General features: G+C 48.6%; 16 protein-coding genes and 1 long non-coding RNA gene across 29 annotated transcripts; 6 read left to right on the top strand and 11 right to left on the bottom strand.

The window, feature by feature from the left end:
* Window positions 1–22,900: 22,900 nt before the first annotated feature.
* On the bottom strand, window positions 22,901–31,935 carry G6PC1 (glucose-6-phosphatase catalytic subunit 1). Of its 2 annotated transcripts, none has more exons than XM_057715432.1 (5): window positions 31,450–31,935; window positions 29,161–29,270; window positions 26,917–27,022; window positions 26,208–26,323; window positions 22,901–24,557 (listed from the first exon to the last, which is right to left on the bottom strand). In XM_057715432.1, exons 1-5 carry the CDS (start codon window positions 31,677–31,679, stop codon window positions 24,046–24,048), a joined length of 1,074 nt encoding a protein of 357 aa, XP_057571415.1. In that variant the 5' UTR covers window positions 31,680–31,935; the 3' UTR covers window positions 22,901–24,045. The 2 variants fall into 2 exon arrangements, with proteins under 2 accessions (XP_057571415.1, XP_057571416.1); XM_057715433.1 differs by having other exon boundaries at window positions 31,620–31,744.
* A 14,931-nt stretch (window positions 31,936–46,866) lies between these two features.
* Window positions 46,867–55,307, bottom strand: LOC130840271 (primary amine oxidase, liver isozyme-like). 2 transcript variants are annotated; one of them, XM_057715615.1, is made up of 5 exons: window positions 54,305–54,830; window positions 53,594–53,716; window positions 48,561–48,846; window positions 47,699–47,828; window positions 46,867–47,456 (listed from the first exon to the last, which is right to left on the bottom strand). In XM_057715615.1, the coding sequence occupies exons 1-5, from the start codon at window positions 54,738–54,740 to the stop codon at window positions 47,181–47,183; spliced, it is 1,251 nt and encodes a 416-aa protein (XP_057571598.1). In that variant the 5' UTR covers window positions 54,741–54,830; the 3' UTR covers window positions 46,867–47,180. The 2 variants fall into 2 exon arrangements, with proteins under 2 accessions (XP_057571598.1, XP_057571597.1); XM_057715614.1 differs by having other exon boundaries at window positions 53,594–55,307.
* Window positions 55,308–61,279: 5,972 nt separating this feature from the next.
* On the bottom strand, window positions 61,280–67,855 carry AOC3 (amine oxidase copper containing 3). Its single transcript, XM_057716902.1, has 4 exons — window positions 66,097–67,855; window positions 64,311–64,596; window positions 63,767–63,896; window positions 61,280–63,025 (listed from the first exon to the last, which is right to left on the bottom strand). Exons 1-4 carry the CDS (start codon window positions 67,694–67,696, stop codon window positions 62,750–62,752), a joined length of 2,292 nt encoding a protein of 763 aa, XP_057572885.1. The 5' UTR covers window positions 67,697–67,855; the 3' UTR covers window positions 61,280–62,749.
* Window positions 67,856–68,370: 515 nt separating this feature from the next.
* AOC2 (amine oxidase copper containing 2) lies at window positions 68,371–76,476 on the bottom strand. 3 transcript variants are annotated; one of them, XM_057715883.1, is made up of 5 exons: window positions 73,616–76,476; window positions 72,040–73,499; window positions 69,716–70,001; window positions 69,357–69,486; window positions 68,423–69,021 (listed from the first exon to the last, which is right to left on the bottom strand). In XM_057715883.1, exons 2-5 carry the CDS (start codon window positions 73,424–73,426, stop codon window positions 68,755–68,757), a joined length of 2,070 nt encoding a protein of 689 aa, XP_057571866.1. In that variant the 5' UTR covers window positions 73,427–73,499; window positions 73,616–76,476; the 3' UTR covers window positions 68,423–68,754. The 3 variants fall into 3 exon arrangements, with proteins under 3 accessions (XP_057571864.1, XP_057571866.1, XP_057571865.1); XM_057715881.1 differs by having other exon boundaries at window positions 68,371–69,021; window positions 72,040–76,476; XM_057715882.1 differs by lacking the exon at window positions 68,423–69,021 and having other exon boundaries at window positions 69,378–69,597; window positions 72,040–76,476.
* A 138-nt stretch (window positions 76,477–76,614) lies between these two features.
* PSME3 (proteasome activator subunit 3) lies at window positions 76,615–81,881 on the bottom strand. The gene is made up of 11 exons (XM_057715884.1): window positions 81,595–81,881; window positions 80,870–80,902; window positions 80,684–80,746; window positions 80,387–80,491; window positions 79,335–79,383; window positions 78,663–78,775; window positions 78,366–78,434; window positions 77,797–77,864; window positions 77,643–77,697; window positions 77,431–77,517; window positions 76,615–76,847 (listed from the first exon to the last, which is right to left on the bottom strand). The coding sequence occupies exons 1-11, from the start codon at window positions 81,634–81,636 to the stop codon at window positions 76,767–76,769; spliced, it is 765 nt and encodes a 254-aa protein (XP_057571867.1). The 5' UTR covers window positions 81,637–81,881; the 3' UTR covers window positions 76,615–76,766.
* A 7,229-nt stretch (window positions 81,882–89,110) lies between these two features.
* BECN1 (beclin 1) lies at window positions 89,111–99,291 on the top strand. Its single transcript, XM_057716097.1, has 12 exons — window positions 89,111–89,244; window positions 89,518–89,646; window positions 91,891–91,958; window positions 92,857–92,915; window positions 93,580–93,670; window positions 93,777–93,913; window positions 94,074–94,268; window positions 95,163–95,309; window positions 96,593–96,742; window positions 97,251–97,311; window positions 97,629–97,771; window positions 98,512–99,291. Exons 2-12 carry the CDS (start codon window positions 89,520–89,522, stop codon window positions 98,678–98,680), a joined length of 1,347 nt encoding a protein of 448 aa, XP_057572080.1. The 5' UTR covers window positions 89,111–89,244; window positions 89,518–89,519; the 3' UTR covers window positions 98,681–99,291.
* A 632-nt stretch (window positions 99,292–99,923) lies between these two features.
* Window positions 99,924–107,371, bottom strand: CNTD1 (cyclin N-terminal domain containing 1). Its single transcript, XM_057716095.1, has 7 exons — window positions 107,203–107,371; window positions 103,921–103,996; window positions 103,498–103,666; window positions 102,014–102,176; window positions 101,380–101,524; window positions 100,655–100,751; window positions 99,924–100,094 (listed from the first exon to the last, which is right to left on the bottom strand). The coding sequence occupies exons 1-7, from the start codon at window positions 107,369–107,371 to the stop codon at window positions 99,924–99,926; spliced, it is 990 nt and encodes a 329-aa protein (XP_057572078.1).
* Window positions 107,372–107,735: 364 nt separating this feature from the next.
* Window positions 107,736–108,868, top strand: LOC130840410 (cytochrome c oxidase assembly factor 3 homolog, mitochondrial). Its single transcript, XM_057715897.1, has 2 exons — window positions 107,736–107,971; window positions 108,325–108,868. The coding sequence occupies exons 1-2, from the start codon at window positions 107,758–107,760 to the stop codon at window positions 108,429–108,431; spliced, it is 321 nt and encodes a 106-aa protein (XP_057571880.1). The 5' UTR covers window positions 107,736–107,757; the 3' UTR covers window positions 108,432–108,868.
* Window positions 108,869–109,458: 590 nt separating this feature from the next.
* WNK4 (WNK lysine deficient protein kinase 4) lies at window positions 109,459–125,314 on the bottom strand. The gene is made up of 19 exons (XM_057715828.1): window positions 124,703–125,314; window positions 123,080–123,252; window positions 122,033–122,253; window positions 121,556–121,713; window positions 120,975–121,063; window positions 120,680–120,896; window positions 118,920–119,184; window positions 118,567–118,688; window positions 118,280–118,338; window positions 118,064–118,181; window positions 117,675–117,791; window positions 112,745–112,882; window positions 111,840–111,894; window positions 111,149–111,735; window positions 111,003–111,063; window positions 110,481–110,889; window positions 110,193–110,392; window positions 109,934–110,031; window positions 109,459–109,826 (listed from the first exon to the last, which is right to left on the bottom strand). Exons 1-19 carry the CDS (start codon window positions 125,312–125,314, stop codon window positions 109,824–109,826), a joined length of 3,702 nt encoding a protein of 1,233 aa, XP_057571811.1. The 3' UTR covers window positions 109,459–109,823.
* A 1,092-nt stretch (window positions 125,315–126,406) lies between these two features.
* Window positions 126,407–131,287, bottom strand: VPS25 (vacuolar protein sorting 25 homolog). Of its 3 annotated transcripts, XM_057717151.1 has the most exons (6): window positions 131,191–131,287; window positions 130,842–130,987; window positions 130,108–130,161; window positions 129,267–129,355; window positions 128,422–128,497; window positions 126,407–127,023 (listed from the first exon to the last, which is right to left on the bottom strand). In XM_057717151.1, the coding sequence occupies exons 1-6, from the start codon at window positions 131,241–131,243 to the stop codon at window positions 126,911–126,913; spliced, it is 531 nt and encodes a 176-aa protein (XP_057573134.1). In that variant the 5' UTR covers window positions 131,244–131,287; the 3' UTR covers window positions 126,407–126,910. The 3 variants fall into 3 exon arrangements, with proteins under 3 accessions (XP_057573134.1, XP_057573135.1, XP_057573133.1); XM_057717152.1 differs by lacking the exon at window positions 130,108–130,161 and having other exon boundaries at window positions 130,749–130,987; window positions 131,186–131,268; XM_057717150.1 differs by lacking the exon at window positions 130,108–130,161 and having other exon boundaries at window positions 130,749–130,987; window positions 131,191–131,267.
* Window positions 131,288–135,976: 4,689 nt separating this feature from the next.
* On the bottom strand, window positions 135,977–137,839 carry RAMP2 (receptor activity modifying protein 2). Its single transcript, XM_057715979.1, has 4 exons — window positions 137,631–137,839; window positions 137,127–137,192; window positions 136,554–136,662; window positions 135,977–136,424 (listed from the first exon to the last, which is right to left on the bottom strand). The coding sequence occupies exons 1-4, from the start codon at window positions 137,728–137,730 to the stop codon at window positions 136,169–136,171; spliced, it is 531 nt and encodes a 176-aa protein (XP_057571962.1). The 5' UTR covers window positions 137,731–137,839; the 3' UTR covers window positions 135,977–136,168.
* An 11,216-nt stretch (window positions 137,840–149,055) lies between these two features.
* EZH1 (enhancer of zeste 1 polycomb repressive complex 2 subunit) lies at window positions 149,056–178,658 on the top strand. 3 transcript variants are annotated; one of them, XM_057715421.1, is made up of 21 exons: window positions 149,056–149,118; window positions 157,283–157,373; window positions 157,972–158,092; window positions 158,223–158,324; window positions 159,257–159,376; window positions 160,747–160,867; window positions 163,119–163,295; window positions 164,449–164,551; window positions 164,998–165,161; window positions 165,544–165,635; window positions 167,490–167,670; window positions 167,920–168,116; window positions 170,046–170,137; window positions 171,084–171,124; window positions 171,604–171,729; window positions 172,769–172,947; window positions 173,442–173,537; window positions 173,930–174,011; window positions 174,445–174,525; window positions 174,907–174,991; window positions 175,281–178,658. In XM_057715421.1, exons 3-21 carry the CDS (start codon window positions 157,976–157,978, stop codon window positions 175,339–175,341), a joined length of 2,217 nt encoding a protein of 738 aa, XP_057571404.1. In that variant the 5' UTR covers window positions 149,056–149,118; window positions 157,283–157,373; window positions 157,972–157,975; the 3' UTR covers window positions 175,342–178,658. The 3 variants fall into 3 exon arrangements, with proteins under 3 accessions (XP_057571404.1, XP_057571402.1, XP_057571403.1); XM_057715419.1 differs by having other exon boundaries at window positions 158,223–158,351; XM_057715420.1 differs by lacking the exon at window positions 149,056–149,118 and adding an exon at window positions 151,114–151,349 and having other exon boundaries at window positions 158,223–158,351.
* Window positions 178,629–192,113, bottom strand: CNTNAP1 (contactin associated protein 1). The gene is made up of 24 exons (XM_057715422.1): window positions 192,047–192,113; window positions 191,122–191,223; window positions 190,834–191,027; window positions 190,245–190,392; window positions 189,954–190,157; window positions 189,149–189,333; window positions 188,486–188,629; window positions 187,601–187,862; window positions 186,936–187,085; window positions 186,506–186,677; window positions 185,919–186,025; window positions 185,655–185,774; window positions 185,073–185,276; window positions 184,717–184,873; window positions 184,505–184,632; window positions 184,026–184,211; window positions 183,311–183,532; window positions 182,817–183,056; window positions 181,553–181,906; window positions 181,269–181,396; window positions 180,719–180,812; window positions 180,293–180,538; window positions 180,153–180,200; window positions 178,629–179,327 (listed from the first exon to the last, which is right to left on the bottom strand). The coding sequence occupies exons 1-24, from the start codon at window positions 192,111–192,113 to the stop codon at window positions 179,041–179,043; spliced, it is 4,149 nt and encodes a 1,382-aa protein (XP_057571405.1). The 3' UTR covers window positions 178,629–179,040.
* A 1,658-nt stretch (window positions 192,114–193,771) lies between these two features.
* Window positions 193,772–194,914, top strand: CCR10 (C-C motif chemokine receptor 10). Its single transcript, XM_057716359.1, has one exon. It carries the CDS (start codon window positions 193,772–193,774, stop codon window positions 194,909–194,911), a length of 1,140 nt encoding a protein of 379 aa, XP_057572342.1. The 3' UTR covers window positions 194,912–194,914.
* Window positions 194,915–197,126: 2,212 nt separating this feature from the next.
* PLEKHH3 (pleckstrin homology, MyTH4 and FERM domain containing H3) lies at window positions 197,127–206,519 on the top strand. Of its 4 annotated transcripts, none has more exons than XR_009049980.1 (13): window positions 197,127–197,750; window positions 199,725–199,780; window positions 200,136–200,215; window positions 200,314–200,505; window positions 200,592–200,749; window positions 200,867–200,987; window positions 201,755–202,061; window positions 202,652–202,859; window positions 203,076–203,203; window positions 203,497–203,629; window positions 203,827–204,260; window positions 204,575–204,766; window positions 205,290–205,427. XR_009049980.1 is itself a non-coding variant. In XM_057715441.1 (13 exons), exons 1-13 carry the CDS (start codon window positions 197,589–197,591, stop codon window positions 205,464–205,466), a joined length of 2,373 nt encoding a protein of 790 aa, XP_057571424.1. In that variant the 5' UTR covers window positions 197,131–197,588; the 3' UTR covers window positions 205,467–206,519. The 4 variants fall into 4 exon arrangements, 2 of the variants coding, with proteins under 2 accessions (XP_057571424.1, XP_057571423.1); XR_009049979.1 differs by having other exon boundaries at window positions 197,128–197,750; window positions 203,076–203,212; XM_057715441.1 differs by having other exon boundaries at window positions 197,131–197,750; window positions 203,827–204,285; window positions 205,290–206,519.
* A 76-nt stretch (window positions 206,520–206,595) lies between these two features.
* On the bottom strand, window positions 206,596–211,365 carry LOC130840196 (tubulin gamma-2 chain). Of its 2 annotated transcripts, none has more exons than XM_057715442.1 (11): window positions 211,077–211,365; window positions 210,658–210,770; window positions 210,293–210,460; window positions 209,913–209,981; window positions 209,493–209,572; window positions 208,945–209,071; window positions 208,191–208,277; window positions 207,928–208,077; window positions 207,361–207,513; window positions 207,117–207,278; window positions 206,596–206,990 (listed from the first exon to the last, which is right to left on the bottom strand). In XM_057715442.1, exons 1-11 carry the CDS (start codon window positions 211,123–211,125, stop codon window positions 206,793–206,795), a joined length of 1,356 nt encoding a protein of 451 aa, XP_057571425.1. In that variant the 5' UTR covers window positions 211,126–211,365; the 3' UTR covers window positions 206,596–206,792. The 2 variants fall into 2 exon arrangements, with proteins under 2 accessions (XP_057571425.1, XP_057571426.1); XM_057715443.1 differs by having other exon boundaries at window positions 206,853–206,990; window positions 208,191–208,305; window positions 211,077–211,322.
* Window positions 211,286–227,860, top strand: LOC130840197 (uncharacterized). The gene is made up of 3 exons (XR_009049981.1): window positions 211,286–211,364; window positions 212,939–213,065; window positions 227,651–227,860. It is a non-coding gene; the product is annotated as an uncharacterized LOC130840197 (long non-coding RNA).
* Window positions 227,861–234,604: the final 6,744 nt, after the last annotated feature.

The raw sequence follows: 234,604 nt of genomic DNA, 5'->3' as shown, positions 1-234,604 counted from the left end.
CTCTTGTCAAATTGATGCTTGATATTTTATGCCCTTAACTCCACCAAGACCAGAGATTCTGAATAGTGCTGAATCCTAACTTAATTCAGAAAACAGCATCCCATTCTCTGGGCTCAGCCTTGGTTTGCAACGACAAGGCTAAATGCACTAAGAAGGTCAGAATCAAAGGTAAATATGGGACCTGTTTTGATGCCTCCCTCAGGAGAATGGTGGAGAAAATTGAAATCAGCCAGCACGCCAAGTACACTTGTTCCTCCTGAGGTGAAACCAAAATGAAGAGCTGAGTTGTGGGGATCTGGCACTGTGGTTCCTGCATGAAAATGGAAGTCGGTGGCGCCTGGACCTTCCAGCCCACTTCTGCAGTCGCAGTAACGTCTGCCCTCAGAAGACCGAAGGCATGAAAAGGCCAGTAGAAGCTCCGCCATTTGAAACATTGCTGGCCCATGATAAATGGCTTGATTTATGTAACAAACACAAAAAATAAAACAGCATACATTATTCCCATCTTCCAGGGCCCCCCTCTGAATTCCTCTGTACTGATGCTATCAATGGCTACAGTAAGACAACAGGGAATATTTTTTTCTTTTTTTTTCATCTTTTTTTAAACTGAGGCTTGAATGTTACCTCCAGGTTATCTCTCAATTTTTCTCAGTTTTCCTGAAATTCTGCATCTTTAACTCTTTTTTTTTTTTGCTTCTTGACTTCCTACAACGTTTTTCATGTCTTGATTATTGACAGAAAGCAACAGCGACGTTTCGTATTCCTGGCTATTTCAGTTACCTTTGCTCTAAGCCAATCTGCTTTATAAGATCTGTTTTTATAAAACTCTTTACACCAGGCTTTCATGGCAAGATAGGCTGATGAGTTCATAATAGAACCTGATGGACAGACTCCATTTGCTCACTACTTCTGACAAGCATAGAATATACCTATCTTGGAGAGCTGGCTTCAACAGTTTCTATGTGATTTCACAGCCACGGTGAGTGAGGGGGTTATGGGGTTGCAGCGGGAGCTTGGGCAACATGTGAGAAAAGTTGTGGATGCAGACTGGCCTCCGATTCCAGCAATCACCTGGAATATAAAATTAAGATTCTAGACCTGAACGAAACAGAGATACAGCTAGACAGACAACGGCTCAGAAAGGTTACTGCCGGCGCTCCCTTTCTGGACCAAACAAACAATATTTGATTTGACATGTCGGATAAACTCCAGCCAAACAAGAAAAGAATTCAAGAAAGAGGAAAACATAGGATATAAGAAACTGAAACTGAGAACTTCAGGGAAAGAAAAGCTGCTTTACAGGGCAACATTGTAATCCTCCAAGAGCTGATTAGAAACATCTAAAAGATCACAAAGGCACACTGTTCAAGAAAGTCACGATCTGAAAACAAAGCAAGCTAGTTTTTAAATGACTCTGAGAACTGAAGAAGCAGAAGGAGCCGCATTTTCTAGACCACGAAGGCCATGCCTCTTTCAGCCAGGTAATTCAGGGTGGGAGTGGGGAACAGTGGGATTGACGAATGCTCTAATTTTGTGAACCATCATTTTGGATTTATAAAAGTTGCTAACCGTAATCGTTTCCCCATGATACACTTTGGCGTTTCTTTTAACTTTGCCTTTTATAGGATAGTTTTATAGCCTCTTTTTAGGTGATGTATTCAACTTATTTACCAGTTGCTATGGTGTGAGCCCTGACCAATTTCAACAAATATTTACTGAGTGCCTTCATGTACCAGACATTATTCTAGGTGTTTGGAATACATCAGTAATCAAAACAATTCCTGCCTTAGTAGAGCTTACCTTTTAGTGATGCAGACACATCAGGAACAATAAATCAGTAAGAGAAAACAAGAGAAAGGGAGCAGGGAAGAGAAGGAGGATTGGGAATGCAGAAGGTAGGAACAGGGAGGGGAAAGTAGTAGCATGGATGGAAATTTTAAATCAGGTGGTCATGGAAGGCTTCGTTGAGAAGATGAGACTCAAGCAAAGACCTGACAGAGATGAGGGCATCAGGAAAGCGGGTGTCTGCGGGCAGAGTGTGGGGATGGGGGAACAGGTGGTGCCAAGCCCTCAGGCTGGAGTGCGCCAAAGGACTGGCTCCAAGGGACCACGAGGAGCCAGGGTGGCTAGAGTAGGGGCTGTCGTGGAAGGAGAGGAGCAAGATAAGGGTCCTTATCTGCACCCCCCACCCCAACCCAGGAGGAGTGCGGCTCTTACTCTGAATGACATCCCACCCACTGAAGCATCTTAAGCACCAAGGCCAGGGTCTGACTTTCATTTTAAAATAGTCAGTATGGTTGTTCTGATGAAAAAAAGACCGTAGAAGGCATGTGAGGAAGCAGGGGTCTGTCAGGAAGCTGATGCTGTCACCCAGGTGAGAGAAGATGGCACCTTGGATCCAAACAGGAAGTGGTGGGTTCTGGATATACTTGAAAGTTAGAGCCATTGGGATTTCCTAACAGACTGGATGTGGGAGCGAGGGAGAGAGAGGGGTGGAGGATGACTCCTGGGCTTGAAGGATGTTGGCGTTCCAGGAGGGGCTGGAGCAGGACCCCGGGAGCTTCTGGCGGGGCCCTTCGATGCTGTGATGGTGTTAGGGGAGTCCCCCAGGGGGCACTGGGACAGTAGGGGCACTGGGGGAGCTCTGCCCAGAGGGTCATTTCTGTGCTTTCCCTGCTGATAGCAGCCCTGGGTGTTGTGTTTATAGCTCAGCTTTTCCCCCATTCTTTTCTCTTGGAGAGAGAACCTGAAAGTAAGCTTGGAGCTTAAACTTTTTTTTCAATTAAAAAAGTAGGTTTTTGATTATCCAGTTAGATATCAGAGAGGTCTTCTGATTTTTATGGGACAGTTGACTAAGTTTAACTACCTGAAAACAAATGTTTCTTATTAAGAGACATTAGTTAATTTTGTAAGATACCCAAAGTATACTAAAGAAAAAAGAAAAAAATTAGGGAAAGCCTGAGACCTTTGGACCCCAGAGTTTTTATCCTGTCATTTTGATTGGAAGGGTGTTTTAACTCAGGAGACATTGTCTCATAAAAGCACATACTTTAAAATCAGAATGATACCATCATTGATGACTTTTCATTACAACTCTGTAAGTTGAAGATTAAAAAAAAAGCATAGTGGCCCAATCGACTCTTAATATTTCTCACATTTTTAAAAATTTTAGAGAAATCTCTAATGTATCTGATGACATATTTGAAGTTCAGCAGCTCTTTCAGTTTCATGTTGATTTCTTTTTTTTTAAAGAACTTTTATTGAGATACAGTTGGATTTCTTTTTGTTACATTCCATACTTCTTACTTCAAAATGTTAGCAGGAGTTATTTCTGGATAATGAGGTTGCAGTGACTTTTATTGTCATCTTTATACTTTTCGGTAGTTTCCAACACTTCTTAGGGAAATGGTCTTCTTTGTGTTCCTCTGTGTGATACTTTTCTAATTAAAAAAAAAAAAAGCCAGAACTATGGTTTTAAAAAATTGAATTAAAATACCCTATGAGAACAAATGGCAGCCTCTCAAATGTCGACTCAGCAAAACAAGAACGGCATTAACCAAATGTTTCCTGAAACTCTCTGTTATGATTTTACTCCAGAAGGTGTCATTGTCTGAAAAGGATGGCTGGCTTCAGGAGGATGCCTCCAACAAGAATGCTGGGCCTGGCCAGTGAGTGCGCATGTGTGTGTGTGTGTGTGTACGGATGCGTGTGTATGCGTGTGTGTGTGTGTGTGTTTGGGGGGGTTGTGTTTCCTGCTGTTTATGGAAAGAGGACAGGTTGGTCAACTAGAACAAACAGAGCAACCCAAGGAACATCATTGTTAACAAAGAGCTGGCATGATGGTAGTTGCCAAGGAATATGAAAAACACAAAAGGGAAGGAAGTACGATCATATTGTGGGTGAAGGAATAAAACTTCAAGCAGAAATACTGTAGGCAAAATAAAATAAGATGAGATAAAAGACTTTATGTTAGAAAAAAATGTAATTTTAATCGGAAAAATCATTGTGAACTCATGACCTTTAACAGAAATACGTTTCTCTGACTGCAGCCCGTTGATCACAGCACTTCTGCCAACCCCTGCCTCTCACTGAAAGAAATTAAGACTTCTCGAAGGATGATTCTGCATCTTGGAGCAAGGAAAATGTAGGATGGTGTAGGATGGGCCTAGAAAACAAGGGTTTCAGACAGGTAATGGTGGAAGGATAAGAAAGCCATGGACCCAAATGCACCAATTTTGACATCAAAAAAGAAAAAAACAATTATGATTAACTGAAATGGGTCGAGTGTGTGAAAAACCTCAAGGTAAAGAAGTTGATATGTGATTTTTTTTTTATTTATTTTTATTTTTTTAAGAACTTTTATTGAGATACAGTTAACAGACAATAAACAGCATATATTTAGAGTGTACAATTTGGTGTCCCAATCTCCCAATTCATTCCCCACCAACCCTCCCCGCTTTCCCCACTTGGTGTCCATGTGTTTGTTCTCTACACCCGTGTCTCTATTTCTACCTTGCATTTCCTCTTTCATAGTTGTTAGCATTTGCCTTATGTATTGAGGTGCTCCTATATTGGGTGCATATATATTTATAATTGTTATCTCCTCTGCTTGGATGGATCCCTTGATCTTTATGTAATGTCCTTTCTTGTCTCTTGTAACATTTTTTATTTTAAAGTCTATTTTATCTGATATGAGTATTGCTACTCCAGCTTTCTTTTGATTTTCATTTGCATGGAATATCTTTTTCCATCCCCTCACTTTCCGTCTGTATGTGTCCCTAGGTCTGAAGTGGGTCTCTTGTAGACAGCATATATATGGGTCTTGTTTTCGTATCCATTCAGCCAGTCTGTGTCTTCTGGTTGGTGCATTTAGTCCATTTACATTCAAGGTAATTGTCGATATGTATGTTCCTATTACCATTTTCTTAATTGTTTTGTTTTTGTTTTTGTAGGTCCTTCTCTTCTCTTATGTTTCCCACTTAAAGAAGTTCCTGTAGCATTTGTTGTAGGGCTGGTTTGGTGGTGCTGAATTCTCTTAGCTGTTGCTTGTCTGTAAAGCTTTTGATTTCTCCATCGAATCTGAATGAGATCCTTGCTGGGTAGAGGATTCTTGGTTGTAGGTTCTTCCCTTTCATCACTTGAAATATATCATGCCACTCCCTTCTGGCTTGCAGAGTTTCTGCTGAGAAATCAGCTGTTAACCTTATGGGAGTTCCCTTGTATGTTATTTGTTGTTTTTCCCTTGTTGCTTTTAATAACATTTCTCTGTCTTTAATTTTTGTCAACTTGACTAATATATGTCTTGGCATGTTTCTCCTTGGATTTATCCTGCCTGGGACTCTCTGCACTTCCTGCACTTGGGTAGCTATTTCCTTTCCCATGTTAGGGAAGTTTTCAACTATAATCTCTTCCAATATTTTCTTGGGCCCTTTCTCTCTCTCTTCTCCTTCTGGGACCCCTATAATGCAAATGTTGGTGCATTTAACATTGTCCCAGAGGTATCTTAGGCTGTCTTCAGTTCTTTTCATTCTTTTTTTTCTTTATTCTTTTCTGCATCAGTGATGATCACCATTCTGTCTTCCAGGTCACTTAATCGCCCTTCTGCCTCAGTTAATCTGCTATTGGTTCCTTCTAGTGTATTTTTCATTTCCATTATTGTGTTGCATATCTCTGTTTGTTTGCTTTTTAATTCTTCTAGGTTTTTGGTAAACTTTTTGATCTTTGCATCCAGTCTTTTTTCAAAGTCCTGGATCATCTTCACCATCATTATTCTGAATTCTTTTTCTGTAAGGGTGCCTATCTCCTCTTCATTTAGTTGTTTTCCTGGGTTTTTATCCTGTCCCTTCATCTGGTACAAAGTCCTCTGCTTTTTCATTTTCTCTATCTTTCTGTGGCTGTGGTTTTCAGTTCCACAAGACAAAATACTGCTGATACTGCTTGATACTGCTGTCTGCCCTCTTGTGGAGGAAGCTATCTAGGAGCCTCCTGTGTGCTTCCTGATGGGAGGGACTCGTGATTTCTTAAAAGGATAAATATACCAGAATATGTTCATTTTAATCAAGAGAGGAGTGTCACTAAATATGGATTTTTAAAATTAAATTAGTAGGCTTATATATTTTTTACTATGTAATCAGGAAAGTGTGACTACAAGAAATTAATGTGAGACAGATAGTTCTGGAAATATTGTACCAAGAACAGGAAAGACTGATCAAGACTAGTGGTCACACACATAAAGTATATGTGTGGGGGTCTCACAGTGGATCAACCCCAGAGTTCTCTAAGATGAATTACTCAAATATTCTAAAGAGGGGAGGGGGAACCTCCAGAGCTCACTGTTAATCATAATGAGATATGATAAAGCACACATACATTTTAAATACTTGTAACAGGGACTTCCCTGGTGGTCCAGTGGGTAAGACTCTGCACTCCCAATGCAGGGGGCCAGGGTTCAATCCCTGGTCAGGGAACTAGATCCCACATGCCACAACTAAGAGCCCACATGCCACAACTAAAAGATCCTGCATGCTGCAACTAAAGATCCCGAGTACTGCAACTAAGACCTGGCACAGCCAAAATAAATTAAAGGAAAAAAAAATACTTGCAACAGATCTGGTCAGTACTGCATATCATATAAATGATGAGACAGTGAGATTTGGCTAGACGAGGTTGTAGAATACACTATTTTGGTGAGAGTCACCAAGTTCCAGGGGGTGAATTTGTACAACCTATTGATGTAGCAAGTCAAGTTTAAATAGAAAACAGGAGTTTGGGTTGGAAAATACAACCATATCCATATCCTGGTCCAGAATCAATTGGTTTAGAATGCAGAGAACTAATCTTGGCTGGTCAGAGATAGTATTTTTTTTTTCCTCTTGATTCTGAAGATTACCGTAACCCTATGAAGACAAAGGAAAAAAAAATTGCTGTGAACCTAGGAGAGTGTCAAATAATCCTGGAAAGGGAACCCAAGAAAGTGAGAAAAATATGTACAGCGATGATGAAGGTGTACATTGACACCCATGGCCTTAAGGCTTATGTAACCACTTAAGTGTAGCTGCCTAATAATGAGGACTGTTATTGCTGTGGTGTGTTGTGGATGTTTTCTCTGCTTTTTCAATGTTCAGAGCATCATAAAGGGGACAGGGAACGGGAGTGTCACAGGGGCTGAGGCAATGTGGTGATTGTTGGTTAAGCCACTAAGAGGTCTGTGACCTTCAAGAAAAAGATAAAGTCCCACCCTGAAAGCCTTGGGGTTGAAGCAGGGTTCAGTTCACACTCTCTGCCTCACCCTAGAACCTTTGGGAGTCAAACTATCTTGAAAAATAAAGGCAAGTCTTAGTCACGACTTCTTTGTCATCAGCTGCTTTAGGAGTCCCCTGCTACCCCCCCGCCACCCAGTACAGGGGAGTAAACTTCTCCTGGGAACCCAGAGGCCAAAAGTTTCTCCACAGCCTACCCTGTCCTTTGGGTTTTCAGCCTCTTTCTAATTTTCAGTTGGGAGCCTAAGAATGTCTTTTTATTGAGTCATTTGTGGAACTCAAAGCTACTTGAATCTATAGTTTGTTAGCTGGTTTTTCCAACCATTTTCCAGCAAATTGTTGTCTGTTTTTCATGCATCAGTCAACAGAGACTTTTGGAGGCCACTGTCATGTGCGCTGGTGAACAGAGCAGGGGGGAGCTGCCCTTGCGGGGCTTAGGGTCTGGTGGGGAAGACAGATGTAGCTAGAAAGGTAAAGGGCCAGCTGTGCGCGGGCCTAGCAGGGGCTCTTGATCTAGCCTGGGGGTGCGGGGTGGTTTCCTTGAGAAAGTTATATCGAATAGGGAGGAATTTTCTTTGTGAAGTAGGGGAAGAGGGCCGTGCAAAAGCGTGGAGGAACCAGGCTGTAGTACACAGACCCAGGTGAAGGTGGGGAGGTACCACCCAAGGTGCAGATCAAGCTGACTCCTGGAGACCACATAAAGATTTTATTATCATTTTTTAAATTTTTTGGCTGCATTGGGTCTCCGTTGCTGCCCGCGGTCTTTCTCTATTTGCAGAGAGCGGGGGCTATTCTTCATTGCCGAGTGCGGGCTTCTCACTGTGGTGGCTTCTCTTGTTGCAGAGCATGGGCTCTAGGCACTTGGGCTCAGTAGTTGTGGCGCATGGACTTAGCTGCTCCGAAGCATGCGGGATCTTCCCGGACCAGGGATCGAACCTGTGTCCCCTACATTGGCAGGTGGATTCTTAACCACTGTACCACCAGGGAAGTCCTGATTTTTTTCTTTTTTCTGTGTTAAGAGCTTTATTGAGATCATTCACATACCGTAGAATTCATTTATTCAAATTGTACAGTTAGTTTTTAGGAGGCCTACAGAGTTAAATAATCACTACAACCAATTTTAAAACATTTTCATTTCTTCCGACTCCACCCCCAAGGAAACTTTATGCTCTTTGGCAGTAACCTCCATTCTCTCCACTTGGGTTCTGGACCCAGTTTCAATGTGTGTATGTGGGTGTTTCCCCAAACATCCAACAAGCAATTATGGGGACACAGCCTGGGTGTCCTACTATTCAACTCAATCCTCACACCATCCACCTGGACACTGAGGTTAAGGGCTCAGGTCTACAAGACTGCCCTCCTCACGACCCTCCACTCAGAGGCCAGTCTTTATTTTTTTTTTTTTGGCGCCTTGCGGCATTGGAGATCTTAGTTCCCGATGGGGGATTGAACCTGTGCCCCCTGCAGTGGGAGTGCGGAATCTTAACCACTGGACCACCAGGGACGTCCCCAGAGGCCAGTGTTAAGCCCAGGTTGTCACCTGTGCTTCTGACCCATTGGGGGGTCAGAGGCTCCACTGACCCCCCTCCTTGTGTTCGATTCATTTGCTAAAGTGGCTCAGAGAACTCACAGGAACATTTTACTTACGAAATTACCGATTTAATATTATAAGAGGATATAAACTCAGAAACAGCCAGATAGAAGAGATGCCTAGGCCAAAATATGGGGAAAAGTCATGGAGCTTCCATGCGCTCTCCACTCGCCCTACTCTCCCCAAATTTCTTTGTGTTCACAAACCGGAAGGTCTCCAAACCCCATCCTTTTGGGTTTTTAGGGAGGCTTCATTACATAGGCATGACTGATTACATCATTGGCCATTGGCAGCTGATTTGACCTCCAGTCCCTCTTCCCTCCCAGAAGGTTAGGAAGGTGGAACTGAAAGTTCCAACCTTCTAATCATGTGATTGGTTCCCCTAGCAACCTACCTCCATCCTTAGGTGCTTTCCAAAAGTCACCTCGTTAACATAAACTGGGGTGTGGTTCAAAGGGATTTGTTATGAATATCAAGACACCTTTATTGCTCTCATCACTTAGAAATTCCAAGGGTTTTAGGAGCTCTGTGCCAAAAAATGGGGACAAAGACTACATTTTTTTTTTTTATCACATCTTACCAGGCTTGTGTGTTTTGAGTTTGAGGCGACTGCTGAGAAACCCAAATTAAATGGGTAGTTCATGAACAGCTCTAGAAAGCAGTGGAGATTGGTCTGGAAGGAGATAATTAATTTGACAGTCATCGGGAGATAGGCAGAGGCCCTGCAGGAAACAGATGTATGCTCCAGCTGTTTACTTTGAGGAGAGTTTAGGAAAGGGGTTGTTTATAAAAGTGTAGGTAGGGTTGAAGGAAATCCTGGGGCCTGCAAATGGGGAGCCATTAGCCCCACCACCTCCCCAGGCCTGAAATGTCACTAGAAGTCAGAGAAAGCTGTGTGCCGATAGTAGGGGAGCCGAATAGTAGCTGTGGACTTTTGTAAAGGGACACTGCCTTCAGGAATAGAGCCCCTGGCCTCCCTCTCCCCTATGGCCTCTCTCTGTGCCTCCCACCTGCAAGACCAAACGGAAGCCCAGGGAAAGGAAGCCCAATGCAGTCCATCCAGGGCTGCACCAGAGCCCAGAGTGGGGGCGAAAGGGCAGAGAGAGCACCTGGAGGGGCAAACAGAAGATAGCACAGATGGTCATTTAAACTTTGGACAGGACAGGAGAACCAAAGATTCCTGAGACAGAGCCTTTTCTTTTCTTTTAATATTTATTTATTTGGTTGCACTGGGTCTTTAGTTGCGGCTCCCTGGCTCCTTAGTTGCAGCATGTGGGCTCCTTAGTTGTGGCATGAGAACTCTTAGTTGCAGCATGCATGTGGAATCTAGTTCCTTGACCAGGAATCAAACCCAGGCCCCCAGCATTGGGAACGCGGAGTCTTAGCCATTGGACCACCAGGAAAGTCCCTGAGACAGAGCCTTGAGTCCTTGAGATGCTGGAAGCTGGGCTGAAGGAGGATGAGCAAGCTGCCTGAGGAGACAGAGGAGGAGTGACCAGACAGAGTAGAATCACCAAGACTATCCTAGAAGCCAATTTAAGGTCAAGACTATCATCAGTTTTTATGGAAATAGTTACCCACACACAGAGGCGTAATTTTCTTACTTTTTTATGTATTTTCTCTGCTAGAGTCCAGAAGCAGGGAAAATGGAATTGCTTCTGGGTCCCTCTCTCAACCATGACCAACCCCATCTAAGGCAAGACTCCCCTTAAGGCACCCCTGGCACTATTACCTGGTGCCACTTCTGTACAGAAGTGGACTGCCTCGGTTTGAATTCTAGTGAGCTGCAGGACCTTGAGCAAATTACTTAGCTTCTCAGTTTACCCATCTGGAAAATGGGAATGGTAATAGTTGTGAGAATTAATTCAGGTACCCCAGGCGAAGTACCAGGGACATGGTAGATGCTCGAAAGTGCTAGCTATTTATTTTAGTTCCAACAATGCCTGGGGTATAGTAGATGCTCAATAAATACTTGTTAAATGAATAAATTATTTTAGTTGAAAAAATATTAAATTAAAAGATGGGGACTTCCCTGGTGGTGCAGTGGTTAAGAATCTGCCTGCCAATGCAGGGGACACAGGTTCAAGCCCTGATCTGGGAAGATCCTACATGCCACAGTGCAACTAAGCCCGTGTGCCACAACTACTGAGCCTGCGCTTTAGAGCCACAATTACTGAGCCTGCATGTTGCAACTACTGAAGCCTGTGTGCCTAGAGCCCGTGCTCCACAAGGAAGAGTTGCCCCTGCTCGCTGCAACTATAGAAAGTCTGTGTGCAGTACCGAAGACCGAACACAGTCAAAAAAAAAAAAAAAAAAGATGGACACTGCTTGCCTAAGTTGTAACCATAACAGATTTTATGAAAAAATAATTGAAAATCTTTAGGGTTTTACAATTTCTATTACAGTAATAAAATAAAGATATTAACTTTAATATTATAGTAACCTGTTATGTGAACTGAATAATCAACTTGACTTTGAAAGAAGGAAGGAAGTGCATAGATTGATACCGAGATACTGAGAGCACTGACAGGAAATTCGGGCTCACAGATGTTCAGGAGTCAAGGGTGTTCCAGAAGGTGTCCAGGCAGGGATGGGGCACAGTTAGGCATGGGGACAAGAATACGGCAAGGCAGGTAGGCTTCCGTGAGCAAGGAAAGGTCTTATAAGCTGGAGTGCAAGGTAGTGAAACAGAAAATGTTTAGTTTGCCTTAGTTTATTTTTAATTATTTGTTTTTCTTAAACTGAAGTTCTTCTGGATTAAAAAGGAACACATGTGGCTGTGGTTATGTCAGAGAATGTCCTTATTCTTAAGAGCTGTGTGAAGTACTTAGAAGTGAAGGAGTCCTGATGTCTGCAAATTACCCTTTAAATGAATGACCAAAAAATAAGAATATATCTATCTATATGTATATCTATCTATCTATCTATCTATCTATCATCTATCTATCTATCTATCTATCTATCTATCTATCTATCATCTATCTAGTGAGAGACAGTGATAAGGCAAATAAGACAAAATGTGAATAGTTGGTGATTTAGACGAAAAGCATAGAAAAGTTCATTGCACTTTATTTTTTATTTAAAAATTTTTTCAAAATGAAGAGTAGGGAAAAAATGGTAACATCTGCTTAGCATAGAACAATTGAGAAAAAATAGAAACACGGAAAGAAGAAAAAAAAATATCCATGATTCCACCACCTAAAGATAGTCAATGTTGACATTTTGGTGTATTTCCTTTCATTTTTCTTAGGGACTTAAAAATTGTACTTGATATTACTATATATACACAGACCCACTGATAGTTTAAATTTAAATAAGACATGTTTGAATAACACCTTGTTTTAATTTAGGTGAGTAGGCAGGGAACAGAAATAATGCTAAACATTCAGAAGTTTTTATAAGTACCTAAAATTGGGGACATCCCTGGTGGTCCAGCGGTTAAGACTGTGCACTCTCATTGCAGGGGGACCAGGTTCAATCTCTGGTGATCCCCCATGCCCCAAGTAAAGACCCCGTACACCACAGCAAAGATCCTGCACGTGGCAACTAAGACCCAGTGCAGCCAAATAAAGTAAATAAATAAACAAATGTTTTTTAAAAAGAACCTGAAATTGAATATTCTAGTATCATCCTTTAACCATTACAAGGCATTTTTCTCCTGCAGCACCTGAGGCCGTGTGGTGCGGTGGTCAGAGCCCAGGTATGGTGGTCACTTGCCTGGGTTTGAATCTGGCTCAGACTAGCTCTGTGACCTTGAGAAAGTTTCTTAGCTTCCTGATTCTGCTTCCTTATCTGTAAAGTGGTGGTAGTAATGGGTGTTGGGAGGATGAAGCAGGTCATGTGTGTACAGTCTTTAGAAAAGCGCCAGGCACCTCACCATCACCACCATCATCATTGCTATTATTAGCTCGAGGAGCCGGATGGTAAGGATGACTCAGTAGGTTATTTTTGTTTTGCTTTGGTTTTGATTCTTAAACCAAGGAGACCAAGGTCCTCAAGCATTCACAATCCTTAGAAGTCACCTGCAGATGGTGATTAGTCTGAATCTCAAAGGCACAGAATCAGCTTGTTTCTCTCTCTGCTGGTGCCATCACCCCAAAAGCAGCAATGATAGAGAGCACGTCTTTTCTCTTTTTTTTTTTTGGCTGCGACCAGGGATCGAACCCAGGCTCCCTGCAGTGGAAGCATGGAGTTCTAACTACCGGGCCACCAGGGAATTTCCCCCCATTTAAAAAAAAAATTTTTTTTTAACGTCCTTTCTTTTTATTTCCCACCTCTCTCTCCACCCACTTACCAGGTCTTCCTGATAACCTGTCACTTGCCAGCTTTAAATTCTCCCCAAAACCGTCTTAGCCTCGGATATCGTCAGCTGACATTACTTCCCAGAACCTTGGCGTCATTTTCGATTCTGCCTGGAATATAGCTGTTGCACTCCAACACATGTGGGGTAGCGTTCTATCAAGTTACCCTAAAAGAGCTCATCTCACTACACAAAGAGTGCTTCCTTCTTTATTTTTGTTTTGTTCTGAAATTTTGTAACTGCCCTCCCCTACCGAAGATTATAGAAGAATAAGAGAAGATAAAAGTTAATCTTACTGTATAGCATGGGAAACCTGGTTAAATCTTTGAAATGCCCAAATATACCAGAATCTGCCTAGAGAATATTCTGGCAATGGGTAACAACAGCTATGAAACTTTTCAAACCTTGACCCGGTATTACCAGTTTTAGGATACCCCAAGGAAATAACCCAAAAGGGAAAAAATGAAATTCGTGCAAAGATGTTTGTGTGCTGCTATTTTTAAGAGTGAAGAATTGGAAATAATCCAAATGCCAAATAAGGGAATGGCTCGGCAAATTATGGTATAGTGACATAAGGAAACACCAGGGATCGCTTTTCAAGGACAGGAATGTAGCCTCTGCTGGCTCTAGGGAATGCGTAGATTAAATTATTTTAAGTGACAAAGAACATCAAATGGAAAGTTTACAACTGTGTAAAATGTGTGTTGTGCAAAAAAGTTTGGAAGTCAATTTTGAGGAAAGGAAAATGTGGTTGCAGAGTTGAGTGTGATACCTCTGCTGTAAAGTTGCTTGTGAGTTACTGGAAAGTTGTGAATTACCAGAAAGTTGTTAACTGCTGTAAAATTGCAAACATCTGTTGCAGTACCTTCTGGGGTCTGACCCTTTTGACAGCTCTTTGAGCATAGAAAGTAGATAATTATAATATAAATCAACCAGTGGGCTTTGTTTTGCAGAAAACATCTTCATAGTTATATGCCAAGGCTGGGAAAATATGAACTCTGGCATTAGAAGTCTTTGCTCTAGAATCTAGAGACACCAAGAGCTGCAGAAAAGCCGTGCTGGGTATTAAAACCTGTTTGGAATAAGACCCCTGGCAGATCAATCCTCAGACCTTGCTGGGGGCTCACCAATAACCAGCCAAGTGGCCAGGACCTATTTTTTTTTAATGGAGAGACAGGAGCAAATTAGATTTCAGAGGCCAGAATGTATCAGAGATGCCAAAGAAACATTTACCAAAAAGTAACAACGACTCTTCAGTTACTGTTTCGGAGTCAGGCCTACAGTAGACTCACACTTCTTTTTTTTAAAAATTAGGAATACAAGAGTTCAGAATAAGAAACTGGAAAGTCACAGCAAGAAACTAGGAGGACATTAAATCAAGGAGCTGTAAAAAACAGGAAGGAGGGACTTCCCTGGTGGCACAGTAGTTGAGAATCCGCCTGCCAATGCAGGGGACCCCGGTTCGAGACCTGGTCTGGGAAGATCCCACATGCCTCAGAGCAACTAAGCCAATGTGCCACAACTACTGAAGCCTGTGTGCCTAGAGCCCGTGCTCTGCAACAAGAGAAACCACCGCACTGAGAAGCCCGTGCACTGCAACGAAGAGTAGCCCCCACTTGCCACAACTAGAGAAAGCCCATGTGCAGCAATGAAGACCCCACGTGGCAAAAATAAAACAAAACAAAAAAAAACACAGAAAGGAGATGAATAGATATTTGTGGCAAGTTCAGGGACGTATAGAGTATCTTTTTAAATAATATATCTTGGGTATGAGTTACTTTTTAACAAGTGGAAACGTTTGCTGGAATGAACTGTTATTAAAGTTTACACATTATTTAAAATCTTTTTTTTTTCCTAGTGAATTTTTACCTTGTCGTCATCAGAAGGCTATTTGTCCTGGGATGGATTTTTTCCTTTCTCAGCCTTAACTTGGGCAGTAAGACAATCAAATTTGGATTTTTTTTTTCCTATCAGCCACCAACAGAAATTAAAACCGGAGTCTGTACCAACAGTATTGGACACTAAATTTTGTAGCGATGAGACATCAAAGAAAAATCTCATCTCTTCTGTCTTCTCCAAAGAAGTCAAGTCCAAGTTCAGAGGAGTTAAGCGCCAGGGTTATGCATTGTGTCTTAACTGTGTTCTTTGTTTGTTCATCTAAGAATGTGTTTTGTTTTGTTTTATTCCTTCCTCTCCCTGGTGATTTAACAACAATGTTAAGTATATCCACAGCCTTTGAGGCAGAGGGCAGTTTGTCTCCCAAGCTCTTACAATTGGTGGCTCCCTGCAAGATCCCGCCCCTCTTACTCCGACTCTCTGGCTGAAACTCTGACCCGGCTACACATTTCATCCTGTGTTTAGTGATGCTGCAGCAAAAATAGAAATGAGACTTTTCTTTTCTGATAGACAAGGAAAATAAGGAAACAATGAACAGGCCGGAGAAACAGCAAAAACAGGCCTGAAAGAGTTAAGGAATCCTTGGTTATTCTTTAGCTGTTACTACTAACAAACACTTGTAGCTAGACTTGTCCTTCACAAAGCTAATTACCTTCTGACTCCATATGAATTACACTCTGCACCTGGCCTTCTCCTCCCTCTACGCTCCCTTGTAGCACTCTTCATTTCAAAAAGAAGGTCATGGCGGATAACTTTAGGGATATCAGACCTGGCTGCTGAGCTGCCTGACTGCAGCTCTGGCTGTAATTTTGCAGCAGAAAAGAAATGCAAGACCTTGATTGCTCTGAGCCTTGTCACCTACCCCAGACCACCAGCTCCGGCTATGAAACCTTTCCCTGTTCCTCAGGGAAGGGGGACACAGTTCTTGAGGCACCAGCCTGCTGTGTTCCTTCTTTGCCTGCCAAAGAATAAAGCTAATCTCTCTTTCCCCCAAAACTCAGTCTCCGTATTTCTGTTTGGCATCGGTGCACAGAGAGCCAATGTTTTGGCCTTGACCTAGAAAGACATTTGGCTTTCAAGTCTCTACAAAAGTCCTGGGGTCCTCTCTTTCCTCCAAAACTCAGTCTCCGTACTTCTGTTTGGCATTGGTGCACGGAGAGCCAATATTTTGGCAATGACCTAGAAAGACATTCTGCTTTCGAGTGTCTACAAAAGTCCTGGGGTCAAGAGTGGTTTTACTTATAGGAACTCAGAGGGAATGACTCCTGCTATTTTCACAAGTTGACCTCGTAGGAGGGAAAGGTATTAGAAGTTAGAGTGATAAACCTCCCATCTCAGACAAAATTGAAAGAGGGGCTGCCTGGCACATCAGAATGACCCCTTGGCACAGTGGGGCTCTGATGCTGAGTTGAAAAACATTCACTGGAGGAAAGTTCTTTCAAGTAAACTGTGACTGAGCTGCCTCTTCTCTAGTTTGTCACAGGGTTTCTCAATCCTGGCACTATTACCATTTGGGGCAGGACAATTCTTTGTTCGGGTGACCGGGGGGCTGCATGTTGTAGACTGTTTACAGCCTGTGTGGCTTCTACCTACTAGATACCAGTAGCACCCCCTCCAGTTATCACGACCAAAAATGTCTCCAGGCAACGCCAGATGTCACCTGGGAGGCAACATCGCACCCCGTGGAGAGCCGTTGGTTGATTAGATATTGTGTGTGGACATAATATTGGGCGATAGTGTGAGAATTCTCCCCTATCTCTGAAGAGAATGGAACATTCCAGCTTCATCAACTCTGTCCTTGGCTTCCCAGCTGGCTCAGCCCAAAATAAAACTTGTTTTTATTCCTGACTCTTCCTCTCATGAAGCTCTTCAACACTTTCTTATTCTTGCTCAACTCCATCTCCCCCAGTTAATCTTCCTCAAGGATTGAGTATTATAGGCATCCCCGCCAAAGAAAATCTGTAGCTACTTAGAAGCCTTGAGGTCTTTCATGTGAGAGAGCCCAATGTGAGCAGAATCCTCCCCAAGTCTTCTATTTTTCTTAAAATGGGTTGAGTTCAGCCACCCCACCCCCAACTTGAGGAATTAACTCACTGGTCTGACAGTTATTATGTTTGGGGTCACTTGCCCTTTGGAGTTTCTCTGAGTTTATCATGCAGCTGTGTGGAGCTTTGTAGGTAGGAAATGAGAAAGGGCAGAGTTCTGGAGATAACAGTTTGGTGGCCACTGTAAGTGGTTAGGTTGCTGACAGAGCTTGGGGAGCCAGATCAAAGCCTGGAGCTGCAGCGTCAGCCTTTCCAGAGTCAACTCTGATACCTGTCAGGAGCGAGGGCCTCACCTTAGGCTCCCGGAGCAAAGGAATCCTTTGGAGGCGCTGGTGCGGTGGCCATGGTGGCTTCACTGCAATCTGTAGGGAGACACGATGCCATCGTCATTTCACTGTAGTCATGGTATGGGACAAAATGGACCAGTAAGGAGGGTGTTGGTAGCCTAAAGACATCAAGGCAGGCTGGAACCTGGGACCCTTTGCTGCAGTGCTACGATGCCTGCATTTGGACAAACGTCTCACTGAGCAACACAGTACAAGGAAACTATAAGGGACTGAAAATAACTGTATGCGTGTGTGGTTGGGGCAAATTCTGGACAACAAGATATAAAAGATACAAAAAGACCAAAAAACCCAACTGCCATTTCTGAAGAGCCAGGAGCAAAACCAGGATACTGTTCACTGGGGTTGCAGCAGGGGGCCCAATAAAGCTTTGCCTGAATTTCTTGTCTGGCCTCTAGTCAATTTCTATTGATTGGGGAAGGCCAAGAATCCTGGTCAGTAACAACATGATCAAAATAAAAATAATTTATGCCACTTGGGCTGTCAAGTCAAGTCAAGCCAAACCGCACTTGTCGGAAGGCTCACTTGAGTTTATTACCAGGGTGTGTCAGTGGCAGGGTTGTCAGTGGACTGGGGTTGAAGGAGGAGATTAGAGCGAAAGACAGAGGAGAAAAGAGGGAATTTTGGTGGCATGCCTCAGCCACCATCCAAAATGGTTCATCGTGGAGGAGAAGGAATTAGATTTTCATTCTTTTTGCTCTGGAGAGAAGGTCTGCAGCTCTTGAAGACTGGAATCTCCAGTTCTGTGATGGTGCAGAATAAGAGAAGTCTGGCCAGCCTTCAAACGTTGAAGTGCAGTTGGAGCTGATCGGACGGCCATGACTGTGGAATGTGAAGATCAAAAGAAGAAAGCCAGAAGATGGCAGAAAAGAAAGCACTGAAAATTTGCTGATTGGAAAACTACCCTCATGCTAAAAAAAAACCCCAAACCCCATAAAAACATCAAGTTATTTCTTGTTGTAGTTATACTCTTGCCCTGGAAAGATTTATGAAAGCAAAGGAAGAGAGAAGCACATGACATAATGAGGAACAGGCTACCTTGAACACAGTTATTCTAGCTGTGGTTTAATTTGCTTAACAGATCCTGGTCCTGGTTCAAATAAACCGGCTCTGCTATTCACTTATGTCTTTCACTTCTGTGTCAACAGCTGCCCGTTGACCCCGCTGCTCAGGTAAATGCAGGAGTCAGGCAAAGGGGAGATTGTTCTCTGCTAAGAATCAGGAGACCTGAGGACAGATTCCTCATGTGACCTAAAAAGAACTCTTTTCTAGAGGGTTTTAGAGAGAAACTCCAAAGTCTAGGACATTCTATTAAAATATTATAAATGCTGTGCTAACCTGAAAAATGCAAAAAAAAAAAAAAGCTATTTTACTTCTCTAGGTCTTCATTTCTGTATCTATGAAATGAAAACAAATTTTTGGAATAGAATTAATAGTGAGCAACTTAAAGAAAATAATGGTCAATTCAGGAAAAAAAATATTGAAGGCTTTTTTCTTTTTATTAAGAAACCAGCAACCCAGAGGCAGCTTTTTTATCTTTCATTCTGAAGTTAGATTTTGGACTTTGGGTGCCCATCATTGGACTAGACAATTGTTAGTTTCTCTTCCAGATAAACTAAGTTCTTGGTTCCTTAATGGAAGTGACATATTGATTGCTACTTCATACCACTTCTAGTCAATCCTTTCCTTAACAACATCAGAAGGCTCTTTAGCCAGAGCGTTTTTCATTCTCAAGAGACTTTTGAAAAACTCTTGGGTACAAATGATATTGTGCTATTTTATTTACTCATATAGGCTTTAAAGGCATCAGTCTTAGTTTGGCAATTACTGAAGAGTGAAATCAATAAGTATTAATAATACAGCAGCTAAAGTAATGATTTTCAGAAAACAACTCAGCAAAGTTTGACTGATTATAAACAACTAGTCAATTGATTAGGACTGGAACTTCAAATATCCAGGTGTGTCTTCAAATGAAGTGCTCTTGGAACAATAAAGTCATTGCCGACAAAAGTAGGAGGTACCTACTGATATCTCATCATGTAAATCTGATCGCCTGATCCATCTTGCTTTGAAACTCTTCTAAAGCAAAGAATTAGACAAAGTTTAGATACAGGGTATGATCCTAGGAAATCAAAAGAGATTGTAAAACCAAAAATACTGTGAGACTTTTCTTTCCTAAGCCTTTGGGAAAACAGTCTCATAGTTCCTTAAAAGGTTAAATATAGAGTTACTATTTGACCCAGAAGTTCCACTCCTAGGAATATTCCCAAGAGAAATGAGATCACAAATCCACACAAAAACTTGTACACAAATGTTCATAGGTTCACAGCAGTATTGTTCATAATATCCAAAAAGTAGAAACAATCCAGATATCCATCCGCTAATGAATGGATAAACAAAATTCATCCGTACAATGGAAATTGTTTGCCCATAAGAAGAAACGAAGTACTAATACACGTTACAACACAGATGAAAACCTTGAAAACATCGTGCTAAGTGAAAGAAGCCAGACCCAAAAGGTCCCATGTTGTATGATTCCATTCATATGAAATATCTAGAATAGGCAGATCTATGAGACAGAAAGTAGATTAGTGGTAGCCAAGGGCTGGGTGGGTTGGGGTGAAATGGAGGTGACTTCTAATGGGTGTGGGGTTTCTTTACATGGTAAGAAAGAATGTTCTAAAATTGATTTGTGGTCATGGTTATACAGTTCTTTGAATATGCTAAAGACCATTGAACTGTTCACTTTTTTTTTAATAAATTTATTTTTATTAATTTTATTTATTGGCTGTGTTGGGTCTTCGTTGCTGTGCGCAGGCTTTCTCTAGTTGCGGTGAGCAGGGGCTACTCTTTGCTGCGGTGCGCAATCTTCTCATTTCAGTGGCTTCTTTTGTTGTGGAGCACAGGCTCTAGGCACACAGGCTTCAGTAGTTGTGGCATGCGGGCTCAATAGTTGTGGCTTGTGGGCTCTAGAGCACAGGCTCAGTCGTTGTGGTGCACAGGTTTAGTTGCTCCATAGCATGTGGGATCTTCCCTGACCAGGGCTTGAACCCCTGTCCCCTGCATTGGCAGGCGGATTCTTAACCACTGTGCCACCAGGGAAGCCCTGAACTGTTCACTTTAAATAGGTGAATTGTATGGTATGTGAATTATATCTCAATAAAATTGTTATAATTTTTTTAAAGCTATTATAAATTTTGTTAGAAAACAAAAACAAAAACTTTAAGACCTTGGTCTCTCTGCAGTGAAGTAGCATTGGCTCAGGCAGCAAAAGTTGCATTTTCTGAATGGGTCTGTTTTCCTAAGGCAATAATACAATTGTACACTGTGTGTGTGTGTGTGTGTGTGTGTGTGTGTGTATTGTCCTCAAACCTATCTCCTCCAAACGGATAGACTGCTAGACCAATCTATCAAACTGTGCTATAATATAACAAGGACGTTGGTCACTTAAACTTACTTCCATCCTGAGGATTCACAAGTCATTTCTCAAGCAAACGTATATCTGTATTTGGAGAGCAGATCTGTGATCAAAATGTGCTAATACATTGGCTATATTACAAATTGATCATGGCCTGATGCTCTGCTCAGCTTTACCCATCACAAATTCTCAGCCTTTAGGGCTGTCCATTTCTAGATGTTGCCTGTCCCAATGAAAGGTAGCAGCCCTGTATTTGTGGCGTCTCTGATCTAGACAATCTTCCACGGCATCTCTTTACTTTCTACCCCTGTACGTGGATCTATACCAGAACTTCCTTGTGATAATTCTATCTTCTTGCTCTATCTCGATTGTAGAAATAGTGACTTACTGTCTGACCCAGATAGGTGGAGCGTAACTTTTAAGCTCTTTCTTTTTTCTTTTCTTTTTTTTTTGCCATGCCGCATGGCTTGTGGGATTTTAGTTCCCCGACCAGGGATCGAAGCCGGGCCCTCAGCAGTGAGACCGCAGAGTTCTAAACACTGCATGGCCGGGGAATTCCCTTAAGCTCTTTCTTAAAAGAAAGAAAAGAAAGAACTAAGATTGTTTCAGACACTGCTGTTAATCTAACATGGTCATGTCTGTTCCAATAGTTAATGAAATTAACTTTGAAATACAGTATCTTCATATTTAGAAACAAATACTAGCTCACTGGCAGGATCACTCTAAGTTTTATAATGTCCTTTGGCCACAAGAAATCAAAATCTCTGTGGTCTGAATTAAGCCTGGTTCTTTAACTGGCTCCTTCATTCTGGGCAAGACACCTAACCCCTCTGTACCTCTTCGTATGTAATGTGAGGATACACTCTAACACCCACCTCACAGAGACACTGGGAGAATTAAGTGAGTTCTCTGTATAAATAAATAAAATGCTTAAAACAGAGCCTAACATATATTAAGCACAAATTTTATCTTTTATTATGTGTCTTTATTAACCTCACCAACTGCTGGCGGCAGGGACATTATTTACTTTCTGCCAGAATCCTATTGCAAGGAACCTGGACTTGGTCTCTGAGGGCAAATAAATCATCCAGGATGGAGGCCATGCCCAAGCAGTGGGGTTCAATTCAGACAGAACAAGACCACTTCCCTCCTCCCTGGATGAGGCCATTAGTGTTTCCGTATGGCCTGGTGCCCCTCCCCCCATCCCAAAGAAAACAAAGTCGGTAGGAGGACTCAACTTTTCCTAAAGATTCACATCCCAAAGTTCTGAAGTGACTGATCAGGTCTCACTCTCAGCAGATCCGGGGTTATGCTGCTGAGTCAAGGGTTTTAGAGGTGGGACCTTGCACCCTGGATGAAATAAATCCTGCAGAGATGCTTTCAGTAGCTGCATTAAGCATCCCTTAGTGCTATGACTTGCTCTGTTCAGACTTTCTTTCACTATAACCCAAAACCTTGCTGACACTGGGTTACTGGATTCCACAGCCTTTTTTTTTTTTTTTTTTTTTTGGCCTCACCGCGCAGCTTGTGGGATCTTAGTTCCCTGACCAAAGATTGGACACATGCCCCATGAAGTGGAAGCACATAATCCTAATCCCTGGACTACCAGGGAATTCCCAAGTCTGCTCAGTCTTGTTCTGTTGCTTTGACTTACATTCCTTGATTGCTTAGTTTGGTAATGACCCTGCCTGTCTGCCCTCAAGTTGCAGTTTGATCCCATAGACCAACTCATACTGCACTGTGGTCTGGTAATTAATGTTCAATCTTGGCCAGTGATATTGTGCCTATGTTGATATGCTCAACTCTACCTGTGCCCCTGTGGACACTTTTATAAGTCTCTGCAGCCCTACTGGGACTCCTGGCCAACCCAAGATAAAACACCTTCCTTTTGCAGAAAGAAAACATAAGTACACAGAAACCAAATTATTTGTTTAGGGAAATAGAGAAAGAGCTAGAAATTTAGCTGAGCCAGAATTAGAACCTTCAGGTCACATTGCCTCTAAAATATAGTAATCAACAAGACTTCATTCTTAGGTAAAATGTTGTTTTAATAAAATACTGCACGTATATATTTTTCTTTGCAAAGATGTTATGACCAGAATGGTTGGTGTGAATGATAATATATGGTGAGCTATATAATTAGTAGAAAAAACAAGGACTCTCAAATAAATAGGCTTCAACATTTTTTTAAAGGACATACTCTGCAAATCAGTTGAGACTAGAGAACAGGCAAAGAGTTGGCTTTTCCTCCAAGAATGTGCTCTTGATTGGCTTGGGGTAGAAAAAGGAGTCACATTTACCCTCCAGGAATCAAAAGTAACATTGGAGTGACCTTCTGGAGAGAGGAATCCTGGCCCTCTCCTTGCCATTTTGCCCAAGATTTCAGAGTTAAACTGAAACATACAAAAGCACCACTACAGAGTCGCCTTTAGGCATCTGAAGATCTAGCAGGGTGGGTGTGGAATCAGTGGAAAATTCTGGGGAAAGCAGAACTGGGCCAATAAGGAGAAGGATCGAATGTTATGGAGGAGAAGCTGACTCTGCCTGAATAGTCTGACCTAGTATAATATCCAGGTCACTGCAGCCATTCAGAAATCCCAGGAAGTACAATGACCATGGATATAAAATAGAAAAATACATGAATCAGAATTACTCCACTCACCACCTATTAATTGTACTTGAAGTTGGTCCCCCACTGTTGAGAGCCCTTTACCTAAAGATTCATATATAATCAAAGCCATTAAGATATTGTTTGACATATGATTTGCACGATATGCAAGATATTTAAAAATCCTCCTTAATCAATCCTTCTCTAGGGAAATTCACTGCTCCTTTCTCCTTTTCTGGGCAAGGACAAGCATGAGTAGAACATTCAGCTGTGATCCCCAGCCTTGCATCATGAGCGGCCCTACCAAGAAGTCTTGCTTTTGTATCCTGGACAGAAGAATAAGTATATCTTCGCGGGAAAAATCCAGAATGACCCAACTTCCAATAAGGCTTTTTCAAATAGCCTTATTAGCTTTTCAGAAAAACCCATCACCCAATACAATTAGAATTGCATAGGGGGAAGGGAGGGGGGTCACCTGAGCTGACTCTAGCACCTCTGGCCTCACAACGGGCTGGCAGAAGGCCCTAGCCACACTCAATCCTTGGCGCAGTCATTGATTTTAATTCTGAAGACTCCACATCCCTTTACAAAGTCTTCTTGCTCGGCTGGCCCAGGACCCGGGCCAGGCAGTAGGGAATGAGACTGACAGTTGCCAGGGGCACTGCCGCACTCTTGCAGAAGGACAGGACATAGAAGATCAGCTCGATTTGGGATGGGGGTTTCAAAGAGTCAAAGAGGTGCAGGAGGACGAGGGAGGCCACGATGCAGCCGAGGCGGAACGGGAGCCACTTGCTAAGCTTGCCTTTGCAGCTCTCCCTGTACATGCTGGAGTTGAGAGCCAGACCCAGGCCAAAGAGAGTCCCCAGGTTCTTGAGGAGGCTGGCAAATGGCGTGGTGTCAATGTGGACCCATTCTGGCCGCTCACACCTTCGCTTGGCTTTCTCTAGAGTCCACAGCAGGTCGACCCCTAGCCCCTTTAGCAGCAGGTAAAATCCAATGGCAAAGCTGAACAGGAAGAAGGTAATGAGAAAATATTTCTTGAGACTGGCGTTGTAGATGCTCTGGATGTGGCGGAAAGTCTCAGCAACTGCAATCCCTGAGCGGAAGAAAGAATGACCATGAGAACCTGGAAAGACACTGGCCCTTCAGCTAGAGGTGAGTTTGGAGCAATGGGTGACATGCCATCCGTCCCACCTATTTGGAGTTAAATCACAGATGCCAGATTAGAAGGTCTTTTGGTTTGTTCCCATATGTGATTCCAGCCTGTTCTCAGCCATAGATTCTTTCTGATGGAAGAGTCATGTCACATACTTCCTCCCACCACATGCAAGTTTCCTGTCATGATGGCGGGGGTGGGGTGGGGGTTGGGGGCTGGGGTGGTCCTCCTGTCTCTACCTAAATATCCTCAGGGATGGAGAGCTCACTGCCACTCAGGCAGCCCATTTCATCTTTGCATGAATTTGATCATTGGAAAGTTCTTCCTGGTGCAGAGCTAAAACATGTCTCCTTCTAATGACGTCTATTGGTCTCAGTTCTTTCTGCAGAAGTTAATAAGTTGTAAATCTAGAGCCTCTGTTAACGCGTTTAAAGATAATTATTCTCAGGGTGAGGGATAAATTAGGAGGTTGGGATCAACATATACACACTACTGTATATAAAATAGATAATGAACAAGGACCTACTGTGTAGCACAGGGAACTATACTCAATATTTTTATTTTTATTTTTATTTTTTATTTTTTTTTGGGGGTACACCAGGTTCAATCATCTGTTTTATACTCAATATTTTATAATAGCCTATAAGAGGAAAGAATATGAAAAGGAATATATGTATATGTATATATATATTTCAGGTGTGTATATATGAATCACTGTGCTGCATGCCTGAAACTAACACAATATTGTAAATCAACTATACTTTGATTAAAAAAATAATAAACTGGGGGAAAAAAAAGAATAGACTAAGAAGGATTGGATAAATAAAGATAGTTATTCTCCTCTCTAACTTAAACATTCCCAGGTCTTTCATGTAACATGAACTTCCAGGGTCTTCCTCAAACATGGAACCCAGTACTAAATGCTGTGTTAATTTTGTGGTTGCCATGAAGCCATTGTTTCCCATGTTCTCAACATGCTTCTGGGAATGCTGCTCTGCTCTGCTCTGCTCTTGTAGATCTCTAGGAGAAAAATTCCACCATTTCCCTAGGGTCTTATATTCCAGTGCTTCCCACAAAGTCAAGAAATTCTTTCTTATGCTTAACCTAAGTCTCTTCGGCAGCTTATTAACTGGATCTAAGAAAAAAAAAATATTCAAAACTCGGAACCTATAATAAAGAGCAGCTGTGGTACCTATTAGGTCTGCAGATGAATTTATTTAGATAAAGAGCTTTCCAAGGACATTGTGTTAATTTGTTAAAATTTGGGAGCTTTTCTTAAAACTAAGCTAGGGGCCACTTCCAACTGAAGACCAGTAAGAAATAATGTAAAAATCTCGGAGATTTCACGCGGATTCAGTTGCGTAAGTTAATTTGCTGTATTGCCATTTTTCTGGAACATACTTAATTGTGTAGATCTGGGCACTCCTGTAGAAATGAGTCATGTCAGTTGCCCACTCTTGACTTTCAACCCACTGAAATGCTAGCAGCATTGATTATACATAGAATATGGCTGGAATACTGGGATTTTGTCCTGATTAGGGAGGATGGGCTACGCAGGGGATAGAGTGAGGGGGCCAGAACAGCTGGTACCTGACAAGACTCCAGCAACAACTTGATGGGGAAAATGAGCAGCAAGGTAGATTCGTGAGAGACACACATTCAGCTGCACGGCCCAGAATCCCAACCACAAAATGACATTCAAGCACCTGCAATGGAAGAGGCAGCCATAAGAGAACCCAGGCATAGATCCTTCACCAAGGAGAACATCAGAGGCAGGAATATTGGAGCTTGGCATCCTCAGGTGCCATCAGTGGAATTTTTATAAATTGAAGCCTATGGCAAGTGGTGAACCCCTGTGTATGTGAGTTTTAACTTCCCTATTTTATGTTTCATAATTAAGGATTGCACAGGGACTGCATACCCAGAATTCCCCATAGAAGGAATGTCTTCTGTGTCTTTGTTTATTTTAATCTGGACAGGGTGTCTCAATGTTTGGTACAGAAATGGGTTTTTATTTAAAGCCTGCTTCTACCTCGTTAACTGATCTCGAGAAGCCTCTTTGAGACGTTAGGCCTTGTTTCCTGATCTGTAAAATTAGATGTTGCCCATGTGGGTCCCTTCTAGCCCTAACGTTCTGTGACTCTAATGTTCATCCTCAGCAGAAATGCCACAACTCATAAGTACCAACCCAAGGCATGGGGCAGACTGGGGGCATGTGAGGAAGAGCAAGTAGTGTGTCAGCTACAGGGAGAGCCACCTCTTGCCCTCCACCACCCACAACCCAGAGCTGAGTTCTTACCGAAATCTGTAGCTTGGCTTTTTCTTTCCCTGAAGGATAGAGAGAGTGGATGTGACCATCACATAGTACACACCTGCTGTACCCATGGCATGACCGGAGGGACTCCCTAAAGGATAGAAAAGAGATGAATGAATGAACCAAAGGTGAAAAGTCTCCATCTGGGAGATTGCTAGGGGGCATCATCCATCCATCCATCCATCCATCCATCCATCCATCCATCCATCCTTCCACCTATCCATCCAACCATCCATCCATCTATCTTTTCATCCAGAAAATCTGATGGAAAATCTACAAGATGGTGAAATAGAAGGACCTTGGGCTCACCTCCTTTCATGAGCACATGAAAATCACAACTGATGAAAAACCATTGATGGAGAAGACTGAAACCTTTCTTTCCATCCATCCATCCATCCTTCCATCCTTCCATCCACCTACCCATCCTGCCATCCATTCATTTACCCATTTAGTCATTTATTTAGCAAATATCTATTGAGCTCCTACTACCTGCCCAGCACTGTGCTAGGCTTTGGGAGCACAGCGGTGAGAAGTCAGAGAAGGTCACAGCTCTTGTGGTTCTGTACAGTCTAGAGATTACACAAAGAATCAGCTTGCTGGGTACACAATTGCAGACGGATCTGCCCTCCATTACCTCTCTTCCACTCTTTTTGTTCACTCTGCTCCGGCCATGCTGGCCTCATTGCTCTCCTTTAAACACACTCCCACCTCACGGTTTTTGTGATGTTGGCTTTTCTATCCAGACACTTCTTCCTCCAGGAATTTACTGGCTAATTCCCTTGCCTCTTTCGAGTTTTTGCTCACATCTCACCTTCTCAATGGGTCCCACCTTGACCACCCTATTTAATACTGCATCCAATTCTTACTCCTGATCCCTCTTCTCTGAAAGATGGAAGGTCCTGAGATGTGCCACTCAGATCCCCTTCTGGACTGAAAAGCTTATTTTCCCTTTCTATTGTTAAGAGTGTGGTTGCAGACGACCCTCAGCTCTCAGACTTCTCTGGAGATTGCCTTGGGCTGAAGAGAGCCATCTTGATCAGGGCTACCCTCTCCCTGGGTCTCTATTGAGGTAAAGGGCCTGGTCCCCTGGAATCAGTTCAGAGCTCCTGTGGGCTGAGACTGAATCACTGCTAGACTCCTTCTGCCCAGGTGACTTCTGTCCCTTCCTTATACGAGTGCTGCTCCCGAGAGTAGCTTACCTCCAGCATGCTAATTTCCATCTCTGAGTCTGCTTTCCAGGAAGCCCCATAGGGAAATCCTTGCCTTTCTTTCCTCCTCCTCCTCCTTCTTCCTCTAATATCCTAAATATTGTACTTGTAAATTATTTTTTTTTATATCACACATACACACACACCCCACTCAAATTTAAGCTCCACAAGAGTGGGGGTATTATTTTTTCCCTTGCCACGCTGCACTACTTGCAGGATCTTAGTTCCTGGACCAGTAATTGAACCCGGGCCACCTCAGTGAAAGCACTGAGTCCTAACCACTGGACCGCCAGGGAATTCCCAAGGGTAGGGATGTTTTTTTAATTCACTGGGGGCATTTCAAGTATCTAGAACAGTGTTTGGCACAGGTGCTAGATAAATAATATTTGAATATGCTTTGAAGTGAATCAAGGATTTGTAAGAACAAATAACTATGGGCTGTGCCTTAGTCTGGGGGTCAGTGATAGGATCCCTGAGGAAGGAACGCTAACACCTAGCCCTATGGGTGAGCAAAGGGGTTGAATATTCCTCTCCTTACTGAAAGATGAAATCTATCTTTTGGGTGAACAATGCCTGTCTGGGTGTAACTAGTGAAATACAGACAGGGTGTGGGATTGAACGGTCAGCGTGGGAGGCCACATCTCCCGGTCCAGGCCTCTGGGAAGGATGGCCAGGGGCTCAGGCCTCTACTGTGCTCCCTTCGCTGGACGAAGGGACACAGCACAATTACTCTCATGAGCCCTTTGCCCGTGAGGGAGCCCTTGTCTCACTGGATTCGTAATTTCAGTTCTGGAAACAATAGGCAGATTTCCAAAGTGGCAGTTGTAGGCTATTTGAGAAGGCCTTGCTGAAGTGAATTCAAATGGAGTTGTACCAAATCCAAGACCATGACCAAAGCTTGAAGGAGTGGCTCTGCTCGTGTCCCCCTCAAAGACAGCTTCATCCAGAACGAATGTTACCAGGTGTCCACAGGGAGCAAGGTCCACCCAGCTTCTGTCTGGACAAGGGCTGGGACGCTCACCTGGGCCGGTCTCACAGGTGACTGGGAACTGCTTTATCAGCGGCACAGAGGTATTGCTGTAGTAGTCGGTGTCCAGGACCCACCAGTATGGGCGCTGTCCAAAGAGAATCCTGTGAAAAAGCAGAACCGGTGTCTGGAGTTACTGAAGGAACCCAATGCCACACCTTCGAGACGAGAGAATAGCTTAAGGAGAAGACCCTGTGATCCTACACAGAACATGGGTTGTACGGGCCCCTCCAAGAAGGGAACTTGATGGCGGAGGAGAGGCGGGGGAGGGAGATTTGATGGTGCATCCCTTATTTAACTTTTGAATTTTGCACTATTTGAAGGCATTATTTATTCAAACATAAATAAATCCAATATCTTCAAAGCCATATTAATGGCAACTAGGTGACTCCCCGCACCCCCAACCCCCCCACCCCAGCCAAGAACAATTCGTTCTGGTAGAATTCATGGGAACTACAGTTTGTAATTTGGACTTGTGTATCCTACAGGTTCTCTTTCTTCAGGCCTCGGGAGTCTTGGGTTTCTTCTGGACACCAGAGAATGAGCCCCGGCCCCAAGGGCAAGCCCCACCAGGAGATGTGGTCTCTGTTTCCATCAGAATCACTCTCCGTAAGAACACACATAGCTTCAGGGGCTTGTTTTGTATCCTCTCGGCTTTGAAACAGAATATCTCAGACAAACCACTTCCCCCTTTAAAAGCGTGTTTTTCATTGTGGAAACAGGTATGAAGTGTGGGTCAGGATGTCTCCTTTGCCCTGCAGTGGAGGAATAGTGATTTCTCACTAAAATTGGAGACAGCCACTAACTCTGAGCTCTACTCTTTCAGAGAAAATCCATGGTTCTTTACATGAGATCAGATGTTCAGAGTAACACCTTATCTTTTTATTTTTTAGAATCATGCTATTGAATACTGGAAGTTACAGGCAAAATTTAGTAGATTTTTCAACAGAAATTTCAGAATCCCATCAATATGCCTTGGGCTTCTGAGCCCAGTCAGTGTTCTTTCCTACCCTAAAGGACTTTTCTTGTTTATGGCCAAAGAAAAATAGAACCAGAAGAGATCTTAAGAATCTCCTGCCAGTGAACAAAGATAATTTAAAGGATGGTAAAGGTCTTAGAGGGCAGCTGGTCCAAGCTTTTCATTTTCTAGATGAGGAAATAGAGGCCAAACCAGTAATGTGCTAGAGTCAGCTGGTACAGGCTCACAATTGTAAAATATTTAGGACTTTTGCAAGCCGGACCCCTCAGTAGCTTGAAAGTGGTCATAACGGGATGCTATACACAGTAGAAATTGGCAAATACTAAAATCAGGGCTTTTAGACCCCTTGAGAGTGTCAGTTTATCAACACTGGATATAACATAGTTTTTAAGAGCCTCACCTCTGAAGCCAGCCTGCCTGGGCTTGAATCCTGCCTCTGATACCACCTATGTTTTTCTAGTCACTTAACTCAGTGCCTTGGTCTCTCCATCTGTAATACAGCAGTAACTACCCTACAGAAAAGTGCTTAGCACATGGCCTGGCACATTACTACATGTTCAATAATGTTAATAGCTATAATAATTATTAAGGTCCCAGAGATAATCTAAGTTTACAGATTATAAAACAGAAACTCAGCGAGTTGCTATGAGTTGCCCAGGACATAAAGCAGGTAGGTGGCTGGGGACTTCCTTGGTGGTCCAATGGGTAAGACTCTGCACTCCTAGTGCAGGAGCACGGGTTAAATCCCTGGTCAATGATCTAGATCCCTCACGCATACTGCAACTAAGAAGCCCGCATGCTGCAACTAAGAGTCCACATGTCACAACTAAGACCTGGCGCAGCCTAAATCTGGAAAAAAAAAAAAAAAAAAAAAAAAGCTTGTAGGTGGCTGAACAAGAGAGGTCTCTGGATTTCTTCTCATTACCCACACAACAAGTTTTGAAAATGCCTATGTGTTTCCTTTTTTCATACCACTTCTTCCTTCGTGCATCTTTTTGTCACCTATGCTGTTTCAAAGTATAAAACAGTGTTTCTTTGCTTATAGCCTGTAATTCACTAGGTCCAGCTGGCCTTCCATCCATATGAAATAGCCTTCCGTTGTATCTTTGTATTCAGCTCACTGACAGGGTTTTCTCTGTCTTCCCTCTTTATGTAGAGGATCCAAAGTCAGGAGGGGAATATCCTGTGGCAACCTGTGGCTTCCCAAACAGCATGGAGAAGGCAACCTCCAATGGACAGACATTTCCAGAGAGAATGCCAGCCTTTTTCCTTGCCAATCTCCTCTTTGTCCAGCTCTTACTCACCACTTAAAGACGAGGTTGAGCCAGTCTCCAATCACAGCTACCCAGAGGAGTTTGATGCCCACAGCTTCTCGAAGATGGAACCAGATGGGGAAGAGGACATAAAAGGCATTCCTGAGGTCTGCGAACACAGACACCAAGATGAACCAATCCTGGGAATTCTGGTAATTCACCTGGAGGTAGCGTGTTGACTGGATCCCAAAGTCATGTAGAGCGTTCATTCCCCCCTCCATCCTCACTCAGGAAGCCTTCGGCTGTGCCCGTGCAGTTATTTCAGACTTGGTGGTGATTGCTCTGCTATCAGCCTGTGCCTTGCCTCTGTTTTATACACCCTGTATCCAGTCTGCAGGTCAACCCAGCCCTGATCTTTGGACTCAAAAACCACTTTTGTCTAAAATTTATTGATCAAAGGTGCATTACCAGTAGGTTGATGCAAACATGTTCAGCAAGATTTACGTAAAATAGAAAAACAGGCACACAAAAACAGCCTGATCTTCCACAGGCTGGCACAGCCAATTATTAACTTTGGCATTGTTGCTTGACAGTGCAAAGGGTTGCCCTCCTGGTTCCGAAACCTGGCCAGAGACACAGGACAGAGTCTAAATCGGCCACGGTTCATACAAAGATGCCTGATTTCCTAAGTCTGCAACTGCACTTATTTGGGAACAAAGAAGAGTCTTGGTGCTCTAGCTATTCAACTTTTAATTATTAATTTGAAAATACAGTAGGTTCTATTGTACTGGGAACCATCATATTGCTGGGCATTTTTTAACTGCATTAGGGTCTAGGAAATGCCTCTGGTTTGGGAGGCTCTGTATCTCTCAGGGCCAGAAAATAATCATCTTTGAATGCACTGAATAAGTTTTGTTGTTTTGTGGGCTGCACTGTGTGGCTTGTGGGATCTTAGTTCCTCTACCAGGGATCGAACCCATGCCCCCTACCATGGAAGCGCGGAGTGCGAACCGCGGGACTGCTAGGGAATCTCCCCCTTTGGGGTTTTAGCACATAAGTTTAAGCAATAGAGTGAATGTACGTTCATGCAAAAACAATATGATGAATATGTGATTCTAAAACAAAAACACCAGCAAACTGGGGACTGGGGACTCTGGAAAGGGGTTTGTACTTTGAGCTTTCTTTCATTTTGTACTTGGAGAGACATATAAATATATATACGGATATAGATAAATACAGATATATCAATATATACAAATAATCATGAGGAAGTCAATCCAATGTTTTTATAGCCATGCATGTAGACAAGGAATGAAGTAACAAACGCCAAGGTACGAGAAGTGATGCTGCCTGCTCACCAGCACAAGTGGAAACCATCCTGCAGCAGCACAGAGACCAAAACTCACACTCAGAAGACCTAGGACTGTGAAGGGAGCAGGGGCTGACTCAGGTGACAAACGGATGCATTTTCAAGGATAAGAGCCAGCAGGAATAACACTTGTTAAAACCCACCTGAATTCCCCATTAGTAAGTCCATGTTTGCTTTGTCAGCGGTAGTTCGGGGACAGGGCAAAGAAACTCAGAACAAATGAATTTGTAGCAAAGGTTGACCACATTCCATGCTGGAAATGATTAAAACCTCATCCAGGAGGTATGATCTGGAGCCTCATCCCCCTCCCCCTGGGCTCCTACCCAGCTCAAGCAGAATCCAACTGCTCTTGACCACGTCGTCTCTGCTGGTCCAGGCAACTGTCTCCTGCCATGCCTGGCCTGGAGAGCAGGGTTGATGGTGGTAGTGTGGCCGTGGTGGGCTGCAAATGATGTGTGTACCCATAGTGTTGAGAGGGAGGGTGTTCTGCACTGTTGGGACTGCCCGGCCACAGGTAGTGGGCTCTACAGAAGGGGTGACCCCTTTGCTCTACCCAGATAAGCCTTCCTAGAAAGTATTGAGTAACTATTGTGATGATCCCTGGGGACCGAAGTTTCTACGGTCTGAGATGAGTCAAGGTCAAATAGGGCAGATGTTCTGACAAAATATTCAAAGGTCACTGTCTGGGTCTCCCCCAGGCTGCTGGGAGCCAGAGAGTCTGAGTTGGGCAGGCTGCCATCACGTGCTTAGCATATGGGGAGCCAGGGGAGAGCCCTGTCTTCTGGAGGAAACTCAGAGAGCATGCTCGTGTCGATAAGGAGTCCAGATGGAGCTGATATCCCATTCTGGGCACACGGGCCGTGGGGGAGTCCCTCTGGCAGGCCGCCCACTAGGCAAGGGGACTCTCTTCATCAGAGCAATTGCATTTGTCATGAGACTATTTGCCAGTTTCTACCTTTGTCTGCCTCCAGCAAATTTTTATCATGTGCAGAAAGAGGTGAAGCCCCAAAGGACTTCAGCCTGCTAGAAAGCTGACTGAAGAGAGAAACTGCGGAGCTCTCAAATCCTTAAAGGACTTTTGGGTATTTATGGTGAATATGGCGGAAGAAGCATTTGAGTTGCTGAAGGTTTTGGTGAGAATTCACTCATTTAAAGAACTAGGGACTTCCCTGGTGGTCCAGTGGGTAAGACTCTATGCTCCCAATGCAGGGGGCCCAGGTTTGATCCCTGTTAAGGGAACTGAATCCCGCATGCTGCAACTATAAGCCTGCCACAACCAAAGATCCCGCATGTCACAACTAAGACCCGGTGCAGCCTAAATAAATAAATAAATAATTTAAGAAAAGAACTGTCTCTGGGGGTGGGGCGATTCCATCATCTCCCTCCAACTCCTGGCATTCTTCCTTTCAAGAATTTCTCCAGTTTAATTCAACAAACATTTCTGTTTCTTTTTTTTAAATAAATTTATTTATTTATTTGCTTATTTATTTATTATTGGCTGTGTTGGGTCTTTGTTGCTGCACACGGGCTTTCTCTAGTGAGCAGGGGCTACTCTTCATTGTGGTATGTGGGCTTCTCATTGCAGTGGCCTCTCCTGTTGCAGAGCACGGGCTCTAGGCAAGCAAGCTTCAGTAGTTGTGGCACACAGGCTTAGCTGCTCTGTGGCATGTGGGATCTTCCTGGAGCAGGGATCGAACCTATGTCCCCTGCATTGGCAGGTGGATTCTTAAGCACTGTGCCACCTAGGAAGTCCCAACAAACATTTCTTTTTTTTTTTTTAATTTAATTTATTTATTTATTATTTTTGGGGGGGGTACACCAAGTCCAACAAACATTTCTTGAACAAAGCACCATGCCTGGCTCTCTGAGGAATTCAAAGTTCAATCCCAGTTGGCCTCAGGGATTTCCACACCCTCTATAGAGGGAAGCCATTTACTTAACTATGTCGACTGGGGGATCCTTCAATGGAAGCTGAATCCGTTTATACAAATATCAGGGAGTTCCCTATTATTTTGTCCTCAGTAGAGATGACTCCAGACTTCTCAGCACCCTCTGGGGAAACAACCTCTGAGTCTAGAAAATCAGTGAAGATGGAAAGCTATACGGGTCCCTATTCACCAGGCACATTAGCCGGGCACTCCCCAGGCACTCTCTCCACAAACAGAATTCAGAGGCTTGGGGATCTTGGTTTGGGAAGAACATGAAGGCAAGTTTCCAGAAAGTACAGTCTGGTCTGCCGTTAACTAAGTGCAGCTGGTTCCAGTGTATCTGGCACCTTCTTCTTCCCAGAGCAAGGTTGACTCATTCACTCAGACAAGCTTCTTTGCAGATGGGAAAGAAAAACAGAAGGATCCATAATTGGCCATGCACCTCATCCAAAAATTACATTTATTACCAAAAAGAAATTGTGACTTTATTTGCAGCCAAGTCCTCTGTTCTGGCTGCGGCTCTGGGTTCTATTGGGAGGGGAGCTGCTTTTCTGCTTAGCGATGATCCTAAGAATGGGTCTTGTCTGCACGTGGTAACAGCGAAGCCAAATCCAGCTTCAATCCAGGGCTTTGTCTGAGTCACAGCGTAGATGTCTCTGAAGGATGACAGCCTGAACTGCAAGATGTATGATTTTTTTGTTTTTTTTAATTTAAAATTTCTTTTCAGGTGTTTGTTTTTTTGGTTTTTGTTTTTGTTTTTTTTTCCTACCAAGAGATCCGTGGTGGGGCGGGGCGGGCGTAGAGTTTAGGGGTAGACAGAAATTGGCTGGATCAGCTACGGTCACCTTTGATGTGAGTGACCCAGATCATTTTTTACAAAAACATGTTGGTAAAAACAGGTGGAGGGGGAGGTGGATTAATCATTGTTAGCCAGTGAAAATGGCTGACTTGTCTCCAGCACGGTGGGAAAGTTCAGCTGCAGGACCTTGAACTGTGCATCTATTGACCATGTCGGGGGAGCGTGGTGCATGTCTCAGGATGAGCGGGACGTTTTGTCCGCAGAAAAATGCTGAAGGGCATTTGCTTCCTCGTAAACGGTTAAGAATTCTTGGCTCTATAACCTCCCTCATGTCACCCAGGGTCTGCCTTCTACTAAAATCAAATGAATCATCGGAGCCGTGATGGGAAGCACAAACTTACCATCTTCTTCTTCTCCTTCTTCCTTAACCCCCTTCCCCAAAGAAGCTGTGTTCCCTCCAGAGATTACCCCATTTCCACAAACGGTCATCCAGTTCCCTCACGATCAGGGGGTAGACACTTCTCTCACTCTCCATCATCAGCCCTTTGGCGGTGCCAAAGCACCCTAGCAGCTGGGACACATTCTTGCTGTCCATTTCCATTCTTCCTGCCAGGAGTTAAACTTTGTTGATGGTGCAGGGCAGAGGCAGAGGCAAAGGAAGGAAGCCTCCCAAAAAGTGTTTGGGACTATTTGGAAAAATCTCGTTTTCTTCTTTGTCCTGGTCTATACTCCAGAGACAAAGAGGGGCTGGCTGAGGCGAGATGGGAAGCGTGACTCGAGCTAAGGATCCAGCCCTGAACTGCTGTTCCTCTTTGCTTCAACTCATGGATTCTTTGGAAGAATTGGCACAAACTAAAGGAGGGGAGGAAGTTGAGGAGTCATCCGTTGCGCAGCCCTTGCTCAGTCTGATGGGGGGTGAAGTGTGGTGAGGGGTGGGGGGGTGGGAGGTGGTGTGGGGCAGAAAGAGCATCTTGGTTTTCCTTAGAAGACTCAGAAATATCCTCAAACTTCCAGCAGGCAATCCAGGAGACTGTCCTTCCCCTACTACCATCACTAGTATGAAAAGAAAAAAAAAAAGGATGATTAAAGAACTGTGTGACCTCAACCAAGTTACTAGAGCTCTCTGGATTTTGCATGTGTCAACTGTAAAATGAGACTTGGTGACCCTCACCCAGCTTTCTGGCTTAACGTTCTCTGAGTTTTGGGTGCTCCTTTGAAAGCTACTCCAATGATGTGGTGCCCGACTTTTAATGGAAGTAAATGATTTATTATTTCTAGAAGGAAAAAAGATAAATGTGGTCATAACTGTGTTTTTGAATTTTTCAAATTGAAGTATAGTTGGTTTACAATGTATACAGCAAAGTGACTCAGTTATAAATATATATGTATTCTTTTTTCAGATTCTCTTCCATTATAGATTGTTACAAGATATTGAATACAGTTTCCTGTACTATACAGTAGGTCCTTGTTGTTTATTTTATATATAGTAGTGTGTATCTGCATATCTTTTTAATGAAAATATTTTCAAAAGTAATGTATCCACGTTAAAAAAAATGAGTTTGAAAGATTACTCAGTGAAGTCAGTTCTTCCTTCCACCTCTGGGCACCTTCCCAACATTGGTCCTGCCAGGACCCAGCCGAGACCTGAGGTAGACTGGGAGTCAGAGGAGCCCCCCACAACTCTTTTTTGGAAGTCAGCTCTCTATGTAGAGCCTGGCATCCTGCTGTGATCCAGACTGGGGGAGGGGAGGGGTCATCCCTTCCACGCTCTTCTCTTCGCCCTACTGTTTTTCTCCCCCAGCTCTGCCCTGTAGTCCTTTAATCAACTCTTTCTTTAATTTTCAGAATGTTCATCCCAACCAAAACACCCATGTTGTACAGTCAGTTATTAGTCCTTCCCTCTTCCGGAGCCCAGTTGGGGGACATAATTAGGAAATTAGTAGTCTTGGACCCTGTTAACCCACACCTTACCCCCTCTGAGAGTTCCCAAATGAGGACTGTGATGCAGAGAAAGAGGAAGAGGTGAGGCCCAGAATTGTCATGAAAACAGTGAGGTTTCCCCACCCCCAGGCCTGCAGAGGGCCAAGGAACTATTCTGAGCTATGAAAACACAGCAGGGCTCTGCTAGGAAATAAACAGCTGTCTGTCCCGCCAACGCCTGTCTCCCTGGACACGAGTTCTGACAGTGCCTGATCTCCAGCCAGCAAGTGGGAGAGAGAGGGCGAGGAGAGCCTAGGGTGCCTCCCTTCTTTAGGATGGAAAGGAAAGGTTTCTTTTATTTTAAAGATTTTAAAGAGTTTCTTCATTTTAGTACGTTTGAAGTGGAAGGAGGGAGGCGCCAGGGTCATGTAAGTTCAGGGGATTTCTCCAACCTTGAATTCCAGAGAGCAGAATGCAAGGTGCTCCCTCCTCAGCCTTGTGCAACTCAGCCTCCTCTGCTCTACTGGGAAGTCACCACGACCTTCTTGCTGTCACTTCTGCTGGTTGACCATTTCTCATCCTTCTTTTTTGTTAATCTTTTGGCCACATCTGACACTTTTTGACAGATAACTGCCTCAAAACGCTCACCTTCCCTGTTTTCAGTGTTGCTCCAGCAAGCTCTACTCTCCTTTTTCCTCTTCCTCCTCCCATCATCTGTCCCCCTTGGACACTGCCTGGCTGCCCCATATATTCCTCAGATCTGTGAGTTCCTTCCAGACCTGCTCTTTCTCCAGACTTCCCTGCTTTGTAAATGCAGCTCTTCCTCCTCTGCCATCCTACAGGCACTGAGCCTGGCAACCTTTGAGTCATCCTTGATGCCTCCTCATCAGGTCTTGTTTGATTTTCTTCTCCAGTGGCCACTTGTCAATCCCTCTGCCTCGACCTGCAAGTCTCTTTGTAACCTAATGATGGCCTACGCCCCTTTTCACTCCCCAACCTGAGCCATCCTACAAACCACTGGCAAAGGCAAAGGAGCCTTCTTACAATCCAGTTCTTTCCACTTATCACCTGCAAAACATCCTGTGGCTCCTCATTGCCTTCAGAATGAAGTTCAAACTCAAGCTCACCCACTACCAGATCCCAGGTTATCTTTTCAGCCTAATGTCTTGAAGCTCCCCTTCATGGGCCCCTCATTCCAGATATACTAATGGTCTTGGATTTCTCAAACATGCCTTGGTTTGCCTAACTTGGCTCTTTCCTCCATCTGGAATGTAATTCCTCCCATTTCCACATGTCCAGATTCTAAACATACTTCAAGGCCAAGCTCATAAAGCCTTCCCAAGCCACTGAGGCCCACCCCTCATCATCTGTAAAGGATCGGTCTGACCTGAACTCCCCTAGCCCTTAACCGTTCCTACCTTAGGTCACTTAGTATGTCCAAACCTTGCATTACGGTTGTTTTGCATATGTCTTAACCCTTTTCTTGCTATCCTGAGCCCTGAGGGCCAAGAAGCATCCCTTCCAGTCCCTGGAACAGAGTTCTGCTTGCATATCTGGAGCCAGTATCTGGGGTTTGGTTAGACCGTTGCAGTGGTTCCTCCCAGTGCGGACACACATCTTTTGCACTGTGACTTTGCCTCTCTTCCTGTCAAGATGTGAAGTTTATGTCTCCATCTTTTGAATCTGGGGTTGATCTTGTGTTTTGGCCAGTGAGATATTAGCAGATGTGATGTAAGCAGAGGCTTGAAAAGCATTCATTCACAGGTTTGTTCTCTTTGGGCTATGGTTGGAACCCTGGACCACAAAGGGGAGAACTCCAGGCTGGCGTGCTGGAGACACACTGCTGTAACATGTGGCCTGTCTGACAGCTGGTCCCAGCTCCAGACATGTGAGTGAGGCCATCTTAGACCATCCAGCTTCAGTCCATCTGCTGGGTATCTGCAGTCACATGAGTGATCCCAGGCGACTCCAGCAGAATGGCCAAATGAGCCCAGCCCAGAGGGCCGACCTACAGAATAATGAGTGAATAAAATGGTTTGTTTTTTTAAGCCACTGTTTTCCAGGGTGGCTTGTTGTGCAATAACTGAAACACACAGTAGATACTGGCTAATAAAATATCAAATAAGGGACTTCCCTGGTGGTCCAGTGGTTAGGACTCCTCACTTCCACTGCAGGGGGCCATGTGGCATGGCCAAAAAATAAAATAAAATAAAATTTAAAAAATATCAAACAATAACTAGCCTTCAGTGGACATTTACTATATGCCAAGAACTAGTCTTGGAAAATTACATGAACTAATTCTTTTAATCCTCATAAAAATCCTGAGTTAGGGTTTATTACTGTTCCCATTTTACAGGTGAGAAAAGTGAGGCACAGAGAGGTTACATAATTTGTCCAAGGTTACACTTGCCAGTTCCAAACTCCAGCAATCTGGCTCCAGAAACCACACTACGAAACACTATACCCCATTGCAGAATGAGGAAAACTTTAACTCATTGCTTTGCTGCCTTAGAAATACCCTTCCCTACATACATGCCAAATTCTATAGCATTTTGGGGTCCAACAACCTGTCTATGCTTCAAACCCTTCCATACCATGCCCCCTTTGGGCCTCCTAGGCTCTGGGCCCCTCCTACCTGTTTCAGGGAAAACCCCACCTGGGGAACTGGTTTACAGACCTGCCAATGTGCACCTACTCAGAAACCTTTCTGTCCCAGTTCCTCTCTCCTGCAACCTTGACTGGGTTGCCAGTTCGAGCAGTGCAGGTCTCATCTGGAAAGGAAATACTCAGGCTAGTGTGTCAGCGTTGCCCTTTTGACCCAGCTTAACCTGTGCAGCCAGGGTGATTATTCACTCAGGATCTTTGGGCTTCTTTAGATCTTCCTTTTTGAGGTAGTCAAAGGAGAAACTGGATATGAAATGGTTTTTTACAAGACAAAGAATTACCTGAATATAACAACTGTCATTGTTTGCTCAGATTTCAACAAAGCTGTATTTAAGCACCCATAATGGGCATGACACCATGCTGGGCACCAGACCACCAAGGGCAACAGGACATGGTTCTTGCAGGGAAGTGAGGGGAGGACACATGTAGATAATGAATGTGCATTGAACCTCCACTGGAGAGTTCTTTCCAAAGAACTAAGGGTGCAGAGAGAACAAAGCAACCAACAAGGAAAGGGGGACGGGGATGATATTTGTGTTGGGTTTTAGAGGATGAATGAGGTGTCACCAGATGAGGAAGGGAGAAAAGGGAAAGAGGAAGGAACCAGGGACTTCCCCGGTGGCGCAGCGGTTAAGAATCTGCCTGCCAATGCAGGGGACACAGGTTCGATCCCTGGTCTGGGAAGATCCCACATGCCGCAGAGCAACTAAGCCCGTGTGCCACAACTACTGAGCCCTCGTGCTGCAACTATTGAAGTCTGTGTGCCTGGAGCTTGTGCTCCGCAACAAGAGAAGCCACCACAATGAGAAGCCTGCACACCACAACGAGGTGTAGCCCTGCTCGCCACAGCTAGAGAAAGCCAGCACACAGCAACAAAGACCCAACAACCAAAAATAAAAACATAATTGAAAAGAAAAGAAAAGGAAAGAGGGAGGAACCAGAGGAAGGAAGGAGAGGAGTGCACGGGCAGAGGCGTGAGTGGATGGGAACGGCCTGTTTGGGGAAGGTCCAATGGTTGGGGCTGTCTGGAGTGCAGGGCATCAGGATGGCAGGGGCTCCTGAACCTAATATGCCCTGGAGAGAGCGGGAAGCTCTGAAGATTTATAAAGGGCAATTGGCCAAGGAAAACTGTAGGAGGGGGACCGAAAGAAGGTAGGAATTTGTTACAGTGAGTCAAAGTCTGTGGTGAGGCTGGTGTGCGCTGTGTTAGGAGTCTGGCTGATGTCCCGGGGGCACCCCACGATGGTTTCCTAGTGAACTCCTCACGGTCCAAGGGAGGGGCCTAAGTCAGAAACCAGATTCATCAGCTCGCCAAAAGGGATGCTCTTTCAGGGAAGATCTAAATTTACCAGAGTAACACCTGGGACTTCCTTGGTGGTCCAGTGTTTAGGATTCTGCGTTTTCACTGCCGAGGGCCTGGGTTTGATCCCTGGTTGGGGAGCTAAGATCCCACAAGCTACATGGCGGGGCCAAAATTTTTCTTTTCTCTTTTTTCTTTTTCTTTTTTTCTTTCTTTTTTTTTTTTTTAACGTATTGGGTATGTTGCCTGCCCTGTACAGTATATTCTTTTTTTTTTTTTTAGCTGCGTCAGGTCTTAGTTGCTGCATGTGGGATCTTCATGGAGGCATGCAGGCTTCTCCCTAGTTGTGGCCTGAGGGTTTCCTCTTCTCTAGTTGTGGCGCGCAGATTCCAGGGCACGTGGGCTCTGTAGTTGCCGTGCGTGGGCTTAGTTGCCCCAAGGTATGTGGGATCTTAGTTCCCTGACCAGGGATTGAACCTACATCCCCTGCATTGGAAGGTGGATTCTTTACCACTGGACCATTAGGGAAGTCCTATTTTTAGTTTTTTGAGGAACCTTTATATGGTTCTCCATAGTAGCTGCAGCAATTTACATTCCCACCAATAGTGTAGGAGGATTCCCTTTTCTCCACACCCTCTCCAGCATTTGCTATTTGTAGATTTTTAATGATGCCTATTCTGATCCATATGAGGTGGTACTTCACTGTAGCTTTGATTTGCATTTCTCTAATAATTAAAGATGTTAAGCATCTTTTCATGCGCCTATTGGCCATCTGGATGTCTTCTTTGGAGAAATGTCTATTTAGGTCTTCTGCCCACTTTTTGATTGAGTTGTTTGGTTTTCTGTTATTGAGTCATATTAAAATAAAATAAAAGTAAGTAAATTTACCAGAGTAACACCTGAAGGCTAATCTCCATTTCCAGTAATGTTCAAAGCAAAAAAAATTATCAGGATACCAATTTACAAAAGATATGTGTGTGTGCGTATATATATTTATATGTATATATATATAAAATATATACCATTTGCACAATAGCTATAACTGACTCGCCCAGTTTCTTTCCATGATTGAGATGTGGTGGGAAGCTGGCCCATTGAGCTGCAAATCCAAGGCAGTAGTTGGTCATGAGTCATGGAAGAGGTTTAAGAGGGCCTGGAGGCTCCGTCCACGTGGCTACTGTGCTTCCAGGGCTGGACAAGTCCTGGTCTTAGGCCAGGTCCTCTGCTCAAGACACGAGTGGATTGTCGCTGCCAGGGCAGACTCTGTAATGCTCCTTTCCTGTGCCTTCTGACAGCCGCATTCTTTTTTTGATTCTCTGGTCAGGCTCCTCTGGCAGGTTTGGAACTGAAGTGCTATCCTAGGGTTTTCTCAACCTTGGCTGCATGTTAGAATCAGCTGGGTGAAGCTTAAAAGCTGCTAATGTCTGAGCTTCACCCCTAGAGATTCTCATTTTATTGGGCTGAGATGTAGCCTGGGTGTGTGGTTTTATAAGCTCCTCAGTGATTTCAACATCCGTTCAAGGTTGAGAGCCTTTGCTCTAAGGCAACCGCAGATTTCTGCTCTAGTCCATGGAGTGCTGATTCTTCTCTTAGAGGGTCACTTACTATGCATCAGGTGCCAAGTATTTCTCAGGCATTACCTTGTTTAATTCTTTAACCAGGCCTGCCAGGCAGTGAAGAAGAGCCACAGGGCAGAGGAAGAAGTCAGGTATAATTCCACAAGGACCTGAGTTCCATCCCAGCCTTACCACCTACCAGCCAGGTGACCTGGGGCAAGTTACCTAATCCCTCTGAATCTTTGTACCCTCATCTGTAAAGTGGGAATAATACTATCTGTTTCTTAAGGCAGTTGTGAGGAATAAATGAGGCAGCAAATGAAAATCAGCTAGGCCAGAGTTATTGCCACCATACTGGCTCCATTTCAATGGGAGAGGTGGGAGAGACTAAAACATTGCATTCCTTTAGGGTCCTTGGGAAAGTGGGGGGGTCCCCCGTCATATTCCGATCCATAGACTATGGTCAAAGAGTATGTTGTTGTTGTTGTTTTATCATGAACATCAAGAGTGACTTTAATCATAGTGTTAATTTCATTTTTCTTCTGCTAGTCAACAATTTTGTGTACAAAGTGGTGTACACGTTAAACAACATGTGGGGACCTCCCTGGGGGTCCAGTGGTAAAGAATCTGCCTTCCAATGCGGGGGATGTGGGCTTGATCCCGGGTGCAGGGACCTCAGATCCCACATGCCACTGGGCAACTAAGTCCACTTGCCGCAACTACCGAGCTCGTGCGCCTCAACTGGAGAGCCCTGTGCCACAAACTACAGAGTCCATGCGTTCTGGAGCCTGCACGCCACAACTAGAGAGAGGAAAACCTACACGCCACAACTAGGGAGGAGCCCACGTGCCTCAATAAAGATCCCGAATGCTGCAACGAAGACCTGATGCAGCCAAAAATAAATAAATAAATAAATAAATAAATAAATGCATAAATAATCCTCCCGGGTTGGGGACACATAGTTTAACAACAACAACAACAAAAAACAGAAAATGTGCACCAGAATTAGGAATCTAAGCCCTTCCTTATGAGATACACTGACAGTTGGTTAAAGAAAAATAATTTGCAGTGGGAAGATGTCTGAGACTCAGACTCCACTGAGAACACTAGTCTATTTCTCCTCACAGGGTCCAGGTGTGGGGAGGAGGGATGGGACAGAAGCCGCAGACCTGCGGGGCCTGAGTGGAGCAAACACGGTCACCCCTCTGCACAGGCCAAGTGGCGGAGTGAAGACACCAGGTGGGCACCCCTAAGAGGCCAGGCCAGGGAGCTCACATCGATTGTGTGTGCGTGTGTGTGTGTGTGCGCGCGTGTGTGTGGTGCTCGAGGCTGTAAGTCCAACAGTCCCGGAGGGGCCACATTCCTAAGCGTCCCTCCCGGGGGCCAGGCTCCCCTGGAACTTTGCTGCTCTGACCCTTTGGATCCCTCCTGGCTGCATTTCCAGGGTCCGCTGGCTCCTCGCTTGTGGCTGGAAGGGTATGTTTGCAGGAGAGCCTTCCAGCTGTGCACCTCGGGGTTCTGATCCTGAGTGTTCCCTGTGCACATTGTCCCTTGGGGAGGCTCGAGCTGTGCCCTTTGACCCCAGCGGGGAGCCCCATCGCACACCCATTGGTCAGCAAGTGAGCCTCAGCAGCAGAGCCCCCCATGCAGACATCAGCCTAGGGCCACAGGCCCCCTCTCCCCACCCCTGCACATGCAGAAGCAGAGGTGGAACAGCCACGAGAAGCATCCCTGGCCCTCCCCCCACTCCAAGCATTTGTTTGGGGGACAAGATAGTATTTACACCCATCATGGTCCAAATTTCTTTAAACAAGAAGATACAAGAAAGTCAAACTATGATATTTATCTGGGGTGAGAGGGTAAAGAGACATTAAATCCCTGAGCCCAGAAGCAAAATAAACATAAGAACCAGCAAGAGCAACCCAGCTCTGCCTTAACCCCTTCCCCACCTGAGCACTTTCACCATGTGCTGCCGCTCGTCTCCACTCAAGAATGTGGCTCCCACGGCTTTTCGTCTTTAGGTGAAGGTCCCTTTGCCAGAACTTAATTCCTTCCCAGCTCACCTGGTTGAGCCTGGGTCCAGGCAGTTCCTGCAGGAAACGACAGGACTTCCGTGCAGTCTGAGTTTCCGGTTTCCCTCTGGTCACAAGCTGCGCTGGACCCAAGTCTCCGTGCCCTGAACTTGACCTCTCGCCAGGGCTGGCCCACTCAGTGTCCTCCCTGAGGGCTGGGTCTGTGGCTGGGGAACCCCCCCTTTTCCTAACCTCTCGGACCCCTCTAGAAAAGACTCTGATAGGATAGGGCAGACTATAGAGGCAGACACCACGTGGGTTCCTTTAGCCTGGAGGCACCTGAGAAAGTTCGGTCTTTGAGGCCTATTTCCTCCCCACCTTACTCCCGCCCCCACACTCCTTTCTGGAAAATGTCCCAGTTCAAAGTCCACACCCCAGCGGGGGCAGCAGGGATGTGAGGCCCTGGAGGCCGTTGCCGGACTAGGCAGGGACGGTCCCCACTGAGACACTGCTGGCTCCACAGTCCCCTGCATGCCCAAGGCTTCCGCAGCCCAGGGACAGAGGAGGACACCAAAGCTGAGGGGATGGGGGGGTGGGATTACACGACCTGAGGCAGCAGGGACTTCCTCCCCGGACTTCAGAGGGAAACACCAGGGAGTGGAAGCTGAAGTAACAAAAGGAAGGGGAGGAGGGGGAGAAGAGAGGAGACAGAAGGAAGGAGCTAGGGTGACAGGGAAATGAGGGAAGCACCTTCCTAAGATCTGGAACACAGGCCTAGTGGGGACCCTTCCCTGGGGCTCAGAGAACAGCTGGTCTCTAGATGTCTCACCTACATATTCAAGACCCAGGGCAGAGGAAAAGCTGGGGAGGCCTAAGAAAGTTTCTGAATGGGGTAACTAAACTGTACATTTAAAAATGGCCAAGGGGCTTCCCTGGTGACGCAGTGGTTAAGAATCCGCCTGCCAATGCAGGGGACATGGGTTTGAGCCCTGTTCGGGGAAGATCCCACATGCTGCGGAGCAACAAAGCCTGTGGGCCACGACTACTGAGCCTGCGATCTAGAGCTGGCGAGCCACAACTATTGCAACAAGAGAAGCCACTGCAGTAAGAAGCCCGAGCACTGCAGTGAAGAGTAGACCCCTCTCTCTGCAACTACAGAAAGCCCGCACGCAGCAAAGAAGACCCAATGCAGCCAATAAATAAAAAATTAAATTAAAAAAATGGCCAAATACTACATTTTTATGCTGTGCATATGTTGCATAAAAGTTTAAGTTTTATGTTATGTTATGCACAAAAAGAAAAGAAAAGGAAATGGTACAGTTACTTTGGAAAAGTGTCTGGCAGTTTCTCAAAAGGTTAAACAGGGAATTACTATATGACCCAGCAATTCTGCTCCCGGGTATATATCCAAGAGAAATGAAGGCATTTGTCCACGTGAAAACTTGTACACAGATGTCCATAGCAGCATTATCTGGAACAGCCAAAGAGTGGAAACAAAATATGGTCTATCCACACAATGGAATATTACTCAGCCATAAAGGAATGAAGTACTGATTTATGCTACAACATGAATGCACTTCAAAAACACTACGATGAGGGAAAGAAGCCAACCACAAGAGACCACTTACTGTATGAATCTATTTACATGAAATTTCCAGAATCTAGGCAAATCTGTAGTAACAGAAAGTTTAGTGGTTGCCTAGAACTGGGAAGGTGTTGAAAGGAAATAGGAAGTGACTGCTAACAGATTTTGGAGTTTCTTTCTGGGGTGATGAAATTGTTCTGGAATGAGATAGTAGTCACGGTTACACAACTTTATAAATATATTAAAACCCATTGACTGGCACATGTTCAAAGGGTGAATTTTATGGTGTATGAATTATACCTCATTTAAAAAATAAGATTAAAAAACTGTTAAAAAACAACAACAAAGGAGTCTTCTGGGAAAAATATGGCCATCACTTTAGACTCCCCGCTGGCCATTCCGCTCTTCTCTGCCACAGGAACCCAGTAGGTTTGGGGTCAAGAGAGCTGAGAACCCCTTGTGTCAGCCACCACAGGCTCAGGATGCTCCCAGCAGGGAAGGGGGAGGCAAGGGAGGATGATGGGAGAGAGAGGACCAGGGATGTGAGGAGGGAGAAGAGGGCACAGGGTGCCCCACCCAGTGCCCATCCCCTCCCCTCCCCATACTCTCTGGCCCTGGGGTCCCGAACATTCCCCATCCCAGGAACCACCTAGTTGTGGGAGAAGCCCGCGTGGGAGAAGGCAGGGAGGTCAGGGGCACAGGCTGCAGCCTGGGGGAGGCAAGCCAGGGGGTTGACCTCACAGGCCCCAGCATCCTGGCCCTCCCGGAAGTAGATGGAGTCAGCAGAATCGATGGAGGGGTCCTGGTCAAAGAAGTTGTATGGTCGGAGGAAGAAGCCCACGCCATTCGCCACAGTCACTGTGTTGGGAATGTCCTCTGCATGTGGGATGTGCAGGAAACCGGCTGTCACCCAGGCCACCAAGTCCTAGTGGGGGTGAAGAAAGAGGATCCTGAGGCCTGGCTTTGCTAAGGGCACGTATGCTTCCCACAGTGGCCTTGTATGGGAGGACTGAGTTCACCAGCCCAGGAAAAATGTGAAATCATAATGCTTTCTTCCTCAGTGGGTTCTAAAGACCTCTGGAGGAATCTGGCTTGGGAGAGAGTAAGGAGGCTCATCCTTGCTCTCCCTGGCTCCCCCTCACCCCCACCTCCTCCTTCTCAACCCACCTGTCCAGTAATGGTCTCGTTGTTGATGAAGTCAGTGAAGTCCAGAGTGGGGGTCCAGGGGTCATTCAAATTATAGATGCTGATGCTGCTGGGCTCCTCCTCCTTCCGCTGGGTCACGGCCAACTGGTACCTGCAGGGGATTTGGATTAGACCCACAAGGTCATCCACCCATCCTGCCGCCTGACGCAACACGGAGGAGAGGACACAAAGGGTAAATGAGCGTAAAGGTCTTAGGGTGTCCAGCCTCTTCACTGTTCTCTGTCCACTTCCCACTCTCTCCCTCTCTCTCTCACAAAGTTCCCCGCATTTGCTCAATATCCTGTGTCTCAAACATCTACAGGCCCAGAGTTCAGACTTCAAGTGGGACTGTCGCTCACGTATCGATGCGGACAGGAGTCTGGGCCTGGATGCGTATGTATGCATGGACAGGGCCTGATTCCCATCTTAGATCAATTTCAGTATCTCATGTGCCCGGATTTTAGGGAATACTCCCTCAGGTCTGTGCTCCTCTCTTCATCTTTGTTTTCCCCTCCAACCTTGACCGTGAACATTTTAAACACAGAAACGTTGAAAGAATAGTCTAGTGAACACCCACACACCCACGTCCTAGATTCTACCTTAAACATTTTGTCATATTTGATTCAGCACATCTTTCCATTCATCCATCCACCCAGCAGGCTTCATTTTGGGCGGCCTAAGATTGAGGCTGCAGGAATGTGTGTGTGTGAACGTGTGATTGAGAGTGTGTATATGTACACACACCCATGGCAGGTGGGGGAACCTGGGTTCCCAGCAACGTGGAGCCTTTTGTACAGTCTGCCTCCCCAAGTGCCTCCCTTGTCAGGGACACCCCATCACCCACCTGGCCCAGCTGAAGGCTCTCTCCATGGAGCTGTCCTGGGGCAGGGGCTCCCCAGCAAAGCTGACCGTCTGGATGCGGTAGCCCCGAGGGTGCCCCCACTTGTTGCTGTGGTTGCTGGCCAGGTACAGGTAGCGAGGGGAGGGACCTCCCAGGAGGAAGGCGGCCTGCTCCTCTGTCTCCAGCAGCTTCCGGGTCACCTGCAGCCTCTGTATCTGGTGCTCGGGGCTCCAGGGTACCGCCGCGGGGACGAAGGCCATGTCCTCAGCCCAGACCCAGTTCTCCAGTCCTGCAGGGGTGGAGTGGGAATGAGGGGGAGGGGTGGTGGCGGGAAGGGTAGGAGGGAGGCTTATCATGCGGCTGCCCTACCCGCTCTGAACTCTGCCCCCATCTGGCTTTAGCGTGGGGGCCAAGGAGAAGGCCAGATTGACTGTGCCCCCTGCTTCCCTCCCCTCTCCCCAAGATGTCCCCAGTCCAGAGATTTGGAGGTCTTTCTTCTTGATATCATCTCTGGTAATAATCCCAGATGCCTTGTCACTGGGCTTCCGTTGACCTTCTCCCTCTGAGGACCTGAAGGGAGGGTGGTTTACCTGAAGCTGGAGCAGTCTAGCGGGCAATGTGCAGAGTCAGGTTCTTTCTGACCTGAGGAAAAAGTCTACACTTCATATCTGAAGCCCTCTGGTGTCACTAGAACTGCCTTCTCATGAAAGTAATCGCAGAGGTAGCTCATATTTTTTTTTTTTTTTTTTGGCACACGGGCTTAGTTGCTCCGTGGCATGTGGGATCTTCCTGGAGCTGGGGTCGAACCCGTGACCTCTGCATTGGCAGGCAGATTCTTAACCACTGCGCCACCTAGGAAGCCCCCTAGGTAGCTCATATTTATTGAACTTGGAGGAGCTCTGCACAGGCAGCGTGCTGAGGGCTTTACATAGATTGATGATTTACTTGCACAGCAACCTAAGGAAAGAGGAACTATAATAGCCCCCATTTTACAGATGGGACAACTGAGGTTTAGAGAATTTAAATAACGTGTCCTGGTTTGGTGCCAAGGGCACGTGGTTAGTTTCACAGCAGTGCCGGGGACCCAGGTCTCAGTCTGGCTCTACACTGCCTACACATCTGTACCCAGAGGAAACCAACATAAAGTGGCTCCACCACATATGGACAGCAGACATGTAGGTTAAAGGGAAGTCAGACCACAAGCCTAACACTGCTGGAGCTTAGCTGTGTTTTCCATTGTTTGGGGCTTGGCAAGGAATTAGGGGCAAGGCCAAAGACATAGTCTGTTGTCTGAATATTTGGAGTTTTGAATGATTTTATTGGAGTCCAAGTAGGTTCCATATTAGGAGTCAACTTAAGTGATCTGAGACCAAAGAGCAGTAAACCAAAACATGCCGGAAGCTCCCTCCGTACCTTCCAAAGATCAAAGAGAGCAGAGACTGATTAAGCAAACCCTCAGCTTCCCTTTGTGGATTACTGGTCCTGGACCACACTCCACAGTTTCCACTTGTAGATGACAGTTAAAGGCCAAGAGCTCTCTTCCTGGTGCACCCACACAAGCAGGCTCACGTGGATAATAATAACAGTAATAGCCAAGACGTCTCTCTGTGTGTTAGGCACCATTCCAAGTGCTTTAAGAGTTGCCATACGCAGTGGTTAAGAATCTGCCTGCCAATGCAGGGGACACGGGTTCAAGCCCTGGTCCACGAAGATCCCACATGCCACGGAGCAAATAAGCCTGTGCGCCACAACTACGGAAGCCCATGTGCTGCAACTACTGAAGCCTGCGTGCCTAGAACCTGTGGTCCGCAACAAGAGAAGCCACCACAGTGGGAAGCCCACACCCTGCAGCAAAAGAGTAGCCCCTGCTCACCACAACTGGAGAAAGCCCATGCACAGCAACGAAGACCCAACACAGCCAAAAATAAAATAAAAATAAATAAATTTATTTAAAAAGATAAGAGTTGCCATAACTTAGATGTAGAGATAAAGAGAGATGTGCAAGTCAGTTAGAATACATACATACATTTTATAGCTAAGTCCAATGAGAGAGCCTAAAAGAAATGACATCTCAGTAATAATGAGCACACCTGGTACCCAGATCTTGGTTTCTAAATACTCTTCTCCATTAAAAGGTACCAGAGATTCTTGGAGAAGTGGTTGATTTCAGGGCTGGAACAGGGAAAATACAATATGGAATTGGAACATCTTGTGGTGCCAGAGTAAAAAAGTGCTCAAAAAAGGACGAAGGCATGTCAGCAGGACACAGGAATCAACCTGAAGGCTCTCCCAATGGCCAAAGCTGGAACAATTTAAGGAACAAAATAAATGATAGTATGGGGTTATAACCCTTAGAATAAAATATCCATGAGTCCATACAGTTATGAATAAATAATTACATATATAAATAAAGTAAAAAGGAGGGATAACACTTTCTTATAGAGAATTTCAGTTAATAAGTGTGTAAAGAATAAGAGAAAAAATGTAAATGACACAGTAATAATAATTGTTGCAGGATGAGAAAAAAATCAAATTGTACACTTTATATATATGCAGTTTATTGTATGTCAATTGTATCTCAATAAAAGTTCTTAAAGAAAAAAATATTGAATGAAAGGAGTCAGGCACAGAAGAAAGCATATTGTATCATCCCACTTATATAAAGCATAAAACAGGCATAATTAATTTATGCTCTTAGAAGTCAGGACAGTGGTTACCTTCGCCCTGGGTAGGGGAGGTGCAGGGGAGAGGAGCAACTGAAGTAGTGACTGGGAGGGGGCTTCTGGGGCTTCATAATCTGAGCAGTGGTTTCATGAGTGTGTTTAGTTATGACAATTCAAGTTTCCATTATGTGATCTTTTCCTTATGTGTATCACATTTTGAATTTAAAACAAGAATGACGACAGCAATAAAAAAAAAAACCAGGCTGTTATTGTGAAAAAGTAGAACAAAATAATTGTTGCAGGAAAAACCCACAAATAGATGCTAAAATTAGTGGGCAAGAGTTTGAGAAGAAAGAGTTTGAGAAGAAAAGAAATGGTATATTTGCATAGCGTCAGAAATTTCCCCTGAATGTTTATTAATTGCAAACCAAAAAACAGTAACTTTTGCAATGGAGGAAGCTGGAAAACACCACCTTAACCAAGTGCTTGAGGCCAGCATCACCGGTAGTAAGACATATGGACATCACGTACCCCCTGATATGATCCTCTGAGAAGGGTATAATGTCATTTCTGTGGTTTTGTTACCAAAAAACTCCACAAAAACAAAAACACAAGCTTAACCTAATCATGAGAAAATATCAGAGAAATTCAAATTGAAAGACATTTTACAAAATGATTGACTAGTATCTTCTAAAGTGTCAGTTCCTGAAAGACAAAGGAAACCTGAGGAATTGCCAGAATGGAGCACCATAAGGAGATAGGACATCTAAGTGCAATGTGGGATGCTGGTTTAGATCCTGGAACAGAGAAAGGAAATCAGTGGAAGAACTGATAAAATTCTCATAAGGTCTGTAGTTCATAGTATTGTAATATTGTCAATTTCCTGGTTTTGATTGTCCTGTGGTTATGGAAGATGCTAACATTAGAGGGAGCTGGTGACCTCTATATAATGTCTACAACTTTTCTATAAGTCTAAGGTTATTTCAAAAGAAAAACTATTTTAAAATAGTCATCATTAATCCTCACAACAGTCCTATGAGGAATGCACCATTACACCATTTTTACCCTTGAATAAACTGAGATGCAGAGAGGTTAAGCATAAAAATGTTTCTCTTAGGGTGTGGAGAAAAGGGAACCCTCTCATACCATTGGTGGGAATGTAAGTTGGTACAGCCACTATGGAAAACAGTATGGAGGTTCCTCAGAAAACTAAAATGAGTTGCCATATGATTCAGAAATTCCACTTCTGGGCATATATCCAGACAAAACTGTAATTCGAAAAGATACATGCATCCCAATGTTCAGAGCAGCACTATTTACAGTAGCTAAGACCTGGAAGCAACCTAAGTGTCCATCAACAGATGACTAGATTAAGAAGATGCAATACACACACACACACACACACACACACACACACACACACACAATGGAATACTACTCAGCCACGAAAAAGAATGAAATAATGCCACTTACAGCAACATGGATGGACCTAGAGATTATCATACTAAGCGAACTAAGTCAGAAAAAGAAACGCAAATACTATATGATGTCACTTATATGTCAAATCTAAAATATGACACAAACGAACATATCTATGAAACAGAAACAGACTTACAGATTTAGAGAACAGACTTGTTGTTACCATGGCGGAGGGATGGATTTGGAGTTTGGGGTTAGCAGATGCAAACTATTATATATAGAATGGATAAACAACAAGGTCCTACTGTACAGCACAGGGAACTATATTCAATATCCTGTGATAAATCATAATGGAAAAGAATATGAAAAAGAATATATATGTATATATAACTGAATCACTTTGCTGTACAGCAGAAATTAACACAACATTGTAAATCAACTATATTTCAATAAAATTTTTTAAAAAATGTTTTTCTCACATTTCCAGGAGCTCTCCACGAGCTCTCTACTCCTCCGTTACAACGTAAGCCTCCTGAGAGCAGGGATGTTGTTTTAGTGCAGCGCTTGGCACAAATATGCATTCGGTAAATATTTGTTGTTTGCATGAATGTAATATGTTGTTATGTGAGAAATTAGAAGTGACAAAATATATGTACACTATGATCAAAATTTGGTAGTAAAAATCTAAATATGTATATCAGTATATCATATTGTATACAATAGACAGCCTGATATATTCTAGAATTGCAGGGGCACTATTTTAGAAAAGGAAATATTTTTTTTAAGCATGAGAGAATAACCATCTAAGGGTGAAAATCTCTGAGGAATTTGATGACTTTCACATTTACTTCTTATACTTTTACATATTTAATATTTCAACGACAATTTTTAAATCTAGGCATGGAGACTTCAGCACCTTCTGCTGGAATCCTTGCATCCGGCAGGATGTCTTACCTCCCACATCCAGATCCACCTTGAAGTGGGCACTGTGGGTGTGGACAGTGCCCAGCGTGTGCTCCCCAACCTGGTTTCCAAATCTTCGGGCAGCATCAAAGAGGAAGGATGAGCCAATATAACCTGTGGCATGGAATTTAACTTCAATGGCCCCATTGGAGTGGAAGACCATATCCCATACATAGTCATAGTTCAGCATGGTAGACACAGATCTGACGATCAGCACTGTCTCTGCAAGGCCCCCAAAATAGTGGGAATCAAAATCTGAGTGGTGTCGCCTCAGGGGCAGGCCCTGGTTCTGCTCAAACACACAAAATGCATCGCGTAGTGTCTTGGGGGCTTGGGACTCAAAAAGGAAATGCCAGTCCACGTACGTGGCCAGATAGGGGCAGTCCACCCCACGGGTCAGGGGCGTGGAAAAGTGGCCCAAGCCAAAGTTGGCATCTGCGTACCGGCCTCTCACAGCAGAAGGAGAATTTCCACCATAGACAGCCAAGGCCTCCTGAACGCTGACTTCATAGGCGACTCTCTCCCCTTGGAAGCAGATGTCAAAGATCCTTGGACCAGTGAAAGCTCCGAGGCCAAAGGAGAAAGTCCACAATGAAGAGGCCACTCGACTCCCCTGGACACTGAAGCGAGGGCCCTGGGGATGGAACTGCAGGGGAGGAGCCGGACCCGGGGGCACCTGGGACTTCAGGGACCAGGACCCACCTGTGCCATTGTCTGGGACCACCACCACATTCACCAGGCCGGCCTTAAACTGCTCCTCCAGCTGGGCCAGACTCTCATAGTAGCGGCCTTGAAAGAACACCTTCTGGATGGTCCACTGGGCAGCGTCCAGAGCCTTGTGGTCTACCAGCAGCTCCAGTCCCACGGGATGCAGGAAGAACCCAGCCCCTGAGATGTTGTAGTAGAGGCCAAACCAGGTGGCCCTGTCCCCTGATTGCAAGCCACGGGGGGCTGAGTTCATCGTCATGAGGTTCCATCCTTGGCGTTTGTAGGAGCAGCAGTGGTGGAGGAGACCAGCAGCCTGGGGCAGCTCTCTGTTGAAGATCATCTGGTCGATGTCCCGGTACTCTCGCATGAGCACGGGGCGTCGGTGATAGGGCAGGGGGCCCCCGTGACGCTCCACAGTCACATCCCGCATGTAGGAGGGGTGCGGCAGCGGCCCCACCACCAGCTCAGTCACGTTGGGCTGGGGCTGTCCGCCAAAGAAGACGATGGCCAGTGCCTCCCGGGCAGGCGGGGGGCGCCCCCTGTCCAGGTGGGCCAGGGCTGCAGCCTTGGGGGGCGGCTGCAGCTCTACCGAGTAGATGCAGTTGTCTGAGGGTTGGGCCTGGGCTGCATCCACCAGGCGTGGGCCCAGCTGCTGGGTCAGGAAGCTCATCACAGCCGTCAGCTCTTCTCGGCTCAGGTCTGCAAACAGCTGGCTCTGGCCGGGGTGTGTCCCGGGCTGGGCACTGGGTGATACGGAGGGGCAGCGGGGAGGCAGACTGGGATGACATTCCTCCCCAACTCCTTCCTCACTCCCTGTGCCACCTTCTCCCATGCCCAGCACCAGAACACTACACAGGGACCAAAGAATGAAGATGGCCATCGCTAAAGCTCCTGGCTGTCTCCAGGCTCTTGAATCAGAATGCAGAATGCAAGATAGACAGAAAGACAGAGAGACAGGACCTGGGTGCAGGATGACTCTTTCAGTCTCTGGAGCTTCCTGGCTCTGGGTGGTGCTTCTGGGCAATGGCATGATGGGTACATTCAAGACAAGCAGCCAAGGCCGAGGGTAGGCAGGGGGTGGGGCGGGGGGCGAGGAACAGGGGTTAGGCCAGGTTTGGGAGGTGGGGCTAACATAGGAAGCTGGACTTTAAGTGGCCCACGTAAGCCTCTGTCCTCCTGTTCCAAAACAAACACTCAGGTTCAAGGTAGGGGAACGAAGTGGGGGAGGGATGGGTTTGGGAGATACAGCTGGAGGGAGGCAAGAGGAGGAAGTGACAGGGTCAGAAAGGGACTGACCTTGTGCTCTTCCGCCACCGTCCTGATGCAACTTTTCTCCTGGCTACAAGGCTGCAAGCAGAACTCACGTGTGCACACCCCTCCAACCAGTCCCTCCTCCGTCCTCTAGTTTGGGAAGCCCTCATCACTGTCTACTGCTCCCCCATCAAGCAGAATCCTACCGGCACCCATAGGGAGCTGGACAGTCATGCTGAGAACACAAAGCACCTGGGAGGAGCTGGGGCCTGAAGGGCTGAGCCAGGTTAACATCTTGGATGCCCGGGCACCTTAAATCCCTGGAGGGGAGCATGCGGGGGGTGGAGCCAGTCAGAAGCTGGAGGAGGTGGGGAGTTGCAGTGTAACAGACCCCACCCCCCCCCCACCCCCGCCTTGAGCAGGACTGATGGGCCACGTCACATGTCAGGGTGCCTGGAAACTGGCTGTGAACTTCACCTAGCTGCCCATAGCTCTCATCTCCAGGACCCTCCTCCAAAATATTGCAGAGGCAGAGAGCAAAGTGGCCTCCATTCTTGGGCAGGTGACGGACAAAAGACTGCCATCTGCTGTGCACTCAGTTTCTGAGGGGGACTAGGAGAGTCTGAGGGATCCGGAGAGGGGACATACTTTCTTCGTGAGCCTGGGAGACCATCCTTTCTAACCTGGACATGTCCAAGAGCACTTCCCCAGGAAGCCACGTTAGACTGACCTTGGAGACAGAGTGCATTTGCCTGGAGGAGACTGGACAGGATAGTCCATCTGAAGGGAACAGGAGTTGCAAAGGTACAGAAACTTGAAACAGCCTGGGCCTGGGCAGCGAACAGCGTATTGGGTGTGAGGTGGGGTCGGGAGGGGGCAGGCAGAAGAGGTCAGGTCAGGAAGCCTTGTGAGGTGTGTGTAAGCAACGTAGCAATTGCGGGAAGACAGTGAGAAATATCGGAACATGTGACACCAGGGAAATCAACACCAGGAAGGTCACATTCTCCAGATTTCAGCTGGTTATGCAACCAGCTCTATTTGGATATGGGAATTGGACATACGGGGTCATTTTGTTACTGACAGGGGTCTTTGCACCCTTTAATCAATAGAATGGATAAGAGGCCAGAGGAGGAATTCAGGCGAGGCTTTACTGGGACTCATGCTGCAGCAGGAAGCAGCAAGGACAAAACACAGATCCCCTTGCTCGTTCCCTGTGGAGGTTGGGCTGCATCCTTAAGCGGGGTGAGGGTGGGGGCAGATCAGCAGGCTGGACCCCAGGGCTGTCTGAGTGGGTCTGCCCACCCTTGCTGGGGCCATGTGCGCGGGTCATGCCCAGAATCCTCCTTTTGCTCCTGGCATCTCAGAAGTGGCAATTGGTTTGTGGCCTTTTCGTATCGTATGGTTCATAATTGCCCCGGGTGCCCATGCGTGTGGGTATTTTAGTCCCTTAGAGCGTCTTTGTATTCTGTTGCTCCAGGAGACATTTGTCCAGGTGCAAGTGCAAGCACTCTGGTAAAGGGTCCCAAGTCCCAGCCTCTCTCCATTTGAAATGGGCCACGTGGACTTTAGAATAAGAGGAAGCAGAATTTGAGGTCAAACCCAGCCCTGGCCGCAAGGCAGGCGTTTCCAGCCCAGGAACTTCATTCTGGGCCCTTTCATAAATGATAATCCTACCTCCCAGCTAAGAACACACTGTTAAGAGGATGACTGATGTTTTATGTCCCAACCAGTGTTACCAAGCACAGGGCAAGAATGTCTACTCTGGTGGGGTGTCCCCAGGCTCTCCTATGGGAGGTGGGTATTGATCAGGGAGTGGGAGGGAGAGCCTTTGCCTTGCCTGGTGGGGGAACTGGTATAGAAGCAGATGCCCCCTCTGCCCACCTTTCCAAAGTGTCTTGCTGTCACATTGCCTCCCCTGATATCCTTTCATCCTAGACTTCACAATCATCATGTGCAACACCCTAGGAACCTGCTGAAAAGATGTCCCTGTGGGAGAATTACTCAGGAGACAGGACCACATGTCCTGCTCCTGCCGCTAGGTGTTTTTCTTTTAAAGGTTATTATTTATTTATATTTGACTGTGTCAGGTCTTAGTTTGGACACTCAAGATCTTCCTTGAGGCATGCGGGATCTTTCATTGCACCACATGGGCTCTTTGTTGTGGTGCTCGAGCTCCTCTCTAGTTGTGGCGTGTGGGTTTTCTCTTCTCTAGTTGTGGTGCACAGGGTCCAGGGCGCATGGCCTCTGTGGTTTGTGACACACAGGCTCTCTAGTTGAGGCTGACGAGCTCAGTAGTTGTGGCACGCGGGCTTAGTTGCCATCAGCAAGTGAGGTCTTAGTTTCCTGACCAGGGATCAAACCTGAGTCCCCTACATTGGAAGGGGGATTCTCTACCACAGCACCAGCAGGGAAGTCCCACCCCCACTAGGTCTTATTTCCCTTTGGATAAACTTGGCCCCAGCCTCTGTGAATGTGCTGAAGACGAGCTTCTCCCTGGGAGCCAGAGCCCAGCCCCAGCCCACAGGCTGAGGACTGAGCCCCAGGATGTGGTGCTTGACCCGAGCCCTGGCCCCAGAGGTCCAGTGCGGCCAGTGGAACAGCCATGGACACCCAGGTCACTGCACTCTGATCTGCATTCTGGGGACATGGTTCTGGCTCCAGGGTGGAGTGGGGCTTGGGTATGGGGAGGACGGAGGGGAGGACACTGGACAGGAGGCAAAGGGTCAGGATGAGGCCAGTGACCTCGAGGACAGAGAAGAAGGGAGGGGTCTGAGTGATGTGCTGGGTGGAGTTTTTTGGATTTGGTGTCTGACTGGGTGGGTGAGTGAGAAAGGGCACAGCCTCTTAGGTGACACAAGGACGCAAAGTTTCCATTGGGTGATTGAAGTGGTGGGAGGCTTTCATCAGAAGAAGGACATACAGGGGACTTCCCTGGCATCCAGTGCTTAAGATTCCTCACTTCCACTGCAGAGGGTGCGGGTTCGATCCCTGGTCGGGGAACTAAATCCCACATGCCCTGAGGTGCGGCCAAAAAATAAAAAAAATAGCAGTGTGCTTCCATTGAGGAGGTCATGGGCTGCACAGGAGCAAGGACCAGAGTCAGTGGCCAGGCATCCTTCCTTCCCTTCCCTGCGATCTCAGCAGCGGTTGGGAGGTGGGAGGGGGGCATCCAGGGTGGGGGTCTGATCGAGGTGCTCTGCAAACAGGGCCTCCTCGGGCCACATTCCCACAGGAGTCCTCCCCACGCCTCACCCTGCATTCAGACCACCATCATTTCCTCCCTCTGACCCACCTCCCTGTACCTAAGCCTTCTGTCAAGGCCATTTTTTGTATCTGGACCAGAGGCAACGTCCTCAAAGGCAACACTGACCCTGTCACTCCCTTCTTAGAATCCTTCCATAGCTCCCCGTTATCCTTAGGGTAAGCGCGGCTTGCAAGGACCTGCCTCCTCTGGGCCCTGCTTGGCCCTCCAGGCTCTGCTCACAGCCCACACATCTGTCCATGAACTTAGGTACTTGGATGGGGCCACCTTGCCACCTCCTGGCCTTTGAACATGCTGTTGCCTCTTCCTGGAACCTTGTCTCCGCTCTCTTCCTTCTCCCCAGGCCGACTTCTAATCCTCAGCCAGGATCAGCTTAGACAGCGGGCCCCTCAGGAAGCCTTCCCTAATCCCTAAATCCAGGTTGGGAGCCCCTGCTATGTCCTCCTCCTGCCTCCCCTAGAAAAGTCCCGGATGTAAGGGACCCTTTACTGGCCCCTCTCACCCCTGAGGGTAGACAATGTGTCTCTTGTTCCATAATGTAGCCTAGTGCCTCCCAAGGTGCCTGGCACATAGGAGGCACTGAGGAAATGTTTGGGGAATGCATGTAGGAACACTTCTCCTGCACCTGCAGAGGGAGCCCTTCCCAGGGCCTACAGGAGGAGAGCAGAGGCAGGTGAGCACATCTTGTGCTCCTCACAGGGACTTCGGGTGTCTACATTCCTGGAAGTCCCAGTTACGCCCCTGACCTAAGCCTCAGGCATCCCCTTATCCGGCTCCTCTTAGGGCCACGGGCCCAAGTCCTAAAGATCTTGGTCTTGGGGAGACCAGTTCTTTCAGAACCTGGCTTCTGGGCTTACTCTTCCCTCCTATGGCTTGGCCACTCGTCTGAGGCTAAGAATCCAGCCAGCCTCAGGGCTTTAGGAAGAGAGTGGGTAGGGTGGGGGCTGGAGGCCCACCTTGAAGCCCTCCTGGCCCCAGCTGGGCTGATGAGCCCACGATCGACATGTCCACTGAGGCCTGGGCCAGGGGTGTCATCCCCGTAGAGAGACACCACCACAATCCGTTTTTTAGATCAAAGCTTCTGAGCGAGCATTCACACATTCACACACACCCACGTGCTTGCAAACATGCATGCTCTTGGTCTGGAGATGGGTTTCAAGGCAATGAGTTTCAAGTTCTTAAAACAGGTTGGGCGGGCTTCCCTGGTGACGCAATGGTTAAGAATCCGCCTGCCAACGCAGGGGACTCAGGTTGGAGCCCTGGTCCGGGAAGATCCCACATGCCGAGAAGCAACTAAGCCCATGCGCCACAACTACTGAGCCTGTGCTCTAGAGTCCGCGACCACAACGATTGAGGCTGTGAGCCACAACTATTGAGCCCGCGTGGCACAACTACTGAAGCCGGCGCACCTAGAGCCCGTGTTCCGCAGCAAGAGAAACCACAGCAATGAGAAGCCTGTGCACTGCAAGAAGACTAGCCCCGCTCTCCGCAACTAGACAACGCCCGCGCACAGCCAATAACACAAAGACCTAACACAGCCAATAAATAAAATAAATAAAAATAAATAAATTTATATATAAAAAAACCAGGATGGGAGGAGGGTGGACACCAGCATTCCTTCATCCCTTTTCCCTCCAACACTGACTGTTGTGCAACTGACCATCAGCAGGCGCCAGAAAGAGGTGGAGACACAGTCATGAGCGTGGAGTGGAGAACTTCAGCTCCTCAGGTCAGAGAACGTAGAGGCATCCACTCAGCATCAGAGCCACGGTGGCCAGGACCCCCCTTTTCCTCCTCAGTCTCAGGCTTCAGTCTGTCCTCATCCTCAATGTCTCTCTGTCCTCTGTCACTCTGGCTTCCACCCCAGCCTGTGGTATAAATTCACCCAGCCATCCCTGGCCCTCTCTCCTGACTGAAGTCTTTCTCCCTGTTCTTGGGAAGCTAGTTTCATGCCAGCTCACTGACTTGTCTGCATCCACTGTTCCACTGACCCCGACGTGAACCTGGGCTTGGCTCAGGACAGCAGGTGGCAGAAGCTTCTGTGCTGTCCGTGCTCCCTGGACATGATCTCCCTGTGGTCAGAAGCAGAGCACCATCTGAAATCTGTTTCCTGCACTTCACTTTCTTGCCAGGCCTGGGCTTCCAGCAGGCAGACGCCACCCCTTCCCCGTCGCCCCCCCCGCCCTGCATTGCTTTCTCATCGTCCCCTCTTCTAAGAGAGAGAGACAGGGAGAGGGAAAGAGAGAGAGCAAAAGAGAGACTGACTGAGGTGGAACATTTTCCTTGGACATGTACACGCAAGAGGAGGCAAAGCAGTTACCAGAGGCCACACCCATTTTTCTAGGTCTCTAATACTTGAGAAAATTGAGTCCCTGGGCCCAGGTCTTAACTCACTCTAGCCTCCCCACCCTACCCCTTCGTGCAAGACCAGTCACTGTAAACAAAGAAGCCAGGTGTTGTTTGGGCCCATTTATTATTTGAATAATAAAAAAAGAATAGGTAATACAGTCGCATGGTTCAAAATTCAAACTGTACAAAGGGGCAACCAGTGTTACCCATGTCCGTTGAATATACATGTAGAAGACATGAAAATATGTGTTTATCTCACCCTCCCCTGTCAAACACAAAGGGAAGTGCCCTGTAGCACTTCTGTGACCAGCTGTATAGTATTGCTTTGTAAGGCTGTATCCGAATTTATTTAAGCAATCTTCAAGGGACGATGGTTCTGCTGCTGCCCATCTCTGACTATTTGTACAGGGACCCCCCCCCCCCAAACCCAGACAGCCCCCACCCATCCTTCCACAGGGACAGCCTGACGGGGAGGCTCCACCCCCAGAGGCTTTGGCTCATTTGCATGCTCGTAGGAGATTGGACAGCCCCTGGCCCCAGGGCTGGAGTCCCTGGTCTTCCTGCCTCTCAGCCTCGGTGCCCACCCAGCCTCCCACGTGGGCTGCCCCAGAGGACAGAGGGCACTGGTCACACACAGACCTGGCACAAAATGACCACGCCTCATTACCACCGCACCCACAGGGCCACCTAAAGTGCTGACTTGAACCGCTGCTGTCTCCGTGACCATCCTAGCCAGAGAATGCAAGGCAGGCCTATACAAATAGGCAGAAAGAACTGTGGGAAAACACACCCCGTGCCAGGACTCGGGGGAGGGGCAGCTCCAAGACCCAGGGACACAGACGAGGACTGTCCTCTCAAACTAGATGTCCATTGCATTTTGAGACTTCCACAGGCCTACAGCCAGGAGAGGAGACCAGAGGGGAGAAATGAGGGCTGAGCAACATCCCCCGCGGCTGGGAGGAAAATCCCAGGATAAAAGAACAGGTAAGGAACAGGAGGCGCCTAGGCCAGAAGGAGGAGAGAGGGGAGGAGGACTAGGATGAGAGGAAACATGGGCCAAAGAGCCCCTTCTGGCTTGATTCCTGGATGCATAGGCCTGGCAGGAACCCTGCCCCGGGACCTCCAGGCGGCTATCCCCACAGCAGAGCCCCATCCTCACCTCCCAAGTGAGGACTGAGGAGTGCCAGGAGATACCTGGGATGGCCTAAGAAGATATGGGAAAGCCAGAAAGCAAAAAGAAAAGAAAACAAACAGAAAAGACCAAAAACAAAAACAGGAGTCTTCTGGAAAGGTTTAACCACGACTCCAAGGTCCTGGCTGGCCATTCCTTTCTTCTCGTGACAGGAACTCAGCAGGTCTGGGGTCAACAGCGTTGAGAACCCCCCACGTCAGGCACCACAGACACAGGATGCTCCCAGCAGGGAAGGGGGAGGCAAGGGAGGATGACGGGAGAGAGAGGACCCCAGGGATGTGAGGAGGGAGAAGAGGGCACAGGGTGCCCCGCCCAGTGCCCAACACCTCCCATCCGCACACTCCCTGGCCCTGGGGTCCCGAACATTCCCCATCCCAGGAACCACCTAGTTGTGGGAGAAGCCCGCGTGGGAGAAGGCAGGGAGGTCAGGGGCACAGGCTGCAGCCTGGGGGAGGCAAGCCAGGGGGTTGACCTCACAGGCCCCAGCATCCTGGCCCTCCCGGAAGTAGATGGAGTCAGCAGAATCGATGGAGGGGTCCTGGTCAAAGAAGTTGTATGGTCGGAGGAAGAAGCCCACGCCATTCGCCACAGTCACTGTGTTGGGAATGTCCTCTGCATGTGGGATGTGCAGGAAACCGGCTGTCACCCAGGCCACCAAGTCCTAGTGGGGGTGAAGAAAGAGGATCCTGAGGCCTGGCTTTGCTAAGTGGCTTTACATGGGAGGATTCACCGCGGCAGCCCACCTTTGCTCAAGAGGATTTTAGGACGTTAAACATTTTTCCTCCTGGTCCAGAACTCAATGCATAAACAGTCAATTTCAGATTGGGAGAAACACCTGCCCTCCCGTCCCAGCCTGCACCTTCCCTCTCTGACATTCCCCATCACATTGCCATCAGCCTACACACCCCCAGAGGAATGATGACACCCACAGGCTACTTCAGCTCCTCTCCCCTGACTCTACCAGAGTTCCCAAACTCTGGACAGAGGGAGGATGGGGGAGGGAAGATCAGGGTTTGGCAGGCAGAAAAGGCCAACATTGCGAAATTAAACCTTAGCGGTCAAGCCAGGAACAGAGATGCTTTAGATGTAAGAGATGCGGTCCTCCCTGGTCGCTCCAGCCTTCCTGGGTCCCGGGACCCTTAAAGGACTCAGTCCAGAAAGCTGAGACTGAGAGAACTGTAGAGTCTTGAGGATAGGCTGGAGCCTCAGCCACTGCCTGCCAAAGAACTCCCAGCTTGGGAGGATGCCTTCAACAGGCAATCATCAGATCCACAAAAGCACAGAAGGCAGGAGTCAGCTCTGCCCTCGAGGGGATCCGATGGTTTTCAGGGACACGCCAAGAGAAGGTGGGGCTCATCTCTGTGTCCCATACCCCTTCCTCATCCTCCCACAGTCTGCTGACCTTCCCAGCTATGGTCTCATTGTTGATGAAGTCTGAGAAGTCCACGGTGGGGGTCCAGGGGTCATTCTGATTGAAGATGCTGGTGCTTCGGGGCTCCGCCTCCTTCCGCTGGGTCACGGCCAGCTGGTACCTAGAGATGCTCTGGTCAGGCCTCCACAGTCTCTGAGCCCACCCCGCTGCCTAGTCCTCACGGAAGGGAGCCAAGCCCATGGACCCCAGCTTTCCCATCGCATTCACACTGTCCCCCTGACACCGCTCCAGTGGGTGGCCCAACATCTTTCCGTGTCCTCCTGTTCATCCCTTGCCATTTCTCAGCATGGACCCTCCAAAGTGAAAAGACTTTTCCCGCCTGGGCTTTAGCATTCCAAGGGGGCCATGTATCCACCATGGGGCTTTGGATAACCAGCAAACCCTTTCTGAGCTCTGACCTCACCTCCTGTACAATTTGAACTGACTTCCCAATTGCCCCTCCCAACACTCCCTTCTCACTCTCATCCCCGCCACAAACACATAGCCACCACACCACATCACACCAACCACCCACCTGGCCCAGCTTAGGGCTCTCTCCATGGAGCTGTCCTGGGGCAGGGGCTCCCCAGCAAAGCTGACCGTCTGGATGCGGTAGCCCCGAGGGTGCCCCCACTTGTTGCTGTGGTTGCTGGCCAGGTACAGGTAGCGAGGGGAGGGACCTCCCAGGGGGAAGGCGGCCTGCTCCTCTGTCTCCAGCAGCTTCCGGGTCACCTGCAGCCTCTGTATCTGGTGCTCGGGGCTCCAGGGTACCGCCGCGGGGACAAAGGCCATGTCCTCAGCCCAGACCCAGTTCTCCAGTCCTGCAGGGGAGGAGTGGGAGTGGGGGGAGGGGTGGAGTGGGGGTGGGGGGCGGGCTGATCAGGCAGCAGCCCCACCCCCTCTGGACTCTGCCCCCACCTGGCTTCAGAGTAGGGGCTAAAGAGAAGACCAGACTGAGCGTGCCCCCTGCTGCCCTCCCATCTCCCCAAGATGTCCCCAGTCTTTCAGCCAAAGCTGTTGACCTGAGAAACATCTCAAGGATTTCATTCCTTCAGCCCTTCACCCTCATTAGTGGAGAGGTCTGTGCTCAGCGCTGGGGACACACTGATGAATGAAACGACGGCCTTACCCTCCTGCTCTCACACAAGCCCCAGAGAGGCCAAGCCCTGAGGGGTCTGCAGTGTGGGAGGAGCACGTTCAAGATTGAAGGTTAGAGGAACACAGGTACAGGCAGGAATAGAGGCCTTGCCTGGCCATTTTTTTCAGCCTGGCCTTAGAGCATGTCACCAGCATAGATGACATGGCAGCGCCTTCTAGGCAGGGCCAAAACAGGAGCAAGAGCAAAGAAGCATGACCGTCATGTGTGGTGTGCGTGTCCAAGGACAGGGAGGGTGTGGGTGTGGCTTAAGCAGCACAGGGAAGACTGTGAAAGGCAGGCAGGAGCTGCCCTCTGAAGGGAAGGACCTTGTAGGGCCTTCTGTGGATGGCATCCTATAGGCGATGGGGATGTGTGAGGGCTGGTGGGTCCCTCTGGATGCAGGGTGAACCGTGGATCTGAGAGGAAGAGGAATGAAGTAGCAGAGAAAGGACTGGTACCCACAGGGGCCCAGCAGGGCAAGGTGAGGGTTTGGAGGTATTTCAGAGGCAGAACAGAAGAAAATCTGGTGAGGAACTCAGCATGGTGAACACACGACCAGGACTCTGAGGCATCGTGTAGCCTTGGCAATCTGTGACCACCAACCCCAGGAACTATCTGGAATATTCCAGAGCCTCCACTCTACCCCTCACACTCAAATGTATTGTGCCCAGAGATGGAAACTCAGGGAGGAGGAGGGTCCACCTCCCAAGGAAAGGTACACCCCAGGGGTGTTCCATGACTGGCCTGCAGGTGCCAAGGACTTGGCAAGATGTGGACAGATCCTCCCCAACACCAGCATGGCAGGCCAGACACAGATGAGCTGAAGAAGTAACGTCTGCCTCGCTGAAGTGGGGCCCATGTAAGTGCCAGGGAGGGAAGAGGGCAAAGGGGACCCTTAGACTGGACGCTGCCTCTTCTCTGAGCTTAGCCGTTTCCCAAGATTTTCTGCGGAGGTCATGTGGAGGGAGGGTGGCAGCTCTGCACCCAGCCCGTGAGCTAAGCTCTCAGTAAAGTTCAGCAGACAACTCTCTCCCATCCAGCAAAAGAGGAAGCATGAAACTCCAACACTGTGTATTTATGCTGAGATCTTCCTTACCTGGAAGGCCTCATCAAACCCAAGGCAAAATAGAGACAACCCTTCAGCCCCCTGGCCGGAATCCTTGCCTTCACAAGGGTGTCTTACCTCCCACATCCAGATCCACCTTGTAGTGGGCACTGTGGGTGTGGATGGTGCCCAGCGTGTGCTCCCCAACCTGGTTTCCAAATCTTCGGGCAGCACCAAAGAGGAACGCTGAGCTGATGTAGCCCGTGGCATGGAATTTGACTTCAATGGCCCCATTGGGGTGGAAGACCATATCCCATACATAGTCATAGTTGAGCAAGGTCGATACAGACCTGAAGACCAGCACTGTATTCACAAGGCCCCCAAAATAGTAGGAATAAAAATCTGAGTGGTGTCGCCTCAGGGGCAGGCCCTGGTTCTGCTCAAACACGCAAAAGGCATCGCGTAGTGTCTTGGGGGCTTGGGACTCCAAAAGGAAGTGCCAGTCCACGTAGGTGGCCAGATAGGGGCAGTCCACCCCACGGGTCAGGGGCGTGGAGTACTTGCCCATGCCAAAGCTGCCGTCCATATAGCGGGTCAGCATTGCTGCTGGGGAATTTCCACCATAGACAGCCAAGGCCTCTTGGAGGCTGATCTCGTAAGCCAGCCGTTCTCCCTGGAAGCGGATGTCAAAGACCCTTGGACCAGTGAAAGCTCCGAGGCCAAAGGAGAAAGTCCACAATGAAGAGGCCACTTGACTCCCCTGGACACTGAAGCGAGGGCCCTGGGGATGGAACTGCATGGGGGGAGCCAGACCCGGCGGCACGTGGGACTTCAGGGACCAGAACCCACCTGTGCCATTGTATGGGACCACCACCACATTCACCAGGTGGGCCTCAAACTGCTCCTCCAGCTGGGCCAGACTCTCATAGTAGCGGCCTTGAAAGAACACCTTCTGGATTATCCACTGGGCAGGGTCCAGAGCCTTGTGGTCTACCAGGAGTTCCAAGCCCACAGGGTGCGGGTAATACCCAGCCCCTGAGATGTTGTAGTAGAGGCCAAACCAGGTGGCCCTGTCCCCTGATTGCAAGCCACGGGGGGCTGTGGTCATTGCCACCAAGTTCCCTCTTTGGTGCTTGTAGAAGCAGCAGTGGTGGAGGAGACCAGCAGCCTGGGGCAGCTCTCTGTTGAAGATCATCTGGTCGATGTCCCGGTACTCTCGCATGAGCACGGGGCGTCGGTGATAGGGCAGGGGGCCCCCGTGACGCTCCACAGTCACATCCCGCATGTAGGAGGGGTGCGGCAGCGGCCCCACCACCAGCTCAGTCACGTTGGGCTGGGGCTGTCCGCCAAAGAAGACGATGGCCAGTGCCTCCCGGGCAGGCGGGGGGCGCCCCCTGTCCAGGTGGGCCAGGGCTGCAGCCTTGGGGGGCGGCTGCAGCTCCACTGAGAAGACGCAGTTGTCTGAGGGTTGGGCCTGGGCTGCATCCACCAGGCGTGGGCCCAGCTGCTGGGTCAGGAAGCTCATCACAGCCGTCAGCTCTTCTCGGCTCAGGTCTGCAAACAGCTGGCTCTGGCCAGGGTGTGTCCCGGGCTGGGCACTGGGAGATCCGGAGGGGCAGTGGGGAGGCAGACTGGGTTCACCCCCATCTCCCCCCCTGCCAGCTAGTAAGACACACACCAGGGCAAAGATGGTGATGACAGCCAGAGCAAGGAGCACCAGGATGGTCTTCTGGTTCATTGTCCCGTAAACATAGAGACAGAGGATTGAAGGCTTGTGGAGTGCAGTGGAGACTTGTATTCTCAGGCCAGCGGAAGAGGGTCTCTTTTGGCCCTTGGCAGGTCCTGGACTCTGGCTGAGGTTCTCAGTATTCCGACGCAAAGGAGACTGAGGGTGGGAAGAGCATGGGAAGGCTGGGGAGTGGGGCGGGGCAGATTGGGGTTGTGGGGCGGGCCTGAGGCCGGGCAGCAGCGATTTCCACAGACCTTACATGGCTTTGTGTTCCAGGCTCCAGCTCAGATCCTGCCATCTGGGTCAGGGTTGGAACAGGGGAGCGCTGGGGTAGAGGGAAGGGGTGGTGGGGATTTCAAAATAATGCAGCTGACCAGCCTGAGCACAGAAACGCTCTGAAAAGCACAGAAATGCTGGGGAGAAGGCAGCCCCTCTTTCCCCTCCACCCCACGTCTTTCCCCAGCCCCCCACTTTCCCAGGGCCAGATGTTCCCTTTCCTGCAACTTGGAACTATTGTCCTCCTTCCAAAAAAACCCCACCCCCATTCCTTCAGCTTCCCAACAGCATTTCCTGGCCAGGTCTGTCTCCCTTTCCCCCTCTGCTCCATGGCTAATTTCCTTAGCCAGAGTCCTTAATATTCTCTGGGGGATTCTAGATACTTCAAAAGTCAAAGAGAGGAAATTCAAGTAAAAGTCTTGTAATACTTTTTATTATAAATTACACACACCATCCGTTTTTACAAAATTCTATCTATTCTTCCATTTCAATGCACATGCATAAAGAAATGTCTAGTACCACATTCACCAAATGTGAATACTAGCTGTTTGAGTGGTAGGATTTGTGGTGTTTTTGCTTGAACATTTTAATAACAACATCATTTGCATAAATCCATCATTTAAAAAAAATGAACTGGAAATATGAATTAACCAAAAGGATTTATGGGGGTTTATGTGATAGGAGGCTGTTTCCCAAGGGTCCAGTGTCAGGGGAGCAGGAAGTGGGAACAGAGAAGAAGGTACATGTCTCAGCACCCCCCACCCTGCCCATGTCCTACCACACACTCAGGGCTACAGGTCTGGGTAAGAGAAAGCGGGTAGGTCTGGGACACAGGCCGCCAGGTGGGGGATGCAGGCCACATGATTGACACTGCAGAGCCCAGCATCCTGGCCCTTTTCAAAGTAGACGCTGCCAGGGGAGAAGATGGAGGGGTCCTCATCAAAGAAGTTATAGGGTCGGAGCAAGAAGCCAACTCTGTTCCCCAGCGTCACTGTGTTGGGGACATCCTCAGCATGGGGGATGTGCAGGAAGCTGGCTGTAACCCAAGCCACCAGGTCCTGCAGGAAGAGGAGGAGCTGGAGACTTTGGAGGCGAGACCCAGAGAACCAACCCTCAGCCACAATCCCCAATCTCCAGTCTCGGCCCTGCTTCCACCTCTGCCCAGCCCCAGGCCAAAATAACAGGCGTGGTGATCCACGTTGAGAAGCTGTAGGGTGGTCCCAGGGCTAATCTCACCCCAGGAGGGATGACCCATGTTGGTCATCAGGGAACTCCCTGGTCCCTAATCTAAGAACCGGAAACCTACCATTCCCTCCACCCTACAGCCAGGGGCCGGGCGGCCAAGATACCAGGCTTAGGGGAGCCCCTCTCCTCTGCCCCTAGGGCTACCAACCTCTCCTAAGAGGGTCTCATTGTTGATGAAGTCAGCAAAGGCCATAGTGGGTGTCCAGATGTCATTCTGGTAATAGATGCTGCTGCTCTGTGACTCCTCCTCCTTCCTGCGGGTCACCACAAGCTGGTATCTGATGTTTCAGGAAGGTGGTGTCAGAAAATGTCAAGGTCCTTTACCAGCCCAGAAATCCTTTGGATCAGATTCTGCATGAGACCATTTCCCATGCCACATCTAGTTGGATCTGAGAGGAGGTCCAGGGGTGAATGGTCAACCAAGGGTAGTGAGGTGGGGTCTTTAAGAGCCGGGATGGGAAGGGGACCTGTCCTTCCCTGCCACCCAGTGCCCAGGGCCCTCCTCACCTCCCCCAGCTGAGGGCCCTCTCCATGTCGCTGTCCAGGGGCATGTGTATGCCGAGAGGGCTGTGGATCTGGATTCGGTACCCGCGCTGGTGACCCCAGGCATTAGTCTGGTTGCTAGCCAGGTACAGGTAGCGGGGAAGGGGACTCCCCCAAAAAAAAGCTGTCAGGTCCTCCCTTCCCAGGACCTGCCGAGTCAGCTGTGGGCGTTGCAGTTGGTGCTCCGGACTCCAAGGGGCTGCCACAGGTTTAAACACCACGTCTTCAGCTACCACCCAGTTTTTCAGCCCTGCCAGGGTGAGGGGAGGGAAAGGAGTTCCACACCAGGTGAGACAGGTCCCTTGTCTTCCCCGTGATGCCCACTGCACTGGCCTCACAAAGGGCAGCAGAGCTTGTCAGAGAGCACTCTGTGCTGGGAGCCAGGTCTGGACTGAGGGCTAGCCTGTCTTCTTAGAACCTGCCCTGTCCGACACAGTTACCACTGGTCACAAGCGGCTCTTTTAATTTAAAAATTCAGTTCCTCAGTCAAGCTAGCTACATTCCAAGTGCTCCACAGCTACACGTGGCCAGTGGCTAACACACTGGACAATGCAGAGAGTTCTACTGGCATTGGTTTACCCAGGAGACCCTGGACCAATTATTTGCTTCTCTGATTCTCATTTTGTGAATCTCCACACTGGGCACAATAAAAGTTGTTCTGTGGCTGAGCTCTATAAATGGAAAAGCACACGCAGGTGGCTAATAACGTTCTTCTAACTATGAAAGGGATATTTGTCTTGGAGACGCTGGCTGGAAAAACCCAATCCCCTTCCGTGGTGCCCTGCGTACTCCTCCTGGCTCTGAGACTCTGCTTTTTTCCTCAACGTGGTAGGGACCACTTTGTCTTTTTTACAAGTAAGTGGATTTATATCTTTAAATTGTCTGGGAGAGTCCAGGAACACTTATACTCTTTCTGTAGGTTGAGACCATTAGTTCCTTTCAGCGTGACTCACAGGAAGCTGCAGGCACACAGGGAGCTCTCCTGAAGCCAGTGCCCCTACCGCCGGCTGTCCTGTGTGCCCGGGCCTGACAGCCTCTCTGGCCCACAGCGCCAGCCTGTGCTGCACGCTCTAGGGATCCAATAAATGTTATCTGATTTTATGTCCTAAGACAAGGCTCTTTAATGCCAAAATGCTGGAAAGAAAACTTCAAATCAGAAAAGTCATATTCCAAATATATCAAAGAATAATCTACTTAAAATGCACGACTGAAAACAGCATTTCAATCATGCTATTTTCTTAGCTCTCCCTCCCCTCCACCCCGACACCACACACACACACACACACACACACACACACACGCACACGCACACACACACACACACGCACACACACACGCACACACACACACGCACACACACACACACACACACACACACGCCATCCTTATACTCAAGAGAATATGAAAATGTTTCACAAGAAATATGCTGAGTTACAGTGCATCATATTTAGGCGGCCACTTCCTGACCCGTTTCCCCCCACCCTCCTTAGTTTCCCAAACTGTAAAATGGAGAGGGACTAATGGATTCCTGATTTTCTTTCTGGGCCTAGTAGTCTTAATGTGAGAAGTTAATTGTCTTCTGTCCTGGACAAAAACCTGTCAGGAGCATTAAGTCCCCGCTGTGCTCAGAGCCCTACTTGAGAGATCCCTGCCCATACTTGCAGCAAGCCTACTGCATGCCTGTCACTGTCACGCCACCGGAGAGCCCACTGTGATGACACGTGCTGGCAGGCATGGGATGGCCCTCCCCAGGAGGCGGACGGGGCCCCTATCCTATATCCCGTCATCCGAAGTCCTATGGAGCAGCCCCCAGCTAGCACCTCCCTCCTTCAGGTGCTACCCAGGACCACCTCCACCCCGAGAAGCTCCTTAGACAGACTGCTTCCTATCCCTGCTCAGGCCCCTGCTTTCCTCACCTCCACTGACTCTCAGCATGAGGAAGAACTCAGAGCCCCAACTCCAGCAACATCAAGCCTCAGACGGGGCAAGTTCACCACCCACAGACAGGCAAAGGGAGCCAGCTAGCACAGCACAGCCATTACACGTAGTTTCACAACTGCAACAGGTCAGAGGGGCTGGGCAGGGGAACGCTCTCTACCATTTGCCAAATACCCAGTAAGCCCAGTACCTAGGCTGACTGCAGCGGAATACTCAAGATTAGTCCCTGCTGTTGCCACGATAAACCGTGGTGCTGGAAAGCCACCCTCTTGCCTTTTCTGGCTTGACGCAGGGGTCTCCCTTCTCTCTGGCCCACCCCAACTCTCAATGCTCATCCCCTGGGCACTCACCTGCCACATCCAGGTCCAGCTTGAAGTGGAAGGCATGTGTGTGCACCGCCCCCAGCACTTGTTCCCCCACGCGGTTCCCAAAGAGGAGGCTCTCCTCTCCCCGGCTCAGGAAAGCTGTGTTGATGTAGCCCGTGGCATGGACCCGCCCTTCAAGTGCCCCATTTGGGTGCAATACAAAGTCCCAAATGTAGTCATAGTTGCCTACAGAGGACACAGACCTGACTACAAGGGCCGAGCCAGCCAAACCACCATAGAAATGACTCTGGAGGTGATTGTGGTGCCTTCGGAGGGGTAGCCCCTGGGCCTCCTCAAACACACACACAGCCCCCGGGAGCAGCTGCACTGCCCCTCTGCCCACTAACACGTGGATGTCCACCATGGTAGACTGATACGGGCAGTCCACTCCCCGCACCAAGCCCCGGCTGTGACGGCCAAGTCCATAGCTGCTGTCCAGGTATCGGGTCATCATCGTCTTGGGTGAGTCGGCACCATAGACAGACACGCACTCCTGGACACTCACTTCATAGGCCACTCGCTCACCCTTGAACCGGACATCAAAGATCCTCATGCCACTGAACACCCCATGGCCAAAGGTAAACGTCCAGAGGGAGGATGCCACCAGGTTCCCCTGTACACTGTATCGGGAGCCCTGAGGTGAGAACTGAAGAGGGGGAAGAGGACCTGGGGAGACCCGGGAACGCAGGGATGAGGCCCCATCTGGCCGGGGTAGAGGAACTCTAACCACTTCCAGCCGGCCAGCCTTAAACTCCCATTCCAACTGACCCAAGTCTGCATAGTAGTGCCCAAGGTAGAAGACCTGCTGGACAGCCCAGTGGGCAGGGTCCAGGGCCCTGTGGTCCAGCAGTAGCTCGAGCCCCACGGGGTGAAGAAAAATCCCAACACCTGAGATGTTATGGTAGAGGGCCATCCAGGTAGCACGGTCCCCTGAGCGCAAGCCACGAGGGGTGGCGTGCAGAGCTGCCAAGGTGGAGCCATTGTAGCTGAAGACAGAAGCCAGGAAGACGGGTGCCTTGGGGAGCTCCACCTCTTTCAAGTGCTTCCACATCTGGGCAGACTCAGTTCCCAGCACGGGGCGTCGGTGATAGGGCAGGGGGCCCCCGTGACGCTCCACAGTCACATCCCGCATGTAGGAGGGGTGCGGCAGCGGCCCCACCACCAGCTCAGTCACGTTGGGCTGGGGCTGTCCGCCAAAGAAGACGATGGCCAGTGCCTCCCGGGCAGGCGGGGGGCGCCCCCTGTCCAGGTGGGCCAGGGCTGCAGCCTTGGGGGGCGGCTGCAGCTCCACTGAGAAGACGCAGTTGTCTGAGGGTTGGGCCTGGGCTGCATCCACCAGGCGTGGGCCCAGCTGCTGGGTCAGGAAGCTCATCACAGCCGTCAGCTCTTCTCGGCTCAGGTCTGCAAACAGCTGGCTCTGGCCAGGGTGTGTCCAGGGCTGGGCCCTGTAGGATACAGAGGGGCAGCGGGGAGGCTGGCTGGAGCCACCTTGGCTGGTCAGCAGGACATAGGCCAGGGCAAAGATGGTAATGAGGGACAGTGCCAGGAACACGAGGACTACCTTGAAGTTCATGGCGAATGCTGAGCTGAAGTGAGAGTCCCACCAGCTGCTCCTTCTAGTTACTGACATCAAATCAGGGTTTATATTCAGTAGGATGGATAGGAATAGCGAAAACTCCACCCTGTGGGTTGGACGGGAAATTTCTGACCTTGATTTATATAATTCTGCTCCAATTTTCTGTTCTGTGGTTTGGCTCAAGGTACTACTTCCACGTGCACAGCCCCCCCCCATCCCTGAACTCCCTCCCAGCAGCAAGGTCAGTACCTACTACCGACATCCATCACTTAGACCAGATTAGAGGGCATCTGTATATGCATTAAACTCTCCACCTTCCACCCAGAATGGGTCTGAGGGAGAATGTAAATCTCAGATGCCCAATCAAGTCCACTTTCCTACCTCCTGGCAGCCACTACCCCCCAGTATTTCCAGGATCCGCTGCCCAGTTCAGCAGTAAGCACTGTGTTCTGCCAGATGCCTAAGGCCAAGCCCTTGATCTGTAGTCTCAGGCCTCTTCCACCTAGTCGGTAAGAAAGGCGTGGTGAAGGCCTGGGCGTAGCAGTCGGATCTATACACCAATCGCAGGCCCCTCAGCTGAATGACCTCAGGGGAGTTACTTATCATGAGTCTCAGTGTCCTCACCTATAAAGAAGGGATAAAACTACCCTAGAGATTCATGGAGAGTAAATGTGATCACGCAAGTAAAGTGCTTAACAGAGCCTGACACAGGGTAGGCACTCAAAAATTGTCAGCTACCGGTACTGATCTCTGAAACAGAATAGAGCAGACACGGGGTAGGCACTCGAAAACTGTCAGCTACAGGTACTGATCTCTGAAACAGAATAGAGCAGATGTTCCTCCATTGTTCAAGACCTTAAATCTTTTTTTGTAGAGACAATGGATACCAGACCACTGGATATCAGAACGCTAATCTGCAAGGTGGAAGTTAAGGAAACTTTATTTCAGAGGCAGCTAAGGTCCTAGACAACCCTCGAAGTCGTTTGAAAACCAAAACCCAGGAGTTCCTGGCATCTCCTCAAGAAACTTAAGACATTATTCAGAGGGAGGTATTAGTATAAAGTAAAGAAAATGACGGGGTGGGGTGTGCCTTGAACCAGGTGATTCCCCACACATGGAACTAGAGCAGCCTCTACTGGCAGTTCATGGGTATCACAGGGGAAGGAAGGAAGGAGCTGGGATCTTGTGAGGGTAAAAGGCAGCTTAGGTTTGGGAAGAACTAACTTTCATTTAATTCAGATTGAACACAAATGAAGGACCCACCCTTGCCTCTTGGTAGGCAGAAGCCTCAGTCTTTCCATTATTCCAGAGAAAAGAGGCAGCTCAATTGGTATAAAGACACCCAACAGGGTGGCTGGAGGTATACGTGGAGGTCGGTGTCCCAATGTGCACACACGTATGTGTGGGTATGTCCCTGGCCACCAGAGCATCGCATCAGGGTCTGCGGCTTTAGAAAGAGGTCAAAGTACCTGCATTTTTAATAATTTCTTCACATGGTAAGAGGATTTTACATTACGATCCAAGGGTGGTAGGGTGAGGAGGAAGGGCATGGGAACAATCCAATAAACAAAAAGGGAAACTGAGAAACACATGGTGGGAGGACGGATGGGTCTGAGCTGGAAGGGGTTTTGAGGGTGGGTAAGGGCACTGCCCAACTAAAATGCAATTGGTTTGTTACTGAGTACTATTCATGGGAAGACAGCATCCTAACTCCTCTATAGCATATTGGGAGCAAAAATGATGCAACCAGATGGAAATATGATTGGAGGTTGGAAGACAGAGACAAGGGAAGAACAAAAGTCAGAAACAGACACTGAGAGTCACTAGCAGACTCTCCAGTAGTGGTGAAATAAAAAAGGGGGGCTTGATGAGGGTTAACACAAAAGCTGTAACAAGTGATATCTCTGGAAGATTTGAGAGATAAGAGGCAATTCTTCTACGGTTCTGACTTGCCCAACAGATTTCCACATACACACACTGTGTACATGCATGTGTGAAGGCGCACACACACACACACACACAAAGTGACCGCTTTCCCTGGAAGCACAATACTATAAATAAGAAAACATTTTTCCCAAAGGGAAAGCCCAGTAGGAGCAGCAGCATCTGGCCTCACAGCTGCAGACTCCTCCACCCCAATTTACAACTGGTCTGGGAAGAGGAAACCAGGATTCAGAGGACCAGCCTTTGCAAAAATGCCCAGAAGGACCCGAGTCACAGAGGAAGGGGCCTTCCCCACTCCCTCTGCTTCTCATCTCTCAGCTCTCCTCCAACTCACCAGCCTCAGGCACCAAGAAGCTACAATACCAGGAGATAGTGGGCCCTGGTGGATGAGGACTAAGACATCTATCACCTTCTAAACGGGGTGGGGGGGGGAGGGTGTGAGTGAGACAAAGAGGGATGGAGGGAGGGAGGCAGGGCAGGGCGGGAGGAAAGGGCATCAAGTAACAGAGTAGGAAGGCATGTGCGTGCTCCATGTGTGTATGTGTGTGTATATCATGCACACATGTGTACGTGAAAATCCTAGTTATAAAAACATCTGAAGCAGCGAGAGAGTTGGCAGAAGGTCTAAGGTGTTTCTTGTCAGGATCAGGTTCAAGGTGCAATGTACGCAGATGGAAAACCCTAAGTCATCACCAGGGCAACTGTGGCAGGGAGGATCCAACATCCCACAGTGGCAAGGGACACTAACCTTCCATCAGGAAGAGAGGAGTTGGTCCCCCCCATCCCGCCCCAGTTCCTATGAAACACCTAGCACTTTCCTTCCAGTTCTCTCAGCTAACCAACTAATCATCAAAAGGAAGAAAAAACAAACCCCAAAACACAGCAGGGAGCCGGGGAGAGAAAACACAAGTATTCTTGTGCCAACATCCCGGCACAAACCTGGAGTTCTCCAGAAATTAGGACACGGGGGCGTGGGGTATTAGGGAAGGAAATAGAAGAGTTCCTGAGGCCTGAAAAAAGAGGTAAACACGTCACAGAACTACATGAGAGTTTCATTAGACTCTAACTAAAAACAGAGAGAGGTGTGATTACTATTTCCAGCCAGTTTCCCCATCACGATAGTCATGTAACAAACCAAGGCAATGTCGGTCTTGAGCCAGACTCACAGAGTCCCCTGGCCCTGGCCCTGGCCTCAGTACAGTGTCTCTGCATTGCTGCTCCGGGGCCGTTTGATCTTCTCGATATTCTTCAGGATCATGTCATGTAGAGTGACCTGGGAGAAGAGGGATCAGGGAATCATATGACTGTTCTACCTCTACCTCACTAGGAAAATAAGACATCCCCACAAAGCCCCAAGCAAGCACTCACATAACCTGGATCTCACTCACTTGAATCTGAATTCAGGGTGGCTGCCCTATTACCTTTCTAATACCCCAGGCAGACCTGAGTATAGCCTGGACCCAAGAGTCTAATAAATAACATTTATTGAGCACTTCACATACCAAGAATTGCACTGGGTCCTTTAACGTGTTACAGATGAAGAAACTGAAGTTTGAGGTTAAACGTGCCCAAGGCCACACGTTACAGGTAGGGCTGCTTCCAAACCTAAGCCTGACTCTAACACCCACATCTTCACCCCTATTCTATGCTGCGTCCTTTCCCATCTAGGTAGAAAAGAAGGGAGATACCCAGCTAGATACCTTCAATGACCTCATACCTCTCAACACTCAGTTGACGGGCAGAATTCTTTACACTTATTTTACCTCCACCCCTCATCGCAACCCCCAGAGTGGAAAGAAAATGGTCAGAACTAAGAGAAGCCAGAGCAACTGTGGACAGAGACCAAGATTACTTACATATTGATTCCTTAGCTCTGATATGATGAGCCGAAGGCTGATGTATTCTTTCTCATCAATCTCTGTCACGGTGCGGCGATAGTCCTCCTGAGAGCAGGGCAGAGGAAAGGCTAGTTCCCAAGGCCTGAATGTCCCCACACGGCTCTTCCCAGGCACAGTCACTCCTCCCTGTCCTACCACTTCCACCCTTGGCCCACAAAATCCTTACTCACCACATGGGGATATTTAGCTATTTTAGAAACCAATTTGGCTCTTGTAATATAATATCTGGAAAGAGAGAGAAGAGGAGGAAGCTGCAGGAGCCCCCAGGCAGTGCTTGCCACCTCACCAGCCCCTAATTCCTGGGCCACAGCCGAGCAGCCCTACCTAGAAATCTGGTCCAGATAAGATGCAGCTTCACTCTCAACAGTTCTTAGTTCTGCAACTGTCTCCTCCTGAAAAAAACAACTGAGTCAAAAGTCACTTCCAAGCCACACCATGGCTAACCAAAGAGAAAGGGAGGGCTTCCCAGGCAGCACAGTGGTTGGGAGTCCGCCTGCCAATGCAGGGGACATGAGTTCGAGGTCTGGGAGGATCCCACATGCCACAGAGTGACTGGGCCCGTGTGCCACAGCTACTGAGCCTGCACTCTAGAGCCCGCAAGCCACAACTAATGAGCCTATGCTCCACAACTACTGAAGCCCATGTGTCTAGAGCCTGTGCTCTGCAACAAGAGAAGCCACCGCAATGAGAAGCCTGTGCGTGGCAACAAAAGCAGCCCCTGCTCTCCACAACTACAGAAAGCCCAAGCACAGCAACAAAGACCCAACGCAGCCAATAAATTTTAAAAAAATTTAAAAAAAGAGAGAGAGAAAGAGAAAGGGAAAACATAAAAGCGGAGGAGATGAGATTATCTCCCAAATCTTCCTCTCCAGTTTGTAATGCAAGCACATTACCTGAATGGATACCCCAAAGTTGTTCCCATCTTCTATCCTAGGAATCAGGAGTTGTACCCACATTTTGACCTAGAAAGTGAGGGGACCAAAATACACATATGAGGACTTTAGCCTTTTCTACTGAAGCCATTTAGTATACAATCCATGTTGCTGGGGCCAGATGCCAGGAGCACAGAAGCCAAGATAGTCTGCCAATTCTCGAGTCACCTCCACGCCTCCAGCCCCATATCCATCGCCTTGCATAGTTCAAGCCAGGCTGTTTGGGGTCAGCCTATAGGTCACTAGCCCCTGCCTCACCGTGTTGCATTTCTCGATCAGCAGCCGGATCTCAGGCTTTACTTTTTCAATAATGTCCACCAGCTGCTGGTTGCTTTTCAGCATCCCACTGGGCATCACAAACACCTTGGTTCCTGGCAGGGACGTGAGGAAGGTTAAATGATTAGGGTAGAAGGGCAGGACATAGCACCCCACCCCTTTCTTTCTTTCCTTCCCAGAACCATGTGATGCTCTGACCTCTGCCTTTCATCTGTCACAACACTATCTATAAACCTTGACACCCCCAACAAAATCAAAAAAAGGAGACGCATGGATTAACAGATGGGTGTCTAAAGTATCTCAAAAGTCTGAAGAATAAGGAATTTAAAACACTTTCTATAGACTTAATGTACCAACTACTACTGAAGAGGAAAAAATGATACGAAACTGTGACTTCTGTGGAAAATCTGTGATGTGTAGCCATCTCCAATCTCTCTCCCTTGGCAGTCCACACTAAGACAAACCCTCCCTCTTAACTGGAAAATTAGGTTTAGAGTGCTAAACAATGACAATGCTTTGAGGACTTGGGAATGCTAACTCTGGGAAATAAAATCAGATCCTGCTTCCTGGCCAGGAGAACATAAGATTCATCCTGCATCTCAGGGCTATAAGCCAGGAAGGGCTGGGGTGAGGGATAGTGAAGGGAGCTCTTACCCTGGAAAGCCTCTTCACATTCATCCAATCTTCGCTTCTTGTAAGTGGGCTAAGGATACAAAAAGACGGGAATTAGCCTGCTCGACACCCACGTCCCCATCATAAGTTCCCTTCAAGCAAGTCCAACCCCTTCCTCGACCACATTATTAATTCATACACAATTTACTAAGCACATACAAGGCTTTAAGAAAAGATTCTTGCCACAAAGCAACTTAAACTCTAGTTGGGAAGACCAGCCTTTCAAGAAATATAACAAATTAAACAATTAGGGGGAATTCCCTGGTTAGTGGTCCAGTGGTTAGGGCTTGGCACTGCCGGAGGCCCGGGTTCCATCCCTGCTTGGGGAACTAAGATCCCACAAGCCACGTGGCACAGCCAAATAAATAAATTTTTTTAAACATTAAACAATTGGGGGCGGGATACTATAAACAACACGAAAAATGAACTACTGAATGCAGAGTTAGGATTATTAAGGGAATATGTACAAGTCCGCTGATTCCACAAAAAAATGCAATATTCAATCAACAAACACGTATTTAGCACCTGCTAGGAACTAGGAACAATGCTAGGTGCTGGGGATACAAAGATAATTAAGATAGTTCCTGCTTTCCAGGACTGTAAGTTCTATCAATGAGACAGTAATGCAGACAAAGCATAATGCAGTACAGTGTCACCAGTGGATATATAACTGATAAAGACTAGATGTTAAAGATACATAAAGACTAGGACTGCAGTTACATAGCAAGAACTGTTCATTCCAAAACAAGACTCAAGACACTGAACCAGGTAAGAAAAGTCTTGCCTAGAGGGAACCTGCAGCTATTTGTCCTATTTTAAACTCACTCTAACAGAGTAGCATTAACATATTCACTTCACGCTACAAATGAAAATCAGGATCTAAAGAGGGGGTACTGGAGTCATAATGTCTGTAAGAATCCTCATTCCCAGATCCAAATCCCACTGTCCCCTCTGTATATGTTCAAACTGACCAGGGAATAGAGAACAGAGAACCTTACTACTCCGGAACACAAAAATAAATATAGGACACTTACACCGTCCAGTCCATCATGGCTATTGGTGAGAAGAATGGGGTCAGGGACTGGGAGATTCATGTCTGAGTGGATCTGAGTTAGGTCATGGATGTTTAGGATTGGTTCCTGGAAGAGAGAGGCCCAGCCCAAAACATTAGTCTTTTCAAAATGAACAAAGAAGTGTTTCATTTAAAGAACAAGAAATGAGAGCGCTTTATAGTACAAAACAAAACAATCAACACATGATTTGTCCCATTTGACAGAAAGACCAGGGCCAAAAAAACTGAGGAATATGAGGGAAAGAAAAATGTCTCTCACCTTCAAAAAACTATCAAGTTCTAACAATTTCTTTGGGAAAAAATTTGCCACCAAGTCTTCTGCCTAAAGATGAGGGAAAATACAACTGAATTAGTAACTGTGAGAAGGTCTGTCTCTACAGATATCTCTCCTCTGGGGAACTCCCAACTATTAACCAGCACTCATTTTTCTATTTATTTCACTCACCTCACTTGTGATCCGCTCCCTGAAAGAATCAACCTAAATTAACAAAGAAAGCAATTCAGTAAGCCAGTACCTGGCAACAGAAGTATGGGCAGCATGGGGAAATCCAAATCCAACTGTCTTTCCCTCACCTTGTAATTGTAATAAGAAGCTGAGAGACCCCCAGACTGCAAATACTTTATTTTTTTGAGGATCCATGTCTCCATCTCTGGAGAGGGAAGCGGGGCTTGAGGGCAGCACCCGCCTGTCTTCCCTCCCTCCCTCCCTCCGTGTCTGAAGCTGTCTGACTTTGAGAGCAGACAAAAGACAGGTAGATGGGGGGCGGGGGGAGGGTGTGAGCTCACAAACGTGTCAACCCCCATTCAAACCTAGCCCAGGATACGAGGCACGCCTGATGCCAAGGGCAGGAGCAGGAGCAGGAGCAGCGTCCGGAGGCGGGGACGCTGCTGGGCTGGGGGACTGCCAGCTGTCACTGGCCTAAAGCACTAAGTCCACCACGTGTCCGCGGAAGTCTTCCCGGGCTCTCCACTATTAGACACGGTACAGAAGGCCACCCCACATTACCCTCTCCCCCGATGCCGTGCCGAGGGTGGGGGGCTGGGCTGAGCCGAGCGGAAGCTCAGAGCTGGTGTCCCCTGGGAGACAAACACGCCACGGGGAGTGGGGAGCCGGTCAGACTGCTCGGGGATCGAAGCGAGGAGTAAGGAGGCCCGGGCCGGTGCCGCTACCTTGAGCTTCACTTCCTGATCCACCTTCAGCAACGAGGCCATGGCCGGGCCGGGCCGTGTCCGCTCCGCTGGAGACCGGAGGCGCTGTGGGCTCCGGGGAGGGGGTCAGAGGGAGGGAGGAATCTCGGCTGCTGTCGGGACGCGGCCGCTCTCGCTGGCTCACTCACTGCCGGCTCTCTCCCTCCCTTCGTGCCGTCCGTCCGCCTGCCCGCCTGCTGCCTGTGCCTGCTGCCTGCTCCCTCTCTCGCTCGCCCTCCCGGCTTTCGCCTCTCTCGCCGGAAGTTACGTCACAGCCAATCGCCGGGACTCCGGCGAGGATGCGCACGTGCCCCGCGCAGCCGCGCTGGGGTTCGGCTCTGGACACTCTTATCTGCTGACTCCTGTGCTGAATGCGGGCGAAATAAGAGGGAGGGCGGCTGAGCGTGGTTCAGTGAGATATGAGCCTCAAGAGGCTCGGAGATTGTTTGCCTCTCTGTTATCCCGGCACTCGCCTTCTCCGAAGGGAACTTCGGAGCCGCTGCCGCCTCGAGCGGGGACCCGACCGACGAAGCCGTCGCGCCCCAGTGACGTCGGCCTGAGGAAGCCGGCGGTCCCGGCGCTGGGTTCGGGGCGTATAGTCTGTGATTCCTCATGTGGCCGAAGCCCTGATTTAGGCTGGAGCCTAACAGAAGACAAGTCCTATGTTGCACCAGGCTTCCCCTTCTTTCTCTGCCACTTAGCCACTTATTCTCATACACTTCCAGACCTCCGAGAACAACTGCCTAATGGATGGGCAAATTGATGCCCGGAATCGGGTAGTGCTTGTCCGAGGCTACACAGTGTTTTCAGAAAATCCAGGACCAGAACTCAGGTCTCCTAACTTCTAGGGCAATGCCGTATCCATTTTCCTCATGGAAGGCAGAGACTGTAACTCTTAACTCACCCACTCACATGGTCTGTCTCTTAACATTGGTTATTTCGTTCTAAAATGGACTAGGCTCTGGGACAGCAGTGCCTCTGAGGCTAGAAATAATGTGAGTCACGGAAGTTAAAATCTTGTAGTAACCACACTAAAAAGTAAAGCAGGTGAAATTAGTTTTAATCATATATTTAACCCAGTTAAACCAAATATCATTTCATCATGTAATCAATATAAAAAAATTGAGATCTTGTACATTCTTTTCTCATACCAAGTCTTCGAAATCCTGTATGAATTTTACACTTACTTGCTCACCTCAGTTCAGAGGAACCACATCTGCAGTACTCAGTAACCACGTGTGGTTAGTGGCTCCTGTACTGAACAGCACAGTTCTGGGAAACCAAAGGTAACCAAGACTCAAGTTCTCTGGTCTCTTGGAACTTAATACTGGGGAAAGACACCAGAAAGCAAACTGGCAACATAATTGCAACATTTGATAAATGTTAGGGGGAAAATGGCTGACATGGAGAATACCAGGGGTCTATTTTAGCTAAAATGGCCAAGAAAGGCCACTCAGATGAAGTGACAATTAAGCTAAAATCTAAAGGATGTAAAGGGATTAGCTTGGGAAGAGTGTGGGGAAGAGCCTTCAAAGGTATGGGTACAGTCCAGGCAAATGCCCTGGCGAAGGAAAGAGGTTGTCCAGTTGAGGAAATTTTTTTTAAAAATTATATTTATTTTACTTATTTATTATTATTATTATTTGGCTGAGCTGCGTGGCGTGTGGGATCTTACCTGCCACCGGGGATCGAACCTGTGCCTCCTGCACTGGAAGCGTGGAGTATTAACCACTGGACCACCAGGCAAGTCCCGGCTGAAGAAACTGAAAGACTTAGCTGAGGGTGGGAGTGGGCTGGGAGGGTTGTTAGGAAACAATCTGAATTAAGTACAAAGGCAGGCCCTCTGATTTACATTTTATCCTGGGCACACCTCTGTGTTAAGAGGAAGGGAGATGGTAGGAATACACAGTTAAATGAAGTCTGACTGACTATGGCCTTTGGCATCAGAGAAATCTGCCTTCAAATCCCACCTCAGCTCCTTACTAACTGTGATATCTTGGGAAAATTACTGAAATGCTGAGTCTCAATTCCCTCATCTGTAAAATGGAATTTTAATTATCAGCAAATAGTATGCAATTTTGTAGGGTTGTTACGAATATTGGAAATCACATATATGTAAAAGAGCTAGCACAGTGCCTGGATACAAGGCCGGCACTAGATATAGCCATTATCAGTTAAGCTACCTGTTCACCCTCAGCATGAAGAGGTTACTCTTAAACTGTATAATTGTTATCACCCCCATTTTCAGACTCAAAGTTCTTTTCCAGTTATTCTAGACCACATACAACATAGCCCATACTACCCATCTTCCTATTAACATCTAACAGTTTTCCCCTTTTACCCCTGCTTTCTGTTAACATTTGTTCCTAATAACTTTTGAACTCTGATCTGGAACTTAACTTCAGGAATGGTTTTCCAAATTAACTATATCCTATTTTAAGTGTGCCATTACCCTGCATTTCTTTCAGAATTAATAAGTTCAGCTTGAAAATGTAATGTTTGTGCTTACTGAAATATGGCTTTAATCTCAAATAACTGTCTTTTGTCTTCTTCAAGTAGGGTTGTAAGAAGACAGATACACGTTCCTTTTTTCCCATCCTCCTCCCTTATCCAAGTGTCTTATGTAATATGCACTCATTTGTTTATTTATCAGTGAACAATTGCTGAGGGCACCACTACATTTAACAAACTATTCATTCCTGGGTGCTTATGAATCAAACATGATCACTGATGACTGGTCTTATTTTAAATTCATGTCCACAAAATTCAAATGGGTGCTCCTGGGAGTCTCAGGTGTTCCCTGGCTTGGAGACAGCCATCTACTCCCTGTGTCTCTTCACGTCTTCCCCTCTGTTCATGTCCATCTTTGTGTCCATACTGCCCCCTTTTATAAGGACAACCAGTCATATTGGATTAATGACCTAATAACTTCATTAACTTGATCATCTGCAAAGACTCTGTTTCCAAATAAGGTCACATTCACAGGTACTGGGGGTTAGGACTTCAACATCTTCTGGGGGAACACAATTCAACCCAACACACCTACCATTATCTGAAATCATCTTATTCATTTGTATTCATCTACATGTTTATTATCAAATTCTCTCCTCAAGGGACTTCCCTGGTGGCCCCGTGGTTAAGAATTCACCTGCCAATGCAGGGGACACAGGTTCGATCCCTGGCCCAGGAAGGTCCCACATCCCGCAGAGCAACTAAGCCCATGCGCCACAACTACTGAGCCTGCACTCTAGAGACCAAGAGCCACAACTACTGAGCCCACACGCCGCAACTACTGAAGCCCATGCACCTAGAGCCCGTGCTCCGCCACAAGAGAAGCCACCGCAATGAAAAAAGCCTGAGCACCACAAAGAGGAGTAGCCCCCACTCAGCACAACTAGAGAAAGCTAGCACATTGCAACGAAGACCCAACACAGCCAAAATTTTAAAAAAAAAGAATCTCTCTCCAACAATACAAACTATTAGAGCAGTTCACCAGTGTATCCTCCCAGACCTAGACGAGTGACTGGCACACAGTAGGCCTTCAATAAATATTTGTTGACTTGATGACAATATGTTGTTGATTATTCACAATCCCTCAGGCACTACACATACTGATTGTCATATATTCTCCAAGCAGCAGAGCACACGGAGAGTTTACTATGTGCTGGTCTTTTCTTTTCTTTCTTTCTTTTCTTTTCTTTTTTTTTTCCATTTTTGGCCGTGCTGCACAGCCTGCGGGATCTTGGTTCCCCAACCAGGGATTGAACCCGTGCCCCCTGCAGTGGAAGCACGGAGTCCTAACCACTGGACCGCCAGGAAATTTGCTATTATTCTCATTTTACAAATAAGAAAACAAGGCACAGAGTGGTTGAAATAACTTGCTCAAGGTCAGGGCTGGTAAATGACAAACGCAGGGTTGTAATCTCTATAAGCCCTACCTCTCCAGAAACCCTTTACGTCTCTATGCCTTTCTGAGATGGTATTAGTGGCAGCCACACAGGAAGAAATGTAGGCCTATGAATCGGCCACACCAGGCCTAGGGGAGAATTCTTTGGGGATGATTCCACTCATCTCCTCTAGAGGGGGTCTCATGCTGAAAGATCCAAGAGAAATAAGGATTGTAAAGACCATCTCTAATTAGCAATACCAGGAGAAAATCAACCTAGTCCCACATATTACATCTGATGCTAATTATAGGAGGATCTTACACATTTGAAATAGTAATAGAAAAGTCACTTCTGGAAGTGGGAACAACTTTCTAAGCAATATAAGTCATCAAGAAAAAAAGCAGGGGGCTTCTCTGGTGGTGCAGTGGTTAAAAACCCACCTGCTAATGCAGGGGACACAGGTTCAATCCCTGGGTCAGGAAGATCCCACATGCCGTGCAGCAACTAAGCCCATGCACCACAACTACTGAGCCTGTGCTCTAGAGCCTGTGAGCCACAACTATTGAGCCCACGTGCCACAACTACTGAAGCCCATGCGCCTAAAGTCTGTGCTCTGCAACAAGAGAAGCCACTGCAACGAGAAGCCCACATACCACAACAGAGTAGCCCCTGCTCACCGCAAGAGAAAGCATGTGCGCAGCAACGAAGACCCAATGTAGCCAATAAATAAATAAACAAATTTATTAAAGAAAGAAAGAAAGCAGATCTGACTTCATAAAAACGTAAAACATCTGAACATCTGGAAAAATACCTTAAACGAATCATTCATGCAAATTAATGAAAGATACTGAGAAAAATACTAAGAGCCTAATAGACAAATGAGCAAAGGACACAAATAAATTTCACAAAAGAGGAAAATTTTCACTAGTCAATATTTACGAGCAACCAATGATGTCAACTAGAATACCAAGGAAGTGCCATTTTTTTGCCCTCTGTCCTCAACTATATGATACCTAATACTGACCAAGGCATCGTGCAACAAGCTCTCTCATGCATTACTGGAGGCAGAATATAATTATGTGCAACCACGTTGGAAAACAATTGCTAACGTTAAGAGACGTGAAGTAGCCAAACTCAGTAAATCCAGCTGTGAGTTTCTATCATTAGGAAGCTGTTAGCTCTTCACTGCAGCATTATTGTAATCACCACAACTGGAAGCAATGGCAATTTCCAGCAACAAAGAAACACATTAAGGTAGCCCACTTGATGCAGTGTAACTGCAGTCATGAGAATGACAATTACCAAAACTGTGTAGCAACATGGGAAAATATTTATTACTTAATGTTAAATTTTAAAAGCATGATACAAAAATTGCATATAGGTTACAAATATAAATACAACCTTGTTAAAGTACCTAGGGAAAAAAACATCACAATGGAAAACATAAAAATTATAGTGTGGTGAAATTATGGGTAATTTCATGACACTATTGCCCTAACTTCCTGTATTATTATATTTTCTTTCTGTAAAAGTTTAATTCTGCTGTAAACGAATTATAGGCTTATTGTTAAAAAAAAATCTAACAATACAAACTTGTATGAAGTAAAAGTCTCTGTCCTGTTGTTCAGTGAAGGACACTGCTTGCTGTACATCATTTCATATAACATAGTGTATAACATGTCATATTATATACCACGTTATTTTTTATACAAATGGAATCATATCATGTTTACTGCCTATAACTTTTCTTATTTCAACTGATAATCATCTCTTGCCTCAATTCATGCAAAACTCCCCAACTGGTCTCCCTGCTTCTACCCTTGCCCTTCTTCAGACCATTCTCAAAGTAGCCAAAAGAACCAAGTAAAAAGCAAGCTACTTCATTCTTTTTAATGGCTGCATAGTATTCTGCCAAATTTATTTAAACTATCCCTGTACTGAAGGAAATTTAGCCGTGAACTTTCTTGCACATCTATATTTGATCACTTGCATATCTATAAGGAAAATTCCTAGAAAGAAACTTTATCAATCAAAGAACATGAACATTTAAATTTTGGGGACTTCCTAGGTGAGCAGTGGTTAAGAACCCGCCTGCCAGTGCAGGGGACACAGGTTCGATCCCTGCCCCAGGAAGATACCACATGCTGCAGAGCAACTAAGCCTGTGCACCACAACTGTTGCGCCTGTGCTCTAGAGCTTGTGAGTCACAACTATTGAGCCCATGTGCCACAACTACTGAAGCCCATGTGCCTAGAGCCCATGCTCCACAACAAGAGAAGCCACCGCAATGAGGAGCCTGTGCACCACAATGAAGAGTAGCCCCTGCTCACAACTAGAGAAAGCGAACGTGCAGCAATGAAGACCCCATGCAGCCAATAAATAAATACATAAATAAATTTATTCAACTCCGGATGTTATCAACTGGTTCAGCCTTTACCAATCTCACAAATGAGAAATGCTGCCTTACTTGTTTGATTTCCACTGACTTAACTACAAGTAAAATGAAATATCTTTTAACTTTTTAAATCAACCACTTGTTTTTCTGTGAGTTTTTTCATATTCTTTGCCCATTTCATTACCGGCCTATTGCTATCTTTATTGATTGAATAGACTTCTGTATATTAAGTTTACTGTCCTCTTTCTTATGAGCTGCAACTATTTTCCACATTTTTCTTCCATAAATTTTTTTAACGTCATTGATAGTTCGGAAAGTTTTAATTTCTAAGGAAAAAAATTCAGTATTTTCCTTTTCGGCTTCTGACTTTCAAGTCACTCTTAGACCTTCTCTACCTCAAGATTATAAAAAATGTTCACTCATGCTTTCACCTAGTACCTTTAATCACTCTATTTTTGACGCTTAAATTTGTGACTAACTTGGAACTTCTGTTGGTGTAAACAGTGAAGTAGAAGATTCAGCTCAAACCATTTCCACGGCTCTTTGGCCCCACTAATCACTTCTTAAGCAGTTCATTTCCCCACTGATTTGAAATACTAGCTTTATCACATAGTAAATCCCCCTGTATAGTTGGTCTATTTTTGAAGTCTATTCTGTTCCATTGATAATCCTGCACCAAGACAAAAATGTCTTAGTTTTATAATTTTATAATACGTTTCAATATCTGAAGTGTTCGACTTTCCCTAATTATAATTGAAATTTTTAAATATAAAATGAAACAATGAAGTTTACCTCCTCACTCTCCCTTCCAAGTGTGTCTACCACTCTTTTTGGCATTTGAGAAAACGCCCACCTCTCCCAAAGAGAAACTTTAAAAACTGATACCGCAACTGGTACAAGAGTGTAAAGCAATTATATTCCAGTAAAGAGCTTAAAAAAAAAAAAAAAAACTGATACCGCAGTGAATAATGAAAGCGACTCCGCTCAGAAGTGACAAATCTGAAGAAAAACCACTGAATTAGAAAAAGCCGGAGTGTTCCGACTCCTTCCCAAAGCGGTCCTTCCGCTTCCTCTCGCGACATCGGCCCGCCGGCCCACGCCTGCCGCGTTTCCCAGCTCAGCCTCTACAGGCTGCAGCCTGGCGGAAGCGGGTGGACCATGACTGGCTCCCAGAGCAGCTGCAGCCGTCGTGACGTCACGTCCGGGCCCGGCGGAAGTCCGCCGCTGGCGGACCGGGAAGTAGCTGAAGGCTGGGCGATGGCAATCCTGGAGGCCCCGCTCTCAGATAGACCCGAAGCCACGGTGCCCCCGCGGTAGACCGGACCAGGGTGGCGGGCTCCGGGTCCCGAGGTGAAGAGCGTCGAGGGCTGAACAGCTACCTTAGAAGGGTACCTGGGAACCCTCACGGCCCCTATTGCAGACCCTCCCTGACTTTGGGCTGTAAACTGCCTTTGCCGGGGCTGCCCCGAAAGCAGGTCCTCCTGGTATCCTACGGCTCCTACAGGGAACGGTGCGGACGGGGACTTTACCCCTTCACCATAATAATAAGGCAGGTGGTAGCCCTGGACCGGGGATTCAAGGCCGCCGATTCTCCCTAACGTCGTCTCCTTTCCACCGCCGCAGGGATGGAGGGGTCTAAGACATCCAGCAGCACAATGCAGGTGAGCTTCGTGTGTCAGCGCTGCAGCCAGCCTCTGAAACTGGACACGAGCTTCAAGATCCTGGACCGTGTCACCATCCAGGAGCTCACAGGTCAGCGAGACCCTTGGAAAGAGCGTGGTCAAGATCGTTAGAAGTGGGCAGCTTTGGAGATGAAGGTCTTAAGAACTGCACATAGCCTGCCACAGACGCGCCTTGTGAGCCTCAGAGAGTCGCTTCATCTCTCTGGCTCCTTGTTTTCTTACTGAGAACATAAAAGAGTTCTGACACTATGTGCTTATGAGAGCTTTCTGTAGCAAGGAAAGGTCCTTAGTTTTCGGCTACTGCTCTTTCAGAGTTAAGGGATATGTATATATAAAAACAAACAGCAATTGTTGAGGACTTGCCATATACCAAGTGCATTACATGCATTAACCCCTATGAAATGGTACAGTTAGTCATACTTCCCTACGGAGTAGTAGTAAAATTATCATTTTATCCATGAGGAATTCAGGCTCAGAGAAGTTAAGGTGACTTATCCAGTGGCCAAGCTGATAAGTAGAGTCTCAAAGTCCCAAGAAGTGAGATGAAGCGAGAAAAAAAGAAAAGGCTGAATAGGCAGTTAAAATAAGCTTATGGGTCTGGAGTCAACCTGCTTGTATTTAAATCCTGGCTCTCATTTACTAGTTGAATGACTTTTTGCAAGTTACTTCATCTCTCTTAACCCTGGTTTCTTGGTTTTCTTTATCTGTAAAATGTAAAAAATCTCAAGGTGGTTGTGAGGATCAAATATGACAGAGACCATAAATACTTAAGAATATGCTGGGGAGAAGTACTTAATAAATATTAGCTATTATTAATATCTGACTTCTCTTTTCTAAGGGGAGTTAACTCTTTAATATATTGATTTTTTATTATGGGAAATTTCAAACATACAGTCAAGAGAATAGTGTAGTGAACTCCCTTGTATCCATCATCCAGCTCCAACAGTTAGCTACATCCTGCCATTCTTGTTTTCCCTAGACTTCCATTCACCTCCCATCTCCAGTCAGTTATTTTGCTTTTTGCCTCCTTTTTTTTTTTTAAGGTAAATTGTCACACATTGACAATTTTTAATTGTCAAGTGTTTGGGGTTTTTGTTGTTGTTGTTGTTTTTGTGGTTGTTTTGGCCACACTGCACAGCATGTGGGATCTTAGTTCCCCAACCAGGAATGAAACCCGCACCTCTTGCAGTGGGAGCGTGGAGTCTTAACCACTGGAAAGCCAAGGAAGTCCCTAATTGTCAAGATTTATATATTACAAACCTTAGCTGTTTTTGGCTTTGTTTTTGGGGGGTTTTTTCATAAATTTACTTATTTATTGGATGCGTTGAGTCTTTGTTGCTGCGTTCAGGCTTTCTCTAGTTGTGGCGAGTGGGGGAGGGGGGTTACTCTTCGTTGTGGTGCCCGGGCTTCTCACTGTGGCGGTTTTTCTTGTTGCAGAGCTCGGGCTCTAGGCACTCGGGCTTCAATAGTTTCAGCTCAAGGGCTCTAGAGCGCAGGCCCAGTAATTGTGGCGCAGGGGCATGTGGGATCTTCCCGGCCCAGGGATGGAACCTGTGTCCCCTGCATTGGCAGGCAGATTCTTAACCACTGAGCCACCAGGGAAGTCCCAGCTGTTTTGTTTTGTTTTGTTTGTGGAGTGTTTTGTTTTGTTTTGGGCGTGAGGCGCAGCTTGTTGATGTGGGATCTTAGTTCCCCAACCAGAGATTGAACCTGGGCCCTTGGCAGTGAGAGTGCGGAGTCTTAACCACTGGACTGCTGGAGAATTCCCCATAGCTGTATGTTTTTGACAAATGTATACACTCATGTAACTTACACCTCTATTGTGATGTAGAAAGCTTTCATCTTCTCAGAAAGTTCTCTTGTGTTACTTCCCACTTATTCTGGGGGAAAGGGGATGTTAACTTTTGTTATGGAAAACTTCAAAGTTTATGATGAACCTCCAGGTACTCATCACCAAGCTTCAACAATTATCCATACATATTTAACCATGTTTCATCTACAGCCCCATCCATTCCCCCCCCACCCCAAATTATTTAGAAGCAAATCCCAAGCACATAAATACCATAAAAACTTTAGTGTTTTTGAAAGGCACATGTCTGTTTAAAGACATAATCATACCATTACACTGGAAAAAATTTAACAGTTCCTTAATCTGATCTAATGGGTGTAAAGGGAAAAAAGACAACAGATTCTTCTTTGTGTAAATTGTACTTTAAGAAAAAGGTGGAGGATATTTCTGATTCCTTACTTTCATACATGCTCATCCTCTGAGAAGACTCTTTCTGAAAGATTCAATGGTTTTCCTTGCTCTTAGCTCCATTACTTGCCACAGCCCACGTGAAACCAGGAGAGACCCAGGAGGAAGAGGCTAACTCAGGAGAGGTATGAAAACACTGGAATGCAAAGTAGGTTTTTGCAGGGTACTTGGTGCTCCTAGAGCCCCTAGATGTTTGGGATCTCTGTTTAACAAGAGACATTCTGAGTGATCAGGCCACTGTGGATCATTGGAGACATAGAAGTGCACCTGCGGTCACAGGGTTGCTGAAAGAGTCATCCATTCAGAAATGTGAAGAGAGGCTCTTCTTTATTTGAAGCGGAATTATATGCCATTATAGGTGGGAGATGGTATGATCTGGGTACACAGCTCATCCTAAGGCATTCCTGGTTTACATCTGTTGTCCTAGCCAATTATTAATATCAGCTCCTCTCTAGTCTCAAAAGTATCTTGGCTTGGGCATCAAATTGTGTGATTACACTAGCTAGAAAGGGTTGGCAGTGTTAGAGAACATGTCATTTTTTAAACTGCGATAACCTGAGTGATAATTTTCATTGTCAGAGATAAATGTCATAAGATTTTGATCACATATAAATTATATCAAAGTATAGAAAACACAAAATATCTACTTTGTTCTGTGCCGTGGCAAACTTCATTGCAGTCTGCTCTGGCTTTTTCCTTGTGCCATGATTTAGGGCGTTCTCTCCCCTACCCCAACTGGTAAGTATTGAGAAAATGCAAATATAACCATAATGGAGTATAACATTGTTAGGAAATGCTGTTCCTCACAAAAAATCAAAAGGGACTTGGGGCTTGTCTGTACCAGGGGTCCTTTCTTAGTACATGTATCCAAGGCCAGATAACACCTATTTTTTAAGTCCCTGTGATTTCTCAAGTCTTGTGGTTATCAATCAAGGGTAAAGCGAAATAGTTCTGAGGCTGTTGGGGAAATAGACTCCACCTCTAAGCTGCCAGGATTCTAATGCCCTCTTATTTCCTCCCCAGGAGCCATTTATTGAAACTCGCCAGGATGGTGTCTCTCGCAGATTCATCCCCCCAGCCAGGTGCCTACTACTTCTCAGTCCCCTGTTCCTTGCCAAAGGCCAGTAGAATTTTAATTGAACTGAGAATTGAGATCTGGAGCCAGGTGATGGACATGAGTCATCACCTAGCCTTTTGGCTCTTCCAGAAAAGACGCATTCCCTTACACCTGGCCCAACACCTTCCAGTATTTTTTTCCTGTAGCCATTCACACAATGGGAAAGAAGAATAGCTCTCATGGTGAAGAACTGAGAAAAGTTGAGAGCCTGACTGACTAATAAAAGAGACGGGCTCTTGAAAAGTTTTAAGGTAGTAAATGTTGTTAGATGTTCAGGTTCTTAGTTATTGATGCATGTGAAGGTGGCTGGCACGGGGTGTAATGTTAAGAAATGGTCTTTTGATACTCTCCTTCCTTTTCTGCTATAGACACACACACATCAGTTTTTGATGTCCCCTCTCCCTCCTTAGTCCATCCAGGCCAACCTTCGTGCTGAGTGCCCCTGTGGAAGACCAGCATGGCCTTCCCTTGGGAGAGAGGTACCCTTGGGAGGTCAGTCGGGCTAGGAGTGGGTATGTGCCTTGAGGCCCCTCAGCCAGTACTTGAGAGTCTCTGCCACTGGCACTGCAGTAGGTGGAGGAGGCCTCTCTGCTCCCTCATGTGGCCCGTGGGCGGGGGGCTGTCTGCAGGATGATGTCTACAGAAAGTGCCAACAGCTTCACTCTGATCGGGGAGGCATCTGATGGAGGCACCATGGAGAACCTCAGCCGAAGACTGAAGGCAAGTCTCCCTCATTCCAGTGTCTGGCAGTGGGCCTGGCTGTTAGAGGGGGTGTCTGGGCAGGTAACATGGGGCAGGCCCTACCCTGTATATCCCACACTTCCAGGTCACTGGGGACCTTTTTGACATCATGTCAGGCCAGACAGATGTGGATCACCCACTGTGTGAGGAATGCACAGATACTCTTTTAGACCAGCTGGACACTCAGCTCAACGTCACTGAAAATGAGTGTCAGAACTACAAGTGAGTGCCCCCAGAGCCTGGGCCTGGAAACAAAGCTCTGGGTCTTAGAGCTCTCGCTGCTCTGGGACCCTGTGGCCCCTACGCAAGAGCTGTGCTCCACTCAGGTAAATGGAATGACAGGTTCCCTCTGGTAAGCATTCCCTGCCTGTGTCCTTGGCAGACGCTGTTTGGAGATCTTAGAGCAAATGAATGAAGATGACAGCGAACAGCTCCAGATGGAGCTAAAGGAGCTGGCATTAGAGGAGGAGAGGCTGATCCAAGAGCTGGAAGATGTGGAAAAGAACCGTAAGATAGTGGCAGAAAATCTCGAGAAGGTCCAGGCTGAGGCTGAGAGGTTGGATCAAGAGGAAGCTCAGTGAGTGATCACCCTGTTCTTCTGTCTTCTTGCCCTCAAGGCTCTAGGAGAGGAAATGGCTTCCAGCTGAATGTGTCTGATTAGCTTGTAAACCGCAGTCAGCTGTCATTCAGCGGCACGTCTGCTTTAGATCCTGCATATTGTTTCCAGGCCCTGTTTCTAGAGGTTGGTTGGGAGGCTTATGTGTGAAGGGTCAGCATAATTAAGTGACAAAAGCGTTGGTTAAATAGAGAGCCGAGAACCAGGCCTCTAGTCACAGCTCTGACCTGTAGGGAACTGGGTAAGTCAGCTACTAAACCCGGCATCCTCCTCTGTGGAGATGAGCATGTTGGCCTACATGTTCGTTCTTTTCCAGCTCAAAAATTTCACTGGTGCTCTTGACCTGAGAGAACCCTCTGTCTTGTGGAGGAGACAGAGTCCACACTAATTAAAGGTGGGGAATGAAGGACAGGGAAAAAGTTAATTTTTTCATGGGGTAGTGTAAAAGTTCCATTAGAAATTATGTATGCTAACCATTTAAAGGACAATAAGCATATAGAGGTGAAGTGATAGACGTTCAATTACGGCCAATTCAGGGAAGAAACCACCATTGACTAACTCACCTTGTTTCTGGAAAAGATCAGAAATCCAAGAGGTGTCTGGTCCTGGTTTGGGAGAGTCCTGTTTTCCTCCCCTTTTTGCATATGGGCAGCTGGAATTTGAGACATTTCTGAACCTCCCAGGCAAAACATCTAGGGCAAGTATGTTCCTTTGAGTGGGATCTATGCCAAATGTAAAAGATGCTGTAATTAGAAGTGACCATAATCGCTAGAAGAAATCGTTAAGAGGGGTGGTGGGAGAGGAACTTTAGCTCCCAAACTAACAGTCTTTAATGGCCACCTTGGCTGTTCACAGGTATCAAAGGGAATACAGTGAATTTAAACGACAACAGCTAGAACTGGATGATGAGCTGAAGAGTGTAGAAAACCAGATGCGTTATGCCCAGATGCAGCTGGACAAGCTGAAGAAAACCAATGTCTTTAACGCGACCTTCCACATTTGGTAATCAGAGCTGGAGGGTGAGGAGCATCTAGGAAGCACCTGGACGTTAGCTGTCGACCGCTAAGCCAGGGTGCCCATCTCCCACAGAATAGGGGTCTATGTCTTTGTCAGCCCCTCTAGGTTTCTTTCATACTTTGTGATACGATAGACACAGTCAGGGGCTTGGAGTTCTAGAGCTTGGTGACTTCTATTCTTCCAAGGAAAGGGAAGCCCTCCAGCCACATGAAAATCTGCTCATCTGCCCGGTGCGGATTTCTTGCCCCCTGTCCCCTGTGGTCATTTGTTTATTCATTTATTTGACATTGTGTCCACTTCCACTGGTATCTGTTGAGCATCTGCTATGTGGTGGGCACAGTGCTGAGCACAGGCAGGGCAACAGCAGCAATATGCATTCTGCCTTCCAGTTGCTATAGTCTCATGGGAGAGATGGCTTGGTAACAGGCACTGGTAATACAGTGTGGTCGTGGGGAACCCTGCGTGCTGTGGGAACGCATAAGGGCACTTTACCCAATTTGAGGAGGCTGCATGGAACGTTTTCCCCAGAGGAAGTTGATGTTTAAGCTGAGATGTGGAGTATAAGTCTGCGGGGGTGGGGCTTGTTGCTGGCAGAGAGAACATCATTGCAAAGAAACAGGGGAAAGTGGGAGTGGTAATCTTCTGCTGAATGAAAGGAGCTTATTGTGACTGGAGGTTGAGTGTAAAGCAGAGAATGACAGGATATGAAACTGGAGCGTTACCAATTCCTAAAGGATCTTGTAGGCCTCATTCAAGGATTTGGACTTTCTCCAAAAGGCAGTGGGAGCCACTGAGGCATTTTAGGCAGGAAAGTGACATAAGTACAATTGCATTTGTGAATGATGGCTTTACCTGCAACGTGAGAAATGACTTGAAGGAAGAGGGCAAGTTTGTTGGTAAGGAAACTTGTCAGTAGGAATCTAAATAGGAAAAGACAGGAGTCGTAGCATTGAGTCTGGAGAGAAGTGGACAGATTTAAGAGGTTTGGGAGGTAGAATCAACAGAGCTTGGTGGTTTTGGGGGGAAGGGAGCTGAGAGAGACAGCATTCAAGGATGAAGCCCAGGTTTCTACTTTGGCGTCTGAGCAGCAGGGAGAAAGATGATGACTCATGTTATAGACGTGTATTTAAAGTGCCAGGTAGGGCTTGGATATATGAATCTGGAGATAAGGAGAGAGATTTATGTCAGGCTTTAGGTGAGAGCAAGAAATTAACAAATTTGCTAAGTTGTAAATTCTGCCTGTATTTTTCCCTGCCCTTCTTCTGTAGGCACAGTGGACAGTTTGGCACAATCAATAACTTCAGACTGGGTCGCCTGCCCAGCGTTCCTGTGGAATGGAATGAGATTAACGCTGCCTGGGGCCAGACAGTTTTGCTGCTCCATGCCCTAGCCAATAAGATGGGTCTGAAATTTCAGAGGTAGGAAATGTAGTCCTTTCTTGAGTGTGGTGTGTCTTTGATATAATCTGTATCTCCCACCTGGTACTCTTGTCCACTATGGCAAGAGCCATTGCTCCCAGCAAACTGGAAGTATTCTATCCGCAGAGCCTGTCTGCTTCTAGTTTCCCCTCGCCACAGGCCCTTTGCACTAATTGAGCAGTCCTTGAACTGCATGACCACAGCAGTGGTCCCCAACTTCCTGTCTCCAAAACCTTAGTGTTCCTAAAGCTGTTTTTCAGTTTTTGTTTCTAAATCTAAACCAGAACATATATGCATCCATAAAAGGCCCCCAGATAATTATATAATAAACGTAGTTTGTTCAGGAAACAAAACCCTTTAACATGGAGCCCTTGGGAGGTAAGAGAGGAGTGGAAATAATAAAAGAGGTCCCTGGGTAGCTGATGACTGAAAATCACTGGGTTATAACATCCCAGTAATCACTTTAGGAGGAGTCCTGTATCCATCTCTGTCTGCATCTCCATTTTAGGTATCGACTTGTTCCCTATGGAAACCATTCGTATCTGGAGTCCCTGTCAGACAAATCTAAGGTACTCTGAGAAGCTCCATTTTCACTGGAATCAGAATCCTTGTACCTCCTAACGGAATGGTTTACTTTTGAGAAGGGATATGGGTGGATCAGAGGAGAATGTGTGCACCAGGATGGGGAAAGCATCACTGTGCGCTAGTTGTTTAATCCATTGCCACTGGTGGTGAAACAGTTCTAGGTGCATTGTTATTTGTCCAAGGTTACTGTTGCCAGTGGAATACAGACAGAACTTGACTTGACAGATTGATAGGATTGGGCACAATCTCTGGTAGCCTGTGTTAGGGCCACACCTATAGCCAGTTCTCTTTTGTCGGGCAGGAGCTGCCATTGTACTGTTCTGGGGGGCTGCGGTTTTTCTGGGACAACAAGTTTGACCATGCAATGGTGGCTTTCCTGGACTGTGTGCAGCAGTTCAAAGAAGAGGTTGAGAAAGGCGAGACACGTTTTTGTCTTCCTTACAGGTCAGTATCCCCCAGTGCCAAATGAATCTAGAGTAGAAGCAAAGTGAGCAGAATTGAAGGGACAGTAAGAATGGAGGCAAAACTAGTATACAGGGTGGGAACGCAGAAAATGGAGTAAGATCACATGACACTGATGGGCAAAGATTGATCCAACTCTACAAACAGGACAGAAGGTGACCACCTGGTCCCTGGAGAAAATGAATGTTGACTTAGATGGTGTGGGGGATTTTCTTGGCACAGAACTCAAGCCTGCTCTCCAATTTCAGGAAGGTTTCTGCCTTACACCCTTGGAAATATACAGGAATGCTTTTTTGGATCAAATTTTGTAGGAGCCCAGAGATGGTTGGACACTTTAGTTAAAAGAGTAAGGCTGAGCTGCTTCCATCACCCCAAAACAAAGCATTTCTTTTCTTCTGCCTCCCTTCTCTCCCCTAAGTGAGGGATGCCTGGGAAAACAGTGAGGAGTACTGTAACCCTCACTTACCCTCTCCTCTAGGCTTCTCATCTGTTTGGGTGTGTGTGTCCTGTCCCTGTACTCCACAATGACAATGAGCCTCTTGTGACAGCCTTCTTGATATTGGGCTTTCAAGCAAATCCAAAATACACTACCATTCCTTGCCAAGAGTTCTTTAATAGATAAAATGACGCGAATGGTCCCATGATCAAGTCCCTGCCCATTTGCCTGAACTGACTTAACTTGGATCTCAGTTACTAATGAGCTGTGCTGTGTTCATTTGTAGGATGGATGTGGAGAAAGGCAAGATTGAAGACACAGGAGGCAGTGGCGGCTCCTATTCCATCAAAACCCAGTTTAACTCTGAGGAACAGTGGACAAAAGCTCTTAAGTTCATGCTGACAAATCTTAAGTGGGGTCTTGCTTGGGTATCCTCACAGTTTTATAACAAATGACTTTCTTTTTTCCTTAGGGGTTTGTTTGCCTTAAAGGCTTTAAATTTTGTTTGCGAGAAAAAAAAGTGTTAAATTCGAGTACTATTAAACAGCACATGTTTACGATACCAAAAAAGAAAAAATCCACAAAAGCCACTTTATTTTAAAATATCACTTAACAGATAGTTTCCAGAGCTACAACATGCCATGTATAATGACTGGCCTTTGTCAGTTTTGACCCTTAACCCCATACCGTCCTTTCCCTTTGTCCCCTCAAAACAACTAATTTAAGTCCTTTTTTTTTTTTAACTGAGTTGAGATTGATGTGTGTTCACTGGATTTTATCTCTCTCAACTTCCTGCACTTAGAAAATGAAATAGAAACTTTTGTCTCCACTGAGACGACAAGATGTGTGAGATGCACAGTTGGATAACATGAGAAAATGACATATAAGCTTTGGTCACCATGTGATGTGATCAGAAGCTTGAAATTTAACACTTCTCACTTGGTTCTAGTACTGAATGCCTGTTCTGCTCTGTGTTAGAGATATGAAATGGTGTTTGATACTGTTCCAGGCCTTATGGAGAGGTTTAATTATTTGTAATAAAAGATTTACTGCAGTCTGATAACTACCCAGAGGTGCACTGTTGGGTTTTTCTTTAACTAAAATAGAGTACTTTGTATTCTGGGAGAATTGAGTTCAAGTGCAGGTATGTGGAAACTGATGAAACATGTTTAGAGATGGGTGTTAGTTTTTTGTTTTTTGGTTTTTTTAAAGACTAATGGAAAAACAGACAGCTGTAGAGAAAGCCCTATTTGTGTAGCTCTCAGTAACAGAACAGACATGTTAAACTAACTTTAAGGGAAATGAAGGCTACCTCCTTGATGCTCAGTCAAGGTCATCCAGATGGTCTCCATTTTTGAGCCTCTGGTTAATACTAATCTCCATGTCTGATGTTCTTTCTTAATAAAATGGACAGTTAAATGAAAGCCATAAATATCTTGTTAAACAAAAATAAACTAATTTCACTGATATTTTCATATCTTCTCCCAGCTCTTTGACATTTTCAGTCTGATATGACAAAAAAAGATATGCTTATTCACCTTAACTCTTTCTCTGATGCAGAAAAATAAGCATGAAGTTAGAATACAAAACACAGAGCAGAAGATACTTGGAACTTTTGTACCCTGAGTATGAAAGTAAACAAAGGGAGAGATGGGCACAGTGACACAGGCTGTTTATATTTGGCAGATTCTGCCTGCCTCATGTGTTGGAGGAAGCAGCAGCCCTCAGTGCTCGGGCCGCCAGGTGGGGAGGAACAGGCTGCTGTCGACCTGGAGTGCTGGCTCCCACGCTGTGAGTCAGGATTGCGTGAGAGAACTCAGCAATGCTGTCCAAGGCAATGCCAGTGATGCTCTGCAAATGCCCCACAACCTTCAGAAGTAGAGACAGATTTCTTATTACTAAATAAACATGTGTTAGTGCACAAACAGACACATTGCTGGGGCTGTTTTCTCAAGCCAAATGTAAATTTTTTCATTTCTCTGAATTTACAGAGAAGATTAAATCCAGATCCCAGTGTTTGCCAATGGCCAGATTATACTAGGATACCTTTGCCCTGACAGTGTTAGCATGGAAAGTTTCTGCTAGACATTTCCCTCTACTGGAGATAAAGTTTGTGAAATATGAGAGGGGTATTTGGGTCTTGACATTTTTTCTCTTTGGGAGGATACACTTATGGGACTTTTAACAGCGCATTATCATCATAATGAGAAACGAACTTGGGCCTCCATTTCCAATTTCATAAGAGGAAAACTGGAGAACATTTTTCAGTCCTACCCTAGTTTTTCTCTCCCAAATCCTGCTCATTCATCCTAATCCTAGGTCTTGGCACTTATCTTTTATAGCTTGTCTTCTGTTTTCCTTTAACTGATGGGGGAATGCTTCCTATTAAATGAATTCTGACCATTCTGGTCCTGCTCAGTGGTGCATACCTGGCTCCAACACTCGTGGTTTTGGATGAAAGCACTTGCTGCAATGATTCCTACTGCCAACAGCATGAAGTCTTCCTTCACTGAAACAAACTTTTCCCTAAATGATTAAAACCATATTAATTTTGGAGCTAGAATGACGCTTGATCTTCCAAATCCTAGGGTTATGGGACTTCAACAATGACTTGTTTATGTTGCTCATGGAATTTTTATAGATGGAAAGAAATGGTCAAATAATAGCTAATTGATTCCCTCTTCCAAGCTCCCCCAACTCAATGGATTAAAACATGAGCCTCCTGTCTGAATGGTTTGTGCACCTTTTGTTGTTCCGTCTCCCTAAGAAATATAACTGGGAGGCTTTTTAGCGGTCTGACTTTACAGTAATCAAACACTTTTGTCCAAGTTGCAACCCTGTGACTGGCTTTTTTCCCTAAGTGACTGAAAGCAGTTCAGTAATCGCAAATTATAAGCAGCTATAAAAGAAGAACTAGGAAGGAATGTATGTTAATTACTTGAAGTCATTTAAGTTTAAAAGTAAAAGTCTTTAGGGTTTTGTTGATTGGGCTCAGTCATCCATCCAAACAGCATAGTGGATGTTAATTAGAACTAGGTAACCCAGGCAGGTTATCTGTGGACTGGGTGCCTTGCTAGGTAAACTCCATTTCCCAAGTTCGTGGTTACTGACTCCCTGTTTCTGGAAGGAGCCTACAATAAAGGAGTTGCCTTACCCTTGCAGCTGACTGGGTGTGGAGTTCTCGATTGAAGCCCTCAGCAGGCTCTCATATACAGGTTCATGCAGAAGATAGACCAGGTCGAGTAGGGTCAGGCAGGTTGCATGCAGCTGGGTGGCTGGCACCAAACAGCCATTGTACCCTGGATGGAGTATGCGCACGTGAAGAGCATCATGTGCCTCCTCTCTGATCATAATCACAGTTGTCATGTGACACAAAGCTGCTGAGCTGCTAATGTGCTTCCCGGTTGCTATGTTCTACTGTAAGAAACCTCTGTAGCTGGAGGTCAGTTTTAAAGGACAAAGGGAGAGGTAGAAAAACTTCCATCTACAGTGTATGTACAACTGGAGCATATTTGTTTTTTCTCCTCTTATCTCATGCCTCTCTATCAAATAAACTCTTTGATCCTACAATAAGAGAGTGCTTAATGAGTCCAAATAGAAGCCAGGTGCTGAGACTGGTGTTTCTTTCCCTGACAAGTACTGGAAGAAACGACTTTCCTCAGTCAATGCGAGCTTCCTGCTGTTCCTCATTGGCATGTTCTGCCCACTGCCCTCAAACCCCTAGGCACATTCTTACTGCCTTCTGTGGAAGACACCAACCCACATGCCCGATACACTTAATAAAGTACCTAAAACCTCCAGGAGCATCTCCACATATGCCAGGGGAGTAGGCAGATTGACTTGGTAGTTCAGGGACTTCAAAACATCAAGCTCTGATTCCAGCAGTTCTTCTTTAGTGTGTAGATACCCTAGAGCCTGGAGGAAGTTCAGGACTGTAACATTGCTGATTATCTGAGCGAAGAAAACCATGATAGAGCGAAAAGGAGAGCAGGGTATCAGAATAGAGGTCATGCATCTTGGCATAGTAAACAACGCCCTTCACAATCCAGTCCATGCCTTTATCTCATCTTCTCTCTTGGAAATTCCCCCTTACACTTTACACTTATCATATAGAATTACTGGCAGTTCTCAAACCCATATGCTCTCCAAGCCTCTACACATGCTATTTCCCGTACCTGGATCTCATTCCCCACCTCCCACACCCCCACTTCTCTCCTTACCTCTTCTCCCTCTGCCCTTAGGATCCACCCAACTCCCCCACCTTCCCCTTCAAGAAGTCATTTTCTCTGTTAAAGTGCATATACCAAAACTCCTACAGCTAACGTCACTTGTAATGGTGGAATTTTGAATGCTTTCTCCCTAAGATTGTGAAAAAGCAAAGATGTCTGCCCTCACTATTTGTATTCAACTTGTACTAGAGGATATAGGCAGTGAGATCTTGGATAACAAGAGAATAATGCATTACTGTAAGTTAACAGAAGAAAATAATTATTAAAAATGTTTGATTAATCTCAAAGAAAGACAGAACTGAGAGAAGCTTAGATGGGAGTGGAGACAGTGGTTAACAGCAGGTGGAAGGTAATGAACAAATGTTCTGTTGTTTGTTCAAAAAAAAAAAAAAAGTCATGTTCTCTAAACACACATCCTTGACTCTCCAAGGCTGATTAAGTGTATTCACAGCCCTCTGTATTTACACTAATCAGAACACCTTCTCACATTATTTGCCTGTATGTCTTCTCCCATTAGGTAATAAATTCCTTGAGAGCACAGACAATATTTTTACTCTTGTAGCCATGGCACCTAGTGCAGCATCTGGCCATAGAAGACAATAAATATTTGTTGAATAAATGAAACTTTACTATACAGATATCGCTTAGTGATGTGGAAACAGTGTATCCTTTGTAAACATAATAGTTTGCCTTTACTACTAATAGGTATGTTGGCAATTCAGGCACCTTATGTAAACTGTCCTTGAGTCCAAGGGGAGGAAAGGTGACCTGTATGAATGATGGCATTTGTCCAGCAATTATACTTTGGGAACAGAACTTAAGGCTATTTAATAACTGCTTCTGTGTGACTGTGTGTGTGTGTGTGTGTGTGTGTGTGTGTGTGTGTGTGTAGGAGGTATGCTTAGGAAGCATAATTTCACCCTGGAATTTCCGCATGAGAGGTATCACCTAGCCTAGGCGTGGGTTTTTCAAAGCCGCCTTTGGACAAGCTGGTTTTTCTTTTTTTAACACTCAGGTGCCCAGGAGTGACCCCAGCCCCTTACTTTGTAGTGGAAGGAAAGTTTGCTTGCCAGCTGAACACATGACACAAGACGCAGGATAAACTTGTTGGAAAGCTGCTCTTTCAGAGCCCTCCAATTCTGAGGCTCTGTCTTATCTCTCAGCTGGATTGTGGCTTGCCTGCAGATGTTCTCTGCCTGCTTAATCATAAATCTATAAAGGAGGGAAAGGGGAGAGCAAACAATCCACATGCACTTGAACTAAATGGAGTTTGTGCTTCAAACTATATTGCATCTTATCCTCTCCAATATCAATCACTGGCTAAAAAATTTTACATTTGCAAGCAAAATAGGGTGCAAACCAGGCCTCATGGTAAGGGGCAACTAGCATTTTTTTTTTTTAAGATCTGGGTACATTAGCCATTCTGAGAGGTACCCCTCACAAAGACCTTATGCTCAGGGCTTTACCTTTCTAGGATTTCCACAGCCTGGTAGCTCACGGATTTCTCCAGACACCATTGTTCAGACAGGAGAAAAACAAACTCTGCCAAAACAGGAAAGAAGAGCCTAATTCACAAGGTGCAACCAAAACAACTCTGTGAACTCTTGGCATTGTGTAAAAGCCATGATGGGGCCCAGGAAAGAGGGTCAGGAGGTGAGAAAGATTAGACCGAAACAATCCAAGCAGAGCCTGGTTCCCTCTGCTGCCAATAGGCAGATGAGAGGCATGAAAAGGAGGCTGCGTGCAAAAACAAAGGCTTACTAAGCCCCCTCAGGGCCCCTTGAGCCTTCCTGTGGGTCTCAGCTGATAAAAGGCTTGGCCAGCTACACACAAACAAACCAGCTGGTCTAGTTGGCCTTTACACCATGCTGGGAACCTCCAGCTTCAAGAGAGATTCTCGGATGGATAAGAACCCTAACCCCTATATTCTGTTTTCAGTGGAATGTTGACAGGAACAGAGGTCCCTCCTGGAGTTTCGATATTCTTTATAACACTGTTTGTTTAGTAACCACCCTCCGGAGAACTCCCATTGCTTTACAAACACAGTTCACCTTACAGAGGGACACCACCTCTCCACCACCAGTTTGTTGGGTAAGTCTGTGGTGGCTGAGCCTCTCCCCAGGGGCAGGTTTGTTACTGTGAAGTGGCTTGTTCGGAAGCAACATCCCCTAAATCAGGGAACATAGTCCAACTTGGGTGGGGGGAAGTCATTGGGAAGGTGGGAAGGGTAAGATACCTTGGCAAGATTTTAGGCTGCCTGCGTTTCTCTTTGAAAGAACAGCCCCAGATAGAATTCTATTTAGTTAGCAATATCATTAAAGGGTGGAAACAAAGATAAACGTTAGTTTTCAAAGCTCCTGCAGAACTAGGAACTTTGAGCACTGATCAGCAAAGAATTACATTTTGTCAAATTACCACATGTCTTCAGAGAAAATCTGAAGGGGAAAAAATCTGTAAAAGTTAACCTAGCACAAGACAGTATAACAATCTACTCGACACAGGTTACACATAGATATATGTACAAAACCTTATCATTACAGAGGCTAAAGCTCTGCTAACAGTGTCCAATGAAGAAGATAATTAGTTTAAGCAATTAAGCAAAGTATCCTAGAACAGGTAATTGTGTGTTATTAGCCAGTCCTTTTATTTGCTGGAGCTAAGGTTTTATTTCTTTGTTTTCGCGCGCACACGCGCACGTGTGTGGGTGTGTGTGTGTGTGTGTGTGTGTGTGTGTGTGTGTAGTTGTTTGGCTTGGTTTGGTTTTTGATCTGAATTTTCTGGGCAATTGTTTCTATTTTCCATTTTAATTTGCCAAGAAAACAGTTTGGGTTAGGTGGAATGGGTGAGGGTTACACCTCTCACCCAGTACTGGCTCCACCTTCTGTACTTACAAACATACTCAGATCTATTAACTCAAAGACCCTCCCCTTGTATTCTCTTAAACTAGGGCTCTATCTCTCTAGCTTCCATCTCTGTGAAATTTCTTGAAAGCCTAGCTTACACCTACTGCTTCCACTTCATCATTCACTCCCTAATGTTCTGCAATTTGGCTTCTACTTTCTACTACTTGCTGCAATGACTGTCTCAAAGGTCAGAAAATACGTCCAAATGGTTGAATATTATGGCTCTTTTGCAATCCTCATTCCTGTTGTGCATATCCCTGAAGCATCTGAAACTACTGATCATCATCATTCACGAAACTCTCCTCTTGCTTCCAAAGGTCTCTAGGTTCTGTTGCTATCTCCGCAACCATTCCATTTATGGTTCCTTCATGACTCTTCCTCCTACTCCTTTCCTGAACACAAACTGTCTCCCAAGGAACTGTACTAGACCCACTTCTCTTCTCTCCCTCTAGGAGCTCATCCTCTGCCACAGTTTCAATAGTACTATTATGGAGAGAACTCCCAAACCCTTATCTCTAGTTTGACCTCTCTTCTGACTTACTTTTTAAACAGGCTGCTAGAAACCTTCCATTAGATGTTCCATAAGCACTTGAAACTCAGCAGATCTCAAACCAAAGCTATTTTCTTCCCCAAACAAGCCATGTTTCCTCCTAGTTTATTTATTTTAATGTATGTGTGTGTGTTTCTCTTAATGGCACCACTATATTTCTAGGCTCAACCCTGTGGCATAGGCATCTTCACCTTCTTCATGTCTTAAAATTCATCCATTGCAGAACCCGAAATTTTACCTCTGAAATGTTTTTAATCCATCCTCCCTTGTCATTGCCTCTGCCCTATCACCTAAAAAACTACTGACAAAGATGTCACTGGTCTTCCTACCTCCCATCTCTACTCCAATCTATCCTTTACATCATAGCCAAAATAACTTTTTTCTAAGGCAAGGGTTACAGTTATATCACTCCCATAAAAAAATTAAACAAAACAAAACAAAAATCTTCAGTGCCTTCTTGTTTTTCTATTAAGTCAGGTAAAAACTCTTCACTTTGTCATTCAACGTTCCACGTGGAATGTCTCCAAACCACTTTCTGGTCTGGATTTCCACAGGCTCTGGCCAACCTGTATGACATGGTACCCACATTCACCCAGAGTGTCCCTATTTCCACAGCTTGACTCATGTTATCCCCTTGTAGTAGCAACATGGTCCTGGGAGTTCCCTGGTGGTCTAGAGGTTAGGATTTGGGACTTTCACAGGCCTGGGTTCAATCCCTGGCTGGGAAACTCCCACAAGCCACCCAGTGTGGCCAAAAAGAAGAAATAAAGAAAAAAAGAAAGATGGTAGAATGGAAGGAAGGAAGGAAGGAACACAGTCCAACTCTACCACCTTCACCAACCAAAACGTCATCCTTCCTTCAGGGTCGACCTCAAATGCCACAAGGCCTGGAGGACTCCTTAATTCAACCTACCCCCACTTCACTCTATTTCTCCTTTCAGTCCCCATAAGAGCTTATTTTATCTGGTAGGTCACTTATCTAACCACCCTTGCACATAGTCATTTGCAGATTTGTCCTAATAGCCTCCAAAGATTATACACATGGTTTGACAGCACGGACTACATCTCTCCTCATCTTTCTACCCTGGGAGGCAGGGAGAATAAGTACTCTGTAGATGTTGAAATCAAGGGTAGTGTGCTGGTGAGCCTTTCTCATCACTGTACCCCCAGCGCCTGGCAAAGAGTAGGCACTAAAGCTTATTTGAATGAACAAGGGACACGGAATGTCAAGGTCGGTGCCTCAAAGCCTGGTGCCCCAGTCTCCCGTGAGCCCAGCCCCCGGCCTGCGTCCCCACCCACGATGCGGGTCTCCCTGAAGCGGCCCATCCGGCCCGCAGCCTCCTGCACGGCCTGCTCATTCTGCTGGGCCAAGTGGAGCAGAGCGTCTTCGATGGTCTCTGTGGCAACAGCTCCAAACTGAAAGTCACTGAGAGAGGCCAATCTTGGCCTCACAGGTCGGTCCATTTTCAGAACCCTGTTTGGGCACCCGGACGGCTCCCTGGATCCATAAACCGACCCCCTTAGCTTCTCTTCAGAGTCTTCTGGCACACCCTGGATTCTTCGTCCCCTTCCGTGTGCTTGTCCCCTCGCCTCAAGTCTGAGGAAAACCCAACTCCCAGCACAGCCTCGAGCCTGCCACAGCTTTCTCCCGCCTCAACGGCCGCGGACCCTTCAGCCAATCGGAAAGCACGGCCCCTTCCCGCCTGCCCCGCCCTTTCCCTTGCTCCGGGAGCCTCGCTCTTTGTGAAAGGAAATGAGGACTACATCTCCCAGCGTTCCCTAAGGCAGCTAAGCACTGCTATTCCCAGCAAGCCCCGCGTCCCGGGAACGGCGAGGGGCGGGGCAGCAACATGGCGGCGTCAGGAGCTGGAGACCCTCTGGATGCTAAGAGCGGAAAGGCCCCCCTGGCTCAGCGCATCGACCCGACTCGAGAGAAGCTGACTCCTGCGCAACTGCAATTCATGCGGCAGGTGCAGCTTGCCCAGTGGCAGAAGACGCTGCCACAGCGGCGGACCCGGAACATCGTGACCGGCCTGGGCATCGGGGCCCTGGTGTTAGCAATCTGTATCCGTATGGACTGTAGACTCAGGGAGACCGCATTTGGGGGCAGGGGAAGGGCAGCAGAGGCGTGTAGGTGGACAGTGTGAGAGTGGTAGAAAGAGCCCGAGCTGTAAAAGTCTTGGCTACTTCTAACGCAGAGCCAAGCGTTTAAGTGTACCTTACTTTGTCATTTTAAAGGTGCTCTTTTAATATAATTAATGATAACGGAGTCGGGGTCAAGGGCTTAGAAGAGCCGAGGGCAGAAGACCGAATCCCTGATTTGGGAGGATGAGAGTTCAACAAGGGTGGCTGAGCAAGTCTGGGTGGGAAAAGGGATTGTGCATATTCCACGTGGTTTCCTGAGCCCACCTCCCCAGATGGTTACACCTTCTACTCGGTGTCCCAGGAGCGTTTCCTGGATGAGCTGGAGGATGAGGCCAAAGCTGCTCGAGCCCGAGCTCTGGAAAGGGCATCGGGACACTGATCCAGATGGGCATCGTGCATCTCCAGCCTGCTGGAGCCCCTTCACGTGGTGGATGATGCCCCATGACCCTGCAGAAATTGAAGCCTGCTCACAGCATTGCTTGCTTTCTTGCTAACTTTGGGCGATGATAGAGCCCAAGCAGCCACGGGTTTGCGCATTTGCCCATTGTCAAGGGAACATGCCCACCTTGCATTCCTTCTGTGTGGTCACTGACACCTTTTCCTAGTTTGTTTCCTTGTTTGAGGTATCCGACCTTGGCTTTTCCCAAGCTTTCTGACCTTGTGGTTTATCCCCTTCACCTCCCAGGGGCTGACTGGGAGGGTGGAGGACAACTGCGGGCTGTTATGCAGGTGGGTGTGGGCAGCTCTGTGCAGTGTTGGAGCCTAATGTGGGAAAGATGGTGTCAGGTTGAGAATAATAAACTGAGTCATCTCTCTTGGAGTATAATGAGTGTGTCGGGGCTGACACTTCATGCTGGAACACTGCACAGGCAGTAGCTGTAGCAGTGGCATTGCCCCAGGGAGCTGTAAATGTTTAACTAGAATTACTTTTTCCGTGAGATCTTTCCACCTGATTTAAGGGAGAGATCGTGGTGGGTCACTGGGCTGTTTGAGACTGAACCAGGTCTTGGGGAGCAGAAAGGTCACTCAAAAAAAAAAGAAAAGAAAGGTCACTCAGTCTTCTGTCCTCTACCCTCAGGAACACACTACTCCAACTTTACTGCCTTTTCCCATTGAGAGAGAGAGAGAGAGGTAGATGAAGGATGAGGGACAAGCAGCTTTCATATTTTAATTTCCACTGGGGCTTGCTTGTGTAGGCTTAAGGTGGGGTCTGGGTGGAATCTTAGCTTGGTCAGGTGGATTATTGACCTTGCGGTTTCCTCACTAACTGTTGGCAGGAAGCCAGAAGGCTGGGTTCCACCCCGTCTCCCATTGTGACTGGGTAATTCCTTCTAAATCCTCCCCTGCCTTACCCCATAAAGCTTTGCCCCCAGTTCCTAAGGCCTGACATACAAATTCACTGGGTACTAGGTTCCAGCATTTTTATTGGCTGCTACTAATTCTGATGTGAGAACACCCCCTCCTTCTGCCCAGCTGGGAGTGTGCCTTCTAGAAGCATCCAGGTTCAGGTGGGACTGCTTAGTGGTTCACTCTTGGCTGGGGAAGTGGCAGGGATGAGGATGGTAGGCTGAAGAATGTACGCCTTCTACACACGGCAAACAGTCCCACATGTTTGGCTCTTCCCTATAATGGAGCAGCACTCTCCATGCCCCTCGGGCCTCCTACTCCCTCAGTGTTGAGGTCTTCTTTGCAGAGTTGTCAGCAGATTCTGAGAGCACAAGCTCTATGGTGGGCCCAGGTGTGGGTGAGATACAGGGCTTCTGTTCGGAATTCACTGGAGGGAAAAGAAAAAGTACTGAAGAAACCTCCAGGGTGGAAGGATAGTGAAGCTGCAGCCAATTACCATTCCCTGGGCTCTCCCTCCCTTGGGCCCGCCCTCACCATCCTGCCAACATCCCCGGCGAATGTCACCCCCTTGCTTGCCCGCTGCTCCTGGGAGCCGGTGCTGCTGCCACTCAGGGAGTTCCTTCGCATGATGCCTGGGTGCAGGATGGGGAGGGAGAGCACTGAGTGAGGGAAGGGGCCACAGGGAGAAGGGGGCTAGTCCCCCCAAACTAAGGGGCAGACCCCCAGGGCCTGAAAGCCAGATCACTAGGGAGGGGACTCCAGAAAGACGGGAGCTGGGCAACTGCTGTCTCACCAGGGCCCAGGGGCTCAGAGCGCTGCAGGCTATTCCGCCGGGAGGTGGGGAAGCTGCCCTTGGAGAGGCGGCGTTGGCGGCAAGAGAGCATAGCAGCAGGGGCCACGATACCCGGCGGGGGCTGCTTGCCGAGCCTGCTGTACAAGTCCTCGATTTCCTGTTTCTGCAGTGTCTGTAGTGCCTCCACCTCTGACAAGTGCCTGAGGACACACCAGGAGCGTGAGAGGGCTCGTCAAACACTTCGCTCTCCCAAGTCCACCTCTTGACTTCCATCCTCCCCAGACTCACTTCTGCCGAAGACTCTGAAGCTCAGCCCAGAATTCCTCATCCTCTCCACTGCTCTCTGACTCCTCACTGCTCAGACACAGGCTGCTGTAGGAGTAGTTCATCCACACTGGGCTGGGATGGCTTAGGAGTGGAGGGCTGCCCCCCACTCGGGGTTCCTTCCCATCATCCCCTTCCTCTTCAGCTCCAGCCCCTAGGCCCTCGGCTGCACGGTCACTTTCAGCCAGAGCCTCCCTGGCCTCTGGCCCGCCTCCGGCACTGTCCTCCGTGTCTGAGCTCTCTGAGGTCATCTGAGGAGTTGGAGGCTTCAGGGAGCCAGAGAGAGTTGGGGATGTCGATTGCAGGGGAAGAGGCTCAGCTGGCTCCTTGGATGAAGTCACTTGGAAGCGCCCAACAAGCTGGGGCTTTCCCTCTGTATCGAGACAAGGAAGGAGTCATGGGAGAAGGGAGAGAAATCAATGGCAGGATATAAAGTGACTAAGGATAACGAATGGGCCAGGGAAGGTCAGTGGTCAGAGTCCTCACCTTCAGAGATGGGTGCTAGTCTGGCTTCACTCAGGAGTGGCCAACCAAGATTTGGAGAGGCCTACAAAGTGTGGGTCCATGAGTAGAGAAATGATCCAGAATGGACCCCGCCAATCATCCCTCATCCCTCTTAGTTTCCTGCTTACCTCACTCTCCATCTCATCTGTCAGAGGTGAAGGCCTCTCCTGACCACAAGCAGCAAGGGGAGTTGGAGGGGGCAGGCTAGGTAGGGGACCAGGAGGAGCTGGAGGAGACTGGGAAAGCAGCCCAGGGGAGGGGGACAGCAGGGACTGAGCCACAGTCATCACAGCCAGTGAGAAGGCACTAGCCAGAGAGAGCAGAGGGGCTGCTGTGGTGGAGGGGAGGGGAGAAGCAGAGGGACAGGGAGGAAAGGAAGGAGGAGCAAGAGTGACCTGGGAACAACTGGGGAGGAGAGAACTCTGTGGGAACTGAGCAGATGGGACTGGAAACTGGGATGCACTGGGGGAGAATGGAAGTGGGGCACTGGGAGGGTGTGGAGAAAGATTTGAGGAGACCTGGGGAGAAACTGGAGAGAATGAGAAGGGGCTGGGATGACATGGGGGAGAAGTGATGGGGAAGACGGGACTTGGGAAAACAGGGGTTCCAGGAGAAAAGGGGTTCACAGGAGATGAGGGGGTTCCAGGAGAAGACGGGCAGGCGGAGAAGGCTGCCCAGCTCCTCTGCTCCAGGGAGGTACTGCTCTGGAGCTCTGCTGGGGAGGGAGGGGGTGTTGAGATTCCAGTGCTACATTCCCTATGCCCTTCCCAGGGGCAGCCCCCGGGGTTGGGATGAGTAGGGACAGAACGCAGTACGTACCACTGGATAGGTCTGGGGGGGACCCTGGGAGGGCAGGCAGTGGTGTTGGCTCCTCCTGAGAGAGAAATGTCACAGTGGGAAGAGCAGAGTCTTAGGACTCATGAACCTCTAGGAGTCCACAGATGACTTTCAAAGGATTCAAAAGTGTATTTGAGGGACTTCTGTGGTGATCCACTGATTAAGACTCCAAGCTCCCAGTGCATGGGGCCCAAGTACGATCCCTGGTCAGGAAACTAGATCCCGCACGCTGCAACTAAGATCCCACACGCTGCAACTAAAAGATCCCATGTGCCACAACTAAGACAGGTGCAGCCAAATAAATATTTTTTTAAAAAGTGCATTTGAGAAATACATAGTGGTAAAGGGGCATGCTTTCTGCAACTTACTTAAATGATTCAAAAAAAAATGCAAGCCCACACACATGGATAGGGGAAAGAGGAAGAGAGATGGGTAAAGCTCATGTGGCAAAACACAACTGGCAAATCTAGGCAGAGTATCTAGGAGTTCTTTGTACAATTCCTGCAACTTCTCTGTAATTCTGAAATTTTTTGGTGGGGAGGAGGTGGGCTGCGCCACAGGGCATGTGGGATCTTAGTTCCACAACCAGGGATCGAACCCACGCCCCCTGCATTGGAAGTGCAGAGTCTTAACCACTGGACCACCCGGGAAATGCCCTCTGTAAGTCTGAAATTATTTCAAAGTAATGAGTTAAAAGTATGCTTTGAACACGTTTTTTCTAGAACAAGAGCCCATGGCTTTCACCAGCTTCTCAAATTGGGGAAGAGCCGTTGTTTTGAGGTCCCAGAGATGAAGACAAGTTAGATCCAAGGGGACTGGTGAAGGCAGAGAGTAAAGAAGCCTGGAGCAGAGTCCCTTCCCCCTGGAAATGCCCAGAGGGGTCTGACCTGGGGGTCCAGGGGGTCTTCAGCAGCCTCTGCAGGGCCAGTATCTCTCTTCAACAGGGTCTCCACTCGCTGGATAATCTCCCGAATCCGGTTCAGGAATCCGGCTTGCTCCGAGGGCAGAATGAACTCATTATACACCTGGTGAAAGTCAGTAGGAAGGAGAAGGGGGGCTCAGTTATTCCACTCATCCTTCTCTCCCGGCCCCAGTCTTTAAAAACCAGCCCTTCACCCCACTGCTTCTGCTCACCACCAACCTAAAACAAGTATTTAGTAAGTATCTATTGTGTTCCGGGCACTGTGTGGTGTAAGGAGAAATACAGCTTAGCGACTTCCCTGGTGGTGCAGTGGTTGAGAATCCACCTGCCAATGAGGGGGAACTTGGGTTCAAGCCCTGGTCTGGGAAGATCCCACACGGCGTGAAGCAACTAAGCCCGTGCACCACAACTACTGAGCCTGTGCTCTAGAGCCCTCAAGTCACAACTACTGAGCCCATGTGCCACAATTACTGAAGCCTGAATGCCTAGAGCCTGTGCTCTGCAACGAGAAGCCACCACAAAGAAGCCCACACACCACAATGAAGAGTAGCCCCTGCTCTCTGCAACGAGAGAAAGCCCGCGCAGCAACGAAGACCCAATGCAGCCAATAACTTAAATCATAATAACAATAAAGAATCCTCAAATATTTTTTAAAAAATGAAAGAAATACAGCTTAGAGGAAAGGAGCTAACATTCACAGCATGCGTGTATATACCAGATCTTTACATATCTTGTCATATTTAACACCAACAACAGCTTTCTGGGGTCTACATTAACACCCCCACTTTAGAGTTATGCTGACCAGTGCTCAGCAAGGTGAAGTTCAGTCTGTCCAAGATCACAGGATTTGCATCCAGATCTGTCTAAAGCCAAAGCCTGAGTTCTTTCCACTGTTGCCTCACATGCTTTGGACACAATTCCTGCTCTCATAGGGCTTATAAAGTATGCCACTCAGATGCACATACACACACAGCCCCACAAAGTTAAGTAAAAATAAGGCAATAAATGGTAAATACAACATTCAAGTCCACAAACACCTATTGAGCATGTAGTATTATGTGCCAGGCATTTGCTAGGTTCTTTGAGGGAACAGAGAAGCATGAATCCTGAAGAAGCCCAGAATCTAGTGGAAGAGACACATACATACATAACTCAATAGACTGCAAGTCAGTCCATGGCAGGTAAGGCATTTATGATTGAGATTGAGATAAAAATGCTGTTCCTGGAGGGAGAAAGGGAGAGCTGCTGTTTAATGGGTAGAGATTCAGATTTCCAAGATAAAAAGTTTCCAGAAATCTGCTGCCCAACAATGTGAATATACTTAACACAACTGAACACTTAAAAACAGTTAAGGTGGTACATTTTATGTTATGCGTTTTTTACCACAATTTAAAAAAATGCCATTCCAAGAAGAAAGCAGTTCATAACCACCTCAGGGGATGGGGGAAGCTGGGATGGCTCCAGAGCTGAGCCTTGAAGGATAAGTAAGAAAGCTACCCTCGGGACTTTCCTGGTGGCACAGTGGTTAAAAATCTGCCTGCCAGCATTATTTACAATAGCCAGGACGTGGAAACAACCTAAATGCCCATCAACAGAAGAATGGATAAAGAAGATGTGGCACATATATACAATGGAATATTACTCAGCCATAAAAAAGAATGAAATTGAGTTATTTATAATGAGGTGGATAGACTTAGAGTCTGTCATACAGAGCAAAGTAAGCCAGAAAGAGAAAAACAAATACTGTATGCTAACTCATATATATGGAATCTAAAAAAAATGGTACTGATGAACCCAATGACAAAGCAAGAATAAAGATGCAGATGTAGAGAACAGACTTGGGGACACAGGGCCAGGGGTGGGGGGGGTGGGCAGAGGGGAAGCCGGGACGAAGTGAGAGAGTAGCATTGACATAGATACACTACCAAATGTAAAATAGATAGCTAGTGGGAAGTTCCTGCATAACATAGGGAGATAAACTCGATGATGGGTGATGACTTAGAGGGCCAGGATAGGGAGGGTGGGAGGGAGTCACGGGAGGGAGAAGATATGGGGATATATGTATAAATACAGCTGATTCACTTTGGTGTACCTCAAAAACTGGCACAATAGTGTAAAGCAATTATATTCCAATAAAGAGCTTTAAAAAAAAAAAAAAGAATCTGCCTGCCAATGCAGGGAATACAGTTTCGATCCCTGGTCTTGGAAGATCCCACATGCCGCAGAGCAACTAAGCCCGTGTGCCACAACTACTGAACCTGTGCGCTACAGCCTGCGAGCCACAACTGCTGAGCCCATGTGCCACAACTATTGAAGCCCATGGGCCTAGAGCCTGTGCTCCGCAACAAGAGAAGCCACTGCAATGAGAAGCCTGCACACTGCAATGAAGAGTAGCCCCCGCTCACCACAACTAGAGAAAGCCCACATGCAGCAACGAAGACCCAATACAGTCAATAAGTTAATTAATTAATTAGAAAAAAAAAAAAAAGAAAGCAACCCTTTATTGAGGACCTACCGTGTGTGGACACTTCCCATACTTTTATCATCATTTCACTTCTCGTACATGCTGTATCACTTCTCACAAATTATATATTACATCAGAACATCTTTGCAAAATAAGTATTATCCCCTGCATTTTACTGATGAAGTTCAGAGAGGTTAAGAAACTTTCCCCAAGTTTGCCGAATTAGTAGATAAGAGAGCTGAAGTTTGAACTCAAGTCTTATGTGAAAGTCCACCCTTTCCTATGTTCCATGCTGTTCTGAGGCAGGAAAGGGCATGGCACATTTACAAAATAGTGAAGACTGGAGTATAGCTGAGAGTGCTGTGTCTCTTAAAGGCTATGCTCCAGAATTTTGACCTTACTCTGTAACCACAGGTAGCCACTACAGATTTGGGGGCAAAAAAGCAAATCTAAGTCTCAAGAGAATTCCACTGCAGAGAAGTAGAGGGTGGGCTGGTAAGGAGAGAAAAGAGGGCAATGGACCCTGGGTTCGGGACAGAGTCCTTTTGGCTGCATGGGATCTGAGTGGGGCTTGAAAGCCCAGCAGAGAAAGCTCCCAGGGCGAGAGAACCCTGAGGAGATGGAGGCAGAAGCTGAAAGGAACCCAAGCCTCTTCAAAGGACCATTCAGAAACCAGTGTGGCTGAAGGAAAGATTCTTGAACGGTTGAGTGGCTTGACAGAAGTTGATAAGCCTGCACATCAGGTGATATTTTTGTCTTTGTTCCACACACAAGCTGAATGACATGGAGGAGAAGCTTCAGAGAGAGTTCCCGAAGTCTGACATTTCTTCCATTCCCTTCCCTCCTTCACCCCAGGAGCTGGCATCCACCACCCCTGCTCCACTGAAGCTGATTTCCCACAAAGACCTTCTTCTGACAAAAGCCAGTGTGGTCTTGTCTCAGGCTTCACCCTATGCCTCCCTTGAAACAGTCTCCTTACTCAGTTTTTACTAACATCTTCCAGAGCTCCTCCTACCTCTCAGGCTCCATCTCTGTCCTTCCATGGCCTATCCCCACCTCCCCCCACGCCCCCACTTCACAACTGGGAGTATCCACTAAGACACATCTCTATGCCTCAGGCTTTGTGGATGCATCTTCTCGCACACTCAACTCTGTGCTGAGATACCCAGGTCCACCACTCTCTCCAGCCCTGCTTGACCTGTATTGTGCTCCTAAGAGGACCTTATCTTGCCTGCCTCTCTGTCATTCAAGCTCATCATGACCCCTAAAAAAACAAAAACAAACAAACAAAAACACCCTACTTTCATTTTCTAACTTCCTCTCACCTTTGACGGCCTATTCCTATTAGTTCCTCCAAGCTACAAGTCACCCTTGATATTTCATCTCCCTAACTCCCTCTCATATCAACTCAGCAAATATTTATTGACCATCTACTATGTACATTATACTACGTCAAGAAGTTACTGGGTTACACAGTAATTTATTTTACCAAAATAACCCTCAGATTCACCCCTTTTCTTCTTCCTCCCCCGTAATCCATTCTTTCCTTGGACGACATCCGGCTTCTTGTATCCACCTGCCAACTGGATTCCCTACCCCCCAGTCCTCTCTCACAACCCACAGCAGAATCATCTTCTTAAAACCTATTCTCACCATGTTACACTCTGACTCTTAAGACTGTCTATGATCTAGGCCGACTCTACCTGCTCAACCTCACTTCCACAACTCTCCTACAGGAACTCATTTTCGGGTATTTTTTTTATTTTTTAAAAATTGAAGTATAGTTGACTTACAATGTTGTGTTAATTTCTGCTGTACAGCAAAGTGATTCAGTAATACATATATACATTCTTTTTTTCATATTCCTTTCCATTATGGTTTATTACAGGATATTGAATATCAGTCTCTGTGCTATACAGTAGGACTTTGTTGCTTCCTATAGGAACTCTAAATTCCAATGACAAAGGTCTCCTCGTGAAGCACTCCCAGCCCCAAATTTCAAGTCACTCCCTATTTCCATTCCTCTCCTTTGCCATACTTCCACTGGACATGCCCTTTCCACACTTCACTGCCATCTGATCCATCTGTCAAGACCTCACATAAGTTCCACCTCTTCCCCTGCTGCCCCCAGCCCGTCCTTTACTTAGAGCCACAGTATCACGTGTCTAGTGTGCACCTTACCGGAGCCCTTGTGTATACCCTATGTTAGTCTCAAATTGCTCCAGCTGAGGATCCAAACCTCACTGGATAAACAGAAACAGCCCCCAAAACAAGGGCACAGATGTCTTCAGTGTCCCTGTGCTGAGGGCCAACCAGCTTTAAAACTCTTGCTGTTGGATGGCGGGGAGGAGGAGTTCAGCACCAGGGGACATCAGGAAGGAGACTCTTGTCCCAGATCCAAAGACACCGTCCTCATCTCTCTCCCTCTCACCATGGCAGCTGCAATCTCTTCCGGGCTGTCCCCGTCCAGATCAAATCGGAAGGTCACCATCTTGCTGTTGTGTGTCTGTAGCTGGCACTCAACCACTCTGTCATTCTGGTCTGAGACCTTCAGAGTCAAAAGTCAGCAGAAGGAGGAGGTCAAGCTCTCTGTCTTTATCATGTGTCCCCACCCCACTCCAACCAAGTGACAGTGGCCAGATTGGAACTGGAGAGAAGCAGATTCTGCCCCCAAAGTCTGGTATTAAAAACATGACTGGCTGCCTCTTGGGTACCAGTAGCACACCACTTCTCCCCTTTTCTGTCTGATCTCCCTCATCCCTCTGACAGTGCCCTCCAGACCCTGCAGGTTATTCCCCAACTCCCATGCCCCTTCCTTACACTTGTGACCCGAAGCCGGGATCGGGGTCTGCGCCGGAGGTTTTTTCCTGGGGGTCTCCTCATCTGTTCCGTCCCTTCACCCATGTCACTAAGGCCTGATGTTGCATCTGAGGCATAGCTGGAAAAGGGAAAGGAGACAGGAGTGTCAGGGTGGACACTGGGACCCCAGAGCTCCATAAATTTCACTCTAAAACCCCAACTCAGATCAGAACTTACCTGTCTCCAGGGGAAAAGTCATTGCCAGGGCCAGAACGTGGAATGGATAGAGCAAAAGCCTGAAATAGGATATGGGTTTATGAAGTCAGGGGAGGCTAACTGTTGGATTCGAGGGAAATGGATGGTGTCAAGGGTACTGGTGTACTAAGCAGAAGGAATTAAGAGGAGGACAAGAGTGGTAGATTTCCAAGGACATGGGGCCAGGTCATAGGGGTCAGGTTTTACAGGATGGGAGACAGGTCATAGGCTTGAATGGCTGGGACCCCCCCCATGTGACCCCCTCTCACCGAGGGCAGGCGGAGATGGGACTCAGCGGGGCTGGATGGCACCCCCTTAGGGGGCTGAAGGGCAGGGTCTGAGGCATCCAGGAAGCCGGAGGAGCTGAGGTAGCCATCAGTCTCGCAATCCGCTGGTGGGGGAGGGAGGGGATCAAAAAAGGGGAAATAAAAGGGAGTGGTGGCTGAGGAGGGGGCTGCCTGAGCAAGGAGGGGCCTGGAGCTGCAGGAGAGTTCCTTCCCAGAAGGAGCTATGGCTAGACGTGGAAGGCCAGGTAAGTGACAATGCTGTTGCCTTGAACTTCTGGGTAGGGGCGGAGACCAAGGGTTCTGGGACCTGGGTCCCAAGGTCAGAGGTGACTTACAGGTGGTAGATGAGTAGCTGGCATGGCGGAAGAGGAATGGCTGGTGCTGGTCTGCCTCTGGCTCCTCGGGCTCAGGGGAGAAGACACTGGAGGGACCAGGAGCCATGGGGACAGCTGCTGGTGGGGGTCCTGGTGCTGGGGGGAGGGCCTCCAACTCCCTAGCTTTGCGCAGCTTCTCACGCTTCCGCTGGATGGCAGCGACCCGTTCACGCACTGCACGGGCCACTGGCTGGTAATCAGCTTCACACACTAAGCCCAGGGCCACCTGGAGTTGGGAGGGTGAGGAACACAGTTTGAGGTGAGATTCCCAGCCTCCCCCTCCCCCCAACAAAGGCCCATTAGGACACCTTCTTGAGGCCTCTAGGATATGGGAGGAAGGGAACCAACATTTATTGATTACCCACTGTGTCCATTAACTGGCAACTCTTTACGTTATCATCATTAAATCTTTCCAGGAACCTTCTGAAGTAGGTCTTATCAGCTCCATGTTGGAAATAAGTAAAGTAAGTGACCATGGTTATACAGTAAGTCAATTGCTTTCAGGGAGCAGAAGGGACATTTGGCAATATCTGGAGAAATTTTTAGTTATCACAACTGGGAGGGTAGGTAACACTGATCTAGTGAGTAGAAGTCAGGGATTCTTCGCGACATCCTCCAATGCACAGCACAGTCCCCCAAAGATGTCAGTAGTGGCATGATCAAGAACCTCTGTATGTAATGGATCAGGATCCATCTCAGGTCAGGTTTGAGCTGTGCTACAGAGACCTGCTCTTATGCCGTATTTCAAACACATTCTCAAGTTCTTGAACCAGACCCACCAATAGATGATTCCCAGTCTTTCGACTGCATCTTTCTATCAAGAATTTTATACTCTTTCACTTCTCCCGTCGGGCCTTCCTAAAGCTGCCCCGCATCTTCTGTCTCCCATATATGACTCTCCTGATCCTGTTCATCAGGTCCTCATTCATTTCAATAACAAGCTTTGCTGGGCTTGTAAAGGAGAGGGGGCAGGGTGATCTGATCTAAAATCTGAACAACCTGGGTCAGTTCTGCCATTTACTTGCTTGGGACCTTGTATAAGATTTTCAACCTGAGCTTTCATTTTCTTATCAATAAATAGGGATAAAATCACTCCACGCAACCAACAAGTGTACAGTGAAAGGGCTCTAAGCTGCGTACAGATGTGGGTGATTAATGAGCTCCCACCATGTGCTAAGCACAATCAGGGACAGAAAAATCAATACCCACAGTATCTGTCCTCAGGACTTTATAGTCTAGTGGAGGAGAGAGACAGGAATGTATACTGGTGTAAAACAAGACCAATGCGGACCCGTCCAGTAATGGAGGACCTGCTGAAGTGGAAAGAAGCATATAATTTTGACTCCAGAGCGGACCGGCTTCCTGAAATGGATGATTTTGAGCAGGAAGGGAGATCGAGAGAAAGACAAGTGGGGGGAGGGGGATGAAAAAGGGAAAAGTAGATAAGTCGGAGAGACAGGCATTTCAGGAAAACCGGGTCAGCAGAAAGTAAAACAGGGCCGGAAAAGGAAATCTTCAACTTGTGGAGAATACTGGGTGTGCATGTGGGTGTGTTAAGGCGGGAGCGGCAGAGAGACACTTGCAGGAGATGCCGAGAGGGCTGGGTTGAGCCCCTCTCCCATCAGCCAGGCACCCCACCCTCGAGGCACTGGCCCCTCCGGTCGACGTCCACACGCCCCTCAATGCCCAGCCGCAGGGCAGGCAGTCTGTCCTGCGCTCACCATCTCCTGCGCCACCTCCTCAGCCGCGTCCCGGCCCAGCTGGAACAGGAACTCTATGGCCTGGTTGTCCCGTGGGCGCCCTCCTCGCCGTGCGTCCTCCATGCGCAGCCAGAGCTTGAGGTCCGGTTTCTCTCCGTCGTCCTCCTCCGCCAGCTCCACGTGGACGCCGCGCTCCTCGCGAAAAAAAGCATGAGCCAGAAGGTCCTGGATCGTGAACCTGAGGGCGGCGCTACTGTGAGCCGAGCCCCACCGCCGCCCGCCCCCCAGCCCACCCCATCCTGCCCTCTCCACTCACCTCTCGTTCTTATCCGTGCGGATGCAGCCCTCAATGATCTCCTTCACCTCGGGCATCTTCACCTTGTAGAAGCTGTTCGGCTTTGTGCCCTGGGGAATGGGGTTACATGAGGCCTCCCTCCCTCTGCGCCCCAGCTTTCTGCTTGACACCCCCGCTCCCTCCCGAGGCAGCAGGGCATGCAGTTGTAAAAGCACCGCAACTGCTACTAAAAGATGTGATTTCAAATCCCAGTCCCCAACGTATCGACAGTGTGACCTTGAACAAGTCTCTCGCTGAGCCAGTGTCCTCATTTGTAAACGCAGGGCAGAACATTTGCCCTGCTCACCCCGCAGGGCAGCAGGAAGGATCGGAGAGATTGGATGTGAAATCGTTTGTAAACTCTAGGGAGCGCTGCACACGTCATTATTCTAAATAGCTTGTATCGGAGGGGCCCTGCGTGCTTCAATATCCTTCAGCCTTCACCAGGGCGTCTTTATGTCTAGCTTGTTTTCATTAAGGGAAAGGGCATTGACCGCGGGGTGGCTGGGGCAGGAAAGTGTAAGGGAGGCCTGTAATTCCCTCTCCTCCGTGCCCCCTCTCACCGAAGTGACCTTGCGGTAGATTTGCGCGGCATTCTGGCACTCGGAGTAAGGGTACTCCGAGGTAGCCATCTCCAGCATGCACATGCCAAACGCATACACGTCCACGGCCTCATCGTACTTTTCCTCGTACATCTCCGGGGCCATGAACTCCGGGGTTCCTGTAGGAACGCGGTTCCACAGCATGCGTCAGGCTACAGTGCCTCCTCTCTGGCTTCGTCCCTCCCCTTGAGCGTACAAGAGGCTAGGCAGCCCCGGGGGCAACCCTGAGAGTTGTGGAGTGCAAATGACTGACCTGTTCCCGCCAAGGGTGGGTGATGGGGGAGGGGGTGTGGGGAAGAGGGAATGCCATAGGTCACCCCATCTTCCCCGTGGTCTAACTCAGTGGATCTCGAAAGACCCTGCTAGGGGGAAGGGTCCCCAGGCTCTTTCCTGACATAGGGAGGGCAGGAATGGCAAGGTCCCCCTGGAGGGACGCACCGATGACGCTCTTGGCAAAGGAGGCGCGTTTGAGCGTGGCCAGGCCCAGGTCCCCGATCTTAACGGAGCCCGTAGGGCCCGTGATAAAGACGTTGTCGCACTTGAGATCCCGGTGCAGGATGGGGGGTACCCGGGAGTGTAGGAAATGGAGCCCCCGAAGGATTTGGCGGCTCCAGCGCTGAAGGACTCGTGGCTTCATCTCACGGAACCGCCTCAGGTATCTGGGGGAGGGCGCATAGCCAGGGTCGGGGGTGGGGGGGACACATAGGCTGGGGAGGGAGCCCATGATTGGGAAGTTCCCCGTAGCACCCCCCCTCCCCCCCGCCTACGCATCTTCTGCCCATATCTTCTAGCCTAGATCCGCACACCCGGCCCCAAGCAGAAACGCAGTCCAGTCGGGGTGTGGTAGGTAGACAGGAGGTTACAAAACGGGGGTCGGGAGTTAAGTTCACAGATAGGGCCGCTGCTAAGATGCTGTGGAAGCGCCAGAAGGGATAAATAACTGCCCCTGGCGTAGGGGAGGGCTCCACAGAGGAAATAACTTTTATGCTGCATCTTGAAGGATGAGTAGTTCAAGGGTGAAAATGGGAAGGGATGAAGACTTTTCAGGCAGCAGGGATATCCGTGTTCAAAGGCACGGAGACAGCAAGTGACCAGGCAGGGTGGGAGGAGGTGCTGGGAATTTGGTTGCCTGGAACATAGGCTAGATCCTATAAGGAATTTGTGAGCAGTGCTTAGAGAGTGTGGACTTTATCCCGAGGGCGGTGGGAAAACTCGAAAGGGTTTTAAGGAGAGAAGTGATAAGGCCAGATTCCTGCAGGTTTCAGGAAGACAGGATAGCTTGGAGAGGAGAAAGGTAGCGTGGGGGGAAGACTCTTTAAGGGGCAGCTGCAGGCCTCCAGACTCTCAAAAGAGGAGGTTGAGAGATAGTGATCCTGGTTTTGGACCTGCCTGTAGAATTTGAGGAGACTGGGCTCCTCCGGAAGCAGTGGGGACCTCCCACCACCGGTCCTCCCACCAACCACCACCACCAGGCGCAGAGCTCACGTCTTGAGCGTGCCCGAGGTCATGAGTTCGGTGACCAGCACGATGCAAACCTGGCCCCTCAGCACGGACTTCCACGAGTCGTAGAAGCGGACGATGTTGGGGTGCTGCAGCCCCTTGAGCATTTCCACCTCCTCCGAGAATCGCTGCCGCTCGGCTCGAGACAGTTTCCGAGTCTGTGGGGTAGGGGATGCGGGTCACGGTCACATCAGGCCCAGGACCCCCGCGGAGAGGGGGGGATGGGGGCACATAGGGCGGGGCTAGGGGAGAGGTGAGGGTAGGAGCCAAGGGATGGTGCTGGGTAGGTGGGATCATTCGTCAACCGATTATAGACCCGGAATTCCCGTTGCGCAAGGACACACCCATCATGGGCCTGGGGCCGCCCCCTGGACCCCCTCCTGGACACAAGCGCTTTTATGCAGCCCCGTCCAGAAGCCCTGAAGTCAATAGCGCCTTTGTAGCTGCCCAGGCCGGCCGTGGGGCGGGAGGGGATGCCCGGGGGCTGGCAGCGGGCAGGCAGCAGGCGGGCAGCAGGCGGACGGCGGGCAGAGAATTGGGGCCGGCAAAGGGATTGGCCTCAGAAACTGGGAACTGCTAGATCCAGGCAGGAGGCAGGAGGGCTGCAGAGGGAGGTACAGAGAAAGGATCCAGGACCAGGTGCCAGGAGACCGCCCCCTGCCCCACGGCTGTCTTGCCCTCCCCCCATCTCCCTCCTCTGCTCCCCCCCACCCCCGTTTGGCCGCCTCTCCCTTGCCTGGCCTAAAGCCTGGGGCGCGGCACTGGCAGGCACAAGGGATGAGCCCAGTGCCAGGGCTGGAGGGGAGGACCTTTCCCCCAGGCCCTGTCCCCCTAGTCTGAATCCAAAGCTGCTTGCTCAGACAACTGGGTTCTCCCCACAGTGGGAGGAATGCCCTTCAAACCAGCATACCCCTAAAGCCCATGGGATTCAGTGCCTTTGGATCTGGCAAAGAAGAGCTCAGGTAGGCAGTGGGATGAGAAGGAGGACTGAACTCAGGCCAGGGCTGGAGCTCCCTGTATCCCCCTCCCCCAGCTGTGGAGAAGTCCAGAAGTCTGACTGCTCCAGAAGGGGCATGGGAGGGCCCTATCCTGCCACAATAGCCCTAAATCTTCTGGAAGTGGCGAGAACCCTGCCTCAGCTCCTGGCCTCCATCATTCCAGCCTCCTAATCTACAAAGATCCAGGGTGGGAGAGCACAAGGATCAGGGTCACACTGAAGGTCTCAGGACTTAGGGGGAAGGGAGAGGAAGAGGTAGGGGGTAACCAACCACTGCAGGAAAGTGGTGAGGCCAGCCACCCCTCAGGTCTGAAATGGTTCTCTACCCAACTTCCCATCCTATTTTCCAGCTTTCAGGGTTGAGCATGGAGCCCGTAAAGCGAGAATGTCTAAATCCATAGGGGAGCAATCATACACCACCTGCCTCAGTTTCTCCTTCTGTAGCCCAGAATCAGCCAGGTCCATGGATCATCAGAGCAAAGGGGACAAAAGTGTCTGCACATTTGACTGGAAAAATACATCCCCCTTGCTGCTGTCCCCTGGGTCTCCCATCCCAAGACCTCCAAAGGGTCCTATCCCATGGGCTTCACCGAGAGGGCGCCCAGCCGCACCTGCAGCTCACACCATGCCACCTCCACCGTGGTGTCGGTGTCCAGCCCTCGATACACCGTCTTGAACGAGCCACGTCCAATCTCGATGTCAAACTTGAGGTATCGGCCGTCCGGGGACGTTGCCACAGCCTGGGTCTCCGTGTCCTCCTTTTCCTCCTGCTCCCGCCGCCGCTCCCGGTCTGCCGCCTCGGTGATCCTCGGCGGTTCCTGGGACCCGAACCCTCCTGCAGAGCCCGTGAGCTGCGCACGCTCGGAGCCAGCAGCCTTTACCTGGGCGCCCGCGGTCCACGTGCCCTCAGGGGGCTCTTCAGAGCTAGGCGGTGGACTCATCGCGGGGCCGGAACCAGCGGAGTCCGGAGGATCAGGGGGTTCCGGAACGGGTGAGGCTGGCTGGGACCAAGAGCTCAGCAGCCCCAAGTCGACTGAGCTGCGGCGGCTGAGACGGGAAGAGCGCGGCCGGGGCTCAGCCTTCCCGGAGAAGCGGCGCGCTCGGCGAGGGGGCCCGAGGCGGGGCGGCCCCGCCGCGGCGAGAGGCGGCGGGGGCCGCAGGGCCAGGTCGGCCTCCGCCTGGGACATGGGGACCTCGGTCTCTGGGGCCGGGGGTGCCAGCATGAGGAAGGGCCGGGCGCCGCAGGACCGTAAGCCGCGCGGCTGGAGAGGAAGCGCCGGGACAGGAGGGCCGGCTGGGTGCGCAGTGCTGGGGCTGAGCTACTGGGGCCTCAGCCCAGGCTCGCCTGCCCTGCAGCCCCGCCCCCGCCCCCGCCCCGCCCTTACCCCCCAGAGCCGCGAGCGCAGAGGAGCCCCTAGCGCAGCCCCTCACCTCGGCCACCGCCCCGCCCCCGGCCGCTGGCCCTCCTCCCCCTGGCCTCCCCGAGCACCCGCCCTCAGTCTCATTCGCAAGCCAGAGTCGGGTGCGAGGCGACGGTGCGTCCTCCCGCACTGAGTGCGCAAACCTGTTTGGGGGAGCACGGTACTGGGACAGGGAGATGAAACGTGACCGCGGCTCCCCAGCCCTAGAAAGGGGGGTGGTGAGGAGGAGGCTACCACCAGCCTGCACGCCCCAGATAAGGTAGCGCCGCCCCCTCCTAATCGTCCGGAATGGCCCCGGGACCACAATACAGAGGTCAGTGGAAAGATCTGGTTTTCTCCGACCTCGCAGTCCCTCCCCGGCTGCACAGGGATGGGTGTGTGCATCCCAAAGCCAGCCCCTCCCCAGAACCAAGGACCAAGTCACCTATCCTCCCCACCTCCCTACCTTGACCGCAGCCTGGCCCTGGCCAGAGTGGCTGTTTTTGCTATGTGGGCTCTCCTTCCTCCCCTCTCTGTTTGCCAGTTCCCAATAAACCGAAGTCCATATCCGGTGTACTCCTCCTCAGCTCCCCTTGGCCTCAACTACCCACCCAGACCAGATGGATGGAGGGAGGGGCTTCAGAGTAGTTCAGGACTTCCACAGGGAGATGGTGACAGAGGGGGAAGCCATTAAGTTACTCCATTTCAGAGACAGAAAGCAGTCTGTCCCCAAGCTGTGTTCCATCAGCACTCCCCTACACAGCCCACCCAGCAGATGTAAAACCACAGGCTCACTGGAGCCCGCCAGCACGGAAGGTCTTCTCTCCCCTCTCCCAGGCTGGGATCCACTCAGGGGGGTTAACATTTCACAGCCCTCCCCTTGCCCATTCCAGTAATAACTTCAGCAACAGGCAGTGGGGTTAAGCTTTTTAATATCATAAATCAGTTGTCGGGCCCCACTTCTCATTGCCAGGCCCCTTCCTGGGCCTCCTATCTTCACATTGCCTGGAGGGCTGCCTGCAGCCAGGGCTTCGCCCATCCCCTAGGAAGGACCCAGCACCAGCCTGAGAGAGGAGGCAGCAGCAGCTAAAGGGGGGGGGGGGGGGGGAGAGACAGAAGCTTGTGCAGGCGCATGTGTGTATGTTCTTACGTGTGTGACACAAATGACGTGCTAGGTTTACAGACCCCCGGCTCAGGAGAGGAGGCGGGGCAAGGAGAAGCACATCTTTTCTCCCTGGCACCTCAGCCTCACCCTACCCCAGGGACAGACACATGGGATAAGTGGGAAACCCACCCCCGGACTGGAGCCCTTTTGAGTCTGGTGGAGTCACAGATCCAGTCTGTGGGGACACTTGGTCTGTCTCCCTTTGAGAGCCCTGGAAAGGTGGGAGGTAAGAAGTAAAGGGAAACAGGTCTCTGCTAGAAGAACTTGACACCTCGGCCGTCGCTGACAGTGATGATCTCGGCCTTGTGCTCCTGCTGTAGGGCCTGCAGAGCCCGCAGCAGGGTTGCTTCATCCAGCCCATGGAACTCTGGACAGGGAAAGACGGGTGGTCAGGGACACTTAGTTCCTTGGGGCTCAAGGCGTCTGAGCAGTCTAGCTGGAAACAGAACTTTCAAGGCCATCTATACTGCTACAGCTGCCACCCACCTTTCCTGGGTATTCCTTAGGAGTAAGGGGTGGAAGAAAGCCTGACTCAACATGAAATGACAGTTCATGCTTATTTCCCCCTTCCTGTTTCTTCTGTTAGACTCAACCCACTGCGCTCGCACTATCCCCTCCTCCCCTGCCCATTAGTGTCTGATACACAAGAGTAGCACCATTTGCTTGTGGGCTACAAAGAAGGGGCCCTGACAATCAAGTCTAGGGAGGTCAAGGCCCCTGTTACTGGATGCTGACCCTATTTGCACCTGTACCTGTTGGGAGGACCTGTCCTAACACAAAGAGGTATAGCCATGCCTCTGGCCAGGAGACTGTTAGGGTCCAGCACAGATATCTGCCCTTTCCTAGTGGAAAAAGGAACAAGGCTGGGAGCCAAGGGCCAGCTGAGTATCTAGAGATATGGCAAGATACTGCAGGGAGATGTGAGAGGCAGGAGTCAAGCCCTGACAGGTTTGCACACCCCCTGCGGGGGCCCAGCTCTTGAGTCAGGGAGCTTGCTTTCTGAGGAAGCCTCCAGCTTTGCCTGGCCTGAGTGGTGGGCTGGGCAAGGCTGCAGCACTGAAGTCATAGCATGATGGTGGGAGTAGCAAGCAGAGGCCTGCAGGGAAGAGGGAGGAAAAGCCAAGAGCTGTAAACTCTGTTGGGGCAGCCAGGCCTGGCAGAAAGGGGAGGTGCCCCTTTTCCCCCAGCTCAGATTGGTACTTTTGGTGATCCTGGGGATCAGAATATGAAGTCAGACATAAAAGAGCTAAGAGAGGTTTACACTATGTAAAAATCAAACAGTACACAAATCCCTGTCTGGCCAGAAACCAAAGCATTCTAAAGGGATGGGGGTGGAGATGGGGGTGTTGGCTCCATCTCTTCAGCTGACACCCACAGATCTTGAGCCCTCTAGAAGAATAAAGGGTAAAGAAAGCCTGAGTCAGCAAGGAATGAGATTTCAGGCTTAATCTCCTGCCCTAGTTCTGCATTCAGCATCTTCAACAATAATTCTTAAATTTTTATGGGTCACAGATGCCCTTCAAAATCTTATAATGGACTCTATCCCTAGAAAAATGCACATACACTTCCACAGACAAAATCTGTGGGTTTTCTGCATGTGAATTCAGGTGGTTATGGAAATCCTAGACATGGGTTAAGAAACTTTGTATTATTTAGTATTTGGAATTTAGAGGCAGAAAAATGGGAAATCTGAAAGTTAACTAAACAGAGATTAGAGAAAGGAGGATTCAGATGACAAAACTGGGGGGAAAGGGAAAAACATTACCCTCATCCTCTGTGTCTTCCCCATTGGTCAGTTCATACAGGGTGAACACGGAGTTGTTCTGGCCACTCCTGGAAACCTATGGACACAGAAAACAGGGACTGAATAAGAACCAGGAATTTCCAGGGAGAGGTAAACTCACCAGCTCCACCTCTCTGACCCAGGAATGATACTTATTCCCAAACCAGAGCTGTCACCTCGGCACAGGAGTGGCCTAAAACCCACAAACCCTACAGGTGCTATATTTATACATGTACACACATGCCCAGAACCACTAAACCACAGGTCTTCACGTGTCTGAGCAGTGACCTCTCATTCTGGTTGTTTTCCTGCTCAAGAATGGGTGGTGTGTGTTTGTTATATTTGGGTTGTTGAGGCTTCTTCCCCTCCTCTCTCCCCTGGGAATGTTGAGGGCTGGTGGTGACCGGGAATGCCGAGGGGAGAGTCTGTCCCCACACCCATACTGGTTCAGAAAGTCTCATTTATATTATGGACAGCCCCATAAGGAAGTGGTGGGGGAGGGCTACAGGTTTTTGTGCTTTTTTTTTCCCCTTCCTTTCCCCATTTATCTTCTGCGGCCAGAGGCTCCAGCCAACAATAGTACTCATGGTTCCCAGTACTGCATTCTCCAAACATGGCCTCACATAGCCTCTGGCCTCCTACAGGCAAGTAGAGGGAAGTTCTTTGCAGCCAGGGAAATTGAGTCATTGAAAGAGGCTTGTCTGGAAGACCTACATTTCCTTTTTCTGCCCCCGCCCTCCTTCAGTCTGGATCTGAAAACACCAGGTATCTGCTGAACACAGATTCGTTCTCCTTTGCCAGGGGTCACTGTGTCAGAATAGTCTCACCCACTGATAAATGAGCTTCCCCCACTCTTCCGGTCTCCGCCACATGATCAGGAAGCTAGACTTGTTCTTATCCAACCACTCGAGGTTCCCTGCAAAATAGATGTTTATGAAAGCATCATGCTCTGAGAAGAGACAAAGAGGGACCTCCCCAGTGGTGTGATGCTTGAGAATCCGCCTGCCAATGCAGGGGACACAGGTTTGATCCCTGGTCCAGGAAGATCCCACATGTCTTGAAGCAACTAAGTCAGTGCACCACAACTACTGAGCCTGTGCTCTAGAGCTCGCGAGCCACAACTACTAAGCCCACATGCCGCAACTACTGAAGCCCGCGTGTTCTAGGGCCTGCGTGTGGCAACTACTGAAGCCCTTGAGCCTAGAGCCCATGCTCCACAACAGGAGAAGCCACCGCAATGAGAAGCCTGTGCGCCGCAACAAAGAGTAGCCCGCACGCACCACAACTAGAGAAAGCCCGAGAACAGCAATGAAGACCCAATGCAGCCAAAAAAAAAAAAAGAGAGAGAGAGAGACAACGAGGCAAAAACTAAGGTGGAACAGAGTGGAAGAGACTCAGCTTTCAGAAAGAGAAATTGAAGAATTGTTTAACTATTACTATTTGCAAGGCATCTATTCTCTTCAGGTCTTGGGGCACAGATGGAGAGATTTCAATTTTGTATATCAATGGGGGAGAAGAACCCAGAGAATTGGGATAATGTATAGAATACTCTGGGCTCCAAGCCAGCAGAGAAAAAAAAAAGTTCTTAAAAGAAAAGACTTGTGCTAATCTGCCCTCAGGAAAACCCAACTAGGAGGAAAAATAAGGAATCTGGGGAACTGAACCCACCTTTCTTCCTCAGTTCCTCTAATACAACCTGGATTGATTCCACAGGGAGCTTCCCTGGTTTAAGGTTAAGGGAATGGTATTTATGGAATGAACTGGGTGGTATAAAATTTCTCAGAGCCAGGCTCACACTACAAACTACCCTTCTCCCTCCTATACACACAGATGTGCAATTTCCCAACAGGATATATATTGGCATTTCCTGCATATTGTGGGGAGAAACGTAAAGAGTCTAATTAAAAGGAAGAGCTTTAGAGAATGAAAGGTACTATCATTTCTCACTCTCTGTCCTCTTTCCTTCCTCCAGCCATTCTCCAGATATTTTAGGGATGAATCAGGCAGCAAAAGAAAACAGCCCTTACTTCCTGGGATGAGGAGAGTAGGCAGAGAAAATTACTAAGGGTAATGCCAGAGTTTGAACCTCATACAGAGGACAGAAGTTTCAACGAGTCAAAAAGGCTCAGGTTGAAAAACCTGGTACTTGGCTTCAGGGCAGAAATTCTAAGATCTGAATGACACCTAGGTACTCATCACTGCCTAGGACAAGAGGGCTTGGTGCTACCTCTGGGTTGGGGTTGGAGGTAAAATGAATGTCATGTACACAGACTGGCTCTTTTCCAAGGCCGGTTTGGGTGGTAACCTGCCTTCTGTGGGTGAAGAGGAGTGTGAAGCCTGGGCATGTGGGAAAGTGTGGAAGTGCATGTGTGTGGGCTGTGGAAGAGCCTGAGGGAGGATACGCTGTAGCTTCACGTTGTTGAAGAGCGGGCTCTCCTGAGCTTCCATCACCGTCATGCTGGACTGTCTGTGCAGGCGGCAGAAGGACAGGACCAGCGAGCACCAGGCGGCCAGCTGCTTCTGCCGAGTGTCCACGTTCGGCTGCAACCTGCCGGGTGAAGCGGGTGGGGCGCAGAATTAGAGGACACGAGAGGGCGAGCGGCAGCGCTCGCCAGAGGCGCGTTCAGGGGAGAAAGTGAGGGACTGCGGGTGGTCCGTTCTCCCCCGCCCCATTTGAAGCATCAGGGCTGAGCCCGGGGTCCGGGGGAGGGGAGGGAGGCCCAGCGGGGCTTCTCGGGGTCTGAACCTCACGTAAAGAAGGGCGGGAAGCGATATTGCCACGGCCACTCGAAACTCATCGCCATCCTAGTAGCCCAGGAAACCCGGAACCCGCCGGCAAAGGACTTCCGGTCTCCGCTCCGGCACGTCCGGGCAGAAAGCAGAGCAGAAAGGTTCCGGGAGCCTCTGGGGAGCGGGAGGCCCAAGGGGAGGGATGGTCCTCGTCAACCCATACCTTGCTATTATCCCCAAATCCTTACCGTCTAGAGTAGAAAGGGCCCCGAGGAGCCTCCCGATTCCACCCCAGAGAAGGGCAGTGACTTCCCCAAAGTGGGCACAGTTAGTAGAACTGCAAGTAGAAACCAGGTCTCTAGAACCCAGCCTAGGCTAGTTTCCACTATAGCAGGCTTTTTAAAGTATTAACATTTGTGTCATTTAACTTAAACCCTGCCCAGTTCCCCTCAGTTCCTATGTCCTTTGACTCCATCATTACCCAGGAGCTCATTTGTAGCTTTTATCACTGGAAATGGCTCTGCTGCCATGATTCAGAGCTGTTGTATTTGAACACAGCCACCTCTCTCTCACCTCTTCCACACCCTCACCTTTCTAGTCTCAAGTCCCTGGACCCCTTTTGGTCTTATCTGACTCCTTCCCCAGCCTAGACTACTCAATTCTGTCCCCTGCCTGCCTACCTGCTGCTCAGTTTCCAAACCAGAGTTGTTGTTCCCCACCCACCTGCCTCACAATCTTCTTTTTTTCACACCTGGGCCCAGGATTATTACTGGAAAAAAAAAAATTTACCAGAACCTGCAGACTGAGCCCCAGATTCCCTGACTGACCTCACTCCTGGGCAATCAGTGCATCCCAGTGATGCTTTGTCTTTTATTAACTCCCTGTCACATCCCTCAAGGTAACTCTTCAAACTTTTCCACACTCATCAAGCCATTCCACCTGTTCCCATCTCCCCCTTCTCTGCAGAACACCCCTCCCTTCTATTTTTATGAGATTGAGACCATGCAAGTGAACCTCTTAATCTTTCCTCTCTGTCTGTCACCACACTGGATTCATCTCTCAAAAATTTCTCTCACTTTTCCTCCTTCCTTTTGGACTCAAAGGAAGAAGTATCGCTCTTCCTTTATAAGGCCAACCCTTTGGCATCTGCTTGCCTCTCTTTTCCAGTTTCCTCCAGGACTTCTCTGTGTGTCCTCTTCCGTCTTTCCCTTTCCCCGGCTCCTCTCATCTGCAAACTGCTGAGGTCATCCCTACTTGAAAATATGCAGTTTTCTTGACTGTACCACGCACTCAATTTCCTGTCTGATCTCTAACATTTCCCCCACCAAAGTCCATCCTTCACTGCGTACAGTTCCTGGTCCACAGAAGTGCCCAACAAATATTTGTTGAATGAATGGATGAATGAACCATTCAATATATAATGTTCTCTTGGGACTTCCCTGGTGACTCAGTGGTTAAGAATCCACGTACCAACGCAGGGGACACAGGTTTGATCCCTGCTCCAGGACTAAGCCTGTGTGCCACAACTACTGAGCCGGGGCGCCTGGAGCCCATGCTCCGCAACAAGAAAAGCCACTGAAATGAGAAGCCTGCGCACTGCAATGAAGAGTAGCCCCTGCTCGCCACAACTAGAGAAAGCCTGTGTGCAGCAATGAAGACCCAATTCAGCCAATAAATAAATAAATAAATAAACCTTAAAAAAAAAAAAGATAATGTTCTCTCAAAGGGCACCATCTCCTTTGCTTCCATGGCACTGCTTTATCCTTATTCTGCTGCCTCTCTGATCATTCCCTCTGTCTTCTATTGTCCTCATTGTTTATATGTGGGTGTTTCCTAAGGATCCCAGCCTTCTTCAGTACACTTTCTCTCTGGGAACTCTCATCCCTCTCATGGCTTCACATGGCATTTCTGTGCAGGGGACTCCTAAACTTATATTTCTAGCTCCAACCCTTTTCAACCACCAGCAGCAGCACCAGCACTCCCATTTTTAACTCTCTATGGTACATAACAGCTTGTTCCATTGTTATCTCATATTATACATCCTTTTCTTCAGGCCAGCTTCTCCTTCTAATGGCCCTTTAAAAATTATTATTATTTCCATCATTGCCCTAGTAACCCAGGTTCAAACCAGGTTCAGCTCTAACCTCTCCTCTCCTTCATCTTCCTATCCAAATTCTACAGATTCCCTCCCCTATTTTTAATAATTTTCCTCCTTTTTAATTATTTTCCATTTCCCCATTCACCACTCCTTTGGTCCATACCCTTGTTGTCTCAAACCTGGCTTATTGCAATAATTTTCTTTTTTTCTTTTTTTTTTTTGACACACAATAAACTGCATATATATATATATATATATATATTTTTTTTTTTTTTTTTTTTTTTTTTTTTTGGCACACGGGCTTGGTTGCTCCGTGGCATGTGGGATCTTCCTGGAGCTGGGATCGAACCCGTGACCTCTGCATTGTCAGGCGGATTCTTAACCACTGCGCCACCTAGGAAGCCCAACTGCATATATTTAAAGTGTACAATTTTATTTTTTTTCTTATTAGTAATGTATATATGGCAATCCCAATCTCCCGATTCATTCCCCCCAACCCCCTGCAATAATTTTCTCATTCACCTCCCTTTCTACTCTCTCCCATAGGGGAATGTACTCCATCTAAGGCCTACTCAGGTGCCAACTCCACAATCAACCTCCTGTGATCTCACCTCCTGTGATTGCACCTTAGCTAAATATGACCCATCCTGGTACTTCCTAGGTGGTGCAGTGGTTAAGAATTTGCCTGCCAATATAGGGGACATGGGTTTGATACCTACTCCGGGAAGATCCCACATGCTGTAGAGCAACTAAGCCCATGCACCACAACTACTGAGCCTGTGTGCTGCAACTACTGAAGCCCATGCACCTGGAGCCTGTGCTCTGCAACAAGAGAAGTCACTGCCCTGAGAAGCCTGCTCACCACAACGAAGAGTAGCTTCCGCTTGCTGCAACTGCCCGTGTGCAGCAACAAAGACCCAACACAGCCAATTAATTAATTAATTTTAAAAAAACTTTAAAAATAACAAAATGTGACCACTCCTTCCTTTGCACTCAGATAACATTTGGCTTGCATCCCTTGCATGACTTTCCTCACAAACTCCATTGTTTTTGTCCATTTCTGCACGTCAGCTCCCCTACTAGATGAAAACCATCGAAAGCAGAAACCAAGCCTTATCTAACTTGTCTTCCCAACACAGTATGCTATATACAGCATCTTACACCAACTTGCTTTGATGTATATTAGTAAAATGCATGAAGTCAAATATGGGCTAAGAATAGGATAGACATATCCTTGGAGAAGACAGACACATTCGTGGAAATAGAGCATCTGGTGAAAACTCAAAATGTCCTAGGGAATGGGTATGTCTCTAAAGAGACAGATACATCCTGAGAGGAGAAGTGTGTCTCAGAGAATAAATAGATATGTTCCAGGAAGCATATAGGTATATATCTGCGGAATAGACAGGCATGTCCCAGGAAGTGCATATGCATTACTCAGGGAGGCTTATATTTCAATAAGGAAGGAAGGAAGGAGAGTTCCCAAAGAGGTGCCAGGTGCCACAAGGAATAAACAGGTGTCGTTTTGAAGAACAAGTTATTCTCTAGATATTTTTGATGGCCTGGCAGATTTGTCCCAGGGAGAACTGGAGATGAAGGTTCCGTGGTGAGAACTGGGCCTCACCATCCAGGGAACATATATGAGTGTTCATATACAGAAATGGTGGGGGACTTCTCTGGTAGCACAGTAGTTAAGAATCTGCATTACAAGTACTGATCCTGAGCTCTAGAGCCCGTGAGCCACAACTACTGAAGCCCGCGTGCCTAGAGCCCACGCACTGCAACGAAAAGTAGCCCTCCACTCACTGCAACTAGAGAAAGCTGGCGCGCAGCAATAAAGACCCAACGCAGCCAAAAAAAAGAAAAAAGAAACGGTGGGTGGCTAGGTACGTCCCTAAAAAGTAGGAAAGTGTTTTAAGGGAGCATAAGTATGGCTCAGGAAGCTAACAGAAGCATCCAGTGAAGAACTACTGGTTGCCATGGGGATGACAGGTCTCTGACCACACTTTGAGCTTCTTCCAGGCCACCTCCGTCTTCTGGTTGTTGGCTTTAGTGGACACCAGGGGGCAGTGTGTGGCCAGGCTGTAGGCCACACCCACCCAGGGTCCAGGACACTGCAGGATGAGGGCCAAGGACCTGGAAGGGAAGTCCTGTGGTGAGTCTGGTAGAGGAAGCCCCCACTGCCTTTGCCCTCAATCCTGAGGTCCTTAGGATGGACTCCTGTTGGTCAGATTAGGGCTTCTATTCCCATGCCCTGGGAGGAAACTGAGGCATGAAGAAGGGGAAAAATCAGGGCCCTTGGGTGTAACGTCCCCCCCCGCACCCCCTTCCCCCCCAACCCTCCCCCCCGCACCCCCCCTGCCCCCCCCCCGGCTTCCTTCTTGCAGAAGTCACAGCAAAGAGTCCTCCCTCATCCCACCTCCTTCACCTCCCTGGCTGCTGTCCAGACCGGAAAGGAGTCTCTTCCTGCACGTTTCCTGGAGCTGGGTTTGGATAGAGGCAGGAAAGGCCTGGCTTTGGGAGGAAGGAGTATAGGCGTGTGGCCTTCAGGTGGGGGAAGGGGTTGTGGGGGGCAGGTACGTGAACAAAACAGTAGGCCTATCCAGATTTTTCCTGCTCTGCTGCCCAGGGCTGAGGACCTGTGGAAATGGCAGAGACTCTGGGAAGGACACAGGCCCCACTGGGATGGGGAGGGGAACAATGTAGAAAACAAAACAAAACAAAACAGCTTTATTTTGAAGATTACAGAACTTGTCCATGACCCCACCCGGCTTCCATTTCCACTGATCTCAGGATCTGCGGTTGGGGTGGGAGTGAGAGAAGGAAGTAGGGAGGGGAGGGGAGAGACCTGGTGGTGGCAGAGGAAAGGAGTAAGATGGCTGCTGAAGAGCTCATGCCACCCTAGGTCTGGGCTTCATTGTCTTTACTCCTCCACACCACGAGGGTGACAAGGAAGGGGATGAGGCAGATGGGGGCTATGATCATGGCCAGGAGCACATCCTCTGGGGGGTCTGATAAGGTGGGCTGCACCAGGGAGCAGTTGGCAAAGTGGATGTGGTGAGTATCAAAGATGATCTGTTCTGCCCAGGGATTAGGGAAGCCCAGGCCAAAATCTTCTGCTTTCCTTTCCAAGCAGTCTCGAAGGATGCTGTAAGGCCTGGGGACAGGAGAGGACTAGAATGAGGGAAGGGTTGGGCCCAAAAGTCAGACTTCCCCATGCTCACTCAAGGCCCACAAGGAGCAAGCCCCAGCCCTGGCCCCAGCCGCCCTCCAGCACTGCCCCTACCTGCTAATCAGGGCCCAGTCACACCAATCCTTTTCGATAGAGTCCATTTGAACCTTATAATCATCCCAGCAACTTTGGATATTTGTCACATAGTTCTCCATCGTCTTCCCTGTGGGCAGAGATGCTGCACATTGACCACAGCCCTTCCCCACCCTCCAAGACCTCTGGTCCAGATACTTCCATTGAAGAGCCACTGTTCCTGTCTTCATATATGGGAGCTACCCAGAGAGGCTCAGAAACTTTCCCAAGCAAGACACTCCTGGCTGAGGACAGTCCCAGCTCAGGAAAAGTTTAATGCCTTCTATGTGCACATCACTTCCCAGCCTGGCAAAAAGTTCCACATACACTTTTTCCAGGACCTTCTAACCTACCTGTGAGGTGGGCCAGCTCAGAGCTGGCTGGGGGCTTTGTGGGATGAGAGGTAGAAAGACCACAAGGAACCCCAAGAGAGAACAGAGAAGTGTTTAAGGGCACCAATTGGGTTTGGGGCCTGGCTTGTGGGAAAGGGACACTCCCCACTGTCCTCTCTCCTCCTTGCCCTGGGCCACCCTCCCACAGTCGCTGGATACTCGCCTTCTGACTTTAAGTCATCTGGGGTGGGAAGAAGCTGAGCCAGGGCCTCCTGGGGCTTTAGGACAGCTGTGGACAGAAAAGGGACAGGGAGATGGGACGATGGGGATCTGGAGCCTGGAGGAAGAGGTGTGTGAGTTGGGGGCTGAGACGCTTGGAGGTCAGGGCTCCTCTCAGAAGAGAAAGAGGAGCAATCCAGGCCCCCACGGGGTGCCTCAGTGCCCGAGAGAGGGGCTGCACCAATTCCTTCCCACTCACATCCAAACCCCTCCCTCCTCGCCAGCTCCAGACCTCCCAAGACCTCTCTGCAGGGCCTGGGCACCCCAGCTTTTCCCCGTGGGGAAGCAGCTCGCGCTGCGCCCTCACCGTGGTGGGGCCAGGGACCGTCCAAAGAGCAGCGCTGTCCGCACCCGCACCCCGGGGCCCGTTCCGGTCTTGGCCGTCCAGCCCCTCTCCCCTCCGGGGCCTCCCGCGCCTCCCGCCCCGGCCTCGGGGCGCTGAGCTTACCGCCCAGCAGCAGGAGGAGGCGGAGCGCAGCCGGTCGCCCGGCGCCGGTCGCGGGGGGCCGCGGGCCGCCGGTAGCGCGCTCCGCCCGGAGCGAGGCCATCGCGCGGCGAGCAGGCGAGGAGGAGCGGCGGCGCTGAGCCGGGCCCGGGCGGGGGCGCCTATATCCCCGTCCCAAGCCGCAGGAAGCCGCGCCGCTTCCTCGCAGGGGCTGGGACGGCTGCGGCCACGTGGGGGGCGGGGGCGACGCCCGGGGCCGGCGGGCTGGAGGGGGAGTCGCTGCCCCACCCGGCCCTGGCGCCCGCCGCTCCCTCCGCCTGGCCGGCGTTGGCCCACCCTTTCTGCTAGCTCACCCTGCGGGGCTGGACAGCTCCCCTCGTAACCCCAGAACCGGGATCCATTTCCTGCGCTCGGCCGCGTGGCGCCCAGGACTCGCCGGGGTCTCCGAGCGTCCGCTCCCCGAACTCTAGCCGTCCTTTCTCTTTCTCCGCGAGGTGGTGGGGGAGTGTGGGGTGGGTAGCGAAAAGAGGGAGGGGGCTGGGAGCTCTCAGGGCCTCTCAACGCCGCAGTATCTGAGGCTGGGGGTTGGGGCTGTCCTGGGCCGTGGGGGAAGGGGCGCCTGGAGTTGGGAACACCCACTGATGTCAGCCCGCCCGCCAAAACCGAAGAGGAGGAGGAGGAGGAGAGGGAACCAGGGCTTCGGAGTTGGGAGAAGGCCGGGGGACAGGGGTAGAGGGGAAACCAAAGTCCAAATACCCTCCCTTCGAGGCACCCCCTGGGGCCTAGACCCACAAACCAGATTGAGAGCAGGGGCAAATTTAAGATTACTCCATTTCCAAGAAGAAGATGGCCACAACTCCTCAGGACCAAGGTTGTGAGAAGGGAATAGTTTAGAACCTACAATGTGTGACTTCATTCATGAGGTGGGTACATTATTTACAGAGGAAGAAGCTAAAGCTCAGGGGAAAGAGCCTGGGACTTGAGCTCAGAAGCTCTGAGTCCTAATTCTGTCTTCCCACTTTCCAGCTGAATAGCCTGGAATGACTTCAGTTACCTTCACAAATTCTCAGATTCCTCCCATGTAAAAAAGAGACCTTACCTCTCTCACTAATCTGTAGTGAGAGTGACGCTTGTGAAAGGGCACTGCACTCTCTGAGCAGATGTTAGTTTCCTTTCCTCCTTCTAAGGACTTGCCTAAAGCCACACAGCTGAGAAACAGCAAGACTGAGCCTGGGGCCCAGTGGCCCTGACTTCTGCCACACCACAGCTGTCTCTGTGTCCTGAGCCAGAATTTCATTAGCCTGAAGCAGCCGAGGATCCCAGGAGCTGATTTGGCCATGACGTTCAACTCCAGACACAGCTGTCAGCACCGAACTTTCCTAAATTACTCCCAGACACTGACCCTTGGACTCAGCTGCTGCTGTTGTCCCAGTTTACGGATTCCTGCCCACCACAAATTATTTTTCATGATCACTCGTCAATCTTCATCTCAGGGTCTTAGGCTCTTAAATCAAGGCCACTGATAACCTTTTGTTCCTCCATAGCTAGGAACAAGAGGCTGCTTCATCAAGGCATCCAGAGGGAGAAGAGAATTGGCCCACTTGTCATGAACCCCAAAACCCTCCTGGTGAGGGTCATCTTCTGCAGTGTGCAGAAAAGAGCCAGGCAGGCTTGGAGTCACCTCAGGCCAGGGACAAACTGCATTCCTTCTCTCCCACCTGTGATTGCCCTTTTCAAGAAGGAAACAAGGTCAGGAGGACAATTTCTAGGTGATGAGATGGGAGGAGGAAGCAAGGAGGGGCAGAGAGCAAAATCAGCCATTGCCACTGGCCAGAAGCATCTGAGCCCGCTGTGGGTTAGGAGTGGTGCTGGGAGCAAGATTAAAGTCGACAAAAACAAATGTTGGGTTTTAAGTAAGGCAGTATGGTATAATGGATAAAAACAAACATTGGTTAGGATTGGAAGGCAGGTTTTGCCTCTGTCTTGCTGTGTAACCTTAGGTAAGCCATTTCACATCTTTGGAGCTCAACATTTTCATATACAAAATGACCTTAGTAGCAAAAGGGAAAATCTAAGTGAATTGGTAGAAGGTGGTGTTTTAGCCTAGAGTTGGAGTTAAGCTCCTAGCGTGACGTGGAGACCTCCAAAGAAGAGCTTGTTGTGGTCCTTCCTGAACTTGGGAGTCCAAACCTCCTGTTGGAGAATCTGGAAATTTCCTATCCTCCTGATTTTCCTTTTCTCACCTTTCCTAGCCAGTTGGTTGTTTGACTGTTTTCATTGACCCATGGGAGCATCCTTGTAACTGGGGGTCTGCTATGGGGGTCTTTTGGGACTGAATGGGAACTAGAGACCTCACTTTTTCCAAGTTGTCATAGCAAATAGTCCCATGATCTGCAGCAAGGGACCAGAGAAGGACTTCATTAGGGTCAGAGGCTGGTTCTTTCATGGAAAGTCCTATTTTCCACCCGTGGGGGCCCTTACCTTTCCTTTCTAAGCCCATTTCTGCTTTAAAATATATACTTTTGGGTACTTCCCTGATGGCTCAGTGGTTAAGAAACCACCTGCCAATGCAGGGGACATGAGTTTGATTCCTGGTCTGGGAAGATCCCACATGCTACAGAGCAACCAGGCCTGTATGTCACAACTACTGAGCCCGTGCACCTAGAGCCCATGCTTCTCAACAAAAGAAGCCACCGCAGTGTCCAGCTGGACGTTGACCTGAGATTTCCAGCCTCAACCTATATTGGCTTCTCCTGGGCAAGGATATTACTGCAATGTAGATTTTCCTTCTTATTACAGGCCAAAGGCCATCCTGCCTGGAGCAGGGGGAGAGGTGACTCAATCATAAGAAGGAGTGCCATTTCTAATCCTCAGCCTTCCCCCTACATACACAGACAAATCCAGAACAACATGGGGGAGCCAAAGCACTGGAGGCCTCCTACACAGTGACATAACATGCAGAGCATCCAGGAATTAGCATCTCCACGGTGTAAAGACAATCACACATGTTGGCCTCTTCCCCAGCTGTCTGTAAAATAAAGAGCAGAGCACAGGAGATGATGTGGGGGAGAGTCAGGGTCAGGGAAGCCCAAAATTTTCACTGGGAGGGGCTGATCTTTCCAAGCTGGAGAGAGGAGACAGGCTTCTTCAGAGGGCAGGGAGGCAGCAGGGAGAATCAGAAGAGCTACAGCCAGGGAGCCAGCTGGCTAAGGGAGGGAAGACAAAGGAGTAGGGACATAACTACTCCATCTTCTCCCCAACCTCCTCATCTCCAGGATGATGGCATGAGGAGCATGACCCCACCTCTCAGAGGGAAGAATGGTTGAGAAAACATTGGTTGTCATAATATCTATAAGTTATAAGTAAAAAGCAGGCAAAATGGTCAAGCCATATTCCTCATCAGCTGCTGGGGACTTAATAGTAGCTACATTTATTGAACAATTACTATGTGCTGCAGAGTGTGTTCCCTGACACATATGCTGAGCGATTTGCAAGCATTTCTTTTTTTTTTTTATAGTCCTTGATGGTTTTTTTTAATTAAATTTAATTTACTTATTTAGGCTGCATTGGGTCTTCATCACTGCGCATGGGCTTTCTCTAGTTGTGGCGAGCGGGGGCTACTCTTCATTGCGGTGTGCAAGCTTCTCATTTCGGTGGCTTCTCTTGTTGTGGAGCACAGCTCTAGGCGCATGGGCTTCAGTAGTTGTGGCTTACGGGCTCTGAGCACAAGCTCAGTAGCTGTGGCACATGAGCTTAGTTGCTCCACGGCATGTGGGATTTTCCCAGACCAGGAATCAAACCTGTGTCCCCTGCATTAGCAGGTGGATTCTTAACCACTGTGCCACCAGGGAATTCCCAAGCATTTCTTAAAACTTCACCACCATGACATCAGAATTATCTTGTCCATGGGCAAAATGGGGAAAACAGGAGTGATTTGCCCAAGGTCCCAGAGGAAGTAATTGGCAAAGCCAGGATATGAACCCAGGACTACTTGATACTAAGCTTTATGTCTTAATGATTGGATTTATCACCTCCCTCTCACTCCAAATCAGAATACTGATTCTTTACTGAGTCTTCAGGGGAGGGGAGAAGGATAGAGTTTCTTCCAGGACCAGATGGGCCCCTCCAGAAATAAGAAGATCATGCCTCACCAATGCTGGACACACAACCTCCTCCCCTCCTTCATTCCCTGACCCAGGCTGGACCATGACATCACATGGTGGAGGCTGTTTTTCTGAAAAGAACCCAGGCCAGATTTATAAGAACGACGTTGAGACAACGTGACTGAAGAGGGCCATGGCCAAGACACCATGGCACAAGCCCAGCAGTGCTGAGAACACTGCTGGTCCCTCGGCACCTGGGGCTGACTCATGGTTGCTGTCAGAACCCAATGCCAGATGCCAGGATTGCTTTCACCCTTCTTCCATTCCTTAGGACTGTCCTCCGAAACTATCCCCAGGAACCCTTCTACCCCTTTCCAGCACCCCAGGGGTCTAGGTGTTGTATAACATGGTGATGCCCTAAGGGAGTCAAGCAGTGTGCTCAGCGCTTCGTACAAATTGTTGCACTTAAACTCACAACTCAGGGACTTCCCTGGCGGTCCAGTGTTTGAGGCTCTATACTTCCACTGCAGGGGGCACGGGTTCGATCCTTGATTGGGGAACTAAGATCCCATGTGCCACATGGCGTGGCCAAAAAAAACCCCCAACAAACAAAAAACCAAAACAACTCACAACTCTAGTAAAGTAGTTGCCATAGCAACCCACTTTACAAAGGAGGAAACTGAGGGTAAGAAAAGTTAATCAACACCGGATGGAAGTCAACCTGCTATCCAACCTGCTAGACAGAAGGAAGTAGTAAGGGATGAGGAAGACTGGCCAGAAGAACAACCAGATAGGGCTCCTTGTGGCACAGAGGGCCTTCTCCACTCAGTATAACCCCTGCCCCAACTATGCTTACTTCAGCTACAGACAGTGTCCTTTCACATCCTTTCTCCCAAGACCTTAATGCATTAGATGGATAATGAAAAAATATCCATGACTTTAGGAAATAAATCATTTTGTAGATCATAACAAGGATCCAACGTAAGTTAAGCAAATTTGACAGTACATTTTTTTTTTTTTATATTTATTTTGGCTGCCCCAGGTCTTAGTTGCGGCATGCGGGGTCTTTTAGTTGCAGCATGTGGACTTAGTTGCGACATGTGAACTCATAGCTATGGCATACATTTGTGTTCTAGTTCCCCAACCAGGGATGGAACCCAGGCTCCCTGCATTGGGAGCCTGGAGTTTTACCCACTGCACCACCAGGGAAGTCCCACGCATGTGTGTTTAACACAGGTGGTGTGTGTAATGTGAGCTTAAGTAATACTACAAAAGACAATATTTTCATTATCTTTAAAATGGGGATAATAATAATATCTATGTTATAAGAGTTAAAGGACTTAGAGGAGTACTTGGCCTGTCAACATACACAATTATTATTGTTATTATTTCTATTGCCTAAGTGGTTAAAAGCGTACACTTTGGAGGCAAGCAGACTTGAATTTGCATCCCAGCTTCTTTAGCTATGTGTGACCTGTGCAAGTAACTTAACTCCTTTGAGCTTGCTTGTTTTCTTATCTGCAAAAATGGGGTTACTAGCGTGTATCTCACTGAACAGCAGAGATGATGCATGTTAAACCATTTGGCCCAATGCCTGACACTAGTAAGAGTGTAATAAATGGTGGTTACTATCATGTGTACCACATATAGTTATGAAACTGTATTTCCAAGATATTTTAGGATCTTTCATATTTCATAATTTTGCTTTCTTTCATTACACAACATTCTTTATTGAAAAGAATACAGACTTTGGAGTCAGATAACCCTAGCCTGGGTTTGAATTCCAGCCCTCCTACTTACAAGTCATGTGGCCACAGCCAACGTTGTCAATCTCCATGAGCCTCAATGTTCTTCTCTGTAAAACAGGGATAACATTACCTACCCCCCAGGCATCTCACAAGGATTGTACGAGATGATGTAGGTTCACATCCAGTCCAATAGCTAGTGAATATGTGAATGCTAAAGGAAATTTGTTAAATAAATGTGATTTATTTTTGTTTCTTCCATGGAGCCATGGATAGAATCTGCAGATTATGTATTGTACTTTTCTTTCTCCAAAAGAGTCTCCATAGCCTTGTATCCCATCCTAGCTGCAGTGGGATTCGGAGGGCCATAGAATTAGCAGCATGGGACCCTGCTGATAAGCCAGAGAAGAGAAAAGGGGAAGTCACAGAACCAAGGGGAACTCCCCTTTCCTGTCTGTCTAGGATTTGTTTGTCTTCCACACAGGCTGTGCCCTGCTGATATGAGGATCTGTCCTGTGTCCAGCTTTGATTGGCATCTCCAGCACAGAGGAAGTAAGGCGCCCCTTGTCTATTAGGAACTGTTTTCCTCTGAACTTGCAGAGGAGAGTCCCAAACAATTTCTCTTGCTGGTGCCACTGGTGAGAGGAGAAAACCAGGGAGAGAATCCAGACTCGTGATTCAGAGCTAGAAGACCTCAGAGAAAAGAGGAGGTAGCGTGGAGTGGTTTAGAGCATAGGTTTGGAGTCAGGATGACAAGGCCCAAATCCTGGCCACACCATTTACCAGCTGGCTGACCTTGGGCAAATTCCAGAATCTCTTTAAGCCCTCGTTTCCTCAGTTGTAAAATGAGTATCAGAATACTGCTGACCTCACACAGAACGAGATGACCCATTGTAAAGCACTTAGCACCATGCCAGGCACACACTGAGTGGTCAGTATTTGAAGGCTATCATCATTTTTCTACTTCTGCAGTTTTACAGTTGAGGACCCCGATAGTCAGGAAGGAAGCACAGCTCATTAGCTGTCCACCCAATCAGGGCTACTTCCCAGGCAGCGCTGTGCCAAAGGCGTGTCCCGTGGGATCAAGGCCCTGCATTAACTGTGCCAAGAGAGAGAATGGGCAGCACCACCCTAGCTGTGGGGTTGGAACTTTCAGAGTATGTGCAAAGAAAAGCCTGAATCCCACCCAAATAATCCCCTGAAGTAATTCCCCTTCCTGCTGGAATTATTTATTTTGTAATTAACAAAAGCTAAGGAGGCCCGTTCTAATATTTTGGCTTGGAGGTTCACAATTTAAACTTCTAAGAGCCATGGACAAGGGTTGATTGTGGGCCTGTTCTTGCTTGCTGAATTGAATGCATTATTCTGATCCCTAAGCAACTAGAGGTCAGGAGCTAAGTACCTGAGAAGGAAAGCTGGGTTTTTGAGATCAGAGGACAAAATGTCCGGGAGTAGAGAGGCTTCAAAAATTGAACCATGTTTCCAGGCTCAGTAATGTCCAGACCTCAACTTGCTTTGGAGCTGCCTTTGCTTCTAAGTGTTCAGGGAGGGGTCTGGCACTTCAGCTGGCCCCACCAAGGCCTGGGCAGCAGCCCCAGTTTCTGGTGACCTTCATGCAGGCTTTTAGGTTGTGCTTTGCTTTGTTTGCTTGTTTGTTTCTCCACAGCAGGGTGGCCTTTCCCTGCTTCTGGGTGGGAAATGGGGGAGGAGGGAGGATGGGTTGCTCCCATCTCTGCAGCTGTGTTTACACTTCCCTGTCAGGGACTGTCTGGGGCCCAACCTTTCCTCAGTCCTCTGTGTCCCCTCGGAGAAATGCTGTTTGATATCCCTGTGGGCTTTACAAGGGAGGGGCAGAATGAGTAGAGGGGTGACTGTCCAAAGGGGGCTGGAAAGAGGACGGGAGGAAAGTTGGAAGGGAGGAAGGAATAGTGCAGAAAGCCCTGTTTGAACTCTGGGAAGCATCAGCTCCCTCCCTTTCTACTAGCGGCCTGAAGACCAGCAGGGGACAAAAGTGCACTTAGAACTTGCCTGCCCCAGAAGGAACAGAACACGTGACATGTCATTTCTAATCACTGGGTGGAACAAAATCTTGCCTGTGATGGGGATGTGAGTGCATAGAGCAGAACAGTCTTCCCTGAGGCTGCTTTGGGGCCAGTGGTCAGAGATGCAGCATGTTGAAGCCAATAAAATCACGATAAAATACATGCAAATTAAAAAGGATTAAAGAAAACCGGTCAAGTAAATAATGCTCTTCTTCTCCAGGGAGCAAGTTGAGCTGGTATTAATCAGTATACTAGTGTTATTGGACTCGTGGCCAAGCCCAGGAGAATGGCTGCCAAGGCAAATCAGGCATCAGGTTTCAGAAATTAAACACATAATTTTATTTTTCCGCAATAGGGAACTTTCAGAAAAGAACCAGCCCTATTCGGCTACTCGGCACACTTTGTCCAGTTTCTTTCAGCCTCAGAGGCCTCCAATTTAAGAGCAAGATGAGCGACTGGAAGCCAGGAGTGACACAGTTATTCCTTTCTCCTATTAACTGCCTGGGGGTGGGGCTGGGAGGAGTGGGGCAGGGGTGATGGTACTGTTTTTCAAAGGTCCAGTAGCTGACCCCTTGCCAACAGTTTTTCCACGAATTTATAGGACAAAGACCTAAAGGGTTGGAAAAGAAAAATTAAGAGGAAGAGCTGGCCAAACAAAGACTGGCTGATAGCGTCTCAAGGACCATGGTTGGCTAAGAAAGAGCCTGGTCTCAGGAAAAACTCTCCCATCAGAGAGGGAGAGAGGAACCAATTGGCAGACAAATGTTCCCCAAGAACCCCACTTATTGGTGATGAGGAAAGTTGTTTTTATAATCCTCTAGTGAACAAGGATTACTAAACCTTAGGTTTAGCCCTGTGCCAGATGTTGTGAAGCATATGAAAGAGGTAGACAGCTTGGTAGCGAGTGTAAAGTGGTAATGCAGTTGAAGCTGGGGGAGATCCAGGGGGGCTGGCAGGCTTAATGAGAAGGTGGAACTTGAGCTGGGCTGAACACTCTGATCTACAGCTTTTTTTTTTTTAAGATTTATTTATTTATTTATTTATTTGGTTGCACCAGGTCTTAGTCACGGAAGGCAGGTTCCTTAGTTGCAGCTCCAGGGCTCCTTAGTTGTGGTTCACCAGATCCTTAGTTGTGGCAGGTGAACTCTTAGTTGCGGCATGCATGTGTGATCTAGTTCCCTGGGATTGAACCTGGGTCCCCTACATTGGGAGCATGGAGTCTTAATCACTGAGCCACCAGGGAAGTCCCTCTGATCTACAACTTTGACATAAATCCCCTCACCTTCCTTCTTTCCCACCTCAAAATATTTTTGTAACCATATTTTGTTTGTTATCACAAAATGTCTTTGTATCTCTCCTATTGTCACTTGACATACTTCCCTAAAACAATGTGGTCCACTCCCATGGTGTTAGTTACCAACAATAAGCTGATGGTTCCCAAAATGCTCTCCAGTCTCAGTCCTGACATTCAGATCTTCTGAACATCTCTCCTTAGATAACCCACATTCTTTTTTTTTAATTTTCTGCCTGCCCCTCCCCCCCTTTTAAACCCATATTCTTTATTTCAACAATTATTTATGTATGTAATGGTTCTTAAACTTGGTTACATGGTGGATTCACCTCGGATGCTCTTAGAATTCTTGAAGCCCAAGCCAAACCCCAAACCAATGTATCAGACTCTCTGAAGGTGGGAGGAAGAAATCAGTAGTTATTAAAGCTTTGCAGGTGATTTCGATGTAAACCAAATTTGAGAACCATGGATCTAGAAGGCATTTGGAATGGAAAGGAACATCACTGCAAATTGCCAAGAATTAAGGAATATTTGCCTTGATTTGCTTTTGAATTGGATATAGGCAAGAGGAAAACAGCAAAGTTGACATTTCTTATATAAGGAAAAGAACGCTGAATCTGCAATCCAGAGACCTGAGTTTAAGACCTGACAGAACAACTTTTCATCTGTGTGAGACAAGTCTTTTAACTCCTTTACACCAGAATAGGCTTGTGTGTAAAACTGAAATCCTCCTTACCTACTTCAGAGAGTTATGAAGATTATCTGAAAAAAAGATCATAGGCTTTTAAATTCTGTATGTGGAGATAAATTTAAGGTAATGTTATTTTGTATGTATTTTAAGTTTTAATTTTTAACTTTATATTTTGAGACTTTCAGATTTACAGAAGAGTTTCAAGTGGTAGAGAGTTCCTATATACCCTTAAGTCAACTTCCTCAAATGTTGAATACGTGCGATTGCTCAAACCAGGAATTAAGACTGACAAAATACTATTAGCTAATCTATAGACCTTATTCTAATTTCATCAATAATCCCATTGGTGTGCTTTTTCTGTACCAGGATCCAATCCCAGATCACAGGTTAGGTTTAGTTGTTGTGTCTCCTCAGTCTCCTCCAATCTGGAGGGTTCCTCACCTTTTCTTTTTAAAAAAAAAAAGTGTTTTTTTTTAGTATTTATTTATTTTTGGCTGCGTTGGGTCTTTGTTGCCGCCTGAGGGCTTTCTCTAGCTGCCAAGGTGCGGTGCGGGAGGGGACTAACCTTTTGTTGTGGTGCACAGGCTTCTCATTTCAGTGGCTTCTCTTTTTATGGAGCACAGACTTCAGCAGCGGTGGCACGTGGGCTCAGTAGTAGTGACGCAGGAGCTTAGCTGCTCTATGGTATGTGGAATCTTTCCGGACCAGGAATCGAACCCGTGTCCCCTCCACTGGCAGCCAGATTCTTACCCACTGCACCACCAAGGACGTCCCTCACCCTTTGTCTTTTATAATCTTGAGATTTTGAAAGATACTGGCCAGTTATTGTGTAAATTGTCCCTTATTTTGGATTTGTCTGATGCTTCCTCATGATTAATTCAGCTTATGCATTTTTTTCAAGACTACCATGGAAGTGATTTTTGTGCCTTTCTCATTGCATCATATTGAGAGGTACGTAGTAAGAATCTCTCTCAGCACTAGCAATGTTAACTTCGATCCCTTGTTTAAGGCGATGCCTGCCAGATTTCTCTCCTGTAAAGTTACTCTTTTTCTTTTTGTAACTTATAGGTATCTTGTGAGAAGATACTTTGACTCGCGGCTGCTGATTTGAATCTAAGTGACTGGGAAAACTTTTGACAGAAGTAGGTAAGTCCGGTGTAAACAAAGCAAGAATGATAACTTAGAGCCCACAGACGGGTGTTTGGGGGTATTTGTAGATGGGAAGGATCCGTATGAAGGGGTTCTAGGTTGGTTTCAAATGTTTAAGTGAGAAGTGGTTTGTCACCCTCGTGTGGGCATGACGCAACCGCTGGATAAGGTCTTCAAGAAGATATTAATGGCTCTGGGAGGTTTCCCAAGAGCCCTTCCTGTCCCCTGACAGCGCCGCCTTGGAAACCGTCGGTCTCGGATTGCACCACCTCGGGCTCCCGAATTTGGGGTATTTATTGGCGCCAAACCGCAGAAGTGCGAAGAAGGAAGCCCAGGCGGCCTGACCAGACGGGCGCAGAAGGCGCAGTACGCACGCGCCGGGAGGAGGCGCGGGGCGGGGCCGCGGCGCGGGGGCGGGGCCGCGGCGCGCAGGCGTCCTAGCGGCGGGTCCCTGCGGCTCGGGATGGAGGGTGAGTGAGTAAACAAGCCCGGGCCCGGCGGTGGGGCCCGGCCTCCGCAGCTCGCCACCCGGGGCCTGAGGGAGGGAGAGTCGAAGGGGTCAGAGAACTGGGAGGGAGCGGAGGGGCACACTGTCTTCCTGGCCGGGGGTAGCGGAGCGCCCACTCCCCGTTCCGAGGGCTGGGGGAAAGGGGGCAGCGGGGCGAGAGAGCCCCCGGCGAGGACCGCGTCTGCGGCGGGGAGGGCGGCGTGTCCGGGAGGAGGAGCGGTGGGGGCGGGCCCGGGGACGGGGAATCCCGTTGGAGGGCGGGGTGGGCCGGGTGGGCGGGAGCCCCAGAGCCGGGAGGGCGCGGGTGGGCGGTGGCACCCGCGGGGGCCCTTAGCGAGGGGGACTCCCGGGGACCTGAGGCAGTGCACCGGGAGGACCAGACACGGGGGCTCAGCTTGCGATGACTTTGGGGGGTGTTGAGGAAGCGCCGGCAATAAAAACAGGGTGAGGCGAGTGAGGCTCATAAGGAGCAAAACGGGAAGGGGCGCTCACTCCTGGGGGCAAGCCGGTGCCGCGTGCCTCCTTCGGGTTTGCGCCCTAGGCGCCTTGCTAGCCTTACCCCAGTCCAAGCCCTGAGTAAGAGGCTTCTTTCCAAATTTGGTCTCGCGCCCATCCCTACCCACCCCAGAATTCTCTTGGGGATCAGATAATATAAGGGAAAGAGCCTTGAAGCAGAGGCAAGGTGGTGTATTGGGGACATGCCTGGAAATGTGGGACAAACTTATCTGGGTAAAAAGTGACTACTTGAGAAATTGTTTCGGGGGCGGGGAGAGGAAGGGATGTGGAAGGATGTTCGTGCCGCCAATGGAAATATTACGAGTGGGCTTTTCATAAGTGAAATATGGGATTGTAAACACAGTCGCCTGGGTATCGAGTCTAGGGCTAGAGGGGTGGGGATGGGGGCTAAGAGGCGAGATAGACGGACCATTGGGTGCGTGCGAAGATGGCCTTGAATGTGTTGGTCTCTTCTTCCGCGTTTGCTGCCATGACGCCTTTGCTACCATGACGCCTTTGAAGACAGAAATCCCCCACCCGGTGCTTTTAAGTTTAGGAAACTTGAAGGAAGTTTCCAGCCTGAGAACGTGCTAACTCCATCACAGGTTTCTGTGAGGGCTTGTCTATTTTAAGCCTTGGAATCCCCAGGACTGGGATGTGTGACATTGATGAAAGAGATTACTTAATTGCGTAGAAGAAAGTGTTAGAAGATAAAATACTTAAAAAAATTTATAATAAAGGGTCATCTATAAAGATGTAGTGATACTACTATTGTCAAGGTGTATGCTGAGTGTGTGTGTTACAGACAGCATGAATTAATTCTTTCAGGGCAGAGATGTTGGTTTGTTTTATTAACTGATGCACTTTAAGCACTAAAACAGTGCCAGGCATCCAGTAGGTGCTCAATACATGTTTGTTAGATAAATAAATATTGGGAAGATCTCTGGGACTGGGAGTTGGGAGATCTGGATCCTAGTTCCTCCACTAACTGGGAGAGTACTTATAGGTCAGTTATGGAACTTGATGCCAAGCCACAGCTTTAAAACTTACTGAGGTGGAAATGACTTTTTCATTATGGTGTTACTTTAATTCCCTTTGAAACAGCACTAGAATAATAAAGAGCCTGGGATTAAAAGTGAAATTTTATCCCCAAGAAGACTTTTGTGAGAAGGGAAAAGGGGAGAAAATGCAGCTGGACTTGTTTCTCTTATACTTGCCTTTGAGTTAAGCATGCCTTTTGAAAATTATTTAAAATATCATTTATGTCTCTTTAATTATTGAGATGTGAAATCTGGCTCCCTTAGTTCTCCAGGTAACTATTCCTGCCCGGTTGATTTGTGCCTTATGTGAAACATGTAACAAGTTATTTCACCAACTCTATCTTTTTCCTGTCTTGTGCTAAGTTTTAAAAGTTTCTGCTTTGTTGACAAGCTGCTTCCCAAGAAAGATTTGAGGCAGCAATACTAAAAACACATTACATTTCTACATAGAGTAGTTTAACTGCAGAAAAAAAAGAGAAAAAACAAGACAGAGGACCTGAATAGGCATTTTTCCAATGAAGACACACTGATGGCCAGCAGGCACGTGAAAAGATGCTCATCATCCCTAATCATCAGGGAACTGCAAAGCAGAACCGCCATGAGATACCACCTTACAACTGTTAGAATGACTGTTATCAAAAAGAGATAACAAATGCTGGTGAGGATGTGGAGGAAAGGGAACCTTGGTGCACTGTTGGTGGGACTGTAAATTGGTACAGTCACTATGGAAAACAGTATGGAATTTCCTCAAAAAATTAAAAATAAAACTGCCATACAATCCATCAATTCCACTCCTGGGTATTTATCTGAAGAAAATGAAAACACTGATTGAAAAAGATATTTGCCCCAGTGTTCAAAGCAGCATTATTTACAATAGCCAAGATATAGAAACACACACACACACACACAGAGGAATATTACTCAGCCATAAAAGTTTTGCCATTGCAACAACTTGGGTGGACCTGGAGGATATTATGCTTCTTGAAGTAAATCAGACAGAAAAAGACAAGTACTGTTTGTTTTCTTTTGTATGTGGAATCTAGAAGATAAAAGGACAAAAATTTTAAAAATGAAGATATGTAGAGAAAGGTGAAGAGAATTATATCAGATTAGGATCAAGGTAGAGGGTTTTAAAAGGAAAAACTGCTTTTAGAGAATACCTCCATCCCAGAAAGTGCCTAGTTTTGTTTGTTTTTAATTTGTCCACACTGTATTGGGCTCTTTCCTGACCTCTTTAGTCCAAGCCTATCAGTTGGGACTTCAGCACTCCAAGCCTTAAAGTCAAGAGTTCCTTAATGGGTAGTTAGAGTTTAGTGCCTTTGATGTGTTGTGTTCTCTGACACACACTTGCCCTAATATTTTGATTCAAAATGGAATAACTAAAAAGTCTTGTTTTATTGAATGATCATGAACAGTCAATAAATACATGTATATTTTTTTGGCCAAGCCTCGTGACTTATGGGATTTTAGTTCCCCCACCAGGGATCGAACCCAGGCCCTCCGCAGTGAGTGTGGAGTCCTAACCACTGGACTGCCAGAGAATTCCCAGCAGTCAATAAATATTAAGCTTTGTGATAGTAATGCAGAACCAGCCAAGGTAGGACTCTAGCCTGTTAGGAAATTCCCTTAACTCTTCTGAATCAGTGACGTACATCCTAAGAGCCAGCATTTTCCTTTGGGTCTCATAAAAACTAATCCTGCTTTGATTTTTATCACCATTGTCTTGAGTGCATATGACCTCATTCTCTTAATAAAGCAACACTAGAAAATATTAGTGCTGTAATTTTATTTTAAATAAGAATTCAGGGTCACAACTTCTTGTTAGGAAGGTTCTTTCTATATGTTTAGTGCCCAGAAGTTCGGTAAGTTATTTGTTTGTTTATAAATTTATTTATTTATTTTATTGGTTGTGTTGGGTCTTCGTTGCTGCATACGGGCATTTCTCTAGTTGTGGGCCAGCTGGGGCTACTCCTCATTGTGGTGCACAGGCTCCTCATTGTAGTGGCTTCTCTTGTTGTGGAGCACGGGCTCCAGGTGTGTGGGCTTCAGTAGTTGTGGCACGTGGGGTCAATAATTGTGGCTTACGGGCTCTAGAGCGCAGGCTCAATAGTTGTGGCACATGGGCTTAGTTGCTCTGCAGAATGTGGTATCTTCCTGGGTCAGGGCTCGAACCCGTGTCCCCTGCATTGGCAGGTGGATTCTTAACCACTGCACCACCTAGGAAGTCCCTCAGTGAGTTTTCATAAACTGCATAGTCATGTAACCATCACCACAACCAAGGTATAGAACATTTTCATCATCTCACAAATCTCCTTTATGCTTCTTTCTATTTAATCCCTTTCTAGAATCACTCTAGTAGAATGTCATATAAGTGGAATCATGAAGTATGAAGTTTTTTTGTGTCTGAATTCTTTTGCTTAGCATAATGCTTTTGCAGTATGTTGTGCATATATAGGAACTCTTTTTTCCTTTTTATTGCTGAGTAGTAGTCCATTGTATGTATACACTGCACTTTGTATATATTCACCAATCTATAGATATTTGTGTTGTTTGTACTTTTTGGCTATTATGAACAAAGACGCTCTGAACATTTGTGTACAGGTCTTTATGAGGGCATATATTTTCATTTCTCTTGGATAAATAATTAGAAATTTAAAAAAAAAAAAAAGAAAGAAAAAAAAAGAAATTGTACGCCAGGTTGTGTGGTAAGTATATATTTAACTTTATTTAAAAAAACAACAACAACTGGCAAACTGTTTTCCAAAGTGGCTATATGGGGGAATTCCCCGGACAGCCAAGTCCAGTGGTTAAGACTGCACTTTCATTGCCGAGAATGCAGGTTCGATCCCTGGTCAGGGAACTAAGATGCCACAAGCCTTTAGGTACAGCCAAAATAAAAATATAAATAAAGTAAAAAAAAAAAAAATGCCGCAAAGTGGCTGTACCGTTTTGCATTCCCGCCGGCAGCGAGGATTCCAGTTGCTTCACATCCTCACCAGCACTTGGTATTATAAATCTTTGTAATATTAGCCATTCTCGTGTTGTATAATAGTTATGTCATTGTGGTTTTAATTTGCATTTCCCTAATGACTTAATGATGTTGAGCACCTTTTTGTGTGCTTATTTGCCATTCCTATATATATATATATATATATATATATATATATATATTTCTTTTTAAGCATAGATTAAAAAAATTATTTTATTAATTTATTTATTGGCTGTGTTAGGTCTTCATTGCTGCGCTTGGGCTTTCTCTAGTTGCCGCGCGCAGGGGCTACTTTTCATTGCGATCTACGGGTTTCTCATTGTGGTGGCTTCTCTGGTTACAGAGTATGAAGTCCAGGCACTTGGGCTTCAATAGTTGTGGCTCGAGGGCTCTAAAGCACAGGCTGAGTAGTTGTGGCACTTGGGCTTAGTTACTCGGAGGCATGTGGGATCTTCCCAGACCAGGGATTGAACCCGTGTCCTCTGCACTGGCAGGCGGATTCTTAACCATTGTGCTACCAGGGAAGTCCTCTATGTCTTTTTTGGTGAAGTATGTGTTCAAATGTTTTGCTCACTTTTTATTGGGCTCTTTATCTTATTATTGAGTTGTAGGAGTTATGTATCTAAGGGCTTATTTTTAAACTTCTTGACCATAATAGCATATGTTTTGGAGTTTATTCTTAATGTGTAGGTGAATGTAATAAAAAGCACTTAGCTTAGTACTTAACAGAACTATAGTGTTTTGCATATGTAAGTAACTGAAGAATGAATCTAGTAAAACAAAGTATTTTTTGTGTGCCACTCCCTTTGCCTAAGATAAATGAACCCATTTCTCCAGATTTGTTCTAGTGAATGCTGAGTTTTTTGTTTGCTTTTTATTTATTTATTTTTTAATCTTTGAAGGGATAATTGTTGTTAGCGTCCAGATGCTATGAGAACTCATCTTATGGCTGCATTTCAGGTGCTTATTTTTTTTTTTCAGGTGCTTATTTTAATCATACCTGTCTGTTCTAAACAGTATGTTTCATTTTCCACATACACTTTGTGGGGCCTGGCCAGCTGCCAAATAAACTTTTAGAGACACGGAAAACCTATTAAAAAGCCAAGCAAAATAAATATTGGCTCATGGTCACATGAGATTCAAATATCACTTTAATTGTAAAAGGAGGAAGCATGGCTTATTATACATTATGATTGGTTAAAACTCAATGGCATTTTCGTGTATATGTGTGTACTGCTCTGGCCAAATAAAGCACTTGAGTAAAATTAGAAATAGCGCCATTAATTATTAGACTATTGTGGTGTTCTTACTGTCATCTCTTTTGACAGACTGTAGGATATAACATTTCAGCTGTAACTCCTTTTTTTAATAAAAATATTGATGTTTTTCTGTGGCGGTCTCCTCTAAGAAATCCACACACATGCGCACACCCCCCGCCCCGTGCCCCCCAGCAGCTGTGGATTCTTTTCTTTTCCATTACTTGGTCTCCAATTTTACTGTCTTTTTTTTTCTTTTTCTTTTTCTTTTTTCCTTTTCCTTTTCCTTTGGCTGTGCCACATGGCTTGCAGGTTCTTAGTTCCCCGACCAGGGATTGAACCCTGGGCCATTGGCAGTGAAAGTGCAGAGTCCTAACCACTGACTGCCAAGGAATTCCTGGTCTCCCGTTTTAAATGGATGGAGAAACCTGCCTTAAGCTTACTGTTTCAAAAAGAGAAATGAGTGGGAGCCTGGGCTTAATCCCTGGTCAGGGAACTAGATCCCACATGCTGCAACTAAAGAGGCTGAATGCTGCAACTAAGACCCAGTGCAGCTAAATAAATAAATAAATAAGTAAGTAAGTAAATAAAAAGGGAAATGAGTTCCAAAAGGAATGGGAGAGGGATTGCAATTCAAAACCAATTTTTGAGGTCATTTAGGTCTTGAAAAGGGTAAGCTAATGTTTCTTAGGGAGACAGTTTTGTCCTAGATTTGAACCATTTTTCAGATTTTTATTAAGCCTGTTCAGGGCAGAAGTTATATGAGTAACTCCTTAATATTACGTGTGAGCAGGGTGTATGTTCTTAAATAGTTTTTTCATTCTTAAAAAGAGTCCCTCTTTTGGCCCTCATTCTGTAGAGGAATGAGGAGTACTTAAAAGATGTAGGAAGAAGAGAGATGCTGTAATTTATAGGAAAGAAATTCAGCTCTGCTTAATTTTTTTGGTTTGTTTTTGACATACAATAATTAATTTTTTTTTTGGTAACCCAGCACCTTAGCATCTTAGCTTCTGGGATTAAAATTCTTAAATTATGGTATTTTGTTTCATTCTTTTCCCCCAGAGAGATAATATTTAACTCACAGAGGATTCCATTTTTAAGAGCTTGAATCACTTGATTGCATTAACAGTAAACACAGTGAGTCTGTCTGCTTCTTTGCTGTTCTGTCCTTCCTTTATTTATTGTCTAAGTAACATAGCATTACGCCGATCTGTTTGCTTCTTCTAATGAAACATTCAGATATAGTCCTCTTAAAGTCCAGTAGCATGAGATATTATAATCATGATCAGATCATAGCGTATGTGACAGTACGTTAAATTTTGCTGTTTTCTTGTCTATGCTGTCATTTCTTATGGGTGAAAACAGGCAATGTAAAGATCTATGGGGGACCGCCTAGGTGGTGCAGTGGTTGAGAATCTGCCTGCCATTGCAGGGGACACGGGTTCGAGCCCTGCTCTGGGAAGATTCCACATGCCACGGAGTAACTAAGTCTGTGTGCCACAACTATTGAGCCTGTGTTCTAGAGCCCGTGAGCCACAACCATTGAGCCCATGTGCCGCAACTTACTGAAGCCCACGTGCCTAGAGCCCGTGCTCTGCAACAAGAGAAGCCACTACAGTGAGGAGCCCGCGCACCACAATGAAGAGTAGCCCCCGCTCTCAGTAACTAGAGAAAGCCCATGTGCAGCATCGAAGACCCAACGCAGCCAATAAATTAAATAAAATAAATAAATAAATAAATAAATAAAAGACCTATGAGGGACTTCCGTGACAGTCTAGTGGTTAAGACTCTGCGCTTCCATTGCAAGGGATGCAGGTTGGATCACTGGTCAGGGAAGTAAGATCCCACCTGGCACGGTCAAAAAAATAAATAAAATGCTTCTAAACTTTAGTTTCTGTTTCAAATTTTGGCTCTGTAATGTTTTTAGAAATTTAGAATGTTAGGTGAAATGAATAGAATTAGTTCTCCAGGAAACCTAAGTAGTTGGTATAGAATAAAAACATAACCTTGTAGATTTTATTGAATTTTTACATGTACTTAATATTTGTTCTTTCTCTGAAATATTAATTGATGGGCCTGCTGGCTGAGCCTAGCAGTTGGTGCGGAAAAGCACATTTGGTAATTGTAAGAATATATTTGTGTGTGTGACTGGAAGAATAGAATTTAATAAAATAAAGCACTCTTCTCAAATGGCATCACATATTATCAGGCCCTGACTTACATTGCAGATAGAGTGGTAGCAGAGAACTCAAAGTCTTCATAGTTCTTGGGGAGCATCCTCATGAGAGAATCAGGGTCTAAATATGCTCCACTGACTTGAAACACTTTCTCTTCTCTTTTGGAAAGCTGAACATTTGTTTGGCCTTTGTGTCTTGCCATTCCTCTGAAGAACAGAAGACACCTGTACAACTGTACCCTTTGCCTTGCATTCTTTGAGGTAGGTAGAGTGTGGTACAATAAGTCCTTCTTTAAAATTGTGAACCTTAATTCAAACAGCCCCCCCCCCCCCAGAAAAAAAAAGTGATTTGCAGTGTTGTTTATTTCCATGTGTGTTGCTGGTGATTTGGAGATAAGATTATGCTGCTGTCATATCCAACCTTTATTTCTAGGCATGTGGTAGATTTAGGCAGTTTGGCGGGTATAGTTTTATCGTGCAGGAGGATCTTTCCATGAAGCTTTTTGATATTAACTTGGTTCTTGCTAAACATTTCTCTTAACCAAGTCAAATTTCCCAGTAATCCAGGTTCTTAAATACCTGTGAAAAAACTTCTTGAAAGCTAAATTAAAAACAAGGTACCGCAGGAGGACAGAGGCTAAGCTCTTGGGTAATCAGACCAGGAATTGCTGATTTGAAATCTTTTCTTAATTGGAACTTTCTGTTGAACTCATAGATTTGGGTTCTTTAAGCTTATGTTTTTACAAATAAATGTAATGGGAATGAAAGTGTAACTGCCCATGTTCATTTGAATGTGAGAAATGCTTCATTTCTAGGCAGTTAAATGCTGTTTGTCATCTCAGCCTCTCTTTGATTACAGCAAAATGGATATACCAAATCCTCCAACTTCCAAATGTATCACTTACTGGAAGAGAAAAGTTAAATCTGAATACATGCGACTTCGGCAACTTAAACGGCTTCAGGCGAATATGGGTGCAAAGGTAAAAATACTTCCCAAGTGAAAGGTTATGTATTTTAACATATTGATCCAATATGGAGGGGTTGGATTTTTTTTTTCTTCTTCTAACTCTTCTCTTGAAATCCTAATAATTTTTTCCTTGGCTCTGCTAGGCTCTGTATGTAGCAAATTTTGCAAAAGTTCAAGAAAAAACCCAGATCCTCAATGAAGAATGGAAGAAGCTTCGAGTCCAACCTGTTCAGTTGATGAAGCCTGTGAGTGGGCATCCTTTTCTCAAAAAGGTACTTCAGTGTCTAAGCTCAGCCTTCCTCTCTTCTTTGGACTTAAGGGTTTCTTCTTGTGTTTGTGATATGAGAAAATAAGGATAATGGCTACAGCTACTATAGTCATCTTTGAATAACTGGGATGGTAGATCTGTAACTTAAAGAGAAACCTTTTTGCTTGTTGTTCTCAGTTAATGAGTATAATCATGAGTTTTTTGTAGAAAAATAAGACATTTACCATCTTATTTCCTGGGCCCTGTATACAAGCTTCAAAGCAACCTTTTTTGTGCCTTGTTTGGCACCTCAACTACTTTGAAATTGGAAAAGGAAATGCCATGGACAATGGATGGGAGTATATTGATCAAAGGGACATCCCTTTTTGTAAACTAAAAAATCATTCTAGTTTCTCATAGAGATAATATGTTTAAAATATAAAAAGCAGATAGTTTATTGAGAGCAATTTTCTTTCCCAAAGCAGAATGTGACTGTAATCTCTATACCGCTTTGCTGCCCCCATACCGTCCCCATGAGCTATGCAGCTAAGTTGATGTCCACTGTCTTAAAGCTTAGGTCTTCAGGAAAACTTCCTTGTCTTCCTCCTCATCTCCTGGGACTCTCAGAGGCCGTTTGCTTTTGGGTACAGCCCAAGGAGACCAACAGTTTTAGATTGCGATAAACATCAGTTGAGTGTGGGAGGCACTGTGCTAGACTCTGTAGAGGATGCAAAGGTGAATGAGAGACGGTCCCTGCTTCCCAGAGGTTTACAGTTGAGTGGTTGCTTTTAGGAGCTGATTGTTACAAAACCCTCAGCTGATGAATTTGTAAGAATTGGAAGGCTACTGGGATCATTTTGGAAGGAAACTCCAATTTCTCTTGGGCTGTGTGTTTGCCTTTCCCTCTCCATGTTATTGCTTATATTTCAGTGTACCATAGAGAGCATTTTCCCGGGATTTGCAAGCCAGCATATGTTAATGAGATCTCTAAACACGGTTGCATTGGTTCCCATCATGTATTCCTGGTCCCCTCTCCAGCAGAACTTTATGGTATGTATTGAAAGCACCATGGTGATTGTTTAAACAGAATGTTTTTTTTATGTTGATAAACTGGCACTCCTCTCAGGGTAAAGATTGTCAGAATATATTTAACAAAGCATGGACATGCAGGATAGAACGTTTTTGTAATTTATTAACTCTGAAAAACACATATTGCAAGCTGTTCTAACTTGTTTGATTTTGTGCTCTCTGAAGTGTACTTCAGAATTGATGCTGTTTCTTTTTTGAATGAAAGAGACTGGGCAAGAGTCCAATTTTCCTTTATTACCTTGGCTCAATTTTATAACATTATGTGCAGTTAAATGCAGTCTAAATCAGACACTTCAGCATAAAGCAGGTTGACAACTCCCTGCTGATGGAACAATCCTCTCTTAATCCCCTAAAGGCAAGATGGTATGAAAGCAACTGAGATAACAGAGGTGCTCATGGATCTCCAGTCCTTTCATCTGGGTCTTTATGCTGACTCCTACTAGGATTATTTGTGGTTCTGATAATCAGTCCTCTCTAAATGCTGCCATCGCTTATCATGCCTGGTGACAGATAGCAGTTCCGCTGACAGGAATAGGATATAGGTTTACAGAAGGAAATCATCTCTTAGAAGAAAACTGCAGAGTAATTTTACTTGATAGTTGGAGAACTAAGATGACTGTTCTTTGCTGATCCAAAAAATTAGATTAAATTAAATCAAATCCGTTAGTATTGTTTATTGCCAAAAAATATACATAGCTCATACTGCAACTGACTTTAGGTTTCCACTGAGGGTGAGTGATAGGAGTTGTAATCGTAATTTTTTATTATGTTTATGGAAGGTTAGTCTTAGTCTGTATAAGAGACAAATATTTTATGGTTACCAGTTTCTGTTATAAATATTCCAGTTATATTGCAGGTTATACTCTTGGAAGCCTTCCTTTTCATCTATGCATCTCTCTATTTATGAGAAGAATTAGAACTGAAGACCTTTTAGACTGTTGTTTATGTGATGTTTGTACCTATTTCACAATGGTGGTTAGTGGATAAAATGGAGTTAATAGATGGAATTACTGTGAAAAAGAAATGTGCTGTCAAATTCTAGGTGTTGGTGGAAATATCATCATTAATATCCAGCTTAACATTTGATAGTTAATATTCTCAAGTAGTAAAACTAATCTTTTTTTTCTTCCAAGAGTAGCATTACCCCCTTCCATTAGAGGTTTTATTGGCAAAACAAAATGGCCAGTCTTTAAAATGTAGTTAACTTTGTAACCAAAGGCATTTTCAGGAGCTTCTAAGCAGCAAAAAAGGCTCCACAAAGGTTCCATTAAACAGGAAAGAGGAGCTGCACAGTGGACTGATGGAATGAATCACATCTGGTTTGATTTCAGGTGGAAGATGAGACAGTTTTGTGCAATATTCCCTACATGGGAGATGAGGTGAAAGAAGAAGATGAGACTTTCATTGAGGAGCTGATCAATAACTACGATGGCAAGGTCCATGGTGAAGAAGGTAGCGGCACTGGCCTCCCTGGGAGAAGATGTTGCTAGGATGGTACCTCTTGTTTGGTGCATCCTCATCTTGGTTTTAGCTGCTGCTTCATGGTGTATACACTGAAGAATATTTCAGTGTCACTACATGGCTGGGAGTGAACATTTTATATTACAAACACCCCAGTTAAATTTTAAAAGGAGTTGGGAGAATTCCTTGGCAGTTCAGTAGTTAGGACTCTGTGCTCTCACTGCCAGGGGCCCGGGTTCAATCCGTGGTCGGGGAACTAAGATCCTACAAGCCACACTGCACGGCCAAAAAAACTCAAGGAGTTGTGACATAAAAGAATTATATAGTAATCAGTGGCAGGAGAGAAAGTTTAGTGAATGAATAAGTTTGATCTTAGGGGTTTTCTATAAATCCATGCAAGGCTATTTTGTTCTTTGTTTCCCTTTCTGTGAGACTGGCAATGAGCATAACTTCTCTTCTTAGATCCAGATACCCCTTGGATCTCCCAGAAGTTGATTACAAAATATTCTGACTTTGCTAAAAAGGTTACCAAACCAAACTTGGGTCTGCTTGCTAAGGTTGGGTCTACTGACACCAGGTTGTGGTGAAGAGAAGTACAGCGTTTATTGTAGGGTGCCAAACAAGGGGAAAGGGCAGCTCATGCGCAAAGGACCAGAACTCCCCGATGGCTTTCAGGAAAAGGGTTTTAAAGACAGTGTGGGGAGGGGGCTGCAGGGTGCATGGTCAGCTTGTGCCCAGTTCTTAGATTAATTCGAATCAGGGTGAAGTTTCAGGCATCATCAACCTTCTTGTTTCAGCCAGTCTAGGGTCTACATGCTTGTGGTCAGCAGTTTTCATTGGTGGAGGTCTGCTTCTTGTAAAACAACAGTCTGCTTCTTGTAAAACAATTTAGGAATGTGTGTTAGGCCTTTATCTATATCTTTTTGGAAACCGGGACTATAGTGATTCTGCTATGTTGCAGATTTATAGTCTAAATTATTACCAGTTTCCTGGCCCAACAGCTATTCTTTGTTCCTACGTCTTCATATTTCCTGATTATTACCTCTTGAGCCAGCCTTTTTGTGACTCAGGGAAGACCTGAGAGACTAAAGCAAAAGCTTTTTACTTCAGAGGACAAGGACACAGTGGCTTGTATACGATTTCAGAAGCAAGTCATTTGTATTTAGTTATAGTTTTAGAAAAGGCTGTTAGAAAAGTGTGTAAGAAGGGGAAAGATAGAGAGACACTCTCCATGAATTTGCAAACCATGCTGTTTTGACAATTGTGGGTGCCGTCAGGGATGCTGTTGAAATGCATTAGTTACACACAGTGCCCCCTAGTGTTCAGAGGCTTTATCCTAAGTTGTAGTATAACCCATATATTGATAGTATGATTTTTTTAAAAATATGCTACCTTTTGATTCAAAGAAGTCACTACTGACCCATTAGCAGCAAAACCAAGTACATTTTCATTTTATTATTCTTCCTCTGTCCCATTTGTTGTTTTTTTTATTTTATTTTTTTTATTTTTTTGGGGGTACACCAGGTTCAATCATCTGTTTTTATACACATATCCCCGTATTCCCTCCCTTCCTTGACTCCCCCGCCTCGAGTCCCCCCCTCTCCCATTTGTTTTTTTATACAAATTTATTAGTTATTTATTTATTTATTTTTGGCTGTGTTGGGTCTTCGTTGCTGCGTATGGGCTTTCTCTAGTTGTGGCAAGCGGGGGCTACTCTTCATTGTGGTGTGCAGGCTCCTCGTTGCGGTGGCTTCTCTTGTTACAAAGCATGGGCTCTAGGCGCAGGCTTCAGCAGTTGTGGCACATGGGCTCAATAGTTGTGGCACACAGGCTTAGTTGCTCCACAGCATGTGGAATCTTCCTGGACCAGGGATTGAACCCGTGTCCCCTGCATTGGCAGGCGGATTCTTAACCACTGCCCCACCTAGGAAGTCCCCTCTGTCCCGTTTGTATTGTTGACACTCTCTTGTGATAGTTTGGACCATAAATACAGGTTGACCTATTAATGAAGAAGTGAAGACCCTACTAAAAATAAAGCCCATAACTAGATTTCTCACTCTAGCCAGCTGAACTGTTGTGATTGTAAGAGCCAGTCAAATTATTGTAATTCCCTGACTATCCACATAAAAATGTACATATGTTATCTATCTGGGCCTCAGGAATGACTACAGGAAAACCTTCCTAGGAGGACTAAAGGAGTATGAAACGACCACTGCTCATCCTTCTAATTCTTATATTTCAGAGATGATTCCTGGATCTGTCCTGATTAGTGATGCTGTTTTCCTGGAGTTGGTAGATGCTCTGAATCAATACTCAGATGAGGAGGAAGAAGGGCACAATGACACCTCAGATGGAAAGCAAGATGACAGCAAAGAGGACCTGCCGGTAACAAGAAAGAGGAAACGACATGCTATTGAAGGTAAGTAGCACGACTTCCTAATTGCACCGTGAAAGTGACAGGGAGAGGGAGGAAGGCAAAAACAGAGGTTTATTGCTTATTAAAGGCTGTTGGTGCTTCTCACTGGTCCACTCAGAAAGGAAAATGTGTTCATTGACTAATGGTTTAAGATAGCTGTGATCCAGCTGAGGAAGAAAGTAGGAGAACTTAGACAGTAATCATTGTTCATTTCTAATTATAAAAATAGTGTGTTTGGAAAATATGGAAACTTATAAAGAAGAAAATAAAATTATCCTGTTATCTCACTGTCTAGAAATAACCAGTATTAATATTTCCTTCTAGACTTAAAAAATGTATATATATAAATATACATATGTAAACCTAAAATGGGTACAATATTATATATCAATTATACTTCAGTTTTTTAAAAGTACATATGTAGATCAACATATATATATGGTATGTGAAATTGGTATCATGCCATGTATGAGTGTATACACATGCAGAATTTTATACCTCTTATTTATTTGATATTACATCATGAGCATTTTCCCATGTTTTTCAATGTTTAATTATTTAATTAATATCACATTTAATTATACTTTGTTATGTAGTTATGCCATATGTCCAGACACATGGTGTCTCTCTCTTGTTAAAACAAAGGTAGAGTATCCGTCTTGTTCTTCAGCGTCAATATTATGGTAGGATCCTTCTATACTCAGGTCTCCCCATAAAAACTTCTGTTTTCACCGCCAGATTCTGTCCTGGACTGTGGATTTTTTTTTTTTCTTTCTTTCTTTCTTTTTTTTTTTTTTTTTTGTTGGCCATACCTGTGACATGGCTTGTGGGATCTTAGTTCCCTGATCAGGGATTGAGCCCAGGCCCTCAACAATGGAAACTGAGTCCTAACCACTAGAGAACCAGAGAATTCCCCTGGACCGTGGATTTTGTTGTTAACAGGTGGATAACGCTGATTTCTTTTTTTACTGGTAGCCTATTAGATAGGTCTAGGTAGTATTGACCTTCTTTATATGTTCCTAAACCGTCACTGGTTAGGTTAAGAAAGCAGCTCTAATCCAAATGCTGTGACAGAAGAAAAAAAAAAACCATCAGATAGCTTTGTTTGCACGTTCTGATTATGGCACTTAGGAGCTTTTTGTCATTTCCAATTCAGGCAACAAAAAGAATTCCAAGAAACAGTTCCCAAATGACATGATCTTCAGTGCGATTGCCTCAATGTTCCCTGAGAACGGTGTCCCAGATGACATGAAGGAGAGGTAGGGAAAGCTGCCGCCACAGGCCATGTAGAGCACTCGGGCAAAACTTTTATACTAGCTTGTTTTTGGTTAATAAAAAGCCTCATTTCTGGTAAATGCATGTGACTTGCCTACACCTCTACCTCTAGATGCCCATTCCCATTTTAAGGGTCATTGTTTGCCGACTCTTAAGTAAGTCTGGGCAGAGAAGTTTTAAGATTTTGCCACTTTTCTGGAGAGTTACTCCAGCTCCATATTTATCAAGTCTTTCTCTCCCCTTACCTTCAGACATATGCCAACCCCAGCATAATTACAATGGTGAACCCACTTGTTATCCATCAAGACCAATAGAAAACGCCCATCCTCCCTTGGCAGACCACTCCTGGGTGACTGTCAGTACTCAGTCTGCATTTTCTCCGTGGAGACGTTCCCTTGGAAGGAACTCTCACCTCTCTTTTCTTCACTAGGTATCGAGAGCTTACAGAGATGTCAGACCCCAACGCGCTCCCCCCTCAGTGCACACCCAACATCGATGGCCCCAATGCCAAGTCTGTGCAGCGGGAGCAGTCCCTGCACTCCTTCCACACACTCTTCTGCCGCCGCTGCTTTAAATACGACTGTTTCCTTCACCGTGAGTGGGGTGACCCTGAAATGCTCTCCTGTTTCCCATCCCCAGCCACCATTTCCTTCTCTTTATTTTAGTTTATCCAGTAGAGTTCCCAGCATCTGATCTGATGTTGTTTTTACAGAGGGCCAGTTCTGTTTTCTCTTGTTCAGTTGGAGTGCAGTATGCTTTGTGTGGTCAGGACAGGTTACCAGCAACATAGCTGTCCCTGAGGACCCCCTAGCTTCAGAAGACATGTGTTGATGTCAGAAATCATTCAGTTTTGTGTACCTTGATGATCGCTGTTTATATCTCAATTCTCCTCCGGTAGCTCCCGAAGTCAGTTTGGTTCCTCCCCCTCCTATTAAGTGGATGAGCCATTGGAAACAGGACATTTTGTGTTTTCCAGCTTTTCATGCCACCCCTAATGTATATAAACGCAAGAACAAAGAAATCAAGATTGAACCAGAACCATGTGGGACAGACTGCTTCCTTTTGCTGGTACGTTTTTCAGCTGTTCTGCCATTTTAAACCTTGTCGAAAACTGAGCAGGAAATGGTCCTTGGGCTTTCTGCCCCAGGGAACACAAACCAGAGGAGCCAGTACATAGCACCCTGGGGGTCACATAGTACAGACGAAACATGACTTTTGCTGTTAAGGAGCCCCCAGGTACTGTAGCAGTAGGGCTGCGAAGTTAGTCTTACGGAATGAGGTTTGAAGAGCATTGAGGGCTTTCTTGCTCTGAATATCATCTGCACAGATTTCAGAGTCTGAAACTGTGTTGTTTGAATTGGAGCTGTGTGTGTGTGAGACCCCATTTTCTTTGCTGTCTCCCTTTAAATGCATATAAATGTAGGGGGAGTCACACGTGAAGGTGCTGATGTCTTATGTGAGCTGATCGACCAGATGGACCCTTCCCCGATGCACAGACCTCATGCGGCGGCACAGATTCCCCTGCATTTGTGTGGGGAGGCAGTACGCTGAGAGCTAGCAGGGAATAGGTTCAGTTAGGCTCACCAAAGACACAGCTCTGCTTTCTACACAAGAAGGTGCACTTAGGTAAAGAATAAAATACCTTGATAAAATTTCTGCTACCAGTTAAAATGAGGTTATACAGCCAGATGCCTCTGGGACCCTCTTTAGTGGGATAAGAGAGGGAAAGTCTGGGAAATGTGCCGTATGGTAATAAGCAAAAGAGTACATAGACGTTATCTGATTTATTTTTTCCGGAATATGTATTAACCACTTCCTGTGTGTCAAGTACTATGCTGGCCCTTAACATGTATTATCTGATTTTCATGCTTAGAACAACATCCCGAGGTGGAGAAACTATAGGTTATACAAGTTACAGATTTTGCCTAAAGTTTATTACTATGTCAATGGGATGGCAGTGATGAAATTCAGGCTTTGGTCTAACTCCACAGTCCTGCTTTTTTTTTTTTTAACACCACGTTACATCAACATACCAGCATTTATATAACTTAAAAGGGCATTGCCCTCCCCACAGTCGTTATCCTGGAATCCTGTGGATGTCGCATTGTAGCATAGGCACATAACATCACATTCACTTAAATTCAAAACTTCTCTCTTAGAATTTCTTTTAGGGCCTACAGTATATTATTCTGAGTATCCCCTAGTAATGGTAAACTGTTATCCTTTACTTGTAGATTTAGTTTTCAGAAGCAGCTGGAAATCTTTGGAAACCAAGTCTGGTGAGACGATAGATGATCATGCTGAATGATGTTATTTGGTCTTTAAAAAAAAAGAGCGTAGCTATAAAGTAACGAAACAGTATTCTTCCAAGTTTAAAATACTGACTTGGAGGAAAGTTCCAAAATTAATATTACAGTAATATACAAATTCAGGGATTATACATTTTCTCACTGAAACAGAGACAGTTCAGTGAAATGTTAAGAACAGTGAGGCCTGGGGACAAAGAGCCCTGATTCTTGTACCTACTCTGGAATGATTAGCTACATGCTCTCAGCAGGTCCCTTCCCCTCCCTGGACCTCATTTTCTCATCTACAGGAGAATGTGTTCTCAGATTCCAGACAGCTAGTGTACAAATGAATTTAAGATACAACTCACTGGACAGTTGAAGATGCATCGATGTATTGATTATATCTTTATAAAGATGATTTTACAGGGCAGCTCTTTTGTGAAGAGGTAAAAGTTTTCAGCTTTAGATTGTTAAGAAGCGATCATGTGGTCATACTACATGATAAAGAGGAAACAAAGAAAAAAAAAGTATCATTGCAAGTAAGCGTAGATACTGAAGATGGTTTGTGGTGATGGAACCAATGTGGTGGCTCTGGGCCTGGTCCTGTTTCCTAACTATGACATGGCCGTTGCAGGAAGGAGCAAAGGAGTATGCCATGCTCCACAACCCTCGCTCCAAGTGCTCCGGGCGTCGCCGGCGAAGGCACCATGTGGTCAGTGCGTCCTGCTCCAACACTTCAGCCTCTGCTGTGGCTGAGACCAAAGAAGGGGACAGTGACAGGGACACTGGCAATGACTGGGCCTCCAGTTCTTCAGGTACAGTGGACAGAAAATGATCTTTTCTTTCCGCACAAGGTAAACCCAGGATCATTGCCTAACACTTCACATCACTACCTTTTTAAATTGTTCATTCTTTCCACAGGTTCACCTGTGATCAGTAGACACAGGGAATATTTTTGTTCCTAACCTGCCTTTTAGCGTAAAATGAAGTCCCGAGTTTGTGGCAAACCACTGATGACAGCTGCACTCACCTTCTTCTGTGTCTCTTATTTCTTCCTCTCTTAGAGGCCAACTCTCGCTGTCAGACCCCCACAAAACAGAAGGCTAGCCCCGCCCCACCTCAGCTCTGTGTAGTGGAAGCGCCCTCGGAGCCTGTGGAATGGACCGGGGCTGAAGAATCTCTGTTTCGAGTCTTTCATGGCACCTACTTCAACAACTTCTGTTCGATAGCCAGGCTTCTGGGGACTAAGACATGCAAGCAGGTATGGTCTGAAAGGGGCAGGGCAAGCCACTGCTCTGGTAGCCCTTTTGACATCTTGTAAGGCTACCTGTCTGGACAGAAGCCGTTGTAGGCTCAGTCCTTTGTGAGTCTGTGCTTCTGGGCCATGAGATGGGTTCCCCAAAGACGGCCTCCTGCAAATGCCAGGTCCAGCAATGCTGGGGGATCTGCTCTCCTTGCTGAATTCTTATTCCTGTCTCCAGTCACTAGCTAACTCTTTTGGATGTCTCTGCCCTCTTTTAGCTTTTTTTCTTTTTTTGGTTCCTGCCTTTCTTTCTAAATGTAGACCCATTTCCTAGAAGGGATTCCTGGGTCTTTCTGGGGATCTTCTTATCTCGCACTCCTGCTCCTGCCCCTGCTTCTCTAGCTGCAGCTGCCACTCCCCACCTAGCCCCATCCGTCTTCAGTGGCTTTATTCTTCAAAAGTGCTATCATTAGATTTTTGAATTATGACCCCTAATAATTGGGCCTCGACCTTGTCCATCTCACATCATCACTAGAATCACAATTTGGGACACAGATAAGAGAACAAATGTATGGATACCAAGGGGGAAAGGGAGGTTGGAATTGGGAGACTGGGATTGATCCATATATACTATTGACCCTATGTATAAAGCAGACAACTGGGACTTCCCTGGTGGTCCAGAGGTTAAGACTCTGCTCCCACTGCAGGGGGCCCGGGCTCAATCCCTGGTCAGGGAACTAGATCCCATATGCATCCCCCAACTGAGAGTTCACATGCCACAACGAAGGAGCCCATGAGCCACAACAAAGACCCAGCACAACCAAATAAATAAATAAATATTTAAAATAAAATAAAATAGACAACTAATGAGAACATACTGTGTAACACATGGAATTCTACTTAATGCACTGTGGTGACCTAAATGGGAAGGAAATCCAAAAAAGAGGGAATATATGATATGTATAGTTGATTCATTTTGCTGTACAATAGAAACTAACACAACATTGTAAAGCAACTGTACTCCAATAAAAATTAATTTAAAAAAGAAAACAATTGAATGGCAGCTACTGGTACTGTAAACCTGTAGTGAGGAGACAGACGGAAGCACAGGAACAGGGAGTCAGGTGTTAGGGCCAACCTGTCCAAAAAGAGAGGAACACCAGAGCTTGAGCCCTGCTCACTTAGCTCTCAACTTCTGGAAGAGTCTCTGTGACCTGTTCCTTACACTTCCTCTACTTAGAACAAGCCATAGAACCATGAGCTGAAGTACCCTTTGCTTTCATTTTGGAGCTCATACCTGTCTCCCAAAGGCACAGGTTCTTGACCTAAAAGTCTGCAAACCTAAAAGTCTGCAAAACAGTTTTTTTATGTATTTTCCTGGAAAGAAGATTCATCGTTTTCATGGAATCACAAGAGGGCCTATAACCAAAAAGGAAAAGAAAAAGCTAAAAAACAAATGCTCTAGGAGAAACAGCATATTGAAAGGGAAGCAGCCTTCTTGAAATGCTGTCCTACTGAAATAGTCAAGGTTCTGACATCTTTATCCCAACAGAGGGAGCTAGTGCTTAGCCGGGTGTTACCTCCCATCAGATGTGACTCAATTACACAAGATACGCAACACTGTCCATCCTAAAAAGAAGCAGATACTGTTGGTAAGAATCAGCCTGCTCAGAGCTTGGTGGGCAGAGCAGTAGATGAAAGCTACTGATCAGGAAAGCTGTACCTGTGCTCAGTATTTCTCCTTCTTGAATCAGGATAAACACTAAAGAATTAATTTCAGAACCAGCAACCCAATGTCTCAGAGCCATTCTGTCTCCTTACTGAAGATGCTCAGTCATCTGCCCGCAAGCTCTCCAGAACCATCCCAAGCCCAGCACCTGGCTGGGTCACTTATCTGACCACTCAGCTCTAGAATAAGTGACAGGTCCTATTGGATTTCTCTTCCAGGTCTTCCAGTTCGCAGTCAAAGAATCACTTATCCTGAAGCTGCCAACAGATGAGCTCATGAACCCCTCACAGAAGAAGAAGAGAAAGCACAGGCAAGGGTCGGACAGAAGGCTTTCTGTGGCCGGGCTGTTCCCTGTGCCCTGACCTCCCCTGGGACTTCCCTGCTGCCTCTGTCTTCACCCACTGCCCTCAGTTCGGCATCACCCAACAGAGGGCCAGCCTTCTCAGTGCTCCCTCTGGGTCTACACCTTGGACCAGCCCTTCCCTTGTCCTTCGATGCTGTGGAGCGTGAAATAACTGATTTTCCGTTTACGTTCCCAGCCAGTAGGATGTGAACAGGTCTCATGGCTCCACCCTGAGGCCATTTCTTCTCATTAGGTTGTTAGTTACTGTGCCCACTTCTCAACTCTGACCAGAGTTCTTTTTGTTTTTGGCACTTGTGTTGTTTTTCTAGGTTGCATAACAACCCTGTCTTCTAGCTAGCCTTTGCTTAGGGTTGGAAGTTTTTTTGGTGTTTTGTTTTGTGTTGTTTTGTTTTTTGCATCTGACACTCTGCCTGGCTTTGTTCCCCAAGCAACTGACACCAGTTCTAGATACAGAAGGAAATCCCTGTGGCTTCTCCCTTTCAATTCCTTCACTCAGAACAGATTCTGAAAAGCCTTCCCATCTCCCCATCCTGAGATGCCCCCACATCTCCACCTCCCCAAAGAGAGGGCGGGCAGGGGAGAGGAGACAGGGAGAAACAATAGCATTTTAATAAACATAGAGGGTTGGGTTTTGTTTTGCATCTGGTTTTTGTTCTTTTACGAATGTTTGTTTATTGAGGGGGGTGTTGGTTGTGTCGAAATCTTGAGGCATAGGCCAGCTGCAGGTAGGATGGACTCCAGCTTCCGTGGACCAGCGTCCAGGCCTCCTGTGAAGGGATTTGGGGAGGATCCCTAGTCATCAGACCGCAGTCCCTCAGAGCAGGTCGTGTCATTTACCCAAATCTGCAGCGTTCCGCAGGGCCGTGACCCTGAGCCGTACCATGTCTTGCAGGTTATGGGCTGCACACTGCAGGAAAATTCAACTGAAGAAGGGTAAGTTCCACCAGGGTGCTCTGCTCAGGTTGCAGCCTGTGACCGCCCCTGCCCCCGCCCCACCTGCAGCTGCACTTGTTGACCATGCACGGCCTCCGCACGTTGCAGGTGCCCCTGCAGCAGCTGAGAACAGCTCAGCTCCTCACCGCAGCCCAGGAGACCGCTCAGGAGGTAGAGTCACAGGCCTGTGGTCTCGCTTTCATTGTGGGCCATTTGCCAGGTTGTAGGCTTCACTTAGTGTTGAAAATAACTGCCCTATAATCGGACCATTTCCATACTCTCCCCCGAAAGCAAATCACCCCATTGTAGCTTATGAACCATCATCACCTGTGATTGCTTCTCACTTCAGGTGCTAAATGCGTGTCCAAGGGTATGGTCAGAACAAGCCTCTTTTGAATGAGGGTGACTGGACATGTGGAAGGGAGGGCAGCTCAGAAGCACGGGCACAGCAGTGTCCTGTCTATTCTCTTCTCTCCTAGATAACTCCTCCACCCAAGTGTACAACTACCAGCCCTGCGACCACCCAGACCGCCCCTGTGACAGCACCTGCCCCTGCATCATGACTCAGAACTTCTGTGAGAAGTTCTGCCAGTGCAACCCCGACTGTAAGAGCCCTCTGTTTGCCGCAGTAGTTGGCCTAGGCATCCTAGGTTTCCCTCCCCTCTGCCCCCCACCCCTCCCCACGCCCTTAGCTGCTTATGGGCCTTCTCATATTCTCTTTGCTGTGTCTGAAGCATTCTACAGAGGAAACAAGAGACTTAAGATCTGGAGAAGTCATTTTTAAAAAACCCTGAGGTGTATGATTCTAAAAGCAACAATTACACAGAGATCACCTCCTTTTCCGACTTCCTCTTCCAGGGCAGCATTAAGAAACACGGGGCTCTTTTTCCTTAAAGTGCAGACACAGCCTCCCTTTCCAGGATGTTGTTTTACAACGCATACAGGTTACAATTCTGGGTGTGTCTGTTTCAGTCTCATATTTTGGAGTTTTAGCGTCAGGTCGGTCTGGATGTCAGCAGAGGGTGGGCTGGGAGCTCAGGGTGCTTCTCTCTTGCGTCTTATCCCTGTGTGCACCGCGCCACCCCCGACCTGGAGGCTGAGCGGTTTGATGGCGGCCCCCAGAGCTTGCAGACTGTGGTGCCCAGGCAGCCGTGCTGGAAGCACCTCCTAACCCATAGCAGATATCAATCTTAACCACAGTGGAGGGGTGGGTGCTCGTGCTGGGAAGGCAGTGGGTGGAGGAGGATGCGTTCTGTTCTCAAAATGATTCTTGTTTTGATAGCGAGGATTTACCAGTGAAAAGCACTGATTTCTTTTTCTCTGGGGCACTATCTGCCTCCCTTACAAATGCTACCAACAACGCGGGGGCGGGGCAGGGTGGGGTGAAGAGCATTGTTAGGGAATCTCTAGGAAACACATCTCCAGGGTCAAACATGCTTTTCTGACTTCCAGGCATGAATGTCGGTAGGCACTCCATTTTCTCTGAAAGACACGAGTATGTGATTATTGGGAAGGCACCTTCTCCCTTATTTTGCCAATCATCCTTGACCCCATAACATTAACTTCTCCGCTGTCCTTTGAGTCAAACCCGAGCCCCAACGTGAGCCCGCTTCTCTCCCTGCCCTTCCCTGTCATCCCACACAGGTCAGAATCGCTTTCCCGGCTGTCGCTGTAAGACCCAGTGCAATACCAAGCAGTGCCCGTGCTACCTGGCGGTGCGAGAGTGCGACCCCGACCTGTGTCTCACCTGTGGGGCCTCGGAGCACTGGGACTGCAAGGTGGTTTCCTGCAAGAACTGCAGCATCCAGCGTGGCCTCAAGAAGGTGAGGGCTTTTCCCAGGACTCCACGTCCGATAAAGTGGGAAGGTCTGAAGATCTGAGTGGTCTCTTTCTACTGGTTCCTTAGGCAGTTTGTACACCAGTGTTGGTACATCCTAACGGACACACGTTTACTGAGTTAATCAAGCTTTTGATCCCCTTGCGGGATTAGAAAAATGATCCCCTGACCTGGCCAGACTGAGAGGAGCAGAGAGGAGGGCCACACTGTTGACACTGTCTCTTTTTACCAGACACCCGCAGTGAGTGAGTTCCACGGGCTCAGGTCCGGGAGGTCCTCAGAACCAGAAGAAGGGGTATCCCATCTCCTCTCCCCGCCTCCCACCAGAACACAATAGCTTAGACCTTTTCCTGTTTTCAGATCCTCTTACAGTTACTAGTTTTTTCCACCCTGCTCCCCGCAGCACACGTGCACATCCAGCACACATCCCCCAGGCTCGCACACGCCCCGCAGTCTGAGGTTTGACTCCCTCTTCCCCAGCACCTGCTGCTGGCCCCCTCAGATGTGGCCGGATGGGGCACCTTCATTAAGGAGTCTGTGCAGAAGAACGAGTTCATTTCTGAATATTGTGGCGAGGTGAGTGCTATCGGTTTGGCCCACATCCTTACGTGGGGAGAGACTGATGAGAAACCTTGATTTTCTGTGGGCCGGACTTCTGTGAATTAATCTCTAAATAACTCAGCTGAGTTCTCATGTGGCCTCTCAGAAGATCCCACAGAACTGTTTGCAGTCCTGAAACAAACCACTCTTTCTTCGACTTTTTGGCAACTTGGGCTACACAAGGGGGGCAGGCGGGGGACTCTGGGCAGCCTGGGGGGGGATGGGATGTAAAAGCTGAGCAGGGGCTCCCTCTGACAGTTCTCATCGCGGTCCTCAGTAAGCCCCCTCGCAGCCCTTTCCAGAGGCGGGGTACGGTGCCCCCAGCAGACAGCTGCATCCCCCTTTCCATTTCTCGTCTGTCTCTGCAGCTCATCTCTCAGGATGAGGCCGATCGACGAGGGAAGGTGTATGACAAATACATGTCCAGCTTCCTCTTCAACCTCAACAACGGTATGGAGTCTTGCTCTCGTCCCCAGGTGGTCTCAGGCAGGTCTTCCTACCAGATTCCCCTGGTCATAGGACAGGTTCAGATCCGTTCTGAGTCTTCCGGCAGATGCTTAGAGCACGGTGGTGAGACTGAGCGTCCATGAGCCGCAGTCCGCTTGCTTTGGGAGAACCGTCATTTCTGGGTTGTGTTTGTAATCAGAGGATGGAGCGTTTCCACCTCAGAAATCTCCCTTCGCAGTAGGTGGGAGGGAAGGGGCACCCACAGGGAGTGCTTCCACATGAGGCTGGTTTCTAGCTCCTGTTGGTGTGCTGGGTTTCAGAGTTCCCCCCTGCATTGTATTGTTTCTGTTACAGTTTAGTTGATTTCAGATGCAGGCTCAGGCAGCTGTAGAGTTGCCCGGTGAGCTCATCGTCTTCCTTGGTTTACTTTGTACAGATTTTGTAGTGGATGCTACCCGGAAAGGAAACAAAATTCGATTTGCAAACCATTCAGTGAACCCCAACTGTTACGCCAAAGGTGAGTTCGGGTGGGGGATGGATGCTTCATTTACTATGATTTCTATCCATTATTCAGGGTTTTTTTTCATAGCTGAGTTATTTCTTTGTCCAAAGATTAACGTCTGGTATCATTTTGAGCCTCTCTCTCTGTTTCTTAATCTGCTTTTTTTCACCGAATACATTTTAAACATTTTCCCCAAAACATGAATCTTTTAAAGGTAATTCTTTCCGCATGTCGCTAGCCACAATAACAGGTCTAAAAGCATAGAGACAAGTACCTCCACTGACTACTTTCTAATTCCACTTCATTTACGTTTTCACTGGCAATTTGGAGAAAATCAGCCCAGACTCACTACTGATGGTTGACTTGGAATCTAGCCTTGGGTCTGTCCTGTTTCAGTGGTCATGGTGAACGGGGATCATCGGATTGGGATCTTTGCCAAGAGGGCAATTCAAGCTGGCGAAGAGCTCTTCTTCGATTACAGGTGAGGTAGCCAGGAAGAGTCCTAGGGAAGTGGCCCTGGAGACAGAAGGGGTGGCTGCTGAAATTGATTTGGGGGCTTAAGGTGAGTGATATGGACAAAGGAGAAGATCTCATGGTGGGCAAGGCTTTTTCTTTGTTCTGATCTCTGATGCCTTGCCTTGGAAGTGGGAGCCTTGTGAACTGCTGGTAGGGAGTGGGAGGGGAAGTGAAACGGGAGGGGACTCCATCGTTGCAATCACAAAATCAAAAAAACCAGTAGTAACCTGGTTCCTTCTCCTGCTCTGGGACAGGTACAGCCAAGCTGATGCCCTCAAGTACGTGGGGATCGAGAGGGAGACCGATGTCCTGTAGGCCTCCTGGGCCCCTCGCCAGCGCTTGTGGTAGCGGCACTGCCCTGCTTTCATGCACACACCACTGCTGCTCGAGCTGCCTGCGCTATGTGTCTCCCACACCGAGAAACCCCCCACCCGCTCCCTCTGTAGTGAGGCCTCAGCTGTGTCCAGTGGGGACAAAACTGACTCAGTGAGAGGGGAGACAGAGGCAGCTGGGGCTTGGGCTCCCGGGAGAGAGAGTTGTACGAGTGGGAGCCTGCATCTCAGGCCTCGGAGGAAGAGAGCCCAGTCTGTGGGCGGGTAGCTCATGCCTGAGTTCTTACCAGCTACCCAGGCTGTGGGCCTCAGGAGTCAACTTGGATGGTTCCAAACAAGCACTAGCCTAGCTTTCCGAATCAAGAGTCCTTCTGTAGTCGGGTTGCCAGCATATCTCTCTGTCCTGAGACCTGGAGAGGACAGGCTAAGTGAAGTTTGGTACCTGGAGCTTGTGAGTGGTCAGGGTTAAAGGCGAGCCTGGCGGGGAGCAGAGGCTGAATTCAGAGGGGAGATGGGTCACCTTACTACCTCTTTCCTCCTGACAGGCTGCAAACTGAAGGAGTGTGGATTCTCAGACAGATATTCAGTGCTGGGAGAAGGAAAGCCAGGGGCTGTCCTTCCGCAGACATAGCGTGAGAACCAGCCTGATGACAGTAATTAAACTCCTAAGCTTGGGGCCCAGCAGGCTTTGAGAAAACGTCTCTGTATACTCTGGAGATGGATAGATAGGTTTTCTGATTCCTGGGAGCAAGTGCCAGTGCCCTGTAAAGTTCTGGCTTAGCGACTGCAGGCAGGCATTACGCCGCCACTGAAGAACTGGAGGGGTTGTGTGGCTAGGGTGTGATGCTCTGGTTCCCTGCAGATGCAGTTGTTTTCAGGCCTTTCATTCCCCTTAGAGTCTGGGCCCGCAGGACCACTCTTGTTCCTCTCTTCCGGGTAGAGGGGTGTGCAGGCCTGGACTAGAGAGGGGGAAGGTTGTTGGTCGATTTCTTTCCTGTCTGTAGCCCCTGCTGTTGGAAAGGATGAGTTGATAGTATGTGTTTGGAGGTGGGCAAGGAGCTCCCGCATTGCACGTGTCTGGGGTGGTATCACGCGTGCAGTGCGGACGGGCAGAGTGTACTTGAAGTGTCGAGAAGAAGTAGGCTGGCCGCTTGTGCCAGTTCATGGTGCCATTCTCTCTGGGATTCATGCAAAGCAAAGCACTTTATTTCCTTTAGAAGGTCTGTAGATTGAGGGGGAGTTCCCACTAAGGTCTCTGGGGTCCCTGCCCAAGTCTCGTTCCTGAGGGGGGGGAAGGAGACGGTGGAAGGTTCTCCTCCAGTTCTGTCTCGTGTCCTAGTGGAGGCAGGAGGAGCTGCCTTGAAACAGAAGAACTGAGTGAGAATGGCACCAGCTCTCAGAGCCGCCCCCGTGTCTACGGCTGGCGCTGAGCCACAGGGCACGGGGAGCATTGTGCTGGGGAACAGACGCGGGCAGGTACAGACTGGCCTGTGGAGTGTTAGATGAGGGAGTGGGCTTCTCCCTCCTCTCTGGGGCAGTCAGAGCCTCCCTGCCCCAGTCTGTGCTGAGCACCTCCTTTCTTTAATTCCACTGGCCGTCCCGTGAAGCAAGGAGTCGGGTTCCCTCTGGCCAAACTGTCGCCTAGGGGTTTTTGTGGGACATGCGCACGTGTGCGTGCACACATACACACACACACACTCACGGACTCACACGCTCACATCCTCTCACCACACTTGTGGGCACACGTGCACCCAGCACTGAGCACACGCCCAGCCAGGTCCTGACAGGAGTCTCTTCCCCCCAGGTGGGCCAGCGCCCACCGTGATTCTGAAATCTGCACCTGCTGTGGTCTGTATGCATTGTGTACAGTGGACACCCGCTAGCTGGACTGTGGGCTCCAAACTACTCGTAAATTATAGGGAAAAACCAGAGACAGGTGAAGGAGGAAGAGTCAGTGCTGTCTGAAATGCCGGGGGCTGGCTGTGAGGAGTAGGTGGGGAAAAAAGTACATCCAGCCTTTGAGAGGCTAGACGGACCCCACCCTCCCCTCCGGTGTGCAGAATCACTGTGGTTGACCCCTTCCTTCCCCAGTGTCAGACCACTACTACTGCTGTTCCTCCAGCATCCCCAGCTTTCTCCTCTGCTCTCCCCCACCTTTCAATGACGGGTCTGAACCCCTCCCCCCCAGACACGTAATGATGAATGGAGCAAGGTGGTGGGGACCGGTGGGGGAGGCTGGTATATGTGCGGCTCTATTGCCAGTGAATTTCACGCACTTTAAAGTCCTGTGGCTTGTGACCTCTTATCTGAATAAAGTGGTAGAATCCATTTGGGCAAGTTGTGTACTGTGTGCTTTGGGGTCTAGGGATGGACCCTGGAAGGACCCAGGGATGGCAATACAGGGGCAGCTCGGGCCGAAGCTTTGGCATTCTGATCTCCGCTTGTCCACGGAGATCTGGGGTTGGGGGAGATCTGGGATTGGGGGTTGGCAAGAGCCAAGCAGGCTTCCAGTAGGTGATGCAGGGATTCTGAGTGCTTCCGTAGAGATTCTGGAGCCGTCAGATTCATTTCCTTAAAATCATCCCGCTTACACCCCAACCATGATGCCAGCTACCACACACAGACTGGGGCTCTGTCACTCTGCTTTATTAGAACAGCTCCGAATCTGACAGCATAGCTTCAGAGTGGAGGCTGGATCAGGCTTGGGTGAGTGACCAGCAGACCTCATGAGACTTCCAACACAGGAGAAGCACACTACAGACTGTGGGCACAGGACAGGACAGTCGATTGATTTTTTCTTTTATATATAAACTAATAATTTAAAAAATTAGAGTAATATGTAGAGTTTCTCTAGAGAGAGAATTTGCAACAAAAAATATATATAAAGAATATGACCTCCTGGGTAAATGAAGCAGCATCTCTGAGCGGAGGAAAGAGGGCTCCTCATGCATTGGAGAGGGGGGCCAAGCCTTTGGACAGGCACCAAGGCTATTGCATATCTTGGAAGAGGGAGGAAGAGTAGAGGGTTGGCTAGTCAGTGTGTCTGCATTATTCTCTCTACATTGCAAGTTTTTTATGGCTTTGGCCAAAGCATGTAAAGCAGCGGAGGTACTAAGGTGCTAAACTGAGGCCTCTCGGTCTCTGTAAAAAACAAAAAATGGGGGGTGGGGGACAGCGATGAAGCCCTCCCTAACCCCCAACTGAGTGGAAGCAGATGGAAGGTGTTCTGCAGGGGAGCGGAGAGGCTGGGGGGTATGATTTAGCAGCTTTCTACCCCCATACCCTGTGCATCCCTGCAATCCCACACATCTGTCCCTGCTGAGATTGAATATTTGAAGGGAGGCAGTTAATCTCCCCCGCATTCTGTTGTTAATCCCTGGCAGCAGCTGGGACAGGGATGGCAGGAAGGGCCTGGCTCAACCCCATGAGGCTTCTTTGGGGCAAGCAAACAGCCAGGGGCCTGGGGAAATGGGGATGGGCAGGGCATTGGTTTAGGCAGTGAGGCTCAGCCACTCCCTTTGGTCCCATCTGTAGCTCTGCCCACCAAACTCGGCAGGAGGGAAATCCTCTGGATGAGCAGAGCCAGCTAAGAGGAGCCAGATGTCCCTGACAGGGTGGGGTGGAGGCAGGAGTTAGGGAATTTGGAGGAGATGGACTTGGTCCCTGAAGCCCTTCTCCTGATTCATTCAGACCTGGACTCCTCCAGGATCTGGGGTAGGTTTTGGTCCCGGGAGCCAGGGCCTGGGGCTGGGGCTGGAGCTGGGGCTGGAACGTGGGTGGAAGCAGGTGTCGGGGCCGGGGCTGGGGCCTGGGCGGGGCCTGAAGTAGGTAGGGGAGGTTTGCTGCCGGGGTGGTAATCGTGAGTGGCCTTGGGCTCATTGGTGTGGTAGGAGCCCTTGTAGCGATGATTTTGCAGGTAGAAGAGCACCAACATTCCCACCAGCCCCAGCAGCAAGAAGGCCACCAAAACTGAAAGAGAAAAAAGGAACAATTCAGGGCAGATCTTTGGGTGTTTCACCTCTATACAGACACATGTGTATGCTTTTGGCCTAAAGCGTACGTGTACGACAGCATCAGCTGTACAGCCACATCAAGCTATTCTTCAGTTTCTGGTAGGTCTAAATTCCTGGCTAATCCTCTGCTGTCTTCTAACATTCTCTTTCCACATCCCTGGTACTTACCCCAATTTCTCATCTCTCTGGATGTTACTGCACCCCCGTTTCCTCATCCCTTAGTTTTAGCCCCATTTAATTTTTTAAATAATGGTTTTATTGAGATATAGTTTACATAATCCAAAATTTACCCTTTTATATTGCAGTAAAGCTCATTTTAAGAAACAGTTCCTACCTAATTCTGGGACCTTTTAGACATTAAACACCTGACTTTGGTGGAACATATGACCACGATCCAGCAGATAAGCATGTGACTTAAGCTGCTCATCATGAAGTGGACATTATCTGATCCACAAAGTTATAAAGTCAGATGTGACCAGCAACGGACTGCCACTGAGAGGAAATGGTATATGGGATCAGGCACCGAGGGGAACATCACTGTAAAAGCTTTAGCCCCACCTTAATATTTCATTTCAATTGAAAGTCTGTAGCATCCTCAGACATTTAAAAATCTCCAACCCGACTATCAACTGCCTTCTGCGTTGCCTGTCTCATCCTTCTTGGCACCACCACACACCTAGTGCCTTCACCACCCCTCAGCCCTGCGGATGTGGGGCAGGGAGGGAATGTTGACAGCCAGAGGGTAGAATGAGGAGGTCAGGGTAGTGACTGTGTTACTCACAGCCCAAAAGTATGGCAACCCATCCATCATCGTGGTAGTATGGGAAGTCTGAAAAAGAGACAGCACCAGTTAGGAGAAGAATCATTTCCTTTCCCTGTTGTCCCTCTCTTCCCTTCCTCTTCTGTGTCCCGGGGACGTACCTGGGGGCAGATACCAGGGGTCCAGCTCAGGTGGCACCTCTGAGACGAGACGTGGCATGGCTCCACAGTTAGACTCAGACAGTTCTCCCTGAATGCGAAGGGCCTCAGCTAGCTCCGCGGTCATGGGTCGAGGTGTTCGGAAGTGGGTCTTGAGAGGAGCCACATTGTTGAATCGGACCCCAGACAGGCAGCCCGAGAAACCTGGTGTGTTGTAGCGCTGGATCTCCGGGTCAATTACTCCCGTCTCTGAGGGAGAGGCAGCCCCGAAGAAAGGGGTTTGGACCGCCACCAGCCCTGCCCCCTCTCAGCATCCCCAGGTCCTGTTTATCAGCACCTTCACTGCCACTGCCTGTCCTTCACTCTCCTCTGGGCTCCAGGGACTACCCACAGCTCCTTACCCAAAACGCCTTCTCAGCCCCAGCTTACCCATAACGCGCCCCAGATACAAGGCCTTGGGTGAGTCCAGCTGGCTGTCCACCAACAGTGAGAACTTCTGTTCTGTCAGGGGGAAGTAGTCCACCTGAGTGAGGAGGGGAAAGGAGATGAGTGAGGGAGAAGCGGAGGCAGACGTAGCCCAGACCAGGCTGGATCACTCCTCTCCCAACTGGTGGTGAGTGCTAGCACAGTCCCAGGTGGGCAACCCTGGGCCCGGACATAGGATTTGGTATTAAAAACCCAGTAACCTGGTTTTGAGCCCTGTCTTTACTGCTTACAGTTGTTTGATTTTGGGAAAACCACTTTACTCTCTGAGCCCCTTTCCTGATTTGTCAAACGAAGATAAGAAGAAGAGCTCCCTACCTGAACTACCTCACAGCGGTTGTGAGGTCACATGAGGTAATACACGTGAACATCTTCTGTAAATTGGAACGTGCTCTACAAATGCTAAATGTTTGACATTTCCCGCTGCCATCACCTAGATGGTGAGATTATGATCTGAACCAGTCTGCCTCGCTCATCCCCCTCCCTCTGCACACACCTGGATGAAGAGGCTGCGGTAGAGCCGGGTGATGTTGACGCTGTGGGGCTGGCCGTCAGTCACAGGGCGGGTGGTTAGTTGGTACACGTAGGGACTGGTACCCAGCTGATAACGCAGCTGCAGGGTCCCTGTGCAGTGGGGAGGAAGAAGAGGAGGTCTCCTCTCAGCTCCCAAAGTCCACGTGTAAGAGCACTTGAGTCCTTGTATTGGTCAATCCATAGTTATGAGGATGGAGGGCGCCCACAGGAAGCTGGAGTTGAGGGCGAGAGCCTTGGGGAGCGTACCGTCTTCCTTGATGAGCACGGCCATGTAGTCACGCACAAAGGAGCTGACGTAGAGCAGGACGGCAGGGGCGGAGTGGGTGCTGAAGCTGAAGGACACCTCCTCTCCAGTGACGTTGTAGACAGGCCCACGATAGCCCGGCACCGGCCGGCCAGGCCGTGGGTAGTCAGGCAGGCGGTACCCAGGGCCGTGGTAGCCGGGCACGTAGCCAGGAGTGTCGTAGCCCGGGATGTAGCCGGGCTCATAGCCTGGCACTGGCCGGCTCAGCATGTGGGAGAACTCGCGGGCTGCGGAGCGCAGCGCCGACTGGAGGTTATAGCGCATCCAGGTGCCAGGCTCAAAGAAACCGCCGATGTCTGAAGGCAGAGGTAGTGAGGTCAGGGCCCGTGTTCCCACATTGGGACGCTATGTATGTCATCCACACACACTCTCTGGCACTTGTCCCCCGTTTCTGCCACCACCACAACCCATCTCCATTCACTTTTAGGTCCCCTGGAGGCCCTGTGTCACAGAATGGAATTGTAAAATCATGAGAAATGTAAAGGATCATCTAATCCTACCCCTGCATTTTACAGATAGGAAAAGTGAGGCTCAGAAATAGGTAGCGACTTGCCTGAGAACACACAGTAAGTGGACAGTCAAGATCAGAATGGAGATACCACAAGTCCATCTGGTACACCTGCCACTACTCACACTTCCAAACAAAGACCAAAGGTCTTCTGTTGGTCCCTTAGTGCTTGTAACTCCCTACCTCACCAGACTTCTCCCACCAATGACCTACCTGCTCACGCATCCTCCTAGACCAGCCTTAGGGAGGAGGCAGTCTGGGTATATGTGCGGAATCTTGCTATGGTGAACGTTAAGGCTTGCCTTAACCAAGAACCAGGCTGTAGACATGTTTTGGGAGTGCAGCGACTGTGAAATAGGAAATGGTGTAGGAGGGCACCGTGCAGCCTGAGGTGGATAGGCTTGCAAGGGGGGTGACCTGTGTTCCTTGGTGATAGTAGGAAGATGGGAAAGTTAGTTTCTTGTTGCTTTTGATTCTTTTAGTGCCAGCAAGCCGTACCATTCCTTCATTGCTTCACTTTATGCCTTCAGAGTCACCCAGCATCTTCAACTGCCTGACAGCCTCAGCTCAGAGCTCAGGAACCCAGGACGACCATAGTTTTCCCTGATGCTGACTTTGTGCCCTCCTTCCTTCCCCGCCCTCCCTACATCCCATTATGCCCTGTGGCTCCCTGTCCTCCCATAACCAGCAGCACTGACCATGGTTGCAATATGGCCCATCAAAAGCCGTGAGGTCACAGTCACAGGTGTAGTAGCTGTAGCGCTCCACACAGCGGCCTCCATGGAAACAGGGAAACCGGGGATGGGCACAGTGGCCCGTGCAGTTGGGTGAGGTGCCCTCAGAGGCATTGGCACGGCCCTCCAGGTTCAGAGTCACTCCATTCAAACGCATAGCCCTCAAGCAACCCACGAAGGGCCGCCTCTTAAGCTCCGCAGATCCTGGGAAAGGTGGGCAGGTCGAGAAATGGGTGTAAAGCCAGAGACAGGGATAAGTACTGGGGTTGGGAAGGGAGCCGAGGGGGCCAGAGGAATGGAATAGATGCTGGGGACTAGAGAGGAAAGGGGCCTTTGGCTCACTCTGAGGCCGAGGGGATTGGGACCTAAGACATGGGGTTCCAGAAAACAAGGAGAGTGGCCTTGAGAGGGTGGGAAGGTGACAGAGGCTTCAGACCTGCCTCTGGGTTGCTGCTCACCAACATAGAGGGGCTGGTCATACTCCAGCCAGATGTAGGTCTGCAGGGGCATCGGCCGCAGCACCCAGGGCCGGTGATCCACGCGGAGCCGGGCCTGCTTCACGTTGATTTCAGCCCGGACCAGGTGCCACTCGTCATCATTGAACTCAAAGTCATCCGAGTGCACCGTCAGGTTCTCATCCCCATTCCCCACGTCGAAGGCGAAGACCACATCCCGGGAGGCTGGACAGCGCGGGGGGTGAGGGGGAGAGGACTCAGACCTGCAAGATCCCGCACAGATCCGCCCAGTCCAACCCCTCTCCTTCGCTCTCTGGAGCTCCTTGAATCTCTCTCCAGTCTGCCTACAGCCTGGGACAAAACTTATAAACTGCTTAAAACCTCATACCCCTGGTCTCTCCCAAATTCCCAGATCCCTAGAGCCAGCTTCCCAGCCCCACTTCTCAGGTTAGAAGCACAGGTCATCAGGTGGAAGACCTCCCAGGAGTCCAGCTTCCTTACAAGTCACGGGCTTCAGGCTCAGAAAGGCCAAGTGGGTACCCAGGGTCACAAAGCTAGCTATAAAGACAGAGCTGGGTCTGGAAGCCAGGGCCATCTAAAGCCCTTTCCATGCTGCCTCTCAAAGGGGCATCTTATGCCTTGTTGCTTACTCCAGCCTCCACCCAACCCACACCTCCCCAGGGATCTTCATCCCCGCCCCTGGTGTCCGCCTGCTCACTGTTGAGTTCCACCCGCACATAAGGCCGGCGCCACTGGCAGTAGGGGCCCCCCATATTCTCTAGGAAGACTCCCGAGGGAGCCGAGGTCCTGAAGTAGAAGGAGACATCAAGGCTGTGGTTGGCCTGGATTGGGGGAAAGCGTAGTGCAGCCCCAGTGTGGAAGGAGATGGTGTTCCAGGAATTTCCTACAAAACCAGATGGAGGAGGCTCTGTCAGCGAGGTGGGAGTGGGGAGGAGTAAGGCAGCTTCAGGGCAGGGGGAGCCTGGGCAAAGGGGGACAGCTAGGGGTCCCCAGGGGAAGACTAAGGCATGTAATGAAAGAGAAGAAGATGCCGAGGAACAAGTGTGGGTGTATCACAGCAGGAGCCGGGGTGTCTGGCAGTGTCCTAGAGACCCCCAGTGGGTCAGGTGGCCTAGATTTTGGAAACTGGACAGCTGACCCTGGGAGCAAAAGGGTCAAAAATGGTGTGCCACTCACGATCACCATAGCAGCGCAGTGGCCTCAGGAAGAACTGGGCCTCAGAACTGGAACGGTTCGTGTCCCCCACCACCACCTGAGTGACAGGCAAATGGTCCACAAAGGTCAGCAGGCCCTTGTCGGTTCTCCTGTGGGGATGGGATGAGGTGGCTCAGCCTCTGCTGCTTGGCTGTCCCTGGCATCCTGAAAACCCTGTCCCTTTGCCCCCTCACCACTGAGGCTGGTCAGCATCACAGTTACAGTGCAGTGCGGGGTCCACACAGCTCCGGTCCAGACCACAGGCACAGCGCTGGATCCCGGGCTGCGAGCCGCCCCAGTAGAAGTGCTGCTCCTCGTTTCGGCCAATCCAGAAGCTGTAGGGGTAGCCGCCTGGGGAACAGGTGTGGGCAGTTTCCAGGCCCTGCCCTCCATTGGCCTCTGGGCTCCTCTCTCACCCTTCCAAGCTGCCCAGACCCTTTCCTGAATCCTCTAGCCCAGGGCTCCCCTGAGCCCTCTGGTCCTCTTCTCCCAGACCCCGCTGGTCTCTCCTCCAGCTTTTCACCATGCCCTCCCCACCCCCAGTCCTAACCTGCAGTGTTGAGCAGCCGGGAATTGTAGCAGGAGAACTCAATCCACTGTTCACAGTGCTGAGAAGCGTTGGCCAGGGCACTGACTTCCTCCCAGGATGCATTCCAGTACTGGACGGCCCCGAGGAATGGCCGCTCCATGCTAGAACCTGTCACCCGAGTCGTCCACAGCCTGTCATGCCGCACGACTGTCCATGCCCGGTTCTCTGGGGGACGGGACAAGGCAGAGCTGTGGCTGGAGATGGGCATTCTCTACCCATCTCCCTACCCATCTCCCTGCCTGCCTGCAGTGCCACTACTGCAATTCAGAGCCAATAAATGTGGCCAGCAGCTCCGTTCTAACCCAACTCTAGGCCCCCAACATCGCAGGCTGGAGATGAGGCTGCTGAAATGGATCAGGAAGCTGGAATCCAGCTGCAAGGCTAGATGAAAATTCCTGAGTGTCCCCTTTCCCCTCTGTCCTCCTTTACCCCCACCACTGTTTCATCTTACTGGCCCCCGTCCACCCTTCCATCCTTCCGTTTCCCCTACGCTCCTGCATTACCTTGTCAGCTGCCCCTTTACCACCCATCAGAGTTACTTACCTCGGATATCACAGTAGACTACAAAGGGCTTCAGGGGGCCACTGCCATCAGGATCAATGGTGAAGTTTCCAGAAGTTTTCCCGCTGAGCCGATAAGCCTCACAGGATTCCTTATACAGAGCTGGTTGGTGGTGAGGTGGGGAGAAGGCAGTTGTGGGGTCAGGGGGCTAGGAGGGCCAGCCCCACCATCTCGAGCAGCCTCATGATCCCCAGAAATGTCCTGACCTCCCCTTTCCCTGACTCCCCCACACCCCAGCTGGCTTACGTTGGTGGCAGGTCTCCCCCTTGTAGCCTGTCAGTTCACAATAGCAGATGAAGTCATCCCAAGACTGGTAGCAGCGTCCATCATGTTCACACATGTTAGGGCTGCACCTAGGGGAGGGGGTCAGCACCGAGGGAAGGAGACTTATGGGGAGCTTGAGAGGAGGGTCTGATCCCTACAAGCTTCACTCCCAGCTCCTGGGAGCAGCAGAACCCGGTGAAACATACTCCATTTAACTAGCCAGGTATAAGCCTAAATGCTGGGGCATTAGGCAGGCCTCAGGGCTCAAGTACTACTGTTTCCCTTTCCCCAAAGGAATAAAATAATACCTTATTTCCCCCACCCCTGCCCCCCAAAATAAAACCCTCTAGGACCAAAAACAGATGCTTCATTTCCATTCTGAGCATGTGTCACTTTAAGGGAAGAAATAGGAGGTGAGAGGTCAAGGAGGAATCATCCCCAGGTGGGAGACTTAGCAGCTGGGACCAGGAGAAGGGAGATCATTGAGAAAGGCCATTCCCATTATTGGGAGACCATGGAAGAGGGCTTTGGAGGGGTCACCTCTTATAGGGAGAGGGGCTTCTGGATACCTATCAGTGATGCCACATGTGTCAAAGAGGACCTCAGCATAGTATCCAAGCCGCCGGCCCTCCACCAGAGTCAGGTTGACCAGTTGACCATCCACCTTGAGCAGCTCCATGCAGCCATGGAACGCCGTCTGGTTGGAGTGGCAGCCCGATCGACTGGCTGGCTTGGGACAACCTGGAGCAACCACCCCTGTGAGGCCCTCCCCAGGGGAGACTCCAGAGACCCTCCCCCAGGGAGATGCCAAGGGAGAGACAGACATGAAGGAAGGAATGGGGCTAGTAGACAGTGACAGTGACTTTCCAGTCCCCAAGGCCCCAGAGGGGCAAGAGGGATTTACCACCACAAAACTCTCCACGTAGCCCTGTCTGGGTGAACTAAGATGGAGCCTTCCCACCCAGAGACAGGGGTCTAGCCAGGTTGGCCTCCACTTACCTCCAAAGAAGTATGAGGTTCCTGTACGGATCAGCAGTGGGTATGAGACCCTGACCTCTGCCCCCTCCACATCATCAATGCTGATGACTGCATGGTTTTCCTGTGCCGCAAAATTCACCTCATGCCAAAAGCCATCATTCAGGCGGAACCCTGGACAGAACAGGAGGATGGTGTGGGGGGGGCGGGGGGCGGGGGGGCACCACAGTCTGAAAGAGTGTCTTGAATGGGAAAGCAGCAGCCCCGCTCTGTGTCCTAACAGCAGCCTATGTGCCTCCCGTGTTTACACTTATCGCACTGCGTCATGACATCTCCAAATGTGTCTCTTCACTATGCGGAACCCCAGTGGCTGACACAGAGTCAAAAGTCATCCGTGAATGACACTGACAGAGACCCTCCAGAACTGGAGAGGACCGGGATTCTCAGCCTTCCTGCTTCTCCCTTACCCTTAGCACCCTTAGCCCTCAGATCTGCCCTGCCCTCCAACTCCCAGCTGCCTCCATCCACTCCCACCTTTTCCCAGGGCCCTGGGGCCTCCTGCTGTGCTCCCTCCCTTCACTCCCTCACCCCTCTCCAGTGTGCAAAGGCCTCAGTCCAAGCCTACAACCTCGCTGGCTCTCTGCCCTTCTCTAGCCTCCCTGTGCCTCCCCCGTGCCTCCCCCCCTCACCAGCAGCAAACTGAAGCTTCTTTCGGCCAGTCTGCACTATGGACACGTTGACCTGCCCTTCGCTGAGCATCAGCTCCACGTGGCCCAGCCCATCCCCCAGGCGGGAGAAAAGTAGCAGCCCGGTGAGATCCCAGGTGCGGAAGCGAAAAGACACCGCGAGACGGCCGCGGCGGGGGAAGCCAGGCACTTGGACGAAGTTGTGAGGACCTCCGAAGTTGATGGGGTGAGGAACCGGGTCCAGGCAACGGAATGCCACCTTACCCTAGGGACGAAAGTGAGGATCCGTCAGCAGCCAAGCGGGTGCCCCGCCCCACCTCTGTGAGGAGTGAGGTCCCCTGGGTGCACCTCCCCACCCCCACCCCAGCATGTCCAGCTGTGGAGGGGGTCTCCAGCCACCAAGTCGGCCCGCAGGACTCTATTGCTGATCTACTTGTCTCCAGGGGCGACTGCTCCTTCTCTTCCTTCCAGCGTCCAGAGGCAATTTCCTGCCGGCTTCCCGGCAGCGCTGCCTGATTACACTCCTGAATAAGGGTGGCGGGCGGAGCACACCCCCCCACACACCAAAAGGGCCCTGAGTTCAAGTCCCTCCTCAGCTCCCGCACCGCTGCCTGACCCCTGGCCGAGCCACTCTGGGTCGCTACACCTTATTTTGCTCAGTTATAACTGAGATGGTTAGACCGGACCACAGCTTTTAACTGAGGAGTTGGGAGCTGGCCTTTTGCACCTCCTGTGAGTCAGGGATGGCACCCCCACACACACAGTGGAGCATCTGGCTGGGGAGAGCGATCCTCGGCTTTTATATGAGTCTCAAGATCTCTTCCCTCTCCACCTCCTTGCTGCAACCGGCTTTGATGCCCTGTCCTCCCAGATCCTCCGCCCACTGGCCTCAAAGGTGATCCGCGAATGGCGCCGCACGGCCAGGTCCGCGATGTTGACTTGGTTGAAGATTACATTTTCAATGCAGCCGCGGAAATTATGCCGATAGGCAAGGTTCTTCTGAGCGGCGCCCACCAGACCTCCGATGAACATCTGCGGGCGGGGTGAGGAGTGAGGTTCCCTAGGTGCGGCAGTGCTCCCCCGCCGTACACTTGCCCACGCTCCAGGCTGAGTTTTATAAGGCTTGAGATACACATTGCTCCAGTACCAGTATTGAAGCTGGACGCTCACTGGGCCTCCTGAGGCTTGGGTTCTAGCCCTGACTCCACCACAGATTGGCTGCATGCCCTTAGGTAAGTCAATGACCCTGTATGGGAAACTTTATCTGCAGATCAGGGCCAGAAGAGGGCAATTTTCTTATCTTGCCTGATCCCCCAAATCCAGATTTCCAGACTCCATCTCAGTAGTGCTGGGGTGGAGCCCAGGAATCTGCATGCTAACAGCAGCAGCAACAACAACAAAAACCCAGGCCTTTCTGGGAGTTTGCCAAGAGCTGCTAGCATATTCAGAGACTCGAAAGCAGAGTCTTACCTCCAGTAGAGAGAAGTACTGTCCCCCACCGGCCCACCCAGCACCCCACTTAACCACATGGCTCCTCCCCTCTCCGCTCACCTCGTTATCCAGGTTCAGTCTCTCGAAGTCGCCATTGAGCACGAAACGCTGCACGTATCCGTCCAGGGTGAGGTTTGCTTCCCGGCCAAATCGGTCCACACGCACGTAATGCCAGTGCTGGTCATTGAGGACACCGCCAGTACTCACCGTCGTGTGGCCGGGCCTTGGCTGGATGGGACTGCTGCCTGAGGGTGGGGTGGGGCGGGGTCAGGCCTGGAACCTGGAAACCTCAGCCAGCGCTACTGCCCAGCTAGCTCCCAGGCAGAGCGGCAGCAGGTAGCACAGAGGAGGGACTGCTCAGGGCGGCCAGGGAGAGTGGGCATATAGAGATGGGACCACCTTCAGCCTGGGATAGAGCAGTCTCCATTGGCAAGTATGGACTTAGAGTAAGTCATTTAACCTCTCTGAGCCTGTTTTCCTATCAGTAAAACTTGGGACAGGATAGCTGCTTCTACCTCATCACCTCATCATGTGGATATTATGAAAAGTGAATGAGATACAAAATAATAACAATGCTTTAGGTTGTGTGTGTGTGTGTGTACAATGTTTTTACAATGAGGAAAGAGACTGGGGAAGTGCCTCTCCAAGGTCACACCACGGGTAGGTGGTAGAGCTGAGATTGGAATCCGTTTCTTCTGATTCCGAGTCCAGTGTTTTGCTAGCACCAAATTTTACACGAAAAAGGCGGGTTGGTCCAAAGAGTAAGAAGGGGAAGATAAGGAGTAGGGTGCGGCTTCGCGGAGGAGGTGCAACAAGGGGCGTGGGAGGAGAGCCTCAGGCTTCGCGCCGGGATCAGTGAGCTCACCCAGGCTCATGTGCAGCAGTAAGTGCGCCCCCTGAAGCTCGAGTGTCACGTAGTCGCCCTGGGCGCCCTCGGCGTGCAACAGGAGCCCATCCTTCTCTTCGGTCTTGAAGCTGAAGGCGAACACGTCCCACAGACTCCGGCTGACCCCTCGCGGGAAGCGGTAGGAGATGGCATCATCGCCATCGAAATAGAGCACGTCAGACTCTGCGCGAAGGGCAGTAGGTGGGTTGGGGACCGGGGAGATTCTTTGTCTCCCGCTCCCCCCCGCCCCCCACGACCTCGCACCCTTACTGTAAGGGCAGCCGTAGAGGCCGAGCCTCAGTCCGATTTTGCCGCGCGGGTTCCACGCCAAGGGCACGATGCGGAGGTAGCGCGCCGTGAAGTGGTAGTGCAGGTCGTGGCGAACCACCGCCGACTCGTTCACGTTACCGAAGAAGGTCTGAGGGCAAGGGAAGAGGAGTGACCACATCCCCACCCTCTGCTTGTTTCTCCGCAGCCTCCCAGCAGTTTTGCATCCAGCCAATCTCGACTTCTGGGAGGCAAACACTCCTTATCTCCCCTGCCTGCATGGCTTTAGGCAAACAGTTTCCCCAGCCTAGAGCGACCCATTATTTCCTCAAAGGTCAATTCAGAAGTCACCTCCTTCGAGAAGCTCTCCCAGATTGTACCCTGAAGTATGTTAAACCCTGTCATTGGGAGTATCCTGCACACACGGTGAGCTGACAGTCCCTCTGGACTGAGTCCCTGGAGTGAAAGTCACTGCTCCTCATCTGTGCCCTCACCACTCCCTTCTCCCCTTCCCCCAAGCTTGTGCCCAGCCCAGCCCAGGTCACAGAGCTGAGAAGGTTCCCCAAGTGTGTGCACAGGGAGCCTGGAGTACCGCGTTGTGCCCTCGCTGATAGAACGGTGTCCAGCTGTCCACTCGGTCGCCATAGAGCAGCATGTAACGTGTGACCCAGTCCCATGAGTTAAAGGAGCCCTGCGTGGCCACAGCCCGGATCCGGTGCTTCTTCATTAGGTCAATTTGGAGCCAGGGATTCGGGTCCCCAATCCGGGGAGACCATCCACTTATGCCTGTAGAAGGGGCAAGGGCTTTCACCACTGGCTCCCCCTTTACCTCCAGCCCTCCAGAGTCCCTCACCCCACCATGGGGCGCCACCAGGCTCACCATGCAGCCGGGCAAAGCGGGGCGCAGTGAAGAGCCCATAGTAGGAGGAGGCGCCCAGGGAGCGTGCGTACAGGGGCCCAACCAGCTCCTCGTCGCAGCCGTCTGGGATGGGGGAACAGACATGTTGATTAGGGTGGCCCCTCCCATCTTTCCAAAGGCCCAGCAGCCGAGCAACCAGAGCTCTTTCTTCTCTATCCCCCAATACAGACCCAGCCCTAAATTAAACCATCTACTCAACCTGGGCTGCAGCAACAGCTGCACACTCAGGGGAGGCTGCCTTCTCCTTCTGGGGGAACTCCTAGGCCAGACCCTCCCTAGTACCAGTTGGGGTTCAGTACACCCCCAAACACAATCTCAAACCTCAGAGTCTTTTAAAACCTGAGTCACCCCAAGACACCAATCCAGCCCCAGCCTTAGCCTCAGTCCCATTCAGCAGCACCCACAAACCTTGGAAAAAATCAGGCCTTGGTCTCAAGCCCAGCCAGTCCTAGCACCATGACCAGTTCCACTGCCAACCTTAGCATCATAAAGTGTCACCAAATACTGCATGGATCCCACCCCCAAAATCCAGCCCCAGCCTCAGCCCCATCCCCTGGCAAAACAACCCTAGCCGGGGCCACCGGCATCACCCTTGTTCCCAACCCACAAACCCAGGCACTAGCTCCCGCTTGAATCCCAGTTCCCAGTCCCCACGAGGGACTACTCTATCTTCAGCTCGGAGCCCAACCCCAGCTCCGGGCGCGCGCGCCAGCCTCGGAGCTGCATTGCGGAGCGCGGGGGAGAGGCAGGAAAGGATGAAAGCACGCGAGTGCGCGCCGGCCGGGAAGGGACCCGCGACCACCCAGCCGCAATGCGGTGCGGGACCCGCCCTGCAGACCTTGGACTCCCAGGCCCAACCCCGCCTGCCTGCGAGCCCTGCACTCACAGTAGCCCCAGCCCCGGGCTCCTGAGACGGCGGCGAGCAGGATGCAGAAGAGCCGGAGACGCATCATGCAGGGCTGACGGGTCCCGGCGGCCGCCTCCCAGTGCCCGGCTGCGGCTAGGGCTCCAGTTCCAGCTCGGGCTTTCCTGCTGGGGTTCGCAGCGGATGGCTGTCTCTCCCCCTTACCCACCCCTCCCTCTTTCCTCTCTCCCCCAACCCTTCTCCCTTGCCTCTCTCTGCGTTCCTGGTTCTCCGCTGTTCTCTCCTCTCGTTCCACCCTCTCTCCTCTCACCTCCCCCCTTCCCCAGCCTCTCTCTCCTGGCACGCGCCGCTTTCCCGGACCCCGCGCAAGCGCGCGCCTCAGCCGTGCTGCGAAAGGGCGGGGGTAGAGAGCCTCCCGCCGCCGGGAAATACCCTGAATAACCCGAGACCAACGGGGACTGTGGCCGCAGGGATGGGGGAAGGGAGGCTAGGGACGGTTAGGGTGTCCGAAAAATCCAAGAAGAGGGGGATGGAAAGGGAGGGTGCTGGAGATGAGGAGAAGAGCAAATAAAATAATCTAACTTTTTGTGACAGCTCCAGGCACCCGTGCTAGGCATCCTCATCACCCTGTGAATTCTGCATTTTTACCTCACTTCACTTTGCAAATGAAAAATCTGAGGCTCAGAGAGGTCAAAAAACCTACTTAAGATCACACAAATGATGATATTCCAAAACCCATTCTTTTTTCTACTGGCACCTTAAAGAGAAATTATTTTTTAGGAGGTAGACTAGGAAAGTTAGGTGAAGAGGGCCCACAGACCCTAATCCCCACCCGCTTGGCCCTTCTCCCCGCCCCTTCCTTCCTGTCCCACTAGTTTAACTTCTCTACCTCAGTGGCTTTACCTCAGAAACCTGAATAGCCAGAGATGGGGACTGAGCCCACAGAGCAGGTGGGAGTGGGGGCGGGGGGGGGAGGGTTACAGAGAGGGAGGGTAATGTGAAGGGATGGGATTCCCTACCTGGCACCAGGCCTCTGCCATGCTATGACCTATCTAGGATACCTGGAGCCCTCTGGGACCAGGGGCCCTCCAGATAGATGGGGTTGGTAATGAGAGGTTGGGGTTGGGGGCGGGACTGGGGCTGAGGGGGAGGGTGAGCTGAACCTAGAGGTCTAAGGTCCCAACTGAGCCGGAAAACCTGAGCTCCAACCCTTACAACCCTCTTGTCATGAGTAGTTCAGTGCACCTGTACTGGAGGCTTAGAGGTGGGGGTGAGGAGGGAAGAAGGGAAAGGAGACATAGAAAACCTCTCCAGACCAAGCCTGTAGTCCAGGGACCAGGTCTGAGGTAAAGCCTGCATGTGGGGGTTCTTCCAGGAGAGGGCGCTGCAAAGGAACTGATGCTCTAAGATTTATTAATAATACAGAGGCTTGGCCTATGGAGAGCACAGATGCTTCACACTCACTATCTTCCTTATTTCAAACAATCCTCATTTCAAACAACCCTGCCAGGTGGGTTGGTCGGGATTTCTAATCTCGACATTACATATTAGGCAACTGGAGAGCCAGAAAGAACAAGTGATTTGCTCAAGGTCACCCAGGAAGCTGGATGTAGAGGCAGGAGGAGTACAAGGGAGGCCAAGGCCCATTGAGGGTGTGGTAGGAAGAGTGTGGAGATGAGTTTATGTCTTCTCCCTGTGTACTGTACCATTATACTTGGTCACACAGGAGCTCCCAGCTTGGAATGCATGTGTGGGAGGGGGAGGCTTGTGGTGGAGTCAGGTCTCATAAGGTCTCTCTTCTCATTTTGGCCTCCCCAGGTCTCCTGGGGGCCCTACTCCGGGGATGATGAGGAGGCATACTCGGCTGAGCCGTTGCCAGAGCTCTGCTACAAGGCCGATGTCCAGGCCTTCAGTCGGGCCTTCCAACCCAGTGTCTCCCTGACGGTGGCTGCGCTGGGTCTGGCCGGCAATGGCCTTGTCCTGGCCACCCATCTGGCGGCACGACGCACTGCGCGCTCCCCCACCTCCGCCCACCTGCTCCAGCTGGCCCTGGCTGACCTTTTGCTGGCCCTGACCCTGCCCTTTGCCGCAGCTGGGGCTCTGCAGGGCTGGAGTCTGGGAAGTGCCACCTGCCGCGCCATCTCGGGCCTCTACTCGGCCTCCTTCCATGCCGGCTTCCTCTTCCTGGCCTGTATCAGCGCCGACCGCTACGTGGCCATCGCGCGGGCCCTCCCGGCTGGACCGAGGCCCTCGACGCCGGGCCGCGCACACCTGGTCTCAGTCATCGTGTGGCTGCTGTCTCTGCTCCTGGCGCTGCCTGCTCTCCTTTTCAGCCAGGATGGGCAGCGGGAAGGCCAGCGGCGCTGCCGCCTCATCTTCCCCGAGGGCCTCACGCAGACGGTGAAGGGGGCGAGCGCCGTGGCACAGGTGGTCCTGGGCTTCGCGCTGCCCCTGGGGGTCATGGCGGCCTGCTACGCGCTCCTGGGCCGCACGCTGCTGGCCACCAGGGGGCCCGAGCGCCGGCGCGCGCTGCGCGTCGTGGTGGCCCTGGTGGCGGCCTTCGTGGTGCTACAGCTGCCCTACAGTCTCGCCCTGCTATTGGATACTGCAGACCTCCTGGCGGCCCGCGAGCGGAGCTGCCCCGCCAGCAAGCGCAAGGATCTGGCACTGCTGGTGACTGGGGGTTTGGCCCTCGCCCGCTGCGGCCTCAACCCCGTGCTCTACGCCTTTCTGGGCCTGCGGTTCCGCGAGGACCTGCGGAGGCTGCTACGGGGTGGGGGCTGCAGTCCAGGGCCTCACCCCCGCGGCCGCTGCCCCCGTCGGCCCCGCCTTTCTTCCTGCTCAGCTCCCACTGAGACCAACAGTGTCTCCTTCTGGGACCACTAGGATTGCGAATCAAGAGGAGGGGGCGGGCTGGGAAATGATTCCAGGGAGGGTAGTGGGAAGGGGGAGTAGGCGGGGGACACTGAGAAAGAGGTAGGGACCTAAGGAATCGCTTCTGTACTTCACATTAAACCGACAATATGGAAATGAGGGGCAACCCGACAACTGTTACTATTTTTGAGTCGTCGGCTTGGAAGTGATTTGCAGCAGGGCAGAGCTGGTGGGTCCCCCCAGCCCCCGCCCCTTCCCGCTGCGCCGCACTTGGCTCTTGAGTGGAAGCCGCTGAGAGCCTGGGTGGGGGTGGGGGGCTGCTGAGCCTGCTAAAGCTCTAGGCACTGACACCCCCTCCACCTTCACCCGGTCTCTGCCAACAGAGGTGAGGTGGGAAAGCTGCCAGGCAAGGAGGGGCGGGGGTTCCTCCTGAAATAGTGTAAGGAAGAGCTTTCTAACAACCAGAGTGCTATCCAGTAATGGCTGCCTTAGCAAGTACCGAGTTCCCGGCCTCTGGAATGTTCAGGCCGAGGCTGTCGGGGACATGTGTGTGTGCCTATGCCTGGTGTAGGGGTAGGAATGGGGCCAGGAGATTCCCGTTTTGGGTGTGCTTTCGGATTCGATTACCACTCTACAGTCCCTTCTAAGGTTCTCTGGTGGAGAGAAAAAAGTAATTTAAAAAGTTGAGTCGGAGTTTTTCACCTTGGAGAAAATCCAAGGAGAGAATTACAATGTGCAAATTTCCAGAGAGTGGTTATCACGGGCGTGGTGGGGATGGGGTGACAGCCATTCTCCATCTTCCTTGGGGACGGGGTCAGAGGGAATGCACTGAGCCGGCCGAAAAGAGAGAGCTTAGACAACGGAAAGAACTTCACTTCAGGCAAGGGCCTGGGATCCAGACAGGGAAGAGAGTATATGGCTGTGGTGTTTCCATCCCTAGGAAGTCTCAGCGCAGGCCACTGTCATCTGGGGCGAGGGCAGGGCTGGGATGGGATGGCCTCTTGAGACATTGATTCCTGGTCTTTGTTTTACACAGTCACGACAGGCAGAATGGTGTCCACGTGCGAGAACTCTCGCAGTTTAATATCCGGTCAGCAAAGCTGCCCCGACCACTCCAGCCTGGAGTCTGGGGACCCAGGGCAAGAAGGGCGGAGCGTGGCGGGGATGTCTCCAGGGAGGCGCTGGCCAGTCGTCCCCGCCCTGTCCCGCCCCGCCCAGCTTGGGCTAGCCTTCCTTCCCGGAGCCTCCGGAGGCTGAAAACAAGAACCACGGCCTCCAGGGGCCAGGATCCAGGGAAAGCCCGGAGATGGCGCCGATCCTCAGAGGGTCCCACACGCCATCCACCGGGGGCCAACCTGGAACCCTCCGCGGGAGATCGCAGGAATCGCCGCTGAGTCAGCAACGCACGCGCGCGCCCGCGGTCGACCGGGCCCGGCCCCTCCCCTGGCCCCGCCCCGTTCGCTTAGAGCCTCGGTTAACCCCTTCCTACACAGAGCGTTAGGATAGTCACCCTGAGAAGCCTCCACTCCATTCGAAGATCACGGAATTCCCTAGAATCCCAAGTCACGCTCCCAGCTGGAGTTCGGTTGGAGTTGTGAGCTCTGAGCTCTAAATTAGACTTTATTTCCTGTCTTGGTCTGAACTTTCCCGGAGTGTCTGCCCCAGCTTCTTCACCTCAAAAGGAGGTGGCTAAGATCGAGGAACTGGACTCCGTCATCCAGGGGCGGAGGGCTACCTCTAGGACTGTGCCTGGCGCAGGTTGCTAAGGCTCTTTCCTTTCTCAGGAACCCTGAGGCGAGACGGGGGTTCAGAGGGCAGCAGTCGGAGCATTTCTCTATGCCCTGTGGGCACTTTGTTCTCCAAAGCTCCTGCTCAAGAGCGCGTTTAATTTGTTGGTTGGTGAGCCAAGAGTTAAAACAGGAGCATGAAGGCGGGCTTCCGTGACGTCACTAGCAGTCCGCGTCCGACCTCAGAGGCGGGGGCGTGGCTAACATCGCACTACCCCCTCCCTCCTAATTCCCTGCCCCTCCCCGCTGTCACCAAGCCAGGGGCACATGATGCAACGCGCCGCGGTTTCAGTAGCTTGATTGGTGGCCGCGCCCGGCGCCAGGCACAGGGATTGGACAGAGGAGGCTGTGACGAAAACTGGACACAGCCTTGTAAAGAAGGGAGGAGAGAAAGAAGAGGGAGGGGGGGCCCGAAGGGGAGGGGTTGGGGAGGCGGGGTCCCCGCACTGTGCTCGAGCTCCTAGCGCGCCAGTCCCGGGGCTGCAGGGAGCGCAGCGCGCGCGGCCCGGGCCCCGGCCACCGGACGCCCTACCGGACACGACCCTCCCTGGAGCTTGGACAACTGCCCGCCTCGGACACTGCACCGGACACTGCTCCCCACAGGGCTGGACACTACAACGGACACTACTTCCCAGCTCCGGACATTGCTCCCTCCTCCCCCCCACCCCTGGACGCTTCCCCCCCTCCCCCTCCGGGGGCCCAGACTCTAAGCCCCCCCAGAGGCTCTAGCTAGCGACCCCTTGCACCCCAGAGCCAGACACCGCCTCCTCCCAGTCCCCCTCTCCCTTTCCCTCCTCCCTCCTCATCTTTCCCCCGCTCGGGTCGGAGCCCCGCCAGTTTCTCCGACCCCCTGCAGCTCAGCCCCGGCTGCCCGCGCCCCCATCTCCCGGCTGCTCGCCCGGATGCCTCTCCCCGGGGGATTGTGGTGGCTCCTCTGCTGCCGTCGAGGCTTTACTCTTCTGCACCGGGACTACGGGGACGGCGAGCTTAGCGGAGACGGGGACGAAGACGAAGACGAGGAGACCTTTGAGCTACGGACCCCGAGTCCAGGGGGCGGCGGGAGGGTAAGTCCCAGGGGGGTTGGAGCCTTGTCTCAATCCCTCTCACTACAACCAGCCGTCACGCCTGATCCCGCTCCAGACTCCAGCCAAACGCTGCGCTGTTGCGGACTGGGGACTCGGGAGACGTTTTTGCCTGGGGGCCAGAAGCCCCCGAGAGCTGAAGCAGCAGCCCACCTCGGGATGTGCCTGTGGGCCTCGCGCAGCACGCTGGGCGCTGTCCACCTGCTGGGGGCCCTGGGGCAGGGGAGGCGTCACGCCTGGCCCGACCTGGCCCTGCCTCTCCCTTCCCCGTCGGGCCCGCGTCCCATCCCGTCTCCTTCCGCCTCCGCCAGCGCCGAGGAATGTGGCGAGGCCGGCTGGGCGGCTCGGACGCCTGGGTCCGCTCCGCTCCCAGTTCAGGAGCGCTGAGCGCTGGGGCCAGATGCGGGAGTTCCCGCCCCGAGGGCCTGGGCGAGGGGAGGCAGGTATCCTCAGATTGGGGTCCGTGGCGGGGACCCCATGGAGAGGGGGCTGGGGGCCAAAACTCTCCGAGGACCACTCATCATTACCCTGACACTCTGGACAGAACTCTTGGCCGTCCCTGGTGAGGCTCCTGGGGAATTCCTTAGGGAATGATGAGGGACGCTTGGCTCCCGGGTCTTGTCGAATCTCCCCGTGGGGAAACTGAGGCTCTATTGGTGTGGGAGACCATCGTCCCCCGACATCCCCTCTCTGATGCCCCTGCACGCCAGCAGCCAGACTCTGGGCAACCAGACTCGTGTGTGCTGTGGCCTGGGTCAGGCTCCCATCCCCCGCTGAGGGGTCCGCAGCAGGCCCGGTGGCTCAGTGCCCGGGTGGGGCGGGCTGCGCCGCCGGGGCCGGCGCCAGCACCTGGCGGAGGCGGAGGGCGGATAAATATAGAGGGGGGGGGAGGGAGGGAAGCAGGGGACTGCGATTAGGGGATTTGGGCTAAGAGAGGGGTCAGCACCTGCCCCTCTGGTGGTGTGGCTCGGAGCCCCTCTCAGACCCTTCAGAAAATAAAAGGATCTGCGTCCCCCCCGAAGTCACAGGACCCAGGCGTCCACAAGCTTCCACCCTGGGCAGGGTCGGCTTTGTGAACCACTGCCATTGCTTCCCTCATGCTCCACCTCCACCCCACCCCCACCCCCCAGCTTGGGGACAGGTGTCCCTGGCCCCCCTCCCCCACCTCCCCCTCCTGGCTTTAGCTGCCTGGACGCAATGGGACTATGGCACAGTTCCTGCCTGACCTGGCTCCTGGATGGGTTTTCGGCCTCTCTTAGACCCCAGTCTACAGTAGAAGTTCCAGGACACAGGGGGTGGCGGTGGGGGAGGGCAAAATCCTGGACTGTACCTCCCACGGAGAGTATTCTTCAGCCTGGCCTGAGCCCCAGCAAAAGGGCAGGGTCTTTGCTTACCACTGAGTTTCAAGGGTGCCTATGGAGGGTATAAGAAGCTCTTGAGAAAGCCCTATACTGAGAGGGTCCCTCTTCCCTTCATTCACCTTCATGCCTATCGCCTGCCTGCCAGCCTGAACACCCGCCAGCCAACCAAGGGAAAATGAGGAGGGGGTGACTTTGAGCCTGCCAGAGCAAGAAAGGACTTCATCCACCTCTCTGTTTTCAAAGACTGGGAAGCTAAGGCCCAAAGACTCAAGGGGGCTTGCCAAGGTTCCACAGTCTGTGATGGGAGTTAGTGGTTGAGCTGGTATTAGAACCCAGGTCTCCTGACTCTCTGCCCGGTGCTTTTTCTACTCTACCCTACCTCTGATTGCCTCTTTAAAGAATCACAGAGACAAGGCAAGAGTCTTGGCTTCTTAGCTTGGGCTGTTCTGTAGAGACTTGTGGAAGGGGCGAGCCCAGTGGCTTCAGCTCCCTCAGTCACAGTCACAGTCACCACCCCACTCCTTAATTCCTCAATCCCCTGAGCATCCTGCAAGGGGGGTTCTGAGCCTGAGGGCTGCCCTGCCTGTTTCCCCAGGGTCCCCTAGATGTGACTCTGACTCAGCCTGTGAGGACCGGGCCAGTCTCAGACAGGTGAGCTCAGCCCCTGAGTCCCATGGTCTGGAGACTGCAGCCGGTTCCTGGGACCCCCATCCTCGCAGTCTTCCCTCCCCAGGTTGTGCAATAAGGGAGAGGCCTTAGGCCCGGACGCGGTGGTTTGGCCGGGGTCCCGGGGGGCGGTCCGGCTGGGGGCGCGGGAGGAAGGGGGGGTCCGGGCTATTTCTGGTGCGAGGTCAGAACGGCCCAGCAGTTCCCACAGCCTGGGGGAGGGGTGCCCTGCCCGGAAGCAGGCACCCCTCGTGGTCTGGGGAGCCTTTAGATCGGAGCCTCCTGGAGGCAGGGTGCAGGACCGGCAGACTTGCCCAACCCTCGCTCCCCTCTTGCCCAGGCTGCAAAGCTGGGAGGAGACGCGAAGCCTCATCCCGGAGAAGGGGCCGTCAGAAGACGACCCAGACGTCGTTGTGAAAGGTGGGGATCCACCTCATGCACTCCAGAGGCCCCAATCCCAACCCTCCAGGGGATAATGTCTTCTCCGGCTGATCCCCTTTCCCTCCTTCTCCCCGAAGGCTGGCTGTACCGCGAGCCCCGCGGAGGAGGGACGCGGCCCTGGTTGCCCCCGCGCCGAGCCTGGTTCGTGCTCACGCGGGATTCCTTGGACCAGTTCAGCAGCAGCGGGAGGGGGGCGCGACGCCTAGGGAGCCTCGTGCTCACCAGCCTATGCTCGGTGACCGGCCCTGAGCGCAGGCCCAAGGAGACTGGTGAGACCTCATGGGGATTCTCCTACATCCCTAGGCAGCTGCCCCAGCCAGCTCTGATTGCCCTCCGTGGCATCTCTCTCCTCCAGGTCTGTGGTCCGTGACCGTGTCTGGCCGGAAGCATAGCGTTCGGCTCTGCTCGCCCCGCCAGGCCGAGGCAGAGCGCTGGGGAGTGGCGCTGCGAGAAGTGATCGCCTCCAAGGCACCGTTGGAGACCCCCACCCAGCTGCTGCTCAGGGACATTCAGGTGCGGGGGGCGGGGGGGGAACTTCATGGAGAAAGAGGAGGGTGGTGGACCCATAACCTTTCTGGGTTCACGGGGAGCCCGCTTCTCCATCACTGTGATCATTTCCCTGGCCTCTAGGAGAGTTGCGGGGACCCGGAAGCCGTGGCGCTTATTTACAGACGGAACCCGATTCTGCGGCACACCAGCGGGGCCCTGTACGCCCCACTCCTGCCCCTGCCCTACGGAGTCAGTGCCCCAGGTGAGTAGTGCCATGGCCCAAGTCCCTTGAATAGGGAATCTGAACGCCTCACCTGATAGGGATCTAGGAGTCCTCAGGGGGCCTACCCAGCCCCTCATTTTTCAAAGGATGAAGATGAAACCAGAAGCTGAGAGAGCAGACTGATACCCAGGGTAGACGGGGAGGGAAAGCCAGCACAGAAAGTAAAGGTCCCCTTTGACCGCCTTCTCTTTGGGTCTCATTCTGACTACTGATGTTCCTTCATGGGTTTTTACACTCTCTCTTCTGTTCTTTCATTATACTCTCAACACCATGGCATACAACTTTACAAGTGGTGGAAAATCCACCACCTTGGGAGACTGTGCTGACCTCATCGATTTACGCTTCTCCCCCAAAGGGAATAGTGACAGGCCCAGGTACTCAAGCTAGAGGATTAAGGGGAGCTGGGAGAAGAACCCTGGTTTTCTGGCGCATGGTGATGGCTCTCACTACCCAATTGCAGAATCTGAGGTTTGACCCTGTGTCCTTTAGTCCATCCCTCCAAGTTACTAACTCAAAGTGCGGACTTAGGGGACCTGGAGGGGGAGATTCCTGGGAGGGAGGGGTTGAATTTGGCTCTGTAGGGACCATTGCTTTCCCTTCACTCTTCCTGTCCTTCGCACTCTTCCCTCCTTACCACCCTTGTCCCTTTATACTCCCTCTGACCTTACCCTGGTCCAAGCCTTCCTCCCAGGGCCCAGCTCTGCGTCCCCTCTCCAAACCGTCCCTCCGCCCCCACCCTCCCGCAGGTCCGGGCTACGCTCCCTTGCGCGAGGAGGCGGTGCGGCTGTTCCTGGCGCTTCAGGCCCTGGAGGGGGCGCGGCGCCCCGGGCCCCTGATGCAGGGTGTGCTCCAGACCTGCCGGGACCTGCCAGCGCTCCGAGACGAACTCTTCCTGCAGCTGGCTAAGCAGACCTCGGGCCCCGCGGGCCCCCCCGGGCCTCCAGCTACCCAAGACCCTGCGGCTCTGCGGTACTGGCAGCTCCTCACTTGCATGAGCTGCACCTTCCGTCCTGGGGGTGCTGTACGGGGGCACCTCCTGGGGCATCTGGAGAGGTGAGAGGGGAGGCTTGGGGATAAGGCCAAGGCAAGGGAGCTAAGGGGCTGGAAAAGAATGGCAGACCTTTCCAAAGGGTTTGGCAGATGGAGAACTTGGACCCAGAGAAGGGAAGGGACTTGCCCAAGGTCAGGGCCGCTGCTAATATGCACAGTGCCTTTGTGGGAATTACAAGATCATATCCCACTTGCGGGCAGAGGAATTACAAAAAGTCTCCCACTTTGGGTAGAGGAATTACTAAAAGGCTGTTTTTCCTCCGGGCTGATGCAGTCCAGCGCGAGGGCTTTTAGGTTGGAAAGCAGAATGCAGCTGAAGTTTGGATTTCAACCCAAAGGAGGATCATGGAAACTCTGGGAAGTGGGAGGGGGCAGTTAGGAGAAAGCTGCTTGGGGCCTTAGAAAGTAATTCAGCTCCATACGGAGCATCGGGGTAGATTCAAAAAAGCCGGTGGCGCTGCCTTCAGGGAACTTAGAGTTGGAGGGGGAGGGAGTCGGCGAGGTGAAAGAAACTATAAACGCAAAAGGCAGTAGGGAGGAGGAGAAGGAAAGCCCTCGGAGCACTGACCCTGAAGTCCTTCTCCGTAACCCAGGACTGAGCAGGCGCTCCCGGACTCGGAACTAGCGGAATATGCGCGCTTCATACGGAAAGCGCTGGGCCGGACGCGGGGCCGGGAGCTGGTGCCGTCGCTGGCAGAGATTTCCGCCCTGAGCCGACGGCAGGAGTTGTTGTGCACCGTGCACTGTCCGGGGGCTGGTGCCTGCCCTGTGGCCATAGACTCCCACACCACAGCCGGAGAGGTAAGACCAGAGAAAACCCCTGAAATCTCAACCTTCCTCCCAGCTTCCCAAGCCTGGCTCTCCTGGTGCCTGGGCCCTGGGTTTGCTCGAGTCTGAGAGTCATCAGTTGGGTAAGGGAGGCCTGAAAGACCCCTCCAGTTGGACTCCTCCAGAAGTACTGGCAAGACCCCTGCGCGGTCTGGGTCTGACTTTCCTCTTATGCTCTCTCCCCTCCAGGTTGCTCGAGAGCTGGTGGGGCGGCTGGGCTTGACCCGGAGCCGCAATGCATTCGCGCTGTACGAGCAGCGAGGAGCCCAGGAGCGAGCTCTGGCCGGGGGGACTCTCGTGGCCGACGTGCTCACCAGGTTTGAGAAGTAAATGTCCAGCCCCAGCCCTTGCCCTCCGTTAGCCCATTCGCCTCTCAGCTTCGCTCAATCCCTAAGCAAACCTTAACCCGGCTCTTGTCATTTGCCTGGCACAGTCAAGTTCATTGGTTCACAGATGGATTCCTGATCGCGGGCGGTTTGCAGTCAGGCTCGCCTCCGCGGTCCACTCGGTCCGGGCCCCGCCCCAAATATCTGGCCCCGCCCCTTTCCCTATGGCCCGCGTCTTGGGGGCCCTGCTTCCCTGCAGCATCACGCCCTTCTCCATTCCACAGCTTGGCGGCGGAGGAAGCCGGGCTGGAGGACCCGCCGGACTCTGGCTGGAGACTGTGTCTGCGTCTTCACGGACCTCTGCATCCTGAGGGGCTGTCCCCAGACGGTCACGAACTGCCCTTCCTCTTTGAGCAGGTGAGGTTCTCCGGCATTCACTCCTCGCGGAGACCCCCCGGAGCCTGAACCCCTCCCTTTCTGGGCCGTCGCCTTTCGTGGTGATGACAACCCCGGAGGAGGCGGGGCTCGAACCCAGACCTCAGGTTCCTCTCCGCGAGGGGTCCTGGCGACGGGCCCCCGCGGCTGCCGCGCTGACGCCCGCTGCCTCCCCGTAGGCTCACGCTCTGCTGCTGCGCGGCCGGCCGCCCCCGCCCGACGACACGCTGCGCGCCCTGGCGGCGCTGAGCCCGCAGAGCCCGCACCGGGACTTCTCCCCGCGGGCGCCCCTGCCGCGCCTGGACCGCCTGCTGCCCACCCCGGCCCCGCCGCGTGAAGACCCTCCCCGCCCGGTGCCCAGGCCTGCCCCCTCCGCCGCCCTGCTGGCCGGGGCAATCTGGAGCCCGGGCCTGGCCAAGAGGCGGGCGGAGCGGGCCCGGCGCGGCGGGGCCGGCCGCACGGCGGGAAGCGTGGCCCGCGAGGGAGGAGGTGGCGCCGGCACGGCGGCTGCTGTGCTGGGAGGCTGGAAGCGGCTACGGGGCATGGGCCGAGCTGAGGCCATGGCTGCCTACCTGGCTCTGGCGGCGCAGTGTCCAGGGTTCGGCGCTGCTCGGTATGACGTTCTGGAGCTGAGCACGGTGAGGGGGAGAAGGGAGAGGGGGACTCTGGCGGCCCGAGCCCCACGCCTTTGCCCCAGAGCCACAGGCCCCCATTGTGGGTCACTTCACTCCCTACACCCAGCACAGCTGCCCATCTCAAATCTCAGGAGGCACTGGCCCTGGGATCTCAACTCTCTGGAGCTGTGGATCATGGGGGGGGCGGGGTGGGGGGACCAGGAATCTTCTTGCTCACAGCCAACTCCCCCCCACCAAAAATAATGCTGCAGGGTCCCCTCCTTCCACCCTGACTCTGCCTGTCTGTCAGCAGGAGCCTGGTCAGGGTGCTCCACAGAAGCTATGCCTGGGCCTGGGAGCCAAGGCCATGTCCCTCTCCCGACCCGGTGAGACAGAGCCCATCCACAGTGTCAGCTATGGCCGTGTGGCCGCCTGCCAGCTAATGGGCCCCCACACCCTGGCATTGAGGGTGGGAGAGAGCCAGCTTCTCCTGCAGAGTCCCCAGGTGAGTGGGAAGAGGGTGTAGAAGGAGGAAGAAAGGGAGAGAATGTCAAGAAACATTTATTAAACACTGAGCATGGGCCAGGTACAGCTCTAAACCGTGTGGATCCAGCAGTGATCAAAGACACTAAACAAGGAATCAAAGATTAAGATAGTGACAAATGCTAGAAAGGAGAGGGTAGTGAGACAGGAAGTGACTGGAGGGGGCCATAGCATTAGGTAGGATGGTCAGGAAAAGATACTCAACGTCAGGGATGCTTAAGCTAGCCAAAGGAAGATCTGGGCGCACAGCCTTCCGGGCAGAGGGACCTGCAAGTGCAAAGGTCCTGAGATGAGGATAACCTTAGGATGTTAGAGGAGCAGAAAGAAGCAAGTGTGGTTGGCACATGGTGAGGGAGAGTGATGATGAGGAAGGAAAGGTTGCAGGGGGCAGCTCACGTAAGGTCTTGGGAAGGAACCTGGGTGGAGGATGAGACAGAGGAGAACCCAGTGGCCCCTTTTATACTCTGCCCTCTGCCCTCTCTTAGGTGGAAGAGATCATGCAGCTGGTGAATGCCTACTTGGCCAACCCCTCCCCCGAGAGGCCCAGCAGCAGTCCTTCTCCTCCATGCCAAGACCTGCCAGACACCTCCCCGCCCGGCCAGCACCCGGGCCTGGACGAGCCCCAGGGACAGTCTGGCTGTTTGGGGCAGCTGCAGGACTGAGCTTGCCAAGAGGTCACGACCTCTCTCGCGCCTCCAGCCTGGACCTGGACTGCTCTGAGATTTCAGGGAAGGATGGACCCTTTGGGCCCTGCAGGGACAGGGCACACCCCACACCCAAGGGCTTCAATGGGTGCAGACAATTTTCTAGTTTGTTTCTTAATTTATTTGTAGAAGAGAAGGGAAAAAAAATCCTTATTTACACAAACCCTTCCTGTGGGAGTGCTGTTAGTGGGACTGGTTGGAGCCCCAGTGCTCAGAGCTCCACCCCCTGGGACGCCCACACTCTGGGCTTTCACCAGCACTGAAGGGAGTCTGAACACCACAGGGCTCCACCCTCCTTGACCTTCTGGATTTAACCTCCTACTGGCCAGGATGTTGCTCTAGGGTGGTGGGTGGGGCAGGCAAGAGGGCAATTTTCTAAGTTGGCAATTACTCATCCTTCTTCCACTGAGTGACATAGGGGTGGCCTCTTGGCGTCCCTGAGGCCTGAGGGCAGTGAGTCATCAGGACTGGCACTACCCAGTCCTACCCTGTGTCCAGCTTCTGGGTCTTGGTTGGATCCATCTTTAATGTGCCTACTGCTTTGGGCCTGGAATGGAAGAAGCTTGGGGTAGGGTCAGACCCAAGAACTTCTCTGGCACAGATAAAGAATTCATTGGGATGTGCTCAGTGCTACTCCTGAGCTCTGTTCCTGCTTTATCAGATCGGGCTGAATTGGGTTGACTCCCAAGGATCTAATCGCCTTGGGCCTGGGAATCCAGAGTCTTGGCTTTCTTGACCTGCTCAGAATGCTGCGGGCAGTCCTTCAGGAGCCTCTACAGCCTCTGCCCTGAGTGGAGCCGGCTGGGGCAATATGGGCAATATTGATCCACCCTGGGGCAGGAGTTTAGGCACTGAGGAGACAGCAGACATCAGTAATGCTCTGTCGTCTTGAGAGTAGGACTGGCTCCAGTAAAACAGCTTGGTTCTAGGCAAGGGATGCTCACAGAAACTGTGGACACACAAAGACCGGACTAAGTGGTAAGAAGCTAAAGCAGGTAAAGGCCACCCTACCAACACCTGCCTGCAAACTGTGAGGCACCATGGAGATCCTTTCATCGTCCCCCATATTCACAGACCAAGGCCTAACTATATTCACAACGAAGCTTCATTACTTTATTAGTGCTAAATAAGCATATCAAGGGTCAGGCATGGAAGGGAAGAAGAGGGCCAACACCCAGGCTGCAGAAGAACCTAGAAAGGTTGCTGGTGAGGGGAATTTGGACCAGAGGGACCAGGAATGATGGGGGCTGTGCTTACTATTCAGGGGGTGCAGTGGGGAGAAAGTCATTGCTCCTGGGTGCCCCAGGAGATGTAATCTGGCCGCGTGGCTGCATGGTACTCGTCGATGAGCTCCTGCACAACCTCCCTGGACCTGTCCAGCTCGTCAAAGTTCTCCTTGAAGATATCCTCCTTGCGGAACTGCTCCAGGAAGGCCTCCCGCTTCCGCAGCTTGTCATACTGCTGGCAGGAACTTTCAAAGAGCTGAAAGAGATAGAAATCTCCAGGATGGGAGCCAGTGCAAGACAGGGGGCTGGAATGGATTTAGGGGAGAATGATGAAGGTGGCCAGTGGAAGAGTAGCCAAGGAAGACCAGAAGGCTAGGCTCACCGAGGAGATGCTGGTGTGGTTGGCCATCATGAGCCCGCTGACCCTGTGGGCAGAAGGCAGGTAGGGTGACTTCCTGGACAGGGCCACCTGGATGCTGGCTGGGCCCCAGGGGATGAAGTTGGCCAGCTTCCGTTCCCGGATCCTCTGCAGGCTCTTGTGGACCTGGGTGGGCACAGGAGTGGTGGTGGTGGCCTCTCCTCTACCCCTCTGGGCTCCGGGGGTAGGACGAAGGGGCCTCACCTACCTGGGTGGGGTCCACCTCCCCCTGGATGATGTTGAGGATGGCGATGTAGCAGTGGTTGGTCTGGCGATCCCGGCCCGTGGACACCATCACGTTCTTGGGCTGCAGCAGCCTCCTCATGACATCCAGGACCGTGGTCTTCCTCACGCTGGCCACCTGAGGGGAGAGTGGCCACAGGGCAGCCCAGCACTCAGGGCACAGCCCAGAGACGCAGGGACAGAGAGCAGCAGGCAACACGCATCCCCATCAGACACAAGGTAGCTTGGTCTCTCTGCGAGTGTCCTTACACTCAGGTCCACACTGAGCCTCTGCTGTGGGATCAGAGATCTCAGTCCTCCCGAGCTCAGCAAACTCATGCCCTCGTGCAGGAGCATCAGCAGACCCTGTACAGCCTGGGCCCTGCAGGGAGCCACAGGCAGGGGAAGAGGGGAGCACGTCAGCCAGGAAGTCACCCAGCCTGTGCCACTCCCTGAGCGCAGGGCCTCTGGGGGCTGCACGGGGCAGCTCCGGGTGCAGCTGGGAGAAGAGGAAGGCTAGTCAGGGCCTGCTGGGCCCGAGGGCTGCGCTTACCGACTGGTCCGTGGTGAGGGGGGTGTAGCCCGTCATGAGGAAATGGAGCCGTGGTGTGGGGATGAGCGAGGCGATGAGGCCGATGAGGTCGTTGTTCATGTAGCCGGGGTAGCGCAGGGTGGTGGTGCTGGCCGACATGATGGTGGACACCTGGGGACGGGGTGCCGTGTCACGAGCCTTGTCCTGGGGGGCCTCCCTTCCCCAGATGGCGCTCTAGCAAGGCGGGACTCCAGTCCAAAAGAGTCCAGGAGTGGGGGGCTCACCAGCTGGTTGATCTGGGAGAAGGATGGGTTCTGGATGTGCAGGCGGTCTGTGGCGATCCGGTTCAGGGCTGTGTTGTCCAGCACCACCTGGGGGGACAGAAGAGGGTAACGGCACCTTTTTGAGGAGAAAAGGGGCAGAGAAATAAGTTATAACCTTAGTCCCCCTCTAAACTTCAAAACTAGGAAGTAGGTGTGCTAATTTAAAGGGCAAGTACTGTCTCTGGAGCATCAGGAGATATTTTTCTACCATTCAGTGCATTAAACAAACATTTGATTGTCTAAATGTGCCAGGCATGGTGCCTCAACTCTGGAAAACCATGGAGAGTAAAACAGGCATGGTCTTCCCCCTCACCAGGTCTATAGTCTAGAGGAGGGTGACTGACATTAAATATAAAACAACAGAAAAGTATAGTTACAGCTTGAAATGTGCACAAAGGAATTTGACCTTGTCTGGGTGGTCAGGGAAGGCTTTGCTAAGAAAGTGACCCTTGGGCTGAGAATGTTAGCAGGAGTAGGCGTTAAACAGGCTAAGTGGAGACACGTGGGGGGATGTTATTCACTTTGTTGAGAGTCTTGCTGCCTAAAGGGACTATAAGAAGCTTGGGATCAGGTCCTTATATCATAATTTGGGCCACCAGGTATTGCTTTGTTGGTTCTCTGTTCTCTGGGCAAGGGATTGGGAAGGGCAGGGTGCAGGTGTCTCACTGGCTTAGGGAGGCCGACCAAAGCCCTCACTCTCTCCTCCCATGCTCACCACACAGTCTGCATTCTGCGTCAGCCTCTTGAGCGTGAGCAGCGAGTTGTAGGGCTGGACCACCACATCACTCATCTCGTCCTGGTTGGGAAACACTGAGTATGTCTGCACCAGCTTCTTGGGGTACCTGGGGGTGAGGAAGAGGGAAAGGGGATGCTGGCACAGTGAATTGGTAAGACTCTCATCACTCCCCATCTCTATCTTCTCTGGAGATAACAGGGGTCATTCCTTGCCAAGTGCCACCAAGGTCTTACACAAAAGGGGTGAGGGCAGAACTGAGTCTTCAGAGTCCAGGAGCCAAAAAAGATAAACCCAAAGCATCAAACTTCCTCCCCTCCTAGGTCCCCTCCTCCCCCTAGGCAGGCCCCCACCTCCCGGGAGTTATTGCTTCCAAGATATTCCCTCGTTGGCCAGGCTCTGTTCCTACCTATGACTTAAGGGCAGTAGTGATAGGCCTTTCAGCCCAAAAGAAAAAAATGACAAAAAGGAAAGACATTATCCAGGGAAACAGGGCCTGGGTAATGCCCTCTCCCCAAATGCAGGCTTACCTGTCATTCAGTCGCTCCAAGAGGTAGGAGCCCAGGCCAGAACCGGTCCCCCCAGCGATGGAATGACACAGCACAAAGCCCTGCAGGGGGAGAGATGGAGAGGCAGTCTCCAGGGATCTGGGGGAGAGGCTTCAGGCTTGTCTCTCTCCCCACTCCCAACACGCCTATGTCTCAAGGCTTCCTCTATGTCCATCCAGGCTGAGGCTCCTTGAGTAGGAAGGAGCTGATGCCATCCAGATTAGGATCTCCTTGAGGACAAGGACTGTACCTTATTTACTTCACTATCTCACATCTGATACTCAATGAGAGTTTTGAATTGAATTGCTCCCATCACACATCTAATCAGGCTACCTCCTGACCTGTCCCCAGCACTTTTCAGCTTCCTCCCCACCTCCATCCCCTCAGGGGGCAGAACCTCACTTCTAGGCTGTCACTTCCATCTGCTTCCCGGTCTATGATGTCAAAGATGTCTTCATGGATTTTCTCACCCTGTATGGAGACATGAGGAGGGAGGGTGAGGATGAAGTTTCTGGAGCGCGTCTCTTTTCAGCAACCAGTAAGTCTACCCTAGGACACTGCTGCCACCTCAAGCAGAGCCCTGGCTGTGGCCCTCACCCCAGATATGCTCCTTTACAAATAATTTGCACAAAGTTTGCATAAACCGCTCTCTGGCTGTCCCTCTTATCAGGGTAATCCCCCTTGTCTCATTTATTGTCAGTCTGGTCAAAGCCCCAGACTGCTTGTGCCTGCCTTGCCCCAGGAAGGGAACATCAAGAATCTCTGGGATGGCCACTGGATACCTGGGAGAATCCGCTGGCCCAGTTGTTGCCAGCTCCTCCGCCATGCTCTGACAGGTAGATGTTCTCTGGGTTGTAGAGCTTGGCATAGGGGGAGTTGAGGATGGAATGGATCACTCGCGGCTCCAGGTCCAGCAGCACCGCCCTGGGGATGTAGTGCTCATCGTCTGCCTGTCAAGGGGAGTCCAGGAGGGGGCCCAATCAGCTCGGCCCGCCCAGTCCTCCAGTCCTCCCAGCTCTGGCTCCTGCCTGCCCTCCTTCCTCAAGCCAGCTACCCGGCTCCTCTGCGCAGCGGGATTCCCATTACCAAGCCCTTCGTTTCAGGCCCCCTGGGCCATTGCCAACCCTGGCCAAGTCGCTGGGGGCACCTGGTAGAAAAAGACGTCCTTGCGGTCAGTGCCCTCGGTGGCGAACTCCTCCACGATGCCCTCGGGGCTGATACCATGTTCAGCGCACAGTTGTTTCCAGAACTCGAACCCAACTGGGGGACGGGGAGAGACGCCTGGGTCTGCTAGAGCCGTAAGACTCTAGGAGCCCAGGGTGAGGCTCAGAGGCTGTCACACTCAAAGGGTGGGCCCAAGCCGCCTGGGTCTGGGAGGCGTGACAGCCCAGGGCTGGAGGCATGGCTCTCGGTCTGGGGGTCTGGGACTTGGTTCCTTATGCGCAGTAGGGCAGGCGGTTCATGGAAGGGAAAGGGACGGGGCGGGGGGGGGGGGGGGCTGGAGGATGCCAAGCACTCGGGTGGGACCCGAAGGGGCAGAACCGGAGACTGGCTGGGCCCGCTCACTCTGGTTGCCGCACTGGCCCAGCTGCAGGGTGATGATCTCCCGGGGCATCGCTCTTCAGACGAGGGCGCGCCAGCCCGGCTGGGCCCAGCGGGAGTCACGGTAGGGACGAACGCCTGGCAGCCGAGCGCGCAGGACGTGGGGAGCGCGCGCTCTCTTCGGCTTTTGACGCGGATGCGCGATCTGCGCGTGTGCAGTGCGGGCCTCCCCGCGGCCGGCGGCCCGGGAGCCGAACCTGGGCATCATTTTCCCCCACAACACTTGCAGCTGGAATTCCGCACACGCGCAGAGTGAGGCCACGCCCTTTCCTGCCCACCCACCGCAGCTCCGCGCCTGCGCAGTGAGACGTCGGACCGAGGGCTAGCGACCGGGTGTGGGGGAGGGGCGGAGGGGGAGGGGAGGGGGAGGGGCGGAGGGGGAGGGGAGGGGGAGGGGCGGAGGGGGAGGGGAGGGGGAGGGGCGGTCCAGGTGTCTGGAGTCAGCCGGGCTTTATAGGTAGGTGAGCTGCTCTGCCCGCTCTGCTAGGTAGAGGCTGGAGTCAAGCCAATTTTCTTCTTTTAAATTTCTATTTTTAAATTAAATATACCTAACAAAAGTTACCATTTTAACCATTTTAAAGCTACAATTCTGTGAGATTGAGTACATACACATTATTCTGCAACTGTCACCACCATTCATCTCCATAACTTTGTCACCTTCCCAAGCTGAAACTGTACTGCTTGAACAGTAACACCACCCCCATTGCCATTCTACCTTCTGTCTCCATGAATTTGAGTACTCCAGGTACCTTATATAAGTGGAATCTACCATTTTGTCCTTTTGTGTCTGGCTTATTTCACTTAGCATAATGTCCTCAGGGTTACTCCATGTTGCAGCATGTATCAGAATTTTATTCCGTGTTAAGGCTGTATAATATTCCGTTTTTTGTATGCATATACCACATTTTGTGTTTATCCATCCATCGATGGACACTGGAGTTGCTTCCACTTATTGGCTATTGTGAATAATGCTGCCATGAACATGGGTGTACAAATATATATTTGAGTGCTTGCTTTCAATTCTTCTGGGTATATGCCCAGAAGCAGAATTGCTGGACCATAGGATAATTCTGTGTTTACTTTTTTTTGAGGAATTGCCATACCATTTTCCACAGCGGCTGCACCATTTTACATTCCCACCAGCAATGCACGAGAATTCCAGTTTCTCCACATCCTTGCCAACAGTTGTTACTTTAAAAAAAAAAAAAAGCCATCCTAAGATCAATGAATATGAAATATCTCATCATGGTTCCTATTTTATTTTATAAATTTATTTATTTATTTATTGGCTGCTTTGTGTTTTTGTTGCTGCACGTGGGCTTTCTCTAGTTGCAGCGAGCAGAGACTACGCTTCATTGCGGCGCATGGGCTTCTCATTGTGGTGGCTTCTCTTGTTGCAGAGCACAAGCTCTAGGTACACAGGCTTCGGGAGTTGTGGCACATAGGCTCAGTAGTTGTGGCGCATGGGCTTAGTTGCTCCAAAGCATGTGGGATCTTCCCGGCCCAGGGATTGAACCTGTGTCCCCTGCATTGGCAGGCGGATTCTTAACCACTGCACCACCAGGGAAGCCCCCTGTTTTATTTTAAATTACAAAAAAATTAAAACATACAAGCATGGTTTTGTATTTTTACTATATATTTTTTGTTTTGAAATTTTACACAGATTGTATCAGAGTGTAATTTCCTTTTGTAACCAGTGTTTTTTCACCCTACATTAGATTTTGTGATTTAGCCATGTTGATACAGGTAGATTTATTTCATTCCTTTTAATTGCTTCATAATATTTCACTGGATGAATAAAACCAGTCTATTCTCTTTCCATACAGGAGCAATTAGATTGTTAGATTGTTTCCATCTACTCCCTATTACATCAAATGAGTACAGGACTTGTCTGCTTGTGAACATGAAGGAAAATATCTCTACCAACAGCTTGTGCAGCTTCAACTTTACAAGGTTTGGCATATTTTTTCCTAGATATTTGTACCAATTTACACTTTTACCAGCAACATAATTCTCATTTCTCTATACTCAATTCCACACTTGGATTATCAGATCTTTTTTTTTTTAATTTATTTATTTATTGGCTGTGTTGGGTCTTCATTGCTGCACACCGGCTTTCTTTAGTTGCAGTGAGTGGGGGCCACGCTTCATTGTGGTGTGTGGGCTCTTCATTGCAGTGGCTTCTCTTGTTGCAGAGCACCTCTAGGCACGCAGGCTTCAGTACTTGCGGCACACAAGCTCTAAAGCACAGGCTCAGAGTTGTGACACAGGGGCTTAGTTGCTCCAAGGCACGTGGGATCATCCTGGAGCAGGGATCAAATCCATGACCACCGCATTGGCAGGTGGATTCTTAACCACTGCACCACCTAGGAAGTCCCTCATATCTTAATTTTTGTCAATCCCACGGATGCTCAATGGGACCTCATGGTTGTAACTTCCAGTTATCATTACAAGTGAAGTTGATTCAATTTTCTTTTGTAACTGACCTTCTGGAATTGCCTGTTCATTTCCTTTGCCCATTTTTTTCTATTGGGCTGTTTCTCTTAGACATTTTAAGATATTCTACGAATTTTTTCTTGGTTGTATGAGTTGCAAATAGTATGGGTCTATGGCTTGCCTTTACTTTGCATGTGATGTCTTTTGCCTTAGAGACGATTTTCACTTTAATGTAGAGAAGGTTATCCATCTCTTCATTTACATTTTGCACGTTTTAGACCTTGTTAAAGGAGCTATCCCTTCTCCCACTGTTAAAAAGCTGTGCTCATATGTTTTCTTCCCAAAGCCCCAGAGTGGTTTTGCTTGTTCCTTGTAGGTCTTTAGTGCATCTGGAACTTATTTGGAGGCCTGCTGTAAGATAGGGATCTACTTTATCTTTTCCATATGGATGGCCAATTGTCTCTGAACCAATTATTGCAGAGTCGGTGCAGTCCGCCCTGCCCCCCACCCTCAACATTCCAAGCCTCCACTCCGACGTGGGCTGGCTTCTGGCCGCTCTTCCGCTCGGTTGGGCTGTCGGTCTGTCCCAGTCTGGCGAGCTTTCTCTGGGAGCCATTGCAGAGGCGCTGGTGAAAGCGCCACGGCCAAGAGTCATGCTCACAGGAGGATTTTTTTCTTCTTCTTCTTCTTCTTTTTTTTTTTTTTTTTTGGTTTTGTTTTCTCTCTCTTTTTTCAAAAGAGAACTCGGCCGCCTTCCAGCTCCTGCCGCCAAGAATCTTCTGGGCTTCTCTAGAAGGCTCTGGCTAGCCCCACGCCTGCCCCCTCCCGGGCTCAGTTTCCCTCCCCTCGCCCCACCCGGCCTCCCGGCCAGCTCCCTCCATCTCCTGCCGGGCTGTCGGAAGAGCTCGAGCGTCCTCCAGCAGCATCGGCAGCCCAGCCTTTTCAGGGAGGCTCTGGCGGCTCCCTTTGAAGTTTGAGGGTGGGGTCGGAGCTCCTGCGTTAGCCAGCCCCGAAGCTCCCCTCCCCCGACAGAGCCGCTCCTTAGGGCTGCCTGTCTTCAGAGGCTTTGCCAGGCCCCTGTCCAAGTCTGCCCAGGTGAAGGGGAAGGCTTCGGAGGTGAGAGTGAACTTGCCAGCCCTCGCCTCCTTGTGAGTCTGGAACGGCTGTTTGCTTCCTTTAAAATAATAAGCTGTAAGCATTTTATGAACACTTGTGAACCGCGAGAGTTAAATTTCAGCTTTTTCTTGATTAGTAACAGTGACTTGCTCCTCCTTTTAGTCTCCCAGAAGTGGGAAAATTTCCTTCTAACCTGACTTTATAGGCAAACAGGTTAGAACGTGTGAATTTCTCGGAGTTGGAGAAGTTGCAGTGTAAGTTTTCTCTAAGAAGCCATTTCTGACAAGCTAGAGGCTCCTCCTAGTCTGCAGAAATGGGTTGGAAACTGAGATGCTTGTGTACATTAGCAGCGCGGAACATAAATCCTCCCAGTTATTCGCAGGCTGTGCTTTCCATTTCTGCTGAGAACTGACCTATCTGGGTTAAATGAGATGATGCAGGAGCGCTTAGCACATGCCTGACTGTCAGTGCTCAACAAATACCGGCTGCTGTTATTATCACAGGATGCAATTGGAACTGAAGTGTAGCTTGGCTACCGCTGTAGATGAAAGATCTTAGGGTCAAAAAAGAAAATGAGTGATTTCTTTAAATACATTTGAAAAACTTAAAACCTAATTACTTTGTGATGATCCTACAGATTAAGTTTCAGATCTGACTTCTGTTGAGGTTGAACAGAAGGCTCAGGTTCATGGTCCTTCTCATAGGGTCTCAAGGTCATTACCCATGGCTTAATTATTGAGTGTTGAGTTTTAATTTGCTTAGCTCCATATTCTCTGATCCAGGTTATGATAATGTGGCATTCCTTGGTCTGAGGCCTTGGTTTAGGTCTGATAATCCTTCTAGAGGACTTCCCTGACAGTCCAGTGGTTAAGACTCCACACTTCCACTGCTGGGGTCATGGGTTTGATCCCTGGTCCAGGAACTAAGATTCTGCAAGGTGCAGTTGAAGTATGGCCAAAAAAGAAAAAGAAAAAAAAAGAAAGATCCCTGTGGTCTCAGTGAAACAGGAATGTTTGAGTAGAACAAGAAGCAAGGTTACCAGCCAGGCCTGAAATGAGGAGGGGCCCAGCCCAAGGGTCAGATTCTAGAGATACTGAATGAGAGAATCTACAGCATTTCAAGATGACTGAACGTGTCATGGGGGTAAGGGAGAGGAAAGAGTCTGAGCAGACAGATTTCAATCTTGGGATGTTGGATAAAGGTAGGGCCATGTACGGAGACGTAGGGAATTCAAGAGGAACGTGTTTGCACAGGTTGAGTTTAAGAGGCCTGAGGAATATCCAGATGGAAGTCAGGGGCCAGTAGGCAACAGAGAATACAAAGACCTAGAGCTAAGGAGGAAGGTCTAGGTGGAGAGTTAGCTGTACCCAAGTGGCAGTTAAAGCCATTGGCATGAAGAGGGTCCCCCGGGGAGAATGCACAGTGTGGGATGGTCCTAGATGGAAAGAGGACTGGAATAGAACCTGATAGAATAGATGGTCCTAGATGGAAAGAGGACTGGAATAGAACCTTCTTACCTAAGGGGTAAGAAGATTGCATTGCAAAGGAAAATGAAGGAGCAAGTGAAAAGGCGGAAGAAAAACTAGTGTGTATCAGTGAGGTTTGATTGCCTACTCTCTTCATTCCTGGCAAAGCCCTGGTTTTGTTCTGCATTCCACCCTTCCTCCAAGCAGCAGTAATTCCTGATTAATCCAAGCCAACTGTGGTTATCACAATTTCCTTGCCAGTGACTGATTTAGGAAGGGACATGTGATGCAGTTCAGGTCAATGAGATGTAAGGAAAGACTTCTGGGGGCCCCTGGGGAAAGTCTCCTCACTGAGTAAAAATGGATAGGAAGAGGGAATTCCCTGGCAGTCAAGTGGTTAGGATTTGGCACTTTCACTGCTGAGGCCCGAGTTCAATTCCTGGTCGGGGATCTTAGATCCTGTAAGCCATGAGGAGTGGCCAAAAAAAAAAAAAAGAAGAAAGATAGGAAGAGATACGCTCTCTTCTTCGATTGAATATTGTCACTTTTGGATATAGCACCTGGAACTGCTACAGTCATTTTATTTATTTATTCATTTATTTATTGGCTGCTTTGGGTCTTCCTTGCTGTGCTTGGGCTTTCTCTAGTTGAGACTAGCGGGGGCTACACTTCATTGTGGTGAGTGGGCTTCTCACTGCAGTGGCTTCTCTTGTTGCGGAGCATGGGCTCTAAGCATGCGGGCTTCAGTAGTTGTGGCACGTGGCCTCAGTAGTTGTGGCACATGGGCTTCGTTGCTCCACAGCATGTGGGATCTTCCCAGACCAGGGGTCGAACCCGCGTCCCCTGCATTGACAGGCAAATTCTTAACCACTGCGCCACAAGGGAAGTCCCTACAGTCATCTTTTAGCTGTGCAGAGAGCATCTTGAGGATAAGCCATCGTGCTGAGGCTGGTAGAGCAGAAAGATGGAAGGCACCTGGGTCCATGATGATGCCATTGAGCCATCAAATTGATCAGCCCTGGAGCTGCCTCTTATCTGGACCTCTTAAAATGTCAGCTATTTCCTTATAGTTTAAACTTTGTTTTTTAATTCTTTTTTTACTTGCAGCTGGAGGCATAGCCATAGAGGATACTACAAAAGCCTAGGAAAGAGAAAGTTCCAAGGAGGAAATGATTTGACATTTGAGGCTGTAGGGAGATGGAGTAATATGGAGATAGAAAAGGGTCCTTCTAGTGTGGGGGACCACTGGTGACTTTGGTGAGGACAGTGACCCTGGGCTATGAGAGTAAAAATTAGATTACAGGGACTTCCCAAGTGGTGCAGTGGTTAAGAATCCACTTGCCAATGCAGGGGACATGGGTTCAAGCCCTGGTCTGGGAAGATCACACGTGCGGCAGAGCAACTTAAGCCCATGTGCCACAACTACTGAGCCTGTGCTCTAGATCCCTTGAGCCACAACTACGGAGCCCATGTGCCACAACTACTGAAGCCCGCGCACCTAGATCCTGTGCTCCGCAACAAGAGAAGCCACTGCATGAGAAGCCCGAGCACTGCAGTGAAGAGTAGCCCACGCTCATTGCAACTAGAGAAAGGCCGTGTACAGCAGTGAAGACCCAATGCAGCCAATAAAAAATTTAAAAAATTAAAATAAATAAATATTAGATTGCAAAACGTTACTTATGCTTATACATAGTTGGCACTAATGAATATTTGAGGAATCATAAAATTAAGACATGAATGAAAGATAAGGAAGTGGGCAGGGAGCATAGACTTTAAACCAGGCGGCTTGATCTGGGGGTCACAGATCCCTTCCAAGGAGTCTATGGATAGAATAGACTATGAACTTGTATGGGAGGAAAGTTACATTTTGATTTTTCATTTACCTCTAATTAAAATTTAGCCTTCTCCATTATAACCGCAGGCATCACGCTTTACTAGTATTAGCAGTGCCTGTGACTTTGTCACCTGTAAAAATCACAGCTGTTTTTAGATCACCCTACAGTTGATGCAGATGTTGCAAAATATTGTTTATAATATTTACTACTTGCGAATATGGGTGTTACTAGACCCACTTGAAGAGCTTGTTATTTAATGTGTTCGTGGATGACACAAAACTAAAATGAAAGAAGCACATATTACGTCATACATTTTAACCTGTTGTAACAACTGTTTTTCAATATAATTGGTTTCCATGGTAATTCTACGTATATTGTTGTATGCATTCAAAAACAACATCCACCAGACTGCCAAAATCACCCGTGGTGTGAAAAAAGTTAAGAACTCAGCTCTAGGGACGTCCCTGGTGGTCCAGTGGTTAAGGATCCACCTTCCACTGCAGGGGGCATGGGTTCGATCCCTGGTTGGGGAACTAAGATCCTGTGTGCAGCAGGACCAAAATGAAATAAAAATAAAAATAAATAAAAGTACTCAGCTCTCAAAGGGAAAAGAGAGAAAGGGAGACTTGTACAGAGGAGGTAGGAGTGCAGTGTCTGGGGGACACTGCTTTTTAGAACATAGGAGAAGCTTGCAAAAGCCTCAGTATTTCAACAGCATGTTGAAATACTGAAGGGACAGAAGGGATTTTAAGAACCAAGCCCCTGAGGAGACTGGAACTATTGGGATGCAGGGCTCAGGTGGAGAGATTAACTACAGGAAGGAAACTTTTCCCACAATGAAAGGGAGGAAAGGATAAGTGTGGATAAAAATAAGTGTTTTAGTGGGGTGGGAGTGGGGGGCAGGAAGTTGAGGGGGATTCTGCCTGATGGCGTCTATTTTCACTGTCAAGTAGGAGTGAAGTTATCTGCTGAGAGTGAGGATGAGAGGGGAGGTGACAAAGGAAGGGAGCAGAAGAGAGGGCTGACAAGAACAAGTAGAAGGACTCCCAGCTTGTTGGGTTGAGAGGGCTGGGACAGTTAGGGAGCACCAGGATGTCAAGGCAGTAATCTGCGTGAGGTTGTGCTGCCTTGGGCTGTGTTCAGCTGCCCACGTGTGGGAGTCAGAGAGCAGATCCCTGAGAGCCAAGGCTGGGTTTTACCAGGAGGATGAGGTGAAGATCAGGGGAATAAAGCAGGCATGGATCAGATGATCCAGACTCTCTGGAGGAGAATGAGAAGCTAGGAAGGGGCTGATTGCTTGGGAGAGTGAAATCAGCATTGGAAGAAGAATGGGACAAAGAGAATGAGAAGGTGAAGGTTCAGGAATTGGTGGTGCAAGAGAGCCAGTCAAGTTTGAGGTTAAGGAATAGTTTGTGGGATGCCAAGTGCTGAGGTCTGTCCGTAGAGTGGGTGACAAGTAGAGAAGTGGTAAAGGGCATTGGAGGTGAGGAGGTCAAGGAACAGCCAGGACAGTCAGGACCATCCATATGGGTGTAAACGTGAACGTGAAGCTTGGAGTGGAGAGGAAAGTCTGGAGAATGTGGAAGTAGGTGGGTCTTTGGAACAAGCAGTAGAAGAGTGTGGTAGTGGATAACAGGTGCCTCAAAGGAGGAGGAGGGCTTTTTCAGCAAGGTAAAAGAGTAATTGTCTAAACCTATGGACTGGGAGAAGATATTTACGAACGATGCAGCCGACAAGGGCTTAATTTCCAAAACATACAAACAGCGCATACAGCTCAATAACAAACAAACCAATCAACCAAACAGACAAACAAACAAACAAAAAAACCCAATCAAAAGTGGGCAGAAGACCCAAATAGACATTTCTCCGAAGAAGAGGTACAGATGGCCAATAGGCACATGAAAAGATGCTCAACATCGCTAATTATTAGAGAAATACAAATCAAAACTACAATGAAGTATCACCTAACATTGTTCAGAATGGCCATTATCAAAAATTCTACAAAAAATAATTGCTGGAGAGGGTGTGGAGAAAAGGGAACCCTCCTACACTGTTGGTGGGAATGTAAATTGATGCAGCCACTATGGAGAACAGTATGAAAGTTCCTTAAAAAACCAAAGATAGAGTTACTATATGATCTAGCAATTCCACTCCTGGGCATATATCCAGAGATAACTCTAATTTGAAAAGATACATGCACCCCATTGTTCATAGCAGCACTATTTACAATAGCCAAGACATGGAAGCAAACTAAATGCCCAACAGATGAATGGATAAAGGAGATGTGGTACATATACACAATGGACTACTACTCAGCCATAAAAAAATGAGATAATGCCATTTGCAGCAACAGGGATGGACCTAGAGACTAGCATATTAAGCATACTAAGTGAAGTAAGTCAGAAAGAGAAAGACAAATACCATATGATATCACTTATATGTGGAATCTAAAATATGGCACAAATGAACCTGTCTACAAAACAGAAATAGACTCACAGGCATAGAGATCAGAATTGTGGTTGCCGAGGGGGAGTGGGGGAAGGAAGAGGGATGGACTGGGAGTTTGGGGTTAGTAGATACAAACTGTTACATTTAGAATGGATAAACAACAAGGTCCTACTGTACAGCACAGGGAACTCTATTCAATATCTTATAATAAACTATAATGGAAAAGAATCTGAAAAATAATATACCTATATATCTATATATATATGAATCACTTTGCTATACACCAGAAACTAACACAACATTGTAATTTAACTGTACTTCAAAAAAAAAAGTAATTGTCTAAAAATAGCAATAAGGAGATGAAAACTGCCCACACACCGGGAGGTGGAAAGTGACAACTCATGCTCCTGCTGGGTAGCCAGGCCTTCAAAACAAACAAACAAACAAACAAACACCCCTAGCCCTTATTAAAGAGGCCAGAAAGGATCACATGATTTTGGACCAGACACCGTCTAGGACAGTGGTTTCTAACCCCAGAACATAGTCCCCTCCCAAGCCCCACCCCAACCAGAAGGCATCAGCAGGCTGGCAGAGGCCTATGTGGTTTTATCACAAAGGTGGGGGTGGGCAATACTGACTTTTAGTACCTAGCGATCAGAGATGCTAAATGCCCTGCAATGGACAGTAGTGTGTCTCATACACTTTACAAATGAGGAGACTGGGGTTCAAAGAGCTGAGATGTGTACTTAGTTTTTGGAGCTTCTGTTTGTCTTGATATTACATGAAGATCTGTGTCTGTGTCTGAGATCACTGTGGTAGACATTGTTGGTTGGCCAGTCCAATCCCCTCTGTCTAGTCACCTCCCAATGACTGGTACATGGTTGCCTCAGTCTTGGCCGGTGAGATGTAAGCAGAAGCCATGGAGCGAAACTCCTGGGAAGGCTTTTTCAGAAGGGCAAGTGCAGCCAGATGTCCCTTCCACCTTTGCTCTGCTCCCTTCCTTCTGCTTGGAACGTGGTTCAGCAGCCGTCTTGTGTCCATGAGCACAAAAAGCCACACGTTAGGGATAGAGGAAGAAAAATAGAAAGGCCACGTGTCCTTGATGGGCTTCCTAATAGGTACCTCAACCCTGGACTGCTCACCTCTGGATTTACCAAGTGAGAAAAATAAACTGCCATTTATGTAAACTGCTGTTAATTGAATGTTCCTTTAATGGCAGCTGACTGCATTTCTGCCTGCTAGAGTCAGAGGGCCAGTTAGTAACAGAGCTGAGGTTAAACCCAGGCGTTCAATCTTACAGTCTAATATTCTTTCCTTGACAGCAGTGATTCTCAAAGTGTGGCCCCCAGACAAGCATCATTAGCATTAGGGAACTTGTTAGAAATGCAGGGAATTCTTGCATTCCTGGCGGTCCAGTGGTTAGGACTGGGCGCTTTCACTGCCGAGGGCCGGGGTTCAGTCCACGGTCAGGAGCTAAGAGACCATAAGCTGAGGCCAAAAAAAAAAGGAAGAAAGAAATGCAGAATTTCGTACTGCACCTCAGACCTGGGGATGGGGCCCAACAATCTGGTTTAAGGAGCCCTCCCCATGATTCTCACGTACCTCAGTTTGAAAGCTGCTGCTCTCTAGCTATGCTCCTCAGGGATGGTCCTGGCCCAGCAGCCTCAACATCATGTAGAGACTTGTTAAAAAATAGCCATCTCAGGTCCCACCCCAGATCTACTGGGTCAGAATCTGCATTTTCAGGAGATCCCTGGGTTATTTGTATGTACATTGAAGTTTGTGGAGCATTGCCCAACAATATGCTCTATTGAGTTTTTTTATTTCTCTTATTGAAGCTGGAGCGCTGAAAACATAGGTGACTGACCAGGCTGAAATAACACTCAGGATTCAGCTATGCTCATGACATAACAAAATCTAAACATTTTAAAGTTTAAAAGATATAATCTACAGTTAAGCTTTCAAACTTTTGATTTTGGAGATTTAAAAACAGAAAAAGTAGCAAGGATCATATAATTGCACCCTATGTACTTCATAATTGATTTCAAATGAAGAACTCATCACAGGTATAAATTTGAGAACTTTCTTTTAGGAATCACTTGAATGCTAAGGTAAATTTGTGTATGCCGCCAGTGCCTCTGTGAAAGAAATCATGCAATATTTAAAAAATAAATGATTGTGTTTTAATATCTTTATACCCACTGGAGAAAGGATGGGGCAAATTTCAATTTTTTCTTTTTTAAAAAAATTAATTATTTTTGGCTGCATTGAGTCTTCGTTGCTGCATGCGGGCTTTCTCTAGTTGCAGTGAGCGGGGGCTACTCTTCGTTGTGGTGCGCAGGCTTCTCATGGCGGTGGCTTCTCTTGTTGCGGAGCACGGGCTCTAGAGCACAGGCTCAATAGTTGTGGCGCACGGGATTAGTTGCTCCGAGGCACGTGGAATCTTCCCAGAACAGGGCTTGAACCCATGTCCCCTGCATTGGCAGGCAGATTCTTAACCACTGCGCTACCTAGGAAGTCCCCCTAACTATTTTTAAATGTATGGTTCAGTGGCATTAAATGCATTCACACTGATGTGCAGCCATCGAGATAGCTTCTTTGTTTTAATTTGTGTAGTTGATTTACAATGTTGTGTTAATTTCTGCTGTACAGCAAAGTGGTTCAGTTATATATATATATATACATTCTTTTTTATATTCTTTTCCCTTATGGTTTATCACAGGATACTGAATATAGTTCCCTGTGCTATACAGTAGGACCTTGTTGTTTATCCATTCTATATATAATAGTTTGCATCTGCTAATCCCAAACTCCCAATCCATCCCTCCCCCCTCCAAATAGCTTCTGTTTTTTGTTTATTTTTAAATATTTATTTATTTATTTGACTGTTCTGGATCTTAGTTGTGGCACTGGGGATCTTCGTTGCAGCATGTGGGATCTTTTAGTTGTGGCATGTAGGATCTAGTTCTGTGACCAGGGATCTAACCTGGGTGCCCTGCATGGGGAGCGTGGAGTCTTAACCACTGGACCATGAGGGAAGTCCCCAAGATGGCTTCTTAACTACATAAAAATTTTGATTAATAAATACTCAGTCTAGTTCACCTTTTCATTTCATGAATAAGGAACCTGAAGCTTGTTTCTTTTTCAAAAAATATGTTTGCATGATCTGCTGGTAATAGTACTGGGCGTGGTCTGTATTTTCCTTCTTTCTGTTGTGAAGGTTGTATTTTTGTTTCTCCTTACAGTAATTTTATTATTTTATTTATTTATTATTTTTGGCTGCATTGGGTCTTCATTGCTGTACATGGGCTCTCTCTAGTTGCAGCAAGCGGAGGCTATTCTTCGTTACGGTGCGCAGGCTTCTCAGTGCGGTGGCCTCCCTTGTTGCGGAGCTCAGGCTCTAGGCACACAGGCTTCAGTAGTTGTGGCACATGGGTTCAGTAGTTGTGGCTCGCAGGCTCTAGAGCACAGGCTCAGTAGTTGTGGCGTGCAAGCTTAGTTGCTCCAAGGCATGTGGGATCTTCCCGGCCCAGGGATCGAACCCACGTCCCTTGCATTGGCAGGCAGATTCTTTTTTTTTTTTTTTAAACTCTTTATTGGAATATATTTGCTTTACACACTTGTACCAGCTTTTGAGGTACACCAAAGTGAATCAGCTGTATTTATACATATATCCCCAGATCCCCTCCCTCCCGCGACTCCCTCCCCCCATCCCTGTCCTGATGGGAGATGCCTTAGAGGGTCTAGCAGGCAGATTCTTAACCACCGCGCCAACAGGGAAGTCCGATTTCTGTTTAAGTTGTGATGTATTTGTGTTGGTGCTCTTGTCAGAGTTCCTTTTGAAGATCCTATTGTCCCAGCCATGAAAAAATTTCATCAGACTTTTTTTTCTGATGAAAAAAAAAAAGTTTCCACTGTGGTAAGATGTAATATCTTCTACTACTGCTTTAATATGTAATCATTTGATCTTGTCAAGTATCTGGGACTAAGTTATTATTTCTAGGGCTTCCATTGTTTTTATACATATGATGACATTTGTAGTTCATTTTGACTCTACTGATGTTTGTTATGCTATCAATATGTCTCTCCAGCTCTGCCAGGCTAGTGTATTTGGCTAATTAAAACTATTTAGGAGATTATTAAAAGTTAACTTTTGACATGGTTTTAGTTTCCTACTTTCTATCATTTGATTTGTTAAATCAACACAACACAGTTCTAAGGATAGTTATTTAACAGTCTAACTGAAAATTGGAAAATCCAGCCCTAGCACTTTTTATTAATGGCTTTTGTTTGTTTGGTTTGGAGCTCTTGTTTTCTTAGTCCTGGCATGCCTGCGCCTTGGGCTCCTTACCTTTCCGGTTTAAGACTTTGGCAGTTGACCCCAAGGCTCTGTAGGTCTCAGACAGTCCCTTTGTGCAGGATCTCAGGGGGATCTGTGTCTCTTCTGAGGATTCTGAGTGAGAACTGTCAGAGTCCCTTCCTTTACTTGCTTCAACCTTATCTATAAATTAGCGATAGAAGTGAGCCAGCCCATGTGTCTTCTGGATGGACCAAGACCAGACAGGTTGAAACAGTGCCCCCTGGTTGAACCACCCTGTGATCAAATAAGTTAATAGTCCAAGGAATCCTGGAAACAGCCCGTGTCCACTTCCGTCTGCCATAGTTCCTCCATGGCTCAGGAATGGTACATGACTTAAGGTGTTTTTCTGTTAATCACATGTTGAAGCAAAGTCATTCTCAAACTGTTCTTACATGTTGGAATCAAAGTAAATTTTTTAAAAATAATTTTATTTATATATTTAATTTTTGGCTGCGTTGGGTCTTTGTTGCTGCGCACGGACTTTCTCTGGTTGTGGTGAGCGGGGGCTACGCTTTGCTGCAGTGTGCAGGCTTCTCTTTGCTGTGGCTTCTCTTGTTGTGGAGCTCAGGCTCTAGGCACGCAGGCTTCAGTAGTTGTGGCACGTGGGTTCAAAACTTGTGGTTCTTGGGCTCTAGAGCACAGGCTCAATAGTTGTAGCGCACAGGCTTAGTTGCTCCACAGCATGTGGGATCTTCCCAGATCAGGGATTGAACCCGTATCCCCTGAAATGGCAGGCGGGTTCTTAACCACTGCACCACCAGGGAAGCTGGGAACCAAAGTAATTGACATCTGTGTGACATGGTTCTTCCTCTTTGGCATGTCTTAGAAGCGTTTGAGGATACAGAAAAAAAGATTTTATATTCTGGTAGACTTTGCTTTGTTAACATAGAGATGTCTTTTTTCTTTTTTTTTTTAAAGGAGGGAATAAAACTGTAGTTACAGAAAACATGATTGTACATAGACAATCCTAAGGAGTATACCTACAAAAAGCTACTAGAACTAATAAGGGAGTTTAGAAAGGTTATAATACAAGATCCATATATGCAAGTCAATTGCATTTTTGAAAACAAAACATTTTACATTATTTACTTTTTTAATGTGGTCAAAGATACAGGACGTAAAATTTACCATTTAAACCATTTTTAAGTGTACAGTTCAGTGGCTTTAAGTACATTCACATTGGTGTGCAACCACTGAGGTGGCTTCTTAACACATAAAATTTTTGATAAATAAACGTATATCAAATATACATTTATCACAATATATATGTAAAACTGATGAAGAATTGAAGATGGGATGGGGAAGCCTTGTATTTTACCTGTATTTCTACTTCAAGGTAGAACAAAATCTAAGTAGTGAATTGTAGACATTACTGACTTACCAGCCATTCTGGATGTGGCAGTATCAGATTCCTCACAATACCTTGGGAAGACAAGAAAAACTAATAATTATCTTAATGGGAGAGGACACACTTTATTCTATGTAAAATAATAACCTCTATCATGTTTAAATGTTACAACATCAAAACATATTTATTGTAGTACATATAGAAAAAACAGGTAAGCAGAAAAAGAAAACTTGGAAGGATTGATATTGACCTTTTAGGAATTCATAACTCTATTCCTCTCAGTATTTGAGGATTTAAATCATATAAGCTAGTGTTTGTTAATTAACTAGTGCTCTTAAGCCACAATTAGCAGGCTTTAGTTCAATAGCATCTCCTGGTGAATGTTGAGTTCCCAGCAATCACAGATCAATAGGTTTTATTTCTGGTTTTTGTTTGAAAGATAACCTTATGACAGATTCATTTTATGTGTGTCTGGGTTTGGTTTTTTTCCCCTCCTCAATGATGTGTTTGTTTCATCAGCTGGTTAAGTATATGTATGGCACAAGTGTTCATAATGTGTTTTCTAACCTTTGAGTTGGAGGAGACTTGATTTTACCAAGTGTCATTTATGCTTGTAAGTAATCATTAGAATTGGATAATACAAAAGTATGATAATGAGAGTCTGGCTTCTCTTCAATTTGAAAGAGGTATTGGTGCCGAATAGTAAACTGCCAATGCCTTACCTGCATTAGTGGAGGCTATTTTGCACACATTTCCCTGAAGTGAAGTATCCAAGTGACTTCTGGGCCCTTTTGGAATGCATCACAATCTTAGAATAGCAGACTCTTTCATCTGGAAGTCCAGGCCCCAATCAGATACAGGTGCTCCCCTCCCAGTTTTCCTCCAGTACCTTCTCCAGCCTCCATTATTGCTCTAATCATGCAGTCACGTGATAGGTTATTTACATTAACACTAAACAATAGAGTGGGAAATTCTTCAGCTGGTCTATATCTTGCTCATCTTTGTTTGTCATTAGCACTTAGCACAGTGCCTGGTACTTAAGCTTCTCAATAAATGTTTGTTGAGTGAATGAATGATGAAACAGAGGCCCAGGTACAGGAAGTGTCCTGCCCAAGCACAAATCTAGTTAGTAACAATGTTCTGAAACATAGCTTATTATAACATTTTAATTATATTGCACTGCTTGACAGCATGTTGGGAGAGGCCAGAATTGGACTGGATCTTGGAATAAAACTCTGGTGACACATTATTCACATGAATTTTTAATTCATGTGATGGTCCATAGCATCAGGAATTGACTCTGAGGTCCATCTTGAGAAGTTTTTTTTTGATACCTTAGAGCTTTGCTTCTCTTGCTTTCACTCAATTGGGAAAGGCTAGAGTGGGAGAAGTCCCTAGTCTATGGAAGGCCAGGGAAATCTCTCCCCATTCCTGGGGTTCACAGACCTTCGATTATGGTCACAGTTAGAAATAACATAATCAAAACTTCTCTGGTGGCATGGTGGTTAAGAATTTGCCTGCCAATGCAGGGGACATGGATTTGATCCCTGGTCCAGGAAGATCCCACATACCTTGGAGCAACTAAGCCGTCGTGCCATGACTACTGAGCCCACGTGCCTAGAGCCTGTTCTCCGCAACAAGAGAAGCCACCGAAATGAGAAGCCCACCCACCGCCACGAAGAGCAGCCCCCACTTGCCGCAGATAGAGAAAGCCCACGTGCAGCAACGAAGACCCAACGCAGCCAAAACTAATAAATAAATAAATAGTAAATAAATCTTAAAAAAAAAAAGAAATGTAATCATTTTGGGCATAGGTTGGGGAAGGTTTGGTGGCAGCCCTGTGTGTGTGTGTGTGTGTGTGTGTGTGGTGACCACTTAGTTTTGTGTCAAGATCAAGGCTGCTTTATTTTGTTCTGTTTTGAGGCTGAGAGGGTTGGAGTAGGATGTCAGCATGAGAATACCAGTGCAGTGATGGCTGTGGCCTTTGAGGAGGTCAGAGTGACCCAGGAAATGTAATCTGGCCAGTGGCCAGGTGGCAGTCGTGACTGAGCCCAGCAGGGTCCTCCCTGAAGATATACTCCAGTAGATGTGCTCCAGGGAGGCCTCAAGGTGCTGGAACTGTTTGTTCTCCTGAATGACAGCCGGAATGTGTGTGTCTCTGTGTGTGTGTGTGAGAAAGAGAGACAGAGAGAGAGAGAGAGAGAGGTGAAGGGAGAAGAAGGAAACATAGAGAAGGCATGGCCTGGCAGACCTGGAGGCAGTCCTTTTCATCCACTATTTCAAGGTGACAAGGTAGCACCAGAGTCACCTGGCTTACCTGGATGGCCATAGGGAAAGGTGTGTAAGGTAGCCCCGTGGGTGGGAGTGTGTTGGTGTGGGCAAGTGGGTGGGGCCTGGGTCTGCCAGCCTCAACGAGGAGATGTCCTCAGTCGGTCATTATGAGCCTGCTGCCTGAGCTCGGTGGACAGCTGAGGACAGCACCTAGCTGGACCTCAGGGATCAGACTGATGGGCTATTGTCCCCAAATCCTCTGCAGGCTTTTATGCATATGGAGAACAAGTAGGTTAAACTCTTGCTCTTATTTTTCTTTTCTTTTCTTTTTTTGTCTGTGCTACATGGCTTGTGGGATCTTAGTTCCCCGACCAGAGATGGAACCCAGGCCCAGCAGTGAAAGCACTGAGTCCTAACCACTGGACCACCAGGGAACTCCCCATAGCTCTCACTCTTCTGACTGCCTCTCTCTTTAGAAGGGTCAGCATTTCCTGCCATCGGGAATTGTTAGCATTAGGTTGGAGTCCAAAGGATGGGCTTTATGAGTTAAGAACCCCTTAACATTATTTTCAAATCTATATGTTTATTTTTTCTGGGAGAAGGTTCATAGTGATCCATGCATCAGCAAAGCTGAAGAACTCTTGGTGTAGGGGAAGCAGAAGGAACGCCTGCATTTATAGGGGCCTTGCTGTTCACATGGCAGGGATATAAATGAATGGAGTATGGCAGGGTAGGAAAATCAGTCTAGTGGCTCAGGGCCTATGGGTTCACAGCTGCTGCATCTCCTGAAGGCGTGCACTCACATGCAGGTTTGAAGCAGTGGTCAGAAACTTACTGAATGAGCAAGGGACAACTGCGGTGTATACAGAGAAATAAAAACTGTGAGTCCAAGGGCACATCACTGGTTGGAAGAGAAGAGTCACTAAGGGGAGATATCTGAACACAGCTGGGCAGCAGAGCAGAGTATCACAGTGCTCTCAGTACTGAGTCCACTTATAATCCACAAGAGATTGAGGTCACGAGGATTTCCGGGGGCCACACTAGACTTCAGTTAAGGTTGTCCCCTGGCTCTGGGTGGGGGACCCTCTTTTTTTTTTTTTTCTCTTTTTATTTTTTTATTTTTTATTTTTTTTGGGGGTACACCAGGTTCAATCATCTGTTTCTATACACATATCCCCGTATTCCCTCCCTTCCTTGACTCCCCCACCTCGAGTCCCCCCCACCCTCCCTGCCCCAGTCCTCTAAGGCATCTTCCATCCTCGAGTTGGACTCCCTTTGTTATACAACAACTTGGGGGACCCTCTTAAGCTGTATTGTCAGTGGTTATGTCCTAGAAGCAGAGGTAGTAGTCTGGCCTTCATCAGCCCCTTGACATAAACCCTAATATGTTCATTGCTACTTGATTCTTTTCATGAACCTCAGGTGACTTGCTGTTTTTTCCACACCATCCCTGTGGCCAGCGCCCTGTGTGATTCATTTCTACCCTTGGGGTCCCGGCTGACGGCGTACTCGGAATAGTACCATTTGCAGAACTGGAATCTAAGTGAGCGAGAGAAAAGTTGTGGGGAATGGTTCTGGAATCCTAAGGAAGAATGGGACGTGGTGGGAGTGGGGATTCTCAGGGAGGACTGACTGTAAGTTGGAGAAAGGAAAATGGATCATTGTCAAGTCTCTGGGCAAGGTTTGGGGCTGTTTGGTCCAGTGTTTTTCTCATTGGCCCAGCTGTAGTTGGGTGTCACTGAGGTTCTCTCTCACTCCTCACCTCTTCTTTCCAGTCATTTCTTGGCTGGGACTGCGCTCCTTGAGCAAGGCAAGCCACTGCAAAGTTGTTTCAGAGGAAGGCATCCAGTTGGCAACTTTGTTTTACCCTGTGGGTGACCTTCCTGCTCGTGCCAGTTCTGACACCCCATTTCCCACCTGACTTTTCAGGGAGGGCCTTGGGACTGCCATACCTTCCACGGATTTTCTGTTTTGGTGCAGCTGTCTATAGATCCAGTTCATGATTCATGACTATTATTTGATCTTGTAGGAAGTAAAATACTCCTCATCACTAGTTTGTTTCCATTCAGGCGCTAATGGCTCCTTGTATAATGTATCCACTGGGAACATTTCCAAAGGATCAAGTATCAGAAATTCAGCTACATCAAGCCATTTGGTTCCTGATACCGGAAAGCTATTCCCTCAGCGTAGGAATCTGGGGATATCTTTTCTTAAGTCATCCATAAAAGGAATTGAAAAAAAAAAAGTTTCTAAAGTGGCAGAAATGGGGACGTCCCTGGTGGTCCAGTGATAAAGAATCCGCCTTCCAATGCAGGGGATGTGGGTTCAATCCCTGGTCAGGGAACTGGAATCCCACATACCACGGGGCAACTAAACCCACGTGCCACAACTACTGAGCTCACCCGCCTCAACTAGAGAGCCCATGTATCGAAAACTACAGAGCCCACATGCCCTGGAGCCTGCCTGCCACAACTAGAGAAGAGAAAACCTGTATGTCACAACTAGAGAGAAGCCCGCACACCGCAACAAAAGATCCCGCATGTCACAACTAAGACCCGACACAGCCAAAAAACAATAAATTAAATAAATAATAAATAAAAAAATAAAGTTTCAGAAACGACATCTCCTTCTCCCTTTTCCTTCCTCTTTGAAAATAGCCTGGGATTAAAGTTACAGCGTTCTTGATCTGTAGGCCAATGTGGTGAACACACAAATTTATCCTGGGGTACACTATTATGTGATTGTGTGGCAAGTCTTTTCATGTCTTCTTTTTAAAGGAAAGGCAGAGAGTAGAAGCTATGGCCTTGACACTGCTCTTTCACTTGTTTAACAGATGTTTGTTGAACGGTTACAACGTGCTAGGCCTGCGGTAGATATCGGGGCTACAGAGATAAAAGACCCTCTCCCAGCCCACAAGAAATGCACAGGCCAGCAGGGGAGAGAGAGAAGTGAATCATTAATTGAAATACAGTGGAGTAATTGCCAGGAGAGCAGTGAACAGGGGGCTGGTATCCCAGAGTAAAGGTACTGCTTCTTTCAGTGGAAAATCAGTAGCCCTTCACTGTTTTACCAGAAGGGAGGAAAAAAAAAAAAAAAAAGACTTTCCATGTAGATAAGTGGATTTTCCAGGTAACCAGGCTTATCTCTTTAGGTCCTAAAACTTAAAACATTAAAAACAAACTTTTTTTTGATGAGAATATATGTAAAATGTACTCTTCTCTTGTTTCTTGAATGGAATATACTGAATGAAATTCAGTCTTTTCTGGTTGACTCACGGCACTGCGTGAACGCTAAGCTTTGGATTTGCTGTGCTGCCCAAAGACTCTTATGTTCTCCCCTAAGCCAAATGGCCCTTCCTTGTGGCTTTTGGTAATATTTCTGTTTCTTCTCTCCTTATCAGGTTGATTGTGCTGGTCCTGACTGCTTTTACTCAACAGTCCCCAGTAGCTCTCTCCTTTCTCCCTTCAAATTTGTGTCGGTTTAGGAATTCATACATCTAAACAGGTCAGACTTTCTTTTAAAATAAGAGTAAGTAGACTATGAGTCAAGACTTTCCAGCATTGGACTTCCCTGGTGGTGCTGTGGTTAAGAATCCACCTGCCAATTCAGGGGACCTGAGTTCTCTTCCTGGTCCGAGAAGATCCCACATGCCTCAGAGCAACTAAGCCCGTGCACCACAACTATTGAAGCCTGCACGCCTAGAGCCTGTGCTCCGCAGCAAGAGAAGCCACCACAATGAGAAGCCCTCGCACTGCATCGAAGAGTAGCCCCCACTCACCGCAACTAGAGGAAGCCCACACGCAGCAACGAAGACCCAACACAGCCAAAAAAAAAAAAAAAATGACTTGATAGCATCACCTTTGGGTAAAGCCCATAATCCTGAGTATGTGAACTTGGCTATCCAGAGTGCATCTTCTTTAGTTTTCTCTCTGCCTCATACTTACATTCACTTGAGGGACATTTCTTTTCTCTTCTTTTTTTTTTGGCTGCACCGCTGGGCATGTGGGATCCTAGTTTCCCAATCAGGGATCGAACCCGAGCCCCCTGCATGGGAAGCGCAAAGTCTTAATCACTGAACCACCAGGGAAGTCCCAAGGGACATTTCTGAGTGCCTACCACGTGTCAGATACTAGATATGGCAATGAACAGGTCAGAAATCATCATTAGAAGTGACGCTTAAGTGACGTGGAGGATGGGTAAGGAGCCCGCCAGACGAAGGAAGTGGAGTAAGGGGGGGAGATCTCAGAGGAGGAGACACGTGGAGAAAGCTGGGAAGCCTGCTTAAAGGACCTGAAGGAAGCCCAGGGTGGTTGGAGTAAAGGGAGCCAAGGGGAGGTGTGGTGCAGAAATGGACAGGGGCCAGTAGTTCTGGAGAGAGCATCTTGCAGATGAGGGAGCAAGCTTCACGGCAGATGTCTGAGAAACTATGGTAGTCTCAAGATCGGTTGAAACATTTGACCCACCAAATTCTCAGTGGATCTTAAGTCTTATCCGTCTAAGTGTTATATGCTTTAGGGAGCCATTGGATCAGTCAGACTTTGGAGGGAACACCCAGGGAAAAAATTGGTTGTATAACATGTATCGATTCTGCTTTACAGTGAAAGAAATATTCATTAAAATGTTAAAGAACATAACCATTTTTATATTTCCTGTATGTGCAGAAATTAGTTCTGAGGCAAAAGTTGATTTAATGTGTAACTTTTATATATTTATTTATTTGTTTATTTATTTATTTACTGTTTTTTGGCTGTGTTAGGTCTCCGATGCTGCATGTGGGCTTTCTCTACATGTGGCGATTGGGAGCTACTCTTCGTTGCGCTGCACGGGCTTCTCATTGCGGTGGCCTCTCTTGTTGTGAGTACGAGCTCTAGGCATGCAGGCTCAGTAGTTGTGGCACACGGGCCTCGTTGCTCCGTGGCACGTGGGATCTTCCTGAACCAGGGATCAAACAGGTGTCCCCTGCATTGGCAGGCAGATTCTTAACCACTGAGCCACCAGGGAAGTCCCTAATGTATAACTTTTAGGAATTAGAGTTTTCATAAATACTTGTTTTTAAACAATAAATCTTTTTTTTAAATAAAGAGCTAAATTATGTTTCATGAATATTAAGAGGGTTTATGTGTATTACTTTCTACATTTGGAAATAGATATATGAAATTTAGGCTATGATGGGAAAACGAATGTCGCATCTAGTTGATTACATAACTATGTTATTCAACTCATTTTAGCCATGGGGAAATTGCCCTTTTCTATTATCTTGATTGAATCATGGTTATATGCAGATTAGAAATTGCCTTATAATTGCCTTTCTTAACCTTACCACTGGACCCAAAGTGATATTTTACTTTGCACATATTTAAATTCTTATAACAGGGCAAGCCTTCATATCTGTGGTAGATTGTTGCACTTGATGGCCCCTAAAGAATCCTGCCTCCCAGTATTCCTGCCTTTGTGTAGCTCCCTCCCTAATCAACTTTGGGCTTGGCTGGAAGGCTTGTACTTCACACAAGCACGAGAGGGTAAGCGCTTGTGCACTGGGGCTTGCCCTCTTGGAACACTGTCCTGGACCCGTGTCTGGTCTACTGGAGGTTGGGAGGTCACGAGGAGAACTGAGACTCCCTGCCCAGCACCAACTGCCACGCTGTGAATGAGGCCAACTTGGAATGAATTTCCAGCTGTTCCAGCCATCTGTAAGAGCCCAAGTGAGCCGGAGGAGACCAGCAAAAGAACTTTCCAATCAACTCACGGAATCAAGAGAAACAATAAATCAGTATTTTTTGCCTCTACATTTTGCAATGAGTTTTTATGCAATCAATAAATAACTGAAACAATGTCCTTTTACTGTGTTCATGTTTAACCTTGTAAAGGCGGACTAAGAATTATGAACAATGCTTAGACGTTTTACTTTGTAAACTGCTCTATGGGAGATGGAAAAAAATTTACACCTGGAAAGAAAGGGCTTATTTTGATCTGTTGGTAAACTTCAATACAAGTTAAAATCTACCAGATCTTTTTCCAATTTGAAAATTGTTGGATCATGCTATTGTAAATGTTACAGTATATGTTATAAATTTCAAGGTATTATTCTCATAAAAATAATGGATTCTCACTGAAGAAAAGTGGAAAAGACTGAAAATTCTAAAAATAAAAAGTAAAATAGGGACTTCCCTGGTGGCGCAGTGGTTAAGACCCCGCATTCCCAATGCACAGGG

Source organism: Hippopotamus amphibius, chromosome 17 (assembly GCF_030028045.1).
Source record: "Hippopotamus amphibius kiboko isolate mHipAmp2 chromosome 17, mHipAmp2.hap2, whole genome shotgun sequence".
NCBI classification, from domain to species: Eukaryota; Metazoa; Chordata; class Mammalia; order Artiodactyla; family Hippopotamidae; genus Hippopotamus; species Hippopotamus amphibius.
This window is presented reverse-complemented; position numbering and strand designations above follow the sequence as displayed.

Bases quoted from the DNA above. Each gene is read 5' to 3' on its own strand.
- G6PC1 (XM_057715432.1), bottom strand. From the start codon at position 31,679: ATGGAGGGGGGAATGAACGCTCTACATGACTTTGGGATCCAGTCAACA. The intron at 26,324-26,916 runs GTAAGAACTCAG...CTTCCATTGCAG, and splicing joins AAGCCAAGCTACAGATTTCG to GTGCTTGAATGTCATTTTGT. The intron at 24,558-26,207 runs GTACCAGCTGTT...TCTTCCGCTCAG, and splicing joins TGTTGCTGGAGTCTTGTCAG to GGATTGCAGTTGCTGAGACT.
- LOC130840271 (XM_057715614.1), bottom strand. From the start codon at position 55,190: ATGGCCATCTTCATTCTTTGGTCCCTGTGTAGTGTTCTGGTGCTGGGC. The intron at 48,847-53,593 runs GTAAGACATCCT...CCACCCCTGCAG, and splicing joins GGTGGATCTGGATGTGGGAG to GACTGGAGAACTGGGTCTGG. The intron at 47,457-47,698 runs GTGGGTTGAGAA...CACCCCCACTAG, and splicing joins ACGAGACCATTACTGGACAG to GACTTGGTGGCCTGGGTGAC.
- AOC3 (XM_057716902.1), bottom strand. From the start codon at position 67,696: ATGAACCAGAAGACCATCCTGGTGCTCCTTGCTCTGGCTGTCATCACC. The intron at 64,597-66,096 runs GTAAGACACCCT...CCTCCCCTGCAG, and splicing joins GGTGGATCTGGATGTGGGAG to GACTGGAGAACTGGGTCTGG. The intron at 63,026-63,766 runs GTCAGCAGACTG...CACCCCCACTAG, and splicing joins ATGAGACCATAGCTGGGAAG to GACTTGGTGGCCTGGGTGAC.
- AOC2 (XM_057715881.1), bottom strand. From the start codon at position 73,846: ATGGGGGGGGGCTGTGCACGTGGAAGTAGTACCTTGAGCCAAACCACA. The intron at 70,002-72,039 runs GTGAGTGCCCAG...TCACCCTGGCAG, and splicing joins GCTGGACCTGGATGTGGCAG to GGCTGAAAAACTGGGTGGTA. The intron at 69,022-69,356 runs GTTGGTAGCCCT...CTCTTCCTGCAG, and splicing joins ATGAGACCCTCTTAGGAGAG to GACCTGGTGGCTTGGGTTAC.
- PSME3 (XM_057715884.1), bottom strand. From the start codon at position 81,636: ATGGCCTCGTTGCTGAAGGTGGATCAGGAAGTGAAGCTCAAG. The intron at 79,384-80,386 runs GTAAGTGTCCTA...TTGTATCCTTAG, and splicing joins GCCATGATGGACTGGACGGT to CCCACTTACAAGAAGCGAAG. The intron at 76,848-77,430 runs GTAAGTAATCTT...CTCTTCTCCCAG, and splicing joins CAGAGCTAAGGAATCAATAT to GTCACTCTACATGACATGAT.
- BECN1 (XM_057716097.1), top strand. From the start codon at position 89,520: ATGGAGGGGTCTAAGACATCCAGCAGCACAATGCAGGTGAGCTTCGTG. The intron at 93,914-94,073 runs GTGAGTGCCCCC...TGTCCTTGGCAG, and splicing joins AATGAGTGTCAGAACTACAA to ACGCTGTTTGGAGATCTTAG. The intron at 97,312-97,628 runs GTACTCTGAGAA...TTTGTCGGGCAG, and splicing joins CCCTGTCAGACAAATCTAAG to GAGCTGCCATTGTACTGTTC.
- CNTD1 (XM_057716095.1), bottom strand. From the start codon at position 107,371: ATGGACCGACCTGTGAGGCCAAGATTGGCCTCTCTCAGTGACTTTCAG. The intron at 101,525-102,013 runs GTACTTTATTAA...TACTCCATCCAG, and splicing joins GATGCTCCTGGAGGTTTTAG to GGTACAATGGCTGTTTGGTG. The intron at 100,095-100,654 runs GTATGCACCACT...CTACTTCTGAAG, and splicing joins ACCACGAGTGTTGGAGCCAG to GTTGTGGGGCATTTGCAGAG.
- LOC130840410 (XM_057715897.1), top strand. From the start codon at position 107,758: ATGGCGGCGTCAGGAGCTGGAGACCCTCTGGATGCTAAGAGCGGAAAG. The intron at 107,972-108,324 runs GTATCCGTATGG...CCACCTCCCCAG, and splicing joins GGCCCTGGTGTTAGCAATCT to ATGGTTACACCTTCTACTCG.
- WNK4 (XM_057715828.1), bottom strand. From the start codon at position 125,314: ATGCTGGCACCCCCGGCCCCAGAGACCGAGGTCCCCATGTCCCAGGCG. The intron at 122,254-123,079 runs GTGAGCTCTGCG...GCCCTCCCCCAG, and splicing joins ACCTCGGGCACGCTCAAGAC to ATACCTGAGGCGGTTCCGTG. The intron at 118,182-118,279 runs GTAAGTTCTGAT...TCCCTTTTCCAG, and splicing joins GACTTTTCCCCTGGAGACAG to CTATGCCTCAGATGCAACAT.
- VPS25 (XM_057717150.1), bottom strand. From the start codon at position 131,243: ATGGCGATGAGTTTCGAGTGGCCGTGGCAATATCGCTTCCCGCCCTTC. The intron at 129,356-130,748 runs GCAGGTTACCAC...TCTATTTTGCAG, and splicing joins CTCCTCTTCACCCACAGAAG to GGAACCTCGAGTGGTTGGAT. The intron at 127,024-128,421 runs GTAATGTTTTTC...TTCCCTGTCCAG, and splicing joins GGAAGACACAGAGGATGAGG to AGTTCCATGGGCTGGATGAA.
- RAMP2 (XM_057715979.1), bottom strand. From the start codon at position 137,730: ATGGCCTCGCTCCGGGCGGAGCGCGCTACCGGCGGCCCGCGGCCCCCC. The intron at 137,193-137,630 runs GTAAGCTCAGCG...TTCTGTCCACAG, and splicing joins CCTCCTCCTGCTGCTGGGCG to CTGTCCTAAAGCCCCAGGAG. The intron at 136,425-136,553 runs GTAGGGGCAGTG...TCCTGTCCCCAG, and splicing joins GACTGGGCCCTGATTAGCAG to GCCTTACAGCATCCTTCGAG.
- EZH1 (XM_057715419.1), top strand. From the start codon at position 157,976: ATGGATATACCAAATCCTCCAACTTCCAAATGTATCACTTACTGGAAG. The intron at 158,352-159,256 runs GTACTTCAGTGT...CTTATATTTCAG, and splicing joins GGCATCCTTTTCTCAAAAAG to TGTACCATAGAGAGCATTTT. The intron at 173,538-173,929 runs GTGAGTGCTATC...CTGTCTCTGCAG, and splicing joins TTTCTGAATATTGTGGCGAG to CTCATCTCTCAGGATGAGGC.
- CNTNAP1 (XM_057715422.1), bottom strand. From the start codon at position 192,113: ATGATGCGTCTCCGGCTCTTCTGCATCCTGCTCGCCGCCGTCTCAGGA. The intron at 189,334-189,953 runs GTGAGCTCACTG...CCCCACCCTCAG, and splicing joins ACTGCTGCACATGAGCCTGG to GCAGCAGTCCCATCCAGCCA. The intron at 184,633-184,716 runs GTGAGGGGGCAA...CCATCCCCACAG, and splicing joins GATGCTGACCAGCCTCAGTG to GAGAACCGACAAGGGCCTGC.
- CCR10 (XM_057716359.1), top strand. From the start codon at position 193,772: ATGTGTGGGAGGGGGAGGCTTGTGGTGGAGTCAGGTCTCATAAGGTCT.
- PLEKHH3 (XM_057715440.1), top strand. From the start codon at position 197,589: ATGCCTCTCCCCGGGGGATTGTGGTGGCTCCTCTGCTGCCGTCGAGGC. The intron at 197,751-199,724 runs GTAAGTCCCAGG...CTGTTTCCCCAG, and splicing joins GTCCAGGGGGCGGCGGGAGG to GGTCCCCTAGATGTGACTCT. The intron at 200,750-200,866 runs GTGCGGGGGGCG...CCTGGCCTCTAG, and splicing joins TGCTGCTCAGGGACATTCAG to GAGAGTTGCGGGGACCCGGA.
- LOC130840196 (XM_057715442.1), bottom strand. From the start codon at position 211,125: ATGCCCCGGGAGATCATCACCCTGCAGCTGGGCCAGTGCGGCAACCAG. The intron at 210,461-210,657 runs GTGCCCCCAGCG...TCCCCTTGACAG, and splicing joins AGGACGTCTTTTTCTACCAG to GCAGACGATGAGCACTACAT. The intron at 208,278-208,944 runs GTGAGCATGGGA...CTGTCCCCCCAG, and splicing joins CGCAGAATGCAGACTGTGTG to GTGGTGCTGGACAACACAGC.